Source organism: Puntigrus tetrazona, chromosome 5 (genome assembly GCF_018831695.1).
Source record: "Puntigrus tetrazona isolate hp1 chromosome 5, ASM1883169v1, whole genome shotgun sequence".
In the NCBI taxonomy this organism is placed as follows: domain Eukaryota; kingdom Metazoa; phylum Chordata; class Actinopteri; order Cypriniformes; family Cyprinidae; genus Puntigrus; species Puntigrus tetrazona.
In genome coordinates this window covers 12759857-13048214 of record NC_056703.1, presented here as the reverse complement: position 1 = coordinate 13048214, position 288358 = coordinate 12759857, and the positions used below count along the sequence as shown (strand labels likewise).

At 36.9% G+C, this 288358-nt stretch overlaps 18 protein-coding genes and 1 long non-coding RNA gene across 36 annotated transcripts in view; 9 read left to right on the top strand and 10 right to left on the bottom strand.

Moving 5' to 3' along the window:
- The window catches only part of ophn1 (oligophrenin 1), a 30433-nt gene extending 2564 nt beyond the window's left edge, over window positions 1-27869 (top strand). The window contains exons 2-24 of one of the 3 annotated variants that reach the window (XM_043239669.1): window positions 2165-2260; window positions 2482-2543; window positions 3372-3443; window positions 4107-4208; window positions 4289-4399; window positions 4616-4720; window positions 5474-5606; window positions 6607-6707; window positions 6790-6881; window positions 7184-7262; window positions 7363-7396; window positions 8205-8267; window positions 9270-9344; window positions 9900-9984; window positions 10068-10126; window positions 12395-12500; window positions 13655-13814; window positions 14052-14190; window positions 16530-16856; window positions 17479-17608; window positions 21087-21137; window positions 23735-23774; window positions 23850-27869. In XM_043239669.1, coding sequence (XP_043095604.1) covers window positions 2165-2260; window positions 2482-2543; window positions 3372-3443; window positions 4107-4208; window positions 4289-4399; window positions 4616-4720; window positions 5474-5606; window positions 6607-6707; window positions 6790-6881; window positions 7184-7262; window positions 7363-7396; window positions 8205-8267; window positions 9270-9344; window positions 9900-9984; window positions 10068-10126; window positions 12395-12500; window positions 13655-13814; window positions 14052-14190; window positions 16530-16856; window positions 17479-17608; window positions 21087-21137; window positions 23735-23774; window positions 23850-23861 — 2234 coding nt within the window. In that variant the 3' untranslated portion in view covers window positions 23862-27869. Of the gene's footprint in view, window positions 1-2164; window positions 2261-2481; window positions 2544-3371; window positions 3444-4106; window positions 4209-4288; window positions 4400-4615; window positions 4721-5473; window positions 5607-6606; window positions 6708-6789; window positions 6882-7183; window positions 7263-7362; window positions 7397-8204; window positions 8268-9269; window positions 9345-9899; window positions 9985-10067; window positions 10127-12394; window positions 12501-13654; window positions 13815-14051; window positions 14191-16529; window positions 16857-17478; window positions 17609-17775; window positions 18072-21086; window positions 21138-23734; window positions 23775-23849 lie in introns of those variants that run through there. The other 2 variants (XM_043239671.1, XM_043239670.1) reach the window with 2 other exon arrangements.
- On the bottom strand, window positions 25442-82279 carry ar (androgen receptor). Its single transcript, XM_043239668.1, has 8 exons — window positions 80167-82279; window positions 61496-61647; window positions 59013-59129; window positions 33268-33546; window positions 31468-31612; window positions 30671-30801; window positions 30236-30387; window positions 25442-29653 (listed from the first exon to the last, which is right to left on the bottom strand). The coding sequence occupies exons 1-8, from the start codon at window positions 81627-81629 to the stop codon at window positions 29495-29497; spliced, it is 2598 nt and encodes an 865-aa protein (XP_043095603.1). The 5' UTR covers window positions 81630-82279; the 3' UTR covers window positions 25442-29494.
- An 11090-nt stretch (window positions 82280-93369) lies between these two features.
- On the top strand, window positions 93370-104890 carry eda2r (ectodysplasin A2 receptor). The gene is made up of 7 exons (XM_043240166.1): window positions 93370-93627; window positions 94709-94799; window positions 95603-95781; window positions 95943-96031; window positions 98467-98634; window positions 98738-98842; window positions 101335-104890. Exons 2-7 carry the CDS (start codon window positions 94716-94718, stop codon window positions 101712-101714), a joined length of 1005 nt encoding a protein of 334 aa, XP_043096101.1. The 5' UTR covers window positions 93370-93627; window positions 94709-94715; the 3' UTR covers window positions 101715-104890.
- Window positions 104891-113062: 8172 nt separating this feature from the next.
- ch25hl3 (cholesterol 25-hydroxylase like 3) lies at window positions 113063-117992 on the bottom strand. Of its 3 annotated transcripts, none has more exons than XM_043239686.1 (3): window positions 117201-117992; window positions 115471-115825; window positions 113063-113511 (listed from the first exon to the last, which is right to left on the bottom strand). In XM_043239686.1, the coding sequence occupies exons 1-3, from the start codon at window positions 117620-117622 to the stop codon at window positions 113113-113115; spliced, it is 1176 nt and encodes a 391-aa protein (XP_043095621.1). In that variant the 5' UTR covers window positions 117623-117992; the 3' UTR covers window positions 113063-113112. The 3 variants fall into 3 exon arrangements, with proteins under 3 accessions (XP_043095621.1, XP_043095623.1, XP_043095622.1); XM_043239688.1 differs by lacking the exon at window positions 117201-117992 and adding an exon at window positions 116808-117194; XM_043239687.1 differs by lacking the exon at window positions 113063-113511 and having other exon boundaries at window positions 114882-115825; window positions 117201-117991.
- A 3724-nt stretch (window positions 117993-121716) lies between these two features.
- Window positions 121717-132045, bottom strand: erlin2 (ER lipid raft associated 2). Of its 2 annotated transcripts, XM_043239690.1 has the most exons (13): window positions 131824-132045; window positions 130197-130252; window positions 129961-130065; window positions 129770-129851; window positions 129648-129694; window positions 128440-128501; window positions 128060-128185; window positions 127662-127735; window positions 126485-126543; window positions 126004-126095; window positions 125798-125887; window positions 123558-123637; window positions 121717-123472 (listed from the first exon to the last, which is right to left on the bottom strand). In XM_043239690.1, exons 3-13 carry the CDS (start codon window positions 130062-130064, stop codon window positions 123293-123295), a joined length of 996 nt encoding a protein of 331 aa, XP_043095625.1. In that variant the 5' UTR covers window position 130065; window positions 130197-130252; window positions 131824-132045; the 3' UTR covers window positions 121717-123292. The 2 variants fall into 2 exon arrangements, with proteins under 2 accessions (XP_043095625.1, XP_043095626.1); XM_043239691.1 differs by lacking the exon at window positions 130197-130252.
- Window positions 132046-132194: 149 nt separating this feature from the next.
- fbp1b (fructose-1,6-bisphosphatase 1b) lies at window positions 132195-135560 on the bottom strand. The gene is made up of 7 exons (XM_043239689.1): window positions 135343-135560; window positions 134768-134930; window positions 134497-134589; window positions 134257-134397; window positions 134031-134168; window positions 132713-132832; window positions 132195-132626 (listed from the first exon to the last, which is right to left on the bottom strand). The coding sequence occupies exons 1-7, from the start codon at window positions 135510-135512 to the stop codon at window positions 132441-132443; spliced, it is 1011 nt and encodes a 336-aa protein (XP_043095624.1). The 5' UTR covers window positions 135513-135560; the 3' UTR covers window positions 132195-132440.
- An 891-nt stretch (window positions 135561-136451) lies between these two features.
- ttc33 (tetratricopeptide repeat domain 33) lies at window positions 136452-153631 on the top strand. Of its 3 annotated transcripts, none has more exons than XM_043239055.1 (6): window positions 136452-136488; window positions 137378-137602; window positions 138260-138301; window positions 145824-145905; window positions 149617-149748; window positions 153045-153631. In XM_043239055.1, the coding sequence occupies exons 2-6, from the start codon at window positions 137379-137381 to the stop codon at window positions 153411-153413; spliced, it is 849 nt and encodes a 282-aa protein (XP_043094990.1). In that variant the 5' UTR covers window positions 136452-136488; window position 137378; the 3' UTR covers window positions 153414-153631. The 3 variants fall into 3 exon arrangements, with proteins under 3 accessions (XP_043094990.1, XP_043094989.1, XP_043094991.1); XM_043239054.1 differs by having other exon boundaries at window positions 136471-136533; XM_043239056.1 differs by lacking the exon at window positions 138260-138301 and having other exon boundaries at window positions 136471-136533.
- A 2304-nt stretch (window positions 153632-155935) lies between these two features.
- ptger4b (prostaglandin E receptor 4 (subtype EP4) b) lies at window positions 155936-161986 on the bottom strand. Its single transcript, XM_043239053.1, has 2 exons — window positions 158840-161986; window positions 155936-157997 (listed from the first exon to the last, which is right to left on the bottom strand). Exons 1-2 carry the CDS (start codon window positions 159617-159619, stop codon window positions 157407-157409), a joined length of 1371 nt encoding a protein of 456 aa, XP_043094988.1. The 5' UTR covers window positions 159620-161986; the 3' UTR covers window positions 155936-157406.
- A 2071-nt stretch (window positions 161987-164057) lies between these two features.
- LOC122345905 lies at window positions 164058-168154 on the top strand. The gene is made up of 3 exons (XR_006251055.1): window positions 164058-164214; window positions 164653-164718; window positions 165584-168154. It is a non-coding gene; the product is annotated as an uncharacterized LOC122345905 (long non-coding RNA).
- A 16362-nt stretch (window positions 168155-184516) lies between these two features.
- map1b (microtubule-associated protein 1B) lies at window positions 184517-203964 on the top strand. The gene is made up of 7 exons (XM_043240130.1): window positions 184517-186398; window positions 188622-188723; window positions 194583-194665; window positions 195429-195569; window positions 195742-200956; window positions 201153-201385; window positions 201478-203964. Exons 1-7 carry the CDS (start codon window positions 186212-186214, stop codon window positions 201631-201633), a joined length of 6117 nt encoding a protein of 2038 aa, XP_043096065.1. The 5' UTR covers window positions 184517-186211; the 3' UTR covers window positions 201634-203964.
- Window positions 203965-207278: 3314 nt separating this feature from the next.
- Window positions 207279-212259, top strand: ptcd2 (pentatricopeptide repeat domain 2). Its single transcript, XM_043238396.1, has 10 exons — window positions 207279-207465; window positions 207884-207976; window positions 208360-208489; window positions 209716-209836; window positions 209930-210008; window positions 210295-210386; window positions 210607-210720; window positions 210890-210964; window positions 211096-211209; window positions 211671-212259. Exons 1-10 carry the CDS (start codon window positions 207354-207356, stop codon window positions 211893-211895), a joined length of 1155 nt encoding a protein of 384 aa, XP_043094331.1. The 5' UTR covers window positions 207279-207353; the 3' UTR covers window positions 211896-212259.
- Window positions 212260-215476: 3217 nt separating this feature from the next.
- Window positions 215477-216549, top strand: isg15 (ISG15 ubiquitin like modifier). Its single transcript, XM_043238172.1, has 2 exons — window positions 215477-215619; window positions 215720-216549. Exon 2 carries the CDS (start codon window positions 215723-215725, stop codon window positions 216191-216193), a length of 471 nt encoding a protein of 156 aa, XP_043094107.1. The 5' UTR covers window positions 215477-215619; window positions 215720-215722; the 3' UTR covers window positions 216194-216549.
- A 2061-nt stretch (window positions 216550-218610) lies between these two features.
- On the bottom strand, window positions 218611-221625 carry pxmp2 (peroxisomal membrane protein 2). The gene is made up of 5 exons (XM_043238450.1): window positions 221413-221625; window positions 220312-220434; window positions 220018-220180; window positions 219006-219125; window positions 218611-218907 (listed from the first exon to the last, which is right to left on the bottom strand). The coding sequence occupies exons 1-5, from the start codon at window positions 221520-221522 to the stop codon at window positions 218839-218841; spliced, it is 585 nt and encodes a 194-aa protein (XP_043094385.1). The 5' UTR covers window positions 221523-221625; the 3' UTR covers window positions 218611-218838.
- Window positions 221626-222036: 411 nt separating this feature from the next.
- On the bottom strand, window positions 222037-227610 carry usp30 (ubiquitin specific peptidase 30). 7 transcript variants are annotated; one of them, XM_043240740.1, is made up of 14 exons: window positions 227296-227449; window positions 226950-226961; window positions 226700-226812; window positions 225852-226034; window positions 225658-225761; window positions 225387-225485; window positions 225253-225298; window positions 225055-225149; window positions 224891-224950; window positions 224707-224793; window positions 224478-224558; window positions 224136-224358; window positions 223461-223569; window positions 222037-223359 (listed from the first exon to the last, which is right to left on the bottom strand). In XM_043240740.1, exons 1-14 carry the CDS (start codon window positions 227298-227300, stop codon window positions 223113-223115), a joined length of 1464 nt encoding a protein of 487 aa, XP_043096675.1. In that variant the 5' UTR covers window positions 227301-227449; the 3' UTR covers window positions 222037-223112. The 7 variants fall into 7 exon arrangements, with proteins under 7 accessions (XP_043096675.1, XP_043096673.1, XP_043096674.1 ...); XM_043240738.1 differs by lacking the exons at window positions 226950-226961; window positions 227296-227449 and adding an exon at window positions 227463-227610; XM_043240739.1 differs by lacking the exons at window positions 226950-226961; window positions 227296-227449 and adding an exon at window positions 227463-227610 and having other exon boundaries at window positions 226703-226812.
- A 926-nt stretch (window positions 227611-228536) lies between these two features.
- On the top strand, window positions 228537-239705 carry svopa (SV2 related protein a). Of its 2 annotated transcripts, XM_043240731.1 has the most exons (16): window positions 228542-228833; window positions 231762-231922; window positions 232765-232850; window positions 233400-233498; window positions 233673-233744; window positions 233862-233986; window positions 234916-234979; window positions 235122-235247; window positions 235368-235496; window positions 235750-235823; window positions 235996-236072; window positions 236311-236415; window positions 237569-237680; window positions 237782-237863; window positions 238510-238599; window positions 239383-239705. In XM_043240731.1, exons 1-16 carry the CDS (start codon window positions 228799-228801, stop codon window positions 239593-239595), a joined length of 1650 nt encoding a protein of 549 aa, XP_043096666.1. In that variant the 5' UTR covers window positions 228542-228798; the 3' UTR covers window positions 239596-239705. The 2 variants fall into 2 exon arrangements, with proteins under 2 accessions (XP_043096667.1, XP_043096666.1); XM_043240732.1 differs by lacking the exon at window positions 231762-231922 and having other exon boundaries at window positions 228537-228833.
- Window positions 239706-240863: 1158 nt separating this feature from the next.
- On the bottom strand, window positions 240864-244426 carry LOC122346073 (D-amino-acid oxidase-like). Of its 3 annotated transcripts, XR_006251084.1 has the most exons (12): window positions 243949-244263; window positions 243661-243863; window positions 243455-243569; window positions 243001-243077; window positions 242829-242894; window positions 242390-242444; window positions 242021-242125; window positions 241869-241951; window positions 241622-241739; window positions 241452-241550; window positions 241256-241333; window positions 240999-241151 (listed from the first exon to the last, which is right to left on the bottom strand). XR_006251084.1 is itself a non-coding variant. In XM_043240742.1 (11 exons), the coding sequence occupies exons 2-11, from the start codon at window positions 243852-243854 to the stop codon at window positions 241020-241022; spliced, it is 1044 nt and encodes a 347-aa protein (XP_043096677.1). In that variant the 5' UTR covers window positions 243855-243863; window positions 244281-244426; the 3' UTR covers window positions 240864-241019. The 3 variants fall into 3 exon arrangements, 2 of the variants coding, with proteins under 2 accessions (XP_043096677.1, XP_043096676.1); XM_043240742.1 differs by lacking the exons at window positions 241256-241333; window positions 243949-244263 and adding an exon at window positions 244281-244426 and having other exon boundaries at window positions 240864-241151; XM_043240741.1 differs by lacking the exon at window positions 241256-241333 and having other exon boundaries at window positions 240864-241151; window positions 243949-244261.
- Window positions 244427-245344: 918 nt separating this feature from the next.
- On the bottom strand, window positions 245345-250091 carry LOC122346075 (D-amino-acid oxidase-like). The gene is made up of 11 exons (XM_043240743.1): window positions 249810-250091; window positions 249447-249642; window positions 249259-249373; window positions 248553-248629; window positions 248397-248462; window positions 248093-248147; window positions 247298-247402; window positions 247143-247225; window positions 246358-246475; window positions 246155-246250; window positions 245345-245628 (listed from the first exon to the last, which is right to left on the bottom strand). Exons 2-11 carry the CDS (start codon window positions 249638-249640, stop codon window positions 245494-245496), a joined length of 1044 nt encoding a protein of 347 aa, XP_043096678.1. The 5' UTR covers window positions 249641-249642; window positions 249810-250091; the 3' UTR covers window positions 245345-245493.
- A 685-nt stretch (window positions 250092-250776) lies between these two features.
- Window positions 250777-253996, bottom strand: dao.3 (D-amino-acid oxidase, tandem duplicate 3). Its single transcript, XM_043240744.1, has 11 exons — window positions 253792-253996; window positions 253066-253261; window positions 252860-252974; window positions 252656-252732; window positions 252365-252430; window positions 252115-252169; window positions 251862-251966; window positions 251697-251776; window positions 251402-251519; window positions 251223-251321; window positions 250777-251139 (listed from the first exon to the last, which is right to left on the bottom strand). Exons 2-11 carry the CDS (start codon window positions 253257-253259, stop codon window positions 251008-251010), a joined length of 1041 nt encoding a protein of 346 aa, XP_043096679.1. The 5' UTR covers window positions 253260-253261; window positions 253792-253996; the 3' UTR covers window positions 250777-251007.
- Window positions 253997-254111: 115 nt separating this feature from the next.
- On the top strand, window positions 254112-285635 carry ssh1a (slingshot protein phosphatase 1a). Of its 2 annotated transcripts, XM_043240729.1 has the most exons (15): window positions 254112-255281; window positions 259931-259968; window positions 272642-272742; window positions 276175-276239; window positions 276858-276979; window positions 277091-277159; window positions 277411-277476; window positions 278452-278646; window positions 278804-278897; window positions 279106-279234; window positions 279467-279513; window positions 279831-279977; window positions 280073-280273; window positions 280727-281405; window positions 281481-285635. In XM_043240729.1, the coding sequence occupies exons 1-15, from the start codon at window positions 255201-255203 to the stop codon at window positions 282531-282533; spliced, it is 3087 nt and encodes a 1028-aa protein (XP_043096664.1). In that variant the 5' UTR covers window positions 254112-255200; the 3' UTR covers window positions 282534-285635. The 2 variants fall into 2 exon arrangements, with proteins under 2 accessions (XP_043096664.1, XP_043096665.1); XM_043240730.1 differs by lacking the exons at window positions 254112-255281; window positions 259931-259968 and adding an exon at window positions 267933-268184.
- The last annotated feature ends 2723 nt before the right edge of the window (window positions 285636-288358 follow it).

Below are 288358 nucleotides of genomic sequence, written 5' to 3'. Positions count from 1 at the left end.
TAGTTTTGCACTTTTTGAGGAATGTTGCATGCGCTGTGTGGATATGAAACTTAACACAGGAAGTGTAGCATTTCCTTTTCGTCAAAGATGAGGAACCTCTTTGGAGATCTATTACTGCTGTTATGACTTAACAGAGAATATCAACACCACGACAGATTTCCGGAAGGATTGAGAGAGCTTTCAAATGAATCTTCAACAAATTTGCTCACCAATACAGAACACGGGCCAATTGTTGCTGTCCGCTGTTGTTTAAAATACGTTAATGACTAAATAATTCCACACAACAATTTTTGGCACCACCCTTTCAAACATCATCTGTTTAGTTAGCGCACTCTCCTTCTGCCGTCATTCTGTTTCAACTGCACCGACTAGTTCTTCAGCCAATTCTGGTTGTCTTTTTCCAGGATGTGTTTCTAGTTTACAACCTGCAGTACAAAGAGTGACTCAAAACATTGTCACGCATCCTATCTTTTCAAGAGCACCTGATACTTCATTTCTAGTGTAATGTTGCGAGAGGTGAAAAAAGCTCTCTTTTGAAATCCGTGTGTGTGTGTGATTGTCAGAGGGCTGAACAGGGTGGGTTTTGTCATCTAGTTTGTAGAGTGTAGTCCGTCATGCCAGCTCCTCATGCTTTAGACAAACACACTCTTTGTGCCCTTTTCATCAGAGGGGATATAATCGTTTAAGCCATCTCCTCTGTCACAGAGCATGCAGGCCTACAACACAGCCGGAGAGAAAGAGATAGAAAGATGGATGAATGGCTCACGTGGCTATTGATCAGCAATAGAGAGCTAAATGTTTCTGGATGGTATCAGAATATTTACACTAAGAAAAATTACAGAGGACTGTTCGGCTAACAAATGAGTATTTAAGATGTGTGTAAAAAAAGTAAAGTATTTATCTAATATAAATGTAATATTAGTCATTCATTAATATATGATATATATATATATGTTTAAATCAATTAGTACTATGTATGCATTAGTGCTGTCAAACGATTAATCACATACAAAATAAAAGCATACAGTATATATTTTGAAAATATGTCCAATTGTTGTGAAGAAATACATAATTTTACAAAAAAATAAATGCTTCTAATAAATGCAGTTCTTTTGAACTCTCTGACTAGCAAAGAAACCTTAAAATTGTATCACAACTTACACAAAAATATAAATCGACAAAATCCGTTTTTAGCCTTACGTGACACTGAAGACTGGAGTATTAGCTACTATAAAAAACTATTTCTACGAAATTGTCAAATAAAATTGTCAAAATATTTCTGATCAAATTTCTGATACATTTTTTTTTCAAAAACATTGACAACCCATCTGATGATTGAGAGATCTGCAGAGATCCCACTACTGCTTTATTTTCACAGGCCCATGATTAAAACACTTCTAAACCTTAGGCAATCTTGAGAGAGTGTCCCAGCGATTACGGTACTGTAAAATGCTTTGGATGCTTTTGGACAGTGGCCTGTCTTGCTGTGTGTGTGTGTGTGTGTGTGTGTGTGTGTGTGTGTTCTGGCACCGAACCTGTGTAGTGAGTTTGAGACATAATTCCATCCTCACTGAGCCTCACAACATCTGATTTCACTTAGCAATAAAGCTGCTTTTCTTATTTCTCAGAGGTTCAGTAATTAATGGCTTCATATGTTAAGTGGCCAGCAACCAAGCAACGTGGTGAAAGGTTGTTTGCGTTCAAATTTCCTGGCCGTGGTTGTCTTTCTGTTTTTAGTAAAACAGTGAGAGTTGATATAGAGAGTGTTTTATTGGGGTTGGGCTGATGCCAGAGCAATGTCTCTCAATTAAACACCAGCGTCTCAATTAAAAGAGGCAGTCACCTTATAAATATAATCATTTAAATCATTGCTTGATTGCTCGCTCTTACATGCATTCACATTATCTAGAGATTTAAAAACAACATTTAAGAGACATTTACTGCCAATATTCCAGCGATTTGCCTAGAAAATAGTTGCCCTGGTTTGTGGACAGACCAAGTAGAAATACTGTAAAGCATATGGGCCGCACATGTTCAATCTAGCGATGCTTTCCAATTGATGTTCTTCATAAGTAAAAAAAAATGTTCTGACCAAATAACACTACCTACAAAATGGAATGTGGATTTTTGATTACCTTCTTTATCATTTTGATGTTATTTCCAGAGTACTCACTAGCGGTGCAGAAGTTCTCTCAGACCCTTCAGTCGTTCCAGTTTGATTTCATTGGTGACTCTTTGACTGATGATGAGATGAACATTGGTGAGTCGACTGGAGTAGTGCTTATTAACCTGTTTATTTCATTTATGTAATGTATTTGCTGGTTTATTACCATAATTACTGTATTTGACTTTGAGTTTGTACGTGGAGTGAGTTTGTTGGACTGTATCTGTATGGTTGTGTAAGTCTCTGGTGGTTGTTTTTGCATGTATTTGTGTTTCATTTCTATGTGTTGTTTATGTGACTGAATGTTTTCTACCCAGCTGAGTCATTTCGAGAGTTTGCTGGTTTGCTGCAGGACGTGGAAGAGGGTCGAATGATGCTGGTTGGTGGAGTACACCTCTTTCTACACCCTTGTAAAACACTGTCAATCATAATCTAAACTCGTATAACAATGGCACCTAAGATCCTCAGATAGCGTATGTCAATCATTAACATTCTCCAAGACTAACCTTTCTGCGCTGAGCGACAGTTAAACAGGTTGTGGTTAATTTTAATGAGATGTTTAAGACCTGGGGTTTGTAGCTTTTAAATTTCAGTCTTGATTCTAAATCTTAACTTATTTAACCACGTATAACAGGAAAGTCTAGATTCAGAAAAAAAAAATTCCCTAACAATTGTGTTCTATCGATCTAATATATATTTTTATATTTTATATAGATTTTACATGTCTTTACTGACACTTTAATTTAATGCATCCTTGCTGAATAAAAGTATTAATTTCTTTAAAAAAAATACTGACCCCAAACTTTTGAATACTAATGTATAAAGGAGTATTTCCTAAATTAAGAAAACAAGACGAACATATGAACAGTAGCGCAATGTTTGTCTAATATGAGTGACACAGTGGTTTGTGCTGATATGGACACAACATAATAATTTAATTATCATATATACAAAAAAGCATATTATAATTAATGTGACATAATATAATATATCAATAAATTTTATTTTTAAAAGTACAAAAAGTATACAATACAACAACCTTGTTATTTGGTCTGTACTCAGGATCGCTCAGTCATTCATCTGCTCAATTATAACAGCTTTTGACCTCTAACCCCCATATAACTAACAAGAAGAGGGGCAAGACTTTCCATTATACATACTTTAGGAAGAAAACAGAATTGTACTCACTTTTCTTTCTTTATTGCAGGTACAGAATGCATGTGACTTGCTTATCAAACCATTGGAAAAGTTTAGGAAAGAGCAGATTGGGGTCACAAAAGTGAGTTTTTATTATGTATTTTAGTCACATTAAGAACACACGCCACACATTACCACAAGTGATAGTACTCCTTATTTCCGCCTCTACTTCCTGTTTCAGAGCAAAGTGTTCAACATACCACAGGACACACACACATATATATGCATATATATATATAGTATATGAGTGTTTGCATGGCCTTTCATGTCAATGCGATTTAGGTTTGAACCATACACACAAAAATAAACTGGACTAATGTGCCAGCAACTGGATAATGCATGGTAAAACTATTAGTTTTAGAGAGACAGAGAAAGAGTGAGAGAGCTATCATGATTCTAGAAGGAAAGCGAAATCATTTGTTGAAAAAACGACACATGGAAAGTTTAAAAATTCCAGAGACTTTTCACTGGATTAGACTCTTTCCACTCCAGCACGCTTCTGTTAACATTACTGAAGTATCACTTTCATTTCAGTAGTGTTTCAGTGCGGCTTCTCATGGATTATTGGTTGAAATTATTGGTTGTAAGGAACCGTTTACAAATCTGTAAAAACATTTATAAGAACAATTTCTGTTTGTTTTAGTTTTTTAGTTTTTTTGGTTTGGTGAACTGGAGCGCATCCACTCCGGTTTTCGATCTGATATTTCTCAGTTTTCATTGGTTTGCTTGTGTTCATGCGTTTCAGGAGAGACGAAAGAAATTTGAAAAGGAGAGTGAGAAGTATTACTCTCAGTTGGACAAACATATGACCCTGTCCTCAAAGAAAAAAGAGACACAGCTGCAAGAGGTACATTTGTAAATACAGGAAATCAAAATGGAGAAAACAACACCGTGATCTGTATTTTTTGTGTTTATGTGTGTTTACAGGCTGACGAACAGTTAGATAAGGAGCGCCAGACATTTTATGAGTCGTCTGTTGAATATGTGTACCAGATCCAGCAGGTCCAGGACAGGAAGAAGTTTGATGTTGTGGAACCTGTATGTGAGAATTTCCTTTTCCTCTAGCACCTACACACTCTCCGGTTTATATGCGCTTTGTAGTAACAGATGGTTTATTGTGTGTACAAGCAGGCATCTACAGGTGCACGGATAAAAACGAGACCGTAACAAACACTGTGTTCGTGCTGAAACAAACAATGGATTGGCTAAAGCATGTCATGCTTAGAGGGGTGTGTCTTTGTGTGTGATTGACAGGTTTTAGCATTTCTGCAGAGCATCCTAACTCTGAATAATCTCACTGTGGAGATGACGCAGGACTTCCTTCCATATAAACAGGAGCTTCAGCTCAGTCTACAGAACGTGAGAGCTTCACCAGTCAATAATGAGTCTAACCTTCCTTCAGTATAGACATGTGATCAGATCAGCAGATTATGTGTCATTCAATATGCTGCTCTGTGGGGTTGTTCTTCACTCTGTCTTCATTGGTGGTTTAGCAGATGCTTTTAACCATTTATCAGATGCTTTAAGTGCCTTTCAATAAATGTATAACAAATTATTGGATTTATTGTGATGATATGAACATAGAAAGAAAAGAAAACTAACTGTATTCCACCATTAAATATCAATGTGGTTCAATCATTAATTAAAGCAGATTTGTGAAGTCATTATTTTATATATTTCACATTTAAATTTAGTTTTGGCTGCATTTATTTAACAAACAATATTATTGAGAATTATTATTAAATTTTAAAATAAAATAACAATCGCCTATTTTAATATATTATTATAAATTATTTAAAAAAGCAACAGCATTTATTTGAAATAGAAATGCTGGTTATTAGGCTCTTTACTTTTAATTTTGATTAATGTAAAGTATTCATTCCTTTACAAAATATATATATATATATATATATATATATATATATATATATATATATATATATATATATATATATATATATATATATACAATTAACATTTTGGAGCAACAAAATTACAATTATAATTTTTTTCAGCACATCTTTTGTAATGATTCCTGATTAGGTGTAAAATGTAATTGTAGGTATGTTTTTAGTTTGTGTGATTGATTTAGTGCTGGTGTTGTTGTTGTAGACGCGTAACAACTTTGAGAGCACTAGAGAGGAGATGGAAGAGCTGATGAAGAGGATGAAGGGGTCCGCACAGATCTGTATTAGACATGGCCAGCAGGCGACTATGGAGGGATACCTTTATGTGCAGGAAAAATGTGAGTGCTCTTTAGTTCAATAAATGTGCAGGTCACACAAACACACTAATAATGAAAGTGTGTAAGTGCACCAGGGGTATGAAGCTCACGTAATCTTTTTCAGTGCTAAGTAGACAGGACTACTTTTTTAGGTGATACTTCTGTTTATACATAACAATGGGTGAAAATTGTAAAATATTAATAAAAGGCATGTTAGTCTTGCACATGTAGTCACATCACATCCTTTACATGTTCCTTCTTAGTATCCTTTTGTCAGCGATGAAATAAGATAAAAGGGTTGTGAGGTGTGAGGGCTGTGCTTCCAAAACATACAAAGTTTTCATTGTAAGTGAATCACTATAAAGGCTTTCTCATCCATTTATATAAAATATGGGACAAGTCAAAATGATAGTCTGTGGTAATCACCGACCTGACACAGATGAACTCCACTGACCTCCGGTAATAATAACCCTGAATATTCCTTTAAAAAGCCAACCACTAGGAAATATTCTTTTGTAAAAGAAAGAACATCTAGTAACTGTCTGTAAAGTCAGTGTCACACACTGCACAAATTTTAATATGAATTCGTTATAGTTAATGAATGACTTCATAACACAGCTAACTGATTGATCAAACACAGCCTTGTGCAGTTCAAGTTTTTGTACTGTGTAACTGATTGTTGTTGGCAGTGGATTTCTGGTAGATGTGCTAGATTCATGTCTCTTTGGTGGAACTCTGTGATCCCCATGTTCTCACATTATAAAAAAGGCAAATCAATATTTTATGACCATTTATTTGGCAAGTAACATTAAAAAGGAGGATAATTTACAGTTAGCTGGTCTTTGTAGCAGAATAAACTTGGGTCTTACAACACCCCTTAATTTCACGTCTGTGTCTGTCAACCCGTTAAGATTCATTTTTGCAATATTGACCGGCTGACCAAAAAAATTGTATATTGAGTCAAACCCAACATATATGTAACATTATTTCAACAATATGCTTTTAATCCTTCTGTCTCTAGGGGCGCTTGGCGTAAGCTGGGTGAAGTATTACTGTAAATACTTCAAAGACAGCAAGTTATTCATCATGGTGCCAGTGGAACAAAAGACGGGAACCAAACAGGTGCAGGACTATTACGGATACAACCATTACTTTGTGAAGTATCTGCCATTTTCTCTTAGATGAGTCTCTTTGTTTCTCTTAGACTACATCTCAGCTCACGTTGAAGTCCTGCGTGCGCCGTAAAACAGACTCCACTGATAAACGCTTCTGCTTCGACATTGAAACAAATGAAAGGTGAGGCTCCTGTCATATTAACTCATTCTCAGATCTCTTTTTTTCACTTCATAAAGTGCACCTATATTGAAAGTTTTAAAAGGGCCAGAGGAGGCTCGGTGAACTGGAAAGTTCATAGCTTTGTCACAGCGCTTTTTTCAACAATTTTTCAATATAAACCCTTTTTTTGGATGACATATGAAGCCGTTGTCCAATATGTAGGCATTTGTAGGTTTGATACTGGACAAATTTCACACAAACAACAAGAGGTTTATTAATTGCATTGCAGTGTGCGTAAGGTGTTTTGTGTTGTGTTTGCCTAGGTGCAGCCCTGTCCTGCTTCAGGCTATCTCTGAGGTCAACAGGAAGCAGTGGATGGAGGCCATGGATGGAAAAGAACCAGTGGGTTTATCATTATCTCTCCTAAGTCCATTAAGAGCCTTCATTTCTGTCAGTCTCTGTGTATGATCATGTTTCTGATGCTTTGTGGTTTCTGTTTCAGATTTATCACTCTCCGATTCAAAAGCAGGCAGAGAGTAAGTAGAACTTCACTTCATCGGAGCACTAGTGTATTAGTATTATCAGAAAACCACTGATATTAATTGCCTGCTTAACTGTTCTAATAAGTTACACAATCTCCAAAATTCCACCCTTCACATGTCAGCAAACTTAAATGTTGCACAAGAAAATAGGGTAGGGTAGATTTTATATTGCCTTTTACAGTGCTCAGGAATGTCACATACTGTAGATACACTATAGTTTAAGAATTGGTTTGTTGAATTGTTTTTTTTATTTAGCAGAGATGCATTAAATTGATCAAAAGTGTCATTAAAGGCATTTATAGTGTTCCAAACTTTCGTATTCTCAAAAATGGATCAGTTAATAATAATAATACGTATATTGAGCACCAAATTTCTGAAGGATCATGTGACACTGAAGACTGGAGTTGCTGAACGGTTGCTGTAAATTCAGTTTGGTCAACACAGGAATAAATTAAGTTTTTTATTATAGATTTACTGTGTTTTTGATCAAAGAAATGCTGCTTTGGTTAGTACAAGACTTTTAAAAACAATAAAAACTTTGCTGACGCCAGAGTTTTCAATGGTTGTGCAGGTGCAATCATCAGTGATGCCTGTTAGCCATAAAGGGAAAAGTTGCAGAACATAAGAATCTCTAAAAATAGGTGGAGAAGATGCTGTTTTATAGATTCTCATACTTGCAAGCCTGTGCAATATCATGTATAATTATGCCATAAATAGTGTGCAGTAACCTACTGAGAAATGCATACAGGGATGATGAACTGTGTTTATTATATGTAATATGAATTCTTTTTTTCCCCATCAGTGGAGCTAAATGACCGTGGCTTCAAGTTCGTCAGAAGATGCATAAATTTTGTGGAAACAAAAGGTGCTAGCACACATTAGACTAGGAAAGAATATCATCTTATTCATGTAATGAACAGGTTTGTCACCTGTTCTCAAAAGACTGACTCATGGCCACCATATGTTTAATTAATCTGAAAGACAACACAATGCCACAATTATTTATTGGATTCATGTCTCCAATACAGCCTGTAGAGGGCAGCGGCACACCATTTGTATACTGTAAAGAACTAAAACTTTATTTTCTAGTATATGTTAATGCTGCAGAACTGCTGCTTTTGTAGCCAAACTTACAGAAACAGATATTTTTTTATCTGTTTAATAACATATCATACAAATTAAATGCAAAAATCAAGCAGATCTTGGTCATTCATAAGCATGATTTCGCTGGTCATGTTACTCTGACCAGCTAAGACTGATAGCTGCTATTGCTTCTCTAAGATCATTGCTGATGTTTTACCTGATGATCAGTTAATCAAATGTATTTGATTGGCCGCGAGGGTGTCCTTAACTTTGTCACACACGGCTTTTCCATTTTGGTTTGATTTTTGTTAAATACATTATGACACAGACATCTGTCATACGTTGTTGTTCGTCTGACCGGTTTTATTTACCAAATTTTAAGGCCAGCCAAGGACATTTTTTTTCATTATGTCCTGATACAAAACCTTGCAATTCAATAGGATGTCCTAACTTTTTCACATGACTGTATGTGTTCGCCAGTCTCCGAGTGTGACGTTACTCATATTAACCAGTCGTTTAAGTCCAGCCTTGTCGTCAGGCACAACATGGTGTATGTTAACAATCAGTAAATTCTGGCAAGCTGTCATTTAGGGTTATTGCATGGCTGAGCGTGAAGCGAAAACGGGCCAGTTTCGGTAGAGCTGTACTTTTCCACTGCGAGATACTCCCCCCTTTCTTCTCCTTTCTGCCAGGTTCTCCAATTTTCTCAGTCTATAAATCATGCGTTCTGTTTCTCTTTCTTCCTTTTTTTCTGTTTCTGTCTTCTTCTCTTTCTTTCTGGTAGGGCTGACTCAGGAAGGAGTCTACAGGACTGTGGGCAGCAACATTCAAGTACAGAAACTTCTTAATGCCTTCTTTGGTGAGGAAATAGCCAAAAGAACATCTGCCCTGTGTGTGTGTGTGTGTGTGTGTGTGTGTGTGTGTGTGTGCTCCTGGGGTGTGTCTGGGGGTGAGGAAGACATACAAACATGCTTTCACACACATGCACTCGTTTTGTTTCTAAAACTTGTAAACCAGATTTATACATTTAATGACATAACATTTGTAAAAAAAAACATGCAATTATACAAACATGTTTTATTCCTTGTTAAGAAGCTTAGCGTGTTTTATGTGGACGAATTTAATGACGCATGTGTCTGACTCCAATTTATCGTGGTGTGTTTAATATCTGCGCTGAGCTTTGTGAACTTTCTGAGTTTTTTTTTTTTAACACTGAGGAAACCAAAGCACAGATATACGTCCATGAGAGCGTCCTTGAGCTGTAGCAAAATCCCTGACACATACTCAACAACAATAACAACCATCTAAGGAAGGCCATTTATCTCTCTTTCTCTCTCTCTCTCTCTCTCTCTCTCTCTCTCTCTCTCTCTCTCTCTCTCTCTCTCTGTCTTCATCTGTCCTTCCTTCTCTGTAGACCAAAAGTGTCCAGCTGATGTAGATTTCAATTCCAATGACATGGACATTAAGACCATCACTAGTGCTTTGAAATTCTATCTGCGGTGAGTTAAGCACACATGATTTTATTATGTTCAAAAATACCTCTTTTTGAGTGCGTACTGTACACTTGCATATGTTTTTCCAGGAGTCTGAGTGAACCACTGATGACCTACAGTTTGCACGGAGAACTGATCTTAGCAGCAAGTATGACAAGCAAACACATACAGCCAGACCAACAAACCCAGATGGTCTATCCTCATACACACTTATTATGTATATATATATATATATATATATATATATATATATATATATATATATATATATATATATATATATATGTTTTCCATCTGTTATGTAGGTCGGTCTAGGTCATTGTGAGCGTAGATCTAAAAGAGGGGAAAAACACAAGTTTAAGCGCACCGTTTGCTCTTTCAACCTTTTACCTTTTCAAACATAGGCCTGTATACTACAATAGGTAACTAAGCAGATTCTAGAGGATACTTTTGATTTTGCTTTTAATAAATAAATGAAACCTGTAATTCAGGAAGGTAAAGACTTATAATGGTACAAACGATTTCTATTTAAACAGTTGCTGAAATTTCTGATCTTTAAAGCATCCTGGTTTTGCAATTATATTAGTAGAGCAACTGTTTTAAACCGTGATAATAATAATAGTAAATGTTTCTTGAGCACCTAAAATTGATACATCATGTAACAAAATGACCAGCTTCATGAAAAAAGGCTATTGTTAACAATGGTAATTATCCTTTGCTGTTGTAATACCTTAAAACTATATTCGATGCGCATAAACATATTTGTATTTATACTATGTGTATATGCATTTTGGTACAAACTTTCTGATATATGTACTGTTACAGGACGGTCTAGGAAACACTAAAGGTCATTTATAGTTATTTAGTTATTTGTAGTTATGTATTACACTCACAATTAAAAGTAATTCTGAATTATGGCCCAAAGTATTGCGAGTATTAACAAGATACCCTACTCTATTTTACAATCAATAAATTAATGCTCATTGCACTTCATTTTTGTGTTCAGGCTTAAGTTCTCTGTAGTTCTACAGGAAACCCCTGTCACAGTCCCTGAGTGCCCGATAAGTGCTGTGCTCACGCTGCTGTAGTCAAGCATGCAATTGTTCGAGAAAATGACATTTACATGGGCGAAAAATAAAATCCATCATTAAAAGAAAAAGAACCACTTTTAGTGGACTTCTAGTGCTGAAAGATCCATCTTTTCTAATGTCTGATGCATCGTGTCATCACCCAAATTGACCTCAACACTCCTTGTACTTTACTGTTTTTGTCTTTCCTTTTGTTTAATATATTAACATATATCTTTTATTAAATGATGGCAATATGATAAAAGCCATCAGTGTTTAATAAATAGATACATCTAATGAATAGTAATAATCATAATAATCTACTTTTGTAATATAATTTATTTAGCACAATTGCAATCTGTGTAAGGCATCGCTAACAATGAAGCGTATTAACACATAGCTCGTCCCAATCGTTATTTTTTCATTCTCTATGTGTGAGAGATTGGGTTGAGGTGTTGTGTCTGTTTGAGTGAGTTTGGGTCCAGCTTTGAGCATTTTCAACGAATTGTTGAAAGTGCTGAATTGTAATCCCCCCCATAATAAGATTAGAAGCCATTAAAGCGGCTTTGATTATTATAGCTTGTCTGCGTACTTGCTCTCAGATTACACACAATTAAACAAACGCAGCAGAGGAAAGGGGTACACCTGCTGAGGGATTAACGGCTCGCTTTAATGCGCTTTAAAAACATGACCAAAGTGACCTCCGAGCCCGTCATGATGTACAACTCCTTTTTCTTCTAGTTTTTTAACCATTTTAAAGTCTTCCACTGATGCTGCAGCATCTCTTAAAAACCCTGCACAGAGTTCACAAGCGCAAGTGATTGCTCCACTCTCTATAAAGTAGCTCTGTTACGGTTCACCACAGGCTGTATTTTTAGACAAAGCTGTGTTTATCCCACATTTCACAATAAATGTGTCTGTACTGATCCTTTTAGGATTTTACAAGTTATCTTTGGACAAGTTGAAAGACGTTCGGCAAACTACCGTGAGACGTCTGCAGCAAGACAAAAAAACAAACACTTCTAAAAAACCGCAACTTGCTAACAATCAAATGACTCTATTAGCTTTAACAGCTTTATTAGTTTTAGTGTAGACGGAGAAGTGCACCGGCATGTACTGTCTGCTTCGTTCTGTCTGCACATTTAAGGTCTTTTACTTTTACACGCTGCTACTTTCGGTAGCGTGTAATGTGGGTCGTGGAGGTGAAATGTAGCATGAAACACTATTCCGTGGGTGAGACTCAACACAGACTGTGGCACAACCGATATGATAATCGATAAAAATGTGGATCATGTGGATGTATAGTGTGTGTATGATTGTTTGTGACTTTTCCTACATTTTTTCCTCAGAGTCGGAGAATCTGGACTATCGGTTAGGGGCGGTTCACTCGCTTGTTTACAAACTCCCAGAGCGGAACAGAGAGATGCTGGAACTGCTAATCAAACACCTGGTCAGGTAACACATACACACACACACACACACACACACACACACGCAAACACACACATGCAGGTATGCGTGAACACAGACGTGCTAATGCTCAAACGTGCACACACACACACAACTGTTTTTCTAACCGTTACTCAGCTTGCTTCGGTGTACCTTTATAATTATATATTTGAGCCGTGTTTTGATTCCTGTGACAGGTTGTGTGTGTGTTCTAATAAACCTGACAATAAATCACCTGATCTATAGCTCCATGTCTCAGACTGTGCTTGTGTTAAATATCGTGTTAATTACGAGTAAAGCATATTCACATAAGTAGGTTTAACTTACTAAACGGCGTATATACCAAATAGAATTATCATGATTATAGTATAACATTATATTAATTATTATATTATATTAATAACAAGGCTGTATTTGTTTGATCAAATATACAGTAGCATTGTGGGAAATCAGAGCAATTTAAAATAACAGGTTTTTTTGTTTTAACAGATTTTAAAGTGTAATTTACTACCATGATGGCAAAGCCGAATGCGTAACATGATCCTTCAAAAATCGTTATAATATGCTGATTTGGTGAAACAGTTGTGCTGTTTAATATTTTTGTGAAATAGAAAGTTCTAAAGAACAGCATTTATTTGAAATAACCTTGCCTTTACTGCATCTTTTGATCATTTTAATGCACCCTTGCTAAATAAAAGTATTAGTTTGTTTTATAATTATATATTTTAGCAAGTATTTTAATATGTGCCAGAAAATATATTCATGAAATTTATGAACTCTGTCCAATCCATTTCAGTCAGCTTGAAAACAGTACCTTGGTAATAAGTTTAAATCAGCAGAATTCAGCAGAGGTGCCTTCAATACATCACAGGAAGCCAAACGGTAAAGTCTGAAAGACCTAAACAAATTTATATGATTAACGAACTTACGGTCCAGTGACAACATGACACTAGTCTAATAAAGAAAGACTTTCCAAAACACTCTCAACCTGGCTCTGGGGTAGTGGGCTTATTATAATACGCCCTGCATTATAATAAGTAGCAGACACTGTATGCACCATTTAGCAATTTTATCCAGTGCTACGTTATACAGTACTTATCACAGGGACAATCTTGTATCCTATTCCAAACCTCACAACAATATCTCTGTTTTTTTTTTAGTGTTTGCAGTCACAGCAGTGAAAATCTCATGACCGTGTCAAATATGGGTGTAATATTTGGCCCCACTCTTATGAGAGCTGAGGAGGAGACTGTAGCGGCCATGCTGGATATTAAGTTCCAGAACATCGTCATGGAGATCCTCATTGAGGACTACAGCAAGGTCAGACATGCCTTTTCCAAATGATTAGGGGACAGTTTAGCTCTGTATATTTTATTATACAAGCCAAACTGAAAACTGCTGTATTTGTGCTCTCAAATGTAAAAATATCTGCTGTTTGATTTATGAGAGAATAATTACAACAATATTTTTGGCCTTAATAGTGCATACTGTGAACTGATGAAGTTTGTAAACTGAACTTTTTTTATACATAACTACTGTCGTCTGTGATGTTTGCAGATCTTTAAGGGTCCTCCTGAGGAAACCACGCCGCCTCCTATCCCACCTCCAAGGGTGACACCACGAAGAAGGCAGCCAATCACAATCTCAAAACGCCCACCCCGGCTCTACCCCGGCCTTCAGCCTCCAGTTTTTGAGCGTAAATAGCCTTCAGCATGATAGCCATCACCATCATCGTCATCATCATCATCTCATCAAATTATAATGCTTTTTTTTTTGCCTTATCAGTGAATTTTTCTGTATGTCAATTATATCTTAAAGAATTTATTTTTAGTATGGATGAAAAAAAATATTTTACATTTTTATAAACTTTATTATTGGTATATTTTGTTAACAATTTCTTAATTGTTTTTTTTTTTTTTTTTTTTTACAAAGATGCAGCTCAGATAAGACATTTACAGTTTTATGTGTTTCAGATCTATCTATCTATATATAAACATATCATGCTTTTTTAATGTTGCTCAATAATTTTATTAGATTTTTTTGCTTTTAGTCCTTTACGTGTTCCTTTTCTGCAAAGCCTGTTTTTGTGCTGCCAGCTTGAAAACAGTACACACACCTAAACATTGAAGTTATTAGCAGGCGCACACACATAACAGCTGATCAGATTTCATATGTTCTGGAAGGGACCTCGAACTGGATCTGTTTCTCCTTAAGTGATTTTCTCTAAAGAGTGAAAATACAACCAAACCTTCCTGATCTTCCTGATACACACACACACACACACACACACACACATACACTCCTAATGTGCCCTCCGTGCACATTGTGAATTGTATGTTTAAATCTGCAGGATCTCGAGGTGTGTGTATGCCCTGATAAATGTTCGTTCTCTGACATGTTGTCCTCCCCTCATTGTGAGTAGTGTTATGCAGTGTTTAACAACAGTCAAGCTAATATTACACTCAGTAAAGCATGAAAACTAAACGACTACCTGCCCTTGTGCAGCGTGCGTATGTGTGTGTGTGTCTGTGCATCAGCGCCTATGGGTCTGCAAGTGTGTGTGTGTTTCCTTGTGTTTTTTTAATGCGTGCGTACGAGTGTTGGTATGCCGTTGTGTGTGTCCTGTGCGCGCTACCCAGTGTGTCTGAGAGCTAATGCCTGCATGTGTTTACGGCTTTCTCTCAGTCTGTTTTCAATTGGCTCTCGGACCTTTTTCCTAATAAGCTATTTTCATTATTAACATCTGAGCCTTTCTTCTCCGTCTTGATCAAAAATGAATGCACACATTAATCTATTAATATGACTCTGGTTCGTTTGTATATTCATGAAATTAGGCTTATTAAAGCATGCTGGATCTTTGCTTGTTCAGATCAGTGGAATAAATTTGTTTTCCCCTCTTGTATTTTGCAATCTAATCATTTATCTGAGTAGATCATAACTGCTCGTTTCCTGTTTGTTGAACTAGTTGGTGGCGGGATCTGTGTGTTTGTGCATGCGAGTGTGTGTGTGTGTGTGTGTGTGTCTGAGCGTCAAGCCACCTGTTGAGCTTCAGTGAATCTTGGACTCTGCATAAACTTGGCCCTGTGTGTTTTTGTTCAGAATACAGATACAGTCAAGGAGTATTACGGGCAACTTTGTGTGTTTGTGTGGGGACCCCTGCCAAAATGTGAATGTGTTTGTGAATGCATGTTCATGCAAATGTGTCCGTGTCCAGTTTGGCTAGCTCACGCACAGCTGGTTGTTTTGACTGATGATGTTCACACACACACACACACACACACACACACACAGCTGTGTTTTAAACTCATGTCCTTGGTTCTCACATGACCATAGCAACCTTTTTTTTATGAGACATGTTCACACACTAAACTGGAGCCATCAAACCAGATAGTAAATCACTATGTGTTTCATTTATACCTCATTTCATATCGCTTTTTCTAAGGTTCACCTTTATTCAGTTAAACAAGTCTATAAAAGCATAAAAACCTTACCATTTCCAGGCTGCAGTGAATCCCACACAGCAGAAAACGTAATTTCTTTATAAAGAGATAATGAAAGTCAAGTAAAAAGTGTCAGGCTTTAAGAAAAGTGAACTTTGACCGCATGGCTTGAGCTGATAACAATCGGCGTGTTTGCGTTAAGCAGTACGCGGCTTCTTTATACCCTTTTTCTTTTCGTTAAAAGCTTCTATTATGTTCTGGTTGAGTTATTGGAATGAAATGACTCACTTTGGATAATTTAATTTTGACTAGTTCAGTCTTTATTGGCTTGTATTTTTCGTATTGTGGAAATACAAGAGGACAGGGCATCTGTCGAGCTGTTCGCTTTATTTATTTATAGGAACTATCATAGCCTCCCTTTTAAAGCCACAGGAACAGGAAATTTAAAATTTTAACGACACCCCTGATACAATCTCCCCTCTGAGGAATGTTCAGGGCTAAAGTGTTGCAATTGTGCTTCTGACCAGCCAGAGCTTTTGTAGTTTTTAATCTGAACTGCTTGCATTAGTGCATTCACTGACTCTTTGCTTTGCAGGGCGAGAGCAAAATGGTGCAACCCACAATGACGGTGAACCCGAGGGAGACACCGGTCTCACCAGTCCGGTTCCTCATCAGAGAACAAAACTGGCACCTCCTTCCATCTCTCCTCCATCAATCCCGCTCTCCTCTCCGATATCTCGGAAGCCTGCTCAACCCAGAGCTGCTCTCCGGCCCTTGGATTCGGACATCAGCAGGGTTGAAGCTAGGCTACAGGATGGCCAGAGGACAGACGCCATGGTGGCGACCAATGGGGAATCGGGAGTGACAGTGAACCGAGTTCAATCTTTCCAAGGGAAGGGGCCACTACTCAGAGGAACAGCTGGTAAACAAGCAACACATATTCATTACATTGCAATCGATTTAGTCATTTTAGGGGGCCGTATGATTCAACTGTCCTGATATTAATACCATAAAAATTCAAAATTCAGGTCAAAATTGCTTCGTCACTAAGTCACTTGGTTCAACTAACATTCAGTCAGAGCTGGAAAAGATCATAGAGAGGACCCCTACAGACCTTCATAATGTGTCAAGGCCAGTTAAAATATCAGACTATATGACCTTTATTAAAAAAAAAAAAAAAAAAAAACATTAGATAGGTTGAGATTATTTTTTCTTTGTATGTCATGGTCAATCTTATAGGTCAATTTACTGCTTATTAAAAGTGAGGAAGTTAGTTGTTAAGTTTAGGTTTTGGGTAGTATTAGGAAATAGAGAATGAGGCATTAATATGTGCATAATTACTCCTATTAAATGGCTAAAATTCTTGTGATACGCATGCTAATAAGCTACTAGTAAAGAGACCATTAAAAAAGTGTTAGCAGCATTTGAAGTATGAGTGATGAGAACCAGCATGATTGTACCATGTGATCTACAGTACAATAATCATGATGCAGTGAGTCAGTCGGTTAAAATGGTTGTAACAGGATTGTGTATGTGTGTAACAGGAGAGGCTCAGGGGCTGAAAGGACGGTCTTTCTCAGAGAAGAGTTCCATCTGTCGGCCACCCACTCGACCACCAGATCCACCCTCTCGTCTCCTCAATAAAACATCTAATGAAGACACTCCAGCATCGTAGTGAGTACACATCACTCACCATAAACCCTCCTCCACTGCGCAGATTTTTACTGCTGCTGATTTATGAGTGAGTGTTTCTCTGTGGAAATATTTTTTTGAAACTCCAATTTAAGTTTTGTAACATTGCTTTTTTTTTTTCTTTTCATTCTTGTTTTATACATGGCCAGAAAGTTGAAATATGTCGCATAGCACACGGGGAGTGGCAACCCAGACAACAGTGACAGGATATATTTGGGTGAAGGATATATCAGCTTTGCATGCCGCTCAGGTGTGATTTTGGCTCATTCATCCAGGCAGATTTGTTCCAGATTTTTCCGGTTACTTGCTCGACACCTGTCCACTGCAATTTTCAAGTAGCGCTACAGATTCTCGGTTGGATTGAGTTCAGGACTTTGATTGGGTCATTGTGAGATACATTTTTGTTCTGGTGCCACTGTGATGTTCATTTAGACTTGTGTCTGGAGATATTGACCTACTGAAGAAAGAACTTTTTCACAAGCTTTGTATTTTTTATTTTTTTTTGCAGACTAAAATAGGTTTTTGCAATAGAGCTGCAAACTGTTCAGTGCCAAAACTGAACAGTTTGCAGCTCTATTGAACTGAAACGTTATCAATCAAGTCATCATATCTTTAGGATTGAAGTTAAGTTCAAAAACACATTTTTATTAACATTGTCAGTGTACTCCTTGTTTAAAATGAATATCCATTTTTTCATACTGTGCATTAAAATGTTGTGATGCCTAAATTTATTTAATTAGAAAAAAAATAGTTAAAGTATTTAGACAAAAGTAAGCATATATTACATTTTCAATTGCAATTTTAATTAAAATCCTACATGAATGATTTGAAATGCATCCACAACATTGGATATCTGCTATTGTTGCTGAGCAGCTATATCAAGACCAAAAGAACAAAAAGACATAAAAGTCCATTGTGACAGCAGCTCTCTGGATGAACAGGGTGTACAAGAACTACGAACTAGAAAGTCTCTGTCTCCAAACTGACTTAGTTTTGCCTAAGCTACCTCTCAGACCTCTTTCAGTTGAGCCAAAAGTCAACTGTGTGAAAAAGAAGCCAATTCTCATGGCATTAAAATTATTCCTGAACTTATGGTGGATTCAGATCTCTATCCACCTTAGTTCTCCGAGGGTGTCTTTTTATTTTTGATTCGTACAGTTATTTTTAGGAACCCAGAAATGAATTGAATATGCAAATGACATTGCTATTATATAGAATATTTAAATTGTCATCAAACAATTTCTGTTTTTTTTTTTTTTTGCTTACTTTAAACACTCAAAACTTTTTGGAGGAAAACTGTGGGAAATTCACAATAGTTTTTCGCTCTCTACATATTATTATTTGGTCTGTTTTGTAGATTAATACATACACATTTCATATTGCAATTCATTTTGTGGCCCTATATTGCATTACCTTTCTGTATTTTGCTCCATCCGTCTTCCTGTTTTATGAACATGTCCAGTTCCTTTTGATGAAGAGAAGCCCTTCATAATACTTTAGCATATGGATGGTGCTTTTTTGTGGTGTAAGCAGATATACCGTAGATTTGTGCCACCCAAGATCTGATCGTTTCCTTCAATGCGGCTGGATCACTGTTATGCATTTTGGCAAACTCCTGACATGCTTTCACATGATTCTTTTTGAGGAATGGCCCCTTGATGCCACCCTCTCCATACAGGCCAGTGTTTTGCAAGACCATTGCAAAGGCTGGCTGGTGCGTGTTTACTCCGTTGTCAACCAGTGAGCGCTGTAGATCCTGCGGAGTGATTGTTGGTCTCCCTGTGGTCATCTTGGAAGATTCCTGGTTCACACAGTTTTGAGGAATGACCTTTTCTAGGCAGCGGCTGAGTTGTTTAATGGCTCGTCCAACCTAGGGTGCTCACTGGGACATCCGATGGCTTGGATATAGTTTTATGTGTTTTTCCTGAAATGTATGCATTTGTTTTACTTTAACTCAGACCCAGGAATGCTTTTAACTCGTCATTTTCACAGCAGTCCTTGACTGCAGTTTTAATGGTTCACAGGTAGAAGTCAATTTGACGGCATTTTTGTCCTTATTAACACAGTTGTTTTCCATCTTATAAACTGAAAACTTCTGCGACAAAGGGATTTAATTCTGTTACAGTTTTTTTTAACAACAAATTCTTTTTAGCCAAAAACACTCACTAAATTTCATGACAGTCACATTAAAATAATGTTGAGTTTAAGTGCGTGGAAATACAAATATCCCAGAGAGCTCAATTTTACAGCAGGATTTGCGAGGAAGGAGTAAACTGAGGGAATTAGAAAAGTGTCGGAATCCTTTCTCAAGCCACTGTAAACATGCTATATACAGCAGACTTTATCTGTATGAGGCTGCTAATCTTCGATCAAGTATAAGTTTCTGCTTGTCATATCCTCATAATTGCCATTCTGAGAGCAGAGGGAGAGGTAGGGAACAGTAATCTTAGACTGAGAAAACATGTGGGTATGCTGGCCACGGTGTCAAACAGTCTCGTGTGTCTTATCTCAGAAAGGCTTCAATCAAGCTTCAACTGAAAACACACACAGACTCAAGCATACTGGCTCTCTTATTTTCAGTTGAGTTGATGCTTTTTTGTTGTTGTTGTTGTTGTTGCAGATTTTTTGGTCATTTTTTTTCCCTCCAGAAAATGAGGCGTGTATCTGCCTCGCTTATTTGTAAGGGGCAGATTTCTTAAAAGAATAATAATCAACTCGTAGGAAATAAAAAAACAAAACACAAATTAAAAAAAAGTTTTGATGTAATAATTTAGTTATTCATTAACAGATACTGGGAATATGTAATCATTTTAATATGGTCTATGAAAAATATGTCAAGAAAACAATAAACCTTTCTAAAAACAATGTAACAGGGCTACATAATTGAATGAGTATGTTCAGAATAGAGCTAAAGAATGCTTACTTATACATACATAATAATTCTATAACTAACTATTTCTGATAAGTGCACTGATGAATTTGAATGTGTTAGACAGAATTTTTATCTGAAACGTAAATATAGTATGGTATCAAAATATCAGACTAACTTCTAGTGCAGTCACTACTTCAGTATATTCAGTATATTTATTTCAAGAGCTCAGATACATGTATTAACACATGTGTAACTTTTTCACAATTGTTTAAACATTTTGCAACACTGACAAGTGTTTCAAATGCAGATATTTGCAATGCAATGTGCCCATGCTGAGATTCAAGTGTAAATGAGATTCAAAACGGAGAACTGTCCACATTTGGGACTGATGTTTTTAACTTGACTGCAGCATTTTTTCATTTTCTGTAATTTGATTAAGCATATTTGGAATTTTCTTCACAGCACGTAAACAACATGAACACAAAAGTACTCATTCTTGTCTTCGTCTGAATGCTCTCAGTTGATAATTTCCATTCATGATCAGCGATGTAGTGACGTATTCTTCTTTTCCTCTTTCTTTCCCTGTAGTGTCGCCTCCAAAACCAAATTTTTTGAGAACGCTTCCAGGCAGATGGGAAGGTACGTGTGCGTGTATGAGAGGGCATGTGCTGACTCAGGAGGGGATGTGCGTGAACATTTCATTGTTTCCAGCAGCTGCCTGACCTCACTTAGAGCGGAGCCATTAAAACCCGATGGGCTTTTGATGTGGTACTTTTAAATAAAGTTGTGTTTCATACACGACCACATGCTGAACCACATGCACATCCTTGTGTTACAGACCAAATACAAAACGAGACATATATCCAATTGCTTTGTTTAGTCCTGAACGGCGGTTTAGTTCAAATCCCTCAAATAGACGAGTACTTAAGGGCAGATAATTTGATCTACATCTGGGAAAAGGGTAACATGTGCACGCTCTCTTAAAACACACACGCTCAGATTTGCACCTAAAAGTACAGTAGCCTTATTTGAACCCTTTGGCTTAAAGGAACAGTTTTTGCAAAAAATAAAAATTCTGTCATCACGTAGTCATGTCGTTCCAAGCCCTTTCTTTGTCTCGTGGAACACAGAAGAAATATTTAAAAATAATTTGGTCGCAGTTTTTAAAGTAAATTTCAGCGACTCTAATTATATGCTTCGAAAAGGATGTAGAAGCACCATAAAATTGGTCCATATGAATCATGCGCCTCCGTATGTTCCAAGTCTGCTTCGTCATACAATAGCTTTGTGTGAGGAACAGTCTGTTCTAGTTCATGTCTGACTGAATGTCCGGTTCATAAATGTTCTTATACGCTGAATCTTTTCAGTAAATTCGTATGAATCAGCGACTCAGTTATCCGAGCGTTCATAGCGCCAGCATCACCAAGGTCATGGGTTTGATTCGCAAGGAAAATATATGAAGTAAATGAATTCAGCGCGAGACGTCTTGGATAAAAACATCTGTCAAATGCTTAATCGCAAATGAATCGTTTATGTCAATACTTTATTTACAAAATCAGAATGATTCAGTCCAATTCAGTTCAGTGACACACAAAAGCTCACTGGAGATTATCAGTAAATAAGGAGTTCATGTGTGGATTTGGAATATGGTGTTTTTGTGGACTTTTGGAGCTCGACATCCCATGGTCATAAATTAAACCAATTTAATAGCACTTTTATGGTGTTTCGCCATTTCATTTAGATGCTGAAAGCTCCAGTGCTCAGTCATTTTTAGTGCACAAATAAAAGCGACATTCTTCAAATTTCTCAGTTTATGTTCCACAGGAAAAAAAAAAAAAAAAAAAAAGTCATGCAATCGAGTAGAATTTGCATTTTTGGGTGAGCTGAAAGAAATAGTTGAGGCAAAAATTTAAATTTTGTAATTTACTCACCCTCAAGTCGTTTTAAATGTGTATGGTTTGATTTCTCCCGTGGAACATAAATGGTGATCATTTGAGAAACTGTTGCATACAGTGGAAACTAAAAGTATATTTATGTTCCACAACAGAAAGAAGTTATACAGGGGTGGAACAACATTTTCAATATAGTTTGAACTGTCCTTTTAAGCACAAGGGTTTAAATAAGGCTGGAGTGCCTGTAAAATGTTCCTAGACACAACAGGGAAGTGCAGATAAAGTCAGACTGGTTTTGCAGTCGGTAGCGAATTTTTGTGTTTGCGCGTAATCTAAAATCAGCATGAGCTGATCTTTTACTAAATTCTGAATTATGAAATGTGAGATGATGGGCAGTTTGGCTGCCTGTTCGAGTTTTGGAGGATTCTTTTCACTGCTCGTGGCAGCTCTCCAAGCCCGCGACACACGCTCGTGTAGTTCAAGTTCAAGGCCTTTCACAATGCTAGAACACATCCCTGACGGAGCTCTCAGAGGATACTAAGATAAAGGTTTTGACCAATGCAAAGCATCAACGTTAACAAAAAACAAACCCCACATATTTTGCAAGCTAGTGCACACTGCTTGCTATGCAGGTGCCCGTATTTCATGCACATAAAATCTAGTGTACCGTTGAACGTGACAGTGGCATTGTAAAAGAATAATTCAACTAAAAATTACAATGCTGTCATCATTTTCTCACCACCATGTCAGTCCAAATTTTCATGAACATCAAACATTGGCTTGAGCGTCATAGTATTTTTAGTATTATTTCTATGCTATTATAGTTATAAATATTAATATAATATATAATAAGTATATATATATATATATATATATATATGTGTGTGTGTGTGTGTGTGTGTGTTTTTCTGTTTTCATTTCAGTTTCATTTAACTAGTTTAATTTTGTCATTTTTAGTTTTACTTCTCAAGTTCATTCTATGAAATTCTTCAAAATGACTATTTTAGTGCTTATTTCAGTTAGTTGCCATGCTAAGATTTCTAGTTTATAGTTTTCATCTAACTGATATCTCATTTCAGTTTTATTTCAGTTAGTTAATAGTTTTAAATTGAATGAACAATTAAAACCTATATGGAAACATTTAATAGTGATTTAAGAACTGTTTTGGAGCTGGTCTCTTTGTAATGCCACTGCAGGAAAAACAAAGTCTGAAATTACATTTTTGAAAATGTTCCAAAAATAAAAAATAAAAATCGCATATATAACTAATAGCTGAATTTTCTGTATTGGGTGAACTATGCCTTGGTTGCTGAAATGAATTACTCACTGTTTTGTGTCCTGCAGCTCCTCTCCGAACGCCTCACCTGCAGCTACTAAAGATGAGGTACGACATGTTCATTCTTATGTTTTATCATCTATAATGCTGATGCTCATTATTTTCACTTGTTTGTCTTTGCAGAACACTAAATAAGAACATCCTTCCAGTCACTCCTACAACTTGTGAATCAGTGTCTTGTGGACCAATTAATTAATTTTTTTTTTGGCGTGTGTGTTTGATTGAGTTGTCAAGGGGGCTTTTTTTTTTTTTGGCGCCAGTTTTTTTGCACTTGCTTACTTTGCCGTAAAACTAAGTCTTTGATTCTTGCCTGGATCAAAGATCAAAAAGAAAGCATTGAATCCTTTTTTCTTTCTTAAACATGCTGACCTTCCTGCGCACAACAGGGAAAACTCCCACTTGTTCTCACTCATTGTGTCTCTCAGTATCTCCCTTTTCTGTGAACTATTTAATAGAGCGATAAGACTTAGGGTTTTACTGTCTCACTCTACAGACGCACTACAGACTTCACTTTAAGAGCGACAGAAGGTGGAACAGCCCAGTTGAATTATATAATATTCTGAATCAACACTAATCAGTATTTAATTACGCAAGAGCTGAACATCCTTCTATTAATTATCTGTTATTATCTCAGTAATTAGTAACTGGAAGGAGATGAATGACCTGGGTCCTGGTTCTGAATGTTTTTGACAAGCGGAATAGTTACTGTAATTTGCAACGTGTTTCTCCTTTTATCTGCTGGGACACGATAGCGGTTTTCCCAAGAAAAAAAAAAAACTAAAAAGGGATTGAGGAACTTTTGTTACTTCAGCTAGTTCATAGAGCAAAGTATGCTTCAGTAAGCTTTTCTCTCCATCTCTCTTGCCCTTTTTCTTTTTAAATTATCAGCCGACCTTACTGATATAGAGATCAGTTTCGTTATTGAGCTTAACCAGACTTTTAAGTCTCAAACTTTGACTGAAACACGAGCCTTTATCGGTTTCTTTGGTCAGTGTGAATCTTAAATGTGAAAGCTAAAGATTTCGTCTCTTTCTCACTTTCACATAACTGTAAATGTGGAAATAAGAAAAAAGAATACATGTCAATAGGTTTTTGTAACTTAAAGTTGAAATTTTAGGTCATGTTTTGCGGATTTGGCATGAACTCAGTTTTGATTTGAAGCAGACTGGAGCGCATTCCTAGGTATTATTATTATTATTATCATAAAGTTCCAAATTTCTAGTTGCCGTTTTATGTATTTTTTGTAAATATTTTGTTGTTTCTTAAGCCGTTTGTTAAGCTCTTAACACCTAACAGTCACTAAACCGTGTTTTTGTTTTTGTTTGAACGTACTGCTGCAAGAAAATGCAAATTTATTAAAAAAAAAAAAAAAAAGATGACGTGTGTTTGTTTTGTTCCTATTAAGGAGCCATAGGTAAAAGTGCACTGAGCCAACCCAGGGTAGACTAAATCCATACAATGAAATGACCTCATGATAGATAGAAATAAATAAATGATGGGAAGGAGAGCAGACCTCTGAAATCTAGTTAAATTAAAACAGCTGTGCATCAGTCAAAATCCAAAGTGCAAAAAAAACCAAAAAACAAGTCACGGCCTGAAGAGGTTAAGCAATTTTCCACCACAGAAATGCTTCTCATGCCCAGTTGCTTTTGCGTGATATTGCTTAGGTCCGACTGAGGGTGTGTCTCATGAAAAAAATAGCAGAGAACATCTTCAAGATTTTCAAATGTTTTTTATTATTATTATTATTGTTGAATTGAAAGCTGTAAAACACAAACGAACCCGATTTACACAGGCATTACACAACAGGAATCAGATAAGCGATTTTCCATACGAGTAGAAATCGGTTCTCAAACTGCTCGAAAGAAATCGTCAGATAACAACTGTCAATACAACACTACATATCAGTACTAAATAATCTGCGAAAAAGCGTGCATGCACAGACACACACACACACACACACACACACTCACGCAACTGCTGTAAAAAAAGACTAGAAAGTTACAAAGATTTAAGTAACAAACATCATTTAAGAAGCCAGAATTTCCTCTTCTAGTCATATAAAGCCAAACTATCTAGCTCCTCCTTCTGCATATGGAAAAGCGAAAAATATCCCATAACACCAGGAAAAGACAGGAATTATTCACACCAGAGAAAAAGCTGTAAAAAAGCATTCGCCAATGATTAGTCGTGTAATTGCTCGTATCAGCCAGCGAAGGGTTCAAAAATCATGTCATTGTTACATATATGGGAGTTTACAAAGCTGAAACAGGACAGAAAATAGACACAGCTGAGCCTGCAAACGATTCATATGGATGCATTAGCACATTGAGTGTCTGTAAACCAGTGTGGCGCTCTCAGTTTAACATACAACTTTATGTCAAGATGCTTCGCAGTAATACACACATTAGAAAGCGTGAGAAATTACTTCCCTCATTGCTGGGGAAAATATATCAGTGAGACATTGTTCGGCAAGATTTTTGCACTGAAAGACCAATTTATAACCACAGGAAGCATCCCAGTGACATGCAGACTGTTATTAAGACTCCAGGTTTTCTTGTTCGTGTGAGAGCACAAACATTAGTAGGATCCAAGCAAACTTTTTTTTTTTTTTTTTTCTTTTTTTTTTCTTTTTTTTTTAAAACGCAGGCCAAATTCAATATTTAGCAAAAGACCCCAAAAATGTCTTATTGCTTTCTTCCCTGTTTGCTCCTTTGAGGGCAGCTAAGCAGAGGCCGCTAACAGATTTACAAGAGCGCATATAAACACACACACATATGCTTTTGCTATTGGTTGACCACACTGCACACACACAGTAACAGTAAATCCTAAGACTTTAATTGAAAACCAACACGCAACGTTCTACATCGTAGGCTCATAAGAGACGTGTTAAGAAAGTCACAAATCTGCGTATGGATCATCCAAGCGAGAGTCGGTCTCGCGAGCGCGGCGCGAGCCGAGAGAGGTGTTACGTCAGAGTGTCGCTAACTGACGTATTACAAACGTTTCATTGTAAACAGACAATTATAAGACAGCGTCTCTGGCAAAGGCGAGTGTGAATGGACTACGTCGGTGTTTACATGCAAGTGCCCCCTCCGAAAGTCCGCCGGGTAAGGAACGGCTTTGTGTTCAGACCTTGGCTTCGGCTCTGTCCTAAAGCGTTACATGTTTGTGGTGAAAGTCATGAGTTCTTTTTTTTGGCAAGGTAAAAGTGCAGTTTGGAGTTCTGCAAATTCTAATGAGCGCTTTTGGGCCATCTAAATGGGTAAACACCTGCGTGTAATTGCGCGGTGCTCGGTGCTGTCAGCGCAGAGGAGCTGTCTCTGACAGCCTATTCTCTGCCTGGCACATTTAAACCGTCAACATGCTCCGCGGCGACAAGAGCTCGAGCAGCTAAACCGCATCTCGTCGTTTTAACTCGGCGGAAAACTCCCTGCTCTGCCGAAAGTACACCCCAGGTCACCCCAGGCCTGACAAAGACAACACAGTGCCGCAATTTTGGGGGCTCTTTAAAGAGTAATCTACATACATAACGCTGCAAGCATTATTCAATCATTTAGAAACGGATAGCATGAGGAGGAAAAAAGTTGACAAGACGTCTAGAAAAACGCGCTGCACCGGAGTATGAGGAAAGCGAGTAAAGATGTTCCTTTCTGACAGATAAATACAGAATGCTTTAATTGAAGCGAAAGCGGTTTTAAAAAAAAATACATATGCCGTGTTTTTTTGTCTTTTGTTTAGAGCAAGAGTTCAGCCAAAAATGATTATCTGTCATCATTAACTCAACCTCAAGTTCTCCCAAACCTGTAAGAGTTTCTTTATTGAAGACTTGAGATATTTTGAAGAACGCTGGTCACCAAACAGCAAGCGGTAGGTTTTTTTCCCCATTCTGTGCAAGTCAGTGGCCACCAGAAAGTTTTAATTTTCTTTTGTGTCCAACAAAAGAAATAACGCGTAGTCTGCAGGTTTGGGAGAACTTGGGTAAATGACAGTTCTCATTTTTGTGTGTACTGTCCTGTTTACACCCTCGTAAATAAAGAGGAGAGCTTTAGCACCGCTTGTCGTTGATGATGATTAAGATATTTGGTACGAGTTTCTGATAAAATAACAGTACTGCCCTGTGTTAGAACATAGGCATAGCTTTTTTTATTTAATTTTTATTCTTTTTTTTTTAAGCTGTGCACCATTTGAAGCATGTTTTGGTATTCTAAAAGTGCTCCTTAAAAGAGTGTGTTAAGCATGTTATTACATACTGCTAGCACAGAGAAATACAAATCCCTCGGTGGCACTTGTTATAAAGGAAAGAGAGGAAACTGCACTGTGAAACTATTGACTACATCCATACATTAGCACAGAAATGTTAAAAAGAACCACGCTTAACTTTTACATGTATATACAAGAACATTACCTTGCCAAATCTTCCATTACGGACAGTGAATCAGAGAGAGAGAGAGAGAGAGTAACTTCATAAGAGCTTTATGGGAAACGTCCAGTTTCCTAACAATATCCATTTAGCTTACTGGAAATGCAGTTTGGTTTGTTTGAATATCCAGGGCTTTAGCATGCAGTTATTTGTTTGTTGTTTTGTTGATGGATATGAAGACAGCATGCATAGATTTATATATATGTTTGTGTGTATATATTCGAAGATCGTCCAGGCTGACAATCAAGTGTTGCTCTATTTGTGTTCTATGTACAAACTGTCAACAATTTACCCTTAAACCTGCACTTAATTATCCAGGTTGCAATAGAGGGCACTGAATCCCGTCTTAACAAAAGTCTGCTGTCTGGAGGAGGCAAGTCTTGATGACTGTGAAGAAAAAAAAAAAAAAACTTTTTTTTTTTTTTTTTTTTTTTTTTTTTTGTGCTGTCCTTTTGTTCTTGGTAGCAAAACGCAACTGTGACAGATTTTCAGTCAAATGAAAAAGTCACAAATTGTCTGATCCCAAATGAATGATGCCTTTTAAAAAGCTTTTATAAAGAGCCTCCACATTTCATAAGAAATGAATGAAGCACTTGTTTTACAATCAATAAACTAACAGAGCAGGGAGAAGACTGATAGCCAGCCTGCTGTACTAAAATCCAAACTGTCGTAATACTACAATACTGTATTTAGTAGCGTGTTGTTCTAACTAACAAGAGTAAAAGTCACAAGCGAAGAGATTCTGTCATGGTTTTTGTCACGTTCACATGTATTTCTCTATGCATGCTGCTTTGCATTGAAACCTTTCTATCCTGCGATGCATAGAGAGTGGAGGTGTCACAGACTCCAACAGAGATCTGCGTAATGCCCTTTTCTTTTTTGATTAAGGGCTCAGATTAAACTTCAGTGTGATTTTTTTTCTCCAACCTGTCCACCAGGCAACACGTTGTAACTCTTGAAGGATAACTGCTGGTCGAAAGAAAGAATAAAACCTGCTTCACACCATGCTGTCAGTTTGAGAAAATGAGCTCAAATGATCTCTGAGGAGAAGATAGACAACTGTAATGATGTAATGGTCCCGCTACTTTTCAGGGCCATTTTTCAAAAGGAGAGAGAGAGACGAGACTGATATAGAAAGGGAGGGAGGGTAGAAGAGAAGAGGAGAATTTAAAAAAATGGAAAGTCAAAAAAATCAGTATCGTTTAGTCTTGTCGCTCGTGTCGAGTCCAGATTAAAAGCGTCGCAGGCTGGTTTAGGCTGGATCAAACTGGATCAGGCCAAACTCACTGGCTCATATGGCCGGGGTGGGGTCGGTATGGATCAGTGGTTCAGGGGCGTAGTCTTGTCATTTGTGAAACAGGATTGGTTTAGACAGGCCGGCGAGGATCTTTGGCACCTGGACCGAGATTATTTCTGCAATCATTTCGGGAAAGCTGACCTTTGTGGGCAAGGACCGAGCTTGGACAAAGAGGTCAAAGGTGAACTGGTGCAACTTCTGAACAATCTGGGTGAGGGAGAGAATGAGAGACAGAAAGAGGGGGAAGTAATATGAAAAAATGAAGTGACAGAAAATCATAGCGCATTTAATATTACAGGAAAATTTACTAAAATGAATTCTGCCTGTCGGTAGTGTTGTTATTTCCTTGTGCTGTCTGTGCTGTTTCAGAATAAGATTTACTAAAGTTATTATGTAAATCGGTTAATGGTTCAAATATGGCCAAAAAATTTGCATTTCAGACTTGCATCTCAGACTTGTACACATTAGTATTGTTTATAAAATTCCTTATGCTGTATTTATTACTCAGAATAAAGTAAATTAGACATTAGATGTTTGAACAAACTGGTAAAATGTACACCTTTAAAGTTGCTCAATGCAAATAGTGCTGGTTACACTTTGATACATTTTGATAGTCCACTTTAGACATTCTTCTAACTATAAGTAACTTGACTTGCAACTACATGTCAACTAATTATGTGTTTACTAATTCCCAGGGTAGGTTTAGGGTTAGTAGATATAAGTTTGTCATAGTGTGTTGTGGACCTATAAAAATAAAATCATCAAGCAGTGTTTTTTGTGTTTACTGACTGGTTGCAGAGAGTCCATCAATCGGGTCAACTGCTGGAAGCGCATGGCGCAGTTTGTCTTCCTGCCATAGTTGATTAAACGATCAAGCTCGTTTATATATGTCAGACGCAGCTCATCAAAATACTTCTGACTCTTCAGCCCCTCCACTGGAACTGCAGAAATAGAAATAAAAACTTGCACCTGAGCTTGCATACATGCTTTCATACGCTTGAAAAACTTGGGAAAACAGGGTTGAGCACAAAATGCGAGACGCTGCTACATGTCAAAATTGTTTTCTTAAATACAGTAACAAATACAGCTCTCTGGACATTAGATTGCGTATTTCACAACGGAAAGCATGACTCTAATTGTGATTACGATTATTTCTAATTTGTCTTTAGGTGTTAGTATCCAGAGGTTCTGAACACACACACACCCACAGAGTAGTATACTTACTGATGCTGAAAAGGAGGAGGGCCTTCATGCAAAGGAACTCTTCCTGTGTGACCTGCAGCAGCACAAACTCCTGCGAGAGGTGCTTCATCTGAACACAGTGCTCGTACATGCTGGAGATATGCATCCTACGGCTGACAGATAGGGGGCAGATGAATTTACATTCACTGAGACAAAGAGGCAAACAAAGATACACGTGACAATAACTAATTACAAAACAGCACTGACTGGCCAGTCATCTAATGATTTCCAAATGTCTCGCTAAATGAAATGTACTTCGTTCCTAAAACACAATTTCTGTCAGCAGTAGTGGTATGGGATACGGCTAAGATGCATTTAGGAAGAAAGTCTTCTTTTTCAGATATTGGTAAAAAAAAGCCATTGAGAGCATGTGAGCCCCCCAAAAAATCCAATCTCTCCTGGGATTGTGTTTGTGACAAAGATCCTCCACACCATAATAAGCCAGTAATAAATTATAAATGAATCTTGGAAGCATCCACGATGGGCCTGTTATTGTGTGCGCTAAGTATAAGATATGTACCTGCCTGACAGAGAGAGAGAGAGACAGGGATGGAAGAGATAGAGAGATGGAATAAGGTGGAGAGAGGGCCGCTGAGGAGAAATGAAAGAAAAATGAGTGTGAGGAAAGATGGATTAGTACATTTACAAGACAAACAAATGGACAGAAGAAGAAAATGGAATGAGAGAGAAGGCAACAATGCAGAACACGGATGGGAGCCGGACACAAAAGAAAACAGGCGAATAAGAGCAGAGCGGATGTGAAAGAGAAAGAGACTCACTCATTGAAGACCAGGTCCGGCGCAAAGTACAGCATCCGCGCATTGGCGTTCTTGTAGGACCTCCAACCCAGAGCAAAGACCATCACTCCCATCCAGGTGTGTTGTATGACTGTCATCTGATCATCCACATGAAGGTTACGGAAACCTAAGAGATGGGAGAGATATTTGTAGTTTGTGTTTGCTGCCTGTAGCTTACAGTTTGTCAGCTGCTTGGGCGCTATTTTTTCAGACATCATTTACGACTCTATTTCAGCTCCTCCAGCTCACGCCATGAATCAGACCTTACCTGACGTTACTCTTGAAATAGAAAATATATATGCATGTCATTCTGAACCGAGGGTTTTGACTTTAACCAAACAAAACAACTTGTTGAAGACCAGGCAGCAGCACATGCACCTCTTTAAGGAAACAAAGGGGAAACAAACTGAACGTTCTGGGATAAACTTGATCTCACTTCTTTCATAACACATTCATCATTGGATTCAGTGCAGATTAAAATGCCAAGCCCCACAGTGTTTTATTAATGCTATCAATAACAGGAAATTGGAGAACTGCAACCAATCACATCAACCTGATTCCATGAACCAATCACACGATGTCACTCTGAGCTACAAAAAATGGTTCTAGTCAAGCCACACCCCTTTCTCTCTCTCTCTTTCTACCGCCCCTCCTGTTATTTTTCTCTCAGTATTTGATGGTTTGCGGCTGAAGCATTTTACATATGACTGAAGTCTGCCTTTGCTTTTCAAAAAGCCATTTATCAAAGCCATTAGAGTGAAGTAGATTACACAACACCTCTCAAACCTCCCTCTGAATTGTAAATACAAACCATAATTAAATCACTGGGAAAAAAACAACCAACTCTCCATTGATGTCTCGACTTGAATCACAAGGCAGGATCTCTATCTCAAATCAATGTCAACCATGTAACAGATAAAAAAAAGAAAGATCCCTTAAAAATCCAGTTTCTTTGAAATGTACTTGTATTGTTGTTAGTTTCAGTCGTTTTTTTTTCAAAAGGTTTAAATAATGAAAAACATAAAACATTTTTTTTGTACATGTTACATACATGTGAGTATATGCATTTCATTATATAATTAAGGTCTTGAATTATATTGTTATTACTTTTTTATAGTGTTGTTATTTTAGGGTCGTTTTAGGGTCTCTTTACTAGCAGCTTATCATTATTACGTGAATATCATTAGAATATTAGCCATTTAATAGTAGTAATTAAGCACATATTAATGCCTTATTTTACATGACCTTATTCTATATCCCTAATCCTAACCAATAGCTAAACCTAACAACTACCTTACTAACTATTAAACCTAACATATTAATATATATATATACTATATACTATATATATATATATATATATATATTATATATATATATAAATAAAATTTTAAAACATAACTGAATTTAAAGTATTCCTTTATACAATTTCTACATCTGTTAACAAGAAAGCTATAAAAACATCTAGAATTTGTGCTATGCTTAAGATTTCTCCTTAATCTACTGTATCCTTATTTACGTGCAGCTTTTTTATTTAATTTATTTGTACATTTATATTTGTAAAAATGTAAAATTCTACAAAAAAAAAGTTTCCTTTAAAAAGTATTCTTTTAATAAAGCTTTTTCTTCTATCTTGACCTTTTTCAAAAAATATTAATGAATGTATCCAGAAATTAAAAACATGATCAGCATAGAAGAGGTATGATCAAGTGTGTTGTTTTTTTTATGCATTACTAATAGAAAAAAAGAGCATCATGTTGCTGAAAAAAAAGTTGAAATTACCTGGAAGTCCTTTGGCCCATTTCACCACCTTGACAAGTTGCCTCTCTCCCAGCTCGTTAAGGCTGGTCAGGAGAGCAGCTGCCGAGTCAGGCTGAGCGTGATCATGGCCGGCGTTCACCACCTCGGGCTCGATAGCCTCCAGGATGTTCAGGAAGATCAACTGTGAGTGGAACGTCAGGCTCGGCTTGGGCGACAGGCACTGGATTGCCTCTGAAGGGCCCTGAATGGGGCCGACCTCCTCGGGACCTTTTATCTGTCCGATCTTCCTCAGCTTGCGGGCTGCGGCACAGAACAAAAGCGATATACTGTAATGAACAGGGTGGCGGTGCTGCCTTTGTAAATTCAACCTGCACGAAAACACATTATTAATCTCAAACCCCTCTTTATTTTATCAAGCGCATATTATTTAGAAGGCAGTGAAGCAGGTGGTCTCTGAATAACGAGGTTGGCATAATCTTATTTCTGCTCTTGAATATCTCTTTTATACAACAGAGGATAAAACCTGCACTGCGACGGCTAGTCTCTCCGCCACATTATCTCCTGCCAGTCAGCACAAAGAAAGATTGCTGGCCACAAAACACACCCGACACCACGTGCTTTTCCCTTAAGCTGCCTCTTCAACCAAGAACATGACAGTATTAATGTAACTGCATTGATATATTTCAGTACCTTGCAGCAGAGCTACAGTCATTTAAGAAAGCAAAACATGCATTGTTCTCCTAATAATTGCGAATGCGCATTCTTTCACCAGAAACGGACATTAACCATGCACAACAGAGTGAAACCATCTGTATTCCGAGGCCGCTGCTAATAAAGTGAATTAAGCGAAGATGTAAATATGCGTGCGTGCGCTTTAATTAGATGCTACAGTAGAAACAGTTTTGCTTCTGCTCCGGCTCCGGCGAGTGCCTGTGGTTTTGTTATGATGCCTAACACTCACAGTTTCCACTCTGAATTATAAATCAGAGATGCTCATTATTCAATGGGCAGCGTTAGGGTGAGAAATGAAAGACTATCAGTTGGGATGATTTACAACTCACAGACTTTAATGGCGCATTACGAACACCGATCCAAAATGTAAAAAAACAAGTTCTATTAAGAAAAAAAAAAAAATTGAATAATCTGTGCGGAAGCTGATTTAAATGCCTAAAAAGCTCTTCGTTGCTGGCTAAGAGGACAAACGCAAATGAAAATGACTCAGCCCTCGGAGATGGCCACAAAAAGGAGGCTCCAATTTTGCTGACGAGAGAACGAAGCCTCTCTGCTTGTGGTCTAAAATGAAGTGTGGTAAAGAGACATAGAAGGGGAGACAGCGCAATGATAACTTTATCCTAAGGTGGTTTACCAAAAGCCTATGGGTTTGCGGTAAACTTGTGGCAATGTGCCAAAGACACCGCTGCTGAGATTCTCTCATCAAAAGACACATAAACCTGCCATCCTGGCAAAGACGTGCGAAAATATAATGTTGTTTGCAAATACTGCAAAAACATTGCTGCTGCAAGACAGTCTCCTGCTCTTAGATTTGCCAGTTTTGCCTTCAGAATAGAGTAGTCAAAGACATGACATGAAGTGTATGTCTGAGACAGACTAAAAATTTAAATGAAGACCTATTCCATAGGTTCTGTGATGTTAGTGTGGGCCGAGGTGAATATACACCAATTATGTGAATCAGCTTCGCGCCGCAATGGCTTTAGATGCCAATTTAATCGAATCCAGTACTACTAAAAAGATCAAGTCCACCCGTGAGAGAAGATGCGTCATCGCGTTATCTCGAAAGTCAAACTAACTCAACTGGGCGATTCTGAAACTATCTGAAGAGTTCCTCTGAAGATGAGTAATTGGGTAAATGGAGTTGAAGACAAAATCTTCTCATACTTGAGCAGGAACTGGAGGAACAAGGTGAATGTGTTAAAACTTCACGGATGAGCGAGAAGCCAGCCCTCAGTGGCAAATGCCGCAGATACTAAGTGAACAGTTTACTGTTACATGAGAGAAAACGTTTTGTTTCAGAGTTTTGGCATTCTGGGCTCCACTCAGAATCTGTGAGACGTTTTGAATGATGTGAACTTTAAGCCATAATGACAGATATGTGCATAAAGATCTCTCACTGGCAGAAAAACAGTTTTGGGACTTTGCGGCAATAAGAAACTGGATGCTATAAATTTTTATTAGAGTTCTTAAAAGTGTTTTGAACGTAGGCATGAACTGATGGACCTTTTGGGAAAATGAACAAATCCAAAGTTTTGGATTACTTTTTTCGTGAAGAAACGTGATTATAAATCGAGAAAAAGTGAATTTTCAAAAGACAGTTTCTTTTGCCACTTTTTAATGTGGTGGTTATGTATTGCTTATTTATTATTTCTCTCAAGAAAAAGCGTAATATTTAGAGGCCATTTTAGAAACACTAATTAAACACTTGTCAGCGACCTTTTTGTTCCTTTTTATTCTGTGGATCAAACCCAAAATATTCAGAAAAAACCTGATTAAGCAAGAAAACCTGTAAGAGAGGACTTCAGACTGAACAAAGACGTGTTAAATTGCAGGTAAAATCACAAAATAAATCCCACAAGTGATACATCAGGGACTTTCAGGATGATGCAAGACTGTTCAATCTGTCAGGGTTTATTTTTCACTGTACTTGATCCCTTCTGTCTAAATGTTTCATTTCTATAGGGTTATCACTAATTCTAATTATTTGCATAATTAGGGTGTTTGTGAAAAAACAATAAAGAAAATATATGTAGTAGTTTTTTTTCCACTGAGCCGATCAGGGACTTGTTATTTCTGAGCTATTTACTAAGCAAGACAGCAATTACAACAAATACGACCACAAAGAAGAGAAAGGATGAGACAAAGAATAGCGTTAGCGTGACAGTATGAGTAAGCGAGAAACAGATAGGATGCATTTAGTTGTAAATTGATCCACAGTGTCATTTGATTCGGTAAGGTGAAACGCTTTTACAGTCACTGAATTCAAATGTGGGCAAGAGGGCAGGGCCATGTTGTCCACTGCCATCTGCTTTGTTCAGACGCTCAAACTGCAAACAGATGTATTGTATTGTGTGTGATAGTTTTACAACCACACTGTGCTGTCTACTATTTGTTCTTGTCAACAGGATGGTTAAGGATTATCAGTTGCACAACCAACATGTAAACAAGAAAAGCCAAATAAACCTCAACAACAAACTAAATAACACAGCACTCTGTAAATTAAAATAACTAATGAGTAGTAGTTACATTTACGTTATTGCATTTAACATTTTTCTAATTATTTCAGTCATACATCCTGTGTTTGCGTTCTTATTTAATCAAATGTGATTTGATTACACTGTTAAAGGCATTATACATATAATAAAAATAATAAAAGATTCTGTAGCATTTCAGCTTGGAATATACACTAAAATGCATTTTAAGTCTTGTAATGGTTAGTCAACCTCTGACTTTTCTTTTGCATTAAATAGACTATGAAGATTTATATAAGCATCAGGAACATGTGGCCTGCTTTAGTCTTAGTTGTTGTGAGTCTTGGAAAGGGTTTCGCGTCCATTTCCAAGCATTTTGTAGTCCATCACTTCAATGTCACATCCATATTGAAAGATCATTGACAATTTATCTACAAATGGAAAAGATTTCACATCGCTGGCAATCTGCCCGGGCTAGGTTCATCCCAAGAGCTGCCTGAAAAATTCTGCAGGAAGTCTCCAAGAACCCAAAGATGACATCAAAGGATTTACAGCGCTGTCTTGGCTCAGTCAATCAGAGTGCAAGAGTTAAGCATCCTAAAGAGACTGCATTACTTCGCACTGTATGTGACATACGCAAGGAAGACAAATGTGAGGCCATCTGTTACAAAGCCGAGTCTGAGCTGTAAGTGGACCTGAAATATGATACGGTCTGTTAGGAGAAGTGAGCAAAAATTTAATGAGAAAAGAGACTAGACTGGTAGAGACTGACAAATTACAAAAAACAGGTTTTAGCTGAAGCTATAAAATCATTTAAAAGGACACTTTTCACTGTTAGTACCCATCGATATTCTTAAAGCACATGTAAAAGACTAAATACAGGGTGTTTGAACATTTATCTAATAGGACTGTTTGCTCGGTACGCAGACACACGCTTACTAAACAGACTGAATGAAAACGCAGCATAGACTTGACTTTCTTAGATAAGCTAAATATAATGAGTAAAAATAAAAATAAAACAGACTAGATTTTTGTCCTAAATGAGTGCATCCAAAATGACTACAAAGTCAGTTTTAGCAAATATGGATTTGTATCCAAAGTACTGTATATCAAAGTGAATCAGCGCACACGAGCAAACACATACACACACACACACACACACGCACACACACACAGTCCTACAGCAGAGCTCACATTTATCAGTAATTTATGGAGAAAGACAAAAAATGGAATTTGATAACCATCAAAGTACCTGTATTGTTGGTGCCTTTAAAATAAAAAGTTAAAACAAAAAATAAAAAAAAATCTTTAAATCTGCTTTGCCCGATGTCTTATGCACGTTAACATACAGTAAACATATCTCTTATACTCTCCAGTGCTGCACTAATTTGATAAAAACCCTAAAGACTAATACTGTGACATATTATTACAATTTAAAATAATAATAAAATTGTAATTTATTCCTGTGATGCAGCCAATACTGCAGTCTTGAGTGTAACAGGACTTTTCAGTAACATACTAATATGCTGATTTGATGTTTAAAAAACATATTATCAATGTTGAAAAGAGTAGGGCTGCTTAATACTTTTGGGGGTAACAATGATTGATACTTTTTTCAGTCAATAGAAAGTTTTTTAAAAATTGCATTTATTCAAAATTGTCTTTACTGTCACTATTATAAATGCAATTCATTCTTGCTAAATCAAATGATTAAATTATTTAAAAAAACACTGACAGGCCTAATTTCTATATGCAGATATGCTTAAATGCACATTTCCATGGGGCAACCTAACAACAACAAAAACAACAACAACGAAAATGATAAATAAATAAAGACAATGAAATGTCCGCAGTTGTTTTATCATTTCAGCCATTGCAAGTTATAATTTTTATAAAGGTTAAGATGTTATTAGAGAATTTAACTGTGGCACTTGTGTGCCAAAAACCCACCTACAGCCATTCTATACGTTTATACATACCTCCACATAATGCAAGCACTTAGAGAAGGAGCTGTACTTTCCCTCTAAACATACCTACACCTACAAACCAAAGCCTGGAGTTAAACTGTCTCCAAACTTTTCAAGTCAGTTTCTGTCTGTAAACTCCCCGTGGCTCTTAAGTGAAGTTTATATAACTCTGAAGAAGAGATTATGAGTCAAATATTAATACATCAAAAAAGAGAGATGAATAGGCCACAGTCCAGAGCCGGGGGAACTGAGAAACGTCTCAGGTGTCTACTTAAAATCAGCAAGATTTCATTTTTAAAAAAATTGTCGAATGTCTTAAATTCATGTGTCAGCAGGAGAGTAAACAGGGAAAATGTGTGTCATCTGACACCACACTGCTATCATACACACACACATGCACACACTCAAAATGCACACATTGGGCCACCGTTGCTAAAAGTGTGACTTGATGCATCGCTATAACAACACCCTGTCTGATAATTACAGCCCTAATACCCAGTCATCGCCTGTAGAGTCATAAACTGCGCCTGAAAATTCAGATTCAGCTAGTTTTACTGTCATTACACAAAAAAAAGTTCTTTAAAATACATGGCACCTGCACCTGTCAGAGGCAACAATTACAAATTACGCAAAAAAAGATTTAGGCTTTTGTTCATAACAGGGGTATCGACAGCACTGACTCTTCTCGGCTTAAAGTCCTTTTCTTCCTGCCTTGAACCTTGCATTTTTTTGCTTCCACTGCATGAGTCAGTGGTTCTGCGTCTGCTGTTACGGGAAACTTTTCCATTAACTTTTATTTTGTATTTGTTTTGACTAAAACCAAATTCATACTTAATAGGATTTATATTCTATAGGAATTTGCCAAAAACATACACAATACGCATTCATTAATCAGAGGCAATTCATGTATTTAAATAAATAAATAAATAAATGGGTATATTTGTAGCAGTAGCAAAAAAAAAAGTCTGGGTCAAAATTACCTATTTTTCTTTTAATTTGGATATTAAGTAAAGATCATGTTCATTGAAGATATATTGTAAATTTCCTACTGTAAATATATCAACAATACTATTTTTGATGAGTAATATGCTTTGCTAAGGACTTATTTTAGACAGCTTTAAAGTAGATTTTCTCAACATTTTGATTTGTTTGCACCCTCAGATATATTTTCAAATAGTTGTATCTAAGACAAATTTTGTCCTATCCTATCAAACATAAATCAATGGAAAGCTTATTTGTTCAGCTTTCACATTATGTATAAATCTCGGTTTCAGACCCTCATGACCCTTAAATAAATAGAATAAATGTGTTTTTTTGCATCTATGCTACAGCTGCACTGATACTAAGTCTAGCGAGAAATTTCGTTTTTATCAGTATTGTTTTTTTAGCATTATCAAAGCAAAACTCAAATTGCTGTCGCATTTTCACGATCTATGTAGTACGGCAAGATGAATGATGAACTTTCAACATTTTAAAAAGCAGTACATTATTTTATTTTTTATTTTTTTCAGGAAGAGCAACTTGTTGCTTTTCCATTTCTACACCTAGCTTTAAAAAAGTATGGCTGAAATAAAGTCAATTAAAGCATAAAATAAGTAGTCAATTAAAACAATGAAAATCGTGTCAGTCAAGTTTTTATATCATCGAATTAGAAAAAGGTCTCTAAAATGTCGTCATTCACAATTCGCTGGAGATTCTGGGAACTTGTACTGGGCTCGTGACAGCTGTAAGTCCTTTATTCGCCGCTGGCACTGAAGTTCCTCTGCTGCTCTGGTGCAAAGCAGCCAAGCAGGCAAACTTTTTGCTTTACTCTACTGCCGCTATGAATGCCTTAAATGAGCGATTGTGTCTAAACGCTTTTCTCTTTAGATCAGTACAGCTTTACGTTTTTTTTCTCTTTTGCTACTGAGGATTAGGAGCGTAGTAAAAGATCAAAAGATTTCCAATATTTCCACTAACCGTTTGCTACATTATTTTTTCGAAGTCCACCAGAATCATCCAAGCTTTAGGTCATGTGTAGCTGTTATTAGAAGTTGCTGAAAGGTTGTTTTTTTCCCCACCAGAATGATGGGCTTCTATACCCTTTTTCTTCTTTGTCTATTTAGTTGTCTTCTCTTTTTTCCATTTTCTGTTCTGCTTCTACACACCTCATCTCACCTCCTACTTTTAGACAAAAAGTAAAGCCGGTCAGATTAAGACTAAAGCAGCAGATTTGAGGAGCCTTGGGGAGAGATTACCTGTGCTCTATTGCACTCAAATTTATAAAATAGATAGTTCTGGCTCAGCTGTCTAAACCCTGTTCAAAGATGTAATATACATCTTGGTCCATGCACAGCCATGTCCGTACATGGACTGAATCTACATTAATGCATCACAGTGTAAGTGGGATTCTTAGCATGCTTAAACGGGTAGTTCACCCAAAAGGAGAAATTCTGTCATTGATTACTCACACATCCTCACTCCAAACATGTAAGACATTCGTTCACCTTTGGAACAAGCTTTCTGGCCCGGCTTAGACAGCAGTGAAATGACCCAGAAAGGTAGTAAGGATGTGGCTAAAATAGACATTAAACAGTATTAAAAATATCTCAATTTGAGTTCCAAAGATGAATGCAGGTCTTACAGGTTTGAAACGAGAGTGAGTAAATGACAGAATTTTTATTTTGGGGAGAACTATACCTGAACCATGGTGAAACAAGTCTTTTTTTGAGGTTTACACATATGCAAAAGCTTAAGGTTAGACTGAGAACAGACGATTGAACTTTTCCTTAGAACACCTCCGAAATACTAGAAAATCACTCCCATAAAACTGACATATTAAACGAATGAGAGTAATCCACATCAAATGCACATTTAATTGTGTAATTGTTTAATGAGTCTGTATAATTGGTGTGATGAAAGCTTTATTAATCTGTGGTGATGAGATGTCCTGAAGCAGTGCGAGTTTACAAAACTAAGTGTTTTAGAATAAGTGTTAAACAATCTGGCAGAAACATTAATAGATCTATTGATGAGAGCAAATACTCTGTCTAAACAAAATCATCTTGACTGAAAGCAGACAGGAGATGAAATTATTCATTTTGATTATTAAACTATCATGCAGATATTTCCTTTCTAAAATGTATTTATGTATTTATACATTCAAATTCATGCATTCAGTTCTGGCTAATTAAAAAATTAATTCTGACAAAAAAATATAGTCAAGCTCCTAAATTACCTCTTATTTATTTATAAATCAAAGTGAATATTTCTTTACATTTTGGAATTAACAATAATCCTCATTTTATACAGTAAATTTTATAGAGTAAATAATGACAGAATTACATTTTTGGGTGAACTATCAATTGAATAAAACAAATGAGTGTTGTTTCATCTACACAACTTGACATTATGAGTATTTTCTACACAATTTGCTTAAAATAATACTAATAACAATTGTTATTTTTTTTAGGATTCCTGGACCAATTCTGGCCAATGCAGAAAATATGTATTTAATGGATGATAAATCAAAATAAGTTCAGTTAAACTGCTGTAGTTTGAAAAAAATAAAACTGAAACACCCTAAAATTAAAATACATTGTATTCTACAAGTAATGTACGTGGATCGATAATTTGTTTGAAATATGCAACAGAAAAGGTTATAGTGCTTGCATTTGGGTAAAAAAAGTGCTCATAATAACAGAGGAAAGACATCTGAGATGGTGGTTAGATAATCATGTAAAAAACCAGAGTTACAGTTAATAGATTTGAAAGATTAGCTGGATTAATATAAAAGAGCCTTGTAAGTGTGTGTGGTCTGAATACAAATTTTTTGGACTTCAACATAAGTTAAACATCAATGTACTTTTTTCATTAGAAAATAATAATTTTCATTCACAAACAACTCTTTGTGTCCACAGCAATCCAATCCAACATATGGTGTTCTCAAAAGGTTGGGGAAATTTTGTATTAGCTCGTATCGCTTCAAACCTGTGTGATTTACTATTTACTATTATGAGAAATGCTGGGCCCAAATTATTCATATTCTATAGCTACACGTTAATGCTAGAAGATGATCTAAAATAAACAGAAATAATTAAATCAATTTAATTAATATCAATTCAAGCCAAATGAAAAAGGTGCGATGCAAAACTATGTTGTTGTTTCGGATTAAAACTATTTAATTAAGTGATTTTTAAGGGATTTTTTTAACTAAAGAAACATAATAAGGTGAAATCAGCACTGTAGTACGTTTTAAACCACAGCCAAGCTAAAAACGCTGCTGCTTTCCATATTCAAAAGGAACACAAATCTTAAAAATCAGCCTTCTGATGAGAAGAGAGAAGAGAGAGAGAGAGAGAGAGAGAGAGAGAGAGAGAGGCATGTAAATCTCATGACTATAACAGCTGCATCCAGAAACACAAAAAAGCTTCTAAGTGATTTTATTACTGAAACTAAACAGCTGTTATAAAAATAAATACAGCTGGTAAAAGACTGAGGCTCATAAAATGATCTGTTACCACTTATACTAACACAAAGGCCACAGCTACTGACATGTATGAGAGTATTACGCAAAAACAAAACACAAAACAAACAAGTACTGTGTATTGTTTTTTGTCCTGTTATAACTCACATTTTATCAGCATCATTACAGAAGTTCTTGTACCCCTGTCTGACGCTATAGAAGCCATTTGACATGGAAGACAAAGTCGTTAATTCGTTTGCATAACAAATAAATTATCTGCTGAATCTCAGAAGTTAAGTGCGTAAAAAATCCACGAAACATATTGTGAAGCCTGTTCACTTCAATATGTCAATGCACTACGACTGACCACAAGGGGCAGCCCTAAACTGTATCTCCTTTTGTTGCTGTGTATTAGATTGATGTCCACTGCCATCTGAGGCTTGATATAATGAAACATTAAAGTTTGAAATCACATCTCACATTGGTCTATGCTTCCTTATAGAGAAGTCAATCAATTACACCTTGAGCTTCAAGTCTCAAAATGAAATATGAAAACATGGAAGTGCTCTCTTTAGGGCTGCCACTGATCGTAGGTGAAACAAATGTAACTTTTATTTCTTATTAAAACTTAACAAATATTATTATTAAAGACAAGTGAACAGTCATTCATAAAATACGATGAAATACCCAAATTACAAGCACATATAAATATAACAAAACAAAATTACAAATAAAATAAGTCTAAAACTAATATTCAGGTTCAGGCAATAACTATGTGCAAAAGTAGGTTGCATAGGTTTTGCTGTGTGAGTCAAATATAGATCCATTTTTCCATTTTCACCTGAATGGATTCAAAAATGGAAAACGCAACTTTTTAACTCTAGGGGAGTTGGAGAATGAGCCTATTTTTTTTAAAAAAGTGGAGTGTTCCTTTAAGACAAGTTTTAGATCATTTTGTTTATGTGCCCATTTTTATTACAAGGAGATGCAAAAAAGGACTCAATTCTGTATTCATGCATTGTCGGATTTACACAAAACCAGAAATTTTAAAATCAATTCTAAACTTTACTCCAAACTTTGGACAATTTGCAAGAGATATAACAGTTTGATGCAGGCCACAATGTAAGGAATTACAGTAGGGCAGGTGTGATGTTGTGAGTCTCTAAATCGCTAAACAACTTGTTTTAATTTCACAACTGATCCCTGATGAAAGAAGCTGTCGTTTATCACAGAACTGTTTTGTTTCTCAGTTTAGTGATAAATCAAATGCAACCACATGATTTCATGCATAAGGCTGCACACCTGCTGAAAAAAATAAAATAAAATCAGAGGAAAACCCTTGAGAACCTAAAACCCAAATTTTGCATTTCATTTAACCGCAAAATATTTTAACCATTGTACATTAAATGTCCTTATAGCACTTACGAAGAACTAACCCGATATATGATAACCATTAGCTGGTAAACAAAATTGTGCATCATCAGCATAGCATAGGTAGTATATATTTGTTAAAAATGGTACTCAAAAGAAAGCACGTGAGGTGAAAAAAGAAGAGGGCCTAAAACAGACCCTTGGGGTACATCGCATAATAGGGCAACCATCAAAGAAGAAAGAAAATATCAGGCTTTCACCTCATCTTTGACTTGAACAGTTTAGAATTGCTTAAATGTTTACATTGGAAAGACTTGGAAAGAATTTTGCAATTAATTCACAAAACCAAAGCGTGCCGAACTGTGGGGCTTGGATTGTATGAATCACAAATCAATTGTGATCCATGAAACACCTAGCTTTCCATAAATGAAAGTATTAATTCTCCAAAAAAAATGTTATTCAGAGATTATTCATTGCTTTTGGTGAATAAAGCCCACTTTTGCCACTAATATATATATATATATATATATATATATAATTATTATAATTATTATTTTTTTTTAAATTAAATAATGTATGTCTGTATGATTTTTTTGTGTGCACTAGGTTTGCTGCTATTATTATATAATAATTTATATAATATATCTGAGCATGATTATTTGAGATATGTGTGATAGGTTTACATTTTTAATTTACATACTGCCAAAATACTTAATATAGACTGAAATTTACAGGTTACATAGAAGGCTAAAGTAATGCAATGGAGGAGAAGATAAGATCATTTTGCCAAATTTTGAATGAAACATGTTAAAATACAAAATCAACAATATGCACTAATAATTTTACTAAAGTATAACTAAAGAAAGTAATCTGTTAATAAAATACTGCTGCAAATGCTCTAGTAAAACTTTACCAAACCTTTCATTATTAAATGTACAAATGAATGGTATGAAGGATGGCAGAGCTGATAACACAGTTGAGTGGCTGTGAGTAATTGCAGCGTGCTGGAGTCTGCTAGGATATGGAGGAACAAACTCAAACCACACAGAATTAACTGAAAAAGTCAAAGAGTTGCATTTAAAATCACTCATCCTAGAAGTGCTCTGAACAATGCAGAACTGGTTGGGTTCCCACCAGAACTGAATGAACTCACTAGCATGTCTTTGCCTCAATAACAATATATCAAGTTGAAATGATGTTCAGGGTGATGCATGTTTACCCAGCATGCACTGCAGCTGCTGGTTTTATAATTACTCAGATCATGTTTCTTGTTGACGAAACTTTTTGGACTTTTTTGCCTGATTTAACAGCTCTTCGAAGAAGACACTTGAGTCCTGTCTAGGGACCAGAATATCATATAGAAAGGGAATTTGATTTAAACAATATTTTAATGTTAAAAATATTACACTACTAAATGGTTGATTCACATCTGCAAGAGCTAAAAAATATTAGTGTATAATCTTCCTCTCAAACGTTATCCACAAAACAGTGTTAAGCAAAGATGCAAGTGCAGCCGTCTATATCAAGCAATGATGTCATCTAGGGACCAAAACGTAATTAAGTAGTTACATTTTGACATCTATACTTTATCAAAGTATTTCATTGTGGGGAAACTTTTTGATTTTGACTGCATTCTAGGAAAAGACAAACCATTATATCGCAGTAAAGAAATAAATAAACTTTAAAAATAAAAACAGGCGGCAATCAGTTTCAGTGGTAAAACCCTCTCTCATGATTGGAGCTCTCATGGTGTTCCTGCGCAGCGCTTTGCTTCCTCTGCTGTCATATTACACGACAATAATGGCCGCATTGGGAGTTATCCAGAAATGCACATCCGCATTTTTTACCCTGCACGAAAACAACTAGTGGACAGCTAGTCACGCAGACAACGAAAAAGCTAATTACAGCAACATATGGTTTGTGTATATTTGTCAAGTGGTCACAAGTGTTGTGTTACTGCTATACAACGCTAAAGAGGACATCTTTGTTTCAAGATTTAGTGTCTAAGATTCACAAGAGATGTTTATGCGGTTGTTTTTTAAAATTAGACATTGTTGTTTCTTATGTATCGCAACATTTGTCAGCCATTTTGAATCAATGCTGATATAAAAACCCTCAAAATAAAAGTAAAAGCTAGTCATTCATGACGGTTCAAATGTAAAATCTATTCTAAATGGTTAAAAATGATCTGTACACTGTAGTGGATTTCATGTATCAAATGGTTAATTCATTTTGAAAATTTAATCTTCTTATATTGCATATGGTGATTATTATTAATATGTTTGCTTATTTGCAAGTCATGCATATTTAATGCTTGCGTCCACTCAAATCTCCTTTAACTGACAATGATTTACTAGTTGATTACTCATGATAACTCAATAATGTCTGATTAAGCTCTAACCTCTATCTGTGTGCCTGTTAGATGCCTTTCTGCATTAATAGGTAACTCGAGCAAGTAAGAGCATGTTGAATTAATCAAAAACAAGAAAAGAAGCAGCAGTAGAAAACTGAAGATGAGCGAGAGAGTTAGTCTGCAGAGTGGTTCAGACAATATTTTCAGGTTAATAATATCGAAGTCATCCACAAATGTATGGCAATTTACATTTATGAACAACAAAATAAACACGCAATATAGACAACAAAAAAGATATATTTACATGTAATTATGCATGTAAGTTTGATTAATATGCACTCATAAAAGTGCACACATAAGAGTAATTAATAAAATGTTTATAAACTGTTAAATACGTAAATAGTACAAGGGAAGATGTAGCACTTTTTGTTAATATATATATATATATATAAATATAAATACATAAATGTATTATTTAATAGATACATTTAAAAAAAAGTAATTTAAGTGACTTTTTTCTTTTCTTAGTCATATTTGCAAACATACATTTACAGTTCAATTAATATGCGCTAATAAAAGTGCATGCATAAGAATCATTAATAAAATTCTGTTAAATATATCTAGATGCAGTTACTCAACAGAATGTCAACAAAAAAATGACCCAAATAAATATTATAATACCAAAATAACTTTATATATATTACCCACTACTTACAAATAGTTTGTTTGTCTTTATAAAGTGTTTGTCCTTAAACAAATGACATCTTATAAACAAACAAGAGATGTACATGAGAACTATCACACTTAATTAGCACATTAAGAGACCTTCAATTAACAGTCAAGTGAGGTATCATTATCCTCCATCACGTGTTCATTCTTGTTTCTTGTTCATTCTTCTCTTGAAAAACATATTTTGTGCATTATCATAAAAAGGCGTTAAATGACAAAATCAAATGAAATCGCAGACTGCATGTCAATTAATATCTAACAAAAATGTAATGACAGCGACAACAATGCTATTTTTTTTTTTAAAGCTTTTGCGAGTTGGACATGAACCTGTCCCTGTGAGCGCACAGTCCGCGCTGTCACAGCTTTGGCATCTCATTGGTTCCTAAGCTTTATTTTCTACCTCCCATTGTTGACAGATCAATTATAATTGTTGTTCTATAGGAGCTCTGCTCAACACACTGCTCATGATTGTTACCTTTAGTTTGCCATGTTGAAATTCAATTTTGACATATGATCCCTTGACATAAAAAAACATGCCTTGTCAAAGTAAGCCATAAATATGTGACCCCACAAAGCTGCTTAGACACACACTAACATTTAAGCCAAGCGGGAAAAAGCTATGATTATATTGTTAACTCAAATAGCAAGTGAGGATCGTATCAAAATGGGGATCTCTAACAATGTTATTATTATGTTATTATAATAAGACTGCCACAATTACTAAGAGACTTTCATAGAACAAGCCCAGATGCATTTACAATATTAAGTCATTTCAAAAATATTTTTGCAAATAGATACAGCTATTTAGGTTTCCTTGTAAATTTTGCCACAGTATGTATATCTAAACAACTGTATGAGCTTACTGTTATTTTTACAAGCTAGCTTGATGAAAACTATAAGTACAATGCAAAACAATAAATATTTAGTTTAAATTTGGTAACTAAAATAAATGAAGCAATTAAAAAGCAATATTACTTGTTACTTGTACAATGTTTTACCCCTTCACCTCCTCTAAATTCATACTTCTGTCATATTAAAGTCTTTTTATAGGTTACTCTCTTTATTATGCATACACTTTATTACGCATATAATTCATGTTATTTATTATGCATATTTTTTTTTTTACCATTATTGAGTTAAAAAGGGCTACTGACAAAGTATGCCTTCCTCCTTTTGTGTGCACCGACGTAATCATAAAACTGCATTTTTTTTTCCCTTTTGTGCCTGTTTTAATTTACTAACTGAATTATTAAATTAAAAGATGCACAAATGCCTCCAGATACTGCTAAATGTCATGTTTTGTACACTTTATAAGGCATTCAAATAAAAGTCACACATGATGACGGGCTGTCATCTGACAGATGCTGTGCATATAAAAATCCCACTAACCCTGACCAAAAAAACCCTGCTCTGTCATGTCTGAGACCCGCCTCCTCAGCACAATAGTAGCTCATTTTCAGGAATATTCACATGAAGACTTGAAATGAATTCCCAGGCTAATTAAACAAAAATCTAAAGCATCTACTTCTGTTGAAAACCACAGATATATGAAACTGGCCAAGCTTGTTTATATTAGTATGTACCGCTGACAAACCCAGCTCTATCACTTCTGGTGGTTTTCTGATCACTTATTGCTTCATTATTTGAGTTTGTGTATTAATGCACATGACATACATGCAACCACTGCTAGTTACAATAATCTGAGCACTAATCCATACCGTTGTTTTGAAATTCATAATCCTTACTGATTGTACAAAAAGCAAAAGATAATATGATGAAAGACCATAACAGACCCGCCCAAGTAGCCATTTGATTGACAGGTAAGGCAATCAATCATGTTTGGCTTTGTGGCGGGTCATGTTTACAGGCGTGGGAATGCCACCACAATACCAGACCGTTGTGTGAAACTCTTGGACATATTTCAAAGTTTCTATGCTATGAAATTGAAAGATTTCACATACTTTTGAAAATCCAGCGTTTAGTCGATACTGATAAACATGACTTTTCCTCATTTGGTGCCACTGCATCTTTGTTTCATTACATTAAAGAACTCCTGTATATCTTAACCATGAAACTCCTGAAGCATGCCATATGCATCAGACATTTAGCTAAGGTTCTGTGGGTGTGACGTCTGAGGCTGAGATTATACCATCTGTAATAGAAATAATAATAATAATTAAATATAATGAAATAATTTGGTTAAAAATGATATATAATTTATAAGGGATCAAGTGTTGTGAAAAAAACACTTAATCATCAGCACTAACTTTTTATATTCCTCTCATGTTGTAAAGTTCTTTTAAAGCTCTCCGCCGCTTACACGCTTTCCTCTCTCAAAAATGAGCGCGTTCTGAAATAGTAATTGATCCTCATTTCATTTCACCTTTTCTTCTCACAAATCCAGTAATTATTCCTTCATATGCAAACAAGTAAATTAAACCTGATTCTGCTATGATGTGCAATCAAACTGTTTACAGTTGCCTGAAACTTATAATTCATATTTAATGAAGAGTGAGTAGAATAGGAAGGGGTGGGGGTTGGGGGGTAATATTGAGCAAATATTACGGAAATTTTGACTTGGCATCTTCATCAAAATTGTACTCGCTCGAAGAGCGGCTGTGTGTGTGCGATTGTGTGTATTTGTGACTTTTATCGGTAGTCTGATCTTTGCATAACGCACTGTAAATAGGTCAGGTTAGACTGACCTGCTCATACTCGCCTACTCCACCCACAGAAAATTAATGCCAACACAAATACACCAATCTCCCAGCCTTGGGCTCATTCCATACACACACACACACACACACTTAGACATACACACACACATAATCATTATAACCAAAGTACACTCCCATCAAATATCTAATATCGAACCCCATTAAAACGCATCAAATACAACAGACCCACACTGGTGTGTCTAGTTGTGTTAGTATTCATTTGCAGTGGGTGAAGCAAGCAGTGCGTGTGTGTGTGTGTGTGTTTAATGCAGAAAATTCATTACTTCCTTCAACAGCTGATGTCAGGCTGACTTCAGAGAAATGTCCTCTGATTATTTTTCGGAGTGCTTTTATAGTTCACACACAAGCCCGCTTTTCTCAAGCCCGCTGGCCATTGCACATGCTCCATCCTGAGCCAATGTGGAATTTTCTACATAGTTGTGAAACTTCTGAATAGACTTGGACATAAACGGCTTCGCTTTAATTGCACTTTGGCTGAAAGTGCTGAGAGGTCACTGAATGTCCAAAAAGCACAGTTCTAAGACAAAGTGTGTTTACATGCAAACAATGCAACGTCTGCTGTACTTGGGGTCCAGCATCTTTATTTTGAGTTCAAATACAAGGAAATACTCATCACAGCAGGATACACCCTCCACCCTTACAGTAGCAAGCAGGTCTTAAATAATAGAGCATTTAGCAATTACTACCACTACCTTAGGATACATTAATATACTTGGATGGGGCCTAATGGTTAAGGATGTGAGCTACTAGCTTCAAGGCTGCTGACTCAATACTAAGTAGGATTCACCCAGGAGAGTTACTAAGATCACAGCTCGACACCACAGGTCCTGTGTCTTTGAAGAAGGCACTTACACTCGAGTGAATAACAAATGTCAATTAAGATATTGCTCGAAAACAATTTGCAAAATGAGCCATCCGAAAGAGCATAAAATACATAATCATCACAGGAAGCTCTCTTAGTAGGGACAATTTAAAGTTGCTCAATCAATACAGATGGAAACACAAAGAAACAAAAGCTAAGTCTATATTCTTTATGTATTTAGGTTTCCTGGCCTTGTGTGTGTGTGTGTGTTCATTTGGTTTTTCAATTTGTCTGACAGCTGAAAAACTGAAATGTGAAAGCTTCTGATTTATGAAGACATGGTTATAGTTATATTAATTTGAAACTGCTCAGTATGACAAAGGCAACATATAAAAGACAGAACTCAAATACCATTTTCTCCTTTCCTTGTTTTATATAATAAATTTGCTTAAAACAATTTGGCAACTTTTTTCATTTTATATATAATCAATATGTAATTAAATTTAAAAATGTAATCCTCCTTGGGGTTTGAAAATACACTTGCAATATAAATAAATGAATTGCATGAGCAAAGTTCAGAGCAAGAGATACAAAGCCAAAGCAGACAGTGCTGTTTCTGTAACTTATTCCTCCTCTTGAATAACCAACAAGGATCCTTAGCATGACAAATTTAAAACAGACAACCAAATGTTTATTGTCTGATGATATCAGCCTCAGGTGGCACACCCACTGAGCATTCATTGACAATCTGACACATAATGCACGCAAAAATGGCAAGAGCTAAATCTGCCAACTCCAAGATGACTGGCTGGCTCTGACGTAATTTCCTGGGTGGAGAACTGTTTATCAGTTTTCACAAGAACAAAGATGTGTTTACAGTTTCCCAGGTTGCTACAGCAAGCACTTACAATATAATGAATTTAGGCTGCAATGTTTGGAAAATACAACTTCTGGGAAAGAGAAGTGAATACATGTAGTTAGCATCAATAAACTTTGTTTTGTTCTCAAGCCACATGTAACTTGGCCTCTCACAACACTTTACCAGGACAGTACTTCCAAAAGAATTATAACCCTAGTAGTTTGTTGAAACCAGCACTGGAACCTTATACTTTTGGGAAATGCTTTTGTGAAACAGTTCTGGTTAGTTAAACAGACAACTAAAGAAGCAGATGACCACCTTGATGTTAACTATTTATATTACCAATTCAGAAAAGTCCCTTCGGTACAGCAAGATGGTGAAGAGCTGGAGAGACTCTTAAAAGCAATTAATTTGTTAATAGTATAACGACAAGACAAGATGGTGACTAGCAAGGCAGATTAAAAATAGTTATAGTATAGTTATTTAGTGTGTTTAGTTTAGACTTGTTGTATGTTTAGATGCATACTATAACAGGAACACATTTTCTTTGATTTAAACGTATTTCAAGGGAAGGTCCCAGTTCCATTTGCACCACAGGCACAGAAGTGTATTTTCAGAAGCCTGTCACTCTTCATTAAGAGTATAAGCTCACTGAGAATCTCAGTTTCAAAGTTTCACTCAACTAATTTCTACTCCTTTTATAGGTAAGAAATCATACTTTCTTCTTGACAAATTAGATTCAGCTTTTTTTAAACTGAATTTAGAAATGTTTTTTTTTTTTTTTGCTACATTTTGTTGTGAGGTTCTTTTCACTGGTCGGCATTCTCTTTGAACAAGCAGATCAAAAATTACTTCATTTAAATGACCCCAATTTTTCAGTCAGTACAGTCTTATTGAAAACAGAGGGAAGCTATGGTTTTATAATCTTCCCCAAAGGAAGAATGCGCTTCACATTTTCAATGTGATGATTTGCTGGTTAACATTACATTTATTTCAGAAACCTGTTCAAATGGATGAAGATAATATGTACCACATTTAAATCAGCATCTGAATGAAAGGTTAGCAGATCATTCAAGAGATAAGACCACAGGCCACTACATTTGACATAACTCCAATATTTGATTTCTTTCTCTTTTGTCAGATGAAGTAAAGATTTAAGATCTCAACACTGAAACAGAGCAGTGTTACAGGTCACAGAAGTGCCTTACAACAGAATCAGATCCAAGCCATTTTAACAAATACTGCGGTTTTGCCTGTTTTGACAGTTTTGAGCCTCAACCAAACTGAACAGAATGAAATGAAAGCAGCTAGAATAATACTTGGTTCGGCCCCCGGGTGCTTAATGGTCAACATTTAACATATTTTTCAACCAAAACGAAAAAAGCCAGTTTTTAAAAATCAAGATAAAAACTCTATGTTGTGCCTTAATAATAGAAAGTGACACTAATCTATGATGCAAGGCGGCCTACATTGGTGTTAAACTTCAAGCTGTGTGAGAAAGCTTAGATGTTATTCCAAGGTAAGGTAAATTATCCAATCAGAAACTGGCACCTCGCACTAAATAAAGAGGGGGAAACACCATGGGAGAGAGATACGGCAAAAGAGAGTGGCAGGTGGCTTAGAAATACTGAAAAAGAAATCCGGACGATGAAGGAAAGGAGATACAGTGTAAAACAACACTGAACACCAGCAGCACCTAAGTGCACTGATTGCAAGATCTTTCAAGAATGTCTTTCAAAGAAGTATGTAAAGCATGCAGAAAAGGTATTATCTAGGACATCTTGTTCCAGGTGTGACATTGATCATGGCTCTTATAATGTTTGATAAAATCATTAAGCACTTTGTAAATATTTTATACAGTTCATAAAGGTTAGCACAGACCTTTGGATGTGAGATTGCTGCTTTTAGGCTGGAAGTCTATAATTGTGTAGTATCTTTACATGTTTGCAGGTTAACTGTAGGCATGTTATGAGTCTGAACTTTTCATTACTAAAACACCTTTTCTGTTTTTTCTAAGCCGTCTTCCACTCTCTCTTCTATCTCTCTCCCATGCTGTTTTACCCTATTTTTCCCCTCCTTCTTTTCTCTCATATGCCCAATGACTTTCATCATGTATTCAATTTTCACCCAGACCCCTGACGATCTTACAGAGGAACAGAGGACTATGTGACAGTGAGTGAGTGTGTGTGTGTGTGTGTGTGTGTGTGTGTGTGTGTGTGTGTGTGTGCGCACATGTGTGTCATGGAGACAGTAGTGTGAGAGGTGCTGAGATATTGTTAATATGGCCTCCAGCTGCAAGAGAGGGTCTAGAGGGGCAAAAGTGCCATAATTCTATAATGTGCTGATAACACTCTTTCTCCTCTCTTTTTCTACTCAAAGAGAGACAGCTCTCCTAATCCTCCCCATCCTGTCATTTTTTTCTTTTAGTTCCTCTGGAAATACCTCACATCTCTTACATTTTCTGCCAAACTTTAGAGTCTGTCTCGCACAATCTTTCTCAGTTCTATCTCTTATACCTGTAATTTAGACGCTGATGGAAGTTGTTACTGATTTGACTGATTATAGAATAATACATGCTCTCATTCCATCTCCCGTTCAGCATGTGCTCTATAATAACTTCAGATAGGTGCGTTAGGAGTCTGTGTCCAATTGAAACTGGATCTCTCCTACTCATTTATATCCCTCACTGTGCCACCACCTCCTCGGCAATCAAAGAAAACAACCTCAGTGTGCAGTAATCCTGCCCTATATCAGCTGCCTGAAAAGTATAATTGCAGGTCATTGTCACAAAGTGAAGAAGTGCACCTGTCCACTGAGGAACGTACGGCTTGATTAACCGAAAGTCATGTATTACTTTGCGACCTGAGGAATAATTTGGAAAAATTCCTCTGATTATTTTTCAATTTTTTTTCATGTAATTGTAGGCTATCTAGTATGAACAAGCCTGTATCATAAAACTCTGGCTTTACAATAAATATTCCGGTGGATGTTCTAGATAAATAACAGCAATTACATGCACTTTATCAAGGTCAAGGTGCTGCTGTCTGTAATTCCAAGCACATAAGGAAAAACTTTTGACTTTCCTGACTACATGGAATTTCTTTATAATTAGATTGCTGTATCAGGTGCATCTCAAAAAATGTGATTATTTCAAAACAATTTAACTTTTATAGAATCTAGATTCATTATGTTTGAAGTATAAAAGTTTTTTTGTAGTGGTTTTGATTTTGGTAATTAAGGTTTACATGAAACTCAAAAATCTAGCATCTCAAAATATTTAAATATTTCCAAAGATCAATCAAATAAAATCCTTCAGCTCATCTATGCAGTTGGACGGACAGTTTCTCATCTTTCTCCTAAAAATATCCGGTAGATTCCACATGGGGTTCAAGTCAGATACTTTCAATGGCCAGTGAAACACAGTGATATCATGGTCAGCAGAACACTGAAAAGTGGTTTTGTCAGTGTGGGCAGGTGCTGCTGGAAAACGAAATCAGGATCTCCGTAAAGCTTGTAAGCAGATGGAAGCATAAAATACTCCAAAATCTGTTGGTGGATTTCTGCCTTGACTTTGGACTTGCAACGGACTAACACCAGCTCCCAGGACGTCAAGCTCTCCCAGGTGTTTAAAGCGGCTTTGCTTGACAGTATTCTCAAGCTTGCGGTCATGCCTATTGCTTGTGCACCTTCTCCTACCCAATTTCTTCCTTTCAGTCAACTTTGCATTTGCTCTGATATAGTACTCTGTGAATAGCTCCCCCTTTCAGTAATGACCTTCTGTGACTTAGCCTCTTTGTGAAGGGTGTCGATGGTTGTCAGCAGTCTCACCCATTATTGTGGTTTCAAAGAAAAAGAAATGGCCAGAATTTATACTGTAGAGATGCTCATTTAGAAAAAGTGAGAAAAATATATAATTTCAATAAAATGGGTTAAAAATGCAGTTTGAACAAAACTCATAGTATATTTATAGAATATTTATAGTTTTTTCAATTCACTCAACAATGGCAGGTGCAGGGGAAAGTTAATATTCGCACTGGAACAGGTCCTTTAAACACAAATGTCTGCCTTAAGGGAGGCTTTTACGGTTGATGAATACCAAAAAGGGCACATTTCTGTTCTGTATAAGGCTTAAAGTTTACATATGATTGACTTTTAATATTGTGTAATCATCACCTGGGTGATCATTCAACTGATGCTCAAAAAAAACCCCAGAGTGGATTAAGAGCAGGGGGTGTAAACATTTGAACAGGATGGTGAAACATACATTTTTTCTTATTTTACCTATTTATTCGTTTAGTACTGCTCTTTATGAAACGACACAAGACATAATTCCCAGAAGACTAATTCTCTTCAAAACGTTTTGCCTTCTTGAGTATCAATGAAGTTGTCATTTTAAAGTTGTACTCAAGCAGTACTAAAGAAAAACTTACAAATTACATTTGAATTAGTCTATTAATTCTGGGTTTTGGAGACTTATTTAATTTAACCATTCAAAAATGAGACTGAAAGAGAATCAGTGATCACAATCAAGCTGATTGAAGCTCATTACCCAGTGACCTACTGTACGCAGTCTCAAACAAACTGAAAGAAGTCATAAAATACACTTTGAAAAAAATCCTAATGAAAAGAAATGGCCTTTGGTATAATTTACAGTATCTGCTCTTAAAAATGAAATATATTTTATGAAGTATGTATGCTGTAATTTAAGCGATAAAAGCAGCGTGCAATAAACTATGCTTCGATTACTTCTGATCCATTATCCATTGCCGTGAAAATGCTTTAAATTAGTCAAAGCCCTTTGGAAAGACAAAAGAGAGAGAGCAAGAGGAAGACCTTAAGAGAGGGAGACCTCTTAATGCAGACCCTTAATTATTCATCAATAATTTCTTAGCGAGTGTCCTAGAGGGAGAGAAAAATCAAGGAGAAATGCAAAGCTGACTGCTCTACTTCAGTAAAGAAGTTCCCCACAGATGATTTGAAGACACCTCCCAAATGCATTCTCTCTTTCTGTCTCTCAAAGCAGTCTTTAAATTGGCTCAGCTGCCACAGACATGCATTACGTGACAACTCAATTTATTTAAAGATTCAGAGCTTCATATACTGTACAAACAAGATCCAACATCAATACTTGCCATGTCCGTAAAACACTGGCTTTGGTGAGTTACTCTTCAGTTGGCTGGCAACTTTATTAGAGACGTCAATGTAATACATGGTTAAAGGCAAGTCTAGGAATAATTGCCTGACTCATGCTGATGGAAGCATCATGAGTGATTTAAATCAAAGAAATGCAATCCATCTCTAAATTAATCTTTTGTGGCATATGCATCCTGTGTGGAAAATTTACCTTCTGAAGTTATTAAAGGTACAGTTCACCCAAAAAATGAAAATTCTATTATCATTTACTCACCCTAAAGATGCCCCAAACCTGTATGAATTTCTTGCTTCTCATCTAAAACAAGACAAATGCGTCCAACCAGACTGGTTCGGTTCCCCATACTATGGAAGTCATTTAGAACTAGTAACTGTTGCTGGGCCTAATTGACTTCCATAGTGTGGGAAGAAAAAATAGCTTAGAAGTCAGTGGGGACAAGAAACAGTTTGATTACACATATTCTTCAAAATATCTTGAGACAATTTTCATTTTTTGGGGTGAGTTATTTCTGTAAGGTGCTAAAATGGAAACATAACACAGTCATTTTCACGGCTTGTCAATAAAATGCAAGGAATAAACTGTGAATAACTCTCTTGTAATAGTGAGAAAAATATATAAATTCAATAAAATTAGTTCAAATGCAGTTTGAATAAAACTCATAGAATATTTATAGTTTTCTCAATTCACTCAACAATGGCAGGTCCAATGAAAAGTTAATATGTGCACACGGGCAGGTCTTTTAAACACAAATATCTGCCACAAGGGAATACCAAAAAGAGTATATTTCTGTCCAGTATAAGGCTTAATAGTGATTTATGTCATTTAAGCCACCTGTCACGTTATATCACATAAAATAAATGTATAACCTAATGACCAGGACTAGTGGAATCTGCTTCCATAACTTATAGGGACAACCTAGGGTTTGATAGCTTGCTCCTTGCAGTGTTTGAGCCAGCTAACTTCTCATTACAATGCCTGGGCTGTAAAGAAATAGTTCACTCAACAATGTCATTATTGAAAAATCTTCTCTGCTGAGGTTATCTGAGGTCATTTTGTGAACAAATTATTCGAGTCAGTTCTTTTCCTTGATAGATCTGAGTGACTGCGAGTTTCACAAATCAAATTGAATGATTCGTTCGCAAATTTGACTGATTCGGTTCACAACTGGATGATTCACAGCAGTTCTCCACCCACGGGAGGGGAAGAATAGTGATTTAAATTTTGCCCTGTTCCTCAGACAAAGAACACGGAAAATAAAGTGTGCCTTCAAAAGACCTGGACAAAAGCACACTACTTTTTTTTAGCAGTCACAATGAACAAAAAAAAAAGGAAAAATAAAATGCTAAAGATTTGGGCCTAAAGTTATTTTAGTAGGTCTATCATTGAAATATTACTATAGCTTTTATTAATAGTGTTTTTTGGTATAGTTTTAGTCAACTTTGTTTTCTGTTTTTGTAATTTTTTGTAGTTTTTAGTCTATATAGTTTTAAAGCTTTTTTTTCGGTTTAAGATTTAGTTATTTTAGTACATTTTAGTACAAGTGAAAAAAACAATCATAGGTAACTATCTGAAATAAAATAAGTTAAATTTATTAAATATTAAATTATTTAAATATAAAATTGTTTTGTTTTAAAAAATATTAGTTAAAGGGTTACTCCACCCCAGAATAAAAACCCTCATATCATTCCAAACCTGTAAAAGCTTTGTTTGTCCTCTAAACACAATTTAAGATATTTTAGATAAAAACCGGGAGGCTTGTGTCTGTCCCATTGACTGCCAAGTAAAATACACTGTCAAGGTCTATAAAAGTATAAAACAAATTGTCGACTCCATCTGCCATCAGTGGTTAAACCGTAACGTTATGAAGTGATGGGAAACATTTTGTACAGAAAAAAGGAAAACGAAAATAACTTTATTCAGTTTGTTCCAAAGACAAACAAAGCTTTTATGGGTTTGGAACAATATCGGGGTCAGTGATTAATGACAAAATGTTATTATTGGGATGGAGTATCCCTTTAACTGTAATAACCCTGTTTGGAATAACATAAAATATGTAAATTGTTACATTTTTAGGAAAACTTTTTCGCTTTAACCAATGATTGGCGCATGAGAGGAAAGCACATGCATTTATAAAAGCAGACAATTTACCTCCAAGGGTCATCCCAGCCTCAAAACACTTCTTCAGACGGCAGGATGGGCAGTTCTTCCTCCTCAGTTTATCTATGGTGCAGTCATTCCTGCTAGCGCACAGATACTTCTGCTTCCCTAGAAGAAGAAACAGACTAAGTTTTAACTTACTTTGAGTCAGTTAGCAGCCAAAGTAAAGCTCAAGAAAGGACAGAGCTGTACATATCACATTTACGCTGAGATAAAACGTAGAGCAGAATAAAAATAGAGAACACACACACACAAAATGCTCCAATTAGAGGTAGCTGCTAACGTGACAAGCCAGTCTGATAGGTCACAGCCCTCACTCTGGGCAACAGGGAACAGCCAAATGAAAAGTGCAAAGTGAGATTTGAAAAGAGGTTCCACGGTGAGTGTGTGTGTGTGTGTGTGTGTGTGTGTGTGTGTGTGTGTGTGTCCTAATCAGGAGTACAGAGCCACCTCTGAAGTAACCTACACAACTGCAGTGAGGTCTGACATAAAATTACAATGAGATGTAACAGACATCCACTGCCAGGCCTACATACAATTAGAACAAGATCTGAGAATAAAACAGAAACCTAATCAACAGTAAATCAAGCGCGAAAGCAATGCAGTTCACCCCATCACAACAATCAAAATTTAACATGGAATAATTCACAAAAATAACAAACCGCGATAATCAAATTTTACGTAATGGCAAACGAATGTACAAACTGCACTCATTTTGCTAATAATCTACTTATAAAGCCGAAGAATGTCGTTTTTAACTGTTTTGTCTGTGTCCAGCAAACAGGATTTAAAACAGTGTTTCTTTTTAAAACCTGGTTAGGATAAGCCGTGCAAAAATGGGATGTTTCATTTGAATAAATTCAGAAAGACATATCTTACGTATCTGTAATCTACAATTATGCATGTACAGCAATATTGAGGCCACAATAGTGAGTCTCTCTGTCTCCATTAACAACTGCTGAAAGAGTATAATAGTGTGATATTTCTGTATTTGATTAAACTAAAGTTCATTGTTGGCTGTGGGGCAAGACCTTTTAAGTCCTCTTAACTTTGATAAATTGTTTTGTTCCACAATCTGTGGGTGTTCAAAGCAAATAGGGCATAGAACTGTCTATTATGTTTTCAGTTTGAACATTTATTTGGATGAATTTGATTATTAGAATGATCTTGGGTTTATTTTAAACATCCTAAAATGATCCTAAATGCCTATATTTATATTGTGCATATAGTTTGTATACAGTGCCTTTCACTAATACGGACAACCTTGGTAAATATTAGCAAAGGTGGCAGTGAAAATAGATCTGCATTATTTATCCTTTTGATCTTTCATAAAAAAAATTCAATTGAACGTGGAAGGAAAATGTCATTGTGAAAATCTTGAAAATCATTTTTTATCTGTTGGTGTTAGATGCACTGAATGATATGACCAAGACCTCCGGCAGAAAAACAGGTCAACAACATTAAAGAGCCAGCAGTATATTTAATAGTGGGCATGGGGTACTTTTTATCCCCGTTTGTATTAAACGTTTTTTTATTTAGTTTCATCTGACCATAATAGCCAGTCTATTTGAAGTTCCAGTCGTGTCTGACAACTGAATTTTCTGGATTTTGCTTTTGGATGAGAGAGGATAATTTTCTTGAAACCCTCTTAAACAACATATGAAATATGATATTATGATTTTATACGATTTCAGACCCAAAGACTCAATTAATCTCTCCAGTTCTATAGCTATGATTTTTTCTTTAGTTGATTGGATCCTCTTAATTTTTGCCCTGATGGTGGAAATGTAGATTTTCAATGCTTTAGTTTTTCTCTTACAGCAGCTTTCTATTTTGTGAAGCTCAACTGAAAAAATGAGTAATTAATTTATTTTAAAAAAGTGTACTTTATCATCTTTTAGCATACAAAACACAAGGCTTTATCTGTATTCCATTGAACACAAACATTTTCACAAAGTTACCAAGTAGAATGTCCAAGCTGCTTTATTTTCAAACAAAGGAAACAACCACAATTGCACTGGTCCCCATCCATTTGAGAAAATAAATAAGAGACATGTACCGCACTGAAATCTATGCTTAGTTCACTTTGAGTTAAGTATTTCACTGATTACTATTGTTTAAGTCTCTGCACACCTCACAGCCAGTTCTGTTCTTTCTAGGGTTGTGTCCCTAATTAGTCTATACTGCTCGCTCTCTTTTTTTCTTTCTTTAAATGAATTCCTAAATGCCTGTGTATGTTGTGCCAATTGTTGCTTTCTTTAAAAGATATGGATATAACAATAAAAGCTTTTTACTGGACACGTGGTCAAAAGCATATTAATTCTATAGCAGCTTTTAATGCAACTTTAATGACAGTTTACAGCTGCAATCAAATTATAAATCTAATCAAAGTGACACCAGTCCTCACATATGGTTTAACCATTAATGCAATCCGAAGCCAGACTTTTTTTTTATAATGAGTGTGTTTGTGTTACCCTCAGCAGCTCTCTTAAAGAACACTTTGCAGCTTCCACAAGTGAGGGCTCCATAGTGACATCCAGATGCTTCATCAGAGCAGATTAGGCATGTCCTTTGTGGAGGAAGGAAAAACTCCATCGGGAAAATGTCACTCCTCCCTCCATCAAACCTAAAAATAAAAACACAGCATGAACTAATGGCATGACAAAACATCGACATAAATGTTCTGCTCTCTGTTATATCCACAGAGGAGAACAAATATACTGCATACATGGAACTTGTTCTTTCACTGTAATGTCAATCGTGAAGAAAATTATGAGGTCCATTATCAGTAATTCGAAGAGAACACATGCCAGCTCTCAAACAAGCAAACATAGAAATATAGGAGTAATCGGCGCGTATTTGTTCCATTAGATAATGGGAGAGAATAAAAATAAGTGTAGGTTATAGCTGAATTTCTCTGAAGTTTTACATCAGTCGTTCAGTGTGCTGTTGCTACATTAGAAACGTCATTTGCAAGTCCGGCACTCGGTGATAACATTCCCTATGAAAATGCACAATTGATAGCTGGTGCGTGTGCCTGTGTGTGCCATTGGCCAAATGATGGAGGTAAGTAGAGGTGACATTATCCTAATGCAAGTGCCAGGTCTCTAATGAAGGGTAATAACTGCTTTATTCCTTAAGGAATGGTGGAAAGATTTTGAGTTAAAGAGAGTCATTCAGAATGATTATTCTGTTCTGATGATGGCAGCTAATTCTGTCACCGCACACACGGTGAGAGAGGAAAAGTGAACGAAATGACTGCGATTAGGACAAAGGCAAATTTCTGATATTTTCTTGGCTGCCTAAAAGAAGTGGTCAAACATTGTACATTATAATAACTTTTTGAACAAGGGAGAGAGTAACATAAAAAGAGAGGACTCAGGCAATACATTGTGACAGTTCAAACCTAGAAAAATCTATTTGTTTTTCTTCTTTTTGCTCTCTCTGTTTTTCTCTCTTCCTTTTTTTCTTACATACGCATAGTTGGGTTCTGCTGGCTCTGAGAGTCAAAGATCTGTGTGTTTAGAAACAAATGAAAGATCAACCGTAACAGCTGCAGGAAATACATAATGGGAAAATGACTGCTTATTTCAATTTGAAAGCATCTATTAGATTTGAGAGGTTTATAAAAACATTCACAGTTTAAAACTTTAAAAACACACGTTCTCAGTATTAACAAAACGTTAACTATGTTTGCCTCAAACTATCAATTTTGCTTGTTAATAGTTAAGGTAGTTGTAAAGTTTAGGTATTGGGTAGGATTAGGGATTCAGAATATGATCGTGCAGAATATGTGCTTTATAAGTGAAAATAAGTAAACATTGGCCCTATACTAAAGTGTTAACCTTTGTTTTCCTCTAGTGTCCAATTTTTCAAGAAACCTAAACAAGAAAAGGGACATTTAATATTATTTTATGCTTATTCAACAGTATAGCGTAGTAAAATTATTTCACTAAAATCATAAATAGCTATAAGGAGGCTTCGGTAATTGCATAAATGCATTTATCTGAAATATTTGTGAACATGTATTGTAAAAACCTCACATATCACCATATTTTGCCTATGTATGAACGTTGTACCAATTGACTTGTTTCACATTATTTTCCACAATATACATTATATGTGAGCTGAATGTGCTACAATATTATTGGTAGCTAAAAGACATTCAAATGAGGCAATATATATAATATATTGCTGGTATGGGTAGGTTTAAGGGTGGGTAATTAAAATGCAATTACAGAAATTAATTACAGATGTAATTAGATGCAGGTATTTGTAAAAAAAAAAGTACATGTAAAAACATGTATGTACACCGTAAGTGCATTGTATCAAATGATTCACTTAAATGTAACTACAGAGTAGTTAAGGCCACCTAATATAAAGTGGGGCCAAAAAAAGGCAAAAATAATGAACGAATCAACACAAATGTACAATTTTACAATTAGTAATTCCGCAGACATCTGCTGTTTTCTGTGCAGGCCTGCCCGTGGGTGAAATCCCTCTAAAGCTGTATGAGAGTTCTGGCATTCTTTGGAGGTGTTTTGCTTGTTTCACTCACACTACTGACCTGTCAGCTGCGGCACTTTCCAAACAAGCCTTATCAATCACAGGGTCTGAGTGTCTCTCACTATTGGTGTTATGGCTGCCATTGCTTTGACCTCATGCAACGTCGTGTTTAAGAAGGTCACTTGGGCTAAAAATACAGTCGCGCTGAGATTCTGAGCCAGAGCAGTCACACCACACACGCTCTCACCCAGGACTCAAGCGGTGTTGGTTTGCTCTCACCTACTATTTCCACTGACACGTTCTTTAGTCTTCCTCGTTACTGTAGATTAGACATAACTTGATAGCTTAACAACACTCAAATGACATTTCTGAAATACTAAAAAGGGGAGCATGCATTTATCTTCACGTATGTTCTGAAAATTTACTGCCATGCTTCGTGCTTCTGTCAGGTTTATGTCTGTTTCCATGCTCCCTCAGCTGGTGTCAGGCTTGCGTTTCTCATTCCTCCGTCTCCAACACTCAAGGCACACAAATGCTATTTTAACATATCGCACTAATATGTTAATTACATTAGTGACAATAGCATACAGATGAACAACAACATATGCTGCCCATATATATAAAATCTACATTAAAGAAACAGTTCACTTAATATTAATTGACCCTCACGGCGTTCCACACCTGTATGACGTCATTTTTCTCTTCTGTGTTCCAAAGTAGAAAGACAGGGTTCCACAGACAGTGAGTTCGGACTGACATGAAGTTAAGTAAATAATGACCAAATTTTCATCGCATTAGTGTTGTCGATACTGATGAAATTAAGATGTTTAAGGTATTGTGGTTCTCGGCTCTTGTGAACTGAGCTCATATTGACTGAGGTGTTAATGACAACTAAATATAACACGGAGACACTGTCTGTGCGTGATATTATTATTAATGGAGGTAAAGACAGGCAGCATAAAGTTAAGATTGAGCGGGTACAAGTTTTTTTGTGTGCATGTGTGTGTGTGTGTGTGAGAGAGAGAAGAGGACTGCACTACAACTGCACACAAAGTTGACTGGACACAGAGTACAGACATAACTATACTCAGTGACATGAGATGTCAAGGGTACATACAAGGACAAACACATATAACAAACACTCGCATGCATGCCCTCTCTTTCACTTCTCTCTATCTTCTTTCTCTCTGTCTGCTTTGAGCTAAGCACCGGTTACTGTTTTATGAATCAAGTTACCTTACTCACCAAGTGAAGAGATAATGAAAGCATAAACTCCCAAAGAAGTTACGAATGATCTATATATTTCTTTATAATTAAATGTCTGTCTTTCTTTCTTTTTTTTTTTTTTTTACCAAATGGTTACCCAAAAATGTCCATTTTGAAATTTCTGTGAGAAAATTATTTACTCACTTATATCTTTAAAAGCCCATAATGACGTTGTTCCATTGGTGGAACATAAAGTCAGTTATTTCTAGCAGGGTGTTCAAGATGTTCTTTTCCATACTACAGGGAACAGTGACCACAGCTGTCCGGCAAGATTTAAGGCAAAATATTCAGTAAATAACGACTTTCAATTTTTGTTCCACACAAAAAGCTATTGAAACATAACACACAAGTCAGAAAATGTTGAAATATAGCACAAAAGTCATAATAAGTAATTTTATGATGCTTTTATTGTGCCTTTATGTCTTTTTTGAGGTTAGACACACCCAGGTCTCTATCCACTTTCACTGTATCAGACAAAAATTAGCTTGGATACTAACAAAAAATATATATATACATATTGTTTGGACAGGTAACAAGAATTGCTGAACACTTAAATTAATTGAAATAAATTAATTTAACATTTAACAAATATTCAACAAATATTTATTTTATGTAAAACATATTGCCAGTGTTATGCACAAATTAAAATTAAATTAGAATTAATGCCTATTGAAGTCCAATTTAATTGCCAAATTTAAATTGTCATGCCAAACGAGATGCATAATTTCAACAACAATTGGAATCTGAGAAGTACAATTATTATCAAAATTCAGACAGTTTGTCGGGACTAAATAAAAAAATGGATGAAAAAGTATTTCGGTTTGAAGGTTTGCATCCAGAATGAATGTCAGATATAGCAACAGAAATGTTTGCTGTACATATTTGAACATATTTTGGTCCACATCATTTCCAGAAAATGAAAGCAACTAATTACAAATAGTTTCGTTACAGTCCTTGAGTATATTTAGAATTTTTTTTATACATCCTTATAATTAAATTGTGGTGCTTTTACTTTTACTTGCTGGATAAAAAGAAAGAATTCAACTTTACTACATTTATTTTCAAAGAACTTGGGTGGAGCCCTGCGCTTCAGGCAATAACACACAGGTCTGACTCAGGTCCAAAACCAATCAAAACTCCCAGTTCAGCTGGGGGCGGGGACAGTCAATCACTGGCATTGGCGTTTTGAACCATTAATGTTTACCTATTTTATTGAATGTAAGTGAGCTACACTCTGATTTTAAATTATAATTTGGACGGCTCCTGAAATAAGTCATACCACTGATATTACCAGAGCACTCAGCAATTTAAATAAATGGAAAGCTTGATTGATAGAAGAAGTTATTGTATGGAGAAAGCAGGAACAATGTAAGTGTCTAAAATGCATGCTAGCAGTTAACTTGAAAGGCAAAGCTCATCCAGCGCAGTTAAAGTGAATGGACACAGCATTAAAAAAAACGTCATCATAAACAACAACTGAAATAACAGCACATACGTTTTTATGTGCATCTGACTTACAGATGAACGATGATTTATCAGACGCACATTGATAGTTCTTAAAGCAATGGTTTTACGCCAGGCATATTTTCGATAAAATGTCAAAAAGAGCACTTTATTTAACGTGTTAAATCATACCTAGGATTGAGAATCAAAAACCGTTTCCAATTCTGAATCAGATACTGAAGGTCGGGAATCAGGAACTTAAAATTAAAATTTTGATTCCTCTTATTCCTTTCTGTGCATTTTAATATGACTTTAAACCATTCAAGCAGAAGACATGCACGTTGTTTCCCAGGCTGCAAGCACATCCAAGACAAGCACAAGTCGATCATTAAAAAATGATCATTTTAAACAATTACAATAAATAGATTTTTTATTCTATACTGTGATGCAGGCTATGTTTATTAGCAATTTCAGTAGTTTTACTTGTATTCAAGTAAATTATACCTTAAGTAGAGATCATTTTACTTAAGTAGAGTTTTTAGTACTCTATCCACCGCTGTTCATTCCCCAGAATGCACTCTAGTTAAAAATCCAGTTCAACAGATTTTTTTGTTGTTGTTGTTGTTGTTTTGTTTTTTGTCATTCCAGTTTAACATTTTATGGGGCATGTTGACAATTCAACTGTCATTCCAGATTATAAATCAAAAGGGACTTTTTGATTCTGACTTTTCAGAACTTCACTGGACTACATTCCTAACCACACAACCAGAAATGCCGTCATTCCCTTACAGTTGAACTCAAGAAACAAAGTTTTTAGGGTACTTCATTAGGCTGTAAACACATTCTGAGTCCATGTGCAAGGTGACAGTGATGTGAGAAGTGAGACGGGTTTGTAGGTGAGGTGGCGGTGTCCTGTGATGTTTCCAGAGGTGATTAGGTGTACAGGTGTTTTAGGGGTCTCAGGTTAAATTTGTCACTTACTTTCATCAACACTTGCTGAAAAACTGGTATACAACTTCCTGAAGAGTCACACACACAGGTGCCAAGCACCCACAGGAAAATATCCTCTAATAACCAAAAAAATAAACAATAATAATTCTGTATGATTTATTAGCTTTTGTACCCGTGGGGAGTTACATTTTGGTGCCCACCATGACACGAGTCCCCATGAGTGCGTGTGTATTCAGATCTAATTCCCCAACAGTATATATAAACCTGTACACACACACACACACACACACACAAAATGCATTATTATCCTGTTTGCATCTGCAAGGTGTCATTTGCACATTTTTCTGTGTTAAAATCAATATTTATGACTGTTAAATGTCTGACGACTTGACGCTTTGTAATGTATTTGTAGTACATGTGTTTTTCTTTTCGAGACACAAATAACTTTAATTCTTCATCAAGCTCACCACTTCACGGAGAAAGACTGTAGGCCTACTCTCCAAAGAAACAAGTTGTTATTTGCTTAAGCAGTTATATTTGGTTGCACTTGCACGCTGGTATGTTTTTTGGTGGGGGGTGAGTGGCAGAAACAAAAGTCAGTGTCTACGGTAACGCACACGCATACACTTGGATTTACTTAATCATATGCAGCCTTTATTTCAAAATAACCACCCATTAATGTCTGGGGTGTTTTCAAAACAAAGCAATAATGACCCAGGAGAAAGCACTCAAAGGGTAAACAAAAAGGTCATCGGGGGAAGGGGGGACAGAGAGACAGAAAACCCTCGGAGTGGCCCTGATTAAATCCTTCTAGTGAAGACCTCTGATGAAACACCACTGGGAGGGCCTGAGTAGCTCCAGATGGAAGGATGGTTTATGTAATGTTACTAAGAGACGTTCACGCAAAAAGACTAACAATAAGAATTTTGATGATGAACTAAATTTTGCGTGCAAGCTTTTCCGATGTTACCCAGAAACAAAGTTTCGAATAAGGAAACAAATTCAATTTTAGCACAAAAGAAATCTCGTACAACTGAGAGTCAGCCTGGTGGCTCGAGCAAGCGGTTGTATGTCTCACAGCTATTTAGAAATGATATCAACATCATAAAAGTTTTTTTTTATTCGCTCTGTGGACGAAAACATCATGCAAGCGTGTTTGTCAAGCCATTTAAAGCATGCGTGAGGCTCTGGGTAAAGCTAAGCATGACTGCTACTAAGATTAACGTGCAGTGTGATAACATGAGAATGAGAGCATGAGAATTGTTTGCACATTTTTGAAATACGCAAATAAACGTCGTATTGAGTGTGTGGTCTTTATGTGTGCAAGCGTCTAAAAGTGCAGAGCAAATGTAAAATTTCAGTCCTTCAAAATTTTGAAAGACATCTTAATAAAATAATTACCACTAAGGAGTAAAATACTTTAAAACGTACATATCTCTCCCTTTTCTTCTTTCTCAATCTTTTCAGCATACTGAGACTTTTAATAGCTTTGTGAGAGAAATAGAAAGAACATGAAATCTTCCTCTTTGCTGAAGTCCTGAAATCTCATTCACATGTGCAATCAGGTTACAAAATGGCATTAAGTCTTTTTCATTTATAATAAATTTAAGAAATATATTTCTTTATGTTACCTTTGTAAAAAAATAAACTTAAGCTATTCATTTTGAACTAGGCATGAAAATCCACCGGGAGTCTATAATAGATGTGTCTAAAATATGAAGTTATGTATGTGTCAGAGGATGTCAGTGAGAGCATTATGTCAGATGTTTGCTGTGGAAAACTCAATTGGCAATTGGGATTTAAATGAATGTGTTTTTGTCATCTGAAAATACAGTATATTTGTATGACAAATGAGCTCTAAAATAGTTGGAAAATTGCATTTACATAGTTATTGAAATGTACATTATTATTAAAAATGCAGATGAATCAGAGATGTTTAGAGAAGCAGTTGAAATACATTTCATTGTGCACCATTTTTAGACATTCGTTAAATAATAAAATACAAAATCCAGAAAAAAAGGAAAACATACAATTGAAGGAAAAATTCAAAGGATTTTGTTTATGTTTACATTTATTCCCAAAGTCTAGCAGATATGTTAAAAGCATCTTTTGTATCTAGTTATTCATGCGATTTCAGGATATTTGCTAAAAAAGCTTAAAAGTTTTTACATAGTTTTACTGATCTGTTTTAATAGCTTAAAACAGTATTTATTTGAAATGATGTTTTCTTAATAAAAAATGACTTAAGTTCCACATCTCAGTGACCCCAGACTTTTGAACAGTACTCCATACAAAATATATTCATGATCGTTCATTTTAACTTTCATTTCGTAAGTATTTCTTCGTAATTTAACCTTGGTGTAACATTGTAATTGGGTTGCTTAACTTGACATAAAATGTAATAGATTTTTTTTACCGCATGAAGCGCATTTTTGCAAAACTTGCAATTTACAAGTTTTTACAGTCACTCCGCCACATCAATTCAGACGCTTGAATCGGTAGGGGTGTCCAACTAAACCACAAAACGCCATGCCCGATTTTAACTACAGTTGTGGCCAAAGAAAGGCACATAAACATCTGTTTTCAAATGAAAATCATTTGCAGCTTGCTTCTATAAATAGCAATGACTTTAGTGAGAAAGACCAAATAACGAGCCTAATATACATAGAAGTGTTTTTCCCCTCGAAGAATACCAATGCGTTTATTGAAATGCAGTGCCAGGTCAGTGCATTTTACACCTGCATCACGGGTATTTAATGAAAATGCCGTTTTCCGTGCTCAAATTTTGTGAATTTGTGTTTAGCGCGCAGTCTAACACTTGATACACCAAACCGTTATATGAGCGCTATCAAACACGCACAGTATTAAGCCTTATCATACAGAGCTTCCAACAGATGTCAGTCACTGGCAGAATTACATACTTTCTAGAGTTTCGTGTAAAATTGGACAGAAAAACAGAAGAGCGAGAAATGAGTGAAGTGAAATAAGTGAAGAATAATACTTCCATACTAAGAGCTGTTAAACAAGGCGGTCTAATCTAATTCTTTTCTTCTTCTGGATTATATATGACCCATGATCCTCTAACCTGCGTGTTCTGCGGTGCTTTGCATAGGATTCCTAAAAATTCATCACCGAATTTTAGAGCAAGTGTTAAATGAGTCAATATTCAACTTTTAAATCCTAATTTTGTATTATTCTTCGCTTGTTCTGCAGTTTTTTAAAAGCCCATTAACCTTGAGTGTAAGCCTGTCTGAATTACATTTGATAATTTTTGCTTAAACCTGACCGTTAATGGAACACAACTGACTTATAACTCAGTTCATAAATGTCAGTTTTCCTACCAGTGACATTTGGATGTTCTTATTGATTTGAATTTATTCCCCTCAAAGCCATTAAAATCTGCCAGAACAAAACCTGAGAACACAAAACGTTCAAATCCAAAAGGCAACTAATAAACATTTGTAAAACTAATGTAGAACTACATAAAAAAAAAAAATAATAATAATAAATGAAACCTGGGGCCCTCTCGCTCACTTTCTCTTTCTCTGAGTAAGCTCCAAACTTTTTGGAACATTTATAAATAAATGAATAAATAAATGCAAACAACAAAATAAAAACATTGATAGAAAAGATGCATTAGCCAACCAATAATGCTCAAGCCAGTAATAACAAATGCTCTTTTAGAATTGTTCTTTCTATACATAAATATCAAGTAATTAAATCATCTGTATGTATCATTTTACTATTTCTAAGTCTTTTTTTTCCAGAGCTTGTCTCCAAAAAAAAGCGTGGTATGGTTTTGGGGGTGAAAGGGGGACAAATTCAACATGGGGCTTTTGTGGCAGGGCCATCGTTAACTAACCATGGTTCTTTTCGGTTTTTTCTATTGATCTCTATTGGTAGCGCCAAAACTTAAGACCTGTCACGCGTGTGATAAGCAGGAGAGCTCACAACGAACATAAATGAAAATAAAGCGTTTTAATCTATTCAGATGATGAAATAAACAATATAAATGCAGGCAGGCAGGCAGGACAAAACCACACGCAAAGAAAGACGAGATCGGACAAACGGAACTGAAAACACAGGACTTAAATACTTTACGGAATTACTTAATAAACAAGACACAGGTGTAAGCGCTGAGACAATTAACTAAAAGTAGGTCAAACGGAACACATGGCACACGACAAAACGATAACAAAAGTCCAGAGAACGTGACAAGACCATTGGAAAACGCACCCCCTATCAGATCACCTCTCAGTTAACTACCATAGCCTAGGTAAGTTATCTCTTGTTTTACTAAAGTTCATGTTTGAACATTTAACATTTGAATGAAATATAACATTTTACTTGATTAAAGCTTTTGTCTTCCGTGTAAAATGTACTTTACTGAGTATATGATTTTGTAATAAAAATAAACTTCTGTTTATCTGTTTATTATATTTCAATATTACTATGCCTCGGTTAGCTAGATATAGATCAAGACTTGTTGTTTTACAGATGCTCTTTAATGCAAACATACGCAATAAAATTACAAGTTTGATTAATATTTATATTCTATAGATGCATTGTCTGCTGGTTTATTTCGCTACTTTTCAGTGCACTACATTAAGTATGCCATTTAATACGTTAAGACTGAATGTTAAGTGCAAGTTAACACCTGACCACACTTTTTTGTTTGCAGCTATTACAATAAAAAAATCACAGAAGAGTAAAAATATACCAGGCAAACAATATCATGATGTAAGCAACGCTACAATGAACAAAACTGGTCAAGAGTGTGTTAGATTTATGTGAATAAACAAGTTTTGGCAATAACCAGTCATATTGGCGGGACTGAGGTGCCTCCAAATAAAATTCTGTTTAGGGCCCCATAAAGGCTTCGGTGGGCCCTGTTGTAAAAGAACAAAATTAACAACAGCTGATATCTAGCTAAATCATAAAAATTGCTAATGAATATAAGGACAAAAAATTTCACAAAAAAACACATTTCTATTAAAAAAAACATACAAGCGCAACAGAATGCGAGCAACTAAATGTCACCATCATAGATCAATTTCAAATACCTCATGGATATGAGCACGTCTGTCAATCAAACTATTTTGATTAAAACTATATATTTGCTGTCAAACATCAAATTGTCATTTGGGAACTTTTAGTCTTTTTAAAAATCACTTTACACTGTAATCCTTTTATTTTTGCACACAAAGTATAGCATACATAAAAAATGAACGAAATCTGCCTTGATCATTTTATTTTTCTTTATTTCAATACGTTAATCATCAAGGGCATAGTTTTTATAATTTTATATATATTTTTTTTTTTTAACATATGCGAACATACAACATTGTAAAAATACACATACATTTATTTTAAAAAGAGAAGTGAAAGGGGAAGCACTTTCATTTTTTAAATACAAAGAAATCTTTGTTGTGCAAGTGGATCTATACTAGGAAGCTGTTAGACTTTTTTTCATTTAAGCACATTTGCTTGCAGAGCATATATAGCCTCATTAGACAGTCAATCCTGAAACAATAATCCCATTCATTGGCTGGTAATCAAGGGAAGATGGTCTCAATCGTGTAGGTAAGGGACTTAGTACCTGCCATCTAACAGAGACAGTTTTAATCACATATTGATGTACACTGCACTATCACGACAACCCCTCGAACAAAGTAACAACATCAGTGATTAATTGCAGAAAGAGGCATCAGATGCTAGAACAAACGTGAAGGTATATAGATGCTCCATTTGAACAATTAGGATAATATCAAACTGCAGCCTATGATATGGGTCATCCTCCCTTGATTATTAACCAATGAACGGGGTTGCTGCCAAGTGTTTCATCATTTAAGTTAATATTTGTTTATATGATGAGGAAACTGCGAAAATGTTAAGGTGAAGCACTTAGAAGAAAATGTCGTCCCTATTTGTCAAAGTAGCTCAAAGATATGTGAATCACAGTGTATTAGGAACTGCTGGAACAAGGGATTGGTTTTCCTTTTCATTACATCTGTATGTTTGTTAAATTGTACTTGAAATGCTAAGTAGAAAAGACAAGAGGAAAAACCATATGTCACGCCGTACATCCACCATAACGGATAGCTGCATGCGCCTGGGTGTATTGTAAACAATGCTGTCATCTATATTGCTTATCAGTTACGGCGCTTCATTTCAGTGCCATGAAACCCAACAAATCTTTGTAGTATCACGAGTGTGCATGTTGTTTTCACATTCCTCACAAACACAACTGGGGATATAAGAGCATGCGAGGAGCACATGAATGCAGTAATAACACTTGCTCTGATGGCCGATAATCTTCCGTTAACTGTCTAAAGCTGTATTCACATTTTTAAAACCGTAAGGTTTTTTTTCTATTATTATTTATTTATTTGTATTTTTTTTCATGGGAACCAGTTAGTTAGCGAGGCATTAGCAATATGTTTAGATGACATGGGTTTGAAACGGAGGTGAATTTTTTATTTTTTTTATACTGAAATATATGTATACATACACACATGCAACTGTAAGGTTTTACAGTAAATTTGTAACAGTAAGATCATTACGGTTTAGCTATGAGTTTAGCCATTTCTCTCTATATATATATATATATATATATATATATATATATATCGCTTTCTCTGTGCAAGGGCTTCCCTTATGAATGAAGCCATATATATACCCAACCCTAACTGCCAGTTTACTTCCCCAAACAGCAGGTTTGGCTTTAATTTTGATGAGACAGACCACAGCTGACAAAGTGGTAGAGCCTATAAGCCTAAAAATAATCATTAATAATGCAAAAACATTAAGTACGGTATTAAGATTTTTAATTCAGATAAAACTAATTTTCATAATGCAATTCTTATTTTTTTCTAAAATAAATGTAAACTATATGCAAACAAATTTGGTGGTTGCTTTTCAACAAGGTGGAGATGTGTTGATGAAAATATAGTAAAAGAAATTGTGAAAAAGTAATGAGGAACAGAGAGATGTCAGAGGAAATGAAAAGACTACAAAAAACGTTTAACTTTTTGCGATAATGATGATTGCTATACAAAAATATTGTTGTCCATGTTTCAAAATTTGCTGTGGGTGTATGGGATGGCCCGGATGAGCCTAAGATTTCCCGGCCTGAAATTTTGCCATCAATTATCACAGGCTTTAATAAAAAAGTGGTCCTATCCTGCTCCTGAGAGTGAAGCTCTTGTGTTTTCCTCCTTTTCCATCTCTCCAATCCTTTTCTGCTCACAGGTGATTGCTATTCCCACTTTAGTTGCAAAATATTGGGATTGTTTTAATAATAGATTGATATTAAACTCTTAAAGTTTAATTATTCTAATTAATTAGACATGTTTTTTGATTACTAAAAATGTATTTAACCATTAAAAGGAGTCCGGAAAAATTACTTTAGGTGTCAGCTGTCCATGGCAGTCTGTAAATGTGCCAGCACAATAACACACTCAATAAATTACCAGAAAATATTGAGATATCAACAGCATATACAACCCATTTTACTCACTTGTGACTTCTAATACATTGTCCAGGATAATAAACAGAATGGGAAAAAAAACAGGAAATTGATTGGATTGTAAAAAGTGGTCTCTGTGGGTTTTTAAGTCTTTTCAAGAGGCTGAGCTGGTTAGTACGTTTTGATGAAAGATTTCTGAACATGTTTGACATTATCTGAAAAGCTATGCTGATTACAGTAAGTAATCAAGTCAGTAAGTACAGGTCAGTTCTCGACTCACGTTGGGACCAAATCATGATAAATCTATTTTTCTTTGCTCTCAAAAAAAAAAGTATGATGTGTCATACATTTTATAACTTTCATGAATCCCTCCCATCCATGAAAGCTATTTATTGATGCTCAGCTGCAGAAGCAGTTTGTTAAAATCTCTAAGGTTGTGATGAAGTGTCTATACAACTGCATACATTTACACATTAATGTCTATTCTGTGTTTAGCAACTCTGTTTGCAACATTTCACCTCTGCATAGCCTGCCAAAGGATCTCGATGTAATGGATATTACAGCAAATCAATAATACTGAGAGAAATTGCTATTAAAATGGTTAAAAATGAGAATCATTCCCGAATGCGAGCTGCAGTGACATGGAAAACATCATCATTGACTTCACGTTACAGTAGAGTTTTAGTACTCAAGACTGCCTTTTTTTGAAAGTTTTGGTCTTGTCTCGGCCTCCACTGCATTTGTATTACATTTATTTAATTAATTATTTATTCAGGGAACAAAAACAGTTCCAAACAAATCCACAGCAGAATTGTGTCTTTCTAAACAACTCAAAACTGTGATTAAATATTGAATGAATCAGCTGTTTTGAACAAATCGGCGGAATAAATGATTCACTGACTCACTCATTTGCCACCAACTAGTCTGCTGTCAGTTTAAGATTAATATTTAGATTCATTTTATTTTCTTAATTAAATATTCTATGTTTTTCAAGCTGTAAATTAATGAATTTCAGGACTGGTGGTTTGATTTTGGTCTCACCCCCTAAAAGTCTTGTTTTGGTCTTGACTTGGTCTCAGTTTGGGTTCTGAGCACGATACTGCTTTACAGAAAATATTTTACAGGAACTGTACAAGCGCAGCCAAAAGAGCAAAGAATCAAAGGGCAAGTTTTCACAAAAAAAAAAAAAAACTGTATAAAACTAACTGACTAAAGCATGGGTTCAGCACTACATTAAACACTTCAGAGAATGTCATAAGCAGTAATGGGAATAATAGCGTTATAAATAAAAAGCATTACTAATGGCGTTTCCAATAACAAGTAATCAAACAAATTACCCCCTTTACAATGCTGTAACTGTTACTGACAATAAAATGTGGAGTTAAATGTGTAACTTACCCCATATTTTACTCACCCCAAAGCCATCCCAAGTGTATATAATTTTCTTCTTTCAGAGGAACACAGGGAGTTTTTTAAAAATTTATCCTGGTGGATAGTGGCCATTATTTTGAGGCTCCGTAAATTGGATATATCTGCAAGTACTGTGTCATCAGGAGGTTATCACATGTCCTTTAAAGCAGATCCATTGGTAACAAAAATATTTCTAGGTTTCAAATTATAGCGTAAATAACTGACTTTGAGTCACTAAAAACCCATCGATCTGCGCAATACAGAGCTAGAGAAGAGCTACATAAAACACAGAATTGACACGCTACATGTATTCTTCATTGTATTTTCCTCTCAAAATAACACCATTCTTCAGCTTTTAAGAACTGCTGGTTTCTCTGGTAGTGGGCGGAACTAATGCGCTAACGACAATCTTATTGGCTGGGCCTCACTTATTGTTGTCTCTGTTTTGATTTCAGCAAATCAATTTGAACGAACGCAGACGACGTGATTAATATCCATAAACCCAGCAGCTCATTAATCCTAATGGGGATTAAATTGTTATTAGTAGTGTCACAATTTAGTTTTTTAACACAATTACTTTGAATCTCCCCCCCCTTTCATAGAAATCCTAAATGAAAAACAATATCTGAAGCACCACCACCAGTCCTAAGCTCAGTCAACAAATATGCATTAATGGTTATTCTAATTACTAAAGCTCTATTGTTCTTATAATGCAAAATAAGCACAATATCGTATTACAATCCTATCGTAAAATACTACGTACTAATACAATTTTATTCCTAAGATGCTCATAGAGGGTTGACAATATTTGCACTAATATATTGAATTTGATAGCTGTCTCTCACATTGTCCCACAGAAACATTAAAATAGTGTACATTAGATTAGTACAATGTTTTATAATAATAATTTATTCTATTTAGTATACTTCATCAATTTAACATATGTATATTGGGGACATCCAAGTTATTTGATATAAATGACTAGTAGCTTTCCCTGGTAACTAGTTACTTTTATAATAATGTAACTCAATTATTATTTGTAACTGCGAACTATAACTACTTTTTTAAGTCACGTGCTTAACACTGGTTAATTGCATCTTGATTCATCGTGTCCTTCTAGAGAGCCTTTGTCGTTGCTGGCAGTCATGGCTGGTGGGGAAGCACGAGTAAACATCCCCTAAACAACAGGCCTAACCTTGCTCAAAATTGTGTTATAAGACAATATTCCAACTGGTACTCTATACATCTCTGATTGTCAGGTGCACTGTGTATATCTGTATTTTTCATATCATAGCTTTCAGTAATGTACATTTTAATAAGTCATTTAATGCAATTTCCCAACTATCTGAAGGCTCAATTGTCACACAAAGAAACTGGATTTATTTTAGATGACAGAAAAACGCTTTAATTTACACGTTGAATCTCACTTCTTATTTCTTATCATTTCTTAGACGTATCTACCCTAGAGTCCCAGTGACTTTACAATCCTAATTCTAATTGAATGGCTTAAGTTTATTTTTACCAAGGTAACAAAAAGAATTAAAATGTACTACTTAAATTATCATTAAATTACATTAAATGACCATTTCTAAACCTGAATGCACGTGTGATTCAGATTTCAGCGCTTTAGCAGAGAGGAAGATGTAATGTTCTTTCTATTTCCCTCACAAAGCTATTATACACTTCAGAGGTCACGTGGACTATTTTATTGCGATTTCTGTATTTCTAGTGTTTGACAGCGATGGCCACTATGAAATATGATTTCACGGGGAAAGGCTAAATAACGACAAATGTGTTATTGTTGTTTATTTATTTCACTGTTAAATGAGGTAACACGTAAGGCACACTATAAATATGACTGCTATAACTACAACTAAAATAGTATTCTACTTGTAAATAAAAAATACTCTGACAGTGGGTTCTCAGAACTTTAGTGCATTGGGGCTACAGTGAACTCTTTTAGGGTTCTTGGTACCAGTCACACGTGATGGCTGTGAAGGCTTTGTAAGGAACCTTTGCCTTGTTTGGAATGCTGTTTGACCAGAACTGAATTTGACCAAGGTGTACTTCAAAATATTACATAACAGAGACACACGTACACAAACCTCTCTCTAACTTCTTTGTCACTGTCTCTCCCGCTCACAGACACACAAATAAATACGCCACTAATAAAAATGCCACTATCTTTTGTGGTGATCTAACAATTCAGGGTGTCTATTTTTGCGTCACCCAATCATCAAGCCCACTGCTAATTAAAAGCGTTAAATTATAAAAATTAAAGCTAGTGGTCAAGCAAACTACCGCAGCCATCACAGACCATTTATATTGTGCACTGTACATGTAAGTACGAACAGTTCTTACTCAAATAAATACAGTGTACCCTCGAACTTTGATGTGGTATTCACAAGCCACTTTTTATGCCTAAATGTGGCTTCATGTTGTAAAAATCATGTTCAGAATATTTATTATGTGTGATATCAGGTCAAGACCAGTGTAAAGTCTCTCACACTTTGTCTCATTATTTGGGTCTCGGTGAGCCTGAAACCGTATTTTTTTGAAAAGATCAAGTGGTTTTGCCTCCAACTCAAAGCCTGATGATTCAAAGGTTAAACACACAACTAAGCTCAAATTCCTTTCCAAAAAAAAAAAAAAAAAAAAAAACACAAATACACACTCCGTACACTAGGGCTCGGACAAAAAGCTTGCTTAACTAAGGTTCAGATTGAGGCACCAAACGCTCAATCAGGTTCTTTAGACAAATGCAGAGACATGCATCTTTTTCTCTCCGTAGCCTTAGTCTAAGGTAAAGTCACCTTTCAGCCTCTGAATATTTTCTTATCTAAGGTCTCCTTTTGTTCCAGCCGCTGCAGGTCTAATCGAAACCAGTTTGTTAAAACAATCGTCTTACTGTTCAGTCAAGTCAAATTTTATTTATTTACGCTTTAAGAGCATTTATGAGTACATTGCAAACCCACAAAATTGACAAAGTGAGATGTTAAACAGAGTAAAATAAATAAACGTTTAAACTGTCAGTTTATGCAGTGCAATTTTAATAACGCCTGCCAAATGAAATGCACAGCGTGACAGTTGGACCCGCATGTCGGCGTGCGAATTAAAATTAATACGCCGACATTCCCTTTCCATGTATAGTCTGTGAGTAATTAGTAAATGTGTGAATGACTCAGAACAAGAATACAGAGAAGTTCAAGGATAAGAGCTTTGGCACAGTGTCTTCGCGTTTGGACACGACCATGTGGGGTTGCCTTGATGGCAGAAACGCTGGAACCCTGCAACCCTGAGGGAGGAGGCTGGCCTGTGTGTTAAAAGTCTACGGGTCTGTGTGTTAATGTGTACAGCTGTCTCTGTGTACTGGTTTACTTGGCCGCAGGCATAAAGAGAGGAACTTCAAGCAAATTAACGCTTCCTTCAGGAATTACAAATTTAATTCCTAGCTAATAAAACGGACCTGAAGCATAGCCTAACTGATCCCAATCCTTTAACAGAAACCCTATAAATAAAATTTGTACCCAGAACTGAAACTGAACACGAAACCGAGGGTCCATGTGAAGGAACAACACGGGGTGCATGAAGAAGATTTATAAAACAAGTCCTTTTCTATCGAATATTGCATTTCTAATTATTTGAAACGCTTATTAGAACTAATCAGCCTCATATGATGTAATATTTCTTTCAAATAAATATTTTGTTTAATAAGTTATCATAAAACGTTATGAAGAAAATGTCGCTTTTTTTTATTCTGGGGTCCCTGGGGTGGCTGAGAATCTGGACGGGCGGTCCCTCCGTCCGCTCAGGTTGAAAATCAGCGAAAAAAGGTAATTATTTATGGCAAATGATCCCGTGCATAGTCTCTTGCTAATTTCGGTTAGGCATTAATATAACTATTTAAACTATAAACAAACATTTCTGCAAGTCGGGCAAACTCCTAACTTTTTCACTGTGCTCCGCGCAGTCACATTTCGGATGCAAAGACGCGCCCCTTGCTCATTTAACAAAAGTAATTTTAGTACACTTTTTTTAACGTGATGAATGCACATGTTGAAAATTATTCGTGTAATAAAAAATAGCAGTGCCTGCTCCTACCTGCCATCCGTAAACGGTGTTACATCCAGCCACTTGCCCATCTCGTTTTTCAAGCAGGGCACGTTAGGGTAAGGGGGACGGGTCAACATCCCGCCGGGGTACCACTGTTCGGGCGGAGGACGCTCCCGCGGAACCAGAGCCTCGCTTCGGCCGTACTCGTAGGGGTTACAGATAAAAGGCGTTTCGTGACCAGATGCGTAAGGGGTCCTCTGTTTGGGAGGACCGTACTGGCCGTTGCTGTCCTCGGCGTACCTATGCGGGTACGCCCAGGCGTTATCCAGTTCACGGGGCATCATCTCTGCCTTGATTTTGACATTATAGAGATTCACGTAATCCTCCGGGGGCGCCGCGAACTCGCCGGACATCTCCGCGGGCTTCGCGAAGCTCTGGCTCGGTCCGTTTTCGAGCTCCGGGTGCACGAAATGGGTCATGCTGTGGGGCAACAGTTGTTCGTACTGACAAGAAGCCGCTCGCGTTGCGTCCATGTCCGGCGCTGTCGTCGCTGAACTCATGTTGGCGATGTCCCCCGACAGGCTGGCGAACTCGTGCGCCTCCTGCACGTCTGCGGTTAAGTGTGATCGAGACGTGCTGTTGCATTGCAAGGTCGTCACATCACCTGCTAGCTGCTCCAAGTCGCCACTTTTAAACATCCCGAGCACTTTGTCCCTGCCTCGCAGCTCTGCGTCTCTGTCTCGTCCCGCCGCGAGAGCGTACTCTCTGTCTTTCCCTCCTGCCTCTCTTTCGCTCACTGAGCAGTTAAGCAAAGGCATTCCAGACAAATAGATTTCCTCAGTACTACTTTCAGTGGTTAGGGGCGGCGGCGCGTGGTGCGGTCCCACCTCACCTAGTTCGCTGGACTCCATAGCTAAGCCCAAAGACACGGACACGGCTTTGCACAGCTCTCGCGCTGTCTCCGAGATGCTGCTGCTGCTGCTGCTGCTGTTGGTGGTGCTGGTGCTGGTGCTGGTGCTGTTGTTGGTGGTGCACGCACGACTACTACTCGCCACACTTGCGTCACGGTCCGAGCCCAACTCGCGCGCGTGAACTTCAGCCGCAGAGCAGCCCTTCTGTCCGCTCTCGGCGCCCCAAAGGAAACCTGCGCGACAGCCGCTGCTTACGGTGGCGTCTGCGCGGCCCGAGCCGCCAAAAGACAGAGACGAGTCGCTTTTGCTTCCTGTTGAACTCTTGAGAAAAGGAACACGGCTCCCCGCCGCCTGCATCACTGAACTCGCACTCTCGCAATCTTTCTCGGGGCAGCATATTATCCCTTTGCCGGGGGACAGCTTGCTTAAACGCATTTCCCTCGACGCGGTCTCCCGCAGGCAGCCGCACTTCTCGGAGCTATAAAAGTCCAGATTGTCGGGGTTGCCCGCTCTCGCGACGCGCACGTTTTGAAATACGCTTTGGTACGGTTCGCGGAAAACCGCGTTTGGGGGCTCGCAAGCCTCCCCCTGAACCTCCATGATCTAGAACAGAGCAGGCTAGACGCAGGCCGTGAGGGTTTAAAGGGGACTCACCGCAACAAGTTCGTCAACAGATCCTTAAAAAGTTCCAGTCAGACGGTCACGAAAGAGCTGCGTAGCACGAAAGCGTGTAAGCAAAAATAACTAAACGAGCGCTGAGATGGAGACGCATAGGCGGCACTTAATAAACGTCAACGAGAAAAGTTTTCGGAAAATGCACGCCGCCAGCCTTCTGCTCACCAGAGCTTTATTCTGTCCCACCGTATGCTCAGATCAGTCACGCTTCTATGCGCGTCGTCCATAAATGAGCGGATGAAAGTGAACCTGACCGGGGGTGGGAATTTCTCTCCTCCGCTCGAAGTTGTTTTCCGCTTACCTTGAGAACGGGCGATAAGATTTGGGCTGTCTGTTTTCAACGATCAGTCCGAGCCGAGGCGCCGGTTGCTACAGTACCCGGGGCGCATCATAACAACCCTCGCTTTCCTTTTTCAAGTACAATTACAACCCTTTTCTCCAGTGTCAGGTACTCTCCTGGGCTCAGGCGCAGGTAATGTGGGGCGAGCTTGCTGTGTCACGGTGTTTTGCCGGGGTAAGCAGTTCATTTACGGAGAGTACGCTCGGGAAAGACCTTGAGCGCTCTAACTGTCAGGACTAGTACTCAACACATAGTACAGCCACAGGAACGGCGCCAGTCAAATGCTTTCGCTTAATATCAAGTATTAAAACGTGTGTGTGTGTGTGTGTACACACACACACACACACACACACACATATATATATATATATATATATATATATATATATATATATATATATATATATATATATATATATATATATATATATATATATATACACACTATAGGTGTTCTGGGCCTTTGTTTCTCATGACATTTATTACCTTGTACACATTAAATCCAAAATGGTACTGTTAAGTCCAAAAATTAGCCATGTGACGAGCAAAAAAGTGTGTTTTTTTAGTTTTTTTATGTATATATATATAACCTTGCAAGAATAAATGATCTTGTCTGGACGGCACTTCACGTTTAATGTCAATTAAATTAAATTGCATGTTTTTTTTATGTGCAATTTAATGGACGCCTTTTATATAGTATAGAATATACTTTTATAACTTTTATAACTTTTATAAAGTATAGAATTTAAGATTAAATACATGTAAGGTCAAGTTTGTAATCTATTTTTTGTATTCCGTTTGAAATGAGAATTTTAAATATTGAAAAAATATGGGCTCTACAAAAAAAAAAAAAAAAAAAAAAAAAGTTAAAATGTGTTAGCCATGCATAAATAAATCAGTGAAATCACCATCTTTTTTGCTGGGACTGATGTTGCATTGTTAAAGCCAAGGCACCAGTCTGTTTTCCATTAAGCTCTAGAAGATGAGAAAACATCAAGACAATAATCTTATTGAACACTCAGGTCCTGAGGTGACTTCTCGTTCACATCCAGCCACAAGGACCGGTTTGATCACAAGACCATTATTATGAGTACTACTGTATACAAGTAGTAGTATTATTTCTAGAACTTTCTTGAGTGCAAAAACAAGAGCAGCTCTTGGTATACCTTTTATTTACTGTAACTAACTGTGACCTTTTTTTATTCACCATGAGACCCAGAAGATCTCCACGGTCCTTAGTGAGAATACAGTATTCATTATTAATCCCCATTGTCAGCTGTATCAAAATTGAATAACAGTGTAACACAAAAAGTCTCATTTATATCATATCTAACAAGAAGAACAATTTCCTGGCATAAACGTTGCTCTCTTAAGAAGCTAAGAGTTTAGAGAAGCACTTCACATAACCAGCAAGCGTGACACATATGCAGAGCAGGAAAAGGATATTGCTTTTGCAGCGCTGTATTGTCGTGAACTGTGTCTGATTTGGATGAGGAATGCTGCAGTGAAGTGTTTGAGGTTATTCAGAATGAGTGGCTTTATTCAGAATGAATTGGTGAGCGGCTGTGGGAGGAGCTGAGAGTGAAGGACGGAAGTCGAGAGAGCTGTTTGGCCGGAGATTGCCGGGATGAAGGGAAAGTGCTCAGTTGTGTTGTTTATTAGTGGAGGCTGAGCTAATTTTTGTTATCTCAACATCATATTTTTTTTGTTCGTCATTAGGAACCCGGCAATCTACCTATGCCTTGCTGGCTCTCTGTTTCTTTTGCTCTGTCACATCCGTGCGTGCATGTGTGTAACACCTGTTGCTTAGTAACTGAATTCCACATTTACTCAGAGCATTACGGCAAAGCACAGCCCATTTACTCTGATTAAAAAAAAATGTTTTGATATTTATTTGAAATAGTTTGGAAGGTTATGGAGACCCGCTAATATTATGTTAAAAGGGTAGTACAAGTTAGACTGAATAGACAGCACATGCACATACACACACACACACACACACACACACACAATAAATGACTATATATATATATATATATATATATATATATATATATATATATATATATATATATATATATTCCACTTAAAGTGGAATTAAATGGGGAAATCTGTAAACTATTACTCACAGTCACAAAAAGCATGATTTTTAAAATGTAGACAAAAATGATAAGAAAATTGATAATCAACTTTGATAACTATAAAATGATTCTGAAACAAAATAACATCAATTTTATTAACTTCACGTGTTAAATAAAATTGTCAGAATTAAGCACTTTATAAAAACCTCTACTTTATATAAAAAAATGCCCCATTCATTTCCATTGTATGTGGTATGTGATGCCTCACTGTAGCATTTATATATTTTATCTTTTTGTAGACAGGTCTAAATTATTTATTGTGATAATCACCATTATTCCACAAGCACCGCTGATCGAGCTCAACTTCTGCTGTTATATTTTATTGTTACATTTTATTGTAAATGACTTTAATATTTCGCTTGAATATTTATGGATATAACTATTTGAACCTTAGGTTGTTGCCAGAATCAAGATTATATACCCTGCATAAATTAAAGTTTGTTTTTTCTGAGCTCCAGTTGAATCTTCATATAGGTCAGATTCATTTTGCATGACAAACTAGCAGACAGACAGTAAAAAAACACTTAGGTGAATTTAAAGAAGTGGCTATATAAAGCAGTTTTTGAGGTTGCTGGTGTTCCTTTATCCCCAGGGTTCAGTCCGGCATTTACTTGTAAATATGCTGATGAATGAGAGACAATGATGAGTCAACCTCTCTCTTTCTACATCTCGACTAAACACCAGACAATTCTGTACACGCTTAGCATACGCAAATTAACACAACAAGTCATCTTTTCAGGACATTTTTGAAAGTATACTTTAAAAAGAGTTCTGCTATAAAATTTGAGTTTAGCAAAAATGTCTCACATTAGTTTTTTTATGTCTCTCTGATTGTCTTAAAGCAGGGTAAGGGCAAAGATGTGGAAAAATCATGCCGCATGTTGGTATTTTAATCAGCAATAAATACATGCTTACTAGAATTAAATAATGAAAAAATGAAGGTGTTGCTGCTAATACAATGTCACGGATAGTGGCTGAAAAAAAAACATCTTTGAAATGATTGTGAGCAGCTGTTTAACTTTAGCTTTTCACTGAACCTTACATGCCAATAAACAACGTTTCTGCATTCTTTGTTGACAGAACTGGCATCACAGTAAAAAAGAGCGTATTTTCATACGAACATTTAGACGTATTCTGATTACTAATAAAAGTATCACAACTGACGTGCAAAGACCTGAAAAACGTTGAGCGAGCGAGATAAAAAAAAAAAAAAACAGTATTTCTCCAGCCTAAACATTTCCTCCATTTTCAAATTGAAGGTTGCGAAAGAAACTAAAAGCACAGAGGGTTTGCGTCCAGAGAAGGAATCTCAATTTTAAGACTTTTTTAACAGAGAAAGGAATAAAGAACAGAAGACACATGATACAAACACACCTTTAGGTCTCTCTAACGTCTCTCCCTTTGCAAGTCCATAAAATCAGGTTTATATTTACTAGCAAACACTTACACATTCCGGTCCAGTCCGGTCATTTTACCCCAAAGAGATGAAAAAGAGAGAGGAGCGGACAGAAAGGCAATTGGAGAGACAACCTATCTAGCTGCATAAAGTTTATCATTCTCTGTGGTGTCAATGCAGTGCCAGCAACTGAGGATTAACATCTGCCAGTGAGATGTGGTCCACACTAATCAATGAGGCTGGGTGTTTCATAATGCACATCTAGTGTGTGAGCGCACGCATGTACGAGAATTAAAAAATGAATAGCCTTCTGCTCGTCTTTTAATTAAATCATTATATATTCCTGCTTAGGGAGGTCTTCGTTTCACTTGATCATATCATATCGCTCATGCCTCTGTGAAGTCAGCAGACATTCTCTACATTTCTCCTGTGTGCCAGAGCCTGATCGCTACAACCTCTTTGGCTTTGATTCACGTGTTTCTGGGAGAGCTGTCAGAGCGGATGAGGTAAGTGACTGTTTATATACCAGCTGCTCTGTGGTCAGTGGAAGTTAATGGCATAAGCTCCACCTACACTTTCATATTTGTTGTTGCTTAGTTGGAGTATAACAACCGCTCTGAGTAAGAGTTAAAGCATTTCCTCATAAAGCAAGGGATACATATTCTTTTTTTACAACTTGTTGGTGCATCTTTTGGCTCGCTCGAGCTGTTTTGAATCATTTGATCTCTGGAGTAAATGCTGCATTTTCACAGTCAGGTCACATCACAGCTGTAGTTAACTTTTTATAGCGGAGCTTATGGTCATCAGTGTTTTTCCTTTCCGTTGATCTCATCCTATTAAAACGCACAATGTGTTGGCAACAAGTGCCTCATTTTGACAACTCAAAAATTTCAGTCAATAAAACATCCAGTCAAGCTGAAGCTTGGGTTATGTAACGTTGGTTAAAAGACAACAGAACGTGTGCACTGTCGCCATCTCTGTTTGAAAACGCGAAACTGCAGTTATTTGAGGGGTTTTCCTATTTTGAATGTAGTATTTTGAGGTAAGCGTGGCTGTTAGTCACCGCACCTGTTCAGATCCTGTTCTTAGGAATCACAGATTCTAGCCTATGTATTGGAATGCATGACCCAATTAAAAATTTTCACCGGATATTGTCATTTGAACAAGTAAGTGAAAGGTCTGCCACATTTGTTCTGACCAACTTAGGAAAAAAGCATTAAAATAAACCATGCTAGCAGTGGTGATTAAATCTAATGATCTGTTAGAGCTCATATTACACCAAACCATGCAAATGATTATTATTGTTAAACTTTGTTTTCAATTTGTTAATGTTAAGGCATTGTTCCACCCCAAAATGAATCTTTGTCATTAACCCCTTGAATTTATACGGTGCCATAATCATATATTTTGGAGTAAATTGATAAAAAATTATCTAATTATACTAACTGAGAATATATCAAATTTTAACAAATTATGAAATAATTTAAATATATTTATTTATTTATTCATAATTTTATGATAAACACAAAAAATTATCAATTTTCTGTTATTAAAATAAAAAAGTTATTAATTATTTTTTAAGTCTGTTTGTAAGTCTGTTATTTGAGATCTATTTGGTCCATCTTCCTTCACAAAGTTTCATTTGATTCCACTAAAAGGCAGTAAACAGGGACATTTTCTTTATATCATTTATTTAAATAAATGTTATTAATATTTACTTGTCCCTACAAAGTGTGCTCTATGGGTCTCTTTTTCGGTGTAGTTTCACCATGCAAGCTTACAGAAAAATGAGCGTCGTCTCATGTTGAAGATCACAACCTAATGTAAAAGCTAATATAAAGTTTGTGGCTACTTCTAGCGCAAGGAAGTAGTAATCGGAGCAAGAATGTGACATAAATGTTTTTTTCCAGAAGTAGTTGTTTTTGAAGGACAGGCTTATCATTACAAGGTCCTCCCTTTCAGGCTGTCCCTGTTTCCTCACATCTTTACCAAAAGCCGCAGAGGCTGCCCTTGCCCCCTTGAAGGAGGTGGGCATTCACATTCACACTGCAGGGACTGATGCATATGAGTCCACTTCAGCCCTCAGGTGGGCATGCACCGTGGCACACACTGTGTGGCCATCGCACTGTGGCCATGTGCATTCAGCCCCCCCTTGGTAAATATTGTTGCAGTTTTTTTACAGAAATGAACTGACAGTGCAAAGCTCTTTCATGAAATTTGAATTCTCCGCTGTAAGGCTGGGTACACACCACAAGATAATTGATAAGCCGATTTCTCCCCTTCCGACAATCTTAGGTAATGTCCTGATTATCTTGGTGTTTCTAAAGATTATCTTATCAGATTTCCCTGCGGTGGGATGTTTGTTAAGAGAAATTGAATCTGCTCAGAAGAACATCGGAGACCCACCCCATCGTGAATCGGAAATCCTGATGTGTGTCGGGGGGAGGGAGTATGAAGATAAATCAGTAGCGAAACCCGAGAGCTTGCTAATTTCAATAACTAATACATATAGTAAAATGCAAATGTGCCGTACTTGTCTATTTATGGCAACAGAGTGTTTATACAACGTGTTCTGGAAAACATATTTATTCTCAAGTCTCAAGAGATTTCGCGAGATTTCCCGTGTTCAAAGTCGGGACTCTGGATGAAAATCTGTTCGTGTGTTGTGTGCTGTCTTATCACATTGCGGTACAAGATGTTTGCTACAAACATGTTTTCTGTATGTGCTGGTAGAACACGGAAAAGCCCAAACTTCAGCTCTGTTTGCTTTGTAGGGAAACCGAGGATATGAACATGTCTCTGAATGACACTGAGAGAAAAAGCTATCTCCAGCAGATATTTTGTATGCGCATTACAGCGCGGTGATTGGGTTGCACAAGCTCTTTCTCATGAATAAATGCAGAAAAGCTCTCAGAAACGAGTGACGTATATCTGGCCCTCTCCCTCCCCCACAGACTATCTATAACCGGCTCTACATCACGTGACGTAACTTTTCTTTTCAACTCGGAAGAAAGAAAATTAAAAAATAACCCATTTCCACTTTTTGATAACAGATATGGGTGCTATTAGTGTTTTCGATGAAATGCAGTCTGTATATATCTGTTCACACCTCAAAAATGTGTTCTGTGGTTTCATGACCATTTATAGACTAAGTGTCTCCTCTTGACAGAGCACCGCTCTATCGCCAGATCCTGTACTTGGTTTTTCTCCCTTTATGTGGAGCCCACCACAGAACCTGTCCTATTTAGTACTTCCTTCTAATAAGTCAATAGGTTGCATCTTGTCACCTTACTATAGGTAGAATGTGATCTTTTCTCACAACAAGGTTCATTGAGTTTTAGCAGTATTTTAAGCGGAATAACAGGCTTCTGGCTGAGGTGTCTTCTGCCATTTTGTTAATGCTCCCATTTGAAGGTGAAGATGGTCGTACTTACTGGGAATTGGAAGGTCACAAGGAGGACTTGCTAGCATCTGTGCCACTCGTAACACTCGTTTAGTTGTGGCACTTGGTATAGGTACACTTAATGCAACACAACGTCACAGCTTGATAAGAAATGTCTTTGTTTCCTATGGTAACCTTTGTTCCCTGAAAAAAGAAAATACAGAGGTTGTCCAGCTCGTACCACAACTCCCCAGTTAACAGGGAATGTACTCGTAAGTTTGACTAACGTTCTCTAAAGGTTGTTAAGTTATCAAAAAACGCTCTTGCATAATGTTAGTTAAACATTTCCTTAATGTTATCTGAATTGATAAATGTTCTAAAAACGATAGCATAAACACATTTTTGGTGGAACGTTTTAAAATGTTAGCATTAGAAACATTACCATTGAAATGTTCAAGGAATCTTCTAAAAAATGTTAGCATTAGAAACATTACCATTTAGTTGTTCATGGAACATTCTAAAAATGCAACATGTCTCCAACCAATACGTCTGTGTAGGTCATTTACACAAAACCCTCAAATATTTTACTACTATTTTGTACTACTTTATCAGCATTTTAATTTTGTAGAGAACGCACGTGGTCATAATACGTAAATCCGTTAGAATTTTTGATTTTGCAGGATTTTGTAAAGAGTAGGTTTATGTGTGGATTTAGGTGTGGTCATTCGTGTGAATTATGTTTGTTACATCATAAGAATCTTTGCTAATCTATGCTAATATTAGTGCTAATATTACTTATTCCGAGGTCAATGTACCCACCTGGATGCAGTCTGTATCCAGATCAAATGGTGGAGAAAACTCTACAGGCCTGAATGTTAGCAGAGACCGTGTCAACTAGATGAGCCCCAAACAGGTCCCCAGTGAAGGCCTCATCAACTTTACAGCCATTGGCACGAATCCTCGGCAAAGACCACGATGACAAACACCATGTTGGTTCGTCTGGCCAGAGGAGAACTGCCCCTCTGACTGAGGCTGCTTTCTTGCTAGTTTTTTTCTCCATTTCTGTCACCTTTGGCTTGTTTATTTGGGGACAATTAATTTTTGGACGTGTTAACGACTTGATTGCAGGGAAACTATGTGAAGGGAACTGAAGTGAGCTGGATGATTATGTAACCTCTGAATCAACGATGAACTCACTCGAACTGAAATACTGACTGTTTACTTTTTCCTTTTTTGGAGCTGCTTTCCTGCATGACTGAATTTTGTTTGCATTATTCACTCTATTTTCCTTATTAACAATGTAAAACTGTTCTGACAATCTGTATTGCGTAAAGTGCTATATATAAATAAGGGTGAGTTGATTTGCTTTTGACAATGCTTCATAGAAATGTTTGTGCTGTCTGTTTATACAAACATTTGTGTATTTCTGAGAATCGTATTATTAGCCTTCAATGCAAAAGGAATCAAAATAAGATTACAAATCGATCTTAAGTGAATTGTAATTACACAAATACAATTTAAGTTAAACTTTTAAGTCCTACTTAAAATAAAAAGAGACTACAACACTTTTTTCCTTTACTTTGCTTTAATTTTAACATTGGGTTTCCTCAATTTTTTTAAGTAAAGCTAGCTGATTGCTTTTTGCAGTGCATAAAAACATATGAAATTTTCTAAAAACGTTTTTAATAATGTTCTTACAACCAAACAATAATGTTAATAAAATGTCTAAAAATCTGGACGTTTTGAATGTTCTTTGAACATTAAATCCATGTTTTCATAACTTACTAGGAGCGTCAGGAAAACATTCTAAGAACATTAATGCAATGGGGAATGGAACGTTTAAATAACGTTCTTAGAACGATAATATAACGAGACTAAAATGTTTTGAATAACGTTCTTATAAACAAACTAACATTAATACAACCTCAAAAGAAAGTTCAAACATAAGAAAGTTCAAACATAACATTTTTATAACTTAATGAGAATATTTTTATAACATGAAATCGTTAGCCGTACTGCCGCCGGGCGAATAGAGACATTTCTCAACTCTTATGCTAACTAAATGTTATTTAAACCCAGATGACCAGCTATGCAAATTTTGCATGCCAAAATTTCATTGGCCTTTTCTCAGTAATGTCAAAAGTGTCTGGGCTCTGCACAGCGTCTCTGCTCCCTCCATCAGAAAAGGTGCGTTACCATAACCAAGGCGTTTTACATGAGTGGATGAGCTTTTTTGTTGATAACAAGTGTTTTGGCATTCATATCTCGATATCATATAAACTTAAAAGGTTCAATTGAGCTTGCTGGTGTAGAAATGGTCCACATATTCATGAAATCTAAGTGACACTTATCCTTCACAGTGTACTCTGAAAATTGTGTCTAATGATCAGCAACTCATTACTGTGATTATGTGAAACAAGATAACACGTTCTAGTCATTTAGCGACAGAAATTCACACTCAATTCTTACATCCTTTGCTCATCCTCATCCTGTTCAAAACCATTATGCCTGCCTTTAGTCTGCATGTGGAAAATAAAAGAAGGTATTTTAGTCAAAAAAGAAGACATTTTATTAAACGTTTAATATGTACGAAGGTCTATTTAGAAATTCTAGCATAGACAAAAAAACTATAATTTTGTTCACACATTATTACATCTTCTTTTTTTAAAGTAAAACTAAATAAATATGTGTAAAATGCTTAATAAAAAATAAAAGTATGTTTTCTTTAAGGTCCTCTTTTGTTTAACTTTGTTTTGCTTATTATGTCTACACTGCCAGACTGAGGCAAACCCCTTGAGGCAGACTCTAGTTCTGAGAGTAATACTGATGTTTTTAGGGGCTCTTATGCCACTTTTCATAGTTTTTTTCTGTCAACAGGATGTGAACAGAGACATCCCTGAGGCCGTATCAAATACTGTCATCAAGGATGAATTAGCTTCCATATTCAAACCACTTATTTTTTTAATGTGCCCTTGCAATTGTACTAATGTTTAATTTTCATAACTAGATCTTTAGGTGTCTCTCTCCGGGTAATTATTAAAGTTTTCTTAACTTTTCTTAACCAGTCTCTCTGGACTACGGCCTTTATATTTAAAACTCCCACTATTACACATTCATACAGTCGGACAGACATGGATGAATACGCTCAGACAGGCACACATGCCTGCATTTAGGCACGGTCCTTCAATCATTTCATTTTAGTATCTACAAAAGAATGTATTTGCGTTAATCAGTCACACTGTATTTTTTTATTTTTTTTGCTGCCTTGGTCTAAAGTTCGTCATTACAGACTCTATCTGGGGCACCTTTGTAGAACAACATCTGTCTTAAACTTAAATATGAAGTTGGACGTCAAAACACATAACACGTGTGTCTTTTTAGAGGTCGGAGCAAATCTACACCACTGATAAGGATGTGTGTGAAGTGGAAGAGGATAGCAATGGGCTGAGATAAGATTTTGGACAACTACGACAACACTTACGACAACAATGACCAAACTGTGAAACTGTTCTGTTAATGTAATATCCTGATGTTCTGTTACTAGAGTTGCCTAAAGTAATATCCTGATGTTCTGTAACTAGAGTTGCCTAAGATCAGTTAAGGGACAGAATGACCCATCCAAAACATTGTCTCTGACCTGGTCCAGTTCAGACACAATAACCCTGACAGAATATAAAAATACTCCTTCATGCACTCTCTCCCACTTTGTCTATCTGTTTTTTCTTCCTTTGTCAAAACCACCACGACTGCTATGCAAGGCTACAGTGCCCTGCTACTCCCACACTCTCTCTCTCTCTCACACACACACACACACACACACACACACACACACACACACACACACACACACTCTGCAGTTATCAACTTTATCACTTAGCTTAGCAATTGCATAATAGTTTGTGTGTGATAATTGTGAAGAAAGCAGATACCTTGTGTTCTCAGTGGGGTCAAATAAGGCATGGTAATCATGGCTTAATTTGGTACTTGCCAACTTATCACTAAGCTGAAGCGTTCGACTTGGGGCAATGCAGCGTAATAAAGAACTGCAACATAATACAATGCACTTGAATCAATTGTTCTGCTATTATAAGTCTTTCTAAGTTATGTAAGGTCATTCGACTCCACTTCAGAGGTCAATGGGTAAATTCATTATCGCCCCCTTGCGTCCGTAAGAAGCTGCTGCAGCGAGATTTACCCATGAAATTCTGAGTAAAAGCTCTTAAAACACATTTCATAAAACAGTCTGATATTATCATCGTCTATATAGCTTATACCCGTGCCGCTCGCGTGAGGGTAACCGCCACGTTACAAATAAACACGTTCAAAACAGTTATTACGTTATACGAGATTCATATTCATCTGTCCCTTGAGAGAAGTCATTTTAAATCGCAGTTTCCACACGAGAGAATGTGTCAGCTTAGCGGACTTCGCTCGCGCATCTTTATTTTCTTCGGAGGCAGCGGCTTTCAGTCGCGGCAGGGAGAACATGTCGGGACATGCCCGCGTCCCCGCGCGCGGCGAGCTGTGGCGCACCGGGGCGAACGTGCCACTCAACAACTTCAACCACGAGCTAAACTGGACCGAATTTACCCCAAGCCACAGGAGACGGTTGCTTTAATAGGACAGAGAATTAAGTGACTGCTGCGATTTGCCCCCGCTGCAATGTAAGTGTGGATGAAACTGTCCCTAATGCGTGACTTTACAGGAGATTCATGATGTAGTAGCCGATGCGCTGCTCTCTACTTTTGAAGCTTTGCATCGCGCCCTACTTAGTTCAGTTTGACCACTTTTCTTGTGTTTTATGCCTGGATTATTCCCAACAGATCATTTAAAGGAGGTATTTTTGTATTCGATGGCACCTCAATGCGCGCTCTCTCTTGATCTGTTTCTCTGTGTTCTCACATCTACAGTGAATGGAAATGAATGGACATTAATCTTTATTATTAAAACGAACGTAAATAGCTGACTATAACCTATATTGCAAAAAATTAAAGACTTTTCTTCCTCCGTTTTCCTTTCTATTTCCTTTTATAAAAATGGTCTGTAAATCCTAAACACAATAATCTACTCTATAGCCTATCATGTAAAATGGTCGTTTTTTTTCTGCGTTCCGCTTATTAAGAATTGCGAAGTGATTATGCCGAATTATGTTTTGCTGATTCTATTCAAGCAGTTGTCGGATGTATGCGATTCTTTTGCACTTTAAAATCTAGAAACAGACATTAGAAACATTAAACCTGTTCCCGTGTAAGGTATATGATGATGTGCGCGCGTCAACAGTTGAAATTAATATGTAAGCTACGTTTAAAACAATACTAACCAAAATATAAGTAGATTTGTAGACATAATATTAATTCATATATAGCTCAAATGTAACATTGAGCTTTGATTAGATTTTTAATGTTTTTTAGATAAGCTCTATGCTATAAAAAAACAAACAAAAAACTGGCAGCTATACAGATGCCAGAATTTAGCTGTAAAAAACTGAATCAGAGTATACTGTAAGTCTGTCCAATTTGTGTATATATTTAACAGTATTCAGTAGTTAATTGACTAATCATTTTAAGTTAGTTTACATTTTTATATGCATATTTTGCAAGCGTTAAGATGTTAACTATTAACCAATTAACAGAACTTCACTGGCAGCATGCGTTATTTTACATTCAGGCTTCATAGTTTTGAGATGAGTATACTGTAGGTGTTTCTGTTTCTGTGCTGTACGGATTAACTCTTTCTTTTTCTTAGATATGGAATGGATTGCTTGATGGATGAGTATCACCACAATGGACAATGTCACAAGTGCTCACAGTGCCCACCTGGCCTAGAACTGAAAGAGGTGAGAGAAAGAAAGCAAGACTAAGCGTGAATTTGTGAATGATATGCCCTGCTGTGCTGTGTATTTTTGTACATACACGGGATTACTGTAAAGCAAACATTTGAAAAATCATTTAGTATATTAATTAACATCTGAGAAACACAACGGCTCTGCGAAGAAAACAGCACCTATAATTAACCATCATTATTTTTAAATGCTTGTGGATGAGACAGCATATAAGCCTCAACAAGCGCATTTGGTGGTTTTAGCTGGTCCTCCGTTGGATTTTTTGGGGGTCAGCAAACTGCTCTTCCAGACAGAAAATCTTCTAAACCCAGGCCTGACAAAGCTGAAGGACCAGCAAATCAGCCTATAAACTGGTTAAGAAAGACTAATAAAGTTAATAAAATATAACTTATTTAGCGTAGTTTATTGGGTTATTTTGTAGTAACTGATGGACTGATGATTTATTAATAAATCATAGAAAAATATTCATAATGTCACATTTTTTAATTAATTGCAGTTGACGTTTATTTTACATATACAATTATTATTAATGACTTTTTTTAATGTGAAAATGCCTTTTAGGTCTGTTTTTTTGACATAATAAATCCATATGAGGACATAACATAAAAATGCTGAAAGAGCCCCAATTTGTAGGCTATGTAAACATACTGTAATATCACATTCCTGCCACCAGATGCTTAAACATGACCTCAAATGACTTGCAAACAGAGCTAGGTTACAAAAGCTGCATTCTCAGAAAAGCTTTGACGAATCCAACGTACGTTACTTATCATGTTTGTTTGTGTGCGGGTGGTCAGGACTGCGGTTACGGTGCAGGTGCGTCAGCGGTGTGTGGTGTTTGTGAAGTTCGGTGGTTTAAGGAAGACTGGGGATCTCACCCATGCTCACTGTGCCAGAACTGCCGCAGACTCAACAGACAGCAAATCAAGCACTGCACAGCCACAGACAATGCCGTGTGCGGAAACTGCCTCCCTGGGTGAGACGTTCTCACACACAAACACACACGCAGATTTATGAAACGTGACGTCAATAGCTGATAATTGTGATATCAACCCGCAAACAACTTCAAACTCTAATTATTACAGATGATATCTGTATATTGGTTTTCAAACCAAATCTTTTTTTTTTAAATGAAAGATTCTACAGCAAAATGCGGCTGGATGGATTAGAAGATTTGGAATGTCTTCCGTGTGGCCCTGCCTCCTTCAGAAACATACAGTGTAGCGGTGAGTACAATACTGAAAAACACATGACTGAGTCTGGACACTGTGTAGGGTCAAAAGCATGTCTCCAGACACGTTTTCAAACAAAATGTATCTTATGCAACTGCCCCATAAGCAGTGCTTCGGGGTTGGCCCGTGCTGATGGCCAATCAACATAATTATACAGGGATTCCTTTAAAGCAATAGACTTAAATTAAATTCGGTCATTATTCACTTACCCTTGTGTTGTTCCAAACCTGTGTGAATTTCGTTCTTTTGCACGTAAGAAAAGGAGTGTATTATAATGAGCGTCCATTTGGGTGAACTCAATAAAATGGCAGTACATCAAAGCACCTGGGATTGTCAGCAAAAAAGTGCATGTGGTTCAGTAATAATTTTGTAATTGCTAATTATTTAAAGTGGAAAACAACCTGATTTTTGAGCTGTCCGTCCGTCTTATTTTTAAAATAAGAGCAAGTTTCACACTAGATACAAAAGTGAAGTGTGAAAAGTCTTTCAGAGTGTTAGCGGCCTAACTTCAAAAAACTAGTAGCGACAAAGCATCCAATCAGAGTTCTCACATTAGCTTCAAATCTTTGGGTGCTCTTATGAGAACCAGACTGAAAAATCGTATGTGCCTCCCTTTTACTGTACTTTAATTATTGCTGTTAAAGAGTCAATGCACTGATATTACTAGGCATATGCTGGTATCAGTTTTTTCATGTTGTGATTAAGTGCTAATGTTTTTATCACAATATATGGTATTATACTGTATATGAAGAAGGTTTAATACCTTTTTTCTTATAACAAAAATATATGAACATTTAAATAAAGTAATGCACAAAAAAAAATACAGATTAATATTCAAAAGAATAGGTATCACTTTACAGCAAGATGTCATTAGTTAACCTTAATGCATTACCATTATCAATGAACAAAAGTTGTAAATAAAAAAAAAAATACAACTTAGTTTGTTAGCTAGAGTTGATTAAAAAAAGTAATTGTTCATAATAATGAAGAATGTAAAGTGTGACAGAATAACAAAGAATTCTAAAATAAATTCTTATTGGGATTAAAATAAAAAATTATTTGTCACTGCAAATATAAAAATCTGAATGGATATTTAAATAATTTCAATTAGAAATTACCACTATTACAATACCAAGCATATTCATTATCGCGATATATCACATTACTGAATACTGGCACATGTCTAGGCCTTAAATAATTGAATTCACCCACTCGTATTCATTAAATTGCCTCCTTTTTGATTCACAGAAGTAAGAAATTCATTCAGGTTTGGAACACCTAGATTTACTCTTATGACAGTTTTCCACATTCTGAAACACAAAGCCATGTTAATGTATTGTAAATATGTATGTACATATTCATCTTTTCATTTCAATGTTACCCTCACATTTTCATCTTCTCAAAGTTCTCTCATTTATGCTCTTTATCTTTACTTTAGTTTTTTTACTCCTCCTTTTCTCACCTTTTTATCTCTGTTCTCTTTATTCTCTCAAAGTGATTACGGGTGAAGTAAGAGAGAAGGTATTTATCCAGCACGGATCAGTCAATGCTCTTTGAAAGTGCTCAGCATGGTCTGAGGTTCGATCCTCCCTGAATCCACTTCATCATAGACTGACAGAGATCTCTTAGCATTCTGCTGATCAGATATACTGCCAGAAACAGGAAGAGGGATGTTTAGAAAGAAATGGAAGGCAACAGAATAAGGCAGCTGTTGTTGCTGTGTTTATAAAAGTGAGAATCATTGAGAAATGTACTGAGCTGTTGATCCAGGATTTAGTTTTAGATTTAGATTTAGGTTTAGTTGATTTCTGCAGGTTCGAAAAAGAATAGTTTACACAGACAATCACAATTTATTCATTTGTGTCATTCCAAACCCATATCCTGTTGATTTTGTTTAATACTATGATTTTTTTGTGAAGAATCTGACTAAATCGTGGCCATGTTTCTTAAGAAACGTATATTTTTTCATGTTTATTTTGTGCTTTAAGTAAATATGAAAACATGATCGGTTCATGTGTGATGCTTGAGGCAATACAATGATCGATCACAACACATTAAAGCATTTATTAATTTAATTTCTTAAAAGACAATAGGTAACCTGTCCTGCTTTGTCTGAAATGATGATTTGAAAAAACAATTAAGAATGAATGAATTAATAAAATTACTGAATTACCTGTTCATCAAAAGAAAGAAAGAGTAGTGCGAGGTGGAGGAAAATGCCCCTTACTGTTTATCCCAAAATAACAAGATGAAGTCAAGATAAATTTGTATTGTAACTTTGGACTACACTGACAAGTGTGATGTAGACGTTTTCACAATGAAGCTTACATTCGTTGTATTGGAGAGAAAATGGATTTCACAGAAATGATCTAATTTTCAGTTTTGTAGATTTTGGTAGTGTGTTTTCTAACTGATTCTTCTGTTTGTAGGAGGAAAAAGCATTGGAGCAGCTAAAGTCCAGACCTTAGCAGCTCCGATACAAAATGCGTTCTCCATAGTGACCGCTTGTGTAGCAACAGCTGTATTAACGACCATGCTATTTGCCATTGTGTGTGTCACCTACCAGACACGGTCTTCACTCAGGAAAACATGCAAACGTATGAATATATATACAGACTGAATTTACATACAAAAATAATCCACTAAACCACTGAGTGAAAAATAAATGTAACTCGCATTTTATTCAACCTCTACTCTTAGGTTGTTTATCACCGGTCAGCAATGGTCACACTGACAGTGATGCAGCTTCGGTTCCCATGACAACCCTGCACACAGTGATGCGGGATGAAGAAGTGGACACATCAAGTAAGTGTGTAAGACAGGTTGTGAATTACAGCTTGATTACAGACACAATGGGATAAGGTGTGAAAACAATCAATTCTGCCTATACACCACATGATAAAACATCACCTTTAAATTCAAGGTCTATTTAAAACAAATGTCTCAGCATGACAATGTGATGTGTCTAAAAGGGGCCTGGTGTTGACAGTGTTATCCCATTATCAGTTACCATGAAAATGAAATAAACTATATCTTCTGTGTTGTTTTACCTTTAAATGACCTTTAAAGGGTTCATATAATGCAGTTTCAGATTCAGTCCACTTTAGACAACTACATGTCAACTTGCAGCCAATAGAGTATAAGTACACTGTCTGCTTAACTTCTAACCCATATAACATAATAACTATGAGAACATTTTCAAGTATATGTCAACTACTAACCACAAACCTACCCTAACAGTCTACTCTAAAGGTTAATAGACATGTAGCTGCAAATTAAAGAGGATTTGTTGACATTTGTTAGACATGTAGTTATTTAAGGCCTGATATACTTGTTTTTCGTTTGAGGGCAAAAAAAAAGTTGACTGACGGTATACTGATTAGACCAATCTGACGCAATGCTTGCAAGTAGCCTATAAGTTTGATTTATTTATTGTATACCTTTTAAATTCACTCTGAAAGAACAACAACGACAGCAGTAGCATGATGTTATATTTATTTGCTCGCTACCTTTCCTTTCATTTTTTTTGTGGGTTTGGAAAACTCTACGTCGCTTTTTGCGTAATTTCAGTCGTTGACACAAGCATTGTAATTTCTTTGTAGGAATTAACTTTTAAAGTTTCTCTGCGAGCGATCGCACAGGTGCGGATATATCTGTAGCAGCTCAGCTAATATATAACTGTTAACACTGTAAGACTAAATAAATGCACTAAGCTGTGTTGCCTCCAAAAACAAAAAGCTTGCCGTATCTTCTGTATTTAAAAAAAAACCAGCAGCATGTTTAGAATAACTCATCTCTTGTTTATGCTCATGCATGTTGTTAAAATTAATTCTTTACATCCACTGACAGAGCATTGACAGGGTTTTAAAGCCGTTTTACACTGAGAGTGATGCAAAAAACAAGGTGAATTTCAGACGAATTGTGCTTTCACACTGAGCTTGAACATTCACACCAAATTTTTGGTTTAAAAGGCCTTTGCTCAACATCTTTATTCAACAGCAGTATAAACAGACATAATTTGGTTAGAATGCACCTCCTTAACGATGTAAGACCATAACGTAAATTAAGGGGCACGTCAAAGTGGTATTTGACCCACACAAGGAGATTTAATAAAAAAATGTCCTGTACGCTCGTCCATATAATGGCATAGGAGAGCGATCAAAATCAACTCGATTTAAAATTCAACACAGATCAACAAATCCTTGATTAACTCTAAACTTAACCCACCCAAAAAATAATTTTCTGTCATTAATTACTCACCCTCATGTCATACCAAACCCGTAAGACCCTTGTTAAACTTCAGTACACAAATTCTGATATTTTTGATGAAATCTGGAAGCGTTTTGACCCTGCGTAAGCAGCAAGGGTACTGAATAGATAATTAACTGTGCAGACTGACCACGAGGAGAAGATATTATTCAATGAATTAATAAAAAAAAGTGATTATTGTGATATTGTGATTAAAAGTGAGTAAAAATTTTATGTTCCCTGAAAAAAGTGGACATGTTATCTAAAATAACTTTTTGTAATATATCTTGTTTCATGTTAAAGGATTAGTTCACTTTAAAAAAAAAAAAATCCTGATAATGTACTCATGTTTACCCCCATGTCATTCAAGATTTCTTCAGTCAAAAAGAAATGAAGGTTTTTGATGAAAACATTTCAGTATAGAGAGAACTTTAATGGATTCCAAATGGTTGAAGGTCAAATTTATAGTTTCAGTGCAGCTTTTAAAGGGCTATAAACGATACCAGACGATGAATAAGGGTTGTATCTAGTGAAACAATCCGTCATTAAAAAATAAATAAATAAATAAAAATGTATATGCTTTATGAACACAAACACTCATTTTGCTTTGTTCTTCATTGCTCATAATACGTAATTACGGTGAAGAGATCACACATGACGTGAGCGGAAGTACAAAGTCTATGAAAGGTCACAATTTTCTTGACTAGCAAAAATGCACTTTTTGTTTTTTTTACAATATCCAGGAGGCGCACATGAAATTACCTTTTTAAACAATAAACTGCCACAAAGTTTTCACAAGATGTGGTATCGTTTAAAGCCCTCTGGAGCTTCACTGAAACTGTAAAATTAACCTTCAACCGTTTGGAGTCCATTTAAGTTCACTATATCCTGGAATCTTTTAATCAAGGAATTTCTTATTTGAAAGAGAAACTAATCCTTTAAGATATGTTTAAAAAAGAATGAGACATAATACTTATTATTTCTTCAATATACAGTAGTAAGTAATGTAATAATTGTGTGCTGACTTGTTTTGGTCTGTGTCCTGTAAGATCCTTGCCTGCTAGTGAAGGACCCCTGCACACTTGATGACGCCACTACCACCACGATGACCTCTGATCTTTGCCTGCATGGGTCTGAGGTTCTTCCTCCAGTGCGAAGCTCAGCCTGCACGGATCCTGCAAGGGGAGTCATCACGCAGGCAACAGAAACACCCGAAGTTTCGGACTCCAGCCTTTCTAGCCAGCATGTGATTCTCACTCTGGTAGGAGGACAATCTATAGTGAAGCCCTTCTGTGCCGTAGAGCAGCGCACAGCCTGGGGGCTTCATGCTCCGGTAGAGTGCACTGAACTGGACCTTCAGTATCTCTCCAACACCCTGGAGCTCCAGACTTTCATCCCAAAGACTATCCCACAGTGCCCCCAGGCCTGATGCTGCAGGACCTGGAGAGAAGAGAGGAAGTGGAATAGGAGATGGTTAACATGAGAAGAGATCACAGCTGCAAAGGTATGATCATGGTAATGAGATACTCAAAGAGACAACAGACACACTTAGTACAAACTAGTAATTGATGCTAAAAAGTGTGTTACTGTAGTTGTTTGAGGTTTCTGCAATGTGAAAAATAGGTGGCTATGAGCACAAAGGGGCATTAATATGATAGAGGCATTTGGTGGAGTACACTGATTAAGAACATTGTGGGAAGTCCTTAATACTTATGTACTGAAGTCACAATGAACAGATTTTCTACTTAAATTGTTGACATCTGAGTGAACTGGATAATCAAAAAAAAATTGAAAGTGTAACAGCTGGAAGGACATAAGGTGGAATAAATGATAACTGAATTCTCATTTTGTGCAAACTACACCACCGTTTCAAAAGTTTGTGAGTTTTCTGGATTCAGCAAAGGGTGCATTAAATTGATGAAAAGCGTCAGTAAAGACATTTCTAATAATTTATTTTAAATCTATTTTAATAATGCTAGCAAACCTGGAATAATGCTTACATTCAGAATACATGTACTTAGCAGCGTAACTGCTTTCAACATTGATAATAATAAGAGCTGTATCTTGAACACTAAATCAGCATAATAGTTTTTTGACATCACAGGAATATTTTTTTAAATATATAAAAATAGAAAGCAGTCATTTTAATTGTAATAATCTCACAATAAGTTTTACTGTATTTTTCATCAAATAAATACTGCCTTTATGAACATAAAAGATGTCTTTCCGAAAACACAAACTTCTGAACACGAGTGTGCCCCTTTAAATTTTGTGGAGTATGTCTCTACTCAATATAAGCTCATCTGTTATCTAAAGTCAAAGCCCAAGAAATGGATAATATCATCCCGAAGATGAAAACTTGCAGGTCATGTTCTTCTTTGATCTAAACATGGTTATTTTAATTGCTCCTTACAACAGCTATGCCAGATTACCAGTTTATGAAGAGTAAGCTTGATTTTACTAATCACTGGATTTATTACTACAATTACTGATGACAGCCTCATAGTACCTGATTTACTGTTTATTTTACTGCGAAACTTGACTAAACAGTAGTACGCTGCCAAAGCAAACCAAACTGACTTATTCCTAAGCACATTACTAGACTTTGGCAATGTACTTCCAATAAAACCAAGCAAAACATGAAAAAGTATTAATTTATTGTAGCTACATTACATTTTACTGACAGCCTGTGTAGGAAAAATGATGACTGGGAAAGGAAATTCTGGCCATCAAAGGTTGTTGTGTGAACTCGTGTTTGCTTTACAAGTAATTACAATGGTGCTTGTGAATGCTTGAATCTGATTGGTTGATGAATATTCAGTTAGTCCCATTGTTTTCAGGGAAACGTCCGGCTAAACTAGTTCCAGGCAGGACTCGGCCACATTGCATGTCCATATCACTCCGCCAAATGATTTTGGTTATATGAAAAGACCCTACAATTGATAAAAGCAAGAGAACCAAGACCCACAATGACACTGTAAAAAATAAATATAGTAAACAAAATAAAACTGCCTTCTTTTATTATGTAAAGAATATCCGTATTTCACCCCAAGCGCACACACATACAGTGCAGACATTATTAAATACAGTCATAAAGCATATGCGAAATTGTCTGTTGTCAATTATTCCCTCTTATCCTATGCCTCAAAGTCCTACCTGTGGCTGAGTGGATTAACAAAATTAGTTAACAAAAAAGGGATCATGTCACGGCACGCTGTATTGTGACATTGCCTTCGATAAAGCTTGACCTTATTGTAATGCCAAATGGGTTTCATTTAAATTGGTAAGTTGTTGTTCGGCTGTCTTAAATTTAGAGATAAAGATTTTTTTGAAGTGTTAAATGCATCTCTCCAACACTTTCATAGCATCTTTAGCCTGTTAGTGCTGCAGGGAACCACTTAACGTATGCCATAAATGCACTGCAAAGAAAGACATGAAAAATATAATTTAAGTTCAAAAACACATGCATTGCAGTTGTTTGAAGAAGACTGCAGTTAGTCACCTGAGGAGGGAGATCTATTGTAAATAAAATAGTTATGGTGTGGCCTGATGCCAGCACAGTCAGCTGGTGTGTCTGTGAACACACAAAGATGTTTTTGAGGTGGTTTGTGGACAGATCCAGGGGGCATGCCCTAGATACTACAAAAACTGTACAATTATATAGTACTGCAGTGAATTTTCGCCTTTGCTCAGTCCAAGGGTGGTTTTATATGCCGTATGTGTGTCCCTCAGAATGGCAATGGCATCAAGCATCATTAGTAGGTGTTGGGTTCATTTCATTGAGAGCTCACACCAGATCATTCCTAATCGCCTGCAAGAAAGACTATTAAAAAGTGCAAATGCACCACACTTTCCAGAAGACATTTCCTGAAACAGTCCCGTTATGTACAGTACTTCAGGTTTTAGCTTGAAAATGTAAAATAATGTAATACAATGGTGATCATTCTAAAATGAAAAGTCAGACATTCTTCTCCCATTTTATTCTGGTAAAAGAAAAAAAAAGACTTTTTTTAGACTTATTTCCTGAGTAGTTTCAGAGTTGGCATTTTAAGTTGCTGGGAATGAGGCATAGCAATGACCTCTACAAAATGGACCTCATCCAAAAAGGCATTTAAAGCAATTGTTCCACTTTTCGCACCTTCGATAAATATTGCTTTTCATTTATAAAGCTAATTTAAAAGCTTGAACATTTTAACATTAATACGTGACTTTTTTTCTACTGTAAAATTGTGCTGTTTTCTTTTCTGTATATATTAGATATTTGTAGCCAACGTTTTTTGTACATCTGCCTGCATTTACACATCTGACTGAGTCGTGTTAAAAACCACTATATATATATATATATATATATATATATATATATATATATATATATATATATATATATATATTCAGAGTTCTATTGTATTTACAAAAATTCTCATCAGTATAAAGTGTGGGATACTGTGTTGTATTGTAGTAACAGTACGATTTTTTTTCAGTTTATGTTGAATATGTTCTTATTCAATGAATTAGGAACAGTATTTTGGGGTGAAATGCAATGATACTATTATTGTCGCTGTTGTTTTGTTCAGTATGTGTCAAATAAATAGTTTTTCTACTTTTTATTGCATTGTTTTGTTTGCATCAGTACACAGGTGTCACCAATGCAATGTATACATGTTTTTTTTTTCTGAAATAAAATGCTGTCTTTCAACATTTGATATTTAAAACTGAAAAATGCACAAGCTTCACTGAAAGAAAAACTCATATTAAGATGTGGCTGCCATCTACTGTTCAGCTGTAAACAGAAGATTTGTATTTAGCAGTATGCGGCTCTGGTGCCTATTTGCTGAAACATGAGGTTATTCAATCTGTCTTTTTCTTCTTAGCTATGTGCATGTGTATCTAAATATTACAGTAAAGCTTGAGACGAGGAAAAACATAATCGAAACATAATCCAGCAAAAATGTATAATCTACTGTTAAATAATTATGTGGAATTTACTTTATTTCTCACATCCTTTTCACACTTGGTAAGCAAATGGTTTAATGGCAAATGGTACATCTTACAGAAGTTGAGTCAAGAGTACTAACCTTTCTATGCCAAGAAATCAACAAACAAGAGAGAGAAAAATATTCACAGGTGAACACAGGAACAGTGCATGTGGCCTGCGTATGAAATAAAGAGTTTGTAGAGCCCCCTTCTGGGCTACTGGCTCAATTACAGATCATTACTGCAAAAAACCCTGCTGGCAGAGTTAGTTGAGACAAGGAAGGAGACAAGGCACTGGTTCATCTAACTAGCAGAAAAACACTTTTCACGTTCCATTAAATGACATTCAGCTGAGCTCTACAGTGCGTTTATAAGAGGCCACGGGAAAGAGAAGCCTCTCTAATATCCCTGCGCAAATAGCAAATTTAGACGTTTGTTTAAATCTCCTGCTTAGATTTTTTTTTTACTCCTGAGAAAAAAGACACCAGCACTCTCCCATGTGCCTCATCTAGAGTCTCAGATGTGCACAGATTAGCCAGGATAACAAAGCCTACAAGCCTACTCTCAAAGGAATGGTTCACCTAAAAAGAAAAATTTGCTAGAAAATAAATTCACCCCCAGGCCATCCAAGATGTAGATGAGTTTGTTTCTTCATCTGAACAGATTAGATCAATTTAGCATTACGTCACTGATTGATCCTCTGCGGTGAATGGATGCCAAACATCACAATAATCCACAAGTACATTTTTATTTTGCAAGTTTTACAACTGTGAACACTGTGGTTATTTTTGCTTCTCTTGTGAAATTTTAGGGAAAAACTAAAACAAAACACAGCAAGCTCCGTACCATTAAGCTTTAAACCTGTGGGTAATAAATATATCTTGGGAACAAAGCCATTTTTATGCACAATACAGTATTCTAGAATCATATTTTTAAAAAATATATTATGCTAAAGGTTAGAAATCAGAGACTACAGTCCATTACCTCTTTGTAATGATGATTTTTTTAAGAAAACTTAGGTTTCTGCATAGGTCATCGATCATATGCAGCTTGGGAAAAGCCATTCACTTCAAATATCTGTCCTGATCCTTTAAGTTGTAGTGTTCATCGAGCGATTTATGTTAAATAGGCAAAAAGACACAGTAAGTGTTCGTGATTCAAAATTTCAGCATTGTTCAAATAAGCTAGACAGGGAAAGAAAAAGAAGAGGTTTTTTTTTTTTTTTTTAGATAGAGTCGAAAGTGAGTTTCAAGATGTCGTTTGAAAAATTGTCAGAGAATCAGCATTCCAGATAGGACCAACCAGAAACGGTGAATGATAATGGGATTTTGTGTCTTTCTTTTGGTTCCCTGAGGCATCACTCACTAAAGGATCTGAGACTTCTGGTGGGAATGTAAAAGTGAGTGAAAGTAAGTGGGTGCTGAGCTAGTGGCTGCTTTATATGCAAGCATCAGTGTCTTGAACTTGATGCGAGCTGCCGGGAACCAGTGCACAGAGATAAAGAGAGGTGTGACATAGGCTTTTTTGTGCTCATTGAAGTCCAGTCTTGCTGCTAAATTTTGAGTCTTGACCGTGCATGATGGAAGTCCTGCTAGAAGAGCATTGCAGCAGTCCAGCCTAAAAATGACAAGGGCCTGGACATGAAGCTCTGTTAAGAAGGGAAAAGTCAAGTTTGAAAGTCAACTGGTCATCAAAGATTACATCAAGATTTCTGACCAAACCTGATGGAGTAATTGTTGATGAACCTAAATGGATGGTAAACTCATGCTGTAGAATTGAAGTGTGTGGGAAGTCAAAAAGCTATTTGACTGCCAGTGAGATAGGAATCAAACCAATGAAGGAGTCTCTGTGAAAAGGGTGGGCAGGAGGATCTGATGATTGACAGTGTCAAAAGCAGCAGATACAGAAGGTCCAACAAAATAAGAACTGATGATCTGGAATCAGCTTTTGTTTGAAAAAAGGTATACAATAGTCAGAGAGGAACCTGTACCTTTAATGGTACAGTAAAGACCTCTGATTGGTGCCTTTCAAGGTAGAACTGAAATGAAGGTACAAAAATGTTCACGTCAAAGGGACAAAATTACTGTTGCTGTTTTAACTATTAGGCATAGCAGCAAGAAATTGGTCTTACAGAATTTTCAAACAGAACAGAGAGCGGGAAGCAGATTACTTTTGCCCTTTTATCAACAGAAAAGCTCTTTGAGGGTGGATTTTAAATGCTATATCTTGAAGACAACAAGCTTTAAAGGCGAGTTTTTACAATTCACATTTATATTAAAGGGATAATTCACTTTGAAACATAAAATGTGGAGTTTATCAGCTTACCTTATGTAAGGTGTAGATGTCCACCATTCAAGAGGTGAAAAACATTATTATATATATATATATATATATATATATATATATATATATATATATATATATATATATATATATATATATATATATATATATATATATATATATGTTTCGAGGTTTTTTATGAAGTGAATAGATTTAGTATTAAATGATCGCGACTACATACTATATGGTATTTGCCCAACACTGCCAATTGTAACTATTAAATATTAACTATTAGGCTTCGCAACAGAAGACTTGAGGGACCGAAGACGCAGCAGCCGTTAAGGGAATTTTCAAACAGCGGAGAGCGGGAAGAGGAGCGCCCATCAAAGGAACTTCAGCTCGACTCAAATTATCAGAGGAAAACAGGAGAAAAATCAAAAGGTTCGAAAAGGAAAGGTTTTTTTTATTCTTGCATTTAAGCGAATCAAAAATGTACAAGATGTCACAGCCACCTGTTCACAACTGGATGCGTAATGTAAATAGCCGGCTGTATTTAGCCTTCTCCAAATACATTTTAAAGCAGCAGTGCTTGTGTATAGTAAGCTTGAAGTGCATAAAATAATACTGTTGAATTACTGTAAATAAATGCTTACTCTGAAGCGCCATGGTGGTGGATTGCACCTGTTGAACAACGTGGTCGAACGCAACCATCCCGTGTACAGATGAATAGTTGTTGTCAGTGCCATTTAGTGCTTTGTATGTTTGAGTAATGTATATCTGTATCCTAAAGAAACATGAATGCATTGTGGTGCTCTTGTGAAAGTACATTACAGATCAACGTTTTTGTAAATAAAACGGTAAATTATGTTTTCGTTTCGTTTTGTGCAAACGTACCACTCACATTGCTTCATTAAATGAGGTTAAACGGTCTAATGAGCTTTGAAGCTTTGTTCTGGGATCGCTGTTTATAAAGTGACAGAAGGCTCTCAGATTTCATTAATGTGGATTTTATAATGCTGGCTTTTCATCTGGTGATATTCAGATTGATTACTATTTGTTTTTTGTTTGTTTTTTTTACCAAAATCAGTATTCATTTATGGTTACTATGGAACTACAAAAAACACTGTTTTTGGTTAATGGTTAATGTAAAACATAAGTAGCAATAGTAAAACATAGTAAATAGTAAAACATAATTACAATTGATGTTACTGCACATTTATTCTTCTTGTTCATTTATTTTTAAAAAATCTTTAATTTTCTTTACGTAATATTACAAAATAACCTGTATGGCTGTTTTATTCTTCATTATCTATCACATACACGGAAATGCTTTGGAAAAAAAAAAGTGAAAGTGAAGAAATATCACAATCAGACAGGTGTTGCATGCATATATTCAGGGTACATTTGTCCTTTTAAGGTAAAAATTAGAATGGTACAAATTTCTACCTTTATATTAAGGTACAGTTTTGTACCCTCAAAAGGTACTTTTGAGTGTAGGATGGCTGGAAAATAGAAGTTTGGACACTTGGATAGTGCCTCAGTGAGGGGACAAGAAAAAGAAGAGGGAAGTTTTAGGTATGAATGTGGTTGGTTTGAGTTCCTCTGTGTTGAGAACCAACTAAAGATTTTTCTAATTTTGTCTGAAGAATGTGCAAAGGGAAAGAAGAGCACTTATGTGCCTTGCCGGTGAAAGTATAGTTTAAGTGTAGTAACAAAGAAAACGTTTGTTTTGTTTTGGGCTTTGTGTTTGCCAGAATGATTTATTTGTATAACCAGCATGTAAAAGCATGTTTAAAATGTAGTTAGTTTACCAAAACCAGTATTAGTTTGTGGTTACTATGGAACTATGGAAGCATTTTTTTTAAAGAGGCCATTTTCCCAATGCCCTAAGAAACGCTCATTTTATGTCATGTTAATTGAAGCCATGGAATTTAGTGAATGGCGCTTAATTAAAATAAGTTAATATATAGATTAAAAATGAATATGGAGATGGAAGGTGGTGGGGGATGCATTGTCAGGGGATAGAAGCTACTTACAAGCTCTTGTGATGTGATTGACAGGACTAGATGCGCACACTCTTGACTTGAACCTTAATTTAGGAAACTATTTTACTAATAAAGAGTTTTTATAATATAGAAAGGGAAATCTTGTCAGGTGCTCTGGGATTAAAAGGTGAATGACTGAAGATAAAAGACGAGACTAAGTTTGGCAAGGTTAAAATAATGTTTCTGGGAAATAGTTTTAACTCAAATTGGGGCAGATGCAGACAAGGTTACAGCTATTCTATAAATCCCAGATCATGACTGTCTCTCGAAGGCCTTGAATGACTGGCGGAAGGGAGAAACAAAACTGCACAGACAGAATGCAGTGTGTAATGTCATTCGAGTAAAATACATTAGCTGAAAATTGGCTATTACATTGTCCTATAATGCAATGACAGTACTTCCGACTGTAGTAACATGCTGACAGCTCTTCAAGCACTCGGAGTACCAGAATATGCCCCTCAAAAATGGATATGATTGAGAAGATAACAGTATTGTTCACTGTGGACACTATTATGCAGCTGCCAGAGGAGCAGATATGTCCAGTTCAGTGTGAGTTGGCCTCTCTGATTGCAGCATAATATAAGATTTCTTCTTATAACTTCTACAGACTGGAGTTTCTTAGGTTCTTAAAATGACTTACATCTAATGACTTACATCTTACATATGCATTTCTTTTTTCAGTATTTGCATTGAAATATTTGTTAGCAAGGGGTTTTCTGAAATCTACTTCTGAGTAATTAAAAGGAGCGAACTTTGCACTCTTTCTGAGATATAGGTTTTATTATCATTTCATAGTGCTAGTGCTAAGTGGAGCAATGACATTGTACACAATCATTTGTAAAACTAATGATTGACTCACTGAACATTAGCCCACTGTTCTTGATAGTGCTTACAAGCTGTTGCCTGTCTGCCCTGTAGGTGTTCTAAATGGCACTGTTTTTAGAAGCACCTCGTTGTCAACCACTAGAGAAACGTCACGTAGGCTACATGCCACATACAGAAGCAGTCATAGAAGGTTACTGCAATGGACAAATCATCTTTAGATATGCGTAGAAAACACTTTGGGTTTTCAGTAAAGCAGTTACATCTGTTTGAAACTGAAGCTCCTTCAGTGCTGTATCATCTCTCCAGTGAAGGTCACTGAAAGAGTGATCGATTCTGGCAAAGAAGGTCCTGGAAAAAAATCAAGAATACTTCTGCCTGTGGAGCCACTGTGCAGTCAGTATCTGCAAAAGGGCCAAAAAAGAAAAAGGCATTATAGTCAGCATTTTTGGCAGTCGATATGTAAAATATTCTAACAAGTAATAGCTCCTGTTGTATCAGGGATTTATCCCAGGAGATGTGCTGTAAGTCAGCTAAATAGGTCTTGCTTGAAATAAAATATTCCTGTCATGGTAATTGGAAATACGGTGTCCTAAATCTGTCTGTTCAACACTTCATCCCCTCCATTTTTCTTTTTTTTTAATTTATTTATTTTTTCCCCTTTAAGATGCCCCCAATAATAACAATATATAATTTCCTGGGATGCATTCTCATTATATAAATTATATAAAATGTAAGACGAAAAAAAGCATATATTAAATATATATAAAAGCATCATTATATTTCACATTCCACATTTAAATTGTAGGTTTTAAGTTCAAACATTCACAATCGTCCATATTCATCATTAAAATTTGATATGCTGTGATTCCTCATCTGCCTAAAGTCCTGTTCCTGTAGCTGGCATGAATACATGTGCTCTAATGCCTCTGTTGGGTATTACATTGTTGGCAATATGCAGTATTCCACATAAAATATAATGTAATGGCACCTGCTCTTTCTGTACTTGAGCTCAAGTTTTAGCAGGAATAAATCTTACTTTTTGCTTTGGTTTGATCTTTATAAGTGGCACTGGAAATCTTATTTGCATATCAAAATAGGAATGAGAGAGTCAGCTTACCCCTTTAGAGGGAAATGCATAGACTATACAGAGTTTTCAAAACTACTAACAAGATAAGTTACCGTTTAATAGACTTGTTTCCATTACTGTAAATGTACACTATAGACTTGTGTTCCCTGCACAAGCAAAAAATAATGAATGATCCCTTGTAATTCACCAAAGTGCTGTGCGGGGAACAATATTGAAAATGAAACGGTGATAGATGTTCCTATGAAGGCTATACTGTTAATTAAAAATGTTGGTTTAAGGAAAGGGTTTTTGGCATAGTGGAGGTGAATGATGATGTGCATTCAGAATTTTGTGGTATACAGTATACGCTTTATAATCGCCTTCACCAGAAAAGCATTTCTCAAACCATCAGGCATAGTTTGGGGAAATGAATCAGAATAAAAGTGATGGTTTCAGCCCTGATGACTCACATCAGAGTCATTGCTGGTCTAACACATAACCGACATGATCAGCTCTGCCAAAGCTTTTAAGTGCAAACTACCACAGATCTGTCTCCAACTCCTTGGCCATGGCCTAATTTACTTTCCAACTTGAGCCAAAACAAACCATTAAAGCAATTAAGGGTTTGTTAGCTTGAGGAGAGCCTGACAAACTTAGAATCAGCGGTGTCTGTGATAACTTGTTTTCATGTTTTGGATTGAATTTGAAAGCTTGACACACTCGCGTTTTTGTCACTGTATTGTGTAATTTTAGTATTGAAGGACTAAAAGGGCCATTGTTATATAAAGTTTCCACGGTAATTTTAGTTTGTGAAAATATTTCACATTACTGTTTTTATTGTAAATGCATGCAGCCTGCTAGACATTTTTCAAAAACCTCAAACTCTTGGGTGGTTCTGTGTTCATATGTTATGACTAAAAAAATATTATTTTGTGTATTTTGGTGTAATGTAATGTGTTTATGTGGTTTAAGGTGCAAATACACATTATTTTCCACATACTGTACATTTTTGTTTCTCCTCTTGCTGAAAACTGCAAGCGAGGGAAATGTTAAACCCCTTTCCATAACATGATGCCAAGTCCCCAGGCTATGACATCAAAACAATAAAACATTACAAATGAGGCATTTGTTGCATCTATTGGGGACATAATTACTGATTATGGGACATTCCATAGACTGGGTAACATTTGCTTTCGTAACTTAAAAAAATTATACTTTATTTCAAAATTTCTAAGTATTTCAAAGTACTGCAAGGATGCATTTTTATCAGTCCTGTCACCAAAATCAAGTGTCTTTTTAAAAGGCATGTTTTAAAAAATGTCAACTATTTCTTTGGTCTTCTATAAAAGTGTTTTTCCTACAAAAATGGTCGGTAAAATGTGTTAATAGTTTATATTTGGCACTAAAACTTCACTAAATGTGCACACAAGGTGTATTTGTTTCAAAAATTGCAAAGCCATTTTTTATTTTACAGGAGACATAAACGACAAGATTAGAATTTTTTTATGTCATGTAATTAAGTAAACTATTGGATAAACGATGAATATTTTTATTTGAAAAAAAAATCAGTTTATTCTAATTTTAAAAATTTCTAATTTCTAAATGATCTAATTACAGGACTTCATATTCAGGCACTATACGTGAGCATGTGTGTACAGCCTGTGTGTGGGGGTTGGCAACTGTGGTTCATGTGGAGGTTTTACAATTTGAAGGTGGTTTATAAGGACACTGTCAATATTCTCATAATTCAAAAGGCGTAAAAAAACAGTAAATTCTGTGTGGTTTCTTGTAATGGGCTGGGTTAGATATAGAACGATGGCACATACAGTTTGTCCAGGACAAAAAGCATTACGCCTACGGAGAGTCCTCATAAACCACAAATGCCAACATGTGTGTGTGTGTGTGCTGAATGAATGTGTTATGTAAGTGTAGTTCATCACAATCAAAATGGAAAGAGAGGGATAAATAGAGAGAACAGAGATTGAGAAGGTGGTGGAAGTATGTCCTTTCCGTCGGCCATGGTGGATGCTATGCTGAAAAAAAAACAAGTAAATCATATTACATAAACTAATATTCACACTATTAAATCCATGCATCAGAGAATGCTAACACACTTCTGTTACTATCACTCAGTCCTGTTATAGCATATAAGTATACAAATAGCAAATACAAAATAGCTAAATAGCTTAAATGAACAAATAACATCTAAAAATAATTGAAGTCACATGCAGGGCAGTATGTTGAGATTTACCCTCTCAGACATGGTTGAAATATCATCAAATATATTGAAACAAAAATTAAAAGACTTATATTTGCTCTCCCTTCGCCTTGAGAGGATCTGGATAATGTAACTTCCAGTTGAATAAATGTCTATTGGAATTTTCTAAGTTTATCAGAGGGGTTATTTGTTAAGGTAAGAGGAATGAGTGAAAACCTGGGGACACTGAAGACTAAAATTTTATCACAATAAGTTATGGATTTGTTTCTTCTGAAAAAAGGAAATCATTGGTTGGATATATAGATCATAACATTTTGATCATAATATTTTAAATTATAGAGGCAGGCAGTGGGGACATGCAACAACTGCTATGTTTTTTGTTTTCTACATACTTTTTATATATGATTTTAACTGTACATTCAAAATTTTGCAGTTAGCTAAATGAGAATACACTTTGTTTAATAAAAAAATTTATTTTACAGTTCTTTTTCATGCATTTTCATTTAATATTCTAGTGGCATGAATGTTACACATTCTGTGGAATGTCCCTTATAATGTCTTATACGCGAGTTGCATCACGCCTCTTAAACATAACACTATGTCTGCATTTATGATTGTAGAAACGACAAAGTTACCCTTCGCTGCTCAAAACCCATGTTTGAAGTAGTAGGTTCTTTGGTTCTTTTAATAAGAAAAGCAGAGCTGGAATTGCCCCACTTTATAGTCTTATTATATAGTCAATAATTAATATTGATATCTAATATTTGGGTAGAACTGTTCTGGAACAGTGTTGTGAATACAGCTTGACCACTGGTTTCTAGTTAAGTCCTCTTTTGGAAGCACAAACAAAGTAGTTTCACTTTCACAACGATATGAACATGGCGCCTGCAGCAATACTACAGCAAGAACAATAGTTCTGCCAACTTTCTTTGTTTAAACACTTGGACGCTGTTAGAAAATAAACCCACTCACAATAAACCCCTGTAGAAAAGTGTGGGTGAGTTTAAACGAACCGTTTTAGGGGGGAGTGGACAAGTCTTGACTTTTATAAAGAATATCTCTTGGGTTCTGAAACTTTCATCTTTGCAACTCTGGGATCTTATCTACGTACTAACAGCTTGTACGGCTCCAAAGACAAAGGAAAAATTCATCACATCACCCCTTTATATATATATAATATATAGCGAAATATATTTTACTGTCTCAGACAGTACAAAACATGTTTAAAAGTTATGTTAGTAACATGTATATCTTAACAAAACAAAAAAATTATGTTAAATATACAACATGAAAACACCGGCAAATAACAAGTATTCAAAAATATACATTGACTTCTAAGCCGAGTACAAAATCTACGTTTTCTGATTATTATAAGCAGAATTAGTACGGATTAGATTCAGCTCATTACACATGTATAAGGCAAAGGTTGCTATTAACCATAATCTAGAATTCACAAATAGATATGTATAAACAGAAATGAACAAATCCATTTGTAAATTCTGTTCATACATATCTATAAGTACAATGAATACGTACATTTACAAATGAGCGGAGTTTAGTGCAACGAATTAAGCCATTCAGTTCCATTGTACATAAAAGATGGCTTTACAAAAACTGGGTTATCATATGCAAGTTCATATAAGGTGAAAGCAGATACAACGGGACACTTTTAAGTCTCACTTCTCAAATGAATTCAAAATCTTTATTGTCTTTTATGTACAATGTTTGGCTCAATTAACCTTGATTCCCCCTATCTGTTGCCTCTCACATTTACCGGAATGTGCAATGAGGTGCCAAAGATGTAATCCCAGTGTCTAAAATAAGGTGCGAAGTTCCCTTTAAAGTGCTGGTGGTGGGCCAGGTGGTGCGGCGAACCGCCAAAGCACGGCAACAACCGGTGCAGGGCCCAAGGAAAGTCATATCCACAGTGGTCCTCCACGGCCATCCACGTGTTAACCAGATGGAAAAGCATTTCGCTAAACGGGTGGCAGCCTACCAGCATGGCGCTTATAAATGCAAGAGTTTGAAGAAACAGCAGTTCAGAAATACTGGAGTCTTGAGCTGCCAGAGCAAAAGTGTCTCTGTTCTGATGGTGAAGGTGGTGTACACTGTGGTACAGCCAGGGAATTCTGGGAAAAACACAGACATTTCATTTAGTTGTGTATAATAATATTATATACAATACTGAAAATATAAATTGATATATTTCACATCGATACATACATACATAATGCATAAGTATATAGACCTAGCTAAAGTTGAGTGGGGTAGTAGTAAAGTAGTAATAACATCAACAGATTATCAAAGAGGAATAGATAAGCGTTTGATATGTCTTGTCTACTCTGCCCTGTTTAGTAAATGGCTTAAATGATTTGGAACGAGTTCCCTTTAGGGACAGAAATAATAAATTGTTGACTGACAGTAGATGCATTACACATACTAATAGTTCTACTGGGAAAAAGGACCAACATTTTTTGTCATATAAGGGAAGACTAGAACAAAAATCCCCTTTTCCCCTACATTATAAATATCAGAGGGTTAAGGTTTTGCTGGTTAGCATGACCCTATCAACCTCTGCTGGCAGATCATTGAACTAAACTGTGAATACATTCAGTAATCTCATCTTCAGGCCAGTTTTTGCAATCCCTCTGTTGCCATAAGATCTGCAATTTGACCAAAAAGAATCTGCTCTTGGTTCATTTAAACCACTTTTTCATAATCTCTCACATATTCATGACAGTATAAACAATACAGAACAGAACATATGACATTATTTCATAGCATCTTTTTGCCATTTTATTTTACACCATAGCTTTTATTCTAAAATCTGGTTTATTATTATTATTATTATTATTATTAGGGTACATAAAAAAATATTATTATATTGCTTTTTATAATTATAAATAATGTTTTGGTATTATACATAATGCTAACTAAAATATTGAATTTATTAAAACAATTATGTTTAGTTGTATTAAATTATAAATCATTTATAATATTATTATAATAAATAATATAACCTAAGCCTATCCATAAATATCTTTGCACCCCCTCCCACCCTCACTAGGACCATAGGGCTAATAAGAACACATTAAAGCTGAAAAGCATTACCTGTGTTTGAAATTCATCTCTTTTTTTTCCTCATAAACCCACTTCTGTGTCTTCAGGCGAAAGCTAATTTATTATATGCACTCTAAACACGTGTGTCATATACGCCAAAGTCCATTTTTAAGTATCAATACCACGAGATTTTGCTTTTATTTTGCGTACTATGTATATAAGCATAACTACATACTATTTTTATACGTTTTCGTGAGACTGGGCTGCAAATTTAACCAGTGTCCCCAGTGGACCCGTGTCAGCTAAAGGTGGCCTTGAGTCTAATTTAATAAAACGGTTAAAATGACAATAAATAGAAGACGTTAAACTTTGTCATCCAAGTTTCCAAAGCTTCAAATGTGCAATATTAGAAACTCAGTGCCAAGTGAGAAGCGTGACGCTTACTTGTGAATGGTGTAATGACAAATGAAGAACAGTGTATCGAATACGAGCATGCATGAGACACATTCCTTGAAGGCATGGAAACAAGACGGTGCCCTCTCCGGGAAATGCGCGCGCCGTACCGATAGAAACAGCGCAGTTAATGGCAAAACGCCAACTATGTATTTCCATAAAATTCGAGCGGCACATCGAAACCACTGATGCAAGCCAACGACTTCACGGCGTATCCTATACTTATGGAGCCATCCCACGTGCGGACTCAACACGTCCAGAAGCATGAAGAGAGCAGAGAAGATGAGATGCGTGCTGAAAGCTGCGCAAACGGTAATGTGGGGTGACATGAGGAACACATGACGCTCCGCATATATGAAGTCCCAAATCCACTGAAGAAGTGCATCGCTTCTGAAAATCAACAAGAGAGTCATTTTTGCGGACTGCTGTTGTTTCTACATAACCCCGAATGCAGCAGCAGCAGCGGCGATGATGTCCTCCAGATGTGTCGTCTTCTGATGGAAACGGTGTGGAGATCGCTTTCATTCTGACGGAGCTCTTTACGGGCACTAGGAATGTAAACGCTCTCCTCCCACAACCGCGACTTTATCAACTCACAAAATCACTCGATATATATATTTTTTTTAAAACGCAGATTTTTTTTCTTTGCTTAAAAGATTTTGCGACATAAAACACCCGTTAACTGTATCGATGAGCAGCTTTGGCTCGCGATAGTGTTGATGGCGTTTATTAAACGCGCTGGTAAATGACATGGGGCTACACAAAGTAAAAGGGAACATTGTTTAAAATGTAAATTACTCAATATTGAATTAGTGATTATTATAGGTTAAACGATGAACTGTTATATAAAACATAATATGGAAAACAGTCACGCTGTTTTTAATTCAAAGAAAACAAAGTATTAGTAATTTAATAATTTGAGTAAAGCCTCAGTGTTTTATTCATACAGTAGAAGTCTGTTCAGAATATCTTGTGTGTGTGTGTGTGTGTGTGTGTGTGTGTGTGTGTGTGTGTGTGTGTGTGTGTGTGTGTGTGTGTGTGTGTGTGTGTGTTCCACAGAAGAATGAATACAGGTTCGGACAAATTGAGGGCCATGTAATTTTTGGATAAGCTGTCGACGTTTCTGCTCCTACAGAACTCTGAAAGCATATGCATTGTTTAATGATTTTATTTATTATATCATTATCCTTTTAGCTGTCTTTATGTATACTGTATTTGTTCTGGAGATCCCAAAAACGCACAGCTTTTCAAATAATTCAATTAAATAATGAAAACCTTTCACTAATATAAACCACGTACAGGATATGTTTCCTGGATATGTTTTGCGCAGGGCTCATACTGTATTGAGATTTGCGGCCGTGGGAACACAGTCATATTCTCTTACTAAGCCAGCAGCAATAGAGATCAGTTGCCAAATTCAAACATCCTTCACATTGTTCGGTTCTTAGTTGTTGTAGGAGGCAAGACTCTCACATTAGCAGACAATGAGCGTAAACGCGTAACATTGCAAGCCTTTCATAAAAAATGTTAAGCTCACAGTTTAGCTGTTGTTTTCTTTTCATATGGTCGGAGAGTGAAGTCCAAGTCTGCTTTGGCAGTCTTTGTCTTGTGTATGAGTGAAAATAACAGGAAGAATGGATTACCAATATAAACGTCCTGAGTGCTTCCAATTCATTACTCACCACATATTGCGAGAAGTGTGATTCGTTTCCCAAAACACTGATGTTTTTTTTTTTAAGTTATATAATATTTAATGAATTTAGAAATACTCTATTCATGCTTCCCTGGTTTTTGGTTCGGTGCCTCTCATTCACCTCATCTCAGGGGCGCATTTTGATGGATGCGTTATGAAGTCGGTTCTTGAACTATTCAGTTCGGTTCACTTATAAAGTATCAAATAATAGTAAGATTTTAGAAATAAAAACAACTAATTCAACACCACAGACAATAATACATGCCAAAGAATAATTATGTTTTAAGAACTGAAACGGGAGCAAACCTAACCTGAAATGGGAGACTGATCCACTTGGGGCCAACACAAAAGGATCTCAATGTGAAGTACGGGGTCAAAAGTTTGAAGAAATAGTGAGGGGCAAGCCCATCTTCAAATCAATGAGAAATGCCACGAGCAACCAGTCATAAGAGTAATGTACTCTCGTTTTTGGTCACTGTTAGGAATCTGGCCGCAGTATTCTGTGCCAGCTGTAGAGATAACTGAAGTAAATTGACATAAAGCACATTACAACAGTCAAGCCTGTTAAGGGCATGAATCACTATTTCCATGTCATTCCTGGAAAAGAACAACTTCAATTTAGCGATAGCACTGATTTGTAAAAAGCTGCTCCTGACAGCACTTATTCGCTCTTCAAATAATAGATGTCAAATGAGACCCTGAAGTCTGAACATTAGATAAGTGGGAACCTAACTGAATTTAAAGAGCTGAGACCGACGAAATGGAAGATACAACTAAACTAGTACATAGTCAGCGGTTGGCAACAAATGTTGGAGTTAGCGATCCTTTTTCGCTAAATTGCACAAGGGAAATAACAAAAACGCCAGATAGAAATCCTTCCCGACACCAAACAGCCTCCCAATCAGCTGCACCAGATATTAATTAGAAACAGAAAAACACAAGGAAGTCCCACGCACACTAATGAATATCATGACGCTTCCCTAAGTTGGGGATGGGGGTTGAACTCGGAGCTCCAGCTGAGCCTTAGGTTCGAGTCTTCACTGGGGACAGCAAGCCATATGATTAACCATCAGGACTGGATGGGCTGGTGAACTCGTGAAATGATTTGAAGTCAGATATTTCTATGTTTTGCTGTAATATGTCAGTAGGATATATCAGTTAACATTTCCAAACATTCATTTTGCCATTAATTGTAGAAGAAACTGACCAAACGGAGACAGACTAAATCCAGATGAACTGTAGTATTGTCTCCAAGATGCTTAAAGAGCTACAGCACTGCTAAATGTTTTACTCACTCGTGTATATTTGCTGTAAAATAACAACCCTGTCAAAATAATTGTCATAAACTTTATCAATTTCATGATCAATTATCTTTTATTAGCTAAATTCTATCAACTTTTAGTGCGAGCACTCTTCGTGTTTAAAGCAGCTTTTGCCCTAGGTGAACTTACACATTTTCTTTGCACGTAGGTCTCTTGAGGCATCTTGGAGATGTTGGCACAGTTCTTCTGGATTTAGTATGTCTTCATGTCATTCCAGACAGACTGAGGGAGCACTGTATGCTGTCAGACTCCATGCTGTGTAAGCAAACATCTCACTGGATTACTGCAATTGCAAAATGAGTAATTGGAAATGTAAAATCATTATTTCCTAATGACACACTACAGCAAAAATAGAAATAACTGACTTAAAACCATTTGCGAATGTTCACCGCTGTAACCACAAATCATGTTGTACTGTATTACTTTTTTTTCCCCTCAACCCAGTTTTTCACTTGTAACAGTTTACTTAAGTTAAAGATTAATTTATTAAAGGAGGCGAAAAATAATTCCCAAGAACTCAACATTATTATTTCAGTACATTATACATGATTACTATATAATAATAATCATTATTATTATTATTATTATGCTGTTTTTGATGGACTGTGTAATAGTGGGTTTTCTCTGAGTAGCTTCTGTCTCTGAGCAATAGATTAATTGTTATGAACATTGTACAGGTGCCAATTTCCTTTTCCTAAACCAGCTGGTTTGACACTTCTGTAAAACTTAATGTTGGTAATCTACCTAGCAGTTCCAAAAATAAATACACGCCCTGCGTGAATCCCACATCTGGTAATAATTTTTGTGTCAACCGTCATCAGAAGCACCACACATTTAAAAAGGTGGGGGGAAATTCCAACAAAAAACAAAAATTATGTATTTGGGAAGCTGTTAAGTCAGTAGGTTTCAGTGCAATATAATGAGAAAAGTAAATTCTCTCCGCGCAACTCAGCATGAGGATTTAAAAAGAGATGTTCACGAGAAATTTGAGTTTACGATTGTAAAAATATGCCTATACAGAAAATACTGTAAGACCACATTAGTGTTAAATCGAGCAGTTGCTCTATTATTGTGAAGCTGATGTTTATGATCTCCAAAAATCATCATCTCCAAAATAACTGGTGAAATTTACCCAAAAAATCACTGAGCTTATTTATTTCCTTGTAAAGCTCTCAATGAGTACAGTACTCCAGGTATCTAAATAAAGAGACAAAACTAAACCGTACTCACAGTGCTAATAGTCACAGTGCTTCATGGCTGCCCAAATGTTAATTAAAAAAGGATTTTCTAAAAGCCAACCAATATGTTACAAACTAATTACAGGAGAGTAAATCTGACAACTGCCAGATTTTTCTACTAGAACTTTTTTCCAATCTGTGTAAAAAGCAAACATATTTCTCCTTAAACATATTTACTTTAGATGTATTTGATCATTTAAATATGCATTTACTTTAAGCAGGTTACTTATATATATTAAAACTGAACACAAACACTTCTTTAGAAAACTTTACTGTATAAAAACAATTATGCACCCAATACATACAGAAACTGTAACCATGACAACCTACTAAAAACAGACAGTGATTCAACATGCATTCAGTGCTCGTGCAAAACACAGATATGAACAGTAAAAGTCTTTGGGAAGCTCTGATGGGTCTTTGAGGTTTCGAACAAGGTATTACACAATCGGCTACAGTGTTTAAAGCATGCCAGTTCTCAGACATAAGCATGACAAGTTCAAATAAACATGGCCCTTCAAAACTAAATTAAAGCCTTTTTAAAGTAACAGTGAGGATATAATTTCAAATGCACAAAAAAGAGGAATGATGTTAATTATTGGGGGCATCTATACATATATCAGCAAAAAACGGTTTATGTTATGTGCCGTCATATTTAGACATGTATGGATGTAAACAGGTAGCCTACATTCCTGACAACAAAAGAAAGCAAGCTACTCATCCACTTGAGCTACATCTGGAGCTACTAGAATAAAATACTGTACATGATCTTATAACAATTTTAACACTGAAAAAAAAAAGCCTTTGCTCTACTTTTTCGTATTTTTTAACAGAACCACAGTTTAGGGAAAACTGAAATTACAAACATTTCCCAAATATGACTAACGACACGAGTGAGAAACAGCCCACGGGCAGGCTGCTTTCTAAAGGTCAGTGGTGAGACTATGACAAAGAATTAAGTGTCCCAAATCCACAGAAATGTGAAAACGACTGGAGAAGATACGCGATTGCACTCCTCTGGGTGCTGTGCGGTTTAATGGGGCATATCATTTTAAAGTAAACTGCACATCGCTTAAGATGAAAAGATTCTTATTAACCCATACTTAAACTCTGCACACAACTGATAAACAATTACGTATGATGCTATACTTTTATATTTAATAATAAAATCTATATGTTACACTGGTATCGCACGACTTTACAGATGATTTTGCAGGATTTTCATGACTATAAACTGTTACCTCTCGAAATATTTTAGTTAATAGTTTAATTAGGAAAGTTTTCATAATTTTGTTGCCATACGTTTTGAATTTTTTACAGCTTGGTCGAAAAACAAGAACAGTCAGCTCAGTCAGTAAAAATTCAAATGTCAACATAGTTAAGAACACAATCCTAATCTAGCATGTATTCTGTGTTTAATTTTGTAAACCCAACAAGAGAATCCCTGAGGTACAAAAGTCTTTGAATGTAGATCAGTCAAAATCCACAATGTAAAAAAAAAAAAAAATGAATGCCTCTTTAGTTTTCAAACTCAACGCATCTTAAAACATTTAAATCATGCACAAAGCAGGTTCTAATCTTACAGTACATCCGATTTCACATTCCCACACTCTGTTCTATTTAATAGTGTAATTCTCTAGTTATCCACCACTGGCTTGTGATCAACTCAACAGGGTATAATTGTAGGTATAGTGTCCAACTGGTACAGCACCGTTTCACTTCACTAGCTGTTTCATCTGCACTGACTGTACCAACACACCTAAGGACTTACCATTAGTCTCCTTTATTACCTGTTAATTTATCCTCAATGCTACAATGCAACATCTGTCGTCATTCCAAGTCCAGTATGCCCTCCGAGAGGGCGTCTATGGCTTTGGAAGCAGCCGAGGAGGAGCCTCCTGGTCCCGTGTCCATGAACATGTGCGGGATCTCACTTCCAAAGTAAATCTTACTATTAGCCGCTATTGCCTTAAATTTCATCAACGTGAGATATTCAGGGGTCAGTTTTAGCTGTGGGAAGAGAAGAAGAGGGAAGGTGAAAACATTCACGAAACAAAGAGCCCAGTAATGCTGTGGTGCAATTTTAGACGTTTACCTTATTGGCCTCGGCTGCTCTCTGTGCGGTGTAAAACTCTGCATCTGCTTTTGCTTTCTGTCTAGCAAGGAAAGCGCTGTCTATAAAATCAGAGAGACAAATGGGAGAGTGAACTGAACACGACAGAAAACACAGCAACATTCAGAGTCAATAGCATTTCATCTCATTTCAGATGTATGATTATGAATATATTCGGCGCACAAAATACACAACACAAACCAATTCAAAGCTGTTATGCAAATGCCTTATTAATAAACGGTTTTTAAGATGGAAATTTGTGCAACTTTGCTACATTATGTATTGTAGGTCTTGTATTCGTCTTTCAAAACATTAACAATACTCATTTATGGGAATTAAAAGACAGAATGTTACAAAAGAAACACCTTACTATATTTTACAACTTAAGCTGCTGCCATTGTGAGTGTTTCCATTGGTCAGGTGTCTCGGTATCTCAACATGTCAGCCCTCATGAGGCAACCATGCTTCCATGTAAAATAAAATAATGTTTTTCTTAGAAGACTGAAAAGACTATAATCCCACATGGTTTTTACTGTATTTTTCCAAAGTACTATTTAAGTATGGAAGTCATTCTAATGTGGGGAAAATGACAGAGAAATCATTTTGCAGGGCTACTGCCAGATTTGTCACCTCTTTTACAAGCAGCAGGAACTCTAACAAAGCATATATTCAAGTATAAGAGCACAAGAAAAACAATCCAAAGCTAGAAGAAATAAAAAGTCCTTGCATATTAAAACGTTCAGTAAACATGTACAGTAAATGTCAATATGTATAGATATAATGTTACATAATGCAGTTTGCAACAAAGTTTGTATCTCCCAATGGACATGTAGTATAATGACCGGCTTTGCATGCAATCACATGACATCGATTTGTCTTGGGCATACGTTTGTAATTTTTTTTCATGTAAGTTTTTGCATTAAGGAGACAAACTCCTAGACCATTAGTAAAGGTTTTGAAAAATGTTCTTCAAAAATGACCGGCTTGCCGGTTTGGTAGACAGTTGTTGCTAATTATTTGAATAATGACTGGTATGACCTTAAACTTAACTGCGTGATTTGACACATTATCTGAAATAATATATTGCAAAAAAAAGCTTGTCCTTTCCGAATGATCATCTTAAGAGATGAAAAAACTTAAACTCAAAAAAATAAACACTGCCATTCAAAAGAGGTCAGAAAGATTTGAATGTTTTTAAACATTGTGTCTAATATGGTCACCAAGACTGCATGTATTTGATCAAAACAAAAGGAAAAACTAATGTCGAGAAATATTATTACAATTTCAAGTAAATGTTTTGGGTTTAAATATCTACCAAAATGTAATTTGATCCTGTGATTGAAAATGTTCAGCAGTCATTAGTCTTCACTGTCATCACATGATCTTTTAGAAATAATTTCTTATTATTATCAGTGTTGAGAATGGTTGTGCTGTTGAATTGTGGAAACTGTGATACATTTTTCAGAATTTCAGATTTAAAAAAGTTAAAAAAAAAAAAAAACAACAAACCAAAAAAAAGCATCCATTTCAACTCAATATTTTTGTAACTTCATAAAAAAACTGTAATATTTTAAATTTAAATTAATTACAATACAGGACAGTATTGCATTTACTTATATATTACTTGTATATTTCAGAATTTAAATAATTAAATTTAAATATATTAAAACTGCACACAGAATACAAATTTTACTGTATAAAAACAATTATGTGCCCAATATTTAACCAACTTAATAAAAACAGACCAGTGACCATTCAGTGCTCGTGCAAAACACAGAGATGAAGAGTAAAGGTCTTTGGGAAGCTCTGATGTTTCTCTGAGGTTTCGAACAAGGTATTACACAATCGACTAGAGTTTAAAGCATGCCAGTTCTCAGGCATAAACATGAAAAGCTCAAATAAACATGGCCTTTAAAACTAAATATAAGCCTTTTCAAAGACAATTCAAAAACAGTAAGGATACTGTTTGAAATGCAGATATGAAGTATGCTGTTCATTTAATTTTTTAACAGTACATCTTTGCCGATATTTTATGTATGAACCAGGTAGTGTGTATAATTTTATGAGGTCATTTCTTTAAAACATTTAATGTTAATTTTGAAAATAATGTAATATTTTCACAAGTGCAGGGCCCAAACGCCAAATGTTTAATCGAGGCTGATTTTCATTTCCTACACTGCAGTTCAAGAATTCAGAGCACACTTAAAAACACATTCACTCACCTTCAATTTCGGAGATCTTTTTCTCTGTTTCTTTTTCCATAACTTTCTGGCCAAATTTTATTTCAGCCACCTGAGCCACCTTCTCTGCCTCTGCACACATGAAAAAAAAACGTTCACTTTCATATTTACTGTAGCTTCATCAAATCTAACCCACAAGACCAAAACAACTCATCAGGCTGAATATTAACAAAACAATTTTTGTTCACCAATCACAGCCTTTTTCCTCTCCGTTTCTGCCTCCTTCTCTACAACCTTCTGAGTCTGAGCTGCAATCAGTAACTTTGTTCTCTCGCTCTCCCTAAGAGAGAGAAAGACACACACACAAGAAGAGAAAAGGGAGAGATTATTTTTCAATCAAGTCGACTGATAACTTTATTTAACACCAAAAATAGAATGACAACTCTGTAAGCTATTTAAAAACCAGGGTCCAAAATTAAGCCTTCCCATGAACTTTGAATTAATACAATTTCGTTAACTGCATTTAAATCCTTGTTAACTACTGATGTGTAATTATTTGGACACGTGTATGCTAATCACTAAAACATAAATAAGGAGGAAATCATTTTGTAGTACAGTAATATGCTAGATTATGCAAGAGAATAATTCTGTCACAGAGGTTTTAGTTAATTTTGGAGCCTTGTAGCAAATAATTAACAGAAATTACATAAGATGTTCTCAAAAACCCACATTAGTTCATAGTTCCTGCGAATGCTTTCTGGAATGTTTGGTTTGGTGACACGGACCGCCTGCTTAGGAGAGAGAGGAACAGAAGAAAAATAAAGGAAAGCGAAAATAGTTAGACAGACAGACATAAAAATCGCTTTTGCTTTTAAACAAAAATCTATTTTTGTTTTTGCCCTCATTTTTCATGAGCTGAACTCAAAGATCTAAGACTTTTTCTATGTACACAAAAGGCCTGTTTCTCTCAAATATTGTTCACAAATCTGTCTAAATCTGTGTTAGTGAGCACTTCTCCTTTGCCGAAATAGTCCATCCACCTAACAGGTGTGGCGTATCAAGATGCTGATTAGTGCTTGATAACACTTGCATTTGTGTCTTTTTGTTTGCTTGGGTAGCCACGTTGCCGCTGTAGCCTAAAGCAGTGTAGATCTTTGAAAGGAACACTCCACTTTTTGGAAATATGCTCATTCTCCAAATCCCCTAGAGTTAATAAGTTGAGTTTTACCATTTTTGAATCCATTCGATATTCCATTTCGATATTTTTCCTAATTCAAACTTGAGTCTTCTGTAGTTATATTGTGTACTAAGACCAATTTTCTAGGCTGATATGATTAGGAACTATTATTCCAGAATGGGAGCATAATGAGCCTATTTTCAAAAAAGTGGACTGTTCCTTTAAAAAGGCAGAGCGGTCATCTTACAAAGAGACCTTGTTGCGCAACATCTTTTTTTGGGGGGGCTGGAAGGATCTTGGGAGAGAGTTAAGAAGCAGGAAGCATAAGCACACAAAATCAACATAAGCACTGCTCTCAGAGGAAAATAAATGAATACGGTTAAAAACATGTTTAGTGCTTCCAGATAAAAAAATAGTATCAATGGAAATGAACTGTCTGCACAGCTGATTATGGGGAAGACTGTTTTAAGAATCTGTGAAACTTGTTCTCAGCACCAATGGGATTTGGTTAAAGGAAATCTGCCAAGCCGAAACTAAAGAAAGAAAGACAAACAAATGCACAAAGAGCTTATATGCCGCATCTTGTCTTAGGTCTACTGTTTTCCTGAATTTAAAAGAACTGTTAACGTAGAAACTGTGCAGAAAACAGAATGCTGAAAAGAATGTAACTCAGTGGATCAGAAGAGAAAAATAGTTAATTATATAAAAAAAAAAAAAGTTGAGTCTCACCTGAATGATGAGTCCGGGGGCCATGCCGTTTAGATCCTCCTGCAGTGTGAGCTTAAGATTCTCATCTATTTGATCTAAGAAACAACAGGTGTGCAAAAAATCATACAATTAACTTTTTGATTTCTCACCATGCAACATCAACTCCAAATAAAAAGCAATTGAGAAGTTTATGCCACTAACAACATGTAAAAACCTCACATTACCACCAGAGGGCTGTAACTACTGACTGCCCTCATCCCACTGCACTCGAGGATGAAATCTAAATCTATTGTCTCATTTTGAAAGATTATCAAAATATATTTCAACAAATTCAAAATGAATAACTAAAAAGACTTAATGAATGAGTGAATGAAATGAATGAGGTTGAAATGGTTAAAATATTAAAGCCCATCACCTACCAAATAGACCTATGTAGACCTCCTGAAGTGTGTGCACACTACAGAACTGATTCAGCTCATGGTGCACCTTGTTGAAAATCAGAGCTTTGTCGTAGTCTGCAGTGAAGTTTCTCACAATGCCATAAACTGCAGCAGAGTAGACAATGATGTTAAGAGAGAGATGAATAGGGAACATAAAATAAATGGCAGTCATAGTCTGGGTCGCTGCTCAAATTCATGGGGAGAGGGATAAAACATTTATTGGAGAGTAGGCAATGGCCAAAGAGGCTCTTAGTGGGCCCACCCACATTACAGGGCCCAGGAAAATGTTCCCAGCTGTCCTCCACTAATAACAGCCTTTTAAGTGCTTCTACATCATAAATGACAAAAAGTAATTTTACCTGCTGTGGGAACAAGGTAGTTTACCACCTCAATGCGATCAAAGTAGATCATTACGCCTCCACTGCAAAGCAAAAAAAAAAACATGTTGATATATATAAATGAGTGTGAATATTTACTTTTAGAAAGCAAAACCAATCAATAAAAATCTAAAAACATCATGTTTCTGACTGACAATCTGTTCACAATATTACTACTTGTACAGGACTTTTAAACAAATGCAGACTCTGTGAGAAACGTCTTTCAGAAACATTAAAAATACACATTTACGCACATTAAGTACATATGGTAATCACAAATAACCATTACATTGCTCATAAACTGTTTACAGCAGTGTTTCTCAACCCTGGTCCTGGCGCCCCAAAGACACACTGCACACGCTGTGTGTCTCCCTAATCAAACACACCTGATTCACAAGCTCATTAGATGAGACTCCAGGTCCTGAAATGTGTGTGTCGGGCATACACTGCGCGTTTTTCATCGTGCGACTCTTCTTTGAGTCTGGCTGACTTGTGACTTGTCAGAAATTTCGGTCGCCCCTTGTAAGGATATCGCACAGTTGAAGCAGAGCTACAAACTAACTGCCCTAAACTCTCACTATTTTTCTCACTCCGCAAAAACTTTGGCTATTTAAACTAATAACAATAATATATATAATGGTTAATAGTTCATCGAATGGTAATAGGGTTTCTGGCTATCATTCAAAAACGATGTCATCGTCTGCGCAAGCTCAACCTGCGTATTTCACACGTGTAGTGTGAGAACATTAATTGCGCTCGACAATCTGGCCCATACAGTGTGAGTGTATAAATCATGAGCTTTGGCTTTACATCGCATGCAGTGTTTTCGTGCGTTTTAAGTGCGAGTTGATACCTTGCTGAATTTGCAAGGAAATCGCACAGCGTATGCCTGGCCTATGGAAGGGCGCCCAGGACCAGGGCTGAGAAACACTGGTTTACAGCTACAATCAGAAAGATCTCTGGGATTTATTTATAGAACAGTAGAGAGATGAGAGGAAATAATAAAGAAAGGAGGAGGGAACAGAACTGTGTAATGTTTTGAGCCCGCTTTAAATGTTTGAGCCTGAACTCATCTAGATCAATCTCTCATGTGTCCGCTCATAAATTACGCTCCAACGCAAAGTTGTTTACCTGCAAAATAACATATTATGGCTGCAGTTTATATAAGATATATAAACAATTTACCTCACCTTGTGCCACATGGAACATTCTTTACTTCATCTGTTTGCAGCGTTGTCTTTAAAAAAAGGGAAAGAATGCAGTAAGGAAAGAAAACCACGAAGTGAAACTGTGCATAAAGTCTGTCATTTACCTGTACAGACTTGAATGTAGTAATAAAAGGCAGCATCAGATGAAAGCCAGGGCCACTGGTGGAGGTCAGCAGAGCTCCACCTCTGAAAGAAAAGAAGCACACATCTTTAGTACAAAGTAGAAAGTGACAAGCACTACAGCATTTGCTTGGTTCTGGAAGCAGATTATTGAATAATTTTACCAACAACTGACCTGTAGTAAACACCCACATGTCCCTCTTCAATCTTATGAAGAGCAGAAAACACTGCAGCTCCTCCTATGGCTAGGATCACAGAGGCAACTGCTCCCAATGTCATTCTGAACACAAAAGTAATACGTTAAGCAAAATATGCTAACCTACTGACCCCACCATAAAGCCATTTAAGATTTAGATGTATTAGTTTCTTCATCTGAACAGATTTGTGGAAATTAAGCATGACATCACTTACTCAACACTGGAACCTCCTGTGCAGTGAATGGGTGCCGTCAGAATGAGACCAAACAGCTAAAATAAAAAATAAATAAATAAAATACTACAATAATCCACACAACTCCAGTCCATCAATTGACATCTTGTGAAGAAAAAAGTTGAAATAGACAATTCACCATTAAGACATTTTAACCTCAAATCACTGCTTCCAGCTAAAATATAAGCTAAAAATCTCTTCATAATGTTATTTTCCTCAGTTGTCTTAAATGTAAAACTCCTTAGCGCCGTTCGGCACCCATTCACTACAGAGGATGCATTGGCTAGAAAGTCCAAATCTATTATGATGAAGAAAGGCCTGAGGGCGTATAATTTTTTCCCCCATTTTTCATCGCCACGCGTTCAGATGTAAAATACCTTAACGTGTAAAGTAACTTGCCTGTACTGTTCAATTATTTTACATCGGCATAACAGCCATTCATCCTAAAATGGTAAACGCGTTGTGTTCTAAATAGACATATCCAACAAAAAGATGAATATTTATCCCAAAAAAAGTAATAATTAATATTAACAATTCTTAATACATGTAGGCCCTATTTCACAAACGCAGCATAGCTAAAGCCAAGACTGGATCTTAGTTAAAGGGGTCATATGATGTTGCTAAAAAGAACACTATTTTGTATATTTGGTGTAACACAAAGTGTTTATGCATTTTAAAGAAATAGTTCGCCCAAAAATTTAAATTAGCCCATATTTTGGACTTTCTTCTTTCAGACAAAGAAAAAATTTATCCCGATTCCTCCAAGCTCGGTAAGGCTTGTGGATAGCAGCCATTATTTTGAGGCTCCGTAAATAAGATATACCCGCAAATACTGCGACGTAAAACTAACCTATACACCTTCAGGGGGTTATCACATGTCCTCTGAAGCAGGAGGGGGTATTGTTTTACTGTAGTCTGCTGACCTAATCCAAACATCCTGTGGAAGTGGAAGCTGGTCTTAGTCAAAATTCCAGCCTAGTCTGTTGTGGATGATTAGAACGATTTTTATGGGTGTGTGTGTGTGTGTGTGTGTGTGTGTGTGTGTGTGTGTGTGTGTGTGTGTGTGTGTGTTTTGTACATGTTTTATGGTTGACTGCTAAACATGACAGATTGAGAGAGCATGTGGAACACTGACATTGATGTGACTTTGTTGCTAAGAGGATTGAGAAAACCAAGCACAAAGACCTGCATGCAACTGTCCGTTTTATTGACTGTGTATTGTTTTAAAATATCACAAACGAAAACCTCAGTTCATTGAACCAGCACTACAGAGTGCAAAGCCCGGGTTTAAGAACGAGAATAGCAAACAGGAATTCTGAATTAAGACACTGTAGTTGTTTAAATGCTTGTCTTTAAGTGACCAAAAGTTGCCGCGGGATGTGGGTTTCCACTTCGCGTCGCACAAACTAATCGACACGGTTCTGTAAATTAAGTTACTGTTACGTTAAAAACAGCAAACATCTCCTGGCGAATCTTACCAATAGAAAACATGACTAGCTAGCTTTAAAAGATGTGTATAGAGGCTAAACACAGTAGATAGCCTGTCAAGGCCAGATTGCAGCACGAGAAAATTACTTTGTGGATAAATGCGAACAAATAGAGACGTTACCTAAGTACGTACTGTAACTCCTTCCTGATTGCCGGTTAGAGACACCTGAGACCGATGAGGAAAATACAGCGACGCTCTTTTGCGTCTGACGTCACGACGGGTTTAACCCACTTTTCCGCTGCTGTTAGAGCATCCTACCGTTAGATGGCGACAGATATCTTCCTGTATAAAAACAGGGTTGGCGCTTACCAATGAGCAATTAAAAACGTTGCCTGTAGCATTATTGCTAACTTTATTTTTTAACATTATTCATTTTAGTTCTTCAACTTAAACGTTTTTATTATTTACACATTTTACGTTGATTGTTTTGTGTATTTATGTTTTATCCCAGCTTTGTTTCACTCATCAGATGATGTTAAATATGGACACAATAAAACAATACTGGTTTTATTTTCAGTGTGAACAGAAGTGTTCATGGGGCTTAACCTTTATATCATGAATGACATAACTAGGATGCATTAGAGTACAAAAAATTTACACAGAACAAACATTTGTGAAAATGAAAGTTAAACTTGAAACTACGCAGATGCTTCACGCTGTGTCCTTGCGTTTCGCTTTGTTTTCGAGGTTCAGTGGGATGGGGGTGGTTGTAGTAGATGACAAAAGATGGTTGCATCTCATTTAAACCTTTTAAAGATGGAGATATACTCCTTTACATCATCAGGGGAACCCAGCACTACAGGAACCCTCTGGTGGATTGAGTCAGGTTTGATGTCTAGAACATTCATGGCTCCTGTTGTTGCCATACCGCCGGCCTGCTCCATGATGAAGGCCATGGGGTTGCACTCATACAACAGCCTCAGCTGAAGCCCAGAAAGAAACATGAAACCGGTTAGATTGCTGGCATAAATGCACTGTAAAATCACTTTTAAACTTTTTTTCTCCCCACCTTGCCCTTGGGGCTCTTGATATTAGCAGGATACAGGAAAATTCCACCATAAACCAGAGTCCTGTGCACATCAGCTACCATGGAGCCCACGTAGCGCCCTCCATAGGGTGCGCTGCCATCCTGCAGGTCAGAGTGGGAATGTTATATTTCCTGTCAGTGGAAAAGGCTAATTATGATGGCTAAAGCTGAGCTGAATTGTACAGATTTGCTCTATAATGTTCTACTGCATATTAAGAAGAGATCAATTATTTCATTAAAGGAACACTTCACTTTTTTAAATAGGCTCATTCTCCTACTGGTTGCAGTGATTTTAAAAAGACATTACTGTCCAAAAATATACACTTACCCCAATCGCTACACCTAAACCTAACCCTACCCATAATTTATTCATAAAACCATATTGAAATGATAGCTGATTAAAAAGGGTGTAGAAGCACCTAACGCTGACCATAAGCCTAAAGCAGACATTTTCTGAAAAATTATCCCACATAGCTGATTGGTTTATTGTAATGTTGTTTCAGGATCAACAAGGATGTTGCTGAAAGCACTCTCCTTAAGTCTGATTAGACAAGAAGCATCTAGTTTAAAAATGACCAAAGAGTTTTGATATTTTTCCTGGGCTTTTTTCCACAGGCACTGCGTGATATCACTGCACCTGCTGTGGCCATGGTACTGCAGCAGACTTCCTTGATTATTAAGCCAGAATGACAGTATAGTTCCTATTCATATCAGCCTAGAAAACAGCAACTTTTAATTTTCCATCAGGCTTAGTACACAATGTAACTACAGAAGAGCCAAGTTTTTAAAATATTCTTCTTTAAAATATGCTTCTGGTCTAACCAGATTCAATTATCTATGCTATGCTATGCTAAAAGTGCTATATCCAGACCAGAAGAACGGCTGAATGGATTTAAAAACAGTAGTTTTTAACTTTTTAAACAGTACTTAAAAACTTTTTAACTCTAGGGGAGTTGGAGAATGAGCTTATTTTCAAAGTCAGATTTTTACTTAAAAATATGTAAATATGCTTGAGTAAAAGTTGATGTTTTTCACATTTACATTTAAGTACTTTTCACCCTTCAAAAATAATGTTACACCGTTATTACCGTTCAAACATTTGTGGTCATTACTAATACTTTTAACTTGATTTTTTACTTTATTTATTATTTAATGATCCCAAACTTTTGAATGATAGCGTTAAGTCTTTAAATTAAGATTTGACTCTACTGTGATAATACTAATAATGATTGTTAAGATAGTAAGATGTTTCTCTAGCTCAGCCTTTTAGTGAAATATTCTCAAAATCTGTGAATCTTACCTCTGGAAATTTCTTCTTTTTCAGATATTCCGTCACATCTGGGTAAAAATGTGCTGCGTAGCCTTCATTCAAGCTATAGATCTTTCCCTTCTTCTTAATCTTCACATCCCGGTCTACAAGTATAAACTCACCGATAGCCTAACGATGGAGGTGGAAAGAATGCATAAAGATTAAGTGGTAATGCAGCTATTTAAATTTATTAGTACGTAACATAATTCTGACTTACAGGATCGAGCATGAAGCAGTTGACACCCTGGCCCGTGGAGAGAACCAGCATGGTAGCACTGCCATAAAGAGCATACCCTGCTGCCACAATGTCTCTGCCACTCCGCAAGGCATCCTTTTCTGAGGGCTCATCATCAGTTTCCTGGATATCATGCGCACAAACAAAAGCATTTCATTAGTCTTTAGATGACTGTAAAGAGATATGTTTTTACTGCAAATTATATGAAAGCCTGTACAGTACCTTTCTGTAGACTGCAAAAATGGTTCCAATAGAAGCTAAGCAGTCAATGTTTGAAGAGCCATCCAGAGGGTCAAAGCAAACCACGTATTTGCCCTGGGCAAAAAAAAAAAAAAAAAGTTTAATACATCATTACATCATTAATAATATTAATAACATAAAACCTGTTATTAAAGTTAATAAAGTTGGATTTACTGTGACATTGTTTATATTAATTAATTAAAGGGTTTTTTTAGGTTAAAACAGCAACAAAACCAGTAATGCAGACACTTACCCTTTTCTCTGGTTCTATAATGATGGCGTGATCATTTTCTTCAGACACCAATACACAGGATGTGAAGGAAGATTTAATCATGTTTATAACAAGATCGTTAGACAGGACATCCAACTTTTTCACCTGGTCACCTGTAACGTTTGTGCTTCCTGCAATTCCATAGCTGAGAAAAAGAAAAAGGCAGAATTCAAAACTTGTTCATGAAGAATTGTGTGGTCTAAATGTTTTCTTTAGAGCGTTGATAACTTAGGAGAGAGTCGCACTTTGCCCCCATTTCAACAAGAGTCAAGGTCTAATCATTGCCTGAGTCTGTAGTGTTTGTTTGCAAAGCAGTCAAACGCTGCAAAAAGACACTGGATATAGTAAAATGTGCATCAGTAAGATGCATCAGAAAAAGCTTTTTGCACAGATGGAAATGAAAGTTCAAACTATTTAAAAGTTTGCAATCAACAGGACACTAAAGCACATTGTATAGTCTGCGAAGTGACAGTGTTGCGACACATCCAGTACTAGTAGCAAAAATGCTCTACAAACAATATTAAAATTGAGGTAAAGATGCACTGGCAGATACTCACAGATTAGCAATGCCTGCTTTTCTGACAGCAGTGGAAATGGCTTTGATGGCCGTGCACATGGAGTTGAGAAGGGTCGTAAGCTCGCCTGTTCCTTTGGCTTTTCTGCCCTCTTCCAAGACAAACCTGGTGAGGGTCACCACATTAGTATCAAATGCACCTCTGTCTGACATGATGACTGACTGTGTTCCTGCTGATTCCTTTCAGAAAGGATGTATATTAGAATTAAGTGAAGATATATGGCAGCGTTTAAAGTGGGAGTGATGGTAGTTTAGCCAATTGCAGTGAGAGTTAGAAAGGAGGAGTGGTTTTTTGCACATCTAGTGAGTGCAGGTGAGGGCCTGGCCGAAGTCCGTAGAGTTTATCATAGATTTCACCCTGAGTAGAGGGTTGCAGTCTCTTCAAAACAATGAAGATTATAGCATTATCTTATTTGATCTGGCTGATTGACCGATTGACATTTTGCAATGTAAATCTATTTCATGCAGCAGATTGCATCTCAGTTATAACATCTTGGCTTACAAAAAATGAATGATAAAATCACTGACTAGCTACTCTATTCTACAGATCATTTTGCAACATTCATTCATCTGTTTACCTAAAGACATAGTTGTAATGACTAATCATTGATTGCTATTGCAGAATTGTCAGCAGAAACAGTTCATGTGCGCAAGGTGTCCGTGATCAACGTGCAGTTCAAAGGTTTGTGCGCTTGATTCCGTTCTGAAGGTTAATTGGCTGCAAAAGAGTGGGGCAGTGGGATCCTTACGCAAGATTCCACAAACATGCACTAAATAACTATTCAGGATGGTTATTAATGGTTCAACTCTGATCTTTGCTGGTTTTCAGGGCTAAAATGATGATAGCCTACAATACAGTACAATAATAAACTTAATGATTACGATCATTTAAAATGATTAAGATAATATTTTACTATAAATACGAGAGAAAGAGAGGACAAATGTGCAAAGTCTTTTTTATCTACAAAATAATGACCCTGTTTTTCTCAGTGTATACAGTAAAACTAAACAGGATTCGGAGCCAGTCTTGTCGTATGTTTAATGTCTCTTAAACTGCCCCTGTACCTTTAAGACAGTTTTACAGTACTTCCGGGTTAGAGAGCTGAGCGTGGTCAAATCCAAAACATTTGTGAGTAACGCATAGATGAAACCTCAACCTGCAGTTGGTGCTGGGGTATTTCAGTTTCTATTTATATATTAGAGTTGGCTTTTTCAAACGCGTAGCTTTAATGTAGCCTACATGTTTAGCCGCACGCACAAACTTAAATATTCTTTAGAAACTGACAGCGCAGAAAGTGCTTTATTGACTGCCGCCTTCAGTTTATGTTTTTTCACACATGTGAATGTGGCCTGTGCAGTAAATCGACAACAGCCAGAGCTTCGTCAGCTTATGCCTGTTATTGACCTCAAGTGGGCTATATTACAAGTGCACTCGATCTTCTTCCATTTACAGGTTCAATATGAGTTATGAACCTGAAAATTTAGAATGGATCTAACCCTTATAAATGCAAAAACAATGCATGTTGCGTTTGTATCAGTACAGATAACAACCTTAGTGTTCTAAAAAAGACATTAAAATCAAAAATTATTTATTTGGTCAGTGCTTTTGCGTAGAAAAAACAGTGTAGTGTTAAATGAATAAAAAACGGATTTAAAATGAGATTTAATAGTAAAAACAGATAGGTCTAAAACTTTTGCAATAAATTGCGAACAATATATTAATTGTATAGAAAATACCAATACCTTCCAAGTTTATCCTCAGATTATTTTTCCAATGTCCTTCTTCATGTCTTTCACAAAAAAATTACATTTAAAGGATACACACAATGTCTTTACATTTTACATAAATGTTGTGAACCTATTAACGAATTAGTAGCAAGTGGTATTTTTTCAACAGTAATCACTATTAGCTGTGCTTATTTGTATTGTAAATTGTATTTATTCATTTTTGAAAATACATGGCAGTCCTGATAGTAGTATTCAATATTGCTAGTTATTTATTATTTATTTATTTACAGAATGGCCTCCTTTGGCTGGAAACGTAAGGTGGGGGAAAAAGTTTCTAAGACGACAGTGCAGCAGTTTGAAAAGGACTCGGAGCAGGCAGATGATGAGGATGTGGAGAGGGAGGGAGCTGATTGGCTGCATGTCATCAAACGACGGCGAGAGGTGCTGCTGGAGGATTGTGCTGCTAAGAGCAAGAGACTAAAGGATGAAGGGATGCTGCTCGCTGAGCAGGGCAGGTAGATGTTTCTTTGTGTGCTTGTTAAATCAAATGTATATTTTCAGCAGTCTTAACAGAGGGCTAAAAATTGCGAGTGTGGATGAGCTGTTAAGCGGTCTTATTTGGGGAATAGCAAGAAATGCATACAGGAAGAGCCAAGTGTAAAACATTGCTTCTGCTGTTTTTATTTCTTAGTAAGTCTTACGCATTATATGAGGTATGAGTCAGTGAGTTGACATTATGTAAAGATAAGTGTTTTGTGCGCGCGCCATTGTTATCCACTCTATATTCCTGGCCAAAATTCCCTTGCTTATTGGACACTACTCTCCGCCTTGTCCGACTGAGAACCATGGCCTCAGCCTTAAAGGTGCTTATTCTCATCCCAGCCGCTTTACACTCATCTGCAAACTGCCCCAGTGCACACTGTAGGTCCTGGCTAGTGCATCCAACAGGACAACATCATCCACAAAAAGCAGAGACATGATCTTGTGGCAGCGAGGGACACAGTAGAATGCCTTCTCCAGATCCACAAAGCACATGTGGACTGGTTGGGCAAACTCCCATGAACCCTCCAGTGCCCTGCAGAGGGTATAGAGCTGGTCCAGTTTCCACGATGAAAGCCACTCTGTTCTTCCTGGATCCTAGGTTCGACTAACAGACAAATTCTCCTTTACAGCCAGGTCCCATGGGATAAGACCCGGCGACCAGGCGCTCGCAAGTAAGCCCCAACCCCAGGCCTGGCACCAGGGTGTAGCGGACCACGTCAAAACCTCAGATATGTTTTTCTTCACAAGGGGGTGGACTGCTCTTTGTCTGGCTTGTAACCTAGGACCTGTTTGCCTTGGGAGACCCTACCAGGAGAACATTGCCCCATATTACTGACAGCGTAGGCACTCAAATCATTAAGGTGGCGGTCCCAGGAAAGGCCTATTTAAAATAAATGTTTCTTGAGTTCAAGGTCAACGTAATTCTGACATATTATATGACACTGAAGACTGGAGTTATATTGGCTGCTGAAAATTCAGCTTTGCCATCAAAGGAATAAATTAAAATGTTTTAATTTATTTTTTCATCCTTCTACAATATTACTGTTTTACCATATATTTCATTAAATAAATGCATTCTTGGTGAACATACAGATGATTTATATATATTTAAAAAAACGTTTAAAATGTTTACTCCAAACATTTAAACATAAGCATATATAAATATAGCATATATTTAATATTCTGGTTTTGATAGGGAGCTGTCTGCTTGATTTGAAAAGACAAGTCAAGTAATAAGATACTTGTTGGCCCATGGAAAAGCTCTGTCATCTTACTTGATTTAAAGTGAGTCTGTTTTTTTACACACTGGAAGTGTGTGTCAGCCACATTCCTTCCAGGAAAACTGACAAGCTGCTTTGCCTTTACGGTTATTCATCTGTTAGTTGTTATTTAAGCAGGTCAGTGCTTTGGCCAGCAACTTGACAAAGCAGTTATTGTCAATGAAAGAAACAGAGTTCTTCAAGTCATCAACAACGAAGATAGGTGGTGAGTTTTACACCATAAATTGTAACAATACTACAATCACCCAGCAGATGGGAGTGTAGGTTCACTGTGGACTGCACTTGGATGCCCCTTGTTTGACCTGTCCACCCAAAAAGTGCTGGCTCATACAAAAGTATTATATGGCTTCCGAATACCTTAATTATAGTGCTGATTTGTATAAAGTATGATGCTTTTTATGGATAATTTTGGAACCCAGACCTAGTTCTGTGTTTTTAAAAACACTGACTTACAACCAACTATTTACATTATTCATCCTGGATTAAAAATATTAAATGTACACAGATAGCAAGGATAAAACGGTTTATTATATCACCAGCACAATTTGTTTATTTCAAGTAGAGAAAAATTACATCTATCTGCTTCTACTGACATTTATTCTTGTAAAGATTTTCATGAAGTAAGCTTGACACCGATTGGAGTGGCCTAGACAGGAGTTCAATACAGTGTGAAGAAGCTGAAAATTTTAGCACTCAAATGGGACTTTTGGTTTTAGCATATCCGTGAAAAGCTCAACCGACGTCATGAAACACGACTGAGCTGAAAAGTAATACACTCCAATGTACGCTTTTTGCTTTTATTATTTATTTTATAAGATAATAAGTAATCATGTCATTGTTTAATATGCAGTATTGCTTATATGAATCGATGTAGCAGGTGTATCCGTATACACCTTAGGATGATCCTCATCTCTTTGAGCTGAGTAGGTGTTCTAAAATATGAGACAGAGAGGAAAAAGGGCTTCTTTCTCAAGTTTCTCATCTTCTTGCCACTTAACCGGAACAATAAGTCAAATTAGGCCACTTGTTTTCTCAGTGTCCAAAGAGAGGCAATAAAACGTCATAGCCAGAAAGCATTTGGAGAGAATAAAAGAATAGCTTGAATTTACTGGAAGGTGGTTTAGAGTCATGGATTAAACTCAAGCTGCTGTTATTGCAGCCTTATCCTGAAAAGCCTTAACAAGACTATGAGAGGTCAGGGGGAAGTGTCACTCTTTGATTTTACAACCGTTTAGCTCCTTTTCTTCTCCACTCTTTTTGTCTCTGTCCTTGTTTGGATTCCTTTAAGAGCTGTAGTCTGAAATGTTTTTTAATGGCATGATTAAGCAGCACTTTGGCACTAACTGCAATGGTCCGCTGTTGACCGCTACCGCATTTGATGTGATTACCGTAGCACTATGCCAATATTTGTTGCACCTGCTTTTTCAGAGAAATTAAAGGAAGGCTTGGACAGTGTTCGCCAGAATATGTCATGATGTCAAGACATCGATAGCAGCTGGTACTTGGTGGGATGTCGAATTTATTTATTGCAGATCCAGTCAAGTAAATGACAGGGCCACAGTTTTTAGTGTTTATGTGTAATTACCCCTGTGGCTCTATCTTGCGAAAGGACAGGTTGTAGTGTGCCTGTAATGTTCTTTGGCTGCAGATTTGGTGTTTTGCATTTGTCGTAAACAGTCTTGCCGTCGGGCTCATAAAATTGACTGAAAACAGCAAGTGACCATATAACAAGTGCAAAATGTTTGTCTGTACCTATTGAATTTTTATAATCATAATTACAAATAGCTGATTTTTGTTTAGGAAAACGTTCTACTGGTTTGTGTACAAATTGTTCATCCCTGTTTATTGCTAGTGTAGGTCTTGACTGTTTTGTTAAGCGTAGGATTATCTTGAGAAAAGAAAAAATATGTATTTTTAAAACATGTCTTTTTTACTCATCGTTAAGTGTCCCATTTAACAATGGAGGGCAAAAATAGCACTGTGTTACCAGAGAAGGCTTAAGGGAGAAGGCAGTCTAAAGAGGAATCTCTAGGCTTGTCAGACCTTGATACTTCAATTAATTATTATTCTATATGAATGTTAAGTGTATATAGACCCCATTAGACCCCATTTGGAATTACTCATCCTTGAGTAGTTCCAAATCTGTATGAACGTCTTTGTTCTGCCAAACATAAAGGAAGATATTTTGAAGAAAGTTTGTAACCGGACTGTTTTGGATCACCATTGATTTCCATAGTAGGAAACGGCCTGGTTACAAACTTTCTCCGAAAAAAAAAAAAACCTTTCATAAAGAAATTCATAACGATTTGGAACTACTTGAGTTAGGGCTGGGCGATATGTTCATCAGTTTATTCTAGCGAATTTCGCCAGTAAAGCCGGCTCTTTGATTAGCTGCAAGTACATTGTAGTTAAGGACATAGTTGGACCATATTTGTGACCCTGGACCACTAAACCACTCCAAAATCGCCTTTAAATTTTTCAGATGAAGTCATAATGGAACATAATCTTTACTTAAAATAATAATGATTTTGCAACAAAGAAAAATGTATCATTTTGACTCATATAATGAATTGTTGACTAATTGTTGTTAAACATTTAGAAGACAAGTTTTCAGAAATCAGAAACCATGTGAGCAGATGCTATGGCAGGTAATTTGAGGTCACTCTGTCTCATTCACATTTAAATCACTTTTAAATTCTGCAGCCATTATAGCTAGAGTCGGTGATCATGCTCTGTTAAACAATGGCCCTGGCCAGTGCTTTACACCAGTAAGTGAAAACCAAGCAGCCCCTAAAGAGGCGTGTTGCCCTTGGCGACTCTTATAATCAGGTTTTTTGGAGAATAAGTGGATTGTGATAAGGAAATTACATGGAGCTGGAGGACAGTGGATACAGGTCAACACAATGCGCTCTATGTGAGAGTTTTAAAACTGAAAATGTGTAAAATATGAGATCTAAGAATTGCCGCTGCATACAGATTGTATTGTTCTCCAACAGTGGTGACAAGCTAAGAAGTTGCATTATATTTGTTTCTAACCCAACAAAACAAGTTAGTTCTTGAGCTGCATGGGACTTTTGAAAGCTGGATTTTCTCAGCGGTTTGCTTACTTTGCCATTTAACCCTGAGACCAATTAGTTATCCCAGTATTAACATGACTTTCACTTTGTTTCTTTTACTTTTTGGTGGGGCTTTTCTTTCTTGTAAACTTCCACTCAGTTAGATCAAGGCTTACAGCCATTGTTATTGATTATAAACTGCTGCTTGGTTAACTTGATAATGCAACACTTTTTGACATGTGAAAATAATTTGGATTCGTATTTGACTTTTTGCCACGTGTATTCAATGTCAACAATAAGGTTGAGAAATTTTTTTTTTATCTCACTTTATTTACCGATTCAATTTTTTTCTATTGGTGTGAATCATAAAATCATTATTTATGAATCGCATAAGATATACAGTGTGCTTGCACTCAGTTTTTGTACATTAAACAAATCATCTTATTATGCAGTTCAGTGTAGGAGAGTGTCCTGTTTTGACAAGTATTTGAAATCAGCCAAATTTTATAATGTGAAAACGACACAAAATAATCCTTATCTCGTTGATGTTCAGTAAGTTGTCTCTAATGAAAAAAAGGGACAGGACAGATGGCTTGTGTCTCCTGTCAGCAAAGTTGACACATATCTGAGCTTTTCCGCTATTAGTGGGACCATTTCCTGGGTGACATTCATTTCGGGTTAAACTTTGCTGCCATACTTCATTAAGTAGGATGAAATGAGACCATTTGTAAGTTTCCATTGCAACTGATTTTACAGAGGTCTGTCGTTTAAGTTCTGAAAGTGCCAACAGTTCAAATGAGACAGATTTTGCTACCAAACAATAGAAACAGCAATCTATTTATTATTACCTAGTCAGCATATTCCTAATGCAGGACTTAATTTTAATTTCCATGTCTTGCTGATTAACTTGCTCTTTGTTTTTGAATAGCATAATCTATGATATTAAGACTTCAATATTATTAAATTCTTTATAATCACATTGTCTTTTTTTACTCTTACTTTTTAAATTAAAAAAACGATTAGGTTTATAGGGGGTTTATGAAACATTGACCTCTAAGGCATCATTACAAAGGAATGGACAAATAGTACTTTGATACCGCATAGTGTCATTGTGTCACTTCCATTAAGTGTGATGGTAACTGTGCACAACATCACTCAGTTTCACGTGACTCCTGGCTCAACATGGATATAAAGGCAGCGTCATACAGTCTGTGCCCCAGTGTCCTCATGAGGGGAGGAACAGGGCTTCCAGACATCATAGTGATGAAATGCTTTGTTAAATATTGTTGCCATCACTTTGAAATGTGATGTAGTGGATGTTTTGTCTGCTCAGTGTACTATGTTTACACTGCTAACCATTTTGGCCAAATCTCGTTTTCTGCTCAAGCATTTTTTGAGGGTCTATATGTGATCTTTAAAATTTTGTTCATATCAGACATTGGTCAATACTTCTATATATGCTCTCATGCCACTTTGCTTAGGTCCAACTGTAAAGTGAATTTAGCTCTCTGTTGTGTGTAACTTACTTTTTCCCCTCTCTCTATTTGCAGTGCAAATGTTCAAAGATCTTGTTATTTATAACATCTGCGTAATGAGAAATCTTATATGAGGGTTTCATTCACATACAGTAATGAAGACCCGCATTACTTTTACAGATCTGGCCCTATAAGTTCAGGGGCAGAGACTAACTTTTAAAGTGCTTTCACCATGTCATTTGTCACACAAACCGTTTGTGGTTTCACAAAACCACACCCAAACATGCTTTTACATTACCACATGCAGCACATGGTTTTTATTGCAGTTTAGAGAAGAAAAATGACAAGCATTTTTTTTTTTTTTTTTTTTTGCAAACAATTGTCTTACCTTTCTACTAATAATGCACTAAGATTGTGACAGAGCATATTTGTCATTTTAAATGTCATTTTTGTTACATTTCTAAACTTAACTGGCTGACCTTTGTACCCATAACATTACCTGAGATGTTGCTACATATTATATGATGCTGTTGAAGTTAATATAAAATACTGGAAATTTTATGTATAGTATCAGTAAAAGTATCAGTATAGTATCAGTATTTGCGCAGTCAGCTAATGTGATGTTACTCTAGTGTGAAGTACGTTTGAAAATATGAACTTGAATACACCTTTCCTCATACCTACGCCCACTTTTGTAGCTAACACTAACACTATGTACTTTTTCCCTATCAATAACTTATGACGTGTTTCACAATCACTGGTAAATTCGTTTTCACTGCCTTTTTTTTCCTTCCCCTGTGGGCACTCGATGAATTCCTTCACAGGAAGACCTTATCTCATCAATTACCACAGGTCTCTGAAAAGCACCCTGTGCTTCTGTTTAATCACAGCATGTTATTTGCATGATAAACACAGACATAGCACAGCTTAAGGAATCTAAACCCTTTTTATGGACTCTTAGAAAAATGGCATGCTGTATTTGCCCAGCTGGCGTTTAACACTAGCTTAGTTTTTTACTAGTTTACATTGTGTAAATACAGAAGCTGGTTCTGCGAAGAGGAGGTGACTTCTTGAATTATGGGAATTTGCAAGGACTTAAAATCTTCGATTTAATGTGGTAATGAAGTCTGACCCTCATTGCCAGCATTTCCAATGTGACGTTTTGAAATTTGAACCACTTGACGTAGGTGCAGTAATTACTTGGGTTTCTTAGAAGGCTGCGTGTTCTGACATAAAGCATTTAAGCACACAATGTACCTCTACGTCTGTTTCCAAAACAGCTGATCAATTAACCAGCAAACACTTTTCAATTAACAAGCCTTTTGGTTTCTTTCACGATGAAAAATATGACCCTGATCATTTGTCAAATTGTTGACGCACGATTAGTACTATGCTAAGAATTTAAACACAGCCTAGTATCAAATAACATTCAATCTGGCACCTTTTTAGTCCGTAAAGTTTTATTTTGGGAAACTGATTCCTCATGTCCTATTTTCCTGAAGGACATTCCTTTGCACCCTGTAATGTTAAATTTTATGATCTAAGTATCTCTAATATTTAAAGTCAAATAGCTCTGAATTGTACAAATGTTATAGGGTGTAGACTGTTTTCTTACATTTTTTAAACGCCATATTCTGATGAGCTATTCCAAACACTTAATTATACTCTTTTTGTCAATTAGCTGTTTTTCTGGAGGGAACGAAAACAAGAGAAGACTTGCAGTTGCATGTGTTAAACGTGTCGTCAAATATCCTGTTTTACCCCATACATACCTTACTCTCTGCCTCAGTTGCTGTGAGGCTCTGTGTATGCATGCATCCATTATATTATAGTATATATTTTGCAAACCAGAAAGATCTCATGTTTATGTTTAGAAATTCGTATTTTGCTTTCATGGCTAAAATTGATTTATTCTCCATGTTTTGATAAGCCACTCAAAATACATGCTTTTAGTCATCGCAGTTGCTCTTCTGTTTGCTAAAATTGACTCTAAATTCTAAATTTCTAATTACTAAAACTCTCTTTCTGATGCTTACCAGTTAATAGACTCACTAGAGGTGTGTTTGAATCATCTATTGTATCATATACAGTATAAATGCTACGGTATATTTGTTGTGCGCTTGGTACCAATAAGACCATTCCCTGGCAATTAATTTAGCTTTTTTTTTTTTTTTGTATAGCAATTCAAATTCCCTTTGTTTCATGAATCCACCTTGCTAAACAGATTTTTGTGTCCTAGACATTTGGCCTTTGATAAATGTTTGTTATAATACCAATGATTTAAATGTGTGCGGTAGAGTGTGCATTATTATTAGGTGCACTATATGTGTGTGTTGCATGTTGCAGTTATGCGTGCTTGATATTTTAAATAATCATATGCAGGAACTGGGAGGCAGTGAAGAGGTGGGATGAGGCGATTCAACTCACACCAGACGATGCTGTGCTGTATGAGATGAAGTCACAGGTAAAACATTTTATTCATAAGTTCTTTCACACTGTCAAATTCGATTTTAATGTAAATGTTAAATCTGCAATAGTGGAATTTACCGCAGATGTAGAGACGCATGGCTGATATGCTGACACGCTATTTTCCTCTCTTCTCTCTTTCTCTCTGGCTGTTATTTTCATTTCCTCCTCCCCAAGTTTAGCTGTCCAACCACACTCCCTATCTGTGGCTTTATAACAGAACATTTTGACATCTAGGTTTTTTTTTTTTTTTTTTTTTTTGCCTGTATTGTACCTTCCCGTCTCTCGCCGTCTTGTGCTGTTACCAAACAAACCGTATCTTACATAGAGAACACAATGGACACACTGTATCTGTTCTTTACTCTGGATGGAGTTATTATTCCTTGAGGACGCCACTTATTTTAGATAGCCATCCTAAATATGCAACCCACATCAACATAAATAAATTATGCCATTTAGCAGATGCTTTCTCATGTCTAAATGTAGGGAAAGCCCCACTGGGTATAAGTGTCTTGCTCAAGAGCCCAGTGGTGATCGGACAAAGCTGTTACACTATGTCATTAACTCACCAGTTCATGAGTCACATTCGCTTGGTATCAGATATGGGATCTTTCAAGTTAGCAACCTAGATATGTTAAAATCATTTGTCTACCACATCTGTATTTGTGAGGAAAAGCGTTGAGAACAATGAAATGTTGTAAACATTATTGAAGGATTGCTGTGTTTCTTTCATCACCCTGTCTGACTAATAATAATGAACTAATAATAATGAACTATTATAGGTTGTATTTTTGCATTCCCTGAATGTTGGTTAACATAATATCATGAACAGGGTCGTGGAGTTTTCTTCAGTTGATGGTGGGCTGTTTATAAGAAATATGTTTACAGATCACATTAATATGTTAGCAGCTTGTAATGAAGAGTAAACCTGTTTTACGATGATGAATGACAGCGTGAAGACCATAAAAGAAAGAAAAGCACCTTTTGACGACCCTCCAGGCGGGCTGCTCCCACAGCGTTAACAAGCCAGAGCAACATCTTTATCCGGTGTTACACATGGGAAAATATTTGACAGCAGCGGCTTTTGTACAAATCAGATGGTATTTGTAAAACATTTACATAATGCTCATAGAAAATCATCGGTTAAAATATATTAGGATGGATTACTATTGTTAAGATGGTAGAGCAGATGGTGGTTTCAAAATGCCCATTAGTTTCCGTCAACAAATTGACCTAATCAGCCTTTTTATCTGCTCCATCATTCGTCACCTCATTCACTCATCATACCTTTAATATCCTGTGTTTCACTCTGTCTACTGTCCATCATCCACTCCTAGCATCTCATCTCTGCTCTGACAGTCGAAATGAGTCTGCTGTCAAGATATTACAGTATCTTGGATTTAGCAGAGGAAGATCGATTTAAAATATCAAGACAGTTTACAGTTTTAAAATCTTTAAAAAGAGGACATTGATAGTTTCTCTTCTTGTTTATCGGGATCTTGGTTACTATGTGTTTTGTTTATATGTCTTTTTTTGAATCGCAGGGGCATTTTAAATATTGACCAAAATGTGGGGAAAGAAAGAAAGACCGATTTAAGCTTTAGATTTTCATGATGTCAACATATCTGCAATGTAAGCTCATCGCAGGAATGGTCCTGGATTGCATCATTTGGATTTCTCTTTTATTTTGCTAAACTAGTCTGTACAGAATTTGCTGAATGGTCATAAATCTTGATATAGATGTTTGCCTGTTTGCCTGCCTTAATCATACAGAGCATGTTCAGTGACTTGAGTGACTGTACAGTGGCCCACAATTTCTTAGTGTTGTGACTTGTTTTAGTTGTGTTGCGGTTTATTTCCATTGTGCTAGTTTAGTTGTGTTATGTCTTATACCCATTGTGTTGTGTCTTGTTTCAATGGTGTTTTCTAATTTCATTCCGTTGTCTTGTTTCCATTGTGACTTGTTTCCGAATTGTCTACTAGCTACCCTGTTTTATCTTTTCCATCCTTCACTGTCTTTTTTCTTTCTTCTCTATTATTTCTCACTTTTAAACTGCACTTTCATTGCTTCTTCAGTCTTCTTATCTTTGGCATGAGTATTTTGGCTTTGATGTGCATGTGGACGATGTGGATGTTGACCTTTGCGGTTTTGTTTTTCGTGGCACAGATGACTGTGAGTGAAATGACAAGTTGGACTTTAAAACTCCTTTAGGCTGATTGTTTTCCCGATAAAGTTTTCGATCAAAGCAACAACAGCCTGTTTTCGTCTAGCTCTCTTATTCAAAGATCTAACACAGACTCGGTATGTGGGTGTTACCTTCAGAATCTGGATAAAGCCTAAATCAAATAGTCTTTGCGAAACTGTGAATGTAACAGGGATTGAACAGTACAATTGGCTCTCTATTATAGTTTTTCAAAATGAATGAAGAAATATCACTTAAAAATATATAACAAAGCCATCATTTCTTTATTGGTTATGAATGCTTGGCATCCATTGCATTCAGCGAGGCTTCACTAGAGGTTGAACATCTGTTGATCATGTCAGAATGATCACTTTTTATTGAGCTGATTTATTGAGATGAGTGCACATTAACAATTCTGTGAAGGCATAATTACCTGAAGGAAACTCTGCACTTTCTTTTTGGCTATTGATCACAGCACATTACTGTGAACGGCAATCTTTTTTACTTCCTGCCTATAACAAAACTGTCCAGTCATTCCAATTTATTTAGAAAATACTGATCATGTAATTATAACTCGAGTGGGAATTTCCCAGAAGCACTTGAACTCAGCATGGGCCAGGGATTCATTTCAGCATTAATTTTCCCTTCTTGTAGTGACCTTTCCCTGACTGATCACATGATTATATGAAGTGAGTGGCCTGAAAAGAGTGATGATTGAGTGTGTCTCTCATTCGTAATCTGATCGCATTGAAGTGGCAGGTTTGCTCTGGTCTTGCCCTGATCTGTCTACAAGCAATGTTTCACAACAAGTCTAGTTTTAAATCTTCCTTCTTTATTTGTCCTTTTCGTGTCTCTCACTGTGTCCCCTGCATCTGCTCATTACACACCTCTTTAGCAGTATTAACCCCTCAACGCGAATCTAACATTTTTCTGCCTGCCATTTTTCTGCAAATTCAGAACCAAACCTGCTGGAAACTATGATTACAGCCCAGTTTTGTCTTTTAACTGCTGTTGCTCTGGCAACACCCTGCCCTGTATAAAGCTGGTATTTACTCTGATTATTGGGCTGACCTGAATTTAAAGGCTTTAAGTAAATAAAACTCCATAATGGAAACGTGTGATGTAAGAACATCCCTGTGTTGCCACGTAGGGCAGTGTTTGCTCACTCACTGTTATTATATTGCCTCTCTGTTATAGCCCAAGTGAATGTGAATTGCATTGTGATAAAACTTTATTGATGTTTAAAATAAAATGTTAAGTTTCATCAGCTTGGGAACTGTTGTAGCTGAGTGTATATGAATAGAGTTGCTCATTCTTGACATTAATTTGTAGTTCAAACTTGAAGGGCAATTAACCATGTGTTACTAAAAACTGCAGTAACTTTATTGGAACGATGATGTTTGGATAACTGACTGAAAATACGTAATTATAATAGGGGCAACTTTAAAACCTTTTTTTCTGTGTTGAGAAAATGTTTCAGAAATAAGTCTGTGAGCTAACCTTGTAATGTACCGTTTAATCCTTAGGTGTTGATCACCCTTCAAGAAGTGTTCCTGGCTGTGCAGTCTGCAGAGATGGCCTCCAGACTCCGCCCCCTCTGGTGGGAGGCGTGGCAAACTCTGGGCCGCGCCCAACTAAGTCTTGGCGAAGTAGAACTAGTAAGTTGATTTTCTGAATTATGCCAAAAGTATACAGTTAAAAGGTTAGTTCACCCCCACAAAAAATCTATTTTATCATTAATTACTCACCTTCATTTCGTTCTGAACTGATAAGATCTTCGTTCGTCTTTGGAAAACAACTTCAGGTATTTTTGATTAAATCGCCATCTAACCCTGCATAGACAACAACATAAATGATCCAGGTCCAGAAACATAATAAATAAGTGGTAAAACAGGATGTGACATCAGCAGCTCTGACAAGATGCGACTTCAGTAGCTCTGATTTCATCAGAAATTTTCTAAAAAATATTTTAATTTATGTTCCGAAGATGAAGGTCTTACCGGTTTGGAACGACATGAGGGTGAATGACAGAATTTTCATTTTGGGGTGAACTAACCCTTTAAACCTGCTCCATCAGTCCGTAACATTTGTAGAACCGCTGCAATATTTTCAGACAGCAAATAATAACCAAGTAAATAAATAGTACATAATAATATAAATTAATGGTTAGCCCAAAGATTTGTTTTTATTTCTTGTTTTTTTGGTTCGATAAGCATAGTTTTTATTGTTTCCATAGTTTTTATTATTTTCATTGATTGCAGTTGGACTGTTCTTTTATTTTTTGTTGTAATAAATGTTCTCCTTTATTATGTCCCATCCCACAACATCAGGGCCCTAGGCGACAACCTGTACAGCCTAAATGAACAGCCGACCTTGGGAGTCGGTTTATTAGGTGATGAATTATACCACACAAACAGTTTATTCATCATTGTGAAGAAACTCATCCATTTCAAGCGAATAACCTGGGGTCTCCCAATCTAGCATCCCTCCATGGAACGCTATCAGTGTCCTTGTCCGTCAGTATGAGGAGGTTGAGTCCTCTTTCCACTCATCCATCAATCAAATTGAAAGTCATTGTGATGAAATGTGTAGTTCAGTACATCCAACCCCAGGAGCATGGAAGATTACTTGAACAGAAATACTGCCACACCTTACATGCCCCGACCTGTGTGTGATTGTGTGCATTAGACAGACATGCTAGAAAACCTTACAGATCCTGCAATTCTCCAGCTAGTAACTACTTGCACGTGTGTGTGTGTGTGTGTGTGTGTGTGTGTGTATGTGTGTATTGTAATCCAAACGCTCATCGCACACACTGAGTTTGACGTCTTGGCTAGAAATTCAATAAATACTTTACTATTTTGGGCTAAGCATGCCTTGTCAAGTCATTTACCAAAGAGAAAAATAACCTGAGGATGAAGGAGGACTCGGGTGAAATGTTAGGACTAATGTTTACGTTCTGTGATTTTTGAGAGGGCTGTTTTTGCAGGATCGTTTCTTAGAACTGCTGCGATGATAATTGACTTATTGTTAAAAGGCTTTTTACAGTAAGGATAACTATTTTCCCATCCAAATATTTCATTCATAGCACATGACTTTTCAAGAGTAATTTGAACTGTGCCAGTATTCATTCTCAAAAAGAGCTCTTGCATTTATTTTGCTCTAATGTAAATGTTTGTACGTTGCTAAAGCGTTTGGAAACGTACTGATCATTTGTAATATTTTTTTAAATGAGGCCTGTCTGTTTTCAGGTGACTGGAATTATCATTTTCCTTGATTCTAAATCATAGTATCCACAATTTTAACCATGCTGTTGGGTAATTTTACACATTCTTTAAAGAAAAACAACTCATTTTACATGCAACTGGCACTTCATTCCAGCTTACAAAAGATTAATATCCAATCATTTTTACCACATTAAAATCATGCTGTTCCTGGAAATCTTCAGTTCATTCCAAATAGAAACTTCTATAAAGTTTGAGTAAGAAATGAAGAGGCTGGAGAAGAAGGTTTAGGGTTACTTTTTTTCTTTCACTTAATATTTTAATAATTCTTGCAAAACGAGTTTAGTGCAGTTTTTAAAGTACACACGTTTTTTCTTAAAAGTTGCTGTTAGTCATTTAAAATGTAGAAAATAGATGGGACGAAACTGTTGTTGTTATACCCGTGTGAAAACAAGTAACTTTTGTGTTTGAACAAAAAAAACCAAAAAAAAACTTTATAGGACTTTTCAGTTTGTCACTTCTAATGGAGGAGGCAAGATGGAATGACTTCAGCACAACTGTTGAAATCATCTCTGCTAAATCGCTCAAGACTCTGCAGGAGAAAAGGTCTCCCGAAGCCATCAGATGGCTTTATTCCTCATTAAAGGTTTTCTTCTTGACAAGGGCTAGGCCTTCTTGGCTTCTGCTCACACTGGCTCTGATATTCTTCCTCTCTCAGGCCGATACGTGATCTAGTGTTTCTGTTGAAAGAGTCAGCCATTGCTTTATAGATTGTCGAGTCAGTAGGGCAATTATGAAGGTAAAATGGCTTGCTAAATCCTAATTTTGAATTCATCGTTTTCCCAGGGGATGAAGAGAAAGCAAATGTGGTTCTTTCTCTGTCTTTCATCCCCTCGTCCCCTGGGTAACACGAGCAGGGTGACTGATTCACAGCAGGAGCTAGGCTTTCGACCTCATTTCGAACACGCGTTCGTTCAGCTTTCCATAGACTGAACGACCTCTTCAGCACTCAAGCAGCTGTGATACCGTTTGCACATAAAAGCCATCCAGCTCAGGAAATAAATATTTAGCTTTCTGGTGGTCATTTTAATGCTGTGGATGCCAAATATTAGAATAAATCTGACACATGTAGTAGTTAATACTTCATTCTTAATAATGTGGTTTGCAGTTGCTGTGTTTTTGGGGTTTTTTTCTGTGTGATTTATTAGGGCTTATCATAAGTTGAGCCTATTACAAATTGAGCTGAAACCACATGCGTGTTTCTTTTAAGCTTATTTCTTAAAGTGTTTTTTTGGCAAGAAATAGGAAATGACTTTTGTGTAAATGAAGTTGTTTTAGTACATTTTCGTTCGTTCCAGAAGGCTGCTGAGGTTTATTTTATTCTGAGAACTAGCAGGGAGTCGTGAATGCTCATTTAGCTTTATTGTGGAATAAACATCTGTTCATGTTCATTTTGAAGTGTGCTCATGAAGTGCTATAGAGTACATGCATGTTATATTTTAGCGTCTTCGGAAATGTAGCTTTGCCTCAGAGTAATTAATTATATTTAAAATGTATTATTTATTATGACTTTTTCAAATTGTAATAATATTTTACAATAGTGGTGTTTATTTTTGATCAAATAACGCATTTACAAAATTTTAAATATGTTAACATTAACTATAAATGATAAATACATCTAATGCATTTATTAATTCCAAAACGTTTCATATTTCCTCTGTGTGTTCCAGGCTGTACGGTCCTTCCAAGTTGCATTGCACCTGCATCCATCTGAGCGCCACCTCTGGGAGGAAGACCTAGGCTGGGCCCTACAGCTCCGGGACCAGCAAAAAGCTCTCAGTGAAAGAGAGAAACAGGAAGCTGAAGCCCGAAGGCTCCTTTCGGAAGCTCCTGAGCTAAAGAGTGATTATGATTTTGAAAGCGATGAAGTGATTGAAGCTTGCACTTCCATGGCTGATAGACAGAAAAAATATGAGGACCTAAAGAAAACGGCGGTTGTTGTGGACGCGCACGGGGTTGCCAGAGAGGTGATTGTTGAAGATGACAGCGAACCCGCTTCATCCTCACAGAGTGTTTTAGTCAAGGCACGAGTGAAATAGAGGCTGGTTTTGTGTCTCCTCATCTGTGTATATGGTTTAGATTATGTATGTATTGTTAAATTTATCTGATAATCCAGGGTTCTGATTGATGTCCTCATAGTGTTAAACAAAGTTACTGTTCCCAGTGAATTTGTAAAGTGAGTATCAGATTCCAAGAAGATTTTGAAATGCTTCTGGATCATTTTCACTCAAACAAGAGCATAAATTATTTCCTTTTACCAAAGCATTCTGTGGTTATTTCATAGTTGTAGCACAGCTAAGCATCGCCTTTTAAGATTTCAAAATACCAGAGCAATCCCTTTTTAGAGGTCATTTATTTATTTACACCATTCTTTGAGGAAGCTTCTCTTTATAATGTTAACATTTGCCTATGTTCGACAGCCTACATCCTTCACATACGAACGCTGCTGTCATTTAAATTAAAAATCCACAAATACTTGGACTGCACAATAAATATTGTGCGATATTTAATGCGCATCTTGCCAGTAAAGTAATCATTCTATCGCGTGTGTGATTTCACATTGAGCAGCATTTATTACACTGACTCATTCTGGAACTTCATTAAAAATAAAGTTCATCCACTCTTTCCTTATGTTGCGATCATAAGGAAGGCAATGTAAATACATTTTGGACTGTTTGGATTTTACCTAGACCTGCGTTTGTCTACATGCACAAATTAGTAGGCGGTGCTAAACAGGCAGTGCTGTAGATGCATGCATTGATCTTCAGAGGAGGAGGTGCTTAGCCACACTTCCACATCATAAAGTGGCACATTTCACAAGCAGTTTTGACAGACTGGCTTCAATATAAGCTGCCTTTGGATTAACAAGAAATTGTGAGTTCTGAAACTGGATATTTTTATATGTCAAAAGAGGGAATTTTGATTTCTCAGTTGACGACCGCTTCAGTGTCTTTATTGGCAATTGGTCATCATTCCTAGTTGGCTTAATTTCAGTCCTGTTTTATGTGTGATGTGTGCCCACACTTGGGACCCGAGTGCTTCCAAAGCAGTGTGAATCCCTGATGCTCCAGTGGGAAGAGCAGGATACACACAGGAACTCTCTTATGAGTTTAGTTTTAGTGCTACTGAGAAATAGGAGTTACTAAGAAGTAGGAGGAGTAATGGAGTCATGGGTTAAACTCATGCAGGAGAAGAGAGGTCATGGGAGGAATATTAACCATTGACCCACTGACTAAAAACAGACTTTTTTTTAGGTTGCTGCAAGGTTTGCATGCATTTTTTTACACCCAAACCGAATGTAACTCTAAAACTCCAAACTTTAACTCTGTTATTCTACGCTAAGTACCCCACAGTTTCAGTTTGATTGTGACATGACTTGCATGTGCACATGCTTTTGGCTGTTACTGCCACTGACCCCATTATTCACCAGCATTCATACGCTATCTGCACTGATACTGTCCAGCTGCGTGCGTGGGATGCAAACTGGGACATTTACATCTCTAATGCTTTTTATTTGGCACCTGTGGGACCTGGCGGAAGCTTCCAGCATCCTTCTGCCTCCCGCTAATTCTTTGCTAATTGTTGCTTTATTCAAATAAATGAGGACACTAACATCTTGGCTAATTCAGCGAGATGCCTGAAACTGATGAACTGTGGACTGTGCTGCTGTAGGGCTGCAGTGAAAGTCCGCTTTTGTCAGTTCTCGTTTATGTATATGTATCGCACCAGGGCAGGTGGCAGTTTGTACGTCATAGCAAGTACATAAATGCATGATTCACGCTGAGAATGCTTGCAGTGGAGAGTAGAACTGATTTCCCTTCATAAACTAATGCAATTATGGGATGTCTACAGTCGGTGAAGGTCTCCAGATCTGCCACTGCGCACTGGTCATCGTGTAAGGATCGTATAATGATACCCCAGTGAATCACTGGACTTATTTAGTTTGAACCGCAAAAGCGAAAGCACTGTCAGAGTTTATGTATTTAAGGATGTGGATGCAATTTGATGAATGAAATTATCTTATCTAAGAATTTAAGGGGTCTAGCATGACCTGACCAGCCATTTATTCTTCCAAAAACATAATGAGCTCTGACCTTTTAAAAAAAAAGTGGACACGAAGATTGCTGACACATTGGAAACGTTAAACTTGTAACTATATTTTGGGTCATTATGGGTCATCTGTATTTTTCCGTTTACACATCCAATCTATGCAGTAAGACTATTTTTAATGTTGGATTTGTCCCTTCAGTAAGTAGTTTATAATGTTTGAACAGATCCATTCTGTTCATTGATATGCTTAATGCTTAATACGCAATGCCTTTTATTTTTTAATCTTTTTTTTTTTTTTTTTGCTTGAATGCCAAAATTTCAACATAAATTTAATTTACCGCAGTTAAAATGTTTTTTAATAGACTTTTGCATTTCATTTCGATAGCAAGTGGAGACATCCAAGTTTGTAATAATCTGATATATTAAATCAACGCTTGGTAAAACAGGAAACTGCTATGCCTATATTAATATTTAAGAGTGCGCCAACAAATACCATACGCTTTTGTTTTCGTTTTTTTCTATTTTGTCTTCAGAGTTTATTTCAGCATAAAATAGCTGGCAATTGCACATTCTGGAGGGTCACATCAAGAGTAAGACCTAGACGACATCTGTCTGTTTGAAAATGTGAAAATAAAATGGTAAAAATATACACCGTAATGTTGAATCATTTATATACACGCAGCAGATTATGATGCCAAGTAGCTTAAATCATGCCTTACACTGTTTTGATTCTCATAAGGAATGTGAAATGAAACAAAAACCATATAACTGCTTCAACGAGTAGAGCCATCTCAAACTTGACCTTCTCACAGAGAAGAAATAATAACTAGTCCACAGATTGTCTAAAAAGACTACAATAAATTAAAGCAAGACAGCATTCACATTTTAACATCACGAGTATGTACAGGTGAACTCAACGGTTCCTCATCATTGACCACTGACTGATAGTGACAGTTCAGATATTTTTCAGTGGTTAAAAGGATTCAAAAGTGCAAAACGTACAACCTTAAAAGACATTCAACATCTTAATAGCTTTTACAAATTCATCTCCTCACTATACATTCTATCATCTACACATACATTAAAAGAAACAACAATTATTAGTAATGTGCTGTATATCATGTGCTCTTACATTGCATGACGAGTTTTCGGGTACCTCTGTATTTTGTGATGGCGTTGCTCTCAGTAAACATGGATATGAAATGTTTGGTTAATTCACAGAATATCGTACACATTATGGAATTTCCAAAGAATGTACATTAAGCTACATCTTATGTAAGTTTGAAATAGTGGACTGTTGTTTTTGCGCCAATGCAAATGAAAAGTTAAAGTTTGGTCACTTTAACATAAGGGACATATTTTAACCCACGAGTTCCCTCACAAAAGAAAGCTAACAGGGTACTCCGGTTACTTGAACTTGTGACCCACTAGAAATCTCAGCGGAATCTGCAAAAAGGGAACTTGAAGCAGGGTGGTAAATATTCGCTCAAATGGTCGTCCGTCTAATCGAGATTTGACCAAGTCAATCAAATCAGTCATTCAGGAACAAATGGAACTGTATTCATCTGATAAAGAAGGACTTTTCATCAGAAATTCAGAAGAATTTACAATAAATTAAAGACACAGTCAGCATAACCTGTTGCTCAACAAAACCCATCTATTTTTAAAATGCATTCTGAGTTATTATCAGAAAACGAGGCCAGTTTGCCTCTCCATCTTTCTCTGCCCCTTTCACTCTTTCCAAAGCCCCATCATGCAGTTTTTATTTTTTGCATGTTTTGAGCCACATTTATAACCACGTTGTTTTTTCTTGCACCAAGTTTAGTCCTTTGCTCAGTCTTTCTATTAATCTTTTCTTTTTAGTCCTTAGTCTCCTTTGTTGTTGTTCTGATTCCATTCACGACACTCACATCGAGTTCTTGAAATGTATTTCTTCTCCAGACGCATCGTTCTGCTGAACTAAGCAAGTTTTTCAGCATGCGTCATATAATTCTCTCTTGTAAGCTCAAAGTCTCATCTGTAAAGGTGACCTGCAGCGGCTGGTGCTTGGAACACTGAGCTTCATTCGTGTTGGAGTGCGTGCACGGATGTGATTTCACAAAGTGCGTTTCCGTCCTGTTTTCTCCACTGCCGAGTTCTACCACCTGAGAGTCCCTCAGGACGGTTTCCTCGGTTGAAGTCGAACACGTCCTGCTCTGCACAGAGCCGCCGCAGCAGCCCATTTCCTGTCCCACCTCCATGGGATACAGGTACATCTGCGATGCGCTGATCGCCTCTGGCAGCTCGGGCAGTGCTAGCGACGGCAAATCACGAGACATGACCGATGAGTTGTGGATGCTGTTACCGCAGTGGAAGTCCATAGTGCTCCTCCCGTGTCTCCTCCCACCGATACGGCAGAAGAGGCACTTGATCTTTTCTAGAATCTTCTGCACAACTGTCTTTCTCACCAGGATGTAGATCCAGGGATCCAGAATGGGGTTGACAGAGGCGATTCGGATGGCATTAAGGTCTGTCTTCAGATTTTCTGTTGCGCCTCTCTGAAAATTATACAGCTGGTTTACAAACACCTGCACCTAAACAGGAAACAAGACAGCACCTGTTTACATATCTGTAGTTATCATACATTGATTTCTGACACCAAACACTATCTATTTGATAAAGCAGATAATGGTGCACACACTGATATCGGAAACTGGTTTTCTCCTCAGGCTTTCCACCATGAGTCAACACATAATGAAGTCATCACTGTTCAGATCCTACAGATACAGTCCCATTCTCAGAACATTTTATATATATATAACATTTCATCATATATATATATATATATATATATATATATATATATATATATACACACACTAGTGTTTTCAACCTATGAGTAATTTAGGATTAACAGATTAAAACCAAAAACCATTAAGACATATTTTTATGGTAAAAAGCTGGTAGTTGTGTTTGACAGAGCCTTATTTGAAAGAAATATACCCTATAAACCTATCACAAGCAGTATGAAGGAATTTTTACTGCATATTTTATAAATCCTATCTGAAAGTCATTAATGTATAAAGACAAAAAAGACAGAGGGAAGATTTCCCATATTTTTAAATTCAAAGAAAACTACATTTTCTTGTACAACTATAGCCTATATATTGCCCAGTAAATTATACTGTTAATGTACGGTATTGTAAAATAGGTGTTAGAATATTTTATTTTACTTATTAAAAAAACACTCGTACCGTATTTAAACTAAGTTTAAGTCGTAGACCTTTTTTTAGCAAACCATGTAAATGTAAATCTGGCAAACCAGTATGCTTTGCCTTTGTGTTTTTGTAAGGTTTTCTCCGACATAATTACAAGCGCAACTTCCTCTAAATCAAAGTACGCTGTCGTGTACCAGAGGTAACTAAATCCCGCTTACCACTAAAGGAATTGAACAGATGAGGACGACAATGGACGTGGCTATGAGAAGGATGACCATCTGGATCTCCGCTCCGGCCAGACGCGCGAAACTCCGCCTGCGCCTGATCTCCGCGACTCGAGCCTGGTCCGTCCCCAGCGAGGTCCTGCGCACGAAGCGCTTGTGCATCATGATGAGAGCCGTGCACACCAGCACGTTACAGAGGACCGTGGCGAGGATGAGGACGGAGCTGAAGCCAGCGTACATGTAGGAGAAAGTGGCGTTCGAGCTGTCGTTGCTGTGCCAGTTAATGAAACACCAGGTTCCTGGATGCTGTCGCACCACGGATCCCAGTCCCATGCTGGGAAGAGCGCAGAAGAGCGCGTTGGACACATAGATCACCGCGAGCGTCAAGCCTGCCACCCGCTGGTCCACGTAGTGGTTGTAGAAGTACGCGTGATTGATGGCGAGGTACCTCTCGACGGACATGGCACAGATAATACTGAGACCTGCCAAGGAGAATAAGAGTAAAATGAATCCGGAATACTGACACAGTGCGTCCCCGCCGGGCCACTCTCCCTTCACATAGGTGGCAATGGTGACTGGGCTCGCGAGGAGAGTTCCCAAGAGGTCAGTCACGGCAAGTCCACACACCAGGGTGTAAAAAGTGGTCTCTTTTTGCTCTTTTCGCGACTTTCGAAGCACTACAATAGCAATCACGTTGCCGACCACACCAAATATGAACATAATGGCCGGGATGGTAGGGTCCTGGCCACGAGGACTGTGTAACGTTTCGTTCATCTTCAGAGTTTTTGTTTTACATGCAGGTTGATGTTTAAGTCATGCGCTCCAGACGCACTGTACAAGGTTCGTGACTTGCTCCATCGATGTCAAAGATCCCACGATGATACGCGGTTACGCGTTTCCAAAATCTCGCGCACGCGGTTTTAGAGAAGTACAAAAGTTCAGTCCTGTGTTTTTGAGTGGTGTGTAGCTCACGGTTGCCCTCAGTCTCACTAAACTGCCTCGCAAGTTCTTCCTTGAGAGCTTTCTGCCAACTCCGCCCCGCAGTCTTGCGCCCTCCTGTCACTGCAAGTTGACACATACATGTCTCCGCATAAAATATCTACGAGGCTAATATTTATCTACGTAATTCGCACTCGTTGCTCTTTCTTCGCCAAAATAACGCCTGAGTCATTTAAAGATGGTTTTGTGTTTCTCCTGAATTTTTGTAAAAGAAACATTTATGCTTTTATGTCCTATTTTTTATTGCACAAAATGGCAGTTAAAGCTAAATTTGGCCCTCTCTATCTTTTTTTGGTTTTTCTGTTTAAAAATTGTTTCTTTTTTCTTGAGCCACCTTCAGGAGAAGCATAACTCTACGGAAAGGAAATGCTGCCACCGCAATACATGTGTTAAAACAGGAATAGCACATTTTGCTAATGCAAGAAAGGTGGTTAAATTGCTAATTGCTGGTGATTAAGCATATTGTGATTATATGGTGATTATCTGGTAATTAAACCGTTAGCACTTTATGTTACAGTGCGTGTACTTCCCTGGTACATGGCAAAGTACAGTATGTGTCTTTTTTATTACTACATATGCCACTTTTTTTTTGGTGCTAAGACAATTAACTTGTACATATCATTACAGTAATGTGTCTTATTAGTTAGCATATACAGATACTGTAAAGACATGCCTGTTTGTATTCACTTGCCCACAAGTGCTACATATTAACCATGTATATACATTAGTAAGTAGAGTAAAGTATCTAATTAGTTACGGTCACTAACTGTAAGTGACTGTTCTTAAACACACTCTGTATATATAAACTAATAGCCATGCATGTTCGGCTGTGGAGTTCAGCTGTGTTTCTTATGTTTTACCATCAGGCAAGCGCCTTATTTTACCACTCATTTGCCTGGAGGTACCAGCAAAGTACACGTACTGTAAAATATAGTGCCACCTCTTAAGCACTATTACTTTCTCATACTTTCTGTTTTGCCTATGACCTGGAAGGTTTTCTGAAAACAATGACTCACTCAGACTTGAAATGTCATTAAACTAGTTGTGTCTGGATTTGTTTGTTGCTGTCTTGCGGTGTACCTTTTACTTTCTGACGTCTGATATCTGCTCAGGCGACACCGGATGCAGTTTTTTCAAAGCCATTCATGCACCAGCTTACATGCATTTATAAGAAGTGAAAACATTGTGGTTTGCTATGAGGTTTCTATATGTGGAAAAATGCATTTCTGATGTGACAGCTTTGTCGCTACAAAGGAAGTCGGTGACCATTAGGTACACGCATTAGGTGCAGAGTTCACAGGAATGTCACGTACAAGAAATGAATGATGAGAGGCCCAGATCAAAAACTCTTCAAGTTAAAGATTGCGCTTTCAGTCTGAATTTAGAGCAGACGTTGACACAGGGTAATGTTCTAAGAGCATCTCTTTTCATTTCTGATAGTGATTTACAATATTTATACTTAAACTGTACTGCAATATAAACATATAACACTGTATTAAGATCTGAAATTGCAACTACAAAAAAATTGTGAGATATGAAGTCACATTTGTGGGATAAGGTATAATTTTAAAGAAATAAACTTGCAGCTGTGAAACAAAAGTAACATTTGTGAGATATAAAGATTCAATACCTAGTAATGGAGTTTTCTTTTAAACACACAATAATGAGAAAACAGGTTGCAAGCACCCCCGTTTCCTAAGATACCTATTGCAAAACAGGTCAATCGGGGATGGCGTCAAATGTTCCTCAAGCATCACTCTTAGAGAATGTCTGTGCAGGTATTGAATCCAACACTCACAGTGCAGCAGTATTTTAAAAACATTGATTCTGTATTTAATTATTCTCTGAGTCGGTCGATGACCCTCCATCACACTTTATGTGTTTAACTTTCTGGACGTAATTTCCAGCTCAGTCCACTGCTGCGATTGACGTTTAATCTGCAGTTAGTGAAACATAAAACCTCCTAAGATACAGCTTTTTTGTTGATTGAGCTGTCTGTGTTTGGAAGGGTGGTGCAACTGACTAAGTGGCTGTATTACATTTTCAATGCTTCTGTGACCAAAGTCAATAAGCGGTAATTAAAAGTCATTCAGTGAAAGCAGATTGCATGATGGGTATTTGCTTTATTCTAGGGAAGCACCGCTTTTTATTACATTCCCAGAGAATAAGCAGACGTGAGTCAGTGTCTAAAATATATATTAAAGTTATCTTCAGTTTGATGGCCTCTGTTAGCTAATTTTTCTTAGTGGTGTATATTTTCAAACATGCAGTTTTCAGCTTTTGTCTCCCTGAAAAATTCACGTCATCACGTTTGACTTAATGACCTTGTCACTTTAACAGTCATTAAAGGGTTTCCTTTAATTGCACTCAGTACTTCAAAAAGTCTTTTTAGGGGTTTATATAAAGCATCGTTCTGGGCTTTCTCAATCCTGCTCTCAGTACTGCATGTTTAACATGTCTCTCTTATAGTAGAGCTCCTAAACTGGGAGTGTCAGATCCTTGAGACATCCAAAATGAGATAGTGTTGGATCTTGCTCTACTTGGAAACTACAGAAAAATAAAGTATAGGCTCCGCCTCATCTTTAATGTAGGAGTGGCTACCATCATTTCTAAATGTAATGTGTGTCTGCTATGCCGCATTATTTTAATTCATTATTATAATCACAAGCACACAAATATTACAAATAAATAATTGTCTCTTTTTTGTACTGTTGTATATGTTGGCCACAAAACTATTTAGCCAAACATCTCTGTTTGAATAGGCACAAATGTGCATTTTCACTAATGTGAATGTTTTTGTGTGAAATTGCAACATGCTTTTTAACAGAAGGGTGGGGTGTGTGAATAAATTCAGAAGAAGCAAACTGTTTTGTCAGGGAACTAAAAAGGAAGGAAGCAAATGGGGTGTGTATGTGTGTGCATGTGTGTGTGTGTGTGTGTGTGCACCTGGTATTTATCACATTATGGGGACCAAATGTCCCTACAAAGATAGCAATATCATTAAATTTTGACCTGTAATTTTTTGAAAATCTAAAAATGCCAGTAGTTTCTCTAGATTATGCATGTTCTATGCATATGGGGGTATTGACATTTTGGGTTAGTGCAATAAATGTCAATTAAATAAAGTATTTGAAAATGTACTGTGATTCATCTTACGTAACTGTGATGCATCAAAAAAAAACAAAAAACCTAATGGCCTTTGATGCAAACATAAAATAAAAAAGGATGACGAGCCACAGTTTAGATCACGTCCTGTTTTGAGACGTGACCTGAAGGGACCACTTCCTCCACAACTTACAGTCTAAAAAAAGTGTTTTCGAAAAAGTGATCTTGGTTAACATTGCTTAAAAATGCAGTACAGGGAAAGGGTAAAAAGGGAACTGGGAAACCGTTAACTGTCACACACTCACACACATGCACACAGAAAGAAAACTAGAATGCACATGTAGAAGAATGACACTTTTGATCCAGTCAGCTGGAGACTCTTTAGAGTGGAATGTTTGTATCTCAGTTCATATCTGTGTGTTAGCAAATGAGTTTTGATTGACGTCCCTCTGGACCCCCACCCCCACCCCTATCCCTTTTTCAGAGGAAAACCACAGTCGGCCTTCATGTTGCTTTAACTGGAATCACCTCCTTAACTTTCTCAGTATGTGTCATATATATTACAATGTCATAACTTGAGTGTTCTTTTCTGGTTTTGATGAATTCAAAGGGTCTTATCATATTTAGCCTATATCTTTTTTTGTAACTTACAATGCTTTGAACTAGATTTTAAAAGATAAGTAGTATTTAATCTGCATGGATTCTCTTTATAAAAAAGCAACAAATAAAGAGGTGAAGAGAACAAGGCTGTTTCTCAATTCTTGACACCAGTCAGAGTTATCTCTGAAGTGATATTCATGAAGCATGACCACCCCCAGCATTAATCAAAAAATCAGACACTTTGAAAAGAAGCCAATTCAAATGGCTGTTCACCCTGGAGTGCATTTCTAATAAATAACTGCTCAGATAAAACATCCGATTACTGGAATTGTCGTCCTGGCTGGGAAAACATTACGTTTCGGTGTCGTGGGATATAGAGGCAGTGTGTTTGACTGGTTAAAATCCAAGTATGGTGTTTAAAGGAGAGGAAATGATTTGGCACTAGGGACACAAAAGTGAAAATACATATCTCATGAATCATGTGATGTATTTTGCATGAGCACTGAATTGGGCTTTATCTAACAGCAGAGTCACCATACGTCATTTATTTAAATTAAATGACCTAAAATGTCTGTGGCTTGGTTTTGTTTTTCAATCAATGTGCTTTATCTTCAGTTTTGTTCTGAATATGAACAAAGCATTTACGGGTTTGGAACGACATGGGGGTAAGTGATTAATGACAAAATTTTTATTTTGCTGTGGAGTATCCTTTTAATTGTCTCACTGACTGTTTTCTGCAAATCTTGCCTCCTTTACACAACATGACCGGTCGATTATGTACTATGTCTGCACGCTATTGGTCGAACGGCTTTTAATTATTACCATCATCAAGTATTTATCCTGATCAAGAGCACATGACCTTACAAAAGAGGACATATGGTGACCCTATCTAATAGATTAGATATATTGCCATTATATGGAATGCAAATACAATATAAATAATTGTGCTTAACAATAACACGCAAAATAATTTGTTTCTTTTAAATAAATATGTGCTGGGGGCAGAATGTGTGCCATCATGCAGGTGCACCACTTCAGGTTTTGTGTTTTTAGAAAGGTATGGTTTATTGTGACAGATATAGTCGTGTTGTTCCCTTTGGCAGGTTGAGTTTGCTTCTGTGGTGAGAACTGACAGAGGCCCTCTTTGTTCTTCTTCTGTGAAACTGGGGGTAAGTGTTTACAGGGCAAGCCTCAATCTGCCATCAGTCTCTCATCATTCCAACGTCCAAATGAATCCTCAAAAAATCCCTTTCTCTGCCTGAGAGAGAGAGAGAGAGAGAGAGAGAGAGAGCTGAACATAATTTGGCTTGTAGCAGAACAGAGTCAGTTTAAGTGGCGAACAGTTTATAATTAAGGATGATGAAACACTTATCTACTCAACAGTCTGCTGAACGTATTTCAGTTGCACATTATAAACCTGGTTCAAAATGAACAAATGCCAAGTGCTGAATATGAATAAAAGTGGTTTAGGTGAGTAAGGTGAGTAAAAAAAAGAGTGACAATATTTCATTGTACACTACACAGATAGACAGATAGACAGATAGATAGCTAGATAGATAGATAGATAGATAGATAGATAGATAGATAGATAGATAGATAGATAGATAGATAGATAGATAGACAGACAGACAAACAGATAGCTCTTGATTTATGTGAGCCAGCCACATGAAGTCAACATGTATCTGAACAGTACATGAAGTCAACTGATAAAAGAAGAATTGGTAGTAATTGTTTGTCTCTTATATTAATCTGCAGTGAGACACTTTGTGCCAGGACATTTTCTGTTGCTAATAAAACAAACAGCCTGGTTTGTAGTTATCCATGCGTTTAGACTCGCCGCCAAGTTGGCCATGCTGTGATCAAGACAGGTTTGAGCACAACCTACTCACATTTGTCTTTGTTTGTGAGGGAGTGTTCATGTGTGCACTCTACACTTGTCATCTGTCTCATACTGTGCCCTGCTCAGTGTGCATATGCTCAAATTTGTCTTTGAGTGTCTTTTCTTATCACTGATCCACCTCTCTTTTGGTGCAGCTTGTCATTTCATGCTTCACATGCTGATAGGAGAGGGAGGAAGTCACCAGGGAGCTGTTTCAGAGCTAAAGGATGCTGGGACTGTGGTATTCAGCCCACACTTGACTCACTGACCTGCATTACTGACCGCGTTCGGGTCAGGAAGTCCAAATCAAAGACACCAAATAGCAACAATTCCTGGGGAGGGAGAATGGGATTGCATGTGCTTGTGGGCATGAGAGAGATCATTCTCAGCATTCTCAGCACGGAATCTACCGATTCATTCAACTTCTGTGTTAGTGCACGTTTCAGTAAAATGTACTTATGAAGTAGTAAAAACTGAAGGAATATTTTTCTTCCCATTATATAACTGGAATGTGAATAAAAGCTGAACTGATCTTACGCACTTAGGAGCTTAATAATAATGACCAATCAACAGTTTACATTAAAAACAAATGCTCTTATGCTAATGTCTCAAAATAATTTAAAGACTTTGTAGAACTGAAGTGTTTAGATATAAAAAGTCAGTTCCACCATTGATTTACACTGGGCTTACATACATTGATAAAAGAACAGCAACAATTTTGTTAAAGGCGTGGCTTAGTTTTTTGACTGAATCCAGTAATTAATACAGATTACATACAAGATGCATATTCAAGACACCACTAATGATTGTTTACTTCCTTTCCAGTTCAGTAATTTCCCATGACAAATTTAAAATCAACCTCTCTGAAAACCTAATGAAAGGCAACACTTTTTGGCAGGCTGTTGAACGGTACTTCACGCTTTTTGAGCATTGGACATTTAAAAAGAGCTTTCAATGCAGTGCGTTTTCCTCTAAGATCACAAATTGAGATCCACAAAAACTGACAGGTCTCAGCAATTATGATTCACCAAGAGGCTGAAGTTTCCATTTCTTATGCTGTATTTTCAAATGCTCTTTGACGTTTTGTGAAAATGATAAGGATCTGAGGCAGGTGTTGTCAATGATTGCAGTTCACTTTGTTTAGCTGGGTCGTCTGATTTGAATTCAGACTGAGGTCTTTTATCATTCAGAAGACCGTGACTGATTTGAAATCCAATGCATATTGTATGTGGAAGATGAAGATTGTAAAATGCACCTCCATATGTATGTAATATAAAAAATGTATTACATTTCATGGATGTTAAGAAATATTTATTGGTGGTGCATTTAGTCAGTAAATAGGTAATTCTGTAGAGGTAGGGATAGACCACAAAGTGTTATCCCCTCCATCCCCCCCTAATCACACACTGTACATATCTACATATATCTGATGGTCAGAAGGTTAATAGGTCATCTATAAAAATCCTCTGTAGGTCAATGTTATGTGACCCCAGAGCTAAAAATGAGGTAGAAAAAATGTACAGTTTAAGTCACCTAATACAGTAGCCTACACTGTGACAAGAATATACAATACAAAATACTCACTCTGGCAACCATTGTTACAGTTTGTCATACACATGACAGCTATGTTGCTTCACAACCATAAACAACGACTGACAACATAATATATATTCATTTTAACAGCCAGCAGTACACAATTATTTCAGGTATCTGTAAAACAGCATACTACAGAGCATCTGTGTGGGTGGCTGAAAGAAATTATTCCACAGGGAGAATTTATAGATTGACCTCTTGAACCGAAACCATGTGGCTTCTAACATATTGTCACACAGCTCTGTTTGGAAGCGCTCAGAAAGAGTCTATGTTTACCTAGGTATGCAGCCAGCAGAATAAAAATGAATTGCTGTGAAATTTTGGTTTACAAATAGACTCTTTAACATGCATGAAATGAATATTTTTTTCTAGCAATGTTCAGTATACCAGTCTGCCAGATGGAGGAGAAAGGAATAGTATGTGAACATGCTAAATGTAATCGGCTGAAAAAATGAGGGGAAACACCTGTAAGCACTTCCTAGTAATAAATGAATAGAATGTGTTCCACAATAACTGTAAAGCCATTAATGTATGTTTTAACAGTAATTCATGTGCTGGATATAAAACAGGACCATAACTGATATTGTGAGACATGTAATGTATTATGCAAATTAATGCAATGGCTGGTGTAGTATAAATAGGAACGGTATGTGCTTCTGTGACACTTACAGATAAGGAACATTATTTGAGAGTGATAACACAAAACAGATGGCAAACTGAACTCCCTCATGCTGTTAGTGCATGTGTGTGTGTGTGTGTTTGAAACTTCAATGATAAAGGTGGTAGCTGTGAGATAAATCCAAAGTCACCTTTTAGGCATTTCCCAGGAGTATCTCTATTTCTTTCGTTAATTCTATGTTTATTGCTCATTTCATAGAAAAAAACCCCACTATTCTCTTCTTTCTGTTTTGATTTGTTCCTCCCCCCCTATCACTTGTTTATTAAACCAGCCGTGTGATTATATTGTGTATGTGCATGTGTGTGAGGGAGCAAAACAAAGAGGGAAGGAGCAAATAGTAATAGACTGTTAAAAAAGAAAAGGAAAAAAAAAGCTTTTGTTTTGGCTTCATGCATAATTTTAGGAACTTGGTAAGATCCCAGGCTTTCATAGTTTGTGCTTTGCAGAAGGAACACTAATAAAGAAAATTATGGCTTAAATTATGCCTGTCATCTCTGACTTTAATGTGTGCTTTTAACACAAGCTTTAGTAGAACAAGTCTTGACAGTTGCCAAGTATTCTCCCCTGGGCAAACCAAAAACAACACAGCAATCACCAACTTAACTCCAGAAGAGAATGTGTGTGTGTGTGTGTGTGTGTGTGTGTGTGTGTGTGTGTGTGTGTGTATGTATGTGAGTGTGTGTGGAAAGTACGATGTGAAGGTGGTCATTGAGGGACTGTACCTGGGACTATAAAATACTTCAAAGACACTACTGACTTACAGTACGTCAACAACAACCAGACTGTCAAGTTGTCTACTAAAGCTAGCTAAATTTAGCTTAAAGAGACATGAATGATGCACTGAGTAACTGAAGCTGCTTGTCAAAATGTCATGTTGATGCCTGTGGGTTTTCAAGAGATACGTGGAGATTTTGTTGAGTAAAAGCCGTTTGAGGACTTTGAACATCCAATACATACAGCTTTTGCAGAGATTCAGCATTTCTGAAACACTTGTGGAGCACGTTAGCATTTAACATTTAGCATTGACATTCATGCACACGCTATGCACTTTAAAACATACTAATTATTTATTAAAAGCTAAATGCATCATTTGACTAAAATAAATCAAGTAAAAGCTGATATGTACAATATTCCTTAAAACTGTTCCAGTTTTTGTTGTTGATACTGGCTGCAGAAATTGTACCCTAAGCTGTAAAATATTTGCATATGGCATAGTCAAGTCAAGTGGCTTTTTATTGTCATTTCAACTACATATAGCTGTGCAGTACATAGTGAAATGAGACAACGTTTCTCCTGGACCTGGTGCTACATAGTCTTGCATAGTCTTGCTTTTCCACTTTTTTACACTCTGTGTTACAACATACGTAAAATCTGTTGTGTCAGTTTCAAAGTTAAGCAGTATATGAATAGACTGAACTTCCACAAATTATTTATAAAAACCTCACTTGTAGCTGCTATTGATCTGTTTAAATTTCTCTGCTGACTAGCCATTTAATAACCTTTTTAATAGGAATTTAATAAACTTCTATTTCGTATGCCATATAAGTTTGACATGAGAGAGTCAAGACAGATTTATCTCTAAAGTAAAGGCAGGAATTGTTCTCTGGTTACTGTTTATATGCTCACTGGATGAAATCAGAAGACTGTTATGCATTATTCGCACAATTTAGTTTGCTTATTCATTCAGATTCATATCCATTCAGTCAAAAAAGTTTAATAAAGCTATATATAATCTCTAAACTGACTGTATGAACTGACTTCTTCATATGTTTGAGTGTTTGCGGTACAGCACGTGTGGACTTGTTACCACTTCACCCAGTGGCAACATGCTTTCTGCTTATCTAAATATACTTAATAAAAAAAAAGTAAGCAACAAAGAGATAAACTTTACCAATGCAAGCAAACCGCAATGGGCATCCAACATACCAACAGCTTCTCTCTGCTCTCTGCTTTCTTTTTCTCTTTCCTACCCTATAAAACTCTTCTTAATTTCTTTCATTCTTTCTTTCATTCTTTCTTTCTTTCTTTCTTTCTTTCTCATTTAAAAACGTATCTACAGACCGCAGCTTATATTGCTGATTACATGCTGTCAGAAGTGTGATGTACGTGCATCATCAGATAAATATATTTCAAAACTAATTAAACCTGTTTAGTCATTGCTTGATTTGTTTCTGTGTGCGAATAGCATCCAGTAGATTTCCATTCTGTAAAACTGGAAATTGCTGATCAGATTACTTACGTAACGTGTTTGTATGTGTGTGTGTTTGAGTGAATTTGTGATTCATACTTCAAACCAGAGATATTAAGAGCTAATATCAAGAGCAGTTTATCTCATGTCTAGTCACATGGTAAACACTGTTGAAAAACACACAGTTTTTAACTCGCTGGCTAGTTGGGCCAAGGAAGAAAATATTCTCAAAGAGCAACGAGCTGCAATCATATTTCACCAAAGCACATGGTCTCATGATGATTGTAAAGTTGATCAAACACTGTATTTGGCCAAAATATAGTTCCTTATTACCTTATGCTCATATTTGTCTCTAACCGACATGACCTTTGCCTGTAAACTTAAAGCACATGGTAAAGTGTATGTGAAATACCAGCACTACTGAATCTGAGGAAAATTGTGTTATCCTTCATCTGTCTGAACACAACCTCACATCCTGTCCAGCACAGGTGAGCTTCCCGCCCCCCAGATGTGAGCTAAAGCCCTTTTCCTGCTCGGACTCATAATTTTCTGCATAATATCTGCTCCACTATTCTGAATTCAATCTGGAAACGTGTCTGAAGCGTAAACAAGATATAAACTGAAACTCTCTTCACTAACCATTAAGAGTTATAAAAAAAGGGCGACATGTGCAGGGACAATCAAACAAAATGGTCCCAAACTTTTATTGCTTCCTGCTGTTAGTAAAGGGCTGCCAACTCCTTAGCTGTTATCGACCTTGTTCTGAAACAGTAAATTATTATTTGAGAGGAGTTACAAAAACAGTGAAAAAAATTATAAATTGATAATCTGAGACCAGACATCTGTTTTCCGCTATCATCAGTATATAGAAAACACAAAATTTACTTTGGACTGCAACTATATTACTCACAGGATGATTACTACATTACACAGTTTCCACTGTTGTCATGACAACTACATTATTATGGGGACTTATCAGTTAATATTTTTGTCTAGGTACTGTGTCATCTTACTTGGGATGACTAAAGGGCTTATTAATTGGTCATTTATTGCTGTTTTTAAGTGAATATTTCAAAACTATTTCTTAAAATTCCCACAAGATACACTCAAATTTGAATGGATTACGCACTTGTAATCTACTCAATTGTTATAGCGTTCCTTGCATTCACCAAAAATTACCTTTTAAACTATACATACAAACCTCATACAAAATGGTTTAGAATAGTAAGAATGCATATTGGGATGCACTTATGGCTTGATCTGGGGTCATATCGGTTACTGTTGTGATCACTTTTATGTGTTGTTTTTTTTTTACTTCAGCTTTTGGACTGCTATACACTAAAATTATATAGACTTATAGAGAAGGATCATTAAAAAAAAGGGTTTGTTTATGTAAATAAGGAATTGTTTTCTCTATACCATAGACTAACCATAGACTAAGAATAGATGGCTGCCAAGTCTCCACTTCCTTCCACTGTAGAAAAGTAATGCCAAAATATTGCAAGACGGTGCATACCCTGGTAGCCAATAATTTCATTTAATTCACAATGTACATATGCACAGCAATCTCATAATGTACCCATGGAATAAATATCTGACCATTTTCATACCATTGAATAATTAAATAAAAAACACTTAAGTATGATAATTAATGTGTAAAATGACTTAAAGCTTTATGTAATGTGGGTCACATCTCATTTGTTTGCTTGGTGGAGTAGACCTAAATCAGCCATCGGGAGCATCGTTTTTCAGTACATGTGCAGCACGCACTTCTTTACATCACATTTTATCAATAAAAGCTTCTGTGTGGCAACATTCACACACAGCAGCAGAAAATAGTTGTCAGGCCTGCACTGCAAGGCTTAATGCGGTTACATAGATCTGAAATGATTTCTATCGTTGTTTATAATTAGCTGTATAAAACAGAAGTCTAAATTATGCCACTATTTAAAATGAGAATGTGTTCCTTTGGTAAAGTTTGTCTCGCCTGCGTAGGAGTCAGTTTTTTGCTGAATGAGAAAAACACTTCCTGTTAACACAACCCACTTCCTGTGTGCAAGACAGGGCAAAATATTTAGCGAATGAGAATACAGAAACAACATCTATTCTGGTTCATCAAGGCTGTATTAGTGTTGCTAAGCTTGCGTATCAACATGCAAGCTTGAGGCTATATTTCAGCATCCGAGGGCATGAGAAAAGTCTAGAAGTCACAACGATGGCTTAAGTGTGCGAAGGAACAAATTATAGTGACAAAGAGTCAGAAATGTTAATGTTATGCAAAATAGAATTTTATATATAATTACGTACATATTCATATTTTAATTATCCCTTTAATCCCCAAAAAGGCAATATATTTTTGCATCATAGGATTAGCTTCTTTATCTTTTGCGTCATTGCTAATCTAACCCTTCCTCCCTGTTCAGCTCATAAACCTGCAGTTTCACATAAACTGAGCACGTAATTTACTTTTTGTCTTAATTTTTGTCTTTAATACACAACACACATGCTACTATCAAATCCTTTAGGTCAACTGAATGGCCTGGTGAAAAGAGTCAACAGGAACGAACTGAAATGTGTGTTTATGTCAGTTCGCTTGCTTCATTCATTTTGGATTTGTGCGATCATTATCTGCACCTCGGGAAAAAGTTGTGTTTCTCATAGCAAGGTGAGAATTAGGAGTAGGACTAGACTGGACTAGGACAACTAGCAATAGGCTCCATAGTGTAGCGATCGTTTAGAGAGTGATGCATGCTAGACAATATTCAGCTGTGAGTGAGAGAAAGTCCCAGGTTTGACTGGATGCAGCTGTATAATCAGCTAAGTGTGTAATTGAATGCAGGTGAAACCAATCTGTGCAACGGGATATGAGAAATGAGGTCCAGGGTCATGTCTGTGTGGTGTCATAGTCCATGTGGGGAATAATGACATCTTGTGGTGAACAATTGGAAGTTAACTGACCAAATTCATGACACTGAGGCTGTCTATTTATATTTTTAATTTAAAAAAGACAGTTCTCCCAACTTCACCCAACAACCCTCAACCTCTTGTTCTGAATGATGGCTAGGGGCTTTCAAGCTACCAAAGATATATAAAAGTGGCTTGCATGTGATTATATGAATTCAAGATTTTTACTTAATTTTATTTAAAATATTTAAAGACACACAGTTTATAGACACACAAAGCTCCAGAACATTTTTGAAAGTTCATCAGCCTACTTTCGAGATTTAAAGACACCTTGAAAGAGTCTACGGTTCACTGTAAAGTCACACAAAATTTACTTACTTTAAAAACCTTATCTCTTATTCATTACCTGAATTCTATTGACTGAGTTCAAATTTCACAGACCGTATTTGATAAATGCAAAGTCATGGATTTTCAAAACTGGCTCTACACCACATTCAGCTCAATGTTTGACAGAAATATTTTTGTACTTTTCAGCATTAACATCCCTTTTAGCAATCACGACACATTAACAGTAGCAACCTTTTCCCTGTATGATTTGATTAAACAAAATGGGTCCTGTTTCATGTATATATGTTTAATACCTTATATTCACATAAAAATATATGGATATGTAATGTAAGGATTAGTACATTCCCGATATTAAATTCATGTAAATATAAATACATTTTCAGTCAGCGACAGAGATTGAGAAAGAATGGACCTGACTAACAGAGTGACTCATGCCATGTTTTTAAGGGTAATCTTGTGAACCAATGATTTACATAGAGTATGTATGAAATCAAATGTTTCAGCAGCAGGCTAAATCATATGTGCCTTCAGAATTACAAATGAAAGATGCTTTTTTCATTTTAATGAGATGAGATACGGTCCATTAGGAGTTAATTTAAACCCTGTTTCTTTCTTAGGAACAGCACATAGGGACAAACATGCTTAATAGCTTCTTTCAGTTGCATAAATATTAACAAGAGTGTGCAGGCCATTAATGGGTGCACATTCACAAAACATCTTAATGGTTAAATATTAAACCTGCAATGTGTCCAATGCTCTGAGAGCCTATGATTTAAATTAACAGTTTGTTTTCTCTGATTATATAAAATGCATCCTCGATGTCATGCATAAAACATCAAATATATAGAAATATAGAAAACTCCACTCCTTCACCTGGATTCACAGATAAGGCACAAGTAAAGTTTTGTTTTCTAAAGCACATTGTTACAATTGCTTTGTTTCAGATACGTTTTATAGACGTACTAGTCATTAAATGTGAATTCTCAAGTATCACAAATCCTTACAGTGGTGAAGGATGAAGATTTAGGAAAAAACTTTGTGAGTCTAAATATATTCATGTGAGATTTAAAATTATTTTTCAACTATTCTACAAATATACTTATGAAAACACTAAAGCCATGTCCTTCATCACTGCATAAGAAAGTATATTTATGAGCCTTTTACCAAGTTTTGTTGTTTTATTTACACAATATCTCAGATTTTTCTTGCTCTTTATCTCTTAGATAAAATTCACATTAGCAGTGTCTGTTTAAAATGACTTGGGAATCATTTAATTGTCGTGTGCAAGATTATTGTGGCTGTGGACAACTGCTCAAAGTGTGTGTTCATGGAAAATACAACAAACAATGAGCCTAAAAAAATGAATGGGAAAACAAACAGCATGTTCAGAGATTAGGCTCCCTGCATGGAACAGCCTGTAACGGCCCGTGTATGTATACAGTATGTGTGTACCTGTGTTCTTGTGGGATTTAGCTGGTATGTGTCCCAGACTAAGAGGTTTTGAGAAACCCTAGGGGTCTTTGATCCACATGAGAGATGGCATGGGTCACAAATTACATAATTCTGTGAGTGTGGTCTTTCTTTGTATGGCTTTGTACTCATTTAAATCCTTAAAGAAGATTAAATTAATGCAATTCTTGACTTTTAAGCACCTGCATGTGAGTACAGCATGTTTTTTTCTGATATTTGTTTCCCTTTTATTTAAATATTTCTGAATACAAAGTAGCTATTATTTGAGAAAACAATGGCTTAGACAGAAAGTGCTTTGTACAGGCCTAATATTTCTGGTCAGCCTATAGGCTCATTGGAAATACGTGCCTCTACACACATTTCTGTAAAATAAAAAAAAAAAACAGTGAAAATACTGGTGCGTTCAAGTCATGCGGGATACATCGTATTTAGGAGTTGAAAGCACATGAACGCAACCACAAAGTCGTTGTTATGAGTGGGAAACTCGTGATTTCCTTTAAGCTCTGAGTTTCTGAGTTAGGGGCCTGTCAGTGAGAAAAATGTGTCGGATGGAAAGGACCCAGACAAAGACTAAAGATATGCAACGTCTTTAAAGTTGCTGAAATTAATACAATTATATATATCTTTGTAATGTACAATAAAACTATCTAAGTCTCACATACAAAATACGGTATTGTTGTCTGATTATATTTGACCAAGTGGCTTGAACTCATCCAATGTCGTAATAATGACTTCAACTCGTAAGAACGAACTTCATCACCTCCGCGTTAAGTTAAAATAACATGACTGCATCAGAGAATAGGTTTTTACATTACATTTGCATTTGCTAACACTATCGGGTAGATCTGGCTTTGTTGTAGAGGATATTTCCATTATGATAGAGAATTAATCTTTAATTAATTAGCATTACCGAGACACTGGATATTTGAATTTTGAATTAAATTTGTATTAAACGTGTGTTTAAGCACCACTATCTGGACATTTCACTTTAAAACTGCCATGAAAACGTGCTGTAAGTTACGAGGTCACAGAAAGGTATGTACCTATTTCCAATGAGACTGAGTTGATTTTGGTAAAACATTTTCCATCAGAAACATAAACAAATATCAAGACATTTTGACAAAACAGTCATTGATAAGTCATCTCATGCATTTTTGGTTAAAAATGCATGCTTAACCCAAAATGCTCTGATTATGTATCACTGGTTATGGGTTATGGGCATCCAGGTGTTACACTGATATTGTTACATGCTGTTATTTTTTGGCAAAAATGCCATGAGAGAGAATTATGTATGATGTATTTTAGTTATGATATACTCAAGAAAACAAAATGTAGCATGTGTGTTTTATTTGGCCTGCAATGAACATCTTGGGATATGGAGAGCTATCACATTTATATTTCAGAACTGTGTTTGGACTAAATGGCAGCTTTGATAGCAGTCCAAAGCACTGGGTATGACCTGCTAACCTTTGTCAGATATCATGTCATCTGGGAATGCTGCTATTCTTCAGAAGCACTTTATCAACCACTGACATTTGGCCCAGAGAATGGATAACATGAAAAACAACTCACTGAAGACCTGAACCCAGACCTCAGAAAATCATTCATCAGGAAGAAATGACCTTTTGGAACATGTTAATGAGATTTCTCTCCCGGACGTTATTAGACTTCATATTTTAGAGAGGCCTCATTATCATGCTTGCTGCTGTTGATTAGCTAAGAGAAAGATTCTCTGCTTTCGATTAGGTTTTTATTAGTTATTTTCTTAATAGCATTGTCTTTTAATTTATGATTTCATTAATACTTACGCTGATCGAGATGAATAGAGCACATCTGCTAAAAGGATTAGAAAGAGTGCTGAAAAGCGAGGATGAAAAGAAGAAAAAGTGTGTGTCAACAGATGAAACGCAAGTCATGTACACAAATGCCAGTTTTTCCTTGGTGCCACACAGTCTAAAGGAAAACGCCTAATCTTCTAGTTTTTTATTTTTTATTTTCACACGAACGCAAAAATGTTAAGAAACACATATTGCTTCTCTTATGAAAGATTTTATAGACGTGTTGTGTATGGATCTTTGTCTTCCAAACCCAGGTACACTTCAATATCTAAAGTGCATGCTTTGATGTGATATCAAATCTGATGTTGAAAATAAAAATGTACACAATTTTTTTCTCTTAAGAAATATTATCTTAATGCACAAACACTGTCAAATGTTGTTTTTGCAGTATCAGGATGTTTGTGATTTATAAAAACAAAAAAAAATCTTAAAGTTACACAATCTTATCTGTTTTGGTTGTATTTAAGACGACAGTTTTGGTATAATGCGATCCTGCTGTGCTAAACGATGCTTTTCTGAGGAAAAACCTCCACAGTTTGCGAACTCGAATTCCTTGAGATATTTCTCATCATTACACATCAAATGAATGGGTGGATTGCAACAGTCTATTGAGCATTTTATGATAGTTCCTATTAAAACCCAATTTAAACTAAATTGGACTTGTTGCCGAGTCATTTGAATAAGATTCTGTACTTTATATTTTTGTAATGATTAGTAGTCGAAACACAATAAATCTGAAGCAAAACTCACAGACAGAGATCTAGTAATAAGCACGTTTGTGAAAAGCAGGGAATGATATTAAAAGTAGTTGGTGAGTATATTATGCAGATTTAAGCTAATAGAGAATGATTAGAGAAAATGTGTTACTTGGGTTTAATCACAGGCGGGGACATATTAAAACCAATCAAACCATATGAGCCTTATTCAGCTACACTGGGAAATTGCTTGTTAGAGCTCATCAGTTCTTGATTAGAAAATGTATATATATATAACACACTTTGGTTTCATAATGTTAAAATAATAATATATTTCATACAGTGTAAAAATACACGCTTTCATAAAATAAATTAAATTATCTTAAATGTAAAGACTTGAGACATTAAGGCTCTAACTTTAGAGAGAGTAGATAAACTGGTTGTTTTTTGCGAGAGTGTGTGTGTGTGTGTGTGTGTGTGTCTCCCAGTGCCATCTGCAGTGGCTCACGTCAGAGCAAATGCGTCAAAGAGCATAAGCATAGACAGCATCCCTAATAAAATGAATTTATAAAGGGAAATAAATAAGCCCTCGCACACTTTTATGGATGAAAGCATGACTCGGCAACATCCGATTACTGTGCGTTCAGTCACAAATTAGATTGTTATGAATATTGGTTAGAATTATTAAATATTCTCTGGCCAGAGGCATTGCTGCCTTCTCCAGCTCACATGTTTAGTAGATGATGGAGTGGAGTCAAGTTTTCTCCCACAACAGCTGTCATTCATCAACTTGAATGCATGAACGTGGCCTCTAGATAATAAAACAATTTCTTAGAAAGGAAATCTTTTAAGTTTTTTGTTCATTCATGCTTCATGAGGGGAAACTCATAAGCATATCCGCCATCTGGACCAATTTGTTAGTGAGTTTATCTTTGATTATCTGTTAAGGATGAGGTTTCGTTGACTGTTTATCTAACTCCAGTCAAAGTGATCTATACTGAAGCACAGTTCAAAAATACAAATACTACTATTAGAAATTTAAATTTAAATGAACGCTACAAATGTGTGAAAGAAAACAAATAATACTTGATATTACATGCAATTTCTGATTTAAAGATATGACACATAATGAAAACGTTTGCGGTTGGTTTGTAAAAAGTAATAATTTAGCTTTAATGCATAAAAGCTGTAAGCAACATATATATTTTTAATAATCCTTATTCATTTAAGCAACTGATCTGAGATATTACAACCATCATATTGTTAAACAATTAATAATAAAATTAATATCTTTATTTTCTATAGCACCTTTAAATGGTACATTCCAGCGCGCTGTACATAAGCAAATAAAACACTCTCTCCGTAATGCCACAGTTCTCTGGACCTGGTTCACATCATAAACATGATTGTAATTCTCATAAGTCAACAAAGCCTTAAAAGAGAAATTTGAGATGCAGCCCCTGTGCCAGATATCAGCAACTAAGCTGTAAATCACTGTGAAGTCTGAGACATTTATACAAAACATTTACAAAGCTTTTAAACACTTTTTTGACCCTCTGTTATTTTTGAAGGACGTCCAATATATTATACCACTGGACGAGTTTCAGTATCATTTACAGACATTTTTAAAAAGAAAACATACGGTCGTGATTTATTGCCCTGCACGCTTCCACTTGATCGCCATCCATAGCGAGCCCACAACACGTCATTCATGGATGAGGATAATTATGATTGTGATAAAGTATCCCCTCATAATACATACAACAGAACATCGATAAGGAAGATATTAGTAAAAACAAACAACATTCGAAACTTTCTCTGCAGGCTATATTTTCAAAGGGCTTTGCCTCTTATCACTGGTTCATCAAGGTAAAATAATACACTTTTTCTATGACATGAAAACCCATACAAAACATTGTTGGTTTGTATTCGGGAATATTACTCATCCAAGTTTTCCATGAAAAGCTTTCAATAAGCCAAGGTCGCGCTGCAATTTGTAAGAACATTAAGGATCGAAGTGCTGCTCCATTAGCAAAGAGGTACAAGTACATTTGTTACTAATAGGAAGAGCATCAGCAGGTCTGGACACAACACACACACACACACACACAAACAAACACATACACTTGTAAGGAGATCTCATTGTTGCCACACTGTAGTCAGTCTGAGCTGGAAAGCAGATGATGCAAGTGTGTGTCGTTTCCTCAAATGACTTTATTACCTCAAGACAAGGCTTTCCGTATAAGTTTGTTTTAAGTATTTTAAATACTTGTGCAGAAGATATACCTAGAGACCTTACGTGCTGCTAAAAGAAACTCATCAACAAGCTCAATTAAAGATGGACCCGCAACACATTTTCTAATCTACCATTAACATCCCTTCAACTCACTAATGATCGTTTCATCTTCATTTATTATTTCTCATTGGCTAACAAGTTAGAATAGATGACCATTTAAACTGAAACGCCTATACATTCTGCTACAACTTTACAAATGCACTCCTACTAACAAACCATGTTTCCAGTACTACAACTTTTTAGAAAAAAAAATTAAAACAAAACATAAAACAGTTACTAGTAATTGGCACAGAATGCCTGCTATTTATCATTATAGGCTACTATCTGACCACCACATATTTTTCCAGTTATTCATGTAACAGTGTGTTAACCCTTTCATGCACTAAATGGCTTAGTTTATTTTTTCTATATCTTTGCAAGAAATAATTATTTCATTATTCAGAATTCCAGGAATTGCTTAATTAGCTGATTCCTGATCATCACATTTTTTCTATTTTTCTTTCTTACTTTTTGTATAAAAAAGTTTGAATCGCTACCCCTCTAATGCACAACATGGACCTAAAATGACCCGCATTTATATTTTTTACGTTATTTCAATCATTCCTGATGCATGAAATAACATAGAATATATGTTAATATAATGTATAAATGTTTGACCCATGTTGTGCATAAGAAGGGGTTTTCTTTGCTGCGCATCAAAGGGTTAAACTGCCTAGAATCTTTCTCTTAACAGAACATTGATTTAATGGGCATCACTGCTTAATTAATAGCATCATGTCAGCTTCTGTTGACACTGCCACAACGCTTTGTGCCAAGTATTAAGCATGCTCGATTTTGCACTGAGCATATTGTCTGGCAATGTGTCTCTCACTCTAACACCTAAAAACACACGACCTGCTTAAAGAAACAAACCATGTGAGCACAGATACACCCAACTGCGTATTTAACTCACATTTCTGTCACAGGCATTAGATCGGGAAATCTGGCGAGAGTAATCGGTCTCAACAGCTGAGAACATTTGCCATTTGCAAAAACCCACATTCCTTAAAAGTTAGCTGTGAACCGAGACGTTACATGCGGAAATGGTGTTGGGTTGCCTCATATGTGTGGATGAGCGGGAATTGTTTAAAATCGCAATGAGGTCATTGACACCTATTGATGATAGGGTGTAGAGTGCGGCAGTCCTCTGTTCGGAGGAAAGACCTGCTGACTAACTAAATTTTGGAAGAAAGTTGGGACACCCTAATTTCTCAGAATCAGTATATGTACACATATGCTATTGTTCCCTCCAAAATGTTAAACCTCTCTATGACCCACAGACTAAAGCAGCTATCTTAGAATCCGGTAAACAATTGTAAGGTCATTGCACAATTTCCACATCGTAAAAACAGTTTAAAGATCTTGTATGTTGGCATGATAAATAGCATCAGTAGCTATGACAGGTGGCTTGCTAGATCCTTTGGATTTGAGACTGGCTTCTGGCTAATAAATACCCTTAAAATGCCCATCTGTTTGCCAAGGGAAATGCCAAGAAAGATCGGTTTCACTGGCGCACTCAATGAAACCGCAGCATTTTTGGAGAGTATTTGTTCAACAAGAAGGCCAACATGGGACAGCTATTCTGCCAGGAACGCTTGGGAACACTCCCGAGGATCTCAGAGGTCAAAATACCACACTGTAGGGTTCCTAAATCTTTCGTGAGCAAGCTGTATCTTATTTCTTGCCAAACATGCATATGTAATATCTTGTATTGTTTCCAGAAATGCAGATTTCATCCTTGTTCGCTGTTCTCATCTCACTAAACCTGCCTACGTTTTCTACCGCGTAAAAACTTTCATACAAACATCTCAGACTGGATTTTGTCCCCCTCGCTCAACCAAAAAAACAACAGCTGTTCTGTTTGCATTAAAAGCGATACCATTCTAGAACTTTCAGTCTTTTAACGTTTTGCAGTTTTAAAAGTTTGAACTTTAAACTTGACAGGTGTTTTAGAAATGTGACACTCATGCGCAAGACAGTGACAAAGCACAGAGATGCGGCATAATGGTCAAATATATCAGTCTAAACCGTATTTACAAATGGAACACTAAATATACTGTGCCTGAATTCCAACAACAATCCATAAATGCAGATTCTTTTATTCCATCACTGTTGCATGCACATTTTATATAGCAACATACATTACTGACCTGAAACTTGCTTCAAAAATGTATGTGTAAGCACTTTCGTCTGACTAAAATCATATCAGTCTTTGTTTTCAGTATCAGTTTTCTTCTCTCAGATTGCATCCCTGATCGTTCAAGCACAAATTATTACTCACATGAACAAGCAATGATAATGAACTTAGCTTTTAGACATTTGCTGGCTGTCTGTTGACTGTCGCAGAGTGAAAAAAATGGCTAAAACTGTGTGGCATGCAGGTGACGCAATCGACCTAAAACATGCAAAACCATTGTAGTTCGCCATTATTTAGCATCAAGCTATAGTTGGCCACAGTGTTGTGTGAATGCTCAAAACAAAATTTGATAAACAGATGAAACAGATGAAAACTAGCTCTAACTATAGCTGCACATTTTGCCTACTACACAGAAATGTGTGTTTTTAGATAACAGTTCTAGGCCTCAATGGCCACCAAAACTTTACTGCATGGGTGGCAAACTGTGTTACACCTTTTACAATGGCAAAAAAAGCAAAAACTGAATCATCTTTTTCTTATGTAAGTGTTTTAAGCTTTGGCTTTTCAGCAATAATGAACAGGCCAATCATTTCTCATTTCTCTGGCACTATGTGAAGAGTGATGAAGGTATCATTTGACACAGGCTACCCGTGAGGATTCGCAAATCAAAAGATTGAACTTCATGGCTAATCTGAATAAGGTGCGTCTTTATCCTCACTAAAAAGCCCTTTTAAAAGAGCCATATATGACTGGATGAGACATGACTCATGACACACCCCCTTTATACAAACAAAGGCTGTTCAGACATGTTATTATTAAAGAAACTGCCTACTGACAAAGAAAAACGACGGCTCACCAAATTACTACTATGTAAAAAAATGTTACTCCCTGAATGAGAACGTGTAAGACAGAATGACAGTGACACCTAGTGGAGCATTAATGAAACATTCCGCCATTCATAAGATACTACTACTATGCATGGCCAGGCAATATTTTTCAGGGTATAGTATAATGTTGGATACATAACAATCTGAAGCATCTTTAAACTAGACAAGTAGGAGATGACCATGCACAGAATGTACAGCTATATTAAAACTTACGTATTTAATAATTAAGCAAATATGCGTGCTCTGACTTGCCTTGTGCTTGTTTTGAAGTGACCATGGAATATTTTGAGGGTGAAAAGTACACGCCAAACAAAGGAATATATTTGTGAATCTATATTTTTATGATATAAACAGTGTAACGCCTCATCAGTACACTAGGGGGAAGCACAACACCGATTACTTCGGATGCTTACATCGAGAGGCCCACAGATAATCGTGCTGTGCTTTAAAATAGCCTAACAGAAAACGTCTTTCCGTTTCCATTAGTAGGCTATACATATTGTGCATAATACATAGTAAATGTTTTCTGAATCAAAAACATGCATAGTAAAAAAAAATTGTAATGTTGCTTCATAAAGTTATAAAAAAAAGTTTTTTTAAATATATTGTTTATGACAGAATTTGATTACAGCATTTGATTACACCCATTAAAAATAAATGAATACATTTAAGAATCAGATATATATGTATATGTGTTTGGTTTCTTTTTGTTGTTGTTGTTTTGTTTTTTTTTATTATATTTTTCATGTATAATTTTGAACTTAAAAAGTTTTAGTTTTAACTATTTGAGAACATCAGATTGAATTCATGGCCTTTGTCAACTAGCTGGAATACAAAGGTTGCTATATTTTATTATATTTCAGTTAACATTTATTTTATTTCAAGTATGACACTTTTTGGGGTTTTAGTTAACTCAGATGTGTCCACTTTTCACAGTATAAATAAACAGCTGCATCTGCATTATTGAACCCAAAGATATTTTCATCTTTAAAAATGACAGTGGTTCAAAATGTAATAGTATATTCATTATTTTAAACCGTTACAACTGCTCTCTAAATGCATTTCATATTTTCCATCTTTTACCTTATTTGACCCATTTAGTGTTGTTAATATGACAGGCAGACAGCATGTACCACTGTGTAGATGGCAGGCTCAGACAGAGCAAGGCACTCTGTAGAGACAGATCAGTGGGAGGTCCTTCTGACTCATCAAAACACCACACACTTATTCAGTACAAAAACTGTCAAGCTGCTATACTGTTTTCCTGCTTGGCCTGTAGAGGAAAACAAACTTTCCTGTAATTTGCTGGTTTTCACAGGCTGACATAATGTCATGTTTATCACAATAATTACACTCAGATTGTTATATTTTCAGGTGCACTTGACCACAATGCAGCCACATGACTTCTTAGATATGTTGCTGTGTGCACCTTCCACGAAACTTGGGAGTGTGTGTGCTTATATACTCAGATTGCCCCCTGCTGAGTTAGAGTCTAGTACACAGAAGGATTTTCCAGACCAGTCCTTCATTTCTTTGTTAATTCCAATCTAAAAGTTGCTATAAATCCTCATTTAGGAATAATCTGTATTGGAGCTGACAGTGGTATTATTTGCCATGTGTTGCAAGAAAGTATTTGAATGAATATATATATATATGTATGTATATATACTGAATATATATATATATATATATATATATATATATATATATAGTGTGTGTGTTGTCTTTAATATATTATAAATATCAGTGTGGAAAAACTGCTTTAGTGTGGCCGAAGTACTTGAATAAAACTGAATATGATTATAGAAGGCAATATATTTGTAAGCACATTTTTAGTTTTTATTAAAAAAACCCATCATATTTTGTCATTGGTCAGTTATATGTATAGCAGTGATGATTGTTTAATCTCGTGCCCCATGCAGTGATGGGCTCATTGTGGTCCCATGGCACAGCTACCATGGCAACAAATGTCGTTGTCATGACAGACGCCACTTACCATAATTGTTGCTGAAATAATTTCATTCTTTTCCTTCTCTTCATTCCCCTTTATTAACTTATGGAAACATAATCTCCTAATTTTGTGAACAGAGCCAGATACACATTTAGGTGTTCACACACACCTCAACTAACAAGATTAATATTTTACTACTTCTTACATACTCCATTCCTTCACTGTACATCACCCACATCGCCCAGGATTATCATACTACATTTAAAAAACACCTCTGATTGGTTGACACAGGCTTACACTTTTATGCTTGATGTGCTGATTCGTGCCCCACTTCCAGTGCTCAAAACTACAGTGACTGATGCCCTAATTTATCTTACTGAAATATTTACACATGCACACAGATAACAGGTTCATTTAAAACAACCATTAACAATCATGAACGAAAATGACACTGAACAGTGGTGCGTTTATTAATCTTATATACTACGTATACCTCTGTATGAGTGCTCAATGAAGAGAATCTGCTGCACAGCTCCAGGTGAACCCCAATGACACAGCTGTATTGCAGCACATCCACCTTTAAAATGGGACAGTAAAATATGTGCAATGACTCTGCCTAAAATGACATCATCAATATGGGACAAGGAGAAACACCCTCTTCTGCATCCCTGGGAAGAGCACAGCAAAATATAGACAGACGTTATAGACAGACAAAATTAGAAATGATAAAAGAAATAAAATTCTATCAAATTTATAGGTACCACAAGTGCGTACCTGAGTAGAGTTGACGTGGAAACTGAGTTATATTACATTTCAAGTGGATCAAAACCTTTCATTAAAGTTGTCCAAAAGGTTGTCCGTCTTATTTAGAAATTTTTTGATCCACTTCAAATGTTAAATACTGTATATAATTTTCAACTGAAACTCAACCGGTTTAAAACATGTAATATTTAAAATAGACGATATCCAGGTAATATTTAAAAACTAAGACTAAAAGTAAAACAAATACTTTAATGCTTTATATTTTATATATAATTTTTTCCACGTTGATGAGAACTGATGGGGATAATTTTATGCAAATAATTTCACTAGGCCAAATAAAATAGATCCTTTTGTGTGTGTGTGTGTGTGTGTGTGTGTGTGTGTGTGTGTGTGTGTGTGTGTGTGTGTGTGTGTGTGTGTGTGTGTGTGTGTGTGTGTGTGTGTTTGCTTGTTTGGGAAAGGACATGGACACGCTCAGGACAAACTTGTCCCAAAATGTGAGACCGGGGGAATTCATAAGAACTCCTCACATTACTCCTGCAAAGTTTATTCAAAATACAGTCTAAAGAATATCAATAGACTTATAAATAAGAATTAAGCCGTATGAGACACTGTTTTGACTTTTTCCTGTTCGTGCTCGAACAACTGTGGCTGTTTTATGCAATCAATGCAGAACTTTTATGGATATCGACGCGCGATGCGCGCAAGTCAACAAGTTCAAGTCCGACGTTAACGCTAAATCCTGGGCATCGTTTAATTATGTAACGGTTCGAGGTTCCGATCGGTCTCGCGCAGTTTTATGATTTGCTGCATGACATCAGCTGGATGAGAGGAGAGGAGAGGCAGCGGCGGTTCCTCATCACTGTGACACACAGTCTGAGGATATAAAAGCCCGGGCCACTCCTTCTGCGCCCGCTGCACGGCTTCAGAGAGCAGCTCGCTTCAGGTCGCCGGACAGAGAGCGAGTGAGAGTTGAGCGTGCGAGCGTCTGACAGAATGGCGACTCTAGTTGATCCTATAGACCCCCCGGCACCCTTCGGGGGTGTCAGCGGCATCAGGAACACGGCATCGCCCGCGGCCTCCACACATCACTTCGACGAGAGCAAATATTACCTGCTGGTGGTCATCGGGGAGCTGGTCACCGACGAGCATCTGAAGTGTGCCATTGCGGACATCGAGAAAGGTAGCTCGGCCGACACGGGCGCTTCGGTGCTTTTTAGTCCCTTTTAAATGATTGTTGGGCGCGCGTGCCTTCTGTGGTTGCATTTTCGAGTTCGGTCATCTAACCTTGAACTCTATATGGGGTTGAATAGGTGTTTCGAATGGGGGGACCTAGCCACGCATTTCTGCTGACTGCAAGAAACTTTCCATGCATCATGTTATTGAATTTCTTTGTTGTGAGAATATGTAGGATGGAAACTGTAGCGCAGCCCCTCCCTGTTAGTATCTGGCGAGCGCGGTGTGCTGTCTTATCAAAGCCATCGCATCGCGCCACCCCGTTTCCCAAAGACATCATCACCATCAGCACCATCGGTGTTTTCGCAGGGCGTGCGGCTCTATCAGATGGCCCAGATGTTACTTTCGGCCATATGACGAACTTTAGCGTCGTGGGCTAGGATGATTCAGCATGCATATTTATAGTCTGTCGATCGATAAGGCGTATCGCTTGTTTTGCGGGGTGGAGGGTCGTTATAATGGATCATCGATCGGCTCTGCAGTCGGGATGTGCACCATCACCTTGGGTCTGCGTGGATTTTTTTTTGATGCGGCGCGCCGGTTCTTTGTTTCCTAAGCTCGTGTTTTCTTCTTTTCTCGTTGTTGCCATTCATTCAGTAAATCACCTTAATTAAACACGAGAGATATTTTAAGCAAATAAATAATTCAGCTTATCGCTGAATGAGTTGAATTAATCGTATTAAACAGCTATTATTGCTAGTGCTGCATGGCTAGCAAAAGTGGCGTTGCATGGCAAAAGCCATAACTTTTGGCCACTTCACCAAAACTAGAGACATCGTTGCTGCGCATCCCGATGTATTGCCATCCTCTTGCATTCTACTCGATCCTTTCTAGTACGACACCGGCTTGTAGGCGTGGCGCGAACCGCACTGCAGTCCCTACGGAAAGTCAGAAGGGTCCTGTGTTCCTGCCAAAAAAAAGCGTTTCGATCAGTTGTGGGACCAGATTCATTTTAAATTCAATTGTTTGTTAAAAAAACAAAAACCTAGACTCGACTGTTGTTTACGTCTAGACGTTATTATGTCGTCACGTGGCCCTACATCTAATTGATTCAATGAAGCAATATGGAGGCAAATATTGCGTTTTAAAATAAAATTAAGCGTGTTATTGTAACTTTATGTGTCTCACTTAATCTCGTGGCAATGCAGCCATGATCCAGTCTTTATAATCTAATTATAATTTACATTACAAAACACTATACATTTACATGTTGGCTTAAAAGGTTAGTGCATTTTTAAATAAAAGTTAAAAGTTTTTTAAAAAATAAAAGTTTTGTGTATGTGTAGATAAAATTGTGATAAGTATATTTCCAAAAGCTCATTTGGGAATTCAGTACAATTAGTTTAACTCATTTTGATTTAATCGTGAATGAATTGGATATTTACTTTGATGGACTAGTAGGATTCGTTTGAGTATGACTAAGGACAATGAGAAAATGGAATAATCACTCTTTTTGTATCCGCTATATCAGGAGTCATCATCACTTTCATTTTATTTTACTGAATAAGGTATGATTTTTCAGATTCAGGCTGCTTGTTACCACATTGACCTTATTGGAGGTTTCGCTGCTGTTTATTGTAGTAATAAATTAAACTAAAATTAAATCGAAAAAATACCTGTGTTTTTTTGTGTGTAGGAGTAAGTAAACAAGATCTGGCATCTGTCCCCATTGTAATAGCAGTATATTATGCCTACTATACGTGCCTTGAAGGCATACAGTATGTGTGGTAGAAGAAATATTATTCTAATAATCTGTTGTGATCCCATGAGGGGAGCAAATATAATACTCATGTTTGTCATGAGCAACCTGAACAACCTTCTTAATGTTGTACCATTCAGAGGCAGATAGCACTTCATCCTAATCTTGAGAAATGTCCTCTTTAACACATAATTTCTCTTCTGGCTAACCATTGATCATAAAGCAAATTAGCACAGACGTCCAGTCTCCGAACATTTCATAGATATTTCCATACATTGATTGACTTTTGGGTGTAAACCAACAGAGCATGGCATTTAGTTACATGAATTTAGTGATACGGGGCTTCAATTCAATATACAGGAAAGATCTGAAACCCAATCTGATTTTGAATACCTCTCTTTGCACTGATCCAGAGTACAGCAAAAAGTGCAACACTTTTCATATTTTCACACTTTTCCCTCTGGTTTGCAGGAATTCGTTCATGGGACACAAACCTGATTGATTGTAACCTGGACCAGGAGTTGAAGCTTTTTGTCTCTCGACACTCTGCCAGATTTTCTGCCGATGTGAGAGGTAAGCTGAACAGGATTGGCTCACTTCTCATCCCTTAGCCAGCTCGAAACTCTTATGAAGCAATTTATGATGACCTAATATTAAATATTCGAAACACAAGCAAGCTCAAAGGTCAATAGTGGTATATTCAAGAGCAAGTATTTTGTACTGCTTTTTTCCCACATAAGAATTGGCATTAACAAAATCGAATGCCAACTCTCCATGAAATAGCGAAATCTCTCATGTTACAAGGTCATTAAAACAGCTAGAAAATCTGCTTCTGAAATCTACAGTCTATAAATATAGACAGGAAGAATTCCAGTGATATAATTTCAGTGCCAACTAAATTAGCTTGTCGTAGATGAAAGTTGTGACAGTCACCTCAGCGATGAACATCACAACAGCAATATGTTTTGTTACATAATGTCATGCTTTAGCTAAATAAAAGCGATCCGTTTATTAGCACCTAACAATACTTTGTAAGATAATCGTAATGTAGAACTTATTAGCTTCTCTCTTTCTATCTTTAACCCTCATCTAGAGCATAAAGTAATATTTTCTTTTACATTCTGATTTTTGTGAGTTCCTGAAAAATTCTTTTGATGAAGATAAAAGAGGGTTTAGACGGCTTGCCTGAAGCTGTGTCTGGATCAAACCCTGTCCCTGGTGTCCCCTCCTCTGTCCTCCCTGCACACTCGCTCTGTCTGTCTGCCCGCCCCTGGATCTTTCATTTTCTCTGTTTTCCTCTCCGATGCTGAATCGCTGCAAGGGATGAAACACTAAGATAATTAGCAGAAGAATTAATGACAATGGTTGTGTCTGCTTTTGAACTCAAGGGCTTCAAATGCAGTCAGACCTGAACAATAGTGCAGAACATGTCATAGAGCAGCAGGAAATTGTGGGGGTTTTACCATAATGGAAATATCTTCCAAAGAGACACTCAGTCTGCTAATGTAAACAAATGATGAGCCAACTCTGACCTTCAATGATTGAAATGTAATCTGTGCTTGAACACACACATAGCTTGAACGCACACTATAGCTTAATAGCCCAATAACTTACACTCATCAGGACTGTCTCCTTGATTATATATGTTAGTACAGGAAGCGCTTGAGACAGTTCCGGTATTGCCGTTAGACAGCAAAGCTTATTACTTTGTTGAGATCATCAGAATTCACTGTGGAATTCTTATTTACTCATCTGAATGGCTGTGGGAGGAGGACAAAGCGTGAATATATCATAGGCTACTAATCCCCCTTTTAGGATAAACATGACACATGTAGGTGTTGGTTCATTTCCCTAATCAGATTTATTGCTCATTGGGTGGCTTTAGACGAAGCTTTTTAGAAAATTAACAGAGGAATTTGCATTGTGCCGCTTTTGGCCACTAAGCCTTTTAAGTGCAAAGCCATTAGCTGTCTACCACAGACAAATACATAGTGGATGTCTTGATAATTGCTTTAACCCAACAGCCTCCCTTTTTTTTTTTTTTTTTTTTTTTTTAAAAATTCCAATTTTATAACACTTTTTGTTACTTTAATTTAATTTAGTTTTAGTAATAGTTTTCAGTGTAGAGTACAAGAGAGTTACTTATCTGCTGAACTCTCCTACTGGGGTTTTCTCAGAGGGGCAAGACGTCTGAGGCCTGTGAAGAGTACAGGAAGACTTTGGTGTTTTACTTTACTTTAAAACAGTGCACAGATAAAATATTGTCTGCAATTTTTTGAAGTGCGAGAATGCAAAAACATGGTTATTCACATTATTCGCATGGAAAAGATCAGACATAATAAGAATGAAGCGACAAACAGGAAATCATTTAGATTAACTCCCTTGTACAAAATACCATCACGGTGCCTTTCAAATGCTTTGAGTCCCAGTCAGAATCACTAACAGAAGATGAATCACAGCGTGAATCCCGGAAAAGAGATTACAGTAAAAAAAGATGAGGAAGCACTTGAAAGAATGTTTGAGAAAAAATTATGAGAGAGGTAATATTGCGTCTGTGAGGCTGCAGGAGATAAAAGGAACATGGAGGATCCCTTTGCTTTTGAGGAACTTCAGGACCTTCAGAGGATAAGCATATGGTACCTAAACTTTGACTTTTTCATTGCTTTGAGTCGAGATTGAGGCTTAAAAATGTGCCTGAAGGTTTAAAATGAGATCAGCTATCACAGTCCAGCAGATTCACACAGCATCAGTGCAGTATGTAATCAATAGTAATGAATCAGCTTCTGTAATGTAATCAATAAGCACTTAACAAATGATTGCACTGTCTGCTGTGTATTTAGCCTTACATCCTGTCTGTCCACCTGGAATTCTGTGATACTGGTAATATTAACAGTATGATATAAGAACTGGCAATGTTATGCATTTTTAGGTCATGTTAAAATGATGTCTGGTTATGCTTTGCTTGAAAGTGCTAAACGATTGAAGAGGAACTGTGATAAGTGGTATTGATATTTCTAACTATTCATATGTGTGTTCGAAAGGGCTCTGCTATGTCCTGATCAAAATCCTATTTTGGCATTGAAGGGACAGGGCAGAGATTTGGAGAGAGACAAAGTGAGGGAGAAAGTCGAGTTCGTGTTCGTGGCAATGCATTTGTGTGGATGCTTGCTTTGTTTGTGCGTTGTGGTGAGTGTCATTAGATGAGGCTGCGTGCCCAAAGGGTGTTCAGTCTGTATTAGTATCAGACACAGTGTGAGTTGAGATCAGGACAAGAGGGGTAAGGACGGGGTTGTGTGAGTGTGGAAGAGCAAAGCTAGTGGAAGTTAGACAATACTGCGGCTGACACATCTGCCCCCAGAATCAAACCGGAATGGAAGTAGCCCAGCTTTTAGGTGACAATCAAAAATGCCTGCTTTAGCTTACTAATAGTTGTAGATTTATAATTTTTACATAATTACTGTTTTCTGGTTTGATGTCTGTAAGGTGGTAAGGGGACATTTTATACACTTAAAAATATACCTTAAAAAGGTTCTTAACAGCGATTCCATAGAAATTCCATTTTTGGTTCCACGAGAACCATTTAGTACAATCTTTTTCCTACTATATTCTGAAGAGCCTATACTCTACAAAGAACCTTTGGTAACACAGAAAGGTTCTACAGATGTTAATGAAAATTCTCTTATTTATGCACACTGATATTGTTCTAAACCTGTATGTCATTTTTTATCTGCTTGACAACAAAGATATGTTGTATAATCAATTTAAACTGTATTAACCCATACAATATAAATTGATGGGGTTCAAAACAACACTGTTGGGGGGATGTTTTAATGTCAGGTTTAGAAAACCAAGGTATAGTGGGGGATCATTTCATCATAAAAGCTCCATTTTACTCACCCATGTGGATAATAGTTGATGGCAGCAGCTACATTTTCCAAGGGCAAAGGAAAACTCTGCTATCGACCACAGTGTAATTTGTCCGAACTTTAATTCGCACCACTGATTCTAATCACATTTTTTCTCTTCACCTCTTCGGAGTTCCCGACAGCAGCTGTTTTTGTCGCATAAATGGGTTTCCCCCCGGTGTGAGTCTGGCCCTAATGGTGCTGCTTTTCTGCTTGTGTGAGTCTGGGTGTGTGCTGGGCAGCTGGAATAGCCTTCATGACAGGTTACCGCCACCTCAGCCATTTTAACAAACCTGCTCGGATTTAGAGGGGCAAGGAGAAAATAAGTGAGGTTAGAAGAGAATCCTTTATTATCAATACACAGACGTCTATGCTCTGAAGAGTATCTGAAGCTAAAGTAGAGCAGAGAGTACTGCAGTGAAATGAATGCAACACCTCAGAATACCCCTGTGGAGAAGAAATGAAGCCACAGAGTGTTCTACATCAAGTACGCTACACTTGCTACGCAGATGTCAATTTCAGCAGTCAGATGTATTATATTTTTTGTTCCATAGCTTCTCCCTTTCATCATCACACCGATGTTGAAAAAAGCAGATTTCCTCAAAGAAACTCTAATGATCAAAAAGAGAGTGGCCCATATTGGGATGTAGAGTATGCTGTTATATGCTGTACACCTGCATAAAAATGTTCTTGGGGGCAAATGCAGATAAAATTCAACTAAAACACTTTTAATACAAATTAATCACTAACCTAACACATTCAGTGGCTCTTGCCCTCGTTGGTATACACTATCTGAAATGTAACAAATATATAATATAGGTTTCATATGTATACAGAAACATTTTGTGGAGACCTCTTAGAAAAAGTAAAAAATACAGGGAAATTAATAGAAGGAACAGATACAGGTACAGTGAATATGATGAGATGAGGAAATATGAATTCAGAGCGTTAATGATGACTCAGCAGGTGGGAAACACACTGTAATTACTTACACTGCATGAAAGAGCCACCTGGATTTATGCACACACATGTACAGACTCTCACAAAAATACACCATCCTAAGGAGAACAGCCTTTAAAACCCACACAGAGCCTACAAATATATGAGAGAAATACAATAAAGATGTTTTCAACTGAATAAAGATGTTTTTCTAGACCTCTCTGAGGTTTAAGTAAGACATCGGGTCACAATCACTAATAATTGCATACAGCTGTGCCTTTATTTCAACAAAGACTCTCATGCAAAGTTTCCAAATGCATATGCAGTTTTTGTCAATGTCACTGAATCCAGATTGTTCTAAATGAAGGGAAAATATGCCTGCAGTTAGTAATTAACATAATACACCCTGCCAAATCCAGGATAGGATTTGGAGTTTGCCGTTCAAACTTATATATGGAACATGAAATTTGTATGAGAGTGTTTACGTGCAGGTTTTACACACTGAGACCAAATATCTTCAATGTAAACCTTTGTGCTCCAAAGCATGTCATTTATCCACAAGGCTTTTTATACTAATTTAATTTAGGTTGTAGTGTTTCGTGCAAGTGGAAAAATTGTGCATGTCCTCTTGTGTTTTAGATTTAAACCTTCTTCAAGCGATTTTCAGCACCTATGGAGCGCCTGTTCACTGAACCTTTACAAACAACCTCAGAGGGGGGATTATGACACTATGAACAACAATTGCTAAATGAGTGATGAGGCTGATGTTACAGAAGGGGCTCATAGACCTCTGCAGTAATAGCAAACACTCTAATACCGACAGTGATAGAGTTGACCGATTTCTGCAAGCTTACAGCTTCACTGCTTCTGGACAGCATGATAAATTTATAATAGGATGGAATTACTCAGAGAGAGATTGGGAAATTTTCACTTGACTTAATCGAGAGCCATTTGGGCCGGGAATGGGGAAAAAAACTATTAAAAAAAATTAAAGGCATAATTACATTGTCAATATAGTCACGTTGTCAAAGGACAGGAAGTACAGAAAAAAAGTAAAAGGAATGCACAGTGGACTACTAGAAGCTTTTTTATGTCCCACCCATTAGGTGACTGAAAGAGAAAGGATGACAAGTTGCTGGAGGAGGGCAGAGGTTAATTGGATATCTGTGTCAATAGAGTCTATAGAGAAATGAGGAAGAGAAGGAGATGCATGAGTCGGTGCATGAGTACACACAATAGGTTAATTAAATGAGACAAATGTCATATAAAATCACCCCCTGACCATCATAACCATTTTGATCTCAAATTTAAAACACAATAAGGCAAATATGCATGACAAAAGGAGCTAAAGGAATGGTAGTGAAAAGAAAAGAATGAGAATGACTGGCATGCAGTAAAGTTATAGATCAAATAAGTGAAGGCAATATATGGGCATATTTATAATATTTGTATATTTCTGTGTCACAGATCACAAAACTCACGTTTTGGGTCATACTATTGATTTTGAATCATGGATTGGATCATCAAAAAAGTGTGCTTTTTATTTATTACTAAAAATCACATTCAGCATGTTTAATTTTATTTGCAGGACAAAAGATTCTGCATCACAAAAGTAATGTGTTGGAGACAGTAGTGCTGATCAACCCTTCAGATGAAGCTGTTAGCACTGAGGTAAGCGCAATCTTTCTATATTTCTAGAAATATATATAGATGTCTGCTGTATAAAAATATTTTAAATGAGTTTTAGTTGTCTGGTTGATACCAGAATATGTGGGTATGAGAATAAATGCATGGCAGCTAGAATCCTTTAGAACAAGTATGTCAGGGTTATAGTGTTCAATAACAGTATCAACAGAAAACTGTTGACTCATCTAATACTACAAATGCAATATATACATATATTTTTTACACTACACAGATGAATCCTGTTAAATATGTTAATTCACTACTATGCCAGTACATCAGTGAATGATGTATACACTGGGTGTTTCACAATTGCAAACAAACTCACAACACACAATATGCTCATACACACAAAGCTTTGCTCACAAATTGTGACTGCAGTTTGACTCTGCATTAATAATATGGTAGAGCACTGCAGGTCTGACCCTGGCAGACCGCCCAGAACAGTCAATGGCAACAAACTGGAAAATGCTGGCCCTGATAAAGAACAAGAAAGAGAGAGAAAAAGATACGAAAGGCAAAGTAATACAATTCAGTAATATTAAAGCCTATAGAAAAGCGTATAGAAACAAGTATAATTCTGTTAGCTGTGTGCTTCAGAAATTGCATGTAAATAATTTAGGATAACCTTCATGTGCATTGTTGGTTTTGTTCCAACAAACGTAAGCCATGATTAATTTAAGTCAAGTCCATGTTTAATGAAGATTATACCTTATAAAATCTTTTTTGTCTACTTTATGTCTACACTCAGGTACGTCTGATGGTCTCAGACACAGCCCACCATAAACTGCTTGTCTTGGCTGGACAGTGCTTTGAAAATACAGGCGAGCTGATTCTCCAGTCAGGCTCATTTTCTCTCTTCAATTTCATTGACATTTTTACAGATCAAGAGGTGAGTGATTATTAGCTTTTGCTTCGGTTTGCTATATTTCCCAGTGCTTAAAAAATAGATTCTCCAACAGCTAACAAATGCTAAATCTCAGCATGCACAGCAGAGTTTTACATGGTAATCCAAATTAAAGTAAACTTGTTTAGTTAAAGGTTTTAATTCATTTGACTTACAGATTGGAGAGCTCCTAAGCACAATACACCCAGCCAACAAAGCCAGTTTAACTCTTTTCTGTCCGGAGCATGGTGACTGGAAAAATTCAAACCTAGACAAACACAACTTGCAGGACTTTATCCGTATGAAGCTAAACTCCCCAACCATCCTTCCAGAAATGGAAGGTCTTTCTGAATTCACAGAGTACCTGTCAGAATCTGTAGAAATCCCATCTCCTTTTGACATGCTTGAACCCCCAACTTCAGGAGGGTTCCTAAAATTATCCAAACCATGCTGTTATATTTTCCCTGGTGGGCGAGGTGACTCAGCACTGTTTGCAGTTAATGGCTTCAACATGCTGATTAATGGGGGATCTGATAGAAAGTCATGTTTTTGGAAGCTGGTACGACATTTGGACAGAGTGGATTCTGTTCTCCTCACACACATTGGAGATGACAACCTTCCTGGTATTAATAGCATGCTGCGGCGCAAAATAGCTGAACTTGAGGAGGAGCAATCACAGGGTTCCACAGCTAACAGTGATTGGACAAAGAATATGATTTCACCAGATATTGGAGTTATGTTTGTCAACATGCCCCAGAATCTAGAAAACCTTAAGCCCAACTACAAGATTAGGAAAAATGCTGAGGAGGCATCTCTCACACTGGAGTATCTTAACAAGCTGTCTTTAAAGCCTGAACCTCTGCATAGGAATATTGGGAATACAGTAGAACCAATTATACTTTTCCAGAAAATGGGGGTTGGCAAGCTTGAAATGTATGTTCTTAACCCAGCAGAGAATAGCAAGGAGTTGCAGTACTTTCTAAAAGAATGGACTGGTAGTGAAAAAGACAAAGCCCCCATCTTGTTACCAAATGGAAAAGAATCAGAGCTCCCAATCTCATATTTGTCTTCCATCTCATCACTGATTGTGTGGCATCCTGCTAACCCATCAGAAAAAATAATCCGCGTTCTCTTTCCAGGCAATTCAACTCAGAATAATATTCTTGAAGGCCTAGAGAAACTTAAACATTTAGACTTCCTCAAACATCCTGTAATCACACAAAAGGAGCTTAATTCAAATTTTGCACCAACACTGAAACAAGCAAAGATGAAACACAAGACAGACAGTAAAGAAAGCCTAAAATCCACATCAAAGCCATCCCCAAGCAAAAATCTCCACAAAGAGTCCAAAGATGAATCTCTTGAAAAACTAAAAACCCTCAGTAAAACTGACTCTGTGGAAACCCCGGAGCCAACGCAAAAACTAGAGAAAAAGGAAAAAACACTTGTGAAAAAAGTGAAAATGGGGGACAAAGACAGTAAAAGCAAGATTGAGCATACACCCAAAATTGACACTCCCGAGAAAAAGAAAGTTGACCTTAAACCAAAAACAATAAAGAAAGAAACTAAGAAATCTGTTGAAAAAAATGAGGCTGATAAAAAGGCTGAAAAAACCACACCCAAGAAAGAAGAAAAGCCCAAAAAAGAAGAGAAGGTGAAGAAAGAGGAGGTGAAAAAGGAAATTAAAAGACGAGATATTAAAAAAGATTCTCTATTAAAGGAAAGCAGAAAAGACGAAAAGAAAGAAACTCAGAAAGATGAAAAAGAACCTAAAAAAGATTTGAGGAAAGTCGGTGGCTTGAAAAAGAATGCCCCTAGCACTCCTGAGGTGAAAAAACCTGCACCAAAACCAAAGGTTGCAGCACGAGGCAAGGGCCCTGGTAGTCCTGCAAAATCCAAGGCTAAGTCCAAGCCCACTAAAAAAGATGCTGCTGAACCAGTGGAAGCACCTTCCATCTCAATTGCTGAAGAACCTGCTGTTGAAGCCAGTGTAACAGATGTTCTTGAGGCAGAGAGGTCACTGATGTCTTCTCCAGAAGACCTCACTAAAGACTTTGAGGCTTTGAAAGCAGAGGAGATTGCTGAAGTTGATGAAATCCTATTACAGACCAAAATGCACGATTCTGATCAAGAACAAATGATTAAGCATGAAGAAATAACTCCTTGCAAAGAGTCCCCAGAAGCAGCAGAGTCCCTGGATGAAGGAATTGCAACCACAGAAGCTGAGGAGGAATGTGGTGGTACTCCAGGAGATCTAGAACCCAATCAAAAAAGCAATGGTACCAGTGAAAAGTTTGAAGATGAAGGAACAGGTTTGGAAGAGTCATCTGAGATCGGAGATTATGAAGAAAAGGGAGATACAGAGGAAGTGGATGAGCAAGATAGAGCAATATCTAAGTTAAAAGATGATGGAGAGCAAGAAGAGCAGGACACCAAGGAAGGATCAGATTATGGTGCAGAAGAACCACAATATAGACATGACAAAGAAACTGAGTTGCAGAGTTTTGATGTAACAACACCACCAAAGATGTCGGCACCGGCATCTCCTGCTGTTTCTATTCATGATGAGACACTACCAGAAGGTTTAGAAAGTGAGGTCACTTCTGATGATGAAAATCGAGATGAGCCTCAAGAAGAATACACAACATCTGGACACACTCAGTCTACAATTGAGATCTCAAGTGTTCCAACACCTATGGATGAAATGTCTACTCCAAGAGATGTAATGAGTGATGAGACAACTAATGATGAAAGTGATTCTCCTTCCCAAGATTTTGTCAGGTATGGTATGACTACAGATAATGAGAGAAAGACCCTTTCACCTCTCCAAGACCTTCCTGAATTAGAACACTCCAAGAGCGATGCCACTGAGGGGCAGGACTATCATGCATCAGCTTCCACCATTTCACCACCGTCTTCACTGGAAGAAGACAAATCTGCTAAGGAGTTTTTAGCTAAAGACTCATTCTCTTTTGATTCAAACAGGCTCAGTGCTACCAGTACGACTTTGCCTCTTGTCAGGTCACCTTCTGGTGACCAAAATGTAAATGTTGACCATGTTCATGCTGGTGTATCTTCACCAATTGAACTGGGAACCACATTAGCAGGGATGTCAAAAGAAATGGAATCATACAGTCCAGATGAGAAAACCTTAGAGGGCCCTTTATCCCCTCAGTCTTCGGGGCACACACCTTACTACCAATCCCCAGTAGAGGAAAAAGCTGGCACTCTACCACTGGCTAAAACACCTGAATCTCAGGGTCCTATAATTGTTGACATCACAAGTGACAAGGAAGACTCTCCCAAAGAGGCTAGTCCTATTGATGAAGCAGTGCCTGTGTCGCAAATGGGAAAGAAGCAATCACCGAGTTATGAAGCACATTTAGCAACCAATTTTGAGCTTGACCACAATACCCCAAGCCAGACTGACAATAATGATAAAAAGTTAGCAACCAATGACAGTCCTGCAGTCACATCTGCTACATCTTTGCCACAGAATAAAGTAGAGAGCCTTTCTGAAACAAATCCTTTCACAACATTTAAAGAGGACAGCAAAATGTCCATATCTGAGGGGACCACATCTGATAAGTCTGGCACTCCAGTTGATGAGGTTGTTGCAGAGGATACATTTTCTCACATTGCCTCTGCTTCAACAGCATCCCTTGCAACAAGTTCTTTACCAGAACCTACAACAGATGATGTCTCCCCATCACTTCATGCTGAAGTTGGCTCCCCTCATTCCACAGAAGTCGATGACTCTCTCTCTGTCTCTGTTGTCCAGACTCCGACCACAATGCAAGAAGCAGAAGTTTCCCCTTCCAAGGAGGACAGTCCCCGGCCTATGTCGATCTCCCCTGATGTTTCCCCAAAAACTGCAAAATTGCCACAACAGGAAACAAAATCTCCTGAGCAGTCTTTGCCATTTGAGTGTTTACAAGAATCCCCAGAACACTCATTTGCATTAGATTTCAGCAAGCAGTCACCAGATCATCCATCTTTAGGAGGAATGCAGCGTACGGCCACTGAAAATGGTCCAACAGAAGTTGATTACAGCCCCTCAGATGGAACCAGTGTCATAGGAGAACAACGCAGACCTGGGGAAGATGGGGAAAAGGCAATGCTTTTCAAAGAGTCTGATAGTACCCAGGCTGCTTCAGTTTCCCCCTCAGATGCGTCACAGTCCACCCCATCAGTTACAACACCCTCTCAAATTGGGGAGCCTAAAGGAGATTCTCCAAATGTAGGACATTGTTCAGAGTCTGTTACTCCAAAACAGTCACCCCGCAATCACTCCCCTTTATCTCCTGAGTCATCTCTTGTTCTAGGTGGACCAAACACCTCACATGAAGGAACTTATAAAGATAAACCTAGTCCCAGCTCATTTTACAAAGAAACCTTTATGGATAAGATAGAAGATGGACAAAATCTGGAGAAGACCCCTCCGAAGATCGGGTCACCCTCATCTCCTACAGTGTCATCTTGTTTTTCTTCAAGGACAGAAGAGCTGAAACTTGGCTTAGGAACAAATCCCTTCACAGACTCAAAATCCCCCACCAGTCCCAAAATTACATCTCCAGTTCAACATTCTCCTAGTTACAATCAGACAGACACTCAAGAAAAGGTTTCCAGCAGCTCCACATCATGTTCCTACAGCTGTCAATATGGGGAATCTACAAAAATTTGTGATGGTGGGTCCATAGGGCCAGATGCCTCAAAAACAAGCCCTTCTCAGTCACGTGCAGTTGTGGACTTGTGTCTGGTGACCTCCTGTGAATACAGGCATCCAAAGACAGAGCTTTCTCCATCCTTTATAAACCCAAGTCCTCTTGAGTACTTCATGAACGAGGAACATCCTCTGGAGGAGGAAAAGCCACTTGCCAAGTCTGGAGGAGGACCACCCCCACCTGGAGGGAAACAGCAGAGTAAGCAGTGTGAGGAAACTCCTCCAACTTCTGTAAGTGAATCAGTGCCCTCTCAAACAGACTCAGATGTTCCTCCTGGCACAGAGGAGTGCCCATCAATAACTGCAGAAGCAAATATTGACTCTGAGGATGACTCAGAAACATTACCAACAGATAGGACTATTACTTATCGTCATGCAGACCCACCTCCTGTCACACCCAGAGACCCTGCTCCTGCCCCTCCTCATCCTGATGCCTGTATGGTGGATCCTGAAGTCCTTAAAGCTGAAGAGGCATCCCAAAAAAATGAAAGAGGGAAACCAAAAAAGAACATCAGCAGCAAGACTAAGTCATCCGTAACAAAGAGCTTGTCAAAAACAAGTGCCATAAAAGAGTCGAAAGTGTCCTCTCCAAAAAAGACTACAGAAGATAAAGATGCCAAAAATGCTACTAATACCTCTGCATCAAGGGGAGTGAAAAGCAGCACTTCAGGTAACTCTGGTTTAATGAATAAAGGTCTATAGTTTTTTATCTTTGCTTTTAATATCAGAGTCTTACCTTATAAGTTTATATATATATATATATATATATATATATATATATATATATATATATATATATATATATATATATATATATATATATATATATATATATATATGTGTGTGATCTTTCTATTGTTTTTAAGGAAGCACTAAGTCCAGCAGTGGAACATCAGTACCTAATTGTCCTCCAATGTACATGGACCTAGTTTACATACCAAATCACTGCAATGCCAAGAATGTGGATGCTGAGTTCTTTAAACGGATCCGATCCTCCTACTATGTAGTCAGTGGTAATGATCCAACAGCACAGGAGCCCAGTAAGGCAGTTCTGGATGCTCTGTTGGAAGGAAAGAGCCAGTGGGGAAATAATAATCAGGTACCATAATTCTTACAATTGTCTGCTTCATAATTCACATATAAAAATTAATGTTGCCTGGCATAAAATGACTTTGCATATCATATTTATAGGTCACATTGATTCCAACCCATGATACAGAAGTTATGAGGGAGTGGTACCAGGAAACCCATGAGAAGCAGCAAGAATTGAACATCATGGTTTTAGCAAGCAGCAGCACTGTGGTTATGCAAGATGAGTCTTTCCCTGCATGTAAGATTGAGCTGTGATTGTCAAGATCCACATGTGGTTGAGGTTGGATGTTACACAGGAAACAAATGAAAAATGTAGTACACACATTCATAAAAGCAAAAATCTTGGATCACATTCCATCTCAGTAGAGGAACCAGTAAAAATGTTTCTCAGTTGAATTACCTAGTACTTTTTGAGGTCTCAGGTTGTGAAAAGGCTTGGTTAGTCATTGCTGACCACACAAAGAACAGTTTTTGGTGTGAATCAGACCTCACAAACAACCAGCAAAAGCTAAACTAAACTAAACAACTGATTAAATACATACAGTAGTCAGTGAATGAACACTGTACTGAGCAGCTCCAATAAAATGTATAACAAACTACAAATTTACTCATTTACACACAGATGATGAATGGATCACTGAAAAAGAACTCCTTAAATGGTTTTGTTTACACCAAAGGTTGAGGGATTGTTTTAATGCCTTAGAAAGTTAAACTGAATGTACAACAAACATAATGCACTTAATATGAGGACAAATAACTGGTATGTATGATCCACGGTAACATAAATATATCATAGAATGCAAAAGCTACATTAAACTTCATATTCCAGCCACACTGAGTTGCATAAAATATGAATGTGAAGCTTGCTAACTTTGCAAATAAATGCAAAATAGAACAATGATTTAAACAGCTTGAAAACAAATGCCTGAGAAAACATAAAATACCATAAGTTACATTTAAAAAGTGCTATAGTAAAAAAGAACAAAAAAATGTCATACCTCTTCTTCCTAGACAAGCAAAGAATTTATTAATTATATTGTCACAGCCCCATCTTTAGCTTGAAATTTCACAAATTTCACACCAGCCTTTTTTTAAATAGGGTAAAATATTAAATGTTTGAACTCCAAAAATTGTTATTTATCTATTTGTACTAGTTCTTATTTGCATAATTTATTTATGTTAATGTTTTTTATCTGAGCAATACAGTCATTATATTTATTTGCTTTATTTAATGCTTAAATTATTTATAACTGTAAAGTTAGCTTTTTGGGCATTTACTACAAAAGGTGATCTTTAAAATTCAAAACTGAGAGTTCAACATTATTCTTTTTCTTTGATTGCTATTGTTTTCTTCTCATACTCCAAATGGGGTTGATTATCCTTTTTAACTGAACATTTCACTCATCGTTGAGAGCTCTTCTGTATGCACTGTTCATTTATTATTTTTTATTTTCTTAGCTTGTTATTGTTGCCAAGAAGAGCCATCAAGATTGTGGTACAATGAAAGATGAGAAACTTAAAACTTTCCTTTCCTTAGGAATCTTTTATAAAATTGCACTGTACTATAATTATAAATAGCTTAGTGACGGAGTGAGTGGTCGGATGATATGTGCATGTGTAATGTATTATCCTTGACATTTCTCTGTGCTTTCTTTCACTAAGAGGGGAAACTCACTCTTTACTGCCAACAAATCACTGCAAGGATATGACAAATAATTCATGAACTTGGATCAGGCTTACTGTATCTTAAGGTCACTTTTTATCAATAACCATGCAGTCATGAAAATTTCTCATCTCATTGAAGGTTGTCAGAGAGATTTGAATTATAATCATTTATTCCTACAAAGCTACCACAGTATACAGATTTTACAGTGTACCAGAATCTACATGACAATACAGGATTATACCATAGGTTGTTAAAATATTTCAAAGCTATAACTGCTTGAAATATTTATACAACATGTCAACAGATTATACTACTGGGGAACTTGGTGCCTTTGTGGCACAACCCTTTTCAACAGCTCAGTATAACAGTAAATGTGATACGACATATAACTCAAAACTGGACACTTCTTAATTCCATACTAACAGCAGCAATTGTTAACAGATTCTTCTAGCCACATGCTTCAGCAAAGTGCACTGCTGTTTATCCGCAAGTCTAAATACTAAGTACACACACGCACGCACACACACACGCACACACGCGCACACACACACACACACACACACACACACACACACACACACACACCCAGTCTATCACTTCCCTCTTTCCTCTGATCCAAGGTAACACTTCACTTTCTCTCAAAACTTCACAATCCTTCTGGTTCTCTTCGCTCACCTTCGGGTACTAGTAAGAATATGTCTGCAGTTGTGTATGAAATATATATCTTGTGAACATGCATCTTTCCTCTTTTCATTCCTAATCCCATATCTAGAGGATAGTCTCCAGTGAAAGTATTACCTTGTGCTTTTTCTGATGTTTGTGTGCGATAACTCTTCCCAACTATGGAGTGTTTGATGTAAAGGGAACTACATTTAAAAAGAGGGTAAATCAGTCCACAATAAATAGTTTTGTGGAAAATACCTTGTGTTCTTTTTTGTAGAGTACACTAGTTCATACAGTTCACAAAATGTTGTTGTTGTGTGTTTGTGCGTGTGTGTGTGTATTTGCGTGCTTGTGGTTGCTCACAGGCATTTCTGAGTTTAATTGGCTAAAAAACAGGCCTGAACCCCCAGGGATCATGTGTCTGATTCTGGTTAGAAGTCTTACCAAATTTAGCCCAAATAATAAAGTAATTTGTGCATTCAAACTTTTGACCTCAAAACAAAAAGAGTAAATAACTTTAACTCAACTTTTAATTTAAATCAAAGGATAGCAATATTGCATGCTTATATACGAAATTTAAAAAATAAGATGCATTGGTTTTATAGTAAATCAAGGCTGGTCTGCACCAACATCTATTTGATTGAGGGAACACAGACTGGACACTGGCCTGGCATTCTACCATGCCATCACTGCCCTTATGCCATGGAGGACATTAACTAATGATGACTTGGGCACTGCAGGCATTTTTCAAACCCAGACAGAACCGTAGTGGTAAATCAAAATGGAAATGTCTAGCGGCAAAAGTACCAGAGAAATAACATTGGCTGAAGCTCAATGTGAGAAGTCTGGGTCACAGCGTGCTATTACTTTTATGTATCTGAGTATGATGTCAGCAGATCAATGCAGGTCGGATAGGTCATGGAACCTAAAGTGACTTTAGAACAACTGTGAAATATAAATCTATCTATCTATCTATCTATCTATCTATCTATCTATCTATCTATCTATCTATCTATCTATCTATCTATCTATCTATCTATCTATCTAACATAGCAAGCTAACAGGTTTGTGGATTTTTTTCAAGCACTGTAGTAAGTGTAAATCACACATTTTCTGTTTTTCAGTTTAAAAAATGTAAGATATGCAGGGAAGTGGGAAACATTAATTTTGTAGCTTACTGTGCATATTTTGTTAAATATTAGAAAATATTTTTCAAAATAGTAAAATATGCTTTTATTGATTGAGTGACAAAGGTAAACGGAATTGCCACTGAATTCAAGACAAAGAAAAAAATGCTCACAATCGAATTATAGACCTCAAAATGCTAAATTACTGTAGGTATAGAGAAATGCACACAACCAACCTATGTAAAACAAATATAATATTAGCAATTAAGAATTTATTATTGCTAAAAAACATTATAATAATTGGGTAATGCTAAAGAAAGAACTACATTTAAACCTGCGATTTGATCACTCACACTGTGAACAAAGATGAACAAGAACTACAGAGCTCTTCATTTCGAATGTTATTGTAATTTCTCTAATATAAGTGAACGTAATGCCGGAAAAAAACGTCCTGAATTTGTGTTATTAGCCATGGTATTGTCGTGGTGTCAGCTGAACACCTCCATCTTGATTCTCATCAATAATCCAGTGCACTTGAGAGTCAGCTTCCAATTGGGCAGAAGACGGTCTCTGCTGAATGGGGTGAGGTGGTGTTGCTAAGGAAACGCTCAGCAGAGTCCCACCAGGACCACGCAAGGACTCTAAGTATAACATAATCACTGTTCTATTGCTGTCTATCTTTAACATCTTACATACATCACACAGGAGCACTCATTTTATATACAAGTAAACGGTACAGGCTTCGATAGTTTTATAAACCTTATTACAAAAATACTACAAAGGACTAACCCCTAAATAAACTGTATTGCATTTTTAGTACTCTTTGAGTCACTTTTCACCAAAGGAAGGTTTGTTAGATTTAGCTCATGTCTGAAGGCAAAACTGTCCCTATAGCTGCACATTAACATGTAATTACAGATTTTTCCCTTCATTCATTTTTCTAAATAAATAAATAATAATAATCCCAGTGCGTTTGCATTGTCAGCACTTCTTGTGATTGATCGCACAGATATCTCAATTTCCTTTTCACATCCAATCAGCTCTTAAGTCTTTTAAAACATCGCCCTATAAAATAACCATCTACGTTTTATGTTCATGTTATGCTGTCAGTTTTTTTTTTTGTTTTTAGACTTTGCATGTACCTTTGTATACCAGAAAGCACGGAAATATCCACCCATCACAATGAGTTATCATGCAAGAGCACTATGTCCAGCTTAACAGAGAAGATGCCCTTGGCTACAGCCACAAATCCAATCCCTGACAATCCTGTAGTCATCAATCGCAGAGCCAACTTCAATGACCTACACCCCTTGAAATAATGCTCATCTAAAAATGTATCTGCAGTACAAACGTCAAAATCTACAGGGTCACACCAAGCATTTTGACTGCATTCAAATCAAGCTAATAACTGCATTTCAACTCACATGATGACTCTAGAAATGACATGACATGGCAGTCTCAACACAAAAGACTTATAATTTAGAACAAACCTATCTTGACAAAATTTCCCAGCTGAACAGTTTGTCACACATGATGTATTATTCTGGCATGTGCATTAGAACAACTCTCTGTCTGGCAGCCATTAATTATGACCTTTCAATGCAGAGAAAAGAAGCTGGGCAATTATCCAGCTGATAATTGATTATCTCTTGCTGTGTGGTTAGAACAGCTGAGCAAAGGAAGCAAAGACATCTTTTTTCTTCACTAATAGCTCTTCTTTTCATTTCAATAAAACGCAACTACAGACAGAATGATAGTGTTAAGTCTAACCATGGACTCTAACGCAAATCCTGTTGTCTTCCAATTATCGTCCTGTTGTCTTCCAATTATCGGTGCGCATATTAAAACAGTTAACTGAATCATCTTTAATCAGTAATAGATAAATCTCTTTGCTTAGTTTTTTTAAACTCGAAAACAGTTCTGTATTCCTGAGATGAAATCTATTATCTTAAAAGAGAGCGTAGTCTGTAGTCAATAGCGCCCTCTGCTGATTCCCATACCATAGACACCGTAGTAGACACAATCACTGTTAATGGTTTTTAAAAGATGTTTATGTTTTAAGTTTTCTATTTGTTTTTCTTTTTATGCTCATTTACTATTTATGTATTGTATACTCATATATATAGTGTTTACTGACGTAGGGTGTAACTTACCAGTCAAAAGAATTCAAAGCGTTTTAAGCCATTGTTGGAAAGAGTTATCAACATTCACAATCGCACTGTGATTGTGCTTCAATATTTAAGAGAAATAATGTAATACTCATTTTGTAAACATACCGGTTCACAGGAGAGCGCCACATTGGAATGTTCCATTTTGACCTAAAAAACGGGGGTGCAGGGGGTTAGTAAAATACTTTTAATTCTTTGTATTGCTATATAATATATACAATTTCTCACAGCATTTTAAAACGAAGAATATGTGTTGTTCAACAAATATATCTAAATAGTTCTACCTGCTGAAGGATTAAATCTTATATTTAAGACTGACAGAAGACAGCTACTGCGCGAGTTCAGACGGACATGGCGCTGCAAAGACTGAATGCCTGCTCTCGTGCTTTGCTGACTGATTTGTCCAGAGTTGCAGTGCTTCGAGGAGCCATTAAATCAGACTGTTTAAAATGTCGAGATGGAGGTAATGTGCGCATATCTACGTGGTATTTGTTTCGGGTGGATTTAGCCAACAGGCTGAGAACATACTTTAGGCGCTAAAAGAGAAGGTCAGGGTCTTTGAGAAGTAAATAAGCTATAGTAGCAAAACACACACACACACACACACACACACACACACACCCTGGTTGAGTGTATGATTACAAAAACTGCTGTCCTCGCATATGACAGTGTATGGAGACTGAAGAATTTGTCACTGTCAACATTCTTTTGTACCAGGATTGTCGTTTTTATTTACATTATCGGTCTGCTACCGTCCTGCTGGAAATCACACAAAAAAAAAAACGCCTAACCCTAAACCTGATCGGCCTGACACAGCTTAACATTTGGAATTTCAAACAATTGGAAAGAAACTGACTTGTTCTTTTTAATGTGCTTTTTAGCTAAACGTTATCTCTTGTCTGAAGAAGTGGTGAAGCTGCAGGATTTTCAGCAGAGGAAACTTACTGTTGCCTTCCAGTTGTCAGAATCAAAAGGCAGGCATCATTTTGCTCAACCTTTCACCACTTTCTGGTGTTTAAATGTCATTACTTTAAAGGTGCACTCAGTCATATTTGTTTTTAAATTTATATTTAAAATAAATTAGTAACAAATAACAAAATGTTTAAAACAGTAAGACCAACATTACACCAACAAACTACTTAATTTATCTCATTATTATATAGTCTCTGTTATTACATAATTTGACTTGTGGAATTGATGAATCGTGCCTTGTAGTGATGCATGGTTTTAATGCAGTTTTCATGCCTCACATATCTGCAACAGTCCTATTGGCCAGTCTGCAGCATAAACAAAAGGCAATGAGTGCACCTTTAATTGTCATTTCTCATTTACCTTGAATGTACATTTTTTTTAACAGGTTATTACTTTGATGAAGTGAATCGGAAAATGGAGAAAAAACAGCTTATTTCAAAGGATGAATTGAAAATACTTCTGTATTTGTGCCATTCTGTTGAAGATGTTTTTATGGCGAGAAATGCTATGTACAGGTAAAACTTCTTCAATTTATGTAGAAATAAAATGGAATAAAAAAAAGATTACCCAAAGTAAAGAAGAAAGGAAATTTATAGTGATTTCATTGAATTTAGCATAATATTCATATTTATTTTTAATATTTAATGTCATTCTATTTGTGTTGGCGATTACTTGTGATGCAGTTGTGTGAAAATGTTAGGACACCCTATTGAATTACATGGTTTTCTGTATCGGGCATAATAATAATAAAAAAAAAATATCTGGCTATTGTCAGTTCTTAAAATTTGGAAAATAGAACCATCATATGAAGTACATCGTAATTTTCTCCCAGTCTTCTTTGTAACATTGCGAGCTTTAGCCGTGGGGTGGATGGCCTCATATTTGACTCTAGAATACTCTAGTGTACAGAGGTGTTTAGGGTCAACTCAATGACTATATGTTGCCCAGGTCCTGTGACTACAAAACAGGCCCAAAATCATCAGCCATCCACCAGTATTTGTGATTTTTGGTATTAGATGATATGGTCTTTAGATGTTCACCAAATATGGCACTGTGCATCTAATTGTACTGTCTTGAACTTTGTTATCATTGTTATTTATAAATGTTAACTGAGGCCTGTGGAGCCTGCTGGGAGGTTCTTGGGTTGTCTGCCATGTCTCTGAGTGTTACAAAGTCAGATCTTGCAGTGAATTTGCTGGGAAGTAACCTCCTGGCAGAAATGGTGTCTTTGTTTTGAATGTCTCCCATTTGTGGATAATGTAGAACGATGAACTTAAAATTGTTTGGAAATGGCCATGATTACTCTTCCCAGACTGAAGGCTGCAACACTTGCTTCTCTAAGATCACTGTGTCTTGACAAGAAGGTTTCTTACCTTCTTGTCATTGTGTTAATACACGCCTGAAGCATCCAGACCAGCAAACTGCTAAAACGTCCACTTATTTCTGTTAATTCCTATGTTATCACCAAGAGTGTCTTAACTTTGTCACACATTTTTTTTGTTAAATAAATAATGAAATTATTTGCAAAGAGTCATATGCTGTTGTTCATTTGAGGAATTATTTTCCAGATTTTAAGACCTGCCGAGAACCAGATAACATTTCATTATGTCCTGATATGGAAAACCATGGAATTCAATAGGGTGTCCTAACTTTTTCACATGACTGTATACGCAAAGTTTTAGCATATGGATATGTTTTTGTATATATTACACTGTTCTCTTTTTATTTCTGTCTATTCTAGATACCATGAAGAGAATCGTAACATGAAACAATTTGTGGAATTCAAGTTCGGCCCTCTTTTCATGAGGTTATGCTATGAGCTGGGTTTAGAGGAGCTGGGAGCCAGAACTCTGACAGATCCAGTGTGTGAAAATGAACACATTTTTTTACACCATGACTATGGACATGAATTGTAGTCAGATTTGACATTGTCTTTCCTTTATTTTTTTGCATAGGCTCTCAAAGGATTCTTTTTAGACTCTACATCCTTTAATCTTGCTATCGACATGCTTTTTACTAAACAGCATTACGAAAGTAAGTTTCTTCTGCTTATCTCTCCATTCTGAAGTGTGAAACAATCGATAAGATCTGTATATTGCTCCCAATTTGCTGTTGGCTCAAAAATGTATGAAGTAAAAAGCTGAAAATTGTAAATATTTAAAAAGCCAGCGAGACAAGTGCTCACTTGAGATGCATGAGGGAATTGATCAGCACGATCAAATGCTTCACTAATGACGCTTCCTATCTGCAAAAATGCTAAATGGTCTGTCTGTTGCCATGGTTTCAGTTTATGTGATGTGGGTCACTTGCGTTCTCACAGGTTGCCTGGAGGTGGTGGGAGAAATTAAAAAACAAGGAGTGCCATTCAACAAAGACACCTTCATGCTAGCCTTTGCAGCTTGTTATAAACTGGTAAAGGCAATGTAGAAGCAAGTATTGTATGCTAGGTTGTATTAAAGCAATTAAGAATAAGCAAATAGTTACTTGAATGCCAAAAAAAGACAAACTCATTTCAAAACGGTAAAACTAACTGGGCGCAATTCTTTGGCTTGTTTTTTTTTTTATTAATTTTGCAATTGCAAGTAATGTCAAGTGTCATTTATAAACCATTTCTTTTTCTTGGGATTGGCAGAATACCTCAAAGTCATATCATATCTGTTTGACCCTGCTGGAAGAAGGTCAGGCAAAAGGCAGCTTCATCCCTCGACATGCCTACTGCTTTGCAGCTGCTCTTGCTCTCAAACAGGTAAGCTAACTAAAATATATAATTTCAAATGAAAAGATAAATTTATGGCATGCAATGCCTTAAATTGAGCAGGTGGTTATAATATCATTGCTATATTATTTACAGTATAATATAATTTGACATATTAACACAAAATCGGATACTTAATTTGAACTGATATATGTTGTAGAATGATATAGAGAGAGCCCAGGCATTCTACTCTCAAATAATGTGCACGAACAGTCGGCTATGTCAGAACCTACGGGTAAGTGTGTGTGTGTGTGTGTGTGTGTGTGTGTGTGTGTGTGTGTGTGTGTGTGTGTGTGTGTGTGTGTGTGTGTTTATCTAAATCAATCTTTTCAAAGAAAGTGCGTATGTTAACTGCTCTGTTTTTAGGTTCTCATATTGGCTATGAAAGGGTCTATGAAAGAAGCCGTTTCTGTCCTCACAGCAGCCCTAGTTTTAGAGTCGCCAGTGTTTGTGAAGAAACCAGAGTTCTCTCAGGAAGTGGTGAGATATCTGATACAGCGGTAAAGTTTGTACACACATACACTTAATACTACATTTAAAGTAGTAAGTAATCATTTTGATGACTTTGAACTTTAATTATGCAGTCACCAATGCTAGCAATGTAAACAAAAAATTGATTTGTGGATTTATTTATTTCTTTTAAAAATCAAAAGGAATTCAAAGTTTAGTTTTGTAAAGACAAAACACCAGAAAGTCATTACACTACCTGTCAAAGGTTTGGCAACTGTACAGTTTTTATTTATAAGAGTAATACCTTTTTATTCAGCAAAGATGTATTAAATTGATTTATAGTGTAACAACAGATTTTTATTTTAAATTAATACTTTACTGAAGGGTCATGTGACGCTGAGGAAACCAAGCATCTGTTCTATGAAAAGCAATAAAAAGGTGAAACCAAGAAAGATTATAAAGCATGTTTTAATTTCTTTCTGCTCTCTTAGGTTAATGTATTGAAGAACAAGAGTGTCGGTGGGCTGTGGGAAAGGGAGGTAGAGCTGGTGGTGAAACAGTTAGTGGAGGCTGGCCAGATCACCAAGCAGAGCATCGACGATTTCTTGTGTCACACTGCCTCTAGAAGGAGAATGCCTCAGGGAATACTGGAGCGGGAAAGAAAGACTACCCGGAGAAATCAAAGAACTCTGCAGTCCATACTACTGATGGAGTGAACCCAGACTTTCAGATTTTGTGTATTATCACAGAAGCAAAGATGTTTTCTTGACCTGCACAGTCCGAAGAAGCAGCCAATTCAAGATCAGGCTTTGGCATCATCTACCTTCTTCTGTTTCATGCCAGCTACTCTACAGTAATCTTCGGTTATTGAAATCAAGTTAGGAATCAAATCACTTTAACAAAGTGATGTTTTTATAATTTGAGATCTTGTGCAGTTTTGTATTCCGATTTGAGAAAATGTAAGAAATGTGAATAGAGCAGCGGTCAGGTGATGACTTTGAACCGTCTTTACTCATCAACCCTGTTCATCTAGGTACAATACTTAAAAGGTTAATAAACACAAAAACATTTTGTTTTGTATGTGGTTAAAGTGTATTCCATGCATGGGATATATAAATACATATTTTATTTTTGAAATACTGTACTATGTTAATATTGATGTTTAAATATGTTGTCTGTCCAGAAATATGACATTGACACGACACAAAACCAGTTGTCATTCGACTCTATACACACACAAATGTGACAAATAATCATTTTAACATTTCCTGCAAATGCGTAGCACTAATGGCTTTTACTGTTTTGCCTAATAGTGCCGGGACACATTCAGCATCACGTTATAGCAAGAGCTTTTTTTTTTTTTTTTTTTTTTTTTAATGATGAGTTTTGTACAAGTCGACCCGTTTCAGAAGGCGAGGTATAGAGAAGACAAAATAATGTACAATATGTGGACAATAAGCAATTTTCCTAATTTTATTTATTATTTTACTTGAAATAAACGCATTGCATTGCACCAAATACACAAACGTGTATTTAGCAACGTCCTATGACCCCTGTAACACGTTCAGTAAGTGTGCAGCAGCACTAGCTTCAATGGCGTTGCGGCCTGCGCATCCTCGGTGTGGAGTATTAACGCTACACGCTTTAGGCGACGATGTATTGTGCAGCGGGACGTTCTGGTCACGGTTGGACATGCAAATGGGAATCAAGTAACACCGCTTGTGATTCAAAGGTAAAGCGTTCCTAATTTGCAGACGGTTGTATTGGGATTAATAAATGTGTAAGTTGACTAAGCACTAGGTGATCAAATGGTCTATGTTAAACAATATTTAGTACATAGTACATCAACTTTCAGGTACCCACATGGAAGCCCATGACAACCAACTTCCACCGGTAATGTCTGTACACACGTTTATGTTGTACACATGAAGTAAAGGAATGTCTCGGGGACAATGGGGTAAAATGTGCACACCCCAGTTTACAAATATTTATCACCTTGACAACCCAAGCAAAAAATGGAACGACTGGAGCATTGTAACAGAAGACCAAATTGAGAATAAAGTTTTACTTTGACATTCTTTACAACGTTTCTTGAACCTCCCAGTAGATGGCAGCAGAAAAACATAGATTAGATTCTGAGCAGCATTCCACCATACTGTTCATGTGAAAACTTTCGCCTTAAACAGTGATTACATTTATTAATAAGTTAATAGATTTTGCACATACATGTTTTGTATAATGTATAAAAACAGAAGCATACATATACAATATAATGTTGCTTTGTAAATATAGATTTTTATGTACTTCACTATTTAATCTGTTTTGTACATACATTATACACACACACCGTTTTTAAGAATACTTGGCAATTGATCTCATTCAGATTTACTATTTATAAAAATGAAGAATTTATGTTTTCCTAAAAGACATAACCATATATAGGCCTCGCCTTGTTTAAAGGTTTTGTTCACCCCAAAATGAAAATTCTGGCATTAATTACTCGCCCTTATGTCATTCCAAACCTATCAGACCTTCGTTCATCTTTGGAACACAAATAAGATATTTTTGTCTCTAAAATGGCGGACGCCATAACATAGAAGTTGCAAGACTATAACATCGAGTCAGAAGACACAATTTACATGGTTCTCCGGCTCCGAGGAGGTTAGGAGATCAGCGAGACCAGGATTTATGTTTGATGAATCATTAAAAAATAAAATCCAAATACGCTAAAATAGAAGAGTCGCTCTGGATAAGATTATTTGTAAATGCACATTTATCCCTATTTATTGTTAAATCTAGTGTCAGAATATTTATTTTATTTATTTTTGATTGAATGTATTTATGTCATTTGTTACACTTAATCTATATCGTATCAGTTTAAGATTTCTACATTTGCCTGTGTGTTGCTGGCCGACGTTTATTGTTAAATAAAATGTAGCTGCTCAAACATTCCTTTGAATTTTTTGTATGTTTTATTGGTTTGTTATGCTACTGCCTCAAACCATAACTCAAAACTTCAGAATAAAACTTAAATAAGTCACACTTTGGTGTGTTGTACTGTGACATATAATTGTAAGCAACTGCTTGTATTTTCTGTCACAACCATGACCTGTCAACTCATTTACACTACTTCTAATAAATAAATCTAGTTGGAAAACCATTATTTGACTGTGGTGATACTTCAGTGAGTCTCAGTTTGAAGTCAGATGTCTCAGTTCATTTGGTGAAAGCAAAATTTTGTTAGTATTTATAATAAATTTGGACAGATTATCAATGTTTTAACTGACCCACGAGTGATAAATACACATTTTGTGACAAAACCGACAAATAAGTAGCTTGCATCCAAACATAGGCCTGTATAATTGCCTCTCATGTAAAATTAATAAGAATTCCTCGGTAATGAACTTTTATTTCAGTTTTGTAGCCATATGGCTGCTTTAACCCCAAAAGTGTCAACAGAATATTTAGAGAAGAATAAGGTCATCCAGGGCCATAAACACAAACACTGCACATACTATAAATAGTAGGCTAAACAAGATTGCCACCTCTCAGGTGGGACTGTACATAGGTTTCTAATGGACAGCAGGCATAATTAGGTCTACAACAAACAAACTGTGACCTTGAACTGCAGTGTAGTCACAGCGGATCAGGTGTATTAGCTCTTCTGTGACGTGTTTCACTTTACCTGGATTTCCCCCAGGTGGAACCTGTTCACATTCCAATGATCTCTGCTCTCCTGTTACGTGTGAATGAAACTCTCAAGTAGGATGACTAAACTTTTTTTTTCATAGACTACATTGATGTTTATGAGGAGAATAAACTATATGCTCCAGTGGTAGAACTTTTGTCAAGCATTTCCGAGGCCAGCTTTCTAATCCACCCTCGTATATATTCCTATTAAAACCAAAGCGGTGTTCATTAAAGGGATTGTATATCACGAGAAAATACACTTTCGCGTGCAATTTGTTTTTTACTTTTCCTTGAACATATTTGCTCGTAATAACACATTCCAGTGACCTGATCGCCTGTTATTTAACACCAACGAATTTATTATTGCGCGACGCACGCAAAGATAACGGTTCAATTTAATACAGTTACGTTTAACTGATAAGACACTGGGTTTATTTGGTTATTTGCAAATTAAGTAGGCTAGGCACAAATTTGCTTCTATGGGTTCTCTTTTTACGAGCTCTTTGTGTTTATTTGCGCCGAACCTCCTGCCGATCGATGATTTCTCAAGCCTTACATCAGATTTGGTGAGAATGGAAAGCGAAAGTGACTGAGCAACTTTTTGGAAACGAAACATTGTTTTGAGGCGGGGCTTGAGCCGTCGCTGTATATATTAGTGCAGCCAGAAGCACATTATTTGATTTCGGTGAGACTTACTGAAGAAAACATCCAACAAAAGCCACATTCGGCAAAGCATTAACTACCAGCCAGGTAAGCCCCATACCTTTGAAAATACTGAGCATTAATATTAACTCTAATCTCCGGTTTTAAGCAACTATTTAATATTTATATTATATCTCTATTTTGAAAGACGATGGAGCTGACAATAAGACTGCTGAGCGGAGCTGTGAAGCAACTGGAAGTACACGGTAATACCACGGTTGGCGAACTCAAGAAGCTCATTTCTCAGCACTTCGGAGAGCCCCCCTGCAAACAGAAGCTGTCCGCCGATAACGGTTCTCGCATCAGCCTCGATGATGATTCTAGAACCCTCGGCAGCTACGGACTGCACTCTGGATCAGTGGTCAGTCTGCTCATCACCAACCCCGGACCTTTCCAAGTGTTCGTCAGGAACGAGAAGGGCCAGACCGGAACGTATGATGTTGATGTCAATGAGACCGTAGCTCAACTCCAGGAAAAGATCTACCGCAAAGAGAGAGTCCCCGTGGATCAGCAGAGACTGGTTTTCAACGGAAGACAGCTGGAGTCTGGTAGAAAGCTGCAGGAATACGACATCGCCTCAGGAAGCACCATTCACATGACTCTCCGTCTGCGAGGAGGCTGATCGCTTAAATGTGTGCAAAAAGAACTTTTTTTTTTTTTTTTTTTTTATAATGCCTTCAGAACTAATTTAATTCCAATGTATTTACCTGCAGATGTCTTCAGGTGTCCTTTTTACACTTACTATTATAATAACAGTAAATTCTGCGTTGTTACATGCAAGACAAACTTTAAAAATAACCCTAGCCATATAGTAAGTACATTAAATTTACTCTTAAATGTAGTTTCACTGTAACAAGGACGCCTTAAAATAAAGTGTAACCATATGCATATCTCGTCTGAATTCCATTGTTTTTATCTGCATTTTATGTAACTGTATCTTTTATCTGCTACAATAAATGTTCTAATCATTCCCAAAAAGAAGGTTTCAGTGTTTACTTACTGTGGAGTGCTTTCCAAGTTTTTGTGATTTACCGAATAAGATTTTTTACAATTTCTCACAATTTCCAGAAAATCTTGCTATATAGTAGCTGTTACTAAGATAATACTCCGACATGAAGTAGATTTGAGAACTGATCGACCTACAAGTAAAGCATGTCGTTCAATGTACAAAATTTAAAAAATTTGAGTGCTGAAATGAAGATTTAGTGTTTTATTTGCCCTGATGAAGTTCATGTAACCTATCGGTCTTAAACTCGATTCCTGGAGGTCCACAGCTCTGCAGAGTTTTGCTCAGACCCTAATCAAACACCTAATCAAGGTCTTTAGGATGACTAGAAACATCCAAGCAGGTGAGATTTGGAGCTGGTCGGAAGAGAGCAGGAATTGAGTTTGAGACTAATGATTTAACATCTTATTATCAACACACCATATTTGTGTTTATCCTTGAATGGTGCTTATAGCCTACTGCAAAAAAAAAAAGGGTTTTGTCTTGTTTCTAGTCCGAATATCTAAAAATTCAAGTCACAATTATTGTCTTGTTTTAAGAAAAAAATAAAGTCAAAATCTGCCACTGCGGGAAGAAAAACCAAACCAAAAAACAGGACTTGGAAAAAAAGAACAATTAGATATTTGGACTGGAAATAGTGCAAAAATGTAAGAAAAACAATACCCTATAAAGCAGTTTATTTTTGTGCTGTCAAGTTTAGTTTGCACCCCTATGTGTGAAATCCCAACAGCGGCCTCTAGAGGTATCTTTAGGTATATAACTTGGGCTGAACAAGTCAAGACATGCTAGGACAATAATCTAGCTCAAATAATAACATGAATAGTGTATAATTCTCGTCACGTCTTTGCTAAATCAAAGTAGACACTTGTTAAAATGCTGATACATATAAATGATAAACACTTTGCCAGAGCAATGCAGCCTTTTTAAATGCAACCTTTATTACCTGACATTTGATGCTGTGATTTACTGTCACCGCTGTTGTGTATAATGTTTATGCAGCGTATTTGCCGTTTTTTCTGTTCATTGCAGACCACACAAGCCCACATGTACCTCCTACGGGCCAGTATCTGTAACACTTCAAACATGCAAGGTTAGTTCAAAAGAAGTCCTTGAACTGGGACATGCTCTCTATCTCCTGGTTCTCTACCCAGAAACCCCCGCCACCATTTCTACTATTCCCCCACCAAACCCATGAGGATTGTTTCCTTTTGTAATTCCAGCATCCCAAAGTCTCCAGAAACCAAATACATAACAAGGTACGAAGGACAAATGATGGTAAATGTAAAGTGTTCAGTCCTCTCAGGCTCATACTATGCACATTATCAGAGCTGTTGGGTGTGTTTCGGATTACCTGGGTTTCCCTCGTCACGTGATCATGGGGAAAACCCTCCTTGCAGTGATTCACTTAGAAGCAGAATGGAAAATGAAAACTGGTTTGTTTCACTGTAAACAAATCTGAAGCTTTAGGGAGCAAAGTACATCATTTCGCATTGGTTCAATCGACAAAATTCCACTATTACGTAATTCTTGCAAATGAGATTTCAAGCTCTGAACACACCCAGGTGTTTGCACCTTACGTCATGTTTATGGCCTGTTATGCTCACTGTTTTTCTGAAGTATGGAAACAGAAAATTGCTGAATAATACCTGAAAAGGAAACTCAGTGTGGGGATAAGTTTCAAAGCGATCGTGAATATTTAGAACTAATACCTATAACAAACTTCAGAACTAATACTTATTTTTTTTAAAAAAGTGTATTTTATTTGTTAGCATTAGAGCTGCCATGAATGCCGTGTGAAATTTTAAATACATGACCTTATTTAAAACGCATAAAGTATTGAGCCTTTAAATAATAAAGTAAATTAAAATGCATTAATTTATTAGTGTGCATGCGCTGGTCATTATTTTATTTGTCATAAAAAGAACATTGTATGCATTTATCAGGCTATGATATTACACAAAATATATTAGCAAGACCATTGCTATTTATGTACCTCAGCTCACAGCAAAGACAGTAGCAGTAGAATTAGTAAATATTTTTGTTATCAATATATTTTAATTAGTCAAATACAACAATCAATCATCATTGTCAGTGCTTTCACAATTGGTAGAAAGACATCACGGTTATTTTACAGAAACTGGCCAGTATTTCCAATCTGTTTTTCTGGAAGACTTTTAAAACGTATCTGATGTGCAGCAGTCCATTAAAGGCACAAACTGGATTTTAACCAACCAAGGCCTACTGTAGCTGGTTTTGTGCTTTCATTTCCGGACCGAGGCGAGATAGGCATACCAGAATAAAGCAACCAGGTTTGCAAACAGAACTCGGAACTGTGCAGAGAGCAAGAGAAAAAGAAAATGATAAAATGAATCAGAGGATCCTTATGTAATACATATGAGAGTACGGGGTGCAATGTTCTTATGCCTACCTGTACAGGTACATAGTTGATATTGATAAACTGAATCGGGGTCCAAACCTTCCAGTTCATCTTCATTGCAGGCCAGTAACTTGTTTTAAGTTTGTTTTGAACATCTGAGAGAGTCTTGCCCTGCAATGATCAAAATTTTCAGGCTATCATAGAGATAATGTGACCTGTCCTGTCTTATACCAGCAACGTATCTCAATTACTATACTGGATTAAACTTTTTTTAAATTGATCTGCATACCCTTTTTAAAAAAGAAAGAAAGAAAAAGAAAGAATTATTCTCTTCCTTGTGCATGTCCTGAAGATTTCTTGAAGCCAGGAAAAGCTGCTTTGGTTTCAAGAAAGAAGTGAGTTTCCAAATAGATAACATTCTGCCCTAGTGTCTTTTTAAAGTCCTAGTTTTTTGTCAATAAAATTATATATTATTGTATAAAACCCTATATTTACACATAAACATATACATATATTTATATAAATATGTAAGTTTGGTATCTGTTAAAATTCAGCTACCTACGATAGAAAACACAGCTGAAACAATTTTGCGCCATGTTGACTTTCAGCTTTGTGTAAATTCATAAAGAAACCACCCACTGATCAGAACCAGCCCTCCAGCTGCAAGACTGAAAACTGTAGATCAGCAAACAGGTAAAGTCCACTGACCAGCAGATGAATTCTTTATTCCGGTCAAAGTTGAGCATCGAGTTTGTGTACATTTTATTTCCATTCCTCTCGTTACAGTAATGCCACCTGCATCGGTGAGTGACAACCAGTCCTGTGGCTTCACGTTCAACAGCGTTCATCCACGCTCTACCCATCTTACCATACTTACTACCAACTTCTCCGTGCCTGACATTTAATAGTGGAACAATGTGTTCATAAGCCCCAGACTATGAGGCGAGTGTAAATACATAAAGAAATAAGGTAATTTTGTTGTGCTGTATACAAGAAAGCATGTTTCCATACAACAAAATAAAAACACGATTAATCTCACTGTCGTCCAGCTATGAAACATTACCTCCAAAGCGTTCATAACCACATAAAAGAGCAAGAGGAAAGCAGGAGCGAATATTAGACGTTCCAGCAGCAGGCGCTTGATCAGGCAGTACGGAATAGTGTTTGGCAACAGCACCTCCAGGAGATGGTAGAAGTAATGACTGACTGGACCTGTGATAAAAAGTCTAAGAGGAAAATTGAAGAGAGATATTTGAAACATTTGATACTGATTTAATGAGTAATTAGTACTGAGATATATGTAAAATATAAATATTTTACGTGGTTATTGAGTGCATGTAATCAAAATGCACACTACCCAAATATTGCAAAATGTACAGGTCCCAGAACATTGATTTTCTTTTTTGGGCTATTTTCTTTGTTGCTCTTCCTGTACTCCAACGCCTGGGACAGTAGATTTCCCAAAGCAGAGAGAACACCACTGCAAGAAAGAACAAAACTGCCATTGTTTCATTGAACCCACATGGCCCTGCATCTAAAGAAGAAGACACTTTCTGTGTCTTTCTGTGTTTGGTCCAAAAGTGAGGGTTACTTTTAACAGGACTTGATTTCCCCCACCCCACCCCCAAGCAATCAATAGGAAAACTCTCAGGGCAAAGTCCTTCATGCCTTTTTTTTTTTTTATGAATACAGGATATATTTATATATGACTGCTACAACAACAAAGCATTTTATTAATTAGTTTAAGGAGTTTTTTTTTTTAAGCATTTTACATATATATTTTTTAATATATAAATTATTATTTTTCTGTTTTATTTTATATTAACTTAAAACTTGTATTAAAAGAGACATTATTAATTATGAATTATATAAATATTATTATTAGTAGTAGTAAATAATGTTTCCCTGACATATTAATAAAGAATGAAATTATTTTAAAAAGACAATAAGCATATTGTATTGTATTAATATAAATTTGAGTTTTAATTATCATTATCTTATATTAGTTGCTATTCATAGGTGTAAATTTACCAACTAGTAGAAATGGTAAACTATCTAAAATTCTACCATGATCAGAACAAACAAGACATTCTGGAACAAGAAAACAACTGTTTTATGATTTTTTTTTTTTTTTTTTGAAATAAACTGTTGGCATATTAACTTTTATGTTCTATTGTTTGCAACATAATTCTATAAACTTTTTATACATTTTTATATATTAAAAAATCACGTTTTGGTGAATAACATTAATAAAATTAAATATTATAAAATAATAAAGTATTTCACAGTAAGTAGAGTATAATGTAACCGTGCTATTGTTGCATGATGTATGTTTATTCACAACAACTGGTTAGCGGTTCAACCAATTACGATCAGCGTGGTAGTACTCATTAAACTCAAGTGAATCTCTCCCAGATCCACAGCTAGCCAACTAGCCTTAACAAAATTGTTAACTGACCTCGTAACCGATTTGGTGATGATAGGATATTTCTTTAACAAACTCAAGTACTGCTGCAGCACCCTCGCCACAAAAGAGGAGTCACGGATAAGTACACTTTGCGTTGGCATCTTCAGTTTGGTTAACTAGTGAAGTCTGTACACTCTGGTCATGAGAGCTCGGTGTTTTTACTGCAGATCTATAATGTGGAGAGTCGAACGTCGCGTGCGTGGTCTGAATGTGTACGTAACAGAACAGGGGTCTCAGCGTAATCTTATTGGTCGACTTTTCCATGACCACACCCTAACATCCACGTGCTATTTCTTAAAGAGACACGCCAGACCTATTCTTAAAGTGACAGAACAACTCGTAACTCTTGCCGAAACAGAATGCCTAGAAAACAGATTAAACATATAGATGTATGTATTTCTATTTATATAAAAATGTATTTTAAATTGTACACTGCATGTTTTTGTTGAATATATACATGCGTTTGGAAATATAATAAATATACACAGTGAACACACATATTATGTGAACAAAAACTTTTATTTTGGATGCCATTAACCACGATTAATCGTTTTTATAGCACTACTTAAAAATATACTTAAAAAAACAAGAAGTGAAAGAAAAAAAATACTACCGTTGCAGGATTTATTTAATTTAATTTACATGTGAAAAACGTTCCTCCACACAATCATACACACTGATATCATAAAAATATACAATTGTGCAAATAGCATCATGTACAATCAACAGTTAACAAGGAATTTATAGAATAACACTGGAAATGGATGTACAAATCTATTTGGTAAATACTTCGGAATATGGGTTGCATTTCCATATTCTTGCTAGGTTTCTCTTCTAAGTATTCACTAAAGATAAAATGACATGGGATTTGTCCATTATGCAACGAAAACATAGGATTCATATGAAACCTGGGGGCTGTTTCAGAAAACATGTTTTACAAACAAGCCAGGGTTATTTCAGTCAGTCTAACATACTGTATATTTGCACCAAAACAACTAACAATAAGTCAGGCTAACTGAACTAAACCTGGCTTATTTGGTGAATTTGTTTTATGAAACAGGTCCCGGATCTGCATGTAGACAAGCAACACCTGATGAGGATACATCCCATGATCTCCCTTAATTACCCTTAAAACGTGAAACAAAAACAAATTAGTGGCGTTTATGTCTTACAAAAGACCTTTATATGCAAATTGCATAAATATATTATTTTTCACAATAGATCATTAACGGACAAAGACACATTATTAATAATAAAAAACTGCATGATGAAATGTACTTCCATGTGAAATGTACTTCTAACAGATCATCAGCTTAATGAGCAAGGCAACAATTCTAGGTCAATTTGCAACAAACCATTATAGTGAAAATGTAGAGTTTTCTTAACCCCAAAAAAAAATTCAAATCTGAGTGTGAACCCCATATCAGTGGCAACTAGTAGTACTCACGACTGGCATCATTCTTATGCTCAGATAACGACGCTAGACGTTGAGCAAGATTAAGGTGGAAACTACGATATACAGAGTCCTCATCTTCCCTCTCTCTGTGTCACAAAGAGCGATCAGAAACGACATGCACGCCAAACTGCATGCACAGGGATGCACAGTTGCACTCGGCCATCGCAGCATGGCCTGGAATGGAGAGAAGCTCTAGCTTTGAAGTAAGAATAAGTAAACCGGGTCAGCTGAGACGCTACTCTCCCACCCTCAGACCGGGCCTTTGCACTCGTTCGTAAAATAGCAGATACGCACTGGAGGAGAGCGCCTCCTGAAGGCTGGCTTTCCTCACCGAATCATCAGACACCCAAAGCCACTGGGAGCTGAAAGCAGACGTTCCACGAGGGGCGGCAGGGCAGCGGCGGTAAGTGACAAAGTGCCCAGAGTGCATGTCTCCGTGATGAACCAGGACGGCCGTCAAGCGGAAGAGATACTCAGAGCTGCTTAAAAAAAAAAAAAAAAAAAAAAAAGAAAAAGTTTGTTATTATATGAAGTAAATTGAAATAGATTCCATTCCCTGTAAAGCATGCATGCATGCATCCACCTGTAGTCGTAAGTGAGGTTGAGCTGTGAGCTTAGTCCTGGTGAGTGTAGAAAGATGGAGGGAAAGGTTCCGTTGGACAGTGGCTTATTGTTGTTACAGTGTTCTGAATCTGAAAAAGAATAAAAACCCCAAAACCGTTACATTTTGGGTTAAAGATGTTAATATGTCTGCATCAAAAGAAATATACAGAAATGACTTTATGTCCATAGAAAGCAAGATGTAAAATAAAGGGTCTGTTTTTAAGGTTTTAAATAAGTTTTTGGAGAATAAACTGTCAAAATTTGATTGGAGTAATATACTGTTGTCATTCAGTGTAACACCATATTTTTGTAAAAATCCAAACAATTTGCTTAGTCTGACTTGTTTTAAATATTGTATAATCATTCAAATAAAAAATTATAACAAAAACAACAACAACAACAACAATAATAATAGAAACAATTAATTATTATTACTACTTCTACTATAATTCATTCTTTTTTTTTTCATTTTTTATTATTAAAATACCAAAAGCATTGCAAGGATATTTGATTGATTTTACAGCAAAGGGAGGAAATCAATATTCACAGTATAACATGATTTTACTATAAAATCTGTATTGTATATATTTCTCAAAGAAGAAGACTAAGAAAGTATCACATGATCACCAGGAAAAAAGAAAAAAAAAACTCTTACCAACACCATTAGCAATGCTTTTGTCTTTTGGGTCCCCGGCAGCTTTGACAGATATGGGCTTATTTGTTCCTCTGGTGCTCTGGAGGTTCTGACCCGCTGTACAATGTTTGTATCGATCCAGAGACAAATATTCTGTAAACTGAACATGCTCTTGTTTCTTAATGGGAGCACCCTCCTTAGACCACGTTAATCTCTGCAAATGGATGCAGAGGCACTGAGGCAACTAAATGTGAAAATAAACACACACACATACACACACACAAACCAACAGGAGGTTATTGAAGAGTATCAACTGTTTAGAAAAGTGTACTGGTGTGAATGAAGAATAACAGTCACATATACCTTTCCGAGTTTCAGCTGCTTGACGAAAGTTGTCTTCTGACTCTCGAGGACTTCTCCATTTACAAGTTCCCCAGCCTGCTGCTACAAAGAGACGGAGAGAATCAGATCAGTAACGCTTAGAGATTTCAGCAAATAAATAAGGTACAATGGTACTAAAGTAACTTGTTTTGCTATTTTATATATATATATATATACACACACACACACACACACATACATACACACACACCTTGGTACAGTTTTCACATTCCACTTCTTTGATGGTTTCAGAGGAGATGAAATGCTGGAGACACTGGTCCAAAGTGACCGGTCTGCCCTGATACATGCGAATGCAAGTGATGCAAACTCTGTCTGTTAAAATACAAGCTGGGTAATATGACTTAGACTGGGACATTTTAATGTAATTAACTTACCCACTGTACTGACGGGATAGAAAGAGACAAGCTGTCGAAAGAATCATAGTGCACAGGACTCTAAAATCAAAAACAGACAGGCCTTAACAATTCCATTCCTTCAATAAAATACTGCATACTGAGATCGTAAATATTCGTTATAACACAAGTCTGAAAAAGATCACCTGCTGCTCACAGCGTTTACAAGCCATATAACTTGTTAACCGCCCATGAAAAGGGTGCCGTGTCCTCCATAAACTTGGAATAGGATGTAATGGGCCTGAATAAGAAAAAAAATTACATTACTAGATGTTAAATCTAAAAAAATAATAAAGGCAATAAAAAAAGAGAAAACCATCGAAATTTTTAAAGAATTCATTCACCTCCAGTTCTGCAGCTTATGTTCTTTTCTTTGGTCTCCACAGATTTCTGAAAGCATTAACAGTAGAGAATGTCTATGGAACCTGTCTATCTTTTGGGTTCTAATATTGCATTGACGGTGACTGTTCATGTTTACCTCCAGTGTTTGCATGTCGAACAGGTGAGCAACTCTGGGCTGGCTTTCACGTTCCTCCTCTAAGGATGATGTGAGAACATGAAAGAGCTCATGAGCATCCTGAGGAGAAAAAGTGACAGTAACAGCCATTTTTATGTTTTTTAAAATAAATAAAACATTTGAGCTAAATATATAAAAAGTAAGAGTAATTTGTCCATTATAGGTGAACCATTGCTTTAGAAAAAAAATATTCTTAAAAATTGCAGCTGCATTGTCTTTGAGATCATCCTACTTGTTCCTCGAAGGAGCTGATGTGCCATCTGTAAAGTCTGAGAGCTTCTAAAAGGCCTCCCGCATCTAAAACCTCATCTTCTCCAGGATCATGACTTGACAGCGCTTTGTAAAGAAGGGAAGATGGAGAGGTCACCCTGTTGGTGTGCATTAACATTTTGTGCATTTGTGCTATCGGTCGAATGGAAAAAGAACCTTTTAGTAACTGCATCAGAGATCTGGACAGATGAGTGTCTCTCTCAGTTCTCTCTGGAGGTATGCTGCTTTCGCTTGTAAAGTCTTCAAGCCATCTGATGAAGGAAGGACACGCTGCCAGGCCCTGGAGAAGTGAGTTCATAAAGCATGTGTTCCCCAGATTAAGCAGACCAGGAACCATACCTGTGTGAGAAATTATGCATTTAATAGTAAAAAAATTATAATAACAATTATTAATCACATTATTATTATTATTATTATTATTAAGTAATTTAGGAACTTTATATGAGAGAGAAATAATACTTTTAAGCAATGAAACACCCTTGCAATCTCTAATTAGCTTCCACTATATTTAGAATATAACATAGCCTCGAGCCGTATGGCTGATACATTATATTTTATAAACATTAAGAATAAATATTTTCAATTGTAAAAAGCAAATTCACGGAGTGAAATAAGGTTAATTGTTGTCTATGCGGAATGATTATTACAAAGACTGTGAGGCGTTTCATCACTTAATATCACAAAACTAATTTTTTTATAATTAAACTAAAATCCATGTACATTATTATTTGAGCAATAAATTAACAAAGACTGGTCAAAACTGCAGTGCAAATGTTTCTTATACATCGACTGAAAGAGTGACAACAAACACATCTTTCTTTCATCTGAATCTATGCACATTTTTCTCCATTAAGATTACGGCACATGAATTAAACACAAAATACTGATGTGCACAAATAATTTATACTAAACCCTGCTTTTACATTCCATGAAAAGTAGGAATTGTCCACTTTAAATTTGACTTTAAACTTGCTCTAAGATTTTAAATCACAAAAAAACCCTACCACCTTTTCTCTTCTTCTTCCTGTCTGAAATTGGCCCCCATAATACATAGACTCCAGCAGCCATGGCAGCAGCTATTCCACCGATCACACCCCAGTTTTTCATCATTTTGTTCCTGAAACAGAAAGAAACAATAAACGTTTTAGTTGTATCCAGCACATACCTGGATAGAAATGAAGTGACAATGTTAAAGAGCACATTTACAGGTCATCACATGTAGACTGATCACAAACAAACATGTCAAAGGGACACCTGTGGCAGACAGCAGACTGCCTCTGACCTTGACAGCTGTGTTTGCATTAAGCCTGGATCTCCAGCAAAAACCCATAAGCTTTCATTACACGACACACTTCTTTTGTGGAAAAAGTAGAACACGCAAAACCAAACCTCATGCGCATATTCACGCTGAACACTAAATTTAAGCTTTCTGAATCTTTAAATACATAGATGTTAACTTTACGTCCATTTCCAAGACGAATGGAGTAGATTTAATAAGCTACTGCTGGCTAACAAGCTATAAAGAGAACCGTCCGAATACATTAATAAAAGCACTTGGGTCTATAACAGATAAAAGTAAAAAAAAAGGCACGCTTGTACATTCATCTGTGGCGATCAACGAAAAACAAACACAAGTAATAAAAGCGAGTGCCTGCTGGCCTCCCGTGCAACAGCTGCCTCCGTATTTACTGCGTTCCCTGCGTCCACAAGAGCTACGCCGATTCAACATACAGCCGTCATGTCACACGTTTTCATACAAACCCCAACCTGGCAGCGGTTCCCGTGCGTAAGAACTCTCGGACGAGCTTGTCTGTAGCTCCCTGTTTGCACCAAGGCATATTTCACTGCGCCCAAAAGTGCGGAACTAAACATTGCGCATTGTTGCGCGACGGACCTTCCGCGGAGCAGGACGGGCTTCTATGTCGTAAGCGGAAATGATGAAAGGCTGGGAAAGCTGTTGGCTGTGTAGTGTGAGATTGTGTTTACAAAAGTACAGAAGTGTACTAAATGGGGAGTGTTTTGCTGTTCAACACCTACCTTAACCTTAAACTAGCTTCTTAAATTCACAGATTAGCTGAGTGATAATAGACACCCCATAGGCTATTATGGTCTTAATAAGTGAAACCAGGTCATAGACTGACAGAATTTGGATTAAAAAGCCACGAAGGCTTGAAATATTTTGAGCTTTTAAAGAATTTAAATGAGTATTTCGATTTGAGTAGACTTAAAAGCTGACCAACTTCTATAGACATTTCACTATATTTCTTAATTTATTTGCGTATTCTCCTTTCTCCACGAGCAAACTTTTTCGCCTGGCTTTCTAACTTATTTCTAACGTATTTGCAAATCTGCGCATTTCAATTGAAAAAAAAGAACTAAAAGCTAGTATTCCTTGTCTTTCTATATTTACCATCAAAATACCAATTTATTTATATATAGTAGTTGACAAAAAAATTGGACTGTGTCCTATGAGAAAAACCTTAATACACAAATAACATGAGAAAAATTTACAAATAGCACGAGAGAGGTGTTTATATATATATATATATTATTATATTTTGTTAGTTCGTCGATATTCATGTCTATAAACTTGATTTTCTACGGCAGATTATTGAGATCTAGATATCTGTAGAATTATCAGCGTTTTTGACAGCATGCACTAGTAGGCTTAGTAAAAGACATCTAAATCCAAACATAATTTTAAAAAAATGTATGTATTTAAAAAAATTACAGTCATTTCTAACATTCACAGGCATTGTCGAACATATAAATATACATATAATTTACTTTATTAATAGATCGCATAGTTTATTTAACATAAATAAAAACGTGAATGGGGGGTTGGGGGAGTCAATGAAATTCATGGGAGGTGTATTGTCTTCATCATCTCCGAGAGGGTATTCGGTGCTTTGCAGGGATCCAGCGCCAGCGAGCGACGCGACGCGACGCGACAGGCGCAGGAATCATGGACGCTCCGCAGCGCGCCGCCCCTCTCTGAGCTCTTCTCTGTCCTCACGCCCGCGGTGCTGAAATCAGCCTCGACCCGACAGCAATGTAACAGCAATGAGACAAAGACACCGGCAGCCCGACGAACAGACCGATAATGGACGATGATTTGTTTCAGTTAAGACAGCTCCCGTGAGTCTGCTTTTCATGCCGTTTCTTTCATCCTACCCGAGCCGTCATGCAAACACTCCGTTCCGTTCATTTCAGCCCGTTTAGCGATCTACGGCTGCTAGGATTTGCCGTACACGATGTGACATTGATGTTCGTGTAACTTATTTGAAAAATCACTGCTTACATAATGGCTGCTGTTTATGTAGGCTGGTGGAGAATATGGATATTTGGGGAGTATGGATTGGCGAAGGTGAAGTCTGTGTTTGCTAAACAGATCAAGCAGATTCAAGTCATTCCGTTTTAAAGCCCTAACGTTGTGTTGCATAGAATATTTCCTCGTCCATTGGTTTATTTGCATTGCACATGACGATTCCACTGAACAACGTAATGCAATGGTCAGCCTATTTTAATGTGGCATATACACTCATTCTGCTCACAGGTCACTTTGAATGGTGTTCAAATAGTTTTACGCAATAACACGTAGCCAATTTGATTGGCTTAATATTCAACATATTTAAAATTATTATTTTTGGCTTCTTAACCTTAAAGCAGCATTTAGAGCTTTTAAAAATTATAAACTGAAATGTTGCTTAAATCAGGGTTTCAAAAAATATGTTAGCCCAAGGTTAAGTTAAAACCACCTTCATTTTACAATATAAAGGGCAGTAGCAAGTTCCCAGAAATTCACTTTAAAAAGTTATTATTGAATTTATATTATAAGTTTTACTTAAGTCTGCAAAATCTGCTTAGGTCTTCATTATCATTAAATAATATTTTATTGTAAAGTACATGTATGATAATTAATACTTTATTACATTTCTTAAAGCTAAAGTTGCATTTATCTCTGTTAAAGCTTTAACAGAGAAACATGCACATTTAAAACTTTATATGGAAATCTAAAGTATTTATTGTAACATTTTCCTTTTTTCTGCTAAATTTACAAAAAACTTAAATATCCCTTATGTAATTTTTTTTATTTATTTTTTTTAGCCAAAATTGATAGTATTATCACATTAGTCTAAAACTAACTGACTTTGCTTACAAATGGTATAAACCCCTATTTATCACAGATCTCATTGATCTGAGCTTATGCATCTCACAATTATCCACAAATAATGTATTTTTGCACTCAAAAGCTGAGATGAGAAAACAAATTGACAAAAAGATTGAATTCAAGATTTCATAATAATATAGCATGAGATATTTACAAGCATTTTTTAAAAGGCCTGTCATTTTGAACAGAGAAAAGCATGTTAGGTAGAGGATTTTCATCACTGCACGAAGTATATGAGTGGTTTTAGAAGGAATGAGGTCATTCGTGAACATCCAGTCCTCTTGGTCTTGATGACTGCTCGCCAGTGCATCAGTGGCATCTTAACAAGACAGTGCAAGTTACTAATAAATGTAAATCTGTCCTTGTGTATCATTGATCATCTGTGTCGCAGTAAAGGTCTTTCCACTGATGCACGTAAGAGTTTTGAACACACTGCCTGCTTATGCTGATGTTATTCCTGTGCTGCTGATGCTTGGCAGTAGGCCCGGTCGCCATCTGACGGTGTGCAGAAATCATGATGGCAGCGCTCTTAATTGTTGATGTAGAGCTTGTTTGAGCTAGACTTCGGCCTTTTTCAAAATAATGCAGCTGAAATTCTTAGCGTTTTCTTTACGTTTGCAGGAGAAATTGCTCGTGTTGCTAATTTGAGATGATTTACGATCTGCATCCTGTTTTTTTTTTTTTTTTTTTACGCTCCCAGAGAAACGTTTGTCTCTGCTGAGCGTGGAGAGGTCATCTGTTTAATTACACTGCCTGTCTGCTCATGAAAGCTTTATTGCTCATAGTGTCGCTGTGAGCGCTGCGATTACAGTAATTACACTATGGGATATCTGTGTGCTCCTCTTATTTACCGCTCCCCGATCCAATCTATCTTCATGGTTGTGAGGATATTTGTAAAGTAAAATTCCCCGACTACCACTAGAGCATCTGTTATTGTTTTCTTCAAACAGCAGTTTTCATTCAGTGAGAAGATGCCTGTCATCCGGTCGCCCCATTAAGGCTGTCGGTTGTGAGTCACAGTGTCAAACATCTCTCCACGGTCTCTTTGCACGTCTGGCTTTTTCTTGTGCTTTCGTTCCAGAACCCCAAAAGAGGGATTGCACAAACAGGAAATTCTCTCATCACCTTGGCAACAGTCTCTTATTATGTGCATCATTCTGTTCTGCACATTGCAGTTGCGTTCTACATGCAGATGCTTGGCCTGTTGAATAATTTATTTTGACCTGCCACGTTACAATAAACAGCATATATATCCGCTGTATGGGCATTGCCAAATCTGCAAGCTGTAAGCTGCATGGCCTGATTGAAATCATTTTTGTAAATGACCTTTCGTACAAGCTCTAGGTGAATGAAAACATCCTGCAAAGTCTGAAAGTGCACCGTGTGTAAAGTTATTGTCTCTCAAAAGAAAAAGTCGACACTGAATCCTTGAAATGAATCGTTTTTAAAAAGCCATTTCATGTTGAAGTGAGCATGAAACATTAGCATATTGCCCGCCCACTTATTGGTCTTTTATTCTTTCCCACTAAGTGCCGTTTTTGGACCATTAAAAGATCACAAACGCAGTTTTAAATGAAATCGACCAATCACTGGAGAGGTTTTTAAAAATTCATTGTTGAATTAATCGTTTGGGAGTCGTTGAACAAATAAGGTAAAAAATAAATGGATATAATAAAAAAAAAAATAAAGTGTTTTTTTGACCTTGCCTTGTCCACCTGTTGTTGTATGAACCTTTCATAACCCATAATAGGAGCATCATTCTTCATGTTTTCTGACAACAGCAGCAGCAGAAAGATATAGAGCATATTTCATTCTGAGTCCTCTCCTTATTGGCTGTTTGGTCATTGATTGATTCAGTACCTTATTATCTGTCCACCTGTTTGTCTCTCTGACAGAGTGGTGAAGTTTCGGCATACAGGTGAAAGCACTCGCTCAGAGGATGAGTGCGGCGGCAGGGAAGAGGCTTTGCAGGTGGAGGGAGGACGGATGAATATGGAGTCTGTTTCCCTGGCCGATGGTGCTCCGGTGCCTCGGGAATTTGCCAACCCCACTGACGGTATGATGAGCTATTTTACACAGGCTATATCGATCAGCGGTGATGTTCTTTTGCTGCACCTTCATTAGAAAAGGTGTTTCTTTTCTTTCTAAACGTGTTTTTGAGGAATATTTCTTGGAAATTTTGAGTTGCTTACATATTGTTACAACATTAAATGCATTAAAACTGAAAGAAACACATACATACATGTCTTATTGCACTTAAACTGTCAAATACACACATTTTAAAAACACATGAATTACAAAGTTGGAGGTCGTGAAGGTAAACAGCTGGGAAAGAAATCACATGTTTATGTTAGATCTGTGTGGCAGCATGAACAGCAATATACAGTAAATAGTAAGTAAATCCACTGCTCTCCTTTCCTCTGAGGCTGACACTCTGCTTGTCAGACAGAACAGTTTTTGTTTGCTGTCTTTGCTCTAACTTTTGCCGTTGTGTGAGAACTACAGTAGTCAACATTTGAAGTGGCTCAAAACGTCAAAACAATACACACTCTTGGCTTAGGACAACTTTGATTAACATTTCTGATCCACTTTAAATGTTGACTATTATAGTACACCATTGGCACTTGTCAAAACACACTGGTGATGGAAACTTGCAGATTAAGGGGCGGTAATAGTATAATAAACATGAACATCACAGGGGATCAAAATCTCATCTGTTCTCATTTGTTTGTTTGTGTTTTTCACATGATTGCTGAGAAAGAAATTACTATGTTGGGTTTTTTTCACGTTAGATGCACCGGAGACCCAACTATAGCACTTAAACATGGAAAAAGTCAGATTTTCATGATATGTCACCCTTTAGATTAAATTATTCTTCATATGTCGCTATTTCAACAGATACCTTCATGGTTGAGGATGCAGTGGAAGCCATTGGCTTTGGGACATTCCAGTGGAAACTCTCCATCCTGACCGGACTTTCCTGGGTAACAAAGCCTGAACGAAATGCAGGAGGGGAATAATTGTGATATCTTCACAACCCTGTATGATTAAAATTAAAGTAATTTTTCACCCAAAAATGAAAACTCTGTCATCATTTACTCACCCTTGAGTAGTTTTAAATCTGTATGAATTTTTTTGTTATACCTAATACAAAGGAAGAAATTCTGCAACAAAATCTGTTTTGACTTTTGACTTCCATAATAAGAAAAAAAATAGTGACCCAAAACACAACAGCCTGGTTACGATCTTACTTCAAAATATCTTCCATTGTGTTCGGCGAAACAAAATAATTCATACAGATTTGGAACTACTCAAAGGTGAGTAAATGATGACAGAGTTTTCATTTTTTGGGTGAAGTATTACTTTAATTCTGCTTTTAGAAAGACATTGTATTGATTAAACCATTTTATTTAGGATATATTATTCAAATGAACACCAAAATTAAAAGCTGTAAGTCTTTAGCTCATTCTGTGGTCAGAAGGAGTAGTTGCTGTATTTGTTTCTATATTGCCCATGGTTGTATTTGTGTGCAGATGGCCGACGCCATGGAGATGATGATTCTCAGTATATTGGCCCCTCAACTGCACTGTGAGTGGGCACTGCCCAGCTGGGAGGTGGCACTGCTAACTTCGGTACTGTACACTATTCCTTGAGTCAATAATGACTCCCCTCGTGCTTTTTTAGACATGTTTGGCAGGAGAAATGTTCTTGTTCTGTTAAGCTTTGCATCAGCTGTTCCTACATGTGTTTGCCTGGATAACCGGGTTGACGTGTGTGTAATGAGTCTTTTATCTACTCTGAAACAGGTAGTATTTATTGGAATGATGATCAGTTCTTCATTATGGGGAAACATATCTGATAAATATGGGAGAAAAACAGTGAGTATGATTGTAAATTAAAGAGCAGTATGTGCATGTCCAACAGCACATATGTTATTTATAATCTGACTGTGCACCGGTGGGGACTGATTAAAGCTGTGTGTGTGTTTGTCATAGGGTTTAAAAATGAGTGTATTATGGACCCTGTTTTACGGCCTCCTCAGTGCATTTGCACCTATATACGGATGGATCCTGTTCCTCAGAGCTCTGGTGGGCTTCGGCATTGGAGGGGCTCCACAATCGTAAGTGTGACAGAGATCTTAATGCACACACAATCGCTTAGAAGTTTGGCATCGTAAGGATTTTTTGAAGTGCCTCTATTATGTTTTTTAAAAATGACCTTTAATGCAATGTCTATCATTAAAACGAGTCATCTTTAAGGAACATGACACTTTTTTTGAAAATATGATTATTTTCCAACTTCTCCAGAGTTTAAAAGTTGAGTTTTAAGGTTTTTGAATCCATTTAGCCAATCTCAGGATCTGGCAATAGCACCTTTAGCTGCAGCTTTGTAAAGATCATTGAAGACCGTTAGCATCACGCTCCAAAATGACCAAAGAGTTTCAATATTTTTCCTATTTAAAACTTGACTCGTCTATTGTTATATTGTGTACTAAGGCCGACAGAAAATAAAACGTGGTATAGCTTTTGGAGCAGTAAAAGCTCACATTTACTGCTTTAAATGAAAATAAGGCATATTATAAGAAAATGAAATAGTTTTTGATCTTGCATGCATGTCAACTTGTTGTTGAGGACCCCAAAACCAAAAAATGAACCTTTCAAAACCCATAATAGGGGCACTTTGATGTTTCGGAAAGTCTTATTCTAATCAAGGCTGCATTTGTTCAGAAATACTGTAATACTGTGAAATTTTTAAATATAATATTGTTATTTTTTTTTTTTTTTTACAGAAATTCAAAAGAACAGCATTTATTTAAAATAATAAAAAAAAAATAAGTGAATGTATTCTTGCCAAATAAAAGTAAAAATTAAATAAAAATTAAAGCTCTTCTGACCCTAAACTTGTGAATGGTGGCATACAAACACTTAATGAATTATGTTATAAGAAGATTTGCAAGTTCTTTTAATTTTTAAGGTCTCCATTCAAATGTGTCAATTTATGTAACAATATCATGAAATAATTTGAGAAACTTTTGATCCCCCCTATTAGAGTAACATTGTATGCTGAGTTTCTCCCCATGCGGTCCAGAGCCACTTGCATTCTGTTGATAGAGGTAAAATTCTATTCTATTCTATTCTATAAACGCAGGCGTCATAGCTTGAATGATTAAATTGTTATATTTATCATTTGAACCAAAACATGGAAATCATCATAATTAGTTTAGCTTAAATGTCTTTCTCTCTGATCTTTTGTAGATATTCTGGGCACTGGGTACAGTATTTGAAGTGCTGCTGGCTATTTTGGTGATGCCAACTTTGGGCTGGCGCTGGCTGCTGGCCCTCTCCACCATTCCGCTCTTCATTTTTGCTTTTCTGTGCTTTGTAAGTATGAAGTTCTCATATGTTAATGTGTTCTTTCTCTTAAAGCTAGATACGGATATACTGTGAGCAATATATCGTCTGAACAATAGATTAAGCAAAATGTCTAATGCACTTCACCAGTGGCTGCCAGAAAGCGCTCGTTATGATGTCCTGACAGGAAACCAGGAGAAGGCTCTAAACACACTCAAACGCATTGCAACAGAGAATAATGTCCCCATGCCGCTGGGAAAACTCATAGTGGCCAGACAGGTAAACACTATTTAAATATTTTTGTGTTTATTATAAATTACATTTATATCATTTATGCAGTTAGTTATTTTTTTTATTTGATCTTTAGTACTTGGAAAATAGTTAAAACACTTCCTTTAATAGTATCTGATGAATCTCCATTGGTGTATCAGTTTTAGTATATTGTTTGTTTTCTCTCTCTCACTCTCATTTAATCATTTTGGCATTTTATCTCTCTTTATTTTCAGTATAATTGTTATTTTTTTGTGTTCAGGAGGACCGGGGGAAAATTCAAGACCTTTTTTCTCCACACTTCCGCTGGACCACAGTTCTGCTTTGGTTCATATGGTAAGATGGTCCTCCAAAATTCTATTGATTACGGTGTGAACACTCTTTCAATAACACGTCTTTATGTAAATGTCTGCTACTGAAGCTTTAAAGAAATTTTTCAGATGTACCACCTTGTTTTGTCCCTGTTGCTTTCGTTCATATTCTGTTTATTCTGTGCTTTCCGTTGCAGGTTCTCTAATGCATTCTCATATTATGGTGTGGTTTTGCTGACCACTGAGCTTTTCCAGGAGGGAGGCGCCTGTGGTAGTGAGCGAAAGCTTTTGTGTGTTTAAAAACAGAACGGAGCATAGTGAGAATGTAGACTATTTACAGAATGGAATACCCCATTTATGCAATACTGTGTAGTATAACCTGTATACAGCCTAATGTTTTTTTTAATAGAATGTTTAATGTCATTTCAAACTTTGGAGTGGTAGAATGCTAACTATGCACAACCAATGTATTCCGTGTACAAAGCATATAATGGCCGTGTGTCTCCCCCTAGGGACAAAGGGCAGTAAAATGGAGCCAAGTTGCAGTTTGGAGTGCAAATATCTGAATTCAGATGATTACAAAGACCTTCTATGGACCACACTTTCTGAGTTTCCTGGTATATATTTGAATTATAATGCCATTAAATGAATAGTTCATCCAAGAATGAAAACTGACTCACTCTAAGGCTATTCTGAACTAAAATTATTCACACACCAGATAATTTTTGATATCTTTTTACTAGTGGGTGCAGGACACTGTAGTTTACTAATGCAAGTGAGAACAGAAACATAAACTGTAACATATCATTCCCAAAAAATCTTCATACAGTGGACTGCCAGTAAAATCTATAAATATTTGGGACAATAATTATTCACACTTTGACCCAAGCATGTTTTGCTTAAGTGTTTTTCTTTAATTACTAATGTGGCCTTTTCACACAACAGACTAAACAAAATTAAGTATTCCTTGGTAATTGGATGAACTAAATTGTTATTATTTAATTGTTTACTCAAATTATTAGCTGACAGCTATTCAACCAAATCCATTACTGCTGTTACATTTGTTATCTGACATTAAGATGGGTGACAGAAATTATCGAGAAAAACTGATAATGTTAGAAACGTTACAGGAGTATGAATACATTTTGGTTTGACTGTAAATTAATCTTTACGTGACATGCAAACCATGCAGATCCACAGTAGTGAATGGGTACCATCAGAACGAAAGTTGAAAAAGTTCATAAAAGCATCAAAATAATATACAAGTAATTCACACAACTCAAATTCATCAGTTAATGTTTTTTGAAGTGAATAGTTTTGTAAGAATAAATTCATCATTAGGACGTCCTTAACTTCAACCTGTTGCTTCCAGCTAAAACTTTAATCTATAATATTAATATCCCCAGGGACAAAATCATCTTGTCTTTATTAAGGAAGGAAATATGCACAAGATCATGCAGCATTTACAAGCAAAAACAGTCCAAAACAATTCTAAACAAATGTCAGTGGACTTGGAGATAGACTAGAGTCATGTGGATTATTGTGATGTTTTATCAGCTGTTTGGACTCTCATTCTCTGCATCCATTCACTGAAGAGGATCATTGGTGAGCAAGTGATGCAGTGATGCCAAATCTCTTCAAATCTGTTTAATCAATGAAGAAACAAACTCATCCACATTCTGAATTAAAGTTTCAGCAAACATTCTTTTTTTTGAGTGAACTATTCCTTTAACATCTCATTTGGCAAACGTATTGATTATTGCTTCGCAGGCCTGCTGGTGACCCTGTGGGCGATTGATCGATTAGGGAGAAGGAAGACTATGGCACTGTGTTTCTTTGTCTTCTCCCTCTGCATTGTGCCGCTCTACGGCTGTGTGGGAAGGTCAGAAAGCACTTTATTACTGTCATTTTTCTAGGGCATTGAAGCCTGTGGTAATCCCATTTGTGAACATACTGTGAATACCAACATCCCCTGTATTGCAGGACGTCTTTGACGGTATTTATATTCATTGCGAGGGCTTTTATCGCCGGAGGTTTCCAGGCTGCATATGTGTACACCCCTGAGGTGAGAACTCATTTTCCATTCATTTCAGTTGATACGCAATTATTTTTTGGAAGAACTGAGGCTTCAAAGGGAAGCTCTGTTTTTCCTTGTCTTGTCAAAGGAATACGTAATTGAAAATGTGACTCTCTTGGAAGCTAAATTGTAAGGAGAGTAAAGCCTGTAGACCATCAGTGTAGTGTTAAATGTTTTGCTCAAGGCAACAGCTGTGCTGGAGAAGGATTGTGACCTTGGGAAGCTTCCAGTTCCTGGCTCACTCCCACCACTTGGCAGCCATTGCAACAGCTCACCTGACATAAAACAGGCCGCTTTGTCATCCTACTTTTCATGTGCTACTGGAGTTCATCTCAGAAATCAGGACCGGAGGGTTGAATATTACACATAGTGTTTGTAAGGTTGTTAAAGAACATAGTTACTTAAGAACATAGTTGCTGACTGTATATTACCTAAACGAGCAAAGCAGTTTACCTTACTACATTAATCTTTGTCAGTGATATTTAACTGCTTTGGAAAGCATGCTGAAGAAACCCCTAATGAAGCAATAGATCTATGGAGGTCATGGAGGTCCATTCACTAACTACCCTGTGGTTAAGTAAGAGTTCAATGTTCACTGATCTTTGTTCTAAATCACTCAGTATCTCTTTTACAGGTGTATCCCACGGCCACGAGGGCGCTGGGTTTGGGCACCAGTAGTGGGATGGCTCGGGTTGGAGCTCTCATAACACCATTTGTGGCACAGGTGTGTAAACTATAACAAGAAAGTTATACAGAATAACGTAAATTTGACAAATAAATAAATACAACAAAAAATATGCATTTTTGTTTAAACTAATTATTACATACTATTATTTATATTATGTTATTCTGTTCAATCCTGAAAAAAGAAACGTTTCTTGAGCTCAGTAGCAGCATATTAGAGTGAAGAATCATAGGACACTGAAGACTGGATTAATGATGCTGAAGACTTAAAAAATGACAAATTCAATATATTGGAATGGAAATCAGTTCTTTTAATTTGTAATATGTGAACTGGACCAAAAAATCAGCCTTAAGTCGCTGGGGTATATTTGTAGTTATAGCCTAAAATACATTGTATGGGTCAAAATTTTATTTTGTCCACAAATATATCAAAACGTGGTTATTGATTAGTAATATACATTGCTAAGGGCTTCATTTGGTCTGCACAAATTTAAAGGTGATTTTCCCAGTATTTAGAATTTTTTGCACCATCAGATTTAAGATATTCAAATAGTTGTATCTCAGCCAAATATTGTTCTAAAAAAACGCCAATGGAAAGATTATTATTAATTTATAAATGTAACTTTTTATGACTGGTTTTGCCATCCACAGTCACATATTTCACAGTATTTCTGTTTTTACTGTATCAAATAAATGCAAATCTCTGTGAACATTAGAGACTTTAAAAACCTTAATCTTAATAACCCTTACCAAACTTGAATTTGACTAAACTGTTGAATGTGTGACCTAAAAGAGTTTGTCCGTCTCCGCTTCCTTCCTCAAGGTGATGCTGGAATCATCTGTGTACCTGACTCTGTCTGTGTACTGTTGCTGCTGTTTGCTGGCTGCCATCGCTTCCTGTGCCCTGCCCATCGAGACCACAGGACGAGGCCTGCAGGAGTCCAGCCACAGAGAGTGGGGTCAGGAGATGATGGGACGGGCCTCAGACAACAGCCCTGGAGGGATTCCACATTCCAGCTCTGGATCACAGGACTAAGAAACACCCCAGATAGGTTTGAAAAGACTTTGTAGAAGAAATTGGGGTTCTTTTCTGTAAAAAAAAAAAAAAAAAAAAAAAAAAAAAAAAAAAAGCAATGTGTGTGTGTCTACAAAGGAATAGCATTTCAAAAACTCTTTTTGATTCAAATCCGTCCATTAATGACACATTCCTCCACTGAAGGTTGCGAGGTTTATTTTTATGAACTTCCAAACCAGAGAAATGGAGTGGAATAGATTCCCATCACATAATACTCCACTTTTGCCCTGAGGAACTGCAACAGGAAATGGGTTGAAAATCGATCTAAAACGTGACAGATTGCATTATGCAGTTTACCATATGAAATCACACTCACATGTTCAGAAGATCCCAGGAGCATTTGGACAATGAAAGGCTTGAACTTGAAATCTTGTAGTTGAAAGATAGCACAAGTGAATGTACGATTGCGACAGGTTTAGTACGACAGCGAGTAGAAAGAGGATTTGTTTAATTTTTTAAGAGGGCTTTACACTCCAGCATTCCTTTGGCAAAGTCATGAGAACTTTTATTTCTTCATTGAAGCAAAGACAGGATGCTGCTATTAATCAGACATTTGCACCTGTTTGTGGTCTGTTATCTTGCTTTTTTCAGCCATTTTCCATACTTTAAGCTGGTTAAATGTTATCCATTCACAGTTTTTGACTTTCTGTGACACCAGTGATGTATCTAGTGGACACCAAAGTCTTCATTTCACACCGCTCAGCACTTGATAGCACCTCTCTTTGTCCTCTCACCGGCTGCCAGATGCAATCACTCATATAAAGTGCATTGTAACTCCAGTTGATCCCTTATAATCTGGCATATCAAAGGTTATTGGATTCTTATTATCTTAAAATACAGCGCAATAACAGTAAAACAATAGCAAGTGGCTTTCATCAGAGCAGGTCTGTAGGTCACATTTATTTTATTATTGTCTATTCTAGCGCGTCAGGCTCCAAGCACATTTTTTAACGACGACTTTTGAGTCGTCAGACACAACATTTAGCAACAATCTTTGTTTATTCAGCTCGACTGCTCAATGCTATATTCGGTTATTTGTATTTCTGCCTTTTCAACCGTACAGTGGGTATGTGTGTGGCATGATGGGAAGTGTGCAGTTGTTCCTGTGAGTGCAGAGAGTTGCCTGCCTTTTGCAATTTAGTGCCGCGTTTTGTGTCTGTGTGCACAGATCTCTTGCCACTGCACTGGATGTACATGTATGATAACAATAAATTATGCTTCGAAAAAAGTGAGTATATGTATCTTTATTATGACTTAGTGTAGATAAATGCAGACAAATTTATTAAATTCTGAATATTAATTATCAATCAGTATGACAATGGTTATTAGATTAGTGAGAATAGGAACTGATGCTGTAGATAAGATTCAAGAGGCATAGATCTTTATTAGAGACGTGACTTAGAGTGTGATAGCAGGCCTTTCTGCTCCAGGATCTGTCCAAAGAGACGAGCAGCTTCCTCAGCACATCCACGATGGATGGTCAGTCCGAAACCCCCATGTCCGTAGTTATGAATGACCTGAGTTGAAAGAAAACACGGTGTATGCAAAGAGCATCGTGAATCTGAGGAGCCTTAAAGGGACATCATGATGGAGGTGCAAGGGAAAATACGAAAATAAAAACCTGTTTCTACACTGGATGTAACCATTTTCGCTCCTGCTCTATCACACTAGAAACTGTCTGCACTGGATGATGCAATCACTGCAAATCATATGTTCTTTGTGTCAGTTCATCTTAAATAGAACATGCACATGAACATGTTGAACATGTTGTAAAATGGCATCCGATCTTAAGTGTAATGGTCATTCTATGAGCTCACCTCAAACGAGGCTGGTCCAGATCGTATGGTCTCTCTCTCCAGTCTAACTTTGCTGCGAGCGGGTCTGAGTCCAGTCCAGTCCTCTACTATCCGCGCATGCTAAAGAAAAAAGGAGATTTTAGCCACTTAAACAAGCACCAATTTAGCATGGCTAAAATAGCTGAAACTACCTGTAGACTGGGCTCAAGCTTGCAGGCCTCTTCCCAGATTCCTTTATGGTCAACAGAACTGTTCTGCAGATTCCAGTTTCCTACTTGGAAAACTCCACCCACAGTGACTAAACGGCTCCTGCAGAAACAAAATTACCTGAGGTAATGTACACCACTGCTAAGACAAGACTACGCTGCACTTCATTATAACCGCAAGTGAAAAATGACTGTAAATAGAGTAGTACAGTGTAATCATGAAGAGGCTCACCCAGGAATGATGTACGGTGAGTTATAGACTCCTGTTGAGGAATTGTGTGTGATGATCCAGTGTTTCAACCAGGGAGCGTCTACCTGTTGATATAAAGATCAGATCAGAACAGTTCCATTTAAAACACTCAAATGTAATACATTAAACTTCACCTTAATAATTTGTCCTCTGCCTGGTTTGAGCTCGGGATCAGGCTGGAGGTCTCCTGATCGGATCCCGGAGCAGTTGATGACAACATCAGCACCAATATCTGCCAACTGAAGCCCATTTTTGAGGTCATTACAAATACACACCTTTTATGATTACTTTTTAACAGGATATATAGGGGGCAAGCATAATCAGAACATTAAATTAATTAAATTAGTCATTAAATGTCTCAACTGTCACGCTTAATTGTGATCAAATTAATGTGTTTTTGATTAATGACTTATTTGAATAATATACAGTATTTCTAACCCCAAAATTTTAATAGGAAGTGTAATTAAAAAGATGAATGGAAATGACAAATTAATTGCTCAGACCTCTTTAAATGAACCAATCTTTCTGTGATAAAACTTGACCTTTCTTTGACTTAACCTGTAGGAAACACAGAAATTTGACCAAGGTGTCAAAGATATTGTTAATCATTGTTAGACCAGAAAAGTGTCATACTGTAAATGAGTAAGAGTAACAGTTTCAAAAGAGATCTTACATGACTATATATATGCATGATGGTTATTCTGATGCATAGTAAAACAGAAGAATACAAATATTAATGTAAATATTGAACACAAATATAGGCCTATGCAAGATGACTATGTACATAATATACACAAGTCTAGACATCTACATTATGACTAAATCAAAATGCTCATTTGTTATAATATATAATATATATATATATATTTACTATGGACACTGTATATTCTATTTCATTCAAATTCTAATGTCGGTTGCTATTAGATAAAAGCATTCTCTCACCAGTCCATAAGCCAGGGCAGGTATGTCTTTCCTTCAATCATGAGAGCAGTGTTAAACCAACCAAAACTGAAAAGATAAATAATTATACAGCCATCAAAGGGTACAACATCAAAACAAGTCAGCATCGTCAAATTACAGAAATAGCTTGTTATGAGATAGAGGTGATAAGTACCTGTATCCCGGGAACATATCCAGTTCACGTTCAGTCAGCTGACGAAAACCCAACACTGCGTTTTTAAATGAGGGATCCTGTTTAAGAGGAGCAGAGAGAGACTGAGTCATTTTCACAATTACCTCCTTTGGGTCAGTTATTTTCGCTCTAATTTTATTCTGCTTTTAACCAACGCCAGAGAGAGGCCTCAGCAGTTTAAAGTGGATGTTTATCCTTTGTTCTGGTATACAGTACGGTTCTTTATGCTCTGCTCTGTATATAAAATCAGGCCTTGCAATGGATTGGAACACCAGCTATAGCTAAGAACCCATAGGCACAGAGTCACAGAGTCCAAACTGTGAATGATTTGACTAACAATATACTACAGCATGTCCTGTTTGTCAGAACTTGTACGTTTTTATATGCAATTCTGTAGATAATGACATTATATGCAGTGGGAAGATTATGTTCTCACCGGCAAGGTTTCAGTGCACAGATTGTAGCCAGACTGAAGGAAGATTCCCATTTTCACTGAATCTGGAGAGCTGAGCCAGCTTAGCAGATAGTCAAACGTCTCTTTGTTCCATTGACTGAGAAATAGAAATAAAACATTTCACTTGCTTCTATAGGTTACATAGCGTCTTGGGTTCTTCAAGATAACTTTTGGATTCAGACACTCACGTTTCTTGCACGTTTCCCTTGTCGTAGAGATACGGCTGCCAGAGCCCGGCTGCCCCGTCGCTGGTGGTGAGTGGAGTGAAGACGTCAGCATACACCTCTATGGTGAGGGGGGTGATCCTGTGGTGGAAGTGCTGGTAGATGCTCTGAGCGGTGGAGAGGCCGATGACCCCCGCTCCAATGATGCACACCCTCATGCCTGCTAACTAAACGCAAGTACAAATATGAATAAGCGGTTTTATTACATACTGTAATGTTGTACACTTATTGGAGAAATGTTTTAATACAAACCTGTGTATTCTGAACCATCCACCAGTGAATACATAATGCTGCCATATGTTTGCATTGTCACGGGAAAGGCTTAAGTTGTTTTATTAAGGCTTATGTCCACCCAACATAGACACAATTACAAAGTTAAAATGTATCATGACAACTAACAAGGTTATAGAGCTCGAGTTGTTTTTATTGCTTGAAAATCCTAATTCATAACTTAATAGTTTATGCGCTGCATGTAATGTCAGGTTGGAAATAATCCACACATTTACATTTATGCATACAGCAGAGTTGCAGTACACTGCATTCAAGGTATACTTCATATATTATAAAAGGACAGCTTTACTCACCACACTTTTTGTCTTGTTACCTCCAAAAAGAGATCGACGTTGTCCTTATCTTGTCTCTTGCAAGAACCGTTCAGCGACAGGTCGCAACTCTTACAAATTAACTTTTTCCCACGTTACGTAACGTCAGTTGTGACGTTGCGGTGGCGCTATTCGTGTTTTTCGCCTTCAGTAAATGCTCAGTATGGGCTGGATTCTCAATACTAGACTTACTATTTTTGCTTGGTAGAAAGAGTAAAAGCAGTATGCTAGATGCTGTTCCCAACCCAAACGTTGTGGTGGGCTTTTTAATTCCTCTAAATGATTCGAATCTTTTTAAATCTGTTCAAAAAACAAAACGATCCAAAAAAAAAAAAAAAAAATTCGTTCATGCGTTACCTCGTTACTCCAGCAGGTGGCATTTACTCGAGAAACATTTGTTTCATTTCAGGCCAAAGTGCGTTAACCCCATGGTTCTGAGTATTTGTAAAACCTTTTAAAAACATGCCGCCTTTACATTAAATGTTAGCACAAACATCACAATACTTTTTTCCCTAGCTTTGTAACGTGAGCTGTTCCTGTGTGTCTAGATTGAGAGAGCAATTTTGTGTTTTTCTCTGTACAGAGTGTGTATTCCACCGTACCATTTTTCTAATTACTTTCCTACTTGTTTGTTATATATCATTAATAAAGTACACTCGATTTGATCCCTTAAAATATCAAAATTATCATCTTAAATTACAAACAATAAAACAATAGCAAGTGGCTTTAATCGGAGCAGGTCTGTAGGTCACACATATTTTATTATTGTGTATTCTAGCGCGTCAGGCTCCGAGCACATTTTTGAAGCCACAACTTGCACCAAAACACACATCATATAGCAACAATCTTTGTATATTCAGCTCCACTGCCCAATGCTATGTTTGGTTATTTGTATTTCTGCCTTTTCAACCGTACAGTGGGTGTGCAGTTGTTCCTGTGCAGAGAGTTCCACGTTTTGTGTCTGTGTGCACAGATCCCTTGCCACTGCAATGTATATACATGTATTATAACAATAAATTATGCTTCAACAAAATAAAGAAAGCGAGTATATGTATCTTTATTATAGATTAGTGCAGATAAATATAGACCAGTTTATTCAGTTCTGGAGATTCATTATTTCTTGCAATGACAACGGTTGACACTGTTATTAGAATAGAATGAGAATAAAGCTTGAACCTTATCCAGAGGCATAGATCTATAAGAGACGTGATTTAGAGTGTGCTAGCAGGCCTTTCTGCTCCAGGATCTGTCCAAAGAGACGAGCAGCTTCCTCAGCACATCCACGATGGATGGTCAGTCCGAAACCCCCATGTCCGTAGTTATGAATGACCTGAGTTGAAAGAAAACAGCATGGTGTGTGTGAATCTGTGGAGCCCTAAAGGGACACGATGATGGAAGAGTTGGATTGAAAAATGTACTTGCAAAACTTCAGTGTTTTCACAAAACCTTATACCACCAAATGGACAGCCTTTCATGTGTAATTCTCTAGAAGCTGTCTGCACTGAATGCTGTATCATTTGTTACGGTCGGTTTGAGGCATCAGTTTAATGTCTGAGATTTGTGATTTACGTCAAACTGCATTCAGTGTAGAGATAATCAGTGATTATAATGAGTTTTACTGTCTTTTGTCGTCTTTTTTTCACATAACAATATTTTGCATTTACTTGCAATACTTACTGTTCGCTGGCAAAATTGAAGTAATGATATTGCAATAGCATTTTTTTCCTCCCATCTCATATTTTCTAATAGCATGTCCATTTAGCAGCTCTGTATTAATCTTTTATTATTTATAGTGATCTTTCTCCACTGAAAGATGGCATCCGATCTTAAGTGTAGTGGTCATTCTATGAGCTCACCTCAAACGAGGCTGGTCCAGATATGGTCTCTCTCTCCAGTCTAACTTTGCTGCGAACAGGTCTGAGACCAGTCCAGTCCTCTACTATCCGTGCGTGCTATAGAGGAAAAAAATTCAAATCAAACCCACTCATGCCACTGGAACAATCACTAATTTAGCATAGCTAAAATGTATATATACACACACACACGTCTATGAAACTACCTGTAGCCTGGGCTCAAGCTTGCAGGCAGCTTCCCAAATGTTTTTGTGGTCGTCAGGACTGTTCTGCAGATTCCAGTTTCCTACTTGGAAAACTCCACCCACAGTGACTAAACGACTCCTGCAGAAAGAAACTGAGAATCTAAGAAAAGACTACATTTTGCACTTCATTATAGATACAAATTTTAAAAAATGAGCAACGATAGTTGTTGTAATTTTAGTTTTATATACTATCATAGTATTTATTAATATTTTGAATGAGCTTTTTGAATTGTCAATTTAAATAAAAAAATTGGTTTACATTTTAGCAGTTTTTTTTTGTTCCTTGTTATTTTTAAGGTTTATTTCCATTTATCATCAGTTTTTAAGTTTTAGTTCATTTATTTCAGTTTCCAATTCCAGAAAAGTTGGGATGTTTTGTGAAATGTCACAAAAACAAGAATATTTCATTGTTCATTCTCTTTAACCCTTATTTAATTCACTAAAGTGCAAAGAATATGCCCAACTTATTTTATTTTGTAAAAAAAAACATTTTTGATTTTCGTGACTATAACACACTTCAAAAAAGTTGGAACAGTGGCATGTTTAGCACTCTTTCACATCAACTGTCTTTTTAATTACACATTTTTATAATCTCAGAATTAAGGCAGTCAAAACAAGGCTTTCCATAATATATATATATATATATATATATATATATATATATATATATATATATATATATATATATATATATATATATATATATATATATATATACAGTACAGTGTCATCATAAAGAGGCTTACCCAGGAGTGATGCTCGGTGAGTTATAGATTCCTGATTTTAAATCATGGGTGACAACAAAGTGCTTTAACCAGGGAGCGTCTACCTGTTAAAACAAAACATGAAGTTCTATGTAAAAGTTCTAAATCCTGATTGAATTTAATTCACTAATCCTCACCTTAATGATCTGTCCTCTGGCTGGCTGGAGCTCAGCATCAGGCTGGAGGTCTCCTGATCGGACACCAGAGCAGTTGATGATAACGTCTGCACCAATATCTGCCAACTAGAGCCCATTTTTTTACATTACAAATGTCAAATTACAAATACACACATTTTATGATTAAAGTCACTTCAAATAAGGCCAGCAGAATATCAACATTAATTTAATTTGTTCATTTACCTATATTATGGTAAAGTCAAAATCCATTCTCTCTCACACACACACACACACACCTGGACTCTTTTTGTTGTTGTTTTCATTTGTCCCACGTGCTCTGTGTGCCCTACTTTCTGTTCATTTGTTAATTGTATCTGCTTGCAACGATATGGTTTATTTTGTGTTTGGAAGATTAAAAGACTTGTTTATGCTATTGCTGGTGACACACAAACGCATACATATATACTTTTTTTTTTAAAGCTTTTTTTTATAATTACTCAACAAGGCTGCTTGTATTTGGTCAAAACACAGCAAAAATAGTAATATTAAGAAATATTCTTACGATTAAATTATTTTCAGTTTGCAATGTAATTTACCCCATTACTTCAGTGTCACATGATCTGACAGAAATTATTCTAACAGGCTGATTTGATGCTCAAGAATCATTTCTTATTGTAAATGGCCTAGCTATCATGTTTGATCAATTTGATGTTCTTAATGATTAATATCTTTTAAAAAAAAAAAAATCAAACTTTTGAACATTAGTGTACATTTTTTATTAAAAAACAATTAAGACAAAAATGAAATTTCTTATACCTCTTTAAATGAGCCAATTGTCCTCTGATGAAACTTGACATTTCTTTCTCTTAACCTGCAGAAAACAAAAATGTGGCCAAGGTGTCAAAAATAGTGTTAATCCTTGTAGGAAAAGAGTCACGCTGTGAATGATATACGCATTTTCTAGACGTTTGACATAACTATATAAATCTACAATGTTTATTATAAAGCATTTACAGTAAAAATTACATTTAGAATATTCAGTTTCCTTGTGGACTATGTTATATTCTATTTCATTTTAATTCTAATGCTGGTTAATGATTAGATAATGGGAATCTCTCACCAGTCCATAAGCCAGGGCAGGTATGTCTTTCCTTCAATCATGATGGTTGTGTTGAACCACCCAAAACTGAAAAGAAAAAGGAAAAGTGACCTAAACACTATATTCACAAATCTGATGACTAAACAATCAGAATGATGAAATAGAGGTGATAAGTACCTGTATCCTGGGAACATATTTAGTTCACGTTCAGTCAGCTGACGAAAACCCAACACTGCGTTTTTAAATGAGGGATCCTGTTTAAGAGGAGCAGAGAGATTTAGTCATTTTTCGAATTATCTCTCTTCGCTTAGTGGGATGGGTCATTTTCAATTATTCTGATATACAGTAAAGTTGATTATGTTGTGCTCTGTTCTACTGGTTTACTTGAGGGAGGGAAAAGGTAGTCCAAATAATTGTGCTTGTTTTATAAAATTAAAATCACTATGTTCAGATTGAAAACAGTTCAGGGTTGCCAGGTCTGTGTGACAAAACTAGCCCATGCCATGCAATAACATTCTTTCAAGACATTTTCCAAATATCAAAACTCTAAACATCTCATTTCCATATCTGAAATACATATCTTACGGTCGCTGTTATGCACATTGATTATAAACAGCTCAAGGCTTCCTACCAATGGCCCTGCTTAACATCTAGTGCACTTTATCATAGGTAAACTGCGAATATGTTTTCAGCATTTCAGTAAAAATCTAATTTATGCAATATTTTAAACATTTAACAAAATTAAAATTAACCCACAGCAACCGTTTAAAAGCAGTTCTGTGCAATTCTGTGGAAAAACACAGACATGACAACCCTGTCTGACAGTGCAGTTTTATTACATTCTATTCTGTGATGGCATTATAAGAATATATAATGTTCTCACCGGCAAGGTTTCAGTGCACAGATTGTAGCCAGACTGAAGGAAGATTCCCATTTTCACTGAATCTGGAGAGGTGAGGCAACTTAGCAGATAGTCAAACGTCTCTTTGTTCCATTGACTGAGAAAAAAATAGAAACACATAACAATGTGCTTCAACTGATTCAGACACTTTGACACAAAAGAAAGCTCACGTTTCTTGCACGTTTCCCTTGTCGTAGAGATACGGCTGCCAGAGCCCGGCTGCCCCGTCGCTGGTGGTGAGTGGAGTGAAGACGTCAGCATACACCTCTATGGTGAGGGGGGTGATCCTGTGGTGGAAGTGCTGGTAGATGCTCTGAGCGGTGGAGAGGCCGATGACCCCCGCTCCAATGATGCACACCCTCATGCCTGCAGAAAGGCCATAATAACGTAACACAGTGAATACCCTTATGTTTTAATAATGACATATTGCAAGGCCTTATTAGTTTAAGTTATATAAAAAAACACATTGACACAATGAAAAGATTAACACGTACAGTAACTGCAAACAAGACTGTAGGGACTGCTTCACTTACCAAACTTTTTTGTCTTGTTACCTCCAAAGGAAAATCAATGTTGTCCTAAACAGGTTCTCTTACGTAAAGTCTTCAGCAATGCTTCAACTTTTCCACCACATTACATAACATTATTAGGCTTTCAGAAAATGTACAGTATGAGCTGCATTCTGAATATTAGTCTTACTATTTTTACATGTAAGAAAGAGTAAAAGTAGCATGCTAGTATGCTACTCTGAAAGGGGCGTTCACAAATACATATTTGCTTCTATTGGCTTACATTCATACGGAAGAAGTTTCAAATGTTGTTGCTTCACAAACAGGTTTGGTCAGCTCTGCCCTGGGGATGTGTATCACGTGAAAATGTGTAACCTATAGAATATCAGCAGGAACTCTTAGCTGCAGGTCTACAGTGTTCCAGTAAAGTAGTTTAGATATGTTTTGTTTTGTTTTTTTACATTTTAGATGCATTACAGTAATGTTGAATTATGTTTTATATCAAAAAGCTTTCTTTGAAAGTTCACATTGATTACAAATTAAATTTGCCAAGAAATAGCAACAAATGAATTATAAATTTGAAGTGAGAAGGGTCTAATATCAGAGCGTAATGAAAAAAACACATTTTTGGGGGTTATATAGTTTGAAAAAAGATATCTAAAAAAAATGAAGAAGTGTTTATTCTGAAGACAAAAAAGAAAGCTTTAATACATTAATTAACAATTTCAGTTGAATCGCAGGTTGTGTAGATTTCAGCTAAAAATGTTCACATATATTATTTTTATATACTGCCTTCATAAATGCAATGTATACTGAAACCTGATTTGCAGTAGGTGTATTATATGAAGTAGAAGATAACTGAAAAAGACTAATGTTTAGACAGTCGAAGAGTCAGAACCCTGAGATCCCTTGCCACTACAATGATGGACATGTGCATGATAATAATGAATCTTAATTGAAAAAACATTAGATAAAAGCATAAATCATACTAGCATTTAATTCTTTATTGTACATTAGCTGAGTAAAATGAGTTAACAATTCAGCTCTGTTATGATTCTGTTATATTCTATTAGTAAGTATGATAAAAAATAAATACATGTACATTTAGATCTCTGTACTTCAGGCTACATTCTTAAACTCATGGAATCTATGAGTTTCTTTTGGAATCAGTATGACAGTGGTTATGGCATTAAGGAGAACATTGTCCAGACGCCCAGATATACTAGAGACGTGACTTAGAGTGTGCTAGCAGGCCTTTCTGCTCCAGGATCTGTCCAAAGAGACGAGAAGCTTCCTCAGCACATCCACGATGGATGGTCAGTCCGAAACCCCCATGTCCGTAGTTATGAATGACCTGAGTTGAAAGAAAACAGCATGGTGTGTGAAAAGAAGCAAAGTTAAGAAGAAGGAATACTGCTCTCTTTACTATGAGCTCACCTCAAACGAGGCTGGTCCAGATCGTATGGTCTCTCTCTCCAGTCTAACTTTGCTGCGCGCGGGTCTGAGACCAGTCCAGACCTCTACTATCCGCGCATGCTAAAGAAAAAAAGAGATTTTAGCCACTTGTGTCACTTAAACAAGCACCAATTTAGCATGGCTAAAATAGCTGAAACTACCTGTAGACTGGGCTCAAGCTTGCAGGCCTCTTCCCAGATTCGTTTATGGTCAACAGAACTGTTCTGCAGATTCCAGTTTCCTACTTGGAAAACCCCACCCACAGTGACTAAACGGCTCCTGCAGAATCAAACAGAGGTTGTGCGCATCTGTCCTGGAACAATACTACATTTTCTATTTTATAATAAACACAACTTAAAATGGGAAGCAACAAAGCAGGTATACCTTTATCTTTAAATGTCCTTTTGACTGTGAACATACATTGACTGTGATTAAAAAAAAAAAAAAAAAACTCACCCAGGTATTATGTAAGAGGAATTGCCTCTAGATGAGAAATTATGTGTGGAGATCCAATGTTTTATCCACGGAGCATCTACCTGTGGACATACAGCACAGTATCAGTGGCAAACCTCTTTTGTCTAAAACTCAAATCCTGATTGAATTTAATTCACTAATCCTCACCTTAATGATCTGTCCTCTGGCTGGCTGGAGCTCAGCATCAGGCTGGAGGTCTCCTGATCGGACACCGGAGCAGTTGACGATAACGTCTGCACCAATATCTGCCAACTAGAGCCCATTTCTGAATAATTACAAACTGCGACCACAGTCACTTTACAACAGGACAGATGATGTTCACACAGTTAAAGCATAAAATTAGTTTTGCTACACTTGACCAAAGAGCCACTCATAAAAACAGTGCAAAAAATGTGCCAACCTCTTTAAATGAACCAATCTTTCTCTGATGAAACTTGACATTTCTTTGTTTTAACCTGTATAGAAAACACCAAAAAGCGACTAATATGTCACAGTTATACCTGAAAATACATATACTTTATATTTTTTTATTATATATATATATATATATATATATATATATATATATATATATATATATATATAAAAAATATTTATTTATATATATGTGCAGCTTCATGCCAGTGTATGTTACTGAGAGGATCTCTCACCAGTCCATAAGCCAAGGCAGGTATGTCTTTCCTTCAATAATGAGAGTGGTGTTGAACCACCCAAAACTGAAAGGGATGAAGGGAATCAGTGGAATTTCAGATGCATATATGACACTGAGATCTACTACATTCACATTGAGATTAAATAATACATAGGTCTGTCCTGTTTCAATTTGAATGTCCAATTAAACTGAATATTACTCTATGTCTTTAACAGTACTGTGACATTAAATACAATATCAGTGATATAAGTTTAAATCAATTAGCAAAATAAACACAGTTGATAAGTACCTGTATCCTGGGAACATATCTAGTTCACGTTTAGTCAACTGGCGAAAACCCAAGACAGCATCTTTAAATGAGGGATCCTGTTTAAGAGGAGCAGAGAGACAGTTACAAACACCTAAAAATATAGCATTGTTGAATTAAATGCCATGTCAACTATGTATTTTGAATATCAAAGCATTTTAATGAAGAAAATGACGGTGTTCTCACTGGTGCCGTTTTAGAGCACAGATTGTAGCCAGACTGAAGGAAGATTCCCATTTTCACTGAATCTGGAGAGCTGAGCCAGCTTAGCAGATAGTCAAACGTCTCTTTGTTCCATTGACTGAGAAATAGAAATAAAACATTTCACTTGCTTCTATAGGTTACATAGCGTCTTGGGTTCTTCAAGATAACTTTTGGATTCAGACACTCACGTTTCTTGCACGTTTCCCTTGTCGTAGAGATACGGCTGCCAGAGCCCGGCTGCCCCGTCGCTGGTGGTGAGTGGAGTGAAGACGTCAGCATACACCTCTATGGTGAGGGGGGTGATCCTGTGGTGGAAGTGCTGGTAGATGCTCTGAGCGGTGGAGAGGCCGATGACCCCCGCTCCAATGATGCACACCCTCATGCCTGCAGAAACATGCAAATGTGACTTTAGTAAATGCATTTGCACCAAACTATTCTGCCATTCGTGCAACTTACTATTAATGAATTTTTTTTTTTTTGCAAATAACATGCAAAAAAATGTTCATACAAATCTGCACAATATTACATACTGTAGGGGGCCTATATGCAACCTTGTAGAACATTATTTTAGTTTTCCTTGTTGCTCACCTGCATATAAGCTTTTATGCATTAATACTGTATTACGTGCACGTATGCATGTACTGTATTTCAAAGCTGGAAAGAATTTATTTAAAAAACACAATTTGTTTATTTAAGATTTAACGCCATGCAACAATAGCTATATATGTAAAAAAAAAAAAAAATACAAATTAAAAACAAAGTTCTAAAAACAATTATGTAAAGCTTCATAATTCCAGGAGAATATTTTTTTTAAATGTGCATACATTTTTTTTTAATAAAAAAGTTTAAATAAAAATTGGACATTCAAAATATGTTACATAATATGTTATATAAAGAAACATGGTTTCACTCACCTGAATAGTTGACCAGATATCCTGCCCTGCTAGTTTTTGACTCTCTACATACACTGGCGTTTACAATACAATCACAGATGGATTTAGACAGAAAACAGAATTTACAGATTAACTACTTCTTTATTACCTAACTCCCGCACCGTAATCAACAAGTGCCTGTGTTTGTTAATACGTTGTCTTCTCACAAAGTTTGATGATGGGGTAAAGTCCACCGGATTAGAACCAGCCTTTAGTGGCCTTTTGGATCTGTACTGTAAGTTTCACTTGAGTAAATATACTTAGCCTAATAATGCATTCACAGGGAAACTTTGGTAAATCTGAATTTGGTAAAAAAAAATAGTAGTAGTAGTATGTAATTTTTACATACAAATACGCAAGACGAATAATTCATACATTGAAGGATTTATTTGGTAATTAACGAAACTATAAATACAAATGTACACAACACCTTATTGACATCTAAAATGACCGGAAACCACCCTGATGTTCTGCTTGAGTGGATTTTATTGTGGTGGGTATTATTTTGATTCAGTTCAGTTGATTCTGTAGCTCATGTGTTTTGAAACTCAGTTCAGAGAGAGAAAAAGATTCGTTCAGATGGGTGCCAGTAGGTGGTGACAAGTGTCTTTATGTGCGACGTTGAATCATTGACGGTATTAAATCACCCACTCAACCGATTCGTTATTCGACTGAATTCGTTCACAGCCGCAACAGCACAGTCTCCAAATCTGTTTTTCCCCAGTTGGAGATCTTGATCACATACAATGATTTTATCAAAATGCACTTTTATTAAGATATAAAAAACAACAATAGGAACAGCAGCCTAACTAAACCGAGCTTCTCTTTACCACATACAAGAGTTACTAGACTCTCATTCAAATGCCCAGCGAAATGACTCCACTGACTCGTTCAGTAAAGGGCGTGTTTGTTGGATAAGTTCAACCAATCATAAGCGCCTACACCGGTCGTACTCGAATGCTATTAGTCCGTACTACTGTCAGTCTTTAAAAGACAGGAAAAACGGTCAACGCGCTTTCAAATGGAGGGACTCGTTAACAGAAAATCATGGAAGTGAATCGTTCACTTACACGATTCATTCAATAACACCGATTCGTTCACAACAGAGACGGCACTATAGGCTGCGTGCGCTGAAGACAGTCACATGCGGCAGTGAGTGAGAGTGAGAGAGTAAGAAGCACCAAAACATCATCCAGCTCATGTCAAAACGGAATCAGCGACACAAAAACGCCGAACAGCGGCTCAACCATGGCCTTTTAACGGCGGTCCCAACGAGCGCGTGGAGTCGCAGCGCAATCCCCGTATATCTGGCGCTGCTGCTTGGGGAAAATCCGCTAGTCGGTTTAGCTTGTGACAGATAGACTGGCCGTTGTGCTGGGAGATTTCCATCCATGGCATTGGTAACCCTGCAGCGGTCGCCCACTCCCAGCGCGGCGTCCACTTCCAGCACCGCCACCACCAACGCGGGGGAGGTAAGCGGAAATAAACACGGCGAGATGAGATGTGATGATGTAATGATTAATAAAAACACCACAGGGTCCATATATATGAGTCACGTAGGCCCAATGCTAATACAGCTCAGGCTGTAAAGCTAACTAGCGGGATGCCATCGGGGTTGATGGAGGATTGAACACTGTCACTGCGTCTGTCTGCTGTTGTGAGATGATATGATTCGCCTTTGGGCGTTTTGTACACTATGCACGGCATTCTTCACGTGACTTCTTGAATTCAACTTGACCATTCAATTTAATCTCGCCTGTTTCGGGATGGTGCTTCGTCTTTGTAGGTAGACAGTGATTGTGGTAGTGATGATTTTTACAAGAGAAAGTGTTTGACAGGGCTGTTGTACTTTATTGAGTTAATGGCTTGCTTCCAGGCTGTCCTGCTCTTTGTGGTTTAGTGATTGCGAAAGAATATGTCTGATTTTAATTTAAAAAACGAAAATAAAATAAAATTATATATATATATATATATATATATATATATATATATATATATATATATATATATATATATATATATATATATATATCACACACACACACATGCATGCATATACAAAAACTTTTATTTGGTACAGACCGATTTTACTAAATATTATTAATGGATAACGGTGGCCTCAGTATGCTTTACTTAAACGGAATACACATTACATGAAGAGCACTTTTTGTAAAAAAAAATGTAGACCTACAAAAGGGGAAAATTTAAGACATATTAGCTGTTTTATTTTATATGGTCCCAGTTTTATTTTATATGGTCCTTTCATGGACGCCGCAATGTTGACATCACGTGACCAGTCATGTCACGCAGTTTAATGCGTCAGTGTGCAAGGTGCTATGCAAATCATAACCGTAACAGTAATACAAACTATGTCTGTTGTATAAGGATTGTCATTTGTTACTAAAAGCTTAACAGAATCGTACAATTTTGCTTAAAAATCATTAGATTAATATTTAAATCTTCAAAGACACTTAATAAGAATGTACCTTATTAGTATGTTTTACTGTTACTTTTTTCTTTTCAACATCTCTGTCCTGCCCTGAATACTGTTTGTGAGTATACAGTGTCACTCAAGGTTTTTCAAGACTTTACACACTTTAATCTTCTTTAACTTCAATATAATATTAAAATAAAAGTACATCTAAACGAAACAAACACAAATAAACATATACAGACACTGTAACTGTTATTGATGGGATGAGTAGGAACCAGCTAAACCTTAAAAACACACATAGTGAACCTTTAAGTTGAAAGATGTGTATATGCCCCTGCATTTTGTCAAGATATCGTGGAAAAAAATGCTCTTGTCATTGTATGTAGAAGCAGTAGAGGGAGACGTTTGTTTGCTCCTCATGATTTTGTGATTTTTCCATTCTTTTGGTCAGGCTGTATTAAAAGTGGAACTATCAAAAGGTTGAGTGCTTTTCACTCATGAGCTACTCTTTATACAAATAAACTACCCAACAACAGAAATAAGAAGCATTGCCTTCCCTATTCCCCACAGTTCCTCAGTTGTGCCTCCACTTTTAAAATCTAGCCAAGCTATGACATGTTATAATCTCATTAATATCACTAGTATATCTGTATGGCGCAGATTTGCAGGTGGTCAAATTTCGTTACGCTAGTGGCTTTTCACGAGCTGCCGTACTTTGTGTGAAAGTTAAAGGTCTGCCCCCTGAGGCCTGCATTTCTGCTCGACAGAAATTTAAATCTAAGTCATTGTGCCCTGGCACAGCTAAGCTCCTCTCATGCGATGAAAGGCCTCCTGTTTTTACCTTTTCATTAGAAGCGAGACCCTTTTAGCCAGTCTCACCAGGAGAGCTGTATTGCCTTTCATTGTTCGTGATTCTCAGGTGGTGGTTCTAAAAAGTGAAAAGCAATTTTCTTGTAGGCTTTAATTGTCTTTCCTTCATAAAAGCACCCCACCTTCATAGTAGTTTCTTTGGCATCACAGTTGCCTTTGAAATCCACTTTACACCCAGTAGGGGGCGCTATCTCTGCACATTTGAATTGGAGATCACAAAGCAGAAAAATCTACTGTGAGAGTAAAGCATAATGCATTATAGATATTTTTGTACTATTATTTTGATAAACACAGTTCAGCAGCAGTACCAGGGTCAGATTATCAGTGTGCTTGAAAGTTAATGTGATCTCTTGCTTCTTAGTTGTACTAAAGGTTCAGATCTTTAACGTTAAAATCATTTTCACCTTAAATTTAAAGGCCTGTTCACACAAAGGATGATGACCAGGCCTATACTAATAAAGATGTAGTTTTAAAAATCATTCTTAATTTCAAAGAAAAGTAGAGTCACAAATGAACGCTGACATTGAAATCACGTGCAGAGTGATTTTATTCCAAATGATGAATGAGAAAAACATCGATGGCTATTCAGAATCCATCTATTTTAAAGAGCTGGAGCATTTCAAGCAGCAGACGTCAAAACTGCAGCCCGCGCTTATAATAAACAGAATGTTATTATTTGTTGGTATGCTTGCTAATTTAGTGATCATTTTTGTTATTGTCCTTGGTGTGAACGGACCTTAAGAGTAATTGCGTAATGTGCTACGCTAGTGAGGACACGCGCTATTAAGAATTCACTGCACAACCTCAAACACGAGGATCAGGGAACATGCAGCTGCAGTGATGTCATCTCATGCAGAGACTGAGAGAGAGAGAGAGAGGGAGAGAGGGGAAGGATAGACTGATACAAAGAATGGGTGGAGAGGTAATGAGAGAAAGAGATAAAATAAAGACTAGTTGAAGAGGAATAGTGGTTTAAGGTTTCAAGAATGAAAATCTGAAGAAGCTGTGTGTGTGATATCTGGGTTAAACTTAAAGGAATAGTTTACCCCAAAATGTAAAGTTACAGCATATTTCAATCAACCCGAAGCCATCCTAGGTGTATATGACTTTCTTCTTTCAGATGAACACAGAGTTTAAAAAAAAAAGTATCCTGGTACTTCCTAGCTTGGTAATGCTGGTGGATATATCTGTTGTGAAACCTGTACGCGCTTGTGATACTGTCATGAAGTAACATTGCTGTCTATGCGGGGTCAGAAAGCTCTTGCTTTTCCTTGAATTCCTTATTTTGTGTTCCAAGAATGAACAAAGGCCTTGGGAGAGGTTTGGAACAAAGTGAGTGTGAGCTTTTTTTCCTTTTTTGGGTGATCTATATGTTTCTATCCTTTAATCTCGCCAGACCAGATTGTTATCTGAGAATAACAGGTTAGATTTTTTGTTTTAATTTGATCAGACAAACAATTTCCACCTGACGTAAAATCAGACGATTTTACATACCCATATTTACTGTCAGGAGAAAATCCTCCCGCATGTTCATCACATCAGAGATTATTGTTTGTGGAACATATTGTACTGTATTGTAGTCTTTCCTCGTAATTCAGTTCATTAATACCCTTGCCTTAATACCCTTTTTTAATTTTTAGCTTTACTTTTTATTTTTAGCACTCAAGTAGCATCTAAAAAAAGGTTTAATTTATTGAATAATGTAAATAATGACAAAAAAAATCACGTGATCATCCATCACCTGTGCAATGACAGCAGTCAAGAAAGTCTTTTTGTCCTTCCAAGAATGTGCAAATCTAGCATGAGGACATAAACAACAAAAAGTCATAGCCTGCTTCAGTAACATTCTTGGTTGTATTTGAAATCTTGTTTTTAGGCGATATTTAAATTGAATCGAACATCCGGTTCAACATATTGACTTCTGTCTTCTTATTTTTCACCTTTAGCTATCAGTCTGTTCTTTCACTTAATGTGTTATAAATCACAGAGAAACTTCGGTTTCTTTTCACAAGCCTTATGGTTTCCACTCCTCATTCTGCCCTGTTTATAAAGTTTCATAAGCCTAGCTTCTGCATGAAGGGAGAGATTTTGGTACGTGACAGAAACCCTGGCACAACCAATTCCCTCGACGCGGTTTCTTCGCCTTCAGGCATCTGTCACATCTGACCATGGCACACTCCCCGGCCTTCATTCAGTGCTCATACCACGATCAGTAACCTAATAATCGGGGGCCGTCACGTTCACATGCAGTGAAGAACTATTTTAAAAACACTCTTTGTTATGATGAAACCTTATCTTAAGGAGAGGCCCCATTCTTTACGTTTCAGCTTTGAGAGAACATTTCGTCTTTGTCATATTACGCTGCTGTGAATGGCGATATATCAAAGCTTTTTTTTGTTATTTGGGACACAGAGGTCTTGTATTGTACTTAAAGGTTACACATTTAGCAAAGAAAGAGAGAGAGAGAGAGAGAGAGAGAGAGATCGTGTGGGGAAAGCCATGTTTAGGCCAGATTGTTGTGCGTTGCGCTGGGTTTGAGTCGGGTGAGGTTGTGGAATTTGGAAAAGTTCCGAGGCCTTAGGGATTCTGGCCTGTCTGACATTTTCACAACAGATGCTGAATTTATAACTTATAATTTGGTTTAGGTAGAAGATGCGTGAAGACATAATTAGATTTATTACATCAGAAAGTCCTGCATCCTGCTTTATTCTTTATCTCAAGGCTCAAAGCAATAAAATGAAAATAAAAATCTGGTTATCTATTGTTTTAGGTGACTAACTTTGAGTTTTCCTCATGCTATTCTTTTTATTTTTACAGGACTTTGGAAGTGATGATGAGCGCCGGCTAAATCAGAGGTAACAACTGACTTTTAAATGCAGGTTTTCTGCGGGTGTGTGTGTGTGCTCCCTAGGTCCAATCTGTCAGAAGCAGATGATGAAGAGTCACTTCATCGCACCCTGTAGTTTGCGAGATGGTTCTGCTCGACTGTTCTAACACACATAATCATAGATATCTGAGTCCAGGCGTCTGATCACTGCTTTCACAACAGCTCTAACACCAGACTTGGTTTTTAGCACAGTTTCAGTTCCTCTTCGACTGAAGTGAGATCAAGTGGATTTAATTTGAGGCAAACATCTTGCTGGCTTTCCCAAATGTCGTTCCTAATGAGTATTTGTCTTATTAGAGCTTTCTGGGTTTCTTGTAATTCAGTGCCTGTGGTGGACAGATGGGGGAAATGGTGTTAGTGGAGTTGAGTATCGCCAGATTGGATTCTTTAACTTTTAACACTTTTTTTTTTTACAATACTCTCAAAATGTACCTATACATACAATTCTCAGAAGTTTCCAGCTGAACTGACTAACTAGTATGAGTAAAAACCTTTATTTATTCTTGCACAATGTATATATTTAAGGGACCGATTAGTGAATGACAGGCACAATTTTCACACAATTACTTTTTGCCCATTTGTGTCGGTTGTAGTAAACCTTTTCACTTGCCACAAAGAGCTCAAAAAGCTCTTGTAAGCAAACCGGTGTGATTGCTTGAGCAAATGTGTTTTATCTCTTGTTTATGCTTATTAGCTCAGGCTAGGTGGTATGTTTCCTTTTTAGTGCCACTCCCTGGACATTTCACTCTTTAAAGTAGCATGCTAATGGATTATCATTCTGCAAAAATGTTGCCACAGGGATATTTTCCACTGAGCCTCGGTTTATGTTTTTAGTTGCCAAATTGCAGAATGAATATTATTAAATATCACAAAAAAGGTGTATGTCATTTTAGTGTAATTTTTGATGCTAAAATAGGGTTTTGCTGGTAATAGAGAAATTTCGGCTTTAATTGATCTTTTTTGATCACAAATGTAAAAATATACCGATGCAAGAATCAATGCAGTGATTTTAATTTTACAGTCATAGCCTTGGTCTTTTGTAAGTTCAAAGTCTTGTCCAGGAGGGAGGGCATTTGTCCAGACTGTTTTTAGATTTAGCATTTTTTTCGTTGAAGATATCTTTTATAGGACGTATTAAACTAGGACTTGTGTCTGCTGGGATTGGACTAATGTCCCAGTCCTTTCAAACTTTGAATCTAGGTCACCACTAAGGAAGAAAAGTTCTGAAGAGACAAGCCGTTCACTGATGTGCAGAACTTTGTGAAACTCTCAGCACGGCATTTCGGTGTTGCCATCTAGGTATCGGTCAAACAAGGTCAAATAACAATTTGAAGACTTATGGAATTCTTACATACAGTACAGATGGAGTAGCTAAAGGAAGAGGATGTGTACAGAGGAGGATTTCTCATTCTAAAGGTCACATGACATCCTCAAAGGTCACAGTGCTCAGGAAATAACTCTTGTCGACTGCAAACTCAACACAAGTCAAATCAATAGCAATTGTTGTCTTGCATTTACATTACATTTCTCACACGCTTACAAAACTCATTTCCTATCTAAATGACAGTAGAGGTATTATAACGTCTTGTTTGTTTTGTTCTTTTACTAAAAGTATCTGTGAATGAACGGCTTAAAAGAAGCACATTTAAACAAACGAATCTCCAGAACTTGTGAACACAGAGAGAATTTTTTTAGACTAAAAGGAAATGGGTCGTTTTTTTTATTTTGATCAGTCTTAGAAAAGGGATTGAAGGAGCTACTGTGCCAGTTACCTGAATGAACCCTCACTAACGCCGTCTGTCTGTTTTCTGCTGGATGTGAGCACATGAAGCGTGTGTGACCTACATAAGGTCATCTGATAAGCGAAAGAGCAGTTGTTCCCTCAGCGCATTTTAAGTGCTTTTAGTACTTTCTGTCCATCTCTGTCTCTTTCTTGCTCTGTTTGCCCCATGATTGGTTTAGAAGGCACCGCTCGGTGTTTCTGTAAAAACAGGAAATGAGAACAACACTCTGAGATTCCAGTGTTAGCGATTGCAAACACAATGGAGGCTGTGTCTGATTTCTGTATCTTCCTGTGACTCATAGATAAGACTTTAGTCCCTCAGCACTTCTTAAACAAACAGAGCTTCTTTCAAGACTAATTAGAAAGAACATTGAGTGAGCCCAAAAAGTAGTGGGCACTTAAGCTACACCTAAAAATAAATGAAAGTAATTGCAGTTGCTTTGAGATCACTTGGTTAAAAGTCATCACAAAAGTGACTAAGAAAGTACAGTTTGTTCTGAGAAAAGTTTTAGCATTGATTGTTTCAGCACCAGGGGGTAATATGTCAAGCGTCACCTGACCAAACCCGGAAAACAGGTCTTATCGCTTCCTCTTGTTGGAGAATGCATCAATAGCAGTATAAAATAAAGGCAATATCAATGGAGCATATCACTTAATTTAACTAGTTGGTTGACGTTTTATTCGACTTTTATATATAAATGTTAGTGACAAGAATAAATAAAAAAAAAAAAACTTTTATATATCAGTCCACATATGTGATGGACATTGGTTGATTATGTTTAGTGTCTACTTTGAAGGCATCCTGAGTAAACCAGCATAATGTTTAATGAGGCATATGCAAAACGTGTAAACCGGGAAGCAACGAGACCTGGTTAGTCTGTCCTTCACTAACCTGTGTTCGCAAACTGCGGGGAGTTCCTATAAGTAATTCAAATAAATAAATGTTTTGAAAATGATAACAGTCAAAACAATAAAATGAAATGAAGATACAATATTAAATTGAATATAAAGATTTTTTTTGTCTACCTGCATGTCATGTGACCGTTAACTGACAAACACCACAGTAAAAAAAGTAGTTTAGAAGCAGTTTAAAGTTAAAATGCCTTAATATGGAATCGTTTCTTAGAAAACACAACTTTTCACTTCAGAAGTTGTTAATTCATGGACGGGAGTCGTGTGAATTATTTGAGGATTATTTTGATGTTTTTATCAGCTGTTTGGACTAATTCTGATGGCACCCATTCACTGCAGAGGATTAACTGTTGAGTAAGTGATGGAATGCAAAATTTTCCAGATCTTTTCTGATGAAGAAACTCATCTACATCTCGAATGCAGAGTCAGTAAATAGTCAGCCAATACTTATTTGAGGCCACTGTTTCTTACTAATGTTCAACCTTTATTATAAAATTCTATGTGCTCGTGGAACTATCCACAACACAGGAAAGTTGTGTGTGCTTGCTGGGAACAGGATGTCCTAGAGGCTCATGTGAAACAAATCCTCTTTTAATGAGGAAAAACAAGGTTCAGATAAAGTCACTGATGCAACAGATGCATGGAGCTAAATAAAACAACGCAAGAACAGAAGCATCAGCACTTCTTCCACACAAACAGCCATTTCAGACAATAAAACTTGGATTCAATTTAGGATGAACCTCAGAAGGAACTGAACACTGAGCAGGTCTAAGAGTCTAAGCTAGCTACTGTTCTGAAGATATAAACTGCTTGTTGTTGAATAGGTCCTGGACTGAGCATACAAGATTTCATTCAGTGTTGTGCAATTTATAAAACGTGACAGATTCCCGGGTTTTGATGTAATTCGTTTATGCATACATGTGAAGGCCTGTCCTGATTCCTGAAGTAACACCCATCGCTAGTAGAAGACATTTTGAACCTGACAAATTCCTTTTCTCTTACCTAAGGCTGACTTATTTTGTATTTTCCTGCAATAATGTGGAAAATTTGTGTTGTGGCAGAATCTGCAATGCTGTTACGAGCAGTTTGTGGTTTAGTGTGAACTCCGTGGAAAGGGCTGATGAATGCCATTGCTTTGAATATTTATAATGCAGATACATAGCGCGCTCATTCAGATGAATGCTTATTTGTAGTATCTATAGAAATGTAGTATATCAATCTTGCAACTTTCCGGTAGCACTGTAAAATCAAATCTTTGGATCTTTTTTTTTTATGTTTGTTTACAGTGAAATACTCTAATTTTGATATTTTAATATTTTGTGGTCATTGATTTATGGTTAAGAGGCATTTGTTATTTAACATTTTATAGTCACATTTATACTTTCTCTTTATACTTTCAATAAACACTTTTCCCCAGGTTTTCCCAAGTTGTGCTTTCAAGCATTTTAAAACAAGCATAGCTGGTCTGGATGAACAAATAGGCTAAACAGAGGAGCCCCCCCCCCACATTTTTACCCTTATCAGAGACCAAACCCCTCTAATAGCTGTAACCCTAATCTTGCACTTTGCGAGATGTACACAGGAATGCCCAATGAACTGGTCAAAGACTTTTCCTCTGAAATCAACCAGGCGGCACAGCTTTGAGCCAGCCGGTGATTTCACCAAACAGACACCGAGGCAGGAGCAGCCAAACACAGCAATCTGTGTTTATGTTTGGGTGTAGATGTAGCGCATATCAGGGTTCGATGATTTGGGTGTGTGGATGTCTCTGATCTGTTAGGGAACGTACAAGTTAAAATGTTGCGTTATTTTTCTAAAAAAAAAAAACCAAAACATGACTTGATCTTGGTGCTCTAATTATGAACATCAGTTTTGACCTAAAAGAATAATTCACCTAAACATGTTAAAGTGCACTTTCATTCAGTGATAACCAACCCAGCCTCAGTTGGTTTTAACTGGTGTTCCAGTCTGGTAAGGCTGTTGGCTTGACACTTTTTGGCTGAGATGACTGTGAGAAAATATTAAGCCAGTTAAGAACAGCAAACCAACTTCTTGATACTAAAACTTGGTATTTCCATTTCCATCTTAAACATAAAATGATCATACATGTACAGAAATAAAATAACGTTGAATAAAAGATCCACTGGTTAACATAATACACTATGGGAGGAAAAGACCGCAACTAATTGCAAATGTGTCTGCCAGGATAGAAAGTCATTTATCTGCATAAGCAAGCAATTGGCCTCATTGTATTTGCCAATTAAATTCAGTAGCATGACCTTTTTATTTATTTTGCTGCCTGTTAAAAGAATAGTTCACCCAGGAATGAAAGATGATGTCAGGCAATCCAAGATGTTGATGCATTTGTTTCTTAATGGGAACAGATATGGGGGAAATTTTAACATTTACATCACTTGTTCGCATTCAGTGGATCCTCTGCAGTAAATAAAGAAACAAACTCATTTACATCTTCGATGGTCAATTCTAAACCAATTTAAAAAAAATGTTAAATTCTTTTAAAATATAACATTACAGTTTTCTTAAATTCGCATGTTCCACTGCAAATTGAGTGAATGTACATGCATTTTTTGAGACTAGAGTTGTTTTCTTCATCGTTCGAACTCAGGCCAGTTTATGTGGCAATTCATATGATTAATTAATAAGACAGGCATTCGGCCAATAGATTGGTGAACACTGATGTCATACGCCATTCATCATCCTCGCCTTGACACCTGAGAAAAGATTGGTGCGCTGTTTGCCCTCCTCCCTCTTTCAGTCCCTCATTTTTCCTTCGTTGCTCGGCTAATACATAATGGAAATGTTATGTAACATCTGCTCCCAGAAAAGAAGCTTTTAATCTTTTTGTGCCTGTGTGCGCAGAAAAGCGATTGTGGCACTTTTGTGTACCACTGCAGTCTCAGCACACTGAAATAATCCAGTGAACACACACACACACACACACACACACCTTACGATATACACATACAGATGCCTGATCTGTTTAAAGCGCTTCATGCAGGCGTCCTTAATCGGGACACCTGTCAGGTGTTCTGGATTCTGCCTGATAGCATTGCCGTGGTTATGCTGAGTCACATGGGAAGCTCCGTACGTTTAGTCATGTGCTTCCTGACCTAGTGTGTCAAAGCGTGAGCAAGAAAGGCTAATCGCTCTGGGATATACATGATGAATATATTTAAACGCTCACACCTGTCATATATATATTACAGTAGCACATATGCTCAGGACAGAAGAATGTCTGGTCAAGTACCACATGGCCAGCAGTTGGCTGATATCTTAGCTAAGCAAAACTACTATGAAATTCATAAAAACCGTGTTTGATTGTTATCAAAGTAGGTCATTACATTCTACATAAAATGATTAATCGCTTCAGATAAAGAAATATTTTCTGTTTGCGTCTGAGGAGTTGTTCTGAATTTAAAACAAACACCTAACCAATGAATATTCCAGGCTCAGAGCAAGACAGTTTGTATTTTATTTTTTTTTTTGTACATATGTAAATTGTTTGTACATTGAACGAAAAAAATCAAACCCTTGAAATTTCCACAGGAATTCTTTTGGTAACAAATAACAAATGTCCTTATAGCAAGATAAATTTACTTAAATTTGATGTCTGTAATTTTTTGAAAGAAGTGTTCTATATGCTTATCAAGGATGCATTTGTGATCAAAAATGCAGTATTTTTGAAAATACATTAAGTAAAAAAATAGAGTAAGTTATGTTTATCACCCCACTGGCATAATGTTTGTTTGATGTATGCTGGAAAAATCAGGAAAATGTATAAAAATGAACTTAATTCTAAAATGTATTCTCTGAAAACAAGCCCAAAGTCTCAAACCGGTATTTCGGCCTGATTGTATTTCAGTAAACACTTAAGTTATAGTTATTAGTTATTTTCTGTCGTATTATCTGAAGGAAACTCTTCCTAATTCCTTGCTCCATAGGCTTGTATTGCAAGTTCAGGTAACACTTTATTTTAAGGTGTCCTTGTTATAGTGTAATGATATATTTAAATACTGAATAATAATATCAGTTAACTACATGTACTTACTATATGATTAGGATTAAAGTTTGGCTTTGGATTATTTGCATGCAATTATGCACATTTATTATTATTATACAAATAAGTACATCTAACAGGGACACCTTAAAATAAAGTGTTACCCAAGTTATAACTGTACACATGGTTTTTGCTTATTTTTATAAACCGCGGGCCAAGCCATGGTTATTTTTAGTGATTAATTGATAGCATGTCGCTTGTATCAAACCCAGAACATTCCTTCAAAGAGTGTAACCTGGCAGCGTTTTGTTTGTTTGCTGTTTTTGTTTGCTTGGTTCACAGATCTCGCGATCCGAAGAAAGCAAAAAAAATCTGAATACCCTTTAGTAATTCCCATTCACTCGGCTTCTTTAGTTATTTTAGACGGCTCTCATCATCTTCCTTTCTGTTCATCCTTATTTCCTTCCTTCTTAAGTAACCCCCTTTTTGTATATCCCCCGGCTGTTTCTGTTCCTTGGTGTCTCGGTTTACTCTTTGTCCTGTATTATCGGCTTTTAGACAGAAAGAGCAGTGCTTCTTCATCTGTATCTTTGAGGGAGACCCCGTGCTCTGTCGTTCTCTGTCGAGCCGCAGTGTTGACAGGCAGATAGTGGAGTACAGGCAGTCTCTGCACTTACTGCAGTCTACTTGGGATCATCCCCCGTCTCTGCTCCAGTTTCTAATGAGATTTTAAAGAGGCTTCCCTGCTTCGTCCGACAGCAGCAGGCACTGTTGCCCATGTTTAGCCCATGTGAGGATTCTGGGACAGATCATTTTAGGGCGTGGCAAGCAATGAAGAGTCCGAACTGAGGTGGTCAACACATTTCTTCCAGCTGTTAGTGGCCTGCGTTTTGTCGTCTTGTCTGACTGAGTGTCTTTTAGGAACAAGTGGGATCTTTTATGCTTGTTCTCTTTATCATTGACAGATTTGCTGGAGTGAAGCTGTTTTATTTCTCTAAGAGACACACCAGGATCTCTGTGGCCTGCTGGGCTTCTTGAGTTGTTTGGAGTGCTCTAATTTCAGTGGAGAGGTCTCATGCGCGCGCGCACACACACACACCGAGTGCCTCATCCCTTCCTGCAAAGACAAGGGAACAGGTTTTTCCTCCTCTCTCTATTTACGACACACACAGAGAGAGAGAGAGAGGGTGTGCGTCAATAGAAACTGCCCCACACACTCTCAGAGAGCGTCAGACCGAGGTAGGGGCTGCAGACGTGCTCCTCCTCTCCTCTGCATGCCGTTTTTCTCCCTCTGTCGTAAGCAGCTTGAGGACTGAGCGAAGCGTGCTGCTGCTGAGCCGGGCGAGGGAGATTTCCCTGCAGCCAGCAGCAGGATGCATCTGGTCGTGGACTCCTGTCAGGAAGTTGTGCTGAAGATGCTACCGTACTTTGTGGATAATGCATTCGTCACACAGAGGCAGATCTACCACATGTGAGTGAATCGCTGGAGTCCTGAGTGAGATCGGTGCTGATGCAGATTGCAGTGGCGTTTACGGCTTTGATTGTGATGCATGGCTTGTACAGTAAGATCCAGAAATCAGGGATTCAGATTTTTTTTAAATCTGGAAATGCGCAGTGTTTTAGGATTTTGGTGTGAGGTTAATATGAAATATTTAAGATCCTGTACTATTTCTAAACAAATTCACGATAAGCAAATTTTTAACAGATGGTCAGATGTGTTTTCTTCTGCTGAAGCTCAAGATGCTGTATGGATTTTTCTCAAACCGTGCTGGAGAACATGATCGGCAGGCTTTACACCAACTTTTTATATCTCATGCTGCTTGAGTTCTGCTGTCATTAAAGTACAAAGAAAAAAATGCTACGACATTATTAAATGTTAAGTTATCATCTGAAACTTTTAGTTAGCATTTTTGGAATTATTCATGTTGTTGTTTTTTTTTTTTTTTTTTTTTTTTAAGGAAGTCTCACCAAGGTTGAATTAAAAATCTTAAATAATTTTTTCAATTTAAAATAACTGCTTTCCGTTTTAATATTTTTTTTAAATATAATTTTTTTTGTGATGCAATGCTGAATTTCAGCAGCCATTACTCTAGTCTTTAGTGTCACATGACTAGTGTAAATATTTTTGTGTAAACCATAATATGCCATTTCAGGATACTTTAGAAATTATATATTAAGTAAAAATTTTTTTACAATTTCATAAATAATAACTGTAACACAGCATTAATTTAGACCACAGGTGATGTGACCCAGTTATAGCAGCTGGCATCATGTTACATGTTTGTCTAAGGCAGCTATATTTAATATTTGATCTTAGATGCGTGTTTGTTCTTTATGTTGGTCACGTACTATAGATTTGTATAGACCTGTGAAATCTTGACTTGTCTCATCGGGACAGAGTTTGTTTCTCTTACGTAAGAGCGATTGCCAATGTTACCTGAGAGGTAGTGATGTTGTTTGCATATCTGAACGAAAGTCATGTGGTTGTCTGATTTTGCAATTTGTATTTGCCCTGGGTTGTGTTCGAGGCGCAAACTACGTGCATTATATAAGAGTCAATGTACCACTTTGTTCCTGCAGATAGTCATTTTACAAATACTGTCAGACAGAGATGATGCAGTGCCAAATGAGTCATAACCTTCACATGAATTTACTAACACTTACAGTATGTGGGCTTGTTAGGCCCGTATGTGTGTTTGTGTTTGATACTGGGCTTTGCTGCGATATGGAAAGTATTTTTGGCTTCTGCATTTGTGGAGGGGTGGTTGATTAAAATATGTGTGCAAATGTGTGTTTGGATGAAAGTAAGTAAGGGTTAATCAGAAATTGGTCATCTACTTGGGTGGGCAGATATGTTTGGTAATTTGCTGTCAGTATAAAATTAAGCAACATAATGGAAATGATTGGAAATGTTAATCCATTGTCATTACCGGTATGTCAGTTGGGCATGTCATTTTGTGTTGTGACTCATGGGTATGTGAGCAAGTTCAAAGTTTAAATCCAGTAGCAAAAACAGTATTAGAGTTGATTAGTTGATAACTTATTTTAGGAATCGGTTTAACTTGTCTGTTTGAATCAATTCAAAATTCTGATTCAATGATTCATTAGCGTTATTTTTCATATCTACATTGATTTTTACTTCCTGCTTTAAGCTCTTTGAATACTTCACTACAATTTAGTCCAAATGATTGTTCCTCGGTTTAAAATTAAGCTATTAAGAAAATGTTAAATATTGATAGTATAAATTATAAACCTAAAATAATACAACAGACATTAAACAATATGTCTGGTTAAACAATTACCAGCTTTGTCCTTTTTTTACAGTAATTTTCTTTTATATATATATATATATATACACACACGATCTTCAGCAGGAAAAAAAAGGTTGACAGCTTTATATTTGTAGTGCAGATTTAATTCCAGATGTCTGCCAAAAGGCTGTTGATCCTGTACCACGTATCCATCTCTTAACATGCGAGTGAAACGTGGACAGAGGCGTTTGAGAGTGGTTACTTCTCAAAACTCTTACTCACATTATAATTACAGCTTTGGAGATGAACGTATTCTGCTCAGGGCTCGTGTATCATCATTTACAGCTGTCTGTCTCTCAGTCATGACTCAATCTGTCAGCCCAACGGGCGCTGAGCTGCTTCCAGCCTTCACATAAATCGCTCCGAGGGGCGGACAGAGAGAGAACGCAGCAGAGAGAGGAGAAACAAAAGAGAGGAGGATGGAAACAAAAGCCTCTGTGATCCGCTGACACCCTCGAGGCCTTCGGAGGGAGGGTGAGAAAGTTGAAGAAGGGGAATAAGAGAAAGGGAGGAGGAGGAAGTAGGAGAGAAATAAAGAGACCGAGGTGGGGGGGGTTGCGGGGGTACAATGCTAGTTTTGTTGCCGGTTGCTTATCATGTGATGGTTGCTCCTCTGAATGCTGAGACACTGGAAGTCCAGTCAGGAAAAATGAGAGGGATGAGTCAGCAAAGGGTCACAGCCACAGCAGGCCCAGAAAACAATGTGACCCTGAAATATTTCGCCTGCCCTAGACCATGATGGTTTTGAGTACAGCCACTCCTAAACATCCAGTCAGTGAGGTCTTCGATTGTACGCTTCTTTTATCTAGCTTTCCAGTTTTTCCAGGGCTTTATATTATTGCCGCATCTGTGTGTTTCAGATTCTTGATTTTCAATAGTCGTATCTCGGCCAAATATCGTCCAACCCTAACTAAACGTACAGTACATCGACGGAAAAGTTGATTTATTCATGATGTATAGATCTCAAATTTGACCCTTACGACTACTTTTGTGGTCCAGGGTCACATTAGTGCAATTAGGACGTATTCATGCAAGCAGGCCGGTCCTAATCACAGTTGTGTTGATGAACAGTTCTCTTATAAAAGAGAGTGACAGCTTCATTCTTTAACTGATTGTGACTGCTTTAAATATTCAGGAGAGTGATTTAGCTGCATGAATGGAGCCACACTCAACAGCTTGCTGTCTGACAAGTCATTGACATATATATGACATGCATTTTGGCACTGTAGGTTGTCTTGTACTTGTCAGTCACTAATGTTTGGCCAGTTATAACAAAAATTCGGAGTGTTTACCGACATTGTCTGCTGTTACTGCTGTTACTACAGACATTGCTTGTGTGCAGTGCACACATAATATGTACAAAATATTTTGCACAATATTTACTCTCAAAATATTTTGCACAATATTTACAATTAATAGTCACTCTGTCACTTTCCCTCTTTTTTTGTTGTTGTTTTTAAATATACATTATGTATACAGAAAAAAATCCAAGGGCAGGGAGATGCCATTTATACATATACACAACCAATTTTCAACTAAAGTCATGTACTACGTGTTCAGTCTATTTAATGTGAAGCATCCCTGCCCTGTTATGACAGTCTGATTGTAGACAATGGTCTTTTTTTGACAGCTCCATAATTTCTGCAGGATATTTGGAGCGTTTCTCACCTTACCAGCTGTTCCGCCATTTCCCAGCACTGAGATTTCGTTTTGCATCGGAATAATAGTGAGCCTCAGGTGGTTCACATTTCCAAAAGTATGTTTAACTGCATGTGAGGCTAATTAGTGCCACACCTGAAATCACAAACCTAAAGCACCTGTCGTGAGCATACAGGTGGGTGATGGTGAGATGGGTTGTACAACATGCAAAATTCAACCCCAGAGCTTTAAAGATGTGCAGTCATAGTTCATTCCACTGTATATTTATCAGAAACCCTCTCGTTCTTAAATTTATTGCGACTGAATCATAATAGAATTTGATGTATTGGCGATTGTATTTGTATAGTGCTTTTGGTAACACTTTAGTGCATAAATCAATTCTTATTATGAACTAGTCGCTTATTTAGCATGCCTGCTATTAACATATTGGCTGGTTATTAGTACTTATAAATCCTATTCTTCATGACCATATTCTACATCCCTACTCCTACCCATTATCTAAACATAAATACATTACTAACTATTAATAAGCAGTAAATTCAGAGTTTGAGGCAATAATTTTATTTAATGGTTTGCTTGGGTTTGCTGATAGTGAAAATTGGACCAATAATGCATTCATTTGATCAATGATACAGTAAAAACAGTATTATTGTGAAATATTATTACAATTTAAAATTGTTGTGTGTTTTTTATATCTAAATTGTTATATACCTGAATATAGCTGAATTACTACTGAATTATTGTAGCCATTACTCCGGTCTTCAGTGTCACATGAAATCAGAAATCATTGCTGATTTTTCCACGTGCATTGTGTGTTCCCCAAAATTTGAATCTACAACTTTTTTGTGTCCGTGGGTTATGTGATATTAGATTCACTGAAATGTCACAAGAGCATGTTTTGTTTCATTGTTGGCCACGTTCCTCACATTGTCTCCTCTGCTTTCTTTTCCTTTTACAGTCTAAGCGAGAGCTTCTTCATGGTCAAGGGGGCCGCTCTGTTTCTGCAGCAGGGCAGCTGTCCGCAGGGTCAGAGGGGTCATCCTCACCACAAACATGCAGGTAAGTCCATGCTTGCACACATTAGTGAGTTTCTGCATTTAGATGGACAGCCAAAAAGTCAACAAGTGCACTTGAATTTTTATCACAGCACAGACTGTGTACAGAACACTCATTATTAGTTGAGTGGACCTCGGTCCTTCATTAGGTGTATCTCAGATGTGTTGCTTCAGTTGTTGGAATATGGTGTTTTGGTGGAAATTGTTTACTATAGTAGACTTTTCTGCCTGGCCTGCTGTGTCTGTCCTGAGAGAGAAATTGAGAAATTGGGTGGCAGGTGCTGTCCAGCTGATGGACAGACTCTTTAGTGCTAGCTAAGCGTGTCCCAGACAAGTGTGTGTGTGTGTGTGTGTGTGTGTGTGTGTGTGTGTGTGGATTAGCCAGATTAGCAGTTTAGCTCAGCACAGTGAGAACATCACTTCTTATAGTCAGAACACATGGGATGTCTCTCTTTTTTTCCGCAGTGGTTTTATGAGGTTTATGGTGCAGATATGTTAATACAGAGTTAAGAGTTTCTGTTTGTTCAGGAAGAAAAAACGTGTTTTTTTTCCCCCCATTATGGTTAGAGGTGGGTTGAAGTTTATTAATCAGACAGTGTTCTAAGATATTAATTGAATGAGAGGTAGTTGATATGTAGTTACCTATAGTCAACTAAATGTCTAAAGAGGAGCGTCAAAATAAAATGATTTTATTTGCTTATCCTATTTCTAGGATTGTTTAAAAAAAAAAAAAAAAAAAAGGAACATATAGACAGTTTTTGTCTACCTTTGTTTAATTATAATAAATAAACATATACAGTACACTCACACATTTTTTCACATTTTATATTGGATACGATTATCATTTGATAGCACTAATAAATATATTACTTATATTATTATTTATATTATATATATATATATATATATATATTTTATTTATTTTTTTTTTTTTAACTATAACTTTTTATTTTCTTTTTATTTGCAATTTTTAGTCATTTATGCAATTGATCTGAAACATCAACCTGGCGTCCATCTAACACGCATGACATGTTTAATTTATTAAACGCGCTAATTTAAAGGACACGTTTACTGCTAAACAGACAGCACATTTCCTCCGGGCTAATTGAATCTGTTGTGAGAGAAACTAAACACCATGCAGACACAACAAGTCCTCCAGCTTTATGCACTGATGACCTTGCCACGCTTTCAGACAGCTCGTCATAATGTAGCAGGTTTAGACTTTTTTTCCCCTGTTGTAAACCCCTCATATTATCAAGCATGTGTTTCGTGAGTCGGCTAACGTTATACCATTGCCCGACTTTTTGTTGGGATGCGAAGTATCGATTTGACCGGTTTGAACGCATCAGCAGTGCTAATCACAAGCGAGTTGTTGCAGGTTTGGCGAGCTGTTTGACCTCAGGGCTTGTGTGCTTGAAGCATTACTTGCGTGATGAGCTCAACGAATAATAACATAACTGCCCATCAAGTACAAGAGGAACCAGACTTCCTGAAAGTGACTTATGCAGACAGTCTAGAAATTCTGGAATAGATTACGAGAATTAGATGATTTGAAAAAAGTAATTGCATCAGCCCTAAAAGGTGAAGTCAGCTGTCTCCACTGAGAAACTGCGGATGTCTGTGTTAGACAAGACGATGTAGGGTTTCTCTTCCTCTGTGACAGTCTAAGTACAAAATGTTCTCTGACCGTGAGAATAGCTCAGCTTTTTTTCTCAACAAGACCTTCTTACAGTTTAGCATTTATTCACGAGGCAGATCCTGGTGCTCGTTCTAAATGTAAGTTAAGCTCTAAAATATCTCCACACTGACATCTTTACACGTCCTTTCTTTTTAGATGTTGATTTCCACCTTATTTTTGTCCTATTATTTATTTATGTAATTTGGTTTTGCGTTTTGACGTCATCGGTCACCTCTATTTGCATTCTCATGGCGCTGGGAGCCAGACAGTCAAAAATAGCATCAGTGGTGATTTATTAAACATTGACCAACTTCCTAAAGCAAGATACACCATCAATGTTTGCAGATGGATTCACACCTGTACTGCTTGTCTGAAATCTTCAGAGGACCAAGTTTAAATGGGCCATATCATACAGAATTACATTGTTCTAAATCTTTTGAGATGTGTTCAATGTGACTATAAAAGTACACCATTTATTTTTTGTATATATGTATTAAAATGTAATTTAGTCATGTGGATGCACCCAATACTCCAGTCTACAGTGTCACGTGATCCTTCAGAAAGATTTTTAAAATGCTGATTGGCTTAAAATGACTCCTTTACGTGTGATCAAATTGTTGTCTGTTAGACCTTTTATTTGAATCATTATTATTATTATTATGAGTAGATTTGGTGAAGAGTAAGGTTTAGAATGCTTTCATTTGAAATGAATTATAAATTACAATGATAATTCTCAAAAACCTTTATGCCTCTGATCAAAGCTGTGCTTTTGGTTTCTGCATTGCCCGAGAGATTCTTTTACATATCAGTTTAAATCAGATAAGGATTTAAAGTTATGTAAATTCTTGTTATAGTGACCCAGAAAACCTTTTATTTTTATTTTTTTTCTTGGAAGAGATAAAAATGCACTGTTCTTTTCGTATATGCGGCAAATGCAAAGCAGATCATCATCCGTTGTGTTGAGTGTACATGACAGGCTTTGGCACTCAAGCTTTGACTTTATTTGGGTTTCACGTTTTTTTGGCTTTGTTCTCAACCTGCTCGTACACTTTGATTGGCCTCCCACACGTCCCACACCAGTTACATCATTGCTTCGTGGATTCTGCCAAAGCTCACAAGAGTACGAGGAGGTTTGTTTGGGTAGGACCGCACCACAGTCAGAGGTCAGCTGAGTTAGTCTGTCTGTGTTGAGGAGGAGAACCAAATGTAAACAGATCTTGTTTGGTATCTCTTATTGACTTGCATCAAAGGGGGAGGGGCTAGAGTAAATTGAACGCAATGCTGCCAGATTTCTAATTATTGGCACAAAGGGTAGAACTTGTTTGCACAGACCTGGCCACAATGCGGCCCAAAGTCACTTGGTCATGTCACACCTAATCATTTAATTGAACAAGATTATCTGAAATATGTAAACATAAGAAACAGCATTTTTCATATCTTTCCACATCCATGTGTGTCCGTAAACGTTGTACTTTGGAACATCGTAAAATCAGCAGCGCTATAAAGGCTTTAATTAAAAGCATACTGTTGTCTTGCCACCCAGCGTTTAAAGACTGATTCATATCACTCAGCAGGCGTTCATCTTGGCCCGGCTTCTCTTATAAACCTTAGTTCACTAATATGACATCACCTTTAGTTATCTTGTTTATTTTTACGGTTGTTTTTCTTCAACAGGGTTTGGAGACGCCGCTGGTGTCAATGTAAACAGAGCAGTCGTCATGGTTTTGTTTGGACTGTAACGATGTTTTCACTCAACAGGTGACTTACCTCAGCATCTGCAGGTGATGATCAACATTCTTCGCTCGGAAGATCGCATCAAACTGGTGAGAGAACACGCGCTGTCAGTGACTAACGCTTCGCCAGTAAGGCACATGCAGTCAGGCTGAATGGGGTTCACTGTCAAAGTGTTGCCTGAAGACTGTTTTCTTTTCTGTTAAGGCATGTTAAAATGTCTTACCCGCTGTTCTGTTCCGGGGGATTGTACTAGTACTAGAGTCAGTCACCTGTTACGTGTTGCACGTAGCTGCGTTCGTCTTCACAAAGAACATTCTGTGATTATTCACCAAACCTCATCAGATTTTCAGGCCGAAAACAACAGGAGAATTTTGCAGTATCAGTGAACTGCGGTGCCTAAAATGCATCCTGAAAGTGCTTCTTTGTAACTTATAGGATGAATTCCAATAGTTAAACAATAATTAAAACAAATATTAGGCTTAATATTAAGACATTTAATATAGTGCACAAGGTTTAAAGAGCTTGACAGACTTATGGGTAATACTTGCGTGAAGATTCTTCAGAATGCTCTTACATAAAAACAGAATTTTCGTTTTTTTCAGGTCATCTATTCTATAGTTCAGTACGTTAATATATTTGGCATGTATATGTTCATGTGGGCCCTGTTCTGACTTAAACCAAACTTGTGATTCAACTGTAATCCTCAGGCGGTGCGGTTAGAGAGCGTGTGGTCGGACCGTGTGCGGTACATGGTGGTAGTCTACACAAACGGCCGTCAAGACACTGAGGAAAACATCTTACTGGGCATGGACTTCAGCAACAAAGACAGGTGACTGAAACTCAAAAACACCTTAGTATAACATCAAACAGACAACCTGTTTGTTACCTCCTGCAGGCACACTTCATTAAGTCAAATAAGGGAGTTTTTTTTCACTTACAGTAAGAACTGCTCTGTTGGGATGGTGCTGCCGCTGTGGAGCGATACCAAGATTCATTTAGATGGCGATGGGTGAGTACTGCCCCCTCTGGGAGTGGAAAGGAATTGCTGTTGCTGGTCTGATTACTCTTCCAACTTTTGATGCACGGGTCTAGATAGCATGAACCATAAACCGCGTTGAATGGATTTAATGAGTTAATGAATAATGAAGCCAGTGACAATATTAACAAGTGTTCCTCGTTTATATTGTTACTTGGAAAGATTGTAGCGGTAATGAGGTGTGGTACGATGGCCTTATTTAACCTCTCTTCTCACGTCTCCAGAGGCTTCAGTGTGACTACCGCCGGGCGCACGCACATCTTCAAGCCGGTGTCAGTCCAGGCCATGTGGTGAGAAAATAATGAACTAGAGCAATTCAAGCTCGCATTTAGACATTTAAATCTGTAGCTGAAATGCTAATCTAGAATGCTTGATGTGATATTTAAGAGATTAACCTAAAGCTTTCAAACAACGAAAAGAAAACCACTCAGAACTGCTATTTTCACAATCTTGCATGCTATGACAAATCAGAGAGTCATCTCTCTCAGTCAGGTGACAAGTTAGATTGTTTTTCCAAGAGCCTTTGTCTGCTTGGCTGGGTGAATTTGGGCTCTTGTTTGTTACTGGGGTAGAAATAAAACGGCTCCGCAGGGAGTTGAACATGATGTGAGTGGACTGTTTTTCAGACGTTCACAGGTGCTTTGGGAGTTTGTCATCCTTAAGTATAATCCACACTGCCATCTAGTGACTCTTTTTAAAAAAGTGCCGTGGCAGTACCATGGTACAGTGAATATCATATCATATATTGTTTGAAGTAAACCCTGTTTAAAGTGATGCCTTGGTGTATACCACATCACTGAATGATTGCTGTAACCACATGTTATAGTATTTTTGGTGCATATTGCTTAGGGGACAAACAGTTATGGTTATATTAGTTTCCAAGTTAAAATTTCTCGTTTTCATTTAGTTTAACTTGAAGTACTAAAATTATTATTATTATTATTATTATTATTATTATTATTATTGTAAAGTAAAAATTTTATAAAACGAATAAAAACTATACAGATTAATTAAAATAAAAATTACAAATGCACACAACAGAAGATGAACAAATGAGTACATTTAGTAAATTTTCACTGCTTTTTGCAAGTATGGTTAAGCTCCTTATAATTTATTTGATGAGTAGAATTATTTAAAATCAGTTTATGATACAGTTTGATTCATTTTAAGATCACACCGTGGTCTTTTAAACTCTTCTCAATTGTTCTGACACTATTGGCACAGATCTCTCTATCTTGCTCACCTTTAACCTGCTTTTCCTTTAGGTCAGCATTGCAGATTTTACACAAGGCATGTGAGGTGTCACGAAGGTACAATTATTTCCCTGGTGGCATGGCGCTCACATGGATGGGGTACTACGAGAGCTGTATCAGCTCTGAACAGAGCTGCATCAACGAGTGGAACACCATGCAGGATCTGGAAACACTGCGACCAGACTCTCCTGCAGTTTTTGTCGACAAGTGAGTGCAAAACCCTGAAAACTGAGTACTTCACCCACCAGCAGATTTACATTTTGCATTTAATTTATAATAATTTTATAAAATGATATCCTTCACCTTAAAATGATGCTCTGAGTTGAACCATTGATTTAGGCTGTGCTATGTTTCTGTTCCTCAGGCCAACAGAGAGGGAAAGAACAGAATGTTTAATCAAAGCCAAACTCAGAAGTATCATGATGTGCCAGGACCTTGAAAATGTCACGTCCAAAGAGGTCAGCTGAGTGCATAAAAAGTGTCACAACTGGCCCATCCTCCTCAAAATCCGATCATAAGCGGTCACAGGAGACACAGGATCCAGCAATGCGTGTCTCGGCTGACCTGTTGTGATCAGATTGTCAGATAGATCTTAATAGCAGATGTGAGCAGGGTTTATAACAGAACATGAGGCTGAGTCAAAAAACTGTGTGTATTTTTCATTAGATTCGCAATGTGCTGGAACAACAGATGAACTGCAACCTGAAAGAGTACAAAGAGTTCATTGACAATGAGATGCTGCTTATTCTTGGGCAGATGGACAAAGCCACGCTCATCTTTGACCACCTCTATCTGGTTAGTGCTGCTTTGATCAGTCCCCCCTATTTTTTATTGCCTTTCCTGTAACTCATCCTACCCCCAAAAAAGAAAAAATATGACAAATTACATCAGTTAAATAAGTACAAATTAGAAGTTTAATATGTTTAATATAAAGCTTGTTTGTTCTGTGACAGGACGCATAGTTTTTGTCATATATGGGGCTCTAGATGCCAATTTCCCTAAAATGCGTAGTTTTTTTTTGTTTCAGGGTTCTGAATGGAATGCTTCAAATCTAGAGGAGCTTCAGGAAACTGGGTGAGTGTTATGTGTCCTGACATCTACAGCTTGCTTTCCTCCGGTGCTGTTGTGTCTCTCAAGACACTGCTTCTTTAAATGGGTTAATGTTAGTACAAGGTTAAGATAGGTTTAAGATAGGTGTATCGTATCACCTCTTAAAGGGCAACATTTTCTCCTGTTTCAGCTAAAGTTCACACTAAATCCATCAAACCTGTTACTTTTTGAGCAGTGTATTTTTAGTACCTGATCTAAGGAATAAAAAAAACTGGCATGTATATGACTTTAAATTGTTGTCCTCATGCAATTTCTGATCTCCAAATTCACTGTTGTTTTAGGGTGGGCTACATCTTAAATGTTACGAGGGAAATAGATAACTTTTTCCCAGGAACATTTAGCTACCACAACGTCCGAGTGTATGACGACGAGACCACAGATTTACTGGCCCACTGGAACGATACCTACAACTTCATTGTCAAAGCAAAGTAAGACTATTTAAAATTTTTATCTTTACAAAAAAGCAACGTACTTGGCTCTTTCAATGTGACTTTTCACACTCTTATGTGCTGTATTCCCGCAGAAAGAATCAATCCAAGTGCTTGGTTCACTGTAAGATGGGAGTAAGCCGCTCTGCATCAACAGTGATAGCATACGCCATGAAAGAGTACGGCTGGTCTCTGGAGAAAGCATATAACTTCGTCAAACAAAAGCGCAGTATCACCCGTCCCAATGCCAGCTTCATGAGACAGCTGGCAGAGTACGAGGGAATACTTGATGCCAGGTACAAGAGTTTTCTTTTTAAAGTTTTCTTTATTATTGTTTGGTGTGTGTATATTTTAAGTGTATTTGCAAAAAAACTATTATTTGTTTTTCAGAAAACATGTTCTTTGTTATGTTATCATGTTTTTATTGTGTTTTTAGTTATTTTTTAATAATCAGAATAACTCTACTGCAGTTTGATTTAAATTAATTGGAGAGCTTAATGGAAAAACATGATTTTTATGCTTTTTTTTAAAAAAAACGGAATTACTTGTTAACTCTTCATTTGTTGTTGAAGGTTTTCCCACAAAAGAAAAATTACCATTATTTACTCGTATACATTTCTGCAGCTTTTTTTCTACAGTGAAAGTCAATAGGGTTCAATGACGGATTTTTAAGTTTTGGGTGAACTATCCATTTAAACCCTTTTTTTTTTTTTTTTTTTTTTTTAACCCTTTCTATTTTTTCCCTTCAGTAAGCAGCGCCATAACCGACTCTGGCACCCTGATTCAGATTGTGATCACCCTGATTGCCAACAAGCTGCTGCCCCTTGCTGTGTGAACTCAGAGACTGTGCATCATGCCACTCCAGAGCCCACGAACCCCCGAGTCACCGTATGCTGCGAGCCTACTGCCCACTCCTCTCCAATTAGCCTAGATCTGGACCCCAGCCACCCCCAAAACTACCATTATTACTTCCGTCGCCTCTCAGACTCAGCCCTCGACAGTGACCCTTCCACACCGATCCATGCACCCCCTCTGCTGGACGTAGATCGTGTCTACATCGAGGTTGCAGATGTGGAGCAAGATGCGTTACTCGACGATGAAACCTTCGAAGGGCGTGAAGGTCTTCCTTTACAGCACTCAAGTGTCCCAGGGGAGGGCACTGCTGCTCAGACCTGTTCTCGAGGAGCGGAGCCTCTGGAGGAATTACGTCTGCGGCTAGAGTTTAGCACGGTGGAAGAGGAGGATGAAGAGGAGGCTCAGAAAGAGCAAGCCGAAATGGAGGCGTTGGCAGAGGAAGCGAAGAGAGGAGATGGGAATGATAGTGAAGACTTGTCACATGAAAAGGGGATTGATCTGGCAAGCCTGAACCATCTGTGCAATGAGAACTCCAACAACAACAACCACCTCAAAACGCAACTAAATCTTACTGTGAGTATCTCACATGACTGTATCACTGCTCCGTTACATATAATTTGTGTTACATAGTTTCTCTGTCTTTTTCAGGAAAGTGCCCATCTAAAGCAGCATCATTCTGGTTCATTGTTCGCTTCTAGGCCCACCCAGAGTGGTCTGTTGGAGGCTAGCAGACGAGGCCTTGCCCCTTTACCCCTCAACAGTGTGCCCAGTATCTCAATACAGACGCCGCCCTGTGCCAACCTGTCCATGACAGCCAAGTGTGGCAAACTTGCCTCAGATCTGTGCCTTGATGCCAATGCAATGCCCTTAGGGCATAAAGATAAGCCAGAAGGTAAACCTCTTGACCAAGAAACTAATAGCTGGACAATGCTGCTTGAAGCCAAAGAGGAAGGAGATTCCGGGCAGAAAGAAACTGATGCACAGGGTTCCTCAGCTCTACTCAGGAACGAAAGAGAAAAGGGTTTGGAGGATGCAGAGGCATCTTGTTCTGTGCAACAGCAAGAGGCTCTGGTACAGCTGCAACGCTCCGGCCTTGTTCGTCGGCGAAAAGAGCGCTTGGAAAAACTTTCAGGTCTCTTTCAGGAGCGTGCACGTGCAAATGAGCAACGGGGAGCCGGTTCAAGCAAAACAGAAGATGCAATGAACAATTCCAGTGATTCAACCGACCCTTTTCACAGGCCCTTCGGAGCACGGGCAGACTTTGCTACCGAAGCAGCGGTGCCACTGACAAATGAGGCCTTGTTGGCGGTCCTCGGTTCAGGCGGTTTGACCCCGGTCTCGTCCCCGCACGGTTCCACGCTCACTCGCAGCTCCAGCAGCGACAGCCTCCGCAGCGTCCGTGGCAAACCGGGCCTTGTGCGCCAGCGTACTCAAGAAATCGAAGCCCGGATGCGACTCGCAGGACTTACTGTACCTTCCCGACTAAAACGCTCTAACTCACTCGCCAAACTGGGCAGCCTGACCTTCTCATCTGAGGACTTATGCTCGGCTTGCTCCTCAGACGCTGGGACCCTCCTCATGCTCTCGTTATCTCCAGAACCAGATCGCTCGCTCAGCCCGGAATGGGCCAGACCCTGGCCCTCTTCCTCCTCCACAAACACGGAGGTCTTCAACCAAGGTCCTGAAGATTCCAAGAGCTGACAGCGGGAGATTTTAGTGCAACAGTACCTTTTGGTTTCAGCTTCACTTGCAGCAATGTTACTGACATATTTATAGTTTTTTTAAACATTTCAGCCACTTGGGATCATGGGAGTGAACATAAAAGGAAGAGTGTGTTCTACAAAAGAACTGCTTTCAGTTATGAATATAAACATAATATTCAACAGGTAACCTTCTGGACAGGCTTTTGTTGCATGGAATCCAAATGGATGTATATTGCACTGACTGACTGACTGACTGACTGCTGTTCTAAAGCAAAATTAGCACTCGCCATCCCAGAGGCTGTTACTTGAAAGCATCAAAATAGACCATTGTGTAATGTTTCCATCATTCCACCCATTAATCGCACCATAAATCACTTATTTGTGGCCCAGAATGAGTCACAGATTCCTTCGGACACGGTCACACATTTGAAAAGGGTTTTCAAATCATACACCCTGCTGTGTTTTTGCTTCCTGGCTGGACGGACTCTTCGCAGTGATTAGGAAAGTTCTTTGTGTGCCGATGGACTCTCTTATCATTCACAGAGCACTGATGATTCACTCGCAGGTTTCAAACCGATACCTCATACCAGTACAGTACTGTTCATAAGCCAGACAGATCACGAAACGGTGTGGAGGCTCGTTAGGATAGAGCATACTTCCATCTTTCTAATACTTGATGAGGAAAGACAATCACTTCAAACGGATAAAGAAAATCAAGCTGCTGTTCTCCTTCCACTGAAACGTTCATACATGCAGTTTCTGTTCTCACAAATGTGACTGTCCACGTTGCTGTCAAAATAGCAGTAGGGTTTTGGGTCACTATTACTGTTACAGTCTCTAATAGCACATACATGTACTTCAAAGGGAGCTCCTCCATTGTAGTTCCTCTCTGCTCCTTGTTTCCAAATGCGATACAAATCAGTCATTTACCCAGGTATAGAACGACTGTTATTTTTCAAAACTTGTTACTTTTGTTCCAGAGGCAGTGGCTTGCTGTTTGCAGTTTGCTGATGTTTCCCATCATGCTATTACTCTACTGTTCTAACTCGTTGTGCAGTTTGTACTTACTGTCAGTTTTCCCGTAACGAAAACAATGAAAGGTATACACAGTAGAGCTGAAGAGGTTTCTAAACTGTTCAACTGTGGAAAAAAGTGTGTCCGTCTGTATGGGTGAATCTCACAAAAGCATGTCCTGCTCACAAAAGAGAACAGAAATTTGAAATCATATTTCAGATGTATGATGCTGAAAAAATGTTTTTTTTTACAACCATTAACTTCTTTTAAAAATGTTTTACTTTTTTTTTTGTTTTTTTTTCCTTTCCTGTGAGCAATTCTTAACTTCTCTCGGTGATGACTCCCTTTAGATTGTCATAAATGAAGTGCAATAAAAATACTGTAATAAAGTTTTTAAACTGGCATTAAATAAAAGCCATTACAGTGATTTCTAAATATTTTTTAATCTAAATAATAAATTGATAATATATAATTTTGCAATTTATAGTAAAAATAAGTTCTATTATTTGAATTAAAAAAAAAAAAAATAGAATCATTTTAAACATTTCAAAACGTATTGTATTTTGGATTTTAAAGGTTTTATGTCCCAGACATGTTCTTAACAGTGAGATTCCCCTTGATGTGTGTCTTTAGTCTGAGCACACTTGCCATACCAATTTATTTGATCACAAACTTTGATAAAAGACATTTGTCCATGTCCATGTGTCAACAGGCCTTTATTTACCAATCAGTTGGCTGATTACAGCTTGAGTTGAAGTACTTGAGGTTTATTATGCAGCATACTTTTCCGATATTTTTTAAAACCGATTTTGTACATGTATCTATGCTACCACCTCGGGTTTGAGCAACAGAAATGTGAAGTTTGGGAGTGTGTGCGAGTGAGAGGTGCCTTGCACAGTGGCTACACCGTTACTGTGAACTATTTATGAACAAAACAACTTTCAAAGTGCGTGTGTGTGTGTGTGTGTGATTTAATGTTAAAAACATGAGCAGGCTCAAAGTATACACACAGTCTCCACCTCTACACACCCAGCAATACACTGTATGTAAATATGTATGTTGGTCATATAATCGCATTTCTGGAAGTTCATGGTACTTGCATCTGAAAGTCAACTTGAATCAGTTCCCCTGTCCTGTAGGGAAGGCTCGTCTGAATGATGTTCGGTTGACTTAATGAGTCTCAACACTATTTAAACTTCCTTCTGGGATCTGAATATAAAAACTAAGAGGAGAAATAAGCCACAAAGCTGTTTAGTGTCATGAAGAGTCATGCCCCAAGCCCTCCTCCTCTCACCCAAGTTTTTGCCATTTTGTGTCTGATGCCATATTGAGGTCAAATGTGAGTCCGAGATTACAGATGAAATGTTATTGGTTGCCTGCATTGTCTCCTGTCATAAACATCAAGTGCCTTACCCAGAAGCACTAGAGGCATTGTTCTGTGTTGTTCTCTCATTTGATAATGTTGCCAGTTAAGGGCGGAGGCCAAGGGGTTACAAATGGGCACGTTTTAAAGCTGGCAGACGTTGTCCTGTCACACACTCCTACCTTTTATTGTTGTATTAAAGGATCATTGATATTTGGCATTGTTTCCTTTTAATTAACGAGGAAGTCGCTGCAAGCTCATCAAAGCTGTCGCCAAGTTTTGGAGATGGGATGTTATTCAAGTATGAAGTGATAACCAAAGTTTTGCATTGAGGATCAATATTAAATGCTACTTTTGTTGAAGATGCTGTAGATTCAAGCCGTCTGCTTGGGAGAAATTGTAACTGGCTTCTTTTTTTTTCCGGGATGTTACACTGATCTGTTCCCGTATCATCCACTGACTTTCCTCTAGTTGGTTTTTGAGCCTCTTTTTTTTTTTTTTTTTTTTTTTTTTTTTTTGTCAAATAGCAGTGCTGTTAAATTGCGATTCTCACCAAATAGGGAGCGCTCGCTCCTCATCCGGTCACCATTATTATCGCTATTATGCAGTAATTTTGTCCTTTGTACTGCAGATTTGCTGTAGTTTCAATGCATATTGCACTTTGTACATTTTGTTGATGATGTACTGTATGTGTTTATTATGGGAATAAACGTTTTCTTTCAATCTTTTGTTTTTCTTGTCATGTCTTGCTACATTTGCAGAATAATGTAACTTACTGATTTGATTGGTTGAGGGCACTTTAGTATTCTGACATCATAGGGTACCATCTGTGCTCTGTCAGTATATTCTGGCACGGCTGTGCAGTTATGCAACTAAAGGCTAGACCTCCGTGCATTGGTGACGTCGGAGGTTTTACCGCAGGCTTTGAGGCTGTAGGAAAGACGAGAGTGATTAATGACCAGCTGATCTTCTCAGAATAAGATCACTCATGCATTTCATTTTCTTGTTAACAGGGATGAAATTTTCACTGGTGCTTCATAACAGAAATAAAGTTACGGTGGTGAAGAAAAATACACATTTGTTGTCATCTGTGATCCAAGGATAGAGATGTTGTTTTGGTTTCATTTTCTATTTAATAGATATTAATATGGAAAGTAAATGATGCAGTGGCCTTAAAATGGCTTTTTGTCACGTTTAAAATGTCAATGTAATTAAATTTAATTTGATATTTTATGGCGTCTGCAAACATGCAGCTTTTTACAGTTTTGTGTTAGATCTATTCATATATTAAAATAAATATATTAAAATATTTTAAGAGTAGCTGATGAATAGAAGATTTAAAAGAACATGATCTGAGATAGAAATGTTTTAAAACATTTCTAACATGAAAAACATCCTTGCTGAATAAAAAATTCTTGCCAACTTCATACTATATTCGTGCGTGTATGTGTATCAAGTGTTTAAGAAATAACAATTTACAATTATTGAACAATAATTGCACCTTGGTTTGAAATTTTCTCTATATTTTGACGTGTGGGGTAAGTGTCCAAATACTACGAACCTTTATATTCAGCAGCTTTTTTCACGGTAGCCTGCGATTCTACATCCATGTGGCCTGTTTTCTCTCTTCAGCCTCGTCGTCTGGTGAACCGTGTGCTGAAGTCATTTCTGCCTTATTATTATCTGAGAGAGAAAGAGAGCATCCTGTTATGATCATTGCCATGGCAACCAGTGGCATAACAGGGAGATTTATAAGGCTTTGTTCCTTTGTGTTTGCAGCTTCTTTTCAGGCAAATTTAAGTCTGTATCTCTCGACAGGATCTCTGCTCCCTCCTAACTTGTGAATCATATCAGGAAACTTTCACTAAACTTTGACCGTGGAGACCGGTGCATGGTTGTAATACAGACAGGGTGGTACCGTGCTGATACCACGGCTCTCCTCACTTCCTGTATCTCTGTTACCATGACTTTTAGTGTCTCAGGCTTTGCGATTACTGCTATTCTGAGAGAAGCAAAGAGTCCCAAGACACTCTTCTACTCTGTATCATTGCACTCTTGGTGGAACGTGTGTTGGATTTGACCAAAGGAATGCCGCTCAAAAAAAAAAAGTAAACTGAACTTAGAGGGAACGATTCTTCAACTGAGAATAACTAGGAAGGGCTATGTGGACACATGAACTGTAACAGGATATAATGTACAGATCACAGAGAAGTCTACTGATGTCGTGGGCCTTTGCTCTGAGAGACTGCATTCTGAAGGACTGGGACAGGTTTCTTTTTAGTAATACTATTAAGTCAGATATTTTATTAGGCACAGATCAACAGAAAAATAAAAATCTGTCATTTATTCGTCCTCATTTTGTTTCAAACCTGTCTTTCTTTTTCATGGAACATAAAATGAGCTGTTAGGCTGTTCATGTTTCTGTTGTCCACATCCAAAAATGGCAAACACCCGGTGACATGAGAAAGAGATGGAACTACCAACCCAGAAAACATGAAAATGAAATGAAAATTTCATAAACCTTTCTCTGCAAGCTTGTGAAAGAAACAAGCTGCTCAGATTCCCCCCACCCCCCACAGGAAGTGGATCTTATAATTAGGGATATGCCGGAAATGAAAATTCTTTGCTGAAGCCGAACAACATGAAATCCTGCACCAAAGACCCAATAGCGAACACAGTTTTCCCATTTTTCCCCACATATTTTGCCTTTTTTTTTTTTATAAACAAATAAATTAAATAACCAAAATGTGCTTTTTATTATTTTGTCTAGCTTCTTAAAGAAAAAAAGTAGAAAACAATGTTAAAACATTAAGACTAAATTTTTTTTTTTTTTTTTTTTTTCTCAAAAAAAAAAAAAAATACTTATAAGTACACCAACAAAGCACAATTTAACTTAAAATAAATAAGTTAGAAAAACTATTTTTGAAACCCCTTCTTGAACAAGGCATTTATTTATTTATTTTTATTATTATTATTTTAGCTACAAATAAATGAAGCCTTGCTGAACAAAAGGGAATTCTTTGAAGACATAAAACAAATCTTACAGATCCAAATTTGAACATTACGAAACATATATGAACATTATAGAAATGTGGTAATAATTTTTATTATCATTATTATTGTCTTATTTTATTTTAAAAAAGCATAAAAATGTTACCTAGCAGCTGACGAGTGACAGCGTTTCAGCGCGGATTTGGACTTTGAACCCTGGCTAACAATCAGATACACTGCTAGCTCGTGCGGCGCTGTTTGAATCGGCTGCACAGCTCGTGACTGGATCACAAAACATGACCGTCTGGAGTTTATTTACTAAGAGGCCGCGCTCCCTCTTCTCATCGGAGACATGCGATGCGATGCGGTGTTAAATGGGCTCTATTTATAAAACCTTATTTCGTAGAATCTTGTTTTTGTGGTCCAGGGTCGCGTATGATCTCGTGCTAGAAACG

Bases quoted from the DNA above. Each gene is read 5' to 3' on its own strand.
- ar (XM_043239668.1), bottom strand. From the start codon at position 81,629: ATGGAGGTTCAGGGGGAGGCTTGCGAGCCCCCAAACGCGGTTTTCCGC. The intron at 61,648-80,166 runs GTAGGAGCAGGC...TTTTATTTTTAG, and splicing joins ACACCGTTTACGGATGGCAG to GTTTGATGGAGGGAGGAGTG. The intron at 30,802-31,467 runs GTGAGTCTCTTT...CCTATCTGTCAG, and splicing joins CCGGACCTGGTCTTCAATGA to CCGTAGGATGCATATCTCCA.
- eda2r (XM_043240166.1), top strand. From the start codon at position 94,716: ATGGATTGCTTGATGGATGAGTATCACCACAATGGACAATGTCACAAG. The intron at 95,782-95,942 runs GTGAGACGTTCT...TTTAAATGAAAG, and splicing joins TGCGGAAACTGCCTCCCTGG to ATTCTACAGCAAAATGCGGC. The intron at 98,843-101,334 runs GTAAGTGTGTAA...GTGTCCTGTAAG, and splicing joins TGAAGAAGTGGACACATCAA to ATCCTTGCCTGCTAGTGAAG.
- ch25hl3 (XM_043239686.1), bottom strand. From the start codon at position 117,622: ATGACTCTCTTGTTGATTTTCAGAAGCGATGCACTTCTTCAGTGGATT. The intron at 115,826-117,200 runs GTAAGCGTCACG...TGTTTTTCCCAG, and splicing joins TGTCATTACACCATTCACAA to AATTCCCTGGCTGTACCACA. The intron at 113,512-115,470 runs GTAAATGTGAGA...TTTTTTTTTCAG, and splicing joins GCACCTCATTGCACATTCCG to CATAGCATCCACCATGGCCG.
- erlin2 (XM_043239690.1), bottom strand. From the start codon at position 130,064: ATGACATTGGGAGCAGTTGCCTCTGTGATCCTAGCCATAGGAGGAGCT. The intron at 128,502-129,647 runs GTGAGGTAAATT...TTTGCTTTGCAG, and splicing joins AATGTTCCATGTGGCACAAG to TGGAGGCGTAATGATCTACT. The intron at 126,096-126,484 runs GTGGGTTTTTGA...TCTCTCTCTTAG, and splicing joins CGCAGGAACTATGAACTAAT to GGAGAGCGAGAGAACAAAGT.
- fbp1b (XM_043239689.1), bottom strand. From the start codon at position 135,512: ATGTCAGACAGAGGTGCATTTGATACTAATGTGGTGACCCTCACCAGG. The intron at 134,931-135,342 runs GTGAGTATCTGC...TCTTTTTCTCAG, and splicing joins AAAGCAGGCATTGCTAATCT to CTATGGAATTGCAGGAAGCA. The intron at 132,833-134,030 runs GTAAGATTCACA...TCTGACCTGCAG, and splicing joins AAAAGAAGAAATTTCCAGAG to GATGGCAGCGCACCCTATGG.
- ttc33 (XM_043239055.1), top strand. From the start codon at position 137,379: ATGGCCTCCTTTGGCTGGAAACGTAAGGTGGGGGAAAAAGTTTCTAAG. The intron at 137,603-138,259 runs GTAGATGTTTCT...TCTCCTTTACAG, and splicing joins CTGCTCGCTGAGCAGGGCAG to CCAGGTCCCATGGGATAAGA. The intron at 149,749-153,044 runs GTAAGTTGATTT...TGTGTGTTCCAG, and splicing joins GTCTTGGCGAAGTAGAACTA to GCTGTACGGTCCTTCCAAGT.
- ptger4b (XM_043239053.1), bottom strand. From the start codon at position 159,619: ATGAACGAAACGTTACACAGTCCTCGTGGCCAGGACCCTACCATCCCG. The intron at 157,998-158,839 runs GTAAGCGGGATT...TTTCCTGTTTAG, and splicing joins TCTGTTCAATTCCTTTAGTG to GTGCAGGTGTTTGTAAACCA.
- map1b (XM_043240130.1), top strand. From the start codon at position 186,212: ATGGCGACTCTAGTTGATCCTATAGACCCCCCGGCACCCTTCGGGGGT. The intron at 188,724-194,582 runs GTAAGCTGAACA...TTTTATTTGCAG, and splicing joins ATTTTCTGCCGATGTGAGAG to GACAAAAGATTCTGCATCAC. The intron at 195,570-195,741 runs GTGAGTGATTAT...TTTGACTTACAG, and splicing joins ACATTTTTACAGATCAAGAG to ATTGGAGAGCTCCTAAGCAC.
- ptcd2 (XM_043238396.1), top strand. From the start codon at position 207,354: ATGGCGCTGCAAAGACTGAATGCCTGCTCTCGTGCTTTGCTGACTGAT. The intron at 207,977-208,359 runs GCAGGCATCATT...TTTTTTTAACAG, and splicing joins CCAGTTGTCAGAATCAAAAG to GTTATTACTTTGATGAAGTG. The intron at 208,490-209,715 runs GTAAAACTTCTT...TGTCTATTCTAG, and splicing joins GCGAGAAATGCTATGTACAG to ATACCATGAAGAGAATCGTA.
- isg15 (XM_043238172.1), top strand. From the start codon at position 215,723: ATGGAGCTGACAATAAGACTGCTGAGCGGAGCTGTGAAGCAACTGGAA.
- pxmp2 (XM_043238450.1), bottom strand. From the start codon at position 221,522: ATGCCAACGCAAAGTGTACTTATCCGTGACTCCTCTTTTGTGGCGAGG. The intron at 220,435-221,412 runs GTCAGTTAACAA...TCTTTCTTGCAG, and splicing joins ATCACCAAATCGGTTACGAG to TGGTGTTCTCTCTGCTTTGG. The intron at 219,126-220,017 runs GTAATGTTTCAT...TGATCATTGCAG, and splicing joins TGGTTATGAACGCTTTGGAG to GGCAAGACTCTCTCAGATGT.
- usp30 (XM_043240734.1), bottom strand. From the start codon at position 227,533: ATGCCTTGGTGCAAACAGGGAGCTACAGACAAGCTCGTCCGAGAGTTC. The intron at 225,762-225,851 runs GTTCTTTTTCCA...TTCTTTACAAAG, and splicing joins TCTGATGCAGTTACTAAAAG to CGCTGTCAAGTCATGATCCT. The intron at 224,951-225,054 runs GTGATCTTTTTC...TTTTGATTTTAG, and splicing joins GTAAACGCTGTGAGCAGCAG to AGTCCTGTGCACTATGATTC.
- svopa (XM_043240731.1), top strand. From the start codon at position 228,799: ATGGACGATGATTTGTTTCAGTTAAGACAGCTCCC. The intron at 233,745-233,861 runs GTGAGTATGATT...TGTTTGTCATAG, and splicing joins ATAAATATGGGAGAAAAACA to GGTTTAAAAATGAGTGTATT. The intron at 236,073-236,310 runs GTGAGCGAAAGC...GTCTCCCCCTAG, and splicing joins GGAGGGAGGCGCCTGTGGTA to GGACAAAGGGCAGTAAAATG.
- LOC122346073 (XM_043240741.1), bottom strand. From the start codon at position 243,993: ATGGCAGCATTATGTATTCACTGGTGGATGGTTCAGAATACACAG. The intron at 243,864-243,948 runs GTTTGTATTAAA...ACTTGCGTTTAG, and splicing joins GGATGGTTCAGAATACACAG to TTAGCAGGCATGAGGGTGTG. The intron at 243,078-243,454 runs GTGAGAACATAA...CCTCTTAAACAG, and splicing joins TGTGCACTGAAACCTTGCCG to GATCCCTCATTTAAAAACGC.
- LOC122346075 (XM_043240743.1), bottom strand. From the start codon at position 249,640: ATGAGGGTGTGCATCATTGGAGCGGGGGTCATCGGCCTCTCCACCGCT. The intron at 248,463-248,552 runs GTACTTATCACC...TTTTCTTTTCAG, and splicing joins AATATGTTCCCAGGATACAG to TTTTGGGTGGTTCAACACAA. The intron at 247,403-248,092 runs GTATAAGAAATT...AATGGGCTCTAG, and splicing joins CAATTGGCTCATTTAAAGAG to TTGGCAGATATTGGTGCAGA.
- dao.3 (XM_043240744.1), bottom strand. From the start codon at position 253,259: ATGAGGGTGTGCATCATTGGAGCGGGGGTCATCGGCCTCTCCACCGCT. The intron at 252,975-253,065 runs GTGAGTGTCTGA...TCTATTTCTCAG, and splicing joins AAGGGAAACGTGCAAGAAAC to TCAATGGAACAAAGAGACGT. The intron at 251,777-251,861 runs GTGAGGATTAGT...GTATGTCCACAG, and splicing joins CCAGAGGACAGATCATTAAG to GTAGATGCTCCGTGGATAAA.
- ssh1a (XM_043240729.1), top strand. From the start codon at position 255,201: ATGGCATTGGTAACCCTGCAGCGGTCGCCCACTCCCAGCGCGGCGTCC. The intron at 277,477-278,451 runs GTGAGAAAATAA...CTTTTCCTTTAG, and splicing joins GTGTCAGTCCAGGCCATGTG to GTCAGCATTGCAGATTTTAC. The intron at 280,274-280,726 runs GTACAAGAGTTT...TTTTCCCTTCAG, and splicing joins GAGGGAATACTTGATGCCAG to TAAGCAGCGCCATAACCGAC.